We start from the raw sequence: 287,149 nt of genomic DNA, 5'->3' as shown, positions 1-287,149 counted from the left end.
AAAGACTGCATCTTAAGCAAATAAAAGGACCAATGGAGGAGGTCGCCCTCTTGCTGTGTTCTGACATAGCCCCTTGCAGCCTTGGCACTAGAAAGTTCTTCATTTTTTGAACCAATTTCTTTCCTCATGTAACTTCTGAAATGCAGCCCCTAAGCCAACAAGTCTTACTCTCCTCCATGACTCATTCTTTCTCCCACCTTCTATGCCTCCTCTTCTCCTCTCCCCATCCGTAGATATCTCCTAGTTATATGGCAGACGGTCCCTCTGTCGGTGTGATCTTCTTCACTGAATGTTAAGTTGGAGATGGGAAAGAAATGGTGACCTGAGTCCTTGAACAAGTGACCAAATGTCTCTGAGACTCCGTTTTCTCCTGGTAAGTTGGGATCATCATAAACAATGTGGCTTCCTCATAATTCCTCTCACTTAGTTTTCTCACTTGGTTGCTGTAGGAACAAAGATTAAGAACAAGGTTACTTGGATTTGGGTTGGTAAAACAACTCCCTGATTTCTGCCAAGAGCTGGAGAGATGTTAGAGCCAAGCGGGCGCCATGTTGGAAAAATTTCTGTGTCTCCTCCTGGGTTTCTCCTTTACACCCTCACCACCCCCACATTCTCTTCACTTCTGACACTTCTGGTCACCAGCTGTGTGTGAGGTTTCTCCACACTAAGCGATATTCTGTGACACAAGCTGGGTGTCCCACTGTTTAGCTCAATTCTGACACTGTCTACCTCGAGATAGCATCAAGTGGGGCAGGTTAAGGGCTCAGTCCCAAAGGCAGCCCTCATTTCAGATGCCAGTCACAAGGAGTGGGTCCCCAGAGTTACCCACAACATCTGACCACTGAGTCACAAATCAGAGGCTCCCACAAACCCATTCTCAGGTTCAGCTAATCTGTTAGACCAACGCACAGGACTCACAGAAACGCTTATGTTTACCAGTTTATTAAAGGACATGACAAAGAAGACAGATGAAGAGGTAATGGGTGAGACCTGGGAGGGTCCAGAGCCCAGGAGCTTCTGTCCCCATGGAGGTCGGGCATGTCACCCTGCCTCTATCCAAATGTGCTCACCTGCCCCGAAGCTCTCCAAACCCCATACTTTGGGGATGTTTATGGAAGCTTCATCACACAGGCGTAAGAGATAATTACCACCATTTTTAGCCTCCCTTGGGTCTCTGGAGATGGGAAGGTATGGCTGAAAATTCCAAACTTCTAATTATGACAATTTCCCACCCAGGACCCCAGAATAAAAGACACTCCCATCACCCAGGAAATTCCAAGGGATTTAGGAATTCTGTGTTAGGAACTGAGGTCCAAGGATAAATATTAGAACAAAAGATATTCCTAGTGTTCATAGCACTTAGGAAATTACATGGATTTTAAGAGCTCTGGGCCAGGAACCAGGGGCAGATATGCATGTATGGTGTGTGTGTGTGTGTGTGTGTGTGTGTGTGTGTGTGTGTGTATACATGTCAATATAAACAGATAGGTAGCCTATTATCATATATATATATATACACACATATGCATATATGTGTGTATATATATATATATGTATGTATATATATATATATATATATATGAAATCTGTTATCTTTGTATAATCAGAGGATTGAAAGAGAGTTGAAAAGTGGATAGTTTGAGTGCTTCTGAGATCCGGCATTATTTAATGCTGTGACCAACCTTGATGGTACGCACTGCTGGTTCACATTCTACCCTTTGGTGAATTATTCTGTGTTCATGTAAAGGGTGACTATTACTCAGGAGACCTTCAGAGACTGATGTCTTCCCTCATTGCCTGGAACTATCTCCAAATTCCAACTTGTCTCTATTTAAAGTCTTAGAGAGCCTGCCCGAGAACAATGATGCCAACAATGATAATGATGATGGGTCCAGAGCAATAGTTCTCAACCTTTGAGCTTCATAAAATAAGCCAGAGAGAGCTTCTGTTTTGTTTCAGGTTTTCACACCAACACCTGGGCTAGACCCCAGGCCAGTAAAATCCAACACAAGAGCAGTCATTGATTTTGCTGATGGATCTGCCTCTTGGGCAGGGTTCAGTGAGAATGGTTTGTTTCTGATCCATTTGGTATTAGAAGAGGCAGCTTGACTAGAGTTCAAGGATCCACTTCCAAGGAGGACCTGAGGCTCCACCCCCGGGAAAGCTTCTACCCTCTCTAAGGGCTGCTTGAGAGGCCTCACATCATGGTGGCGAGGCTCCGGGAGCAAGTATTCCAAGAGGTCTGCGTGGAAGTCTCAAGGTCATGACCTAGCCTCAGAAGTCCCAGAGGTCACTTCCACTGTATTCTGTTGGCCAAGCAAGTCGCTAAATCTTGTCCAGAGTCAAGAGGAGGGGAAATTAAGTCTACCACTCAACAGGAAATGTAGCAAAGAATTTACAGCCATCTTTACCAGAATTGGATCCTTGGTGAAGGTCCAGTTTTAAATGCACTTTCTGACTTTGCTCTCCCACCCGATGTGAGGACTTGGGGTTCTGTCTTAGTCAGCATGGCCTGCCATAACAAAATGCCCTAGACCGGATTCCCTAAATAACAGACATTTATTTTTCACAATTATGGAGGCTGGAAAGTCCAAGATCAAGATCTGGCTCATTCAGTTCTTTCTGACATACAGATAGCTTTGTTTTCTCACCGTGACTTCATATAGTGGAGACAGACCATGTGTGAGGTACCCTTCTCTTCTTATAAGGGCCCTAGTCCTATTGGATCAAGGCCCTATCCTTATGATCTCACTTAACACTAATACCTCCTCACAGGCTCTGTCTCCAAATACAGTACCACTGGGGCCAAGGATGTTATTAATAAATTCTGGAGGGAACCAACTTTTCATTCATAACAGACTCTAAGGCAGAAACCAAGATGGACAAGCCAGTTAGGGAGCAGGTGACTGGGAGGAGGCTGCTGACTGTCTGGTCAGCAATCTGGCCACAGAGGTTCTGGCTGAGGCAGGCCTCCTGCTGTCCATCCACATCCCACATCTGAGTCTTGGCCTGGCAATGAGCTTTGGTAGCCTTGATGGCAAAGAAGAGGGCAATGCCATATGTATTCAAAGCATTGTTACGTGCCTGACACTCCATATAATTGCATAATGAGTCTTCACTCCATAAATGAAGACTAAGTCTTAAGTAAGCCAAGTCCCTTACTCAAGGCCAGACACCTAGGAAGCGGGAGAATTGCATTTAAATCCAGGCGTGTGTGACCTCAAAGCCCATGCTATACCCCAAGCGAAGGCAGAAGGAAGCTGAGAGCATCTCATCTAAGATCATACTGTATTAGCAAAGTGGTAAGAGCATGGCTTCTGAAGCCAGACTACCTGGGTTTGAATCCCAGATCTGCCGTTTACTGGCTGTGTCAGCGTGGGCAGGTGATGCCTGCCCACGGCTCTCAGTTCCCCCAATGCTAAAATGGGAGAGAATAGTGCCTGCCTTGCCAGATGGTGAGAGGATTAAGTAGTTGCCAGGTAAGTGTTAGAGTTGAGCCTGGTCCCCAGGAAGCATCATCTCCAATGCCGGCTACAACCTCTCTTCCACCACCATCCCCCTCCAGCCACCCCTTCCTCCCCACAGGGCCTGGAGTCACTGTTGTGTCCCCACCCCCAGCAGCCCTGCCTGCCTCCCTTGTTATGCCATGTCCGTGTCACAGCTCACGCGTGTCCCTCTTAGCGAGAGCAAAGACATGGGGTCATTCACTCAGGTGTCCATTTAGGGAGAAACCTCGCCGAGTGGATTTTATGAATTGCTCACACTTCCCCTTATCAAGATTAATGGCATCATTGCCCACGGTCAGTCCTTCTGTGGTCACAGCTAATGACTTCAACCCTCAACACGTTTCCTCTGCATTTGCTTCAGAAAATCATTCTCAGCAGCAAGACCGCTTTAATAGGTACTTGGTACTAATGATGCCTTTTAAGTGCATAAAGAGAATCTCTAAGTACCAAAAGGGAGGCCCATCGACTGGTGACAACAGCTATTGACATTGACATTCGAGGCAAGGTCAGAAAGCTGCCAATCGCTGGACTGTTACAGGGCCTAACAGCGGGGATTTTTTTTTTTTTTTTTAAGTCCATCGGAAAATTCCTCATTCTGCCCTATGGTTCCTCAAACAAGCTTCCCACCAGCACCATTAACTGGAGCCTGTCATGTACATTTCCGAATTCACCTGCTTCTGCTAGTCTTCGTTTTACCTGCAAGATTCAGGCCTTATCCAAATTTGTACTGTTTTTAATTGGTAGTTTTCTTTACATAGACTCACTTTTCTATTTTTAAGTAAACGTGTTTGAAAGGAAACACGGTATTACTATCTACTCTTTATTTCTACCCCTCCCTTCTCTCACTGAGCGGTCACCATGACTCGCTAAGCGACTCACGGGGCAGCTTGGTAACAAGATTAAGAATGTGGAAATCGGGCTGGTAAGCTGGGTTCCCGTTCTGGCCCCATGACTCGGTAGCCAGGCCATAGCAGGCCAGTGCCACGAGCTTCCTGAACCTCAGCTTCTTCACCGATAAAATGGGATAAAACTAGTTGGTCGGGAGATGGGAAGACAAAGTCAGCTGATGAATGTTAAGTGCTTAGCTCAGCGGCTGGCACGCATGCCCCATAAATGTTGGCCAGGACCGTATTAACTTCTTCTGCAGGCGATCTTCCTGGGAAGTATCCAAGAGCCTCAGCCTGCCATTCGCATCTCCGCTGGGATCATGACTTAAACTACAGTCCCAAGCGCCCACCGTGAGGTCCCAATTCTCTCAAAAAAGAGCTACTCCCCAAAGATGGAACCCAGGCCTATGGTGTTACTCTCTGGTCAAAGTCTTGTTTTGCCACCATCCTTGGGAGCTGACCTCCTCCCTCGCCTAGGAATGTGTTCCTTTTTATTACCAGCTACTGTCTCCACACCAAGCTCCCATCCCCCGCGAGGAACCAAATCTAGTGCATGGTGTCGGCCATCTTGTCTAGGCTTTGGTCATTCATCTCATTATTCCACAGAAGGACTCCGATCTTCAAGTTCTGAAACACACTGGTTCTTGGCCTCACTTTCTGTGAAATTTTTTACTGGTGGTGGTTGGTGGTGAGGCTGGGGCAGAGCAGCAAGCGGGGCTGTCCTCAGAAGAGGGGTTCCTGAGGACAGGTTGGAACCAGACGCGCATCACAGAAGGGTCATCTGTACACCCTTAGAGCACAAGAAGAGAAGGGAAGGAGTGTGGAGGAGGGAAGCAAAGGGGAGCCTGGAAGGGGGTGAGGAAGTGGAATGAGGACATGAAGATGAACGGGCAGTGAGGACATCAGCTCAGAGACTTGAGAGTGTGATGAACAAGTTGTAGGGTAAGCCAACTTGGGACATTGAGAGAATTAAGTCTCTTAGTGCTGGACCTCAGTGGGCTTTCCTTAGTGGGCAGCATGTTGGGTATTAAACAGAGGGAGAAAGGAGTCTGGTATTATTACATTCATTACAAGCAGAATTCTAGAACATACACCCAAGATACTTGAGATCTGGGTTGGAGGCAATAGTACCTTGACCGTGGGCAGGGGAGGCAGCCCAGGGTGGGCGGGGAAGCTGAGCATGTATGGTTCCTCACAGGCTCTCCACGGCTCCCTCTCAGCTACCGATCCGCCCCATCCCGTAACTGTGACATTTGACATATGATGCCCATGAGTTTCACTTGACCCCTTTGTCGGGTGCCATTAAATGGCCTGAAGTTAAAATGTTAATTATCATTAATCATTTTTTATGAAATGGCTTTGCCAAGCCATAAATTCAGCAGACAGAGGCCTCTCGTGGAGGCAGTTTATGGAATACTGATCGTCAGAGAAGGCTCCTGAGTATGTGGAGGTTTCTAGAAGTGTCGGTTGTAAGAGAAAACTGAATGCCTACAAGTCGGATGTGATGAGGGTGGCCAGGCCCAAGAAAGGAGGAGATAGCAGCACGAAATCAACCGGGAAGGAGGCCCTAAACGTGACCAGAGCAGGGAAGAGTCAGTTTTATCCACTGGCTCCCTACTCCAAGCTCAGGGACTGATTCGAAGTAGATGCCCCAAAAACCCAAAGTGGAAAAATGAATGAATGAGGAGGGAGAGAGGAAGGTCAGAAAAGGAAGAGAGGGAAGGAGCAAGGGAAGGGGCCATTTTGCAGAAAGTCAGACTATAAATCAAAGGCATCTGAAGAGAAAAGAGCCCCAGATTCTGCCCTGGTTCAAGAGGCTGGGCACCTCAGTATTTACGCATGTGCTTACTTATTTTCATCTAGATAGGCTAAAGTGAGATTTATCTGTTTTGTTGTCATTCCAGAAAAGCCTGCCCATCATTAAAGATATTGTGCCGTGCACTTGAACGTTTGCTAGGGGAATAGATCTCCTGTGAAGTGTTCTTACCACGAAACAAAACAATCAAAAAGGGACACAGGAAAACTTTGGGAGGGGATGGATCTGTCCATCACCTTGAAAGTGATCATGGCTTCAATCCCGTAGGCATGTGTCCAAACCCCTCAAGTTGTGTCCATTACATATGGGCAGTTTTCGTGTACCAACTATGCCTCACTAAAGCTGTTAAAAATAAGCTCTTTGTAAGTACAAACATGCATAGAAAAATAGGGTACGAGGTCATGTGTCAAAATGAGAACAGTGGTTATCTCTGAAAGAGGAGATTATGGGTACTTTCTTGTGTTTGCTTTCATGTGTTCTGCAAGATTGTACTTTATAACGAAAAATACTAATAAATCTGTGTGTGTGTGTGTGTGTGTGTGTGTGTACATACACATATGTAAATGATAAGAGGTGGGCAAAAAGGACTGTTGTGCTCTCTTGAGCTGTCCTGATGAGGTGAATGAAAGGATAAGACCTATTGCTTGGATCCATTACCCTGGATTCAGGAAGTCTCCAAGAGAAGAAGCCCATAGGGCCCCACCACACTGAACATCAGGCTCCTTAACTGAGGGTCCTGCGGGGTGACCAGATGCCAAGACAGCCTCAAGACATTCTAGAATAATCCCTGAGTGAGGACATGCAAAACTGAGAACTTTGCCCCTGGGCCCACAGGACGATTTCAGAGGCTGTCCGAAGCCCCCTACAACGGTGTGCAGAACTGTGTGTACACATGCAGTGTTCTGGGGAGATAACATCTTTACTGGTCATGAGATTCTTAAAGAGGGGCCAGGATCTCCTAAGGGATCCCCTTCTCCAGACTAGAAGACACAGGTTACTATTAGCAAAAATTTTTCAAAGGTGCATCCCATATATAGGTGTGGGATTTTTTGTTCATTCATTTCTACATGGTAGAAATATACACCATATGAATATATTAAAAACATTTATTTTTAATATAAAATTTTTATTTTTATGTAAGTGGGCACTTATATGCATATAAGCGAATGTTCTAACATTTTCATCCTGTATACCAAAGGGCCATGTCCAACCCCCTGGAAAGCAATGGGCACCTTTTGGAGAAAGCGAGTTCTAGAATCAATAAGGAGCTCCCCCGCCAAAATAAACCCTCTCTGGGCTGCCACGCGCCATGAGCGGGAACTAAGAACTCCAGGGTCAAATCTGACCTCTGTGAAAACACTCTACAGCATCGTGAAGATAGAGATGTACTCCCTCCTGGCATCATTTTTCCTAGCACCTGCTGCTTCCTGGCTAAAGTCTTCACATCTCCAAAATTGTACCACAGTCTTGGCTTTCAATTTGAACAGAAGTGGTTTTAATTTTAGGGTTTTGTCTAATCAGACAGACAGGGATCACAGTATGGAAGCTCACCCAGAGTCCCTTACCCCACCCCCACCCTGAGATGACTGTGGCTCTCACCTTCCTGACATATGTCAGGTCCCTGATAATTTCAGACCATCGGAGGGGCACCAACCACTCAGCCCATTCATCGTTATTAAATCATCCATTGATACTAAATGCACACGCAGAAAAGTGACTAAATGAAGTTGATTTGGACCCACCTCTGTCTAGGGACCTCTCTGGACTTAATGTTGTGCAGTTTCATTTTTCCTAGAATTCTACTGCCCACACCCCTCCGAGAACAAGAGAGAAGTAAAACCCAGTCGACTTGCATTTATTTGTCTATTTGGTTTTTTGTCTATTTGTTCATGGGTTCCGTCCCCAACCATAGGACTTAGGTACTGGTGTATGTGGTAGACTCTGGGATGCCCATCCAGATCCCCCATCATGACTGAGGCATTCTTTCTTCTGGCTGCTAACAATTTTGGCTGCTGATGGCTCTCAGGTCTCAAGGTCAAGCCCCACCCTAACTATTATGGATAGTTACAAAGACTTGGCCACATTGCCCCAATTGGGGACGACTCTAAAAGTCCATCCCAGCTTCCCATGGAATCAGCTGAGGTCTTCGTTTTAACCATATCACAGTCCAGCTTAACCCTCTGCCCAGTCCTTCTTCCTTCACTTCTCACCTGTCAAGAACATCCCCAATCAACCCCAGAGTCTCAGAAGCTGCTTCCTGGAGAACCCATCCTAAACACTTCACCTTTTTCTACAGGCTAGGAAACTGAGGCCCAAGGAAGGGAAGTGCTTTAATCAAGGTTCTACCAATGGCAGAATTAGGAGTCTGGACTTTCAAGTGTCTTGATTCATGCCCTTCTAGAAGAATAGAGAGTGAATGTTTCTGGTTGGTGCATGGCAGAACTTCACCTGGAGCCTTGGGACTCCAGAAAAGCATCTGCTATCATTCACATAGACTCCTGATTCCTTCTCACATAGGGTTAGCTCTCGCTCCATCTTTCTTTGAAAATATTATTTGCACAAATGACATATAAATGCACTCTTCCTTTTTATTTTTTTAAAGATCTTATTTATTTATTTGACAGAGAGAGAGATCACAAGTAGGCAGAGAGGCAGGCAGAGAGAGAGAGAGAGAGGAGGAAGCAGGCTCCCCGCTGAGCAGAGAGCCCGACGTGGGGCTCGATCCCAGAACCCCAGGATCATGACCTGAGCTGAAGGCAGAGGCTTAATCCACTGAGCCACCCAGGTGCCCCACACTCTTCTTTTGTAAAAAGTAAAAACACTTCAATTATACTAAAATTCCAGTGTTTGTTTCGGGCAAGGGTAGTTCCCACAGATAAACACTAAAATCTCAGTGGCTTAAGAAAAGAGAAGTCCGTTTCTTGCTTTAATGAAATCCTATCCGGTGTTGCTCATCTGTGGGTAGCTCTCTCCCGGGAAGAGAGGTCCAGGAACTTAGCTTCTTCCATCTATGGGTCCGCCATCTTGAAATGTTGCTTCCGGGTTGCAGAGGAAGGACAAGGCAAAGAGGGTTCTCTGTTGGAAGGTGGTAATGCATTCTTGTCCTGCTTTCCAATGGCCAGATTTTAATCACATAATTGCACTTAACTGCAAGGGAAGCTGGGAAATGCCATGTAGCTGGGTTATCGGAAAGAAGAGGAAATGGGTTTGACCATGTGCCAGCCGGTCTTTGCTACAATCCCCTTTGGCCATGTGCCCTCTCCCAAGAGAATCCTGGTCTCTTCTTCCCCAGAGGTCCCCTTCTGTCAGTTTGGCGTGGTGCCTACTAAGCCTTTTCTTTGCATGACATAAATATGTGTTAAGCCCATGCAGACATGTGGAGATAGCGTTGGTGTTTGTGTGTTCCTTTCATAAATGGTATCAACCTTCTGGGAGAACTATGCCCTTTCATGAGTGGAAGTGTAGTCTACTCCTCTTAACTGATCACCAGTCATCCAAAGTGTGAATTCCTGGAGGCCCATTTGGCCCATTCTCCAACTGATGAACATTTGTGTTTGACCCTCTCCCAACCAAACTTAAGCTTTATAAACACTGATGAATTAAACATCTTATAGTCATCTCCCCAGGCACATAGGCAAGCAGGTCTATTTGGGTGGGACCTAAAAAATAGGATAGCTGGGTCACAGGGATGAACTTTAACGTTTTAACAAATGAAATTGTAAACTACTCAGCTGTGTCCCCTCTCATAGAATAACCCAGACCCTAGAGGACTATTGACAGGTGTCAAAGAGTTGACCAGACTGTTGCCACCACCAGGCTCGGATGCCCCCCATATTTTAAAAATATATTTTTAAAAGCCCACCACGCCCTTACATTTTGAAACTAACATTTGTGCCTACATTCAAATTGTGTCATGCCAATAACATTTCCTCAGCGGGCTTTACACTTAAGAGCTAGGGATGCCAACTGATTCAAAGCACGGTCTTAAAATATTTGCCATTTTTTGGTAGGGCTCGGATCTGGAGGTCCCGTACCATTACAAAGAGGAATCACGGGCAAAAAGTAGCAAGTACGGAAGGTGGGGTAATCCAGAAAGTATCAGGAGAAGCCACTCAGATTGAATATGGGCGTGCATGTGAAGAGTAAGGAGGAAGCAATCCAAATTCAGTGAGTAGCAAGTGCAGCTACTGAAAGCAGGTGAAAGGATCTGTTTCCCTCAACAAGAGACACGGGGGAGGGCCTCTAGGTAAGACCGTAAGGATGCTTGGAGAAGACAATTCCTGGAAAAAGCTGCCTGGGAGATGCATCAGTGACAATTCTCTGGGGTAAGCAAAGGAAACCTATACCGGTTCACTTGAGCAAAATAGGGAATTGAATGGAAGGTTCCAGAAGGAAGCAGAAGATGAAGGGGAAGGTTAGAGAGCCACCCACCAGAGCATCTCAGGACGTCTGAGCAATAAGACCTGCCCTTTAGCCCCTTCGGTTAGGCTGCCAGAGGAATGGGCTTCTGGCGTGTGGTTGCACCGCTATTGGTTGAAACCCCAGGGAGACAGCACCCCTTTTGGACTCACTTGAGCCACATGTTCCTCTGTACCGTGCTTGTCCTAGCTTGTCCCTTGACTATGATGTCCCACTACCTCTATCCGGTGGGACAAAGGTAATCTCTCAAAGGGAAATTGGGGTGCGGCCTCAATCATCAGGAAGTAGAGGGCCCCTCTAAGGGGTGATGGCAGAGAGCTTACTAGAGCACGGGTTACAGGGGTGCCGACTAAGAGAGCCGAGGAGGGGTGGTGTCACACCCAGAGACCAGCAACAATGGGAAGCCCTTAAGACCCAAGCTGGCAGTCATCCAGAGGGGAGTTATGAGTAGAACAAGAGAGATATGTGGGGGAGGGGCTGCCAGCAGGAGCTGGGGCGGGAAGTCGAGGAACAAGAAAGCCACTGCTAACCAGTGTGTCAACAGGAGGTGTCCAGAGAACCGAAACACGCCCACTCACTCCTCTGGCCCCCCAGGCTCCTGGTGATGCTCTCTGGTGGAAAGCCAGAGATCAAGAGAGCTGGGGAATACAGAGTGTAGGCGTCAATCTGCAGGGACACAGAGCAGGGCAAAGAATGGAAACGTGAGTGTGGAGTGTGCTGTTCTAAAACAACATAGTGCTGTTTTAGAAGAAGGCCGGACAGGGGCCAGCCAGCCCGAATACAGCACAGACCCACAGCTGGAGGTCTGATGAGACCCGAAGAACATCACCGAGGGAGGGGCAGGAGTTAGAACAGGGCCCCCAGCTTCCCGGCCTGGAGGTCAAAAAAAGCCCCACTGATAAGAAACCCACAGGCCATATGAGGCGAGAATTTCAAGCGCCTGGAAACAGATGACTTTGCCTCTTCTTTGTAAAAGCCTGGCTTCATTAAAAGGATTGTATCCAGTACATGGAGGTGCCTGTTTTTCCCCCCATGAAGAAAATGAACAGGGGAGAAAAAGTGTTGCAGAATGTCCCCAGAGTCTGAGCTGAGTCCCCATGACGATAATTAACTGTTTATCTTTGTCAACACACCGAATATGGAAAAGCATAATGCAGCTGTGCCGACCCTTTCACTGAGGCCACCCTATCGCTAAAGAATAATCGCTAAGTGGAATCCTAGCGCAGTCACGGCCATAAAAGCCAGGCTCTTAGCTGAAATGGAGGGAAAGTACCACTTTAGCAATTACACTTCCTTTCCTTGTCAAAGGAAGGGATCTCTGCCCAAAGACTCAGCCCTTGGCAAGCACCGGCAAAATGATGGAAACAGAATCCAACCTGGTGGGTGGGGTAAAAAGGCACATTGTGTCTTCCAGCTCATGTTACCATTGTGTCTCATGAGTGCGTTTGCGAGGTGTTTTCATGGACTTTTTTTTTCACTGACCCTCCCAGTGGGCCCACCCGAATGAAGATTCTTATCTCCCTTCCACAGCTGAAATTAAGGAGGTTCACGTAGCCAGTATCACAGGCTGCATGGCCCCTGGAAGCCAACTCTAAAGGGAGACTTGAATACAAGCGATTCATTTGGAAGATGATTCCAGAAAACCTCAGTGTGGGACTGGGGAAGCGTGACAGAGAAGGCAAGGAAGCCAAATCAGGGTGTGTTGACAGATGGGGTCCTCCGTGGATAACAGGATCGTTTTCCCACCAGGAACTGCTGAGAACGGATGTGAGGTGTGCCTTAGCATTGTCCCACTCAAGGGGGAGGAAGCCGGGGTATAAATCCTCCTTCTCCCATTTGTCCTTCACGTCCAACTTGTACCCAGAGGTACAAGTCCCCGGCACCAAGGCCTTGCCAACTTGCAGCCAAGAGAAAGCTCTCAGTCACTCAGGGCAGCACACAGCAACAGCATGTCCACAGAAAGGGGAAGGCCAAGGGGGTAGGGGCTGGCCTTCTGCTGGTAGTCCCCGCTGGCTGTCAGGAGGCAGCATCCCCAAATTCTCCATCCTCCCCTGCCTCTGAGCAAGACTTTCTTAGACCCCTCCTCCATTGATGTTGGCTTTGTTGTAGCCAGTGACATGTCACAGAACAAGCCCCCCCCCCCCCCGAGGCTTCTGGGAATGATTTGTTTCCCAATAATAGGAAAGAGAAACATAAGGAGACCCCTCGCCTCTGGCCTCCCTGCCTTTCCTGCCTTTGGACAGGCCACTTGAGGTCATGAGGCATGGGGTGGTGACACCAATTATCATGACAACTGCCGTCCTGATGTTGTTTCTCTTCTGAACTGATCCCGAAACTGAGCCCATCCAGACTGAAGGTAACGTAAGCAATGACCACTCCTGTGGTTTAAGCCACGACTGGTCGGGTTTTCTGTGACTTGCCCCTAAATGCACTCCTAACCAGTCCCAAATATCATTCTGTCTCTGAATACAGAGTCTGTCCCATTATGCACATAACTTTTCCTCAGTCTGCTGAGTGATACACAATAGACAGGTCGTCTTGGCCTTCCATTTTTTAACAGTCAGAATAAGGGTGGTGATTTAAACAGATAGAGGCACGTCAGAACATTTTACATTGTACAACTAAAATAATTAAAGTAAAACGCAAGTAGTTGTTTTAATAAATTAATTTCTTGGGTTTTTTTTCCCCTCTCTCTCTCAAAGTTTTTTTCAGCTTATCTACCTCAGAAGTTATCCCAGAGGGGCGCCTGGGTGGCTCAGTGGGTTAAAGCCTCTACCTTCGGCTCAGGTCATGATCCCAGGGTCCTGGGATCGAGCCCTGCATCGGGCTCTCTGCTCAGCAGGGAGCCTGCTTCCCCCCTCTCTCTGCCTGCCTCTCTGCCTACTTGTGATCTCTGCCTGTCAAATAAATAAATAAAATCTTAAAAAAAAAAAAAAGAAGTTATCCCAGATATGATAGAATTCCTCTCCCCCAACCCACTCCTTCACCTTACCCACCCCGTCCCCGGAGACAGTTCGTGAATCAGAGGTAACGTAGACTAGACGAGTCATTTGTGGTGGGTGGAAGGAAGGGCGGGGGGTAACTTTTGGAAGAAATTAAGTCCAAAGTGAATAGAAAACAGACAAAGTCTTATCAATGAACAGTAAAGAGTTGGCTTCTTACAAAACACAGGGGCCAGCCCTGAAATAAGAGGGGGCTTGCGGACAGAGCTGGGACTCTTGGGTTTGACTTAGAAGTTCAGCCCTCTACAGACACTGGGCCCTTGGATAAGTCATTGTTCTGTTCTCTCCCCATGAAATCAAAGGCTTACAAGGAACACCTCTGAGACCCTGGGATTCCAGTGGGTTTCCCTGATTTATTTTTATTTTCAGGCTCGATTTTTATAGATCTGTTTTCCTCGAAACCAAGCCCTTCGGCAAGGATTTGCAAACAAAGTCATCACGTGCCACTTCGAAACTTTAGTCCAAACATTAGCTGGGGAAAAGGTTCTAGAGACAAAAAAAAAAAAAAAGAATCGACCATGCCAGAAATGCCATCCGTATATCTTAATGTCTTTGGGTGCTACCAAAGCAAGCAGCATGTTAATATGACATTTACAAATCACCCCAACCACTCTCTAATTAACTTACTGTGTGCTTTCTCTAAACTAACATACACAGAATTAGAGGAGAAACACTTATTTGTTCTGTTGCTAAGGAACCGATATAATTTGCATAGTGAGAAAAATCATTAGTATATTTAAGCTGAAATCCTGCCTATTTATAACAGCCAGACCTAAAACATGAGATCAAAGCATTATTTTTTTTTTTCCTCCGTTCTTAAATAAGTGGCCCAGAGTAGCACCAGGTTGTGCCTAATGCATAATATTAGCCAGGAGTTCTAGAGGCTTTGCTGCTGGTAGCCGCTCCAGGAACAAACCTGGGGAACGGCAGAATCACACTGCATAGGGGGGCAGGTGGCTTCATTTTTACACAATGCTTTGCACAACTCAACACATACCTGGATTCCAGATGAGTTCAGGTTGGCTGACCGCTCCTTTGGCTCTTGATTTAAATGACTCTATTTTCCCCTTCACTTTTCTTAACTAATTCCTTCATTTATAGTTCTCTGCAGATAATAGAAAGAGTTCCAGATTTAGAGTCAGAACACTTGGGGTTTGAATCTTAGGACACTGCCCCAGCATTAGCTGGGTGACTGTGGGCAGAAGTCATCACTCCCCTGAGTTCAACAGGTCTTTTTACCTGTAAGGGGGGCCTGGGATTACTAGCATCATTATGAGGAATAAAAGAGAAAATGGGTCAGAATGAGCTTTTCAAAGAGGGAGGTGATTTTTTTCCAGCTTTACTGAGGTGTAACTGACAAAATTGTAACATTTCAAGTCTATGATGTAATGATTTGATACACACACACCGTGTATGAAAGGATTCTCTCTACTACTCCCATCCGTCAAGTGGGTGTTAATAACTTCAAGTTTCACAGACATTTTTTTGGAGCAACTTAACAAAAGGCCATCAACAATTCATATGGAAAAACGGTCTTATATCCAGGAAAATTCTGAAAATAAAAATAGTGCAGGAAAGAAGCGTGACTGGGTATCAAAAAAATATTTAAAAGCTGCAATAATTAAAACAGTATGGTCCTGGAGCAGAGCCAGGTGGGCGGGTCAGTGAAAGAGAATTAAAAGAAGTCAAGCCAGGAGCACCCGGCTGGCTCAGTTGCTGGAGCATGAAACTCTTGATCTCAGGGTCATGAGTCCCAGTCCCATGCTGGGTGCAGGGCCTACTTGGAAAAACAAACAAAAAAACAAGTCATCACCAAAAGAGGTCAAACTAAAGATATAGAGAGATCTTATACGTATAAAAGTGCCATTTCAAACTGATGGAGAAACTACGGCTTATTCAATAGATAGCACTGAGAAACTGGCTAAATATTTGGAAAAAATGAAATTAATCATTAGCGCACTTTTTACAACTATTACAGACGTTTCAAATATTTAGCTATAAAATGTGAAACCATAATAGAACTGAAAGGGGGGCGCCTGGGTAGCTCAGTTGGTTAAGCCTCGAACTCTTGGTTTGGCCTCAGGTCATGATCTTGGTGTCTTGGGATCGAGCCCCGTGTCAGCTCTGAGCTCAGTGGGAAGTCTGTTTGAGATTTTCTCTCTCTCGCATTGCCCCTCCCTGCTGGTACGTTGATGCTCATGCTCTCTCTCTCTCTCAAAAAGATAAATCTTTCAAAAAAAAATTGAAATAATTTTGTTTTACCAAAAGGGCATTAGAAGACCATTCTACACATGGCACACCACCCAGAAACAACTAAATAAAAGATGGACAAATTCGACTACGTAAAAATATTTTACATGGCAAAACAAGAGGACAAACTGTGAAAATGTGAAGAAAGGAGTCAAAAACAGAAATATTTCATATTTTTAAGAAGAAATGCCAATGGAAAATCAAACTATGAACGGCTGTTTAAACTTACTGGCCATTTAGAAAATGTATAGAATAATGGACCACTTTTCCCTCACTGTATTGGCAAAAACAAAGGTTGGCTAATGCCCATGCTTATTGCCTTTGAAATGCACTAGAAATCCCCACATTCTGCAGGGAGAGTGTGTATTTGTTGCAACCTGATTTGGAGTAAGCAGTCACAGCTATCACATTCTGAGCCAGTCGTTTCCATTTCAGGAAATTTGTTCTCATGCATAAACTCAGACAACTGTACAAATATATTTATATGAGCATATTGTTTGAAGCAGCAAAAAAGTGGAAATAACCTACACAGAAGGGAAGCTACTTAAATGTATTTTGGTAGACTTATAAATTGGGATAGTAGGTAACAAAAAAGGAAAATGATCTGATACAGAAAGATAACACACGCTGCCTCCTGTGTAATGTTCAATTTACAGAATGCTCATGAAGTTCTAGGAGACAGGTACTATCACTATGTTCCCGTTTTACAGATTAGGAAACTGAGTCACAGGGGAATATCTTGTTCAAGGTTATACTGCTGGTAAGTTGATGAACCAAGTCTGGCTTCAGAATGATGCTTCTAAACACCAGTTGTTTATATGTATAAACAAATGAATAAATAAATAACAGTTAAAATTAATTAAAAAAAAAAAAGACTCTATGTCCGCTCTAGGTTTTGAGAAAAGAGTCTTAAAAGAGCTCTCTAGTGGGTTCCCTAGCCATGACAGCTACTGGGTGTTGCCACTAAGACATGAATGTTGTTAGGGGACGTAAAGATGCAGGAAAATGGGAGAGGGTCCTATCACTCAACCAGTGCAATGGAAGGAAGTGCTGGTTTTTCACAGGAGCACTGTGCAGGAGTCTGGAAATATGAGTGTGAATTTAGCACCAACACTTAGTAGGAGGAGTAAGTTTAAAACACAGAATCTCAGGGGCACCTGGTTGGCTCAATCGGTTAAGCATCTGCCTTGGGCTGGGGTGGGGCCTGCTCAGTGGGGCGTCTGCTTCTCCCTCTGCCCCTCCCACTCCCCTCGTGCTCTCTCACACATGCACTCTCTCTCTCACACACAAATAAATAAATAAATAAAATCTCTAAAAAAAAATCTCAGTGCCTCAGTCCCATTGTATATATAATGAGTATAACGGGAGATGATGAAATGTGGTCTGTCTGGGCTACTAGGAGGCTGCCATGATCAAACCAGGTAATATACAGTGGTATCATTTCTCTTTTGAAATAAGAGGATGGTTTTAGAATAAATGCTCATTAAACGAAACAAGGAAGCTCCTCAATGCAGTTTGTAAAAACCTTTACTAGAATCTATCCAATCCAAGACAACCAATAATGTAGGGTTTTCCTTGCTTTTTGACATGCATGACTTAGGGTTAGGTCTTTTTTGGGGGGGGTGGTCATTGTGAGGTTGTGATCATAGGTATATACAATTTTGCATCTTATTTTCTTTTTTTTTTAAAGATTTTATTTATTTATTTGACAGAGATCACAAGTAGACAGAGAGGCAGACAGAGAGAGAGAGAGGAGGAAGCAGGCTCCACGATGAGCAGAGAGCCTGATGCCGGGCTCAATCCCAGGATACTGGGATCATGACCCGAGCCGAAGGCAGAGACTTTAACCCACTGAGCTACCCAGGCGCCCCTGCATCTTATTTTCTATTTAATTCTACCACGAGAATTTTTGCACCATTGAAATGGCTTCATGAAATTATCATTTACATCAAGAATCCCCTATGGTTGGACCTTAGCACTGTTAAGAAACTTGCACCGTTATAAAAATCCATGTCACGAACATCTTTGTGTTTTAATATCTTAAAATACATTTTTACTATTTTTTTAAGTCATTCCCAGGGAATGTGGCATTACTGAATCAGTGGCACATGACTCCGATTTGTAAAATGCTTTTTAAAAGCAGAAAACATAACACAAATCTAGGGACTGGTTTCAGCTCCAGTTCACCAAGTTCTGCTTGTGGCAGGCATGGGACGGTACTAAGCACCCAGGGAATAACTCACCAAACAGCCAGGAATCCTTGTATCAGTCATAAGGACACTCATACATTAATAGGGATAACAGAGATGAAATCAGCAGAAGCCCAACCCACCAGGAGCCCTCCCTACAGAGAGGAGAACACTGTCTCCATAAATTACCCCACCAGATCAAACCTCTGCTAAACCATTTACAAGCTGTGTTCCCTAAGGCAAGATGCTTTCCTTCTCTGGGCCTCTACTCCCACCTCAAAATGAGAGCTTCCATCCTGATGATCTTTGAGATCTTTCTAGCTCGGGAAATTCTGATTCGGCCCCAGCTGCGGTCTCTGTCTGCTGGCAGGGATTCCAAATACCTCAGTGCTGGATAGACGGAGGGTTCGCAGCTGGAGCACGGGTGGGATGGAGCTCACAGTGCGGTGGGCCGCACAGGCAGGGTGACCCGGCTGCCGCTCCAGACTTGGGACAAGCTGCTGTACCCTGCGGGGGGAAGGGAAGCTTTGCCTGGTGAGGATACACTGGATCTTCAGACTCTGGGTCCAAGGCTTTGCTCTGGCAAAGCAGACCTCAGTACTTGGCGTTTCTTTTTTCATAAACATGCTGCCTTCTTTTCCAGCTTTGGACACAGGGAATCCCACCAAAGTGACATCAACTGCATGTCATCAAAGAAAGAAAAAGAAAATCCTATCGAGGCCTAAAATGATAACGTCTCTATGCCTTGAGTGTTGCATATTTGAAATGACTTGAGGTACACGATTTCACTAATGCTTTTGCTTTTCCAACACTTTAAGGCAGTACAAAACAATCCCCGAAATCCCTAGCTTAAATGTAAGCCCGTGTTCATTGGTAACATCTAATTTCAGTTATCATCAAGGGACGGAACTTCTTTAAATATTTTTATTGTTTTAGCTCATATAAGATATCTTGTTCTCCCTGGAGTTCAATAACTCCCTTGTTTCCTTGAAACAAAGCATCAAGAAAATCTCACTGATTCTGACCCCACTGGTTTTGCAGAGCAGGGGGTGTGGTAGGCAGGCAGGAATGGGGAGATCTGGGTCTGCTCCCCACCCTGCCACTCATTCATTCTTTGACCTGGAAAGGAATTTGTCCCTCCTTGGACTTTTCTCTCCTTGGAGTTTCTTCATGATAGAAAGCAACAGAGCTGCATTAAAATCTTAGGAACTTCCACCTTTCTGTGTCTCCATAGTCTTGCTACTAAATGGGGGCTAGACTGAGATACTTCCTATATTTAAAAAGATAAAGAAGTAACCATAAAGTTATAACAATAAACAAGAGGGGGGATATAATCCTGTACTCTTAAAAAGAGGGAGATTTTGCATCATTGGCCTGATTCATCGCCCCTCCCCATATCCTCGCCCTCTGTCTTGTGTTGATTGCATATTCCCCTGCCCTGTGACTTTGGGTTCAGCCCTGTGACTTGCTTTGGCCAATGACGGTTCTTAGCCGTGGTGTGACTAGAGGCTTAAAATGGGTTTGCATGCCTGTGCTTGCAAAGAGAGGCCTGCTCTTTTGCATCTCTGCCATCATCCTGAAATCATACCCTAGTGAGCCTGCTGGTCCCAGGGAAAGGATGAGAGACATGTGGAGCAGAGTCGGCTTGGCAGAATCTCGCCAGCAGATTCACAGGTGCAGGAGCAATGAGAAAGGATGGCTGTTTCCAGCCACCAAGCACCAGCCTGGCTTGTTACATAGTATCATCAGGCAATAACTAACCTATACCAAAGGCCAGATGTTTTTCTAGAAGGGAGCACATATTTGCCTACAAACCCAATACCAAATATAAACGAGGTTATTTATTGCAAAACGTAGACACTAGGACCTCCTATGTTGTACGCAACCTAAATCAGGCTGTCACCTGTGTGACTTTGGGTCCCGTTAACTTCTCAGTTTCCGCATCTGTAACGTGGGATGCCCGTGTAATTAGATTTCATGTGAGGGTTCAATACGAGGACCCATGAGAAGCATTTAGCACAGTGCCTGCACTTAACGAGCACTCAATAAATCATAGCTGTTAATTAACTCTTCTAAATTCCTATGGAACTTAGATGCATACTACAAAATTCAGTACATATCTAGAGAAATAATATAGATATAGACAGGGGAGGAACTTTTTCACCCAGCAGACATAAGCCTCTGAAGGCTAAGACTGGTCACCCATTCCAGCTCAGAGAAATGGAGCCACTGCAGGGACTTTGGGTCAAATAGGTTCATCCTTCTTCATTGCTCTTTACAGCCTTCGGATTATCAAAGAGATATTCTCCACCAGCACCAGCCCATTTTAACACCTTTCTGACACAGGAGCATCTCCTTTTTAATGAAAAAAGAGATGGTCTGAGGCTCAGGGAATCCTAGGCCAGCAATGATTATTTTAAAGGTTGTTTTGTATAGGGGGTAAGTGATGTTGTTGGTTTTTTGTGTTTTTTTTTCTTCTTCCACTCCTGGCAGTGATATAAACTTTCTTTTTAAAAACAAATATATTTAATTTAAAGATAAGTCTGTAGGAGCACTTGGGTGGCTCAGTTGGTTAAGCGTCTGCCTTCGGCTCAGGTGATGATCCCTGAGTCCTGGAATTGAGCCCCACGTCGGGCTCCCTGCTTAGCGGGGAGTCTGCTTCTCCCTCTCCCTCTGCCCCTCTCCCCTGCTCATGCTCTCTCTCTCAAATAAATAGATAAAATATGCTTTAAATTATTAAAAAATAAATAAAAAATAAGTCTGTTTAAACAGAAAAAAAGGGAAATAACAGCCAAGAGGCACTTAGATATACCAAAGGAATCATACCCATGTGATGTTTGGGAATCACTGAGTTCATAAACAAATACTTAACTGATTAAAGGAGAAGTTCTGTTGACAAGTGGAAATCAAAAATCACAACTGCTCTGCTAAAGCATTTCATTAATTCCAACTTGATTCCTCTACTGATAGGCTCTATTTTCCCATCCCTGAATTTAGCCCAAAGAACTAGGTTTTGGGGGTTGCTGGTCTACCAGCATAAAAAACACTTCTAAAAATCAGCATAACGTTTCTCATTTCAACACCCAGGGCACTGACAACTAGACCCTTTCAGTAGTCTGAGGGGAAAAAAAAAATTACAGAGTTTGGGTTTTCCACTTTGATTGAACCTGGCAGGAACCATCTGCACACACGCAGACATGTGGGGTGATACCCAAGACTCCAATAGGCTGATACATTAGGCCAAGTGTATCTTTATGTCTACAATTATCAATTTCAAGTCCTGGAAAGATGTCTACGGAACAGAATCAGAGGGAAACGGGACTCTGTCACACGTCTCAGCACCAACAGCCATTGTTCAAGACCAATTAGCTTTACTGGTGGTCCCCTCTTCCCGAAGCTTCCACTCTGGGCTGGGAGCATCTGCTGCCCATTTTTCATTTCTTTCCCATTTTGAACAATTTGGTTCATAAGCTCCATTTCCTTGCGGCTTCCTGGGGTTCTCATGACAAACCACCACACTTTGTTCCTGTCCTTTAAGATCTGAAAGGCACTGGAGAACACACGAAATTTGTTTCTAATTTTGCGTCTACCAAAGCATTCCTGGGGTAACAATACAAGCCTATAAAAATAGGAGGCACCATCCCTCTAATTCCACAAAATAAACAAATCCGAAAGGAAATCAAACACAGTCCTCGAAAATGCAACATAAATATTTTTACACCCACCCCCTTCTTTAGCTGGTGAAAACTTGTTTCTGAATTATGATTTGAGATGCCATATTTATCCATTTATGTTTACAACAAATAATCATGACATCAGCGAATGAAAAGAAATGCTAGGGCTCTCTTCTTCGTCCTGGTTTCCTGTTTTATGAAATGAATGTCCCTAAAGACAATTTAAGAGAATGTGGAATCCAATTTCCTCACTGGTGTTAAGAGTTTTATTTTTAACTCGACTGCTCAAAATAATAGGTGTTCTTATCCGCGGTTGGAGTACACGTAGACACAAAGCAGAATCATCTTTCCATTTTCATTTTCAGATAATTCAGAGTAACTTAGAGTTCTAAATTCCTGAATCTTGGCCAAGGTGATGTCATTAAATCTATAATGAAAACAGTGTCACTGAGAGAATTAATTCATTATGGTGGAATTAAGTTAAATCCTTTATGATATGCCATTAAGCACCCCTACTAACATGCTTGCATCAACTTAAATGAAGCACATTCAAATCCAAAAAAAGAAAAACAGGTTCCAGTCTCCAACCTCATAGAATACTGGGCAACTTTCAAAGTTAAATTCATTCAACTACTAAAAATATTTATAAATCTCATGGTATTTAAGCATCGTAAGATGTTTTCAATGCTGCAGTGGCCAAATACTTGGTGGTTTATATAACATCTTTGCCTGAGGGGGTGTAACTTACCACATATATCATTATCACGTATTTTAGAAATGTTTTTGCCGTGTTGCTTTGTAGAGACTGAGCATTTCAATAATCTTCTCCAACATTTCAATAATCTTCAAAATACTATTACACTAGGTCCAGCTACGATGAACAGCAATGCCAGAGTTTGAAGTAACTTGGTCAAGATTTTAAGAACATTTCTCATCCCCGAATTTACCATGTAATTGACAAATGTTTATTTTGTTAGTTCCTGCAGAGAGAAATAAACAAATGCAATCTTTCCCTGTCTTCTAGGATTTTACAGTTCGGCCCAGAGCCATAACATCATCCTGTAAAAATCTATCCCCTATAACCTGGGCAGAGAAGGAGGAACTCCATAACTATTAGCTAGGCACTTATAAGGGGCTATTTCTGCCTCTGACACCAAATTTCTGCTGAGTGCAGGGAAACTTCCAGCTTCCTCTCCATATCCTGGCTTGCCATATACTTATCTAGAATAATGACTGCTCATGAAAGGGGTTGGGTTTCTTAGAAAAAAAAAATTAAGATGCTATTCAATCTGAAAACTTGGATGTTAATGGTTTTTTAAAAATAAATGTTAAAAAATTAGGTCATGCATTTTTAGAAGATAACTGGGAAAAAAAACACAATTCGTGTTCAAAGCATTTTGCTTCTGACACATGGCTGTTAAGTGACAAATGGAAATTTCCTGAGCTCAGTAAAATGACTTGACAATAGACTGTATATAGTTCCTACTGAAGCTGCCTGTCAAAAAAGTTGTAGCAATCATGCTCCATCGTTAATGATGACCAGCCAAGCTCTTTTTCTGCAAAGACCATGGACCAAATTTTGTCATTGCCCGTCACTGGCTGTGCAAACCTTTTTTTCTTACCACCTGGCAAAAAAAAAAAAAAAAGAAAAAATTATTTTTACAGATCAGCTCTCATTACAACAAGTATCACCCAAACCCTTAAAATAACAGAAAGAATCCCAAGGCCTAGCCAATGACCTGCTTGCTTTATACAATATTGATAGGACAACCCCTAGGCAACAAAGAAATTCTGATGGTGCCTTGATTCTCTTTGTAATGGGATTTGGCCAGGATCAGGAAAAGCATGTATTTATTTTTTATTTATTTACACTCTGTATACCCTGACTGCTTCTCAAAAGATTTAGGATGGTTTGCAAAAAACAAGAACCAAAACAGAACCGGAAAACTATATGCATTATGACTGGTACATATATAAAAAGAGAGAATTTTTTGAAAGCAAAAAAGAAAGGAAGGAAGGAAGGAAAGAAAGGAAGAAAAAGCAAAGACATGATTAGCCCAGGCAAATACAGCTCCCATAAATGAGCATTAAATGGACTTAGATATAGTATTTCCTATTCAAGAAATGAGCAGGACAGAAACTCAGCCAGTATACCAGCAAGACTCACCAGCTGTTTTGGTTTTGGCTGACATCCACTCTAACTGGTTGATGCTCATGCTATATTAGTTGTTAAATATTTTTACCATCGCCCAGGAGTCCCACAGCGAGTAGGCACTCATTAAATGGCAGCAGTTTTCAATATGTTGTCCCTCTCCCCAGCACCCATATCACCTGCAGCATTCAGTTAATATATACTGTGTTTGAACGCTGCAGAAAATATATTCCTGTTTTGCCTTTAAGCACCTGCATGCTAAGTGCCCTCTGCCAGCAAAAGGAGGCGAGGAGTTGATCTCTCTCTGGGCTCTATTTTCCTCAATAAGAGAAATGACTACAAGAGGCCACAGCTCAATTGATGTTTGCCAAAAATCGGATTCTCGTTCCCAGCAGAGACTTCACAACAAAATAAATTGAATACCACACTAGGGTGTCCCAATTCTGGTCTATTGCTGAAGAGTAGGCACTCTATGGAGTTTTTCTCAACTTTACAAAAAAAAAAAAAATGTGGTGGGGGGCATTTCTCTCCTTTTCTCTAATTTTTTCCCCCTATTTATAAGCCTCCCATCTTTGGAAGGGTTCGTGTAGCTAATTGTGCATTTTCCCTTGTGTGAGTAAAGGACGAGGTGTCTGCTTTCATTTCAGATTGCTCGGCCCTCAATCAACATCACTATAAATGTGACATATGAATATTAAATCCAAATATTTTATTGGTGCAGATAAATATGATTTGTAAAAAGAGTCAAATTAACAATCCATTACATACTAATGGGTTCTAATCAATAAGTTTAATTTGACTAAAAGGAGAAAGGAAGGTGGGGGAAGGAACCCAATTATACCCAAATGGTGTAATTTAAAATTATAAAGGTGATTTCCTTCTACAACTTTTGAGTCGTCGTCTGACTTGGGGCTTATGGACCCAAGGCTTAAGCCATTGAAAGTGAATTTCTGTCTGTGATTGACACATGCATGTTTCCAGTTCTTTTTCTTAAAAAAAATTGTTTTAAATACAGGAAGGTACAAATAGTAAAAACAAAACAAACAAACAACAACAACAACAACAACAAAACCACCTTCCACAACCCAGAAAGAACAAGTATTTTTTTTAATGTCGTATTTGCTTCGCATTACTTGAATAAAAATAAAACAATGCCCGTAAAACTGATGTCTCTTGTGTCCTTGCCCTGTCTCCCCCTCTCCTTCCCTGTCACCTTCTCCAGGGACCAGACTGAACGTCTTCCGTCTCCTTCTTGCCCTCCTTTCCCGACATTCTGTTTGTCTACTGAGACCCCAGGCATAGAGACACCAGGCACCAGGCGTAGCATCACTAGGTGTGTTTGTAAAATCTGCAACTTGCTTTGTCTACTTGACTGTCTCATTCATGCCTTTTCATAGTCCACTTTAAGATGTTATTTTTAGTTTTTAGTTCGCTAGTTATTCGTGGCTCCTTTATTCCCCTGCTGGGTCCCCTACCGATTAGGATCGGCGGGCTTAACTACGGTTATTATGATCTCTGGTAGGGAAAAGCTTCCCCGGGTCCTTTGATTATGGAAGCAGATCCCAGGTACTTTGGATCGGCCCCAGCCTCACTTAGGGGAAGATCTACAGCCTCTCCTCCAGGGCTCAGCCACGGGAGAATGAAGGTAGGGAAGGGGGAAAAAAAAAATCCCTTCCTCCTTGGCCATGGCTCTTGCATCTTATATGAGGTCCCTGTTCCCGGTCGAGCCCTTTGAGCGACAAACACGTCCCCTCGCCCTGCGCTCACTTCAGCTTCTCCCGCTCTTTGGCAACATACAGAGCTCAATAGAGAAGGAAACAGACAAGGCTTCCGTTTGCAGGGGCTTCCGCCTCTGCAGCTGGGGGTGTCTGCCGCGCACCCACGATCTTTGGTGTCAGTCTGCTCCCTAGCGTCGCGGCCGGGTCCAGCATCTGACAGCGCTGAATCCGAGGCTGCGGAGCGGGAGCGCGCGGGGCTCCAGCCGCCCTCCCGGCAGAAGAGGAACAAAGCCCAGAGGACTATCTCCCTATCTTCTGGGTGGCAAGGAAATCTCAATTATACACCCAAGGGATGTGGTTTATGAAAAACTAGAAAGAATGTTTAAATTGTATACGTAAATTGTTTGGTTTTACAAGCTGGGGTAAATCAGCACATTTGCAGCCCGTATTTATCTGATCCACTCCATAAGACTTTTTGAATGTGTGCCATTGATGTGGGGTGAATACCTCTGCGAAACATAACCGACCCCGAAATTCAATTAGGGCATGGGGGTGGTGGAGGGAGATGGAAATTTTGCTTTGGGGTTAGTCAAGACTGCTGAGAACTTCTCGGAATAGTTCCTTGGCTGTAACCGAAGACTGAAATCGAAGGATAAAATTTCCAACGGATGCCGGGTAGTCAGAACATTGGCTCGGGCTCGCCCTTTTAAGAAAATGATGGCAAACCAAATGCCCTTCTTTGGCCCGATTTCTAATTCATTAAAAAAAAAAATACTATCTTCTTCGTGCTGCCCCAACATAGCAGAGTCCACATTTATTGAGCTGGATAGAGGCTTAATTAACATCCTTGATCCCGATAGTAATAAGCGACAGAAGACGGGAATATGTAAATCCACAGGGAATACCTAATTCCAATATCAACTGGAAAAAAAAATACCCCAAGGAAAGAAATATTTGAAAACAGCCTTTTATTTTTACAAAACTCTGAGCAGCAGAGCACACACCCCAGGGATGTGGTTGATGGGAACATTTGGAGTGTTTAAATTTATATGTAAACTGTTTCGTTTTGCACACTGAGGTGAATCACAGATAGAGGTCAGAGCAGTGAGGAAAGTTTGAGGCGGCATTCACCCTAAGCGGGAATAATCTCTTGGCTTTGACCGTGGGTTGCCGAACCCTAATCACTGATAACAGCCGAGAAGCTCTACTTCATCCGGGTGCAGCATCTACTCCTCCAGAAAGTCCCCCTACTCGGGCCAGCACTTATGGCAAGATAATTAATAGTCCCCTGAGTTATAGATTCTGAGCTAAAGGTAACAGTACATAATAGAAGTCAAGGTCACCCATAATACAGTAGCTTCTGTAACAAAGGGGATTATTACTGCAATTACCGTCCTGTTGGAAAGATTTTATAAGTTTTCATCATTTTAATTCTTAAATCTTCCTCTTGCCAGTGAAGTTTAAACTCTGCGATTTATGGGGGAGGAATAAAAGCCTCTCCCGTACCTCCACAAAAGCTTTCTCTTCCAAGCATGCAAGGGGCTTCTAGCAGGGTCAAGAGACCGGGAATGGCGACCCTGTTTAGCAGCGAGGCCTTGAAAGACTCCTTACAGACCAGACTTGTCTTCCTGGCATTGTCCCTTCTGAGGCCATATCAAGCAAAAATATATTCACATCCCACGTGAGATGTTAAGTTTGGGGTGGTTTGTTTTTGGATTGGGTTTTTTGTTTTTGTTTTTGTTTTTTTCTGTATATAATGGAAAAGAATTTTCTGGTTTTGTTTCTAACATTATTATTTATTTTCAGGTGATTGTGTTCCTTTACTCCTTTTGGAGCCAGTGACTTCTTTCCACACACACACACCACCCCCTACTCCCCGCCCCCCACCCCGCTGCCCAGGTGCCAGCCATTTTTGAAGGGCCTTGAAAAGTTTGAGCTTCTGGCCCTTTGCCTGTTGTGTCCAACGAAGGCATCGGCTCCATTTGCCAAATTCTAAACGGGAGCTGAACGCCGAGAGCACATTTCCCACCCGAATGAGTTAGTGTCTAAATTTGCTGCTGTCTGGAAAAACTCCAGTTCCTGTCAGTTAAACCAGAAACAAAACAAAACACAACCTGTTTTAAAAGCTTCTTAAAAAAAAAAAAAAAAAAAAAGGCGGGGCTGGGGGGGGGGGGCTTGGGTCTAAAAATTGTACCTAATTTAATAAGACATCCTGCCCGGAGTAGATCTGAAGCTACGTGTGCCATTTGGATGAGCCTGGGGACAGTGTCCTCCTAGTGCTTCCCGAAATGGTTTCTAACTAATACAGCACTCATATCTATGACCCGGACGGTGTTGCTGTCTTTCTGCTCAGACAAAAGAGCGAGCAGACACAATCATCTTTTGAGAATGATGGCATCGTCATTGTCTGCATAGCAGGACTGTAATTAAGCACCAGAAATAGGACAGCTGAGAATGGACAAAAGGAGGGGAAGGGAGGGACTGCGAAACGGCGTTGTGAGGCAAAGATAATAGCTAAGGGCCAGTAGACACAGGAATGAGGTCATCCTGGGAAAGAGTGTGTGTCCAGATGGAAAAAATGTGAAGCAGGCCAGAGGAGGGGAGGCCCAGCGAGCTGCTTAGTGTTCTGGACTTGACTCACATGCCCCCTCCTCCAGGCAGACCTTGGAGATGTCTCCTGGAAGAAATTTTCATGTCTCAAAAGTTTACCAAGGGCCTGCTTTGGACCAAGTATTGTTTTAGGTGTTGGGGACCCTCACTGGAGACAAAGCAAGTCCCTTGCAGAAAGGACAGCAGTGGCCAAAGTCAGAGAGTGAGAATAGGACTGCTCGGGTCTTGTAATCTAAAGAAGGTCAAGGCACTAGAGCAGAAAATTCTGGAGAGGCGAGTAAGGGAACATAAGATATGTGGGCAGGACTTTACATCATGGAGTCTGTGGGTCTCAGAAGAGGAGTCTGAATTTTAGCCCAAATTCCCAAGGCTGCTGTTGGAGGGTTTTACGCATGGGGCTTACATGCTCCTTCACTCGCATGGGGTTAAGTGTGCTCATAGGGGCCCATCTTTCCAGGCTTCTCCCCTGCACCCCCCACTTATGTACAATGTAGGTCCATAGCAGCCACCTCATCAGGGAGCATGCAGCGGAACAGCAGGGTTAGAACGCGGCCAAATGCATGCTTAGACGGCGGATGCCAGCTGACTCCGGGTGCTACCCCCAGACCTCACTCGCACTCAGCAGGTCGGGGCATGAAGGCAAATTAAACAACAGCTGACTCTGAAACTCAGCTCACCAGGAGGGTTCAAAAGGGACACCAACAAAACCTTCATTGTCTTTGATTTTTCTCATCTCGTGGCTGATGAAGCTACCTAAAAACGTACCTCTTTCTTGAAATCAGAAGGTCCATAACGACTTGTTTCATACACTCCTAGTCAGGACAGCCCTTGTGGATTAAAGACAAACATATGCGTGAAAGGGACACACAGGTGTTCATCATATGATTGAGCAGATGAATGAATGGGTTTCATAAACTGTGTCTTGGAAGGCTCCAAGGGTCTGGGGCCTGAAGAAAGAAAACTGGCGTATTTCAGCTCCTACCAATCCCCCTGAGTTTTTGTTTGTTTTGCTTTTTTTTTTTTAAGATTTTATTTATTTTTTTATTTGACAGACGGAGATCACAAGTAGGCAGAGAGGCAGGTAGAGAGAGAAGGGGAAGCAGGCTCCCTGCCGAGCAGAGTGGGGCTGGATCCCAGGACCCTGGGACCATGACCTGAGCCAAAGGCAGAGGCTTAACCTACTGAGCCACCCAGGAGCCCCTAGTTTTGCTTTTTAATAGATTCTCTTTGCTGAGTAGTGCCATTGAACATCAGAGCAGGAACTTTAACCCCAGTTGGAAACTCTGAGGCTCAGAGAGAGGAAGTGACTTGCCCAAGGTCACACAGCTAAAGTAGGGCTGGAATTCTACAGGGTGCTTGCTTCATTATGCTCTGCTTCTTTCTTTAAGAATAAAGAGGAGCAGGGGAAGGAGGCTCAGAATACATACCAAGTGAGTGTTTGCTAACAAACAAGGACCAGGATGAAGTTAGAGATCTCTCCTTCTGTCCTCACAGGCCTGCTCTGTAGGCTTACACACAACAGGGCCTTTTGGGCAGGGAAAGCCAGGCTCCTGGGTTTCCAGAGCACAGTCTAGAAGATGGACATGGGCTTTGAGTGGGCACATCCTCTTAGTTTCCTCATCTGTAAAATGGGTATAGTTCTAAGGCCTTTCTCATAAGGTAGTAGGTATAGTAAATTAATCAATAAAGAGTTTATCCCAATGTCCAGCATGTGATAAGTCCTCAATAAATAGTAGCCATTGTCAACATTTTTGTTTCTTATGATAGGAAATACAGAAAAATATACACAAAAATATCACCCAGCATCCCAAATCTAGAGATAAGCGTAGTTAAGATTCTGGACATTAGCCATCTAATCTTTGTCCTAGATACACACCCACGTATACACACTAAACATTTCCCATGTCACCAAATTCTTCCAAAATATGATTTTCATGGCTCTTTTAACCAATCTCTTAGTACTGGAAATTTAAGTTTGTTAATTTTTTGCTACTGCAAATAAGGCTTTAGGGATTGTGCATATACATAAAGCTTTATAACTGTGTATGAAAACTGCTTCAGGATAATTCCTAAGTGTTAACTTGCCAGGTCACAGGGCATGCTTATTTTTGAAGCTTTTTGCAGAAATTGCCGAAGCAGCCTCCAGAAGAGTTGGACCATTCCATACCCTTCTGAGCAGAATACAGGAGGCATACATGCTCCCATTTTCACCAGCCCCCGGGCATTATCGCTTTCGATCCCTTTAGCTTTTAGATAGGCCCAGAACATTGCATCGTGTTGTTTTAAATCCCTTGATTGTTAGGAAGGTTAAATCTCCAACCGCATTTGCTCATTAATGAACTGCCTGTTTAAGTCTCTTACTTTTTTCTCTCCTGGGGTATTTGTCTCGGTCAAACAAGCTTGAAAGAAGGTGATGTCTGTGTACCTGGGATGTTTTGTCTCTGTATTCACTGAAACACCTCACCTGTCTCGAGCTTGTGGTCTCATAGTATTTTAATCAAAACATTAGAATAACATGAGTTTGGCGCGAGGGTCACCTGGCTCTCGCCCTCAGTCACTGGGAACTGGACGACCTCATTGCTGTGGCCCCCTCCCCGCCCCCAAAACTGTTGTTCGGGTAGGGAAGAGGTCAGCCCAGTGGGTTTTCACTTTTATGACCACGGGAGCTCTTTCTACTTCTAGCACAGCCCTACACGGCGCCCGGGCACCACCCACCTTCTGGTAACAGCATTCTTTGCGAAGATGCTGGTATCACCCCTTGGACTCAGTTCCTATCCTCATGAAATGCATTTAGCACCCAAAGTCTCTCGTGGGTCCCAGAGAAGGAATATTGTCTTCAAACAAAGTGAGGAGGGGGTGGGAAAAGGAAGAGTAGTTGGTGGTGGTTTTTTTTTTTTAAGTAACCTAATTTAGGTGTAAAAATCAACTTTCTTTCTGAACAACGTGGCAACAACCCAAAAGCTGTGAATGATGGTGCTAACGCTGAGTTGCTGGTGAGGAAAAGCTTTTATCAGAAGCCCCTGGGGAGAGTCTGGCTGTATCTGTGCTCACAGAGGACCTTCCCAGCCCGCACAGATAACCCACCAAGGCTCTTCCCTAACTCTTCGAGAATATTTTCTTTGTTCCCATCAGTGACCCCTGAACAGGAGCTGCCCGTCTTCAGGTGGAATAATGGACGTTCATGCCCCCAGCCTCCCTTCTCCCTCCTTCTGGTAACTGGACTCTTCTTCTGGCAAATCCCATCCTGGGTTCATGGGTTTGGGGGGGAAGTTGACTCTAACACCAGTTCCAGGGGTGGGGGGTTGAATTACACCCAACCAGTCAGAGCTCCGTGATATTGTGGCCTCCATTATTGGTACTGGGATTGGCACAGGATCCAGTTCAGTCCAGTGACGGTCAGACCCAGAACGTTGCCCCAAGCTGTGAGAGGAGCCCTCTCCTCAGCCAGGCTCAGAGCCGGGAGAGCCCAAGTCTGGAGCTGCAGGCGGCCATCTTGCCACTATGGCTACCCACAGAGAGAAGCCCCGGGGATGGATGAGGATAATGAGCCTGAGCCTTGAGGACATTTGTGAGCTCATAGATCAAGCCATACCTGAGACCCACTCTTGGTATGAGTCCATCAACTCCCTATTTTGGCATAAGCCCTGTTGAGCCAGGTTGCTGTCACTTACTATGGAAGGAGTCCTGATCTAATGCAATCTATGCCATCAGTTGCCTTGAACATCTGAATTGTAGACACCCATTAACGGTTCTGGGGTTCTCCACTAAGGCAGGGTGGAGGGAGGTGAGGCAAGCAGGGTGTGGGGCAGTGAGCTCACAGAAAAGGGACCTAGAAAAACACATGTGAGGAATAGTTAAAGAAAAACAGAGGGGGACTCCAGGGAGATGTGACAGCCTGTTGTCATGGAAACCCCACAACACAGACCACTGGATGAAGGGTTTTTAGAGCTGGATTTTAACTCAGTAGGAGGAAAAGTTACCGAGACTCAGGGCTGTGAGGAGGTAATGAGTTCCCCTCCCCTATGGGCGTGTAAGAGGAAAGTGTCTAACAGAATGCCATCTGGGAGACTCAAGCATCAGGTGCAGGTTGAACTAGATACCCTTGACATTCCTGCTAACCCTGAGCCATGATGAATCCATTTCCAGGATGAACAGGTTGGCGTTTGAATCAGGTCTTTCTCATTTGTGACCCAGCTTTTCCAGCAAAGAAATTATGTTTATGAGGGTAGAGTTGCTATGGAGACGATTAAAATGACAGAGTCAATGCTTAAAGCAAAGAAACAGAGATACTGCCTTTAAGAGTATGGCCCCCACAGCCCCACCCCAAAGCCCTTACCTACTTCTCCTGTTACCCAGCACTCGCACATGAACTGGGAGGTTCCTTGAATGGGAACTTGGCTCCTGAAGGCCCAGAGTTGCAGGCTACATAGAGCCCGGGACAGAGAGACCATCTTTGATGCCACCCCCGTGGTTTGCTTTAGTGGGTATTAGGAGGCCCAGCTGGGGGTTCTGGCTGAGGACTCCTCTTGGTCAGTTCCACTCAGTACGGAGTCCTTGACTCTGGGGTCTGTCTCTCTCCTCCTCTCCACCCAGAATCACCCTTCCTTCTACAACAGGGGTAGAGTCCACTGCTTTCCCACACTCTCAACAGAAACATCATTGCTGTGTCCTCTTGGCTTTGTGATTTCTTGGAAATGTTATCAATCACCATCGTATTCATATGCATTCATATTTGGGGCATTATTTTGAGAATCATTTAATGTTAAAAGAAGTTTCCTTCACTCGATGGTGTTTTGTTTTTTCATTTTGATGCTTTTAACATTGCGTGGACGTGTGTGCTTTGTTGCTGTTGGTGAAGTCCAGTTAAAATTCACGGAAAACAATTTCCAAAATACAGATTAGCTGTTTATGGACTCTTTCGTTTTTTTTTTTTTTTTTTTTGAGGGAATCTGTGTATTATGCCATGTCAGCCATTCCCGAAGCTCAGGTGTTTTTATGGCATTTTTGTAGGCCTAATGGAGCCATTGGGAGGCAGCTGTATTTTTACTAAACTTCCTTTAAAGCAAATATTAGAAGCTTTGTCCTTATCTCAATGGCTTCCATGCCTCCTTTTCCTGTTAGTGACTTCTCCCCTCTCCCTCCTTTGGGTAAAGACTTACCATGCCTGGGACTCTGATGATCCATAATCCACCAAAATAAAATGTACAGATGTTTTTTTAAATGGGCCAGAATGGACCTTTTCACATGTCCCTCCTTGGAGCGTTTTATGGTTGATTTTTATTTAGGGGGAAAGGATGTATGTATCATCCTTTTTGGCAACAAAACCGGAGCTCTCCCCCATCTTTAAAAGCTATGTCCCTGTAACCCAGCCACGAATACCTTGTGTAAGGGGACCTGGTTAATTGGGACACGTTTCTTGGAAAAAAAAAAAAAAAAAAAAAGACAAAGGGACCCAAAATGCCAACAGCGTCCTCTCTGGCGTAGAAGAAATACGGTAAATTTTTATTTTCATTTTTATGCTTTTCTTTGGCTTCTGGATGATTTACAGCAATCACGAGCTGGTTTCACACAATTAATTAATACGTCGCCACATGTTCTTAGGGAAAAAAATTAAACATAGAAGTATAAGAATAAAAAACGTATAAGGTTAAAGTCTCCTTTGACCTACCTCCTTCCAATCCTGGTTCCCTTGGAAGAGGTAACCACTGTTACCAATCTGGTCTGTATATTCCAGATCTTTCCTTTAATAACACACACACACACACACACACACACACATGCACGTGCGTACGTAGACATCCATGTATTTCTTTAAAAATCAAGGGAGAGCTCTCCGACACTCTGACACCCCCGATCCTGGGGGGAGGTGGGATTGGGAGAGGGGGAGCGGGCTATGGACATTGGGGAGGGGAGGCGAACCATAAGAGACTATGGACTCTGAAAAACAACCTGAGGGTTTTGAAGGGTCAGGGGTGGGAGGTTGGGGGAACAGGTGGTGGGTGATGGGGAGGGCACGTTTTGCATGGAGCACTGGGTGTTGTGCAAAAAGAATGAATACTGTTACGCTGAAAAAATTAATAAAAAGGGAAAAAAAAAAATCAAGGGAGAAAACAAACAATGGATTTGGAGGAAGTGTAGCCAGGACTACTCAGGAACGTTAGAACAAGAAAGAGTCTTAACGACTCTGTAGTCCGCGTCGCTCATCGAACAGACGTGGCACTGGGTTCCCTAGCGCCTTCCTTCCCATGAAACCGCGCTGTGATGTGAGCCACATTTTGATATGTGGGGCTTCAGATGAGCAAGCAGATGTGTAAATACTCGTCTCCCAGGCCTGAGTATGATTTTTAATAATCGAATATGGAGCTCGAGCCAACATTTTATTCAGGCACTAAATTTAAAAGTGGAGCCAAGAGACCTTAAAAAATTTATGATTCCACAAACGCAGGGAATTTTCCCCCACGATCGCTAGCTATCTTAGAACTAAAAGCGTAAAACCGGCCCTGTGTGGCTTGGCTCTCCTTCCCGAGCTCCAGCTCAGGGGTGCTCCTGATTCTCAAGTGAGCTGCCCAGGCTGGGGTCCCTCCAGAAGGGCAGAAGGTTGATGCCCTGGGCACTCTCCCACTCCCATCCCTGCCCCAGGCCCCGGAAGGCCCTGTTATCACCCTCTTCCCTCCCTACGACCCTCTGAGTGAGCGAGCGAGCCCCTGAGTGCCCCGTGATAAAGATAGTGTTTCGACTTGAAAGAGTAATTGCTGACACACATTACTGTTTCCCCAGAGGAAATCAGTCCAGACAAATCCTCTACAAACCTAGGATAGCAAACTTGGCAGTTTATGATGGCAGCCTGCTTAGATGGCTTTTGGTCTCCCTTGTGAAGTCGTTCGGCTTCCTATGCAAGACCCTGTCCGGCCAACAATACCCCCAGTCCTTCCCGTCCTGCCAGGTCCATCACCGGAATCTGAACCTCCAAGCCTTGGGAACAGCTCTGCATTCCCCCCACACCACTTGGGGGAACCTAGGGGGCACAGAAAACCATCCCGTGTAAGGTGCCGTTGCCTGGGAGCTGGGGGGTGGCCTTCTGCCCCAGAAAGAAGATCCCCATTGGACAGATGTTGCTTTCATAAGAATCTGTGCTTTTGCCAGGCCTCCACATCCATTCAAAACATATTTACAAGCACCTGTTATGTATCTTCACAAACACAAAGATATCGGGTAGTGATACGCTCAAGAAAGAAAAATAAAACAAGGCAGAGAGGACAGCAAAGGAAGGTGATGGGTTTGTTCCTGTATCAGTGGGGGTCAGGGAGGGCCTCATGGATTGGGTGGCATTTGAACGGAGACCAGAAATGGGTAAGGGTGTGCATCATGCAGTACCTGAGGAAACAACAGCTCGGACAGTGAGAACAGCAAGTGCAAAAGTCCGGAGGCAAGAAGAACAAAAAGGCAAGGCTGGCTGAAGCAGAATGCATGAATGAGAGATTATGTGGGAAACCGATGAAGGAGCTCACGCACAGCCTCTAGGCCCTTGTAAGGGTCTGACTTTTCCTCCAAGTAAGAGGAGAAGCCATTGGAGGGCTTTCAGCAGAGGAATGCTCAGATTCAGATTTTGGCAGAATCACTCAGACTCCCAGTGTTAAAAAGACTATGACAAGATTGGAAGGAAGGAGACCAGGTGGGAGGCCATTGCTGTCATCCATCCAAGAGACATTGGTGGCTTGGACCAGGTTGGTAGCATAGAGTGGGTGGGCAGAAGTCCTGATATATAGAAGGCAGAGTCTATAGGAATTTGGCTTCAGTGGCTGAGAAAATAAAGGTATTTTCTGAGATGGGGCAATTGCAGGAAGACCACCAAGGGGTCATGGGTTCAGAAATTTGGTATTGGACTTGGTAAGTTTGAGATGCCTTTTAGATACCCAAGAGGATATATGAACCTGTAATTCAAGAGAGAGGTCTCATCCAAAGGTATGTTTTAAGATGGGATTTAAATCCATAAGCCTGGATGAGTAGCCAGAAGGAGAACATCAACAAAGGCATGATTATGAACGGAGAAGACAAGAGAAGGGAAAAGGAGAGGAGAGAAGAGGGGAAGGGATGGGAGGGGAGGGGAGGGGAGAGGAGGGGAAAGGAGGGGAGAGGACATGGAAGGGGAGGGGAGGGGAGAGGAGGGGAAGGGAGAGGAGGGAAGGGAAGGGGAGGGGAGGGAAGAGAAGGGAAGGGAAAGGAAGAAGGAAGGAGTCAGAGAGAGGATGGAAGGGAAAGAGAGTGCAGGGATGGGAGAGGAAGAGAAGGAATCTGAGAACTGAGTTCAGGGTTGCTGCAACATTTAACAGTTGAGGGGATAATGGAAGATCTCCAATGAAGAAAGCATTTCCACTGACGGGGGGTGAGATCCAGGGAAGTGTGGTATCCTAGAGGCCAAGAAAAAAAGGGCTTCCTAAATGTAAAGGGTGATCAACTACATCACACCCTGCAAAGGAGTGGTGAAGGATGAGGTCTGAGACTTGGCCATGGGCTTCAACATTTAATACCACCTTGAAAGGAGCTTTCTTGGTGGAGATGAACGTGATTGACTGGACTCAAAGAGAATGGAAAAAGTACAAGTGAAGATAATGAGAGGAGACAATTACTTTGACGAGTTTAGTGTGAACTCTGTAACATCAAGTCTTGGTGTGGCCAAAAGGCCTCTCAATGCCACCATGGATTTCCATGGAAATGCAAGACCCAAGGCACTGCATTTCTGTGGGCCTACACTGGAGATTTTCCCAGGTGCCAATGCTTTACTCAAGCATTTTTTTTTTTTTAAATAGAAACAGCATTTCTGTAAGGTAGGGCATCTCTAGTGCCCTCTTGTCTTTTCTGTAGAAAAAAAATCCTACCATGCAAATGAAACTAGCCATCTAGCTGCCCAGTGAATGGTCTCTTCCAAGCTCATTCTTCCTTATTGGGGTTTGGAGGGGTCTGTAACTCTTGTTTAAAGTTTTAGAGACTTTTGAACAATCCGACTCCTTTCCAAATCAATAATGAAAGAAAAAATACCTGGTCTTTAACAACCCATCTCTATAAAGAATCATGGTCCAGGGGCACCTGGGTGGCTCAGTCAGTTAAACTTCTGCCTTGGGCTCAGGTTATGGTCCTGGAGTCCTGGGATGGAGCCTTACATTGGGCTTCCCGCTCAGTAGGGAGTCTGCCTTTCCCTTTCCCTCTGGCCCCTCTCCATTTGTTCATGAACGCTCGCGTGCTCTCTCTCTGTCAAAAATTAATAAATAAATAATCTTGGGGAAAAAAAATCATGGTCCAGGTGTAGTGCTTATAACTATCATCTGTTTAATTGTTTAAAGGCTACAAAGTATTGTGTTTCCACATGCATCATCTTACTGGATCTTCCCAGCTGTGTGAGATGGCAGGAACAATTATTCCATTTTACAGAGCAAGACACGGAGGGTTACAGAGATCAGAGACTTGTCCAAAGTTACTCAGAAGGTAATGGTGGCCCTTCACGCAGCACAGGCAGACAGCCAGAGAATTTCTCACTGGATGTTTCCCCTGCACTGAGTGGATTTTTCCACTGATGGATTTCCAGTGATAGCAACGTGGCTTCCTCCGCCCAAATCTGTATCACGGGGTGACATTGGGTGAATATGGAGACCCTGCGGGCTCTCGGAAGCCAGGAGAGCTCCCCACATTCTTAGCACTCCACCTGACCCTTATCTTTTACAAACGTTTCATGATGCTTGCCAAGACTTCCCACCAACCATTTGGACAATGAGTCGAATGACTAATTGGCAAACAATCTTTCCAGAGCCTTGATATACCTCTGCACTATTCTGATGGAAGTCTGCCAGGGCATGCAAAGTCCTAATGGTAGTGGGTGCATGTTGTCTTTGACCTCACATCCAAAGTTCTCGGTTTTGAGTATTATTAATGTGCAGACCTTGGATATGGATTTATTTTGATCAACGAGCAACAACCCTTGTGGTATTGAAACGGGAGTAGACAGACTTCCATAGAGGAAGAGAAAGTTCAGAAACAAACTCAAATTTACATATTCATTCGTTTGATAAAGGAGGTATTTCCAATAAGTTAGGAAATTAATAATGATTTAATGAAATTGTGCCAAGGAAATTGATTAACTATTTAGAAAATACAAGGTTAGAGCCTCACCTCACTTCCTGTGCTCAAATAAATTCCAGTCTAATTAAAGACATAAATATAAAACTAAAACAAAGCAAGAAATAGACCAGATGATAAGGAGATTTTTATCTGACCTTGGACTGGGGATCTTTGTAAATATCCCCACAAGGAAGGGAGCTGTGTATGAAAATGTTAATGGTTTAACAACTTAAAATATTTTTCTGTTTTTATTAAAATGGAGCTCTGGTCCCTTGGGCCTTCTCCTACCCTTCCTGCAGAAATCCCTTTCCACTCCTCTCTTCTGTCCCTGAGACCTTCCGGGATCCAAGGAGCATAGGGAGAAACCTATTCACTCATCTTGAGAAAGGGAACCCAGAGACCCAGAGAGAAAAAGCAGCTTACCACAGATCAAGCAGCTTGAGAATAGTATAGAGCTAGACTGCCTGGGTTTGAACCTCACCTCTACCACTTACTCACTGTGTGACCCTGGGCAAATTACCTTCCCTCTCTGAGCTTCAATGTCCTCACCTGTAAGACAAATGGAAATAATATTGTCATAGTGGTTTGTTATGAGGATTAAATGAGTTAACCAGCAACAGGCCAGGAGTTAGGGCCAACTCATGGCAAGTGTTCAAAAAATGTTAAGTTTATTGTTAGGGTAGGGCTAAACTTACCTTATCCTGGAGGACAGGACTTGGACCATACATGTCTTCAGAGCGGTAGGTGCCACTGAGGGCATCGAGCCCTCAACAAATATGTATTTTTTAAAAGATTTTATTTATTTATTTGACAGAGAGAGATCACAAGTAGGCAGAGAGGCAGGCAGAGATAGAGGGGGAAGCAGGCTCCCCACTGAGCAGAGAGCACAATGTGGGACTCTATCCCAGGATCCTGTGATCATGACCTGAGCTGAAGGCAGCCGCTTAACCAACTGAGCCACCCAGGCGCCTCAACAAATATATATTTTAGATAGAAGCTGAATAATTGTGCACAGTGCCATTCCTTTTAGATCTAGTCTTTTCTGTTAGCCTCACAACAGGGCGAATGGGACTGTACCCATTTCAAAGATGATAAAAGTGAGATGTGAAAGGCCTTGCCCACAGCGAGAGTTGGGACTAGACTCAAATATCCCGGCTTCTCCACCGCAGTTTCACACTGAAACCTTCATCCTGTCCCCGCACCCGAAACCCAACAATAGCCATGGTGTGCTTGTTGATGTCATCAAAAGCCTCCATTTATAGAGCTTGTCATATACCCAACCCAGCACTAATGCTGTGCCTGTATCATCCCCCCCCCCCAATCTTCAGAACAACCCTATGGAATAGACATTATTGTGCACATTTTACACATAAGACAACCAAAGCCTACAAGGCTTAGGGGAGTAACCCAAGGTCACACAAGGTATACAGAATGAAACTCCTCTTCAGTTGAAGACCCATGTGACGGCAAAACCCTGATTCTTTAGCCCTGTATGAAACCAGGAGAGAAAGAGGGAAGCAGAAGCCTCAGGTCTTGCCTTAGAGTCATCTATAATCCCCCTCAGGAAGGTATCAGGGCTGCAAATAGGCAGCACCAGGATTTAGACCTAGGCTGGCTGATTGGGGTCCCCATGCTGTCTTGCCAATTGGTCTGAAAACAATACTTCTAAAATACTGCATGATATTAAAATGTTTAAATACTAACACAGAAAGAAATCACTATGTGCTTACTAAAACAAAAGCCCTGGGCCATGCTACGTGGGGGCTACAGAGATGGAGGCATTAAGAACACACCAGTGGACTCAGCCAGCTGAAGCTGGGCACCTGCCATGTGCCGAGCACTCTTCTGAAGGCTCTGGTAATGTAAGACACGTCTTACCAAAGGTTTTGAAAAAAAAGTTGGGGAGAAGAGACATAGGCAGCTAGACAAATAGTAACTAAAGATGAAAGTTCTTATTCAGGGAAAGAGTTGTGGCTTCCTGGTTCTAAGACGACGGATGGGTGGTCTCTGCCCTTCCAACACCCAAGACATTTTGGAGGAGACAAGACACACAAATCGCCAAGAGGAGAGTTCAGAGATAAAACTCAGTAGCGTTGACAACTCTAGGAAGGCAGCAAATTAATTGCCAAGGAAAGAATTTGAACAACACACAATTCTGGAAGGGTTAGCCAAACTTGCCTAGCTGGGGAGGTCTTGGGCAGGCTTTGAAGCCCGAGCTGGTAAAGCTGTGGCTGAGATTCATGGTGAGCTATTACCTTCCTGAGTGTAAAATGAAAAAAAAAATAAAAGAAAATAAAAGGAAGTCGGCAAGATGCTGTCCCCTTCCCTCCCTTCCCTTCCTCCCCTAGTCCCCATCTCGAACATCCTCTATCCCTTCCAGATTGTCTGTTCCAGAGATCCCCGTGTCTGACGGAAACGGAGGCAGAGAAAAATTGTGAGGACATGTCCCCTTTGCCTTGCTTGCCCCTTCTCCAAATCACTCCTTGACCCCACTGTGAGGAGACAATATTGAAAATAGTCCAAAATAATCCCACTAAAAACATGAATCAAAAAGTCGCGGCTCCTGAACATGTTTTTAAAATTGCTTAGTTGCATGCAAGTCCCTTTAGTGCTCGGAGGACTTTAATAAAATTGATTTTCTGAGTATAGCCTTTTAGCAGCTACTGTATAAGCTTGAAATATGAACCCTTCATTGTTGAAAGTGTTTCATTTTTGCCCTGTTGCTAATGATGAAGGGAACGTGTGGGTTTGGAATTCTCCATGGCTGACATTCTCATAATTAAATAGTGTTAATAATAAAGCTTTGCAGATTTTAAACAAACCAGCACGGAAGTGGCCCAGTTTGCCATATTTCATTTAGAGACCACAGCAATTAGCCCTTAATGAATAGTACACAGCGGCCTATAAGGGAGTTATTTCTACACGTCGTTTATTTGCCAAATCACAAAAGGCAACATTTTCATTCTGCTGATTGAAAATGATTCTCGGGATTTCTTCGGAAGGCCTCTTAAGTAATTGCTTTGTGAAACTTGGAAATAAATAAATAAAACTAAAGAGAAGAACATTAATTGCTTTTAATATCTGCAGTCTAATTTCGACAAAGCTTAGCACACAGTAGCTCCTGTGTATCAAGCCATACAACAATAGAGCAAAAATAGAAGGCTCATCATGGATAGTATATTTAGAGCTGATATATTTTGCTTCTATAATTTTAGGAAAGATTTGTTCCCAGGCACGTTGTTACTCCTCCCTGTGAACGGACATGGAGGAGGGGTTTATAAGAGGACTCACGGGTGGAGCGACTAGGAAGTCATTGCCAAAGGAAAATGACAATGCTTGTCCCAAAGGAGAGACAAGAGAAAGAGCCGTCCAACTGTCAAGGTTGTGAGTGACAAAGAAATTATGATCCCGTTATGGTCTTCCTCCAAGCTCTCGAGCCGAAGGTTACATGATTTTTTTAAAAAGGTGGGCGGGTCCTAGAACAATATTTACGCACTTTAAAATATTACTTCTTTCTTACCTTTGGGGCTCAGTTTTCTCACTTTAGGAGGATGGGAAAGGCACATGTCTAGCTACACCAATATGTAGCTAGAAAACGTCTAAAAGGTGCTGGGTCAGACATTAGAGTCTCGGTTTCTGCATGGCATCTACTCAATCAGAGTTTCCAAGGAAAGGGTTAGGAATCCCACCCTTTGTGAAAAGCCTGGCAGACCACCCTGAGTGTCTGATAAGTTTGGTCAGCAGGTGCTCAGGAATCTCTGGGTCCTTCCATTCCCCAGCTGTTACCAGACCAAGGGTTGGCCATGCTGCAGTGCATTGTGGGAGAGGGCAGGGGTTGCCTGTGTGGGGCTGCTTGAGGAAATCCCAGGTCCCAGCCCGAGAGAGCCCTTCCATCCAGTCTACAATGCCCCTACTGAGGACGCAGGTGACCCTTCCATGTGACTCAGAATGAGCCAATGTTATATTGAGGGAAACCACCAGGCCCAATATGGAGTTGCTTCTGTCCATGTCCCACAGCAGCAGACCGAGACTTAGGTAACTTTCATGTCCCTGCAAATGTTCCATTTGACCGGAAACCCACTATATCCAGTCAGCCAACCCCCAGACACCAAACCAATTCTGGGCTCTATACTTACTTTCTTTGTTCCCTGTTCGTCTTCTGTCTTCTCTTCCCGGTTCCTTATTCTTTACCCTATATGCACTTCCTGCTTTCTGTCCCACTGGGCGGTTCACTGGACTCTTGGGGAGTGGAGACTACCCGCTTCGTGACGTGTTAAATAAAGTTTGTTTTTATCACCCAAATTGTCTTCTTTAATCTTTCATAACAGTTATAAGGAACAGGATTAAGGAAAAGTAAGTTTTCACAAGGACCAGAGGGGAGGTCAGCTGAGAACAGGGAAGGCAGAGGCTCCCGGGGTGGGGGAGTGGGAGGGGGAGGCAGAGGTGTTCAGCAGAGTATGGTACAAAGACAGATGAGCAGGGCGCCTGGGTGGCTCAGTGGGTTAGGCCGCTGCCTTCGGCTCAGGTCATGATCTCAGGGTCCTGGGATTGAGTCCCACATCGGGCTCTCTGCTTAGCGGAGAGCCTGCTTCCCTTCCTCTCTCTCTGCCTGCCTCTCTTGTGATTTCTCTCTGTCAAATAAATAAATAAAAATCTTAAAAAAAAAAAAAAAAGACAGATGAGCAGGCAATTAGAATATCATGAGACAATTCTGGGCCACACTTTCCCTAGCCACAGAATGAAATGGGTGAACCAGACACCCAGCGCCCCTTCAGGTCCCGACATTACAGCTGATAACACTTGGCAGCTCGGATAGTCCAACCGAATTCCTCCTTGCACTGAGGGTCTAGGTAAAGAGCCTTGGTTTTGCCTTCTGGCAAATTCCAGATGAATGTAACAGAAGCAGGCCGAATCCAGGTGGTCAATGCTCCATTCACTTCCAGGTGTTTTAGGAATTAGACAGAGTCTTAAAAAAACTAAGAAATGGGATAGTTTGGATTTGGGTTTTTTTTCCCCCTTCAATATCTTGATCTTTCTAAATAAAGAAAAGTTAAGAACAATCCAATATAAGTACCTGTCATCCAACACGAACCCTGCTTTTAAACATTTTCATCTTTTAATATCATTTTACCTCCCCCCACACCCAGGCCTCTTACAAACTCACTGGTAGGACCTGGTCCCTCTAACCCAGAGCATTATCAGGGAGCGTCTTACCAGCATACAGCAGGAGCTCAATATGTGTCAGGTGAACTTAATGACATCTTAATAATTGATTTAATGTTTCATTGTGCTAAGTATTTTCCATGTGTGTTGTCATTCAGTCTTTATCACCACCGTTTGAAGTAGGTGGGTAGGTGTGAAATGGTATCTCATTGTGGGTTTAGTTTGCGCTCCCCCACCCCCCAGGAGGGGTGTGGAACATCTTTCCATGTGCTTATTTGGGGTTTCTGTATCTTCTTTAGAGAAAGAGCTATCCAAGTCCTTTTCTCATTTTTGAATTGGTTACTTGGCTTTCTGTTTGGAATTGTGGGAATTCTTTATAACTCCTGGATAGTAATCCCTTATTAGACATATGATTGCAGTCCCATTCCGAGGGGTGCCTGCCTGGTGATAGTGACTTTTGATGCAAAGAAGCTTTTAAGTTGGATAGTCCAATTTATTTTTTTTCTGCTGTTGCCTGTGTTCTTGGTGTTATATTCAAGAAATTATGGCCTTTGTGATTCTGGTGTAGCCAAATTTGGGAACTATGAACCTGGACCATGGTCTAAACTTTTTTTAAATAGTGTAAGCCTCCCCTCTTGCTCCCCCCCTCCCCCAAACAAAAGTTCAAGTCAGAAAACCTAACTGTAAGAGAAAGAACTGCTCGGATGACTAGTTCTCCCCTAATGAGTAACCAATCCCTGATCTACCAATGTCCCCCAGTAATTACTCCTCAACAACCTCCACAGGTTTTAAAAAGCATTGCTCTAGTGGTCTAACCCCACACCTTTTTAAATGGGTACCCTGAATCCGAGGGAAGGAAAAGGAGTTTCTAGAAGTGGACAGTCCCTCTGGTGTCTGTCTCTTAGTCCTCTCTCGGGAGGCAGCTGAGGGGATCTGTGTGGTCAGCTGGAGGCCGTGAGAGCGCCTTGGTTCCCCACTGATCAAGATGACCAGTAGGTGTAAAGATCAGCAAAGAAGACAATTTTGTGCGTAGGGTGAGGTTTGGAATTAAAGCACAAGGCTGAGGTAAAATAAGGTAAGTTTTTTTATCTTTTAAAGAAAATACCACTCAAGTTTAGCGGGGTAATTAATTAATTCACAAGTAGGTCCAGAGTGGGAGCGATTACCGAACAATGGCTAATGATAAAGAATAAACCCTAAGGTAAGTGATATTCAAGAAGATGAAACAGTTTAGTTTGGAATCCTATTACAGTTCTATTTCAATATAAATAAGCTGACACCAGAAGCAAACGATTAACCCCAAAGCCGCCGGCTGTTCATTAGCCAAGGAATAATTTTACATTTCATTATTATTCATGCTGGCTAAATTTCCATTAAAACCAATTTAGTAAACTGGCCTGCTGATGGGCTTGAAATTAAAAAGGAGGTAGAGAAGGCAGGGAGGGGACAAAACAGAGGCCATCATTTGAGCATCTAGGGATGGGAAACTCATGGGGGGCAGATTGCCACTTTAATTAAACATAATGTCTCAATTCACTTTCAAAATGAGTCTCCGGAAAGTGCCTGGGAAATTTTCCCTGGCCAGAGCGTCTGGCTCATTCACGGAGGGGCGATTTCTGTTGCCGGGATTTCTGATTGAAAGGAGGAATGGCCGGCTCATTCCCAGATCAGCTAGCTTCCCGGGTCTCTGGCTCTCTGCTGAGCCATCTCCAGCGGGGAGAAAGGGCTCCGGAGCTCCTCAAAGAGCTCTCCCAGAGCCTGGGCAGGGAAGTCGCAGCTTCATTCTCCGGGCCATTACGCAGGCTTAAGGGCTTTTATTTAACATATAAATGTGACCAAAATACCAAAGACAGGCTTAGCTCACACTTAGGGAGCATTCACTTTGGCCGAGCCCTGAACTAAGTACTTCCACAAATTAACTCGTTTAGTGCTTTTAATCTCTCTAATGAGGTAGATTCTATTATTGCTCCCATTTTACAAATGAGAAAGCTGAGACACTGGGGTGAGGAACGATGGCACTCAGCCAAGACCGCACAGAGCTAGAGTTCAAGCCCCTGTCCTTTGACCCTAGATCTGGGTACTTAACCGCTAGGCCCTACTGCCTCAGGACAGAATAACGAAACAACTTTGTGTTTTTTAGGCACGTCGGTCAACAGAGCACAAGGTACGGGGTGAGTTGTCAGTGGGAGACAATGGGCAAAGGTGGGGGGGACATTTGGGGGGGATTTTGAAGGCCAGGCCAAGTGGTTTGAACTTGACTCTTTTTGGGGGGGCGGTGGGGGAGCTCCCCAGAGTGCAATGCCCAGTCCACTGGAGTCCGTGGGCTGAATTTTTAAAAATATTTAGCAGTTAGGGTGCCTGGGTGGCTCAGTGGGTTAAGCCGCTGCCTTTGGCTCAGGTCATGATCTCAGGGTCCTGGGATCGAGTCCCGCATCGGGCTCTATGCTCAGCGGGGAGACTGCTTCCCTCTCTCTCTCTCTCTGCCTGCCTCTCTGTCTACTTGTGATCTCTCTCTATCAAATAAATAAATAAAATCTTAAAAAAAATATTTAGCAGTTACATGGGTTTTTGTTTTTTTTTTTAAGATGATGAGATATAAGGGACACCTGGGTGGTTCAGTGGATTTAGTATCTGACTCTTGATCTCGGCTCAGGTCTCGATGCCAGCGTCTTGATTTCAAGCCCCGCGTTGGGTTACGTGCCTACTTTAAAAAAAAGAAAAGAAAGAAAAAAAGAAAGGAAATAAATTTAGGTTGCCTGCACAATTGAGTGAAAAAGACAATACTTACTTAAGAAAAAGAAAGGCTAATTTGTTTAATGCATCCCACGTACTCTTCCTATTTACCAGGCGTTGTTCCAAGTGCTTTGCATTTTAAAGTAATTCCTGCAACCGTATAAGGCAGGGACACTACAAATAGTATAAGGTTCATGACACTACAAATGAGGAAATCAAGGCGAGCAGAGGTTAACTTATCCTAGATCTCATAGCCCGAGAATAGCAGAGCAGGGATTCGAACCCAGAAGCTTGCAGACTCTGTGCTTTTCACAATTCTTCTCCGTGATTAAGAGTATAGGAGGACGGAATATAAAGATTGTGAAGGTGGCTGTCTGCTGATGGGCACCTGCTCCAGGTGATGGGCTCAGAAATGCAGTCTTCCTGAGGACTGCCGGGGATGTCGCTGAGAAGCTAGCTCACCTGGAGCGGGGCGGGGGGCGGGGGGCGGGGGGGCTCGCTGGAAGCAAACCTGTGGTTCTCAGCCAACAGGGCAGGATTCCCAGCACATTTCAAGGATCAGGTGTCCACATCAGGAACCAGCCCAGCTCTAGGGACCCAAAATCACTTTGGGGAGTGAGGCTTTTTCTTTTATGTGCCTGGACCAGTATGGCACCCACTCTGGAAGCCAGAGCCTCTGCCGTACAACCTTTCCCTAAGACTGCAGAGTCCAGCTGCTCTGGAATGTGGCCGAAGACAGAGCAGGAGTCTGGTTTTGGGGGGCCACCGAGGCAGCAAGTATTACGTTCCCACAGGAGAAACAGCCATGCCGCCTCCGCTGGCCTGCGAGAGTTCTGGAAGTCTAGCCCATCCGCAAGACGTGGAGCAGGACCGGTGGTGGCCCTCCGCTTCCCATCAGCGGATGGTACGTGTCCGCCGGAAACTCTGGGGCTGGTGAGTTTCCTTCTTGGATCACCCTCACCAAGACTCCCCACACCACTTGGCCTTGCCTGCTCTCGCCTAAGCCGCGCTGAGTTAGAGACTTGCCCCGTGCCCCTTCCCAGTCCTGCGTGGTCACTGGAGGTATCTGATGCCTGATCCAGAAGAGCCGGGTGGTCTCTGGGCCTGGCTCCACCTGCTCTTCCATCTGCTAACTCAATGGTCCAGGGCAAGCCGTGCAAACAACGGTGCCCATTCTCTTCAGTGGGGAAAGGTACTGACAGACAGCAGGCCCACTCCATGGGACTGTGTTGTGAGGGTTACTTAGATAACGGATCTGAAATACTTAACCCTGTGCTGGGCACATATTAAATATGAGATAAATAATGACCATGACTGGTGCGATAATATTAATGCAAGGGTCAAGTGGGATGGCCAAGATCTGTGCTTTGGAAGCATGCAAGCCTCATTGACAAGTCTACCCCTCGTGCCCGGGCTGGGTCAAAGGATCCACCTTACCCTCCCAGACCTGACCCCTTCTTCCTTTTAATCAATCCACTTTCCCTCCGGGCCTGGACGAGCCCTCACTTCTTTACCTAATGGGAGAAGCGATTCTTTGCCCGAAGAAGGGGAGACATCCTTAGAAAGGCATCTAAAAGGCTGCCATTTATGGGGCAGAGAGAAGGCCACGGCTACTCTTTCAATGACACACGCACAAAAGCTCTTGTTGTGGACACAAATAAGAAAAGTTGAACCCTTTGCCCGGTGTAATTCACTTCATTTATTGACCGGGGGTTCTCTCCCCCAACCCCTGGTTCCTTTGCATTTGTCAGCGGTTCAGAGACCCCTGGCATTCAGCATGATTTGTAATGTAAATTATATAATTGTACTTTCACATATTTTAACATCACATGAAATGATTGACTACAGAATAGGAGCTGTCTACAGGTGGGGGTCAATTACCATCTGAATAATCACGGAGCCACACATAGCATGGCTATGAATAGCATAGCTGCTGAGCGTGACATATTTTTATCTCTATGCATTTCAATGAAGTCAGGCTGGTACATAAAAGGTTATCACCTAGGAAACATATTTTCCTAAGCACAAGTTAAACAGGCAAGTGAGATCAGCAAAGATATTCAATTTAGCCAGTCAACCCTAACCTATTAATATTTTAACAAAATCCAGTGAGGATCATTTTTTTCTTTGATCCCATTTCATGTGAACAGCCGGGAAAGGGAAGAAAAATTAAAAACAAAATAGTCAAGCATACAAAATGAGGTTATGCATTAAGTGGGCTATTTAATGTTTCTGGCATTTCATAGCCCAGGGGAAAGTGTGGATGGATTTAACAGTCAAGAGCTGTGTTCCCTTGGCCACAAAGTTCGAGAAACATAAAATAATCTATACTTCCGAGCTGACAAATCGTACCTGACACCCAGCTTCATCTCGCTGGGACTCCAGAGATCAGCATTAATCATGTGTTACAGGGAGTAAAAAGAAAAGTAAATCACGCCAGGCTGAAAAGTGAGATAGAAGGTCTTCGGGCAAGGATTTTAATCAATAATATGTGGGATGATCACCAGAAGCTATTGTTTTAATCTTCCCCTATGAAAAGAAACGAATGCAAAACACAAAACTACCAAGAGCCAGCTCCGCTTGCGAGATGACTTCTAAGAACCAGAACCCGTGTGGCGGCTCTACTACCCTTTCTGACTCATGACACACACAAACCGTTTCTTTATAACAGGATCAAGTCAAGCCCATACCTTCAGTTGCCTGTTTCTGGAGACTCAGCTGTGGCCCAAGAAACCCATGAATCACAGCCTGAGGGTCCTTGGTCATACTATGTTGGAAGAGGCTATGGAGGGTAGAACTGTGTCCTCCCCGCACCAAATTCACATGTTGAAGTCCTAACTTCACAAAGTAACTCTACCCCCCTCCACCCCCACCTTCCACCCCCTCACTCCCATTAATTACTTAAAAGATTTTACTAAAGGGCCTGGTCCAGAAGTAGACTATCACCGGAGATAACGGCAGAGAATACGGGCTGAGTATGGTTAAGCTGTGGGGAAGCCTGGGAAGGCCCAGACCCCAAACACCTCTCTTTACTCTTCCCACCTTCCTGTCAGTTGTCCTCCTCCTCTTTGAAGCCCCAGACCCCTACCCCCTTCTCCTTAGCTCAGGATGGCAATATGAGCCTCAATGAGGCCTGGAGCACTCCAATTCTTCTGGGGCTTGCATAAATAAGTAATTAAATTAGTTTTTTTCCCCCTGTCAATCTGTTTTATGTCAATTTAATGAATAGACCAGCCAAAAGAACCTAGAAGGGTAGTGTAAAAACTTTTTTCCAGCACCAATCCTGGCAACACTTTGATCTCAGACTTCTAGTCTCCGGAACCGTGAAACCATCCATTTCTGTTGTTTGAGTCACTCCGAGTGTTGTACCTTGTTACTGTGGCCCTACCAAAAGAATCCAGAGGCCAGCTCTCTTTTATTCCCATGTACTGGGAATTTGGGAAAAATGAGGTTTGGCGTGTGCCAAGGTCTGAATGTGTTCTCCGAAAATTCATCCATTAGAATCCTAATGTGCACAGATGGTGGTATTAGGAGGTGGGGCCTTTGGGAAGTACTTAAGAAATGTGGGTGGCGGCTTCATGAACAGGATTATTTTCTTATAAAAGATGCTCTTGAGAGTTCCCATCAGTGGTGTGTGGACACAATGAGAAGTCTGCAACCTGGAAAACAGTGCTTGCCCTACCACAAGGGCACACTGATGCCAGATTTCCCACCTCCAGAATTGTGAGAAATGAATTTCTGTTGTTTATAAAACTCCTTGGTCTTGTTATAGCAACTCCAAGGGATGAGGACAGCTTGGCTGGCATTTATCTTGCCTGGCCATGGAACCAACCATTGGAAAAGCTGAACCATTCTTACAGAGATCTACCTCAGGCAAATGTTGCCCAAGCCCCTGGATCCATCCAAACCTGAAGTCCAACTCTGATTCTGTGGTTACATGAGCTGTTAAGCTCCCATTTTTATTTAAGCTGCTTAGACTTGAATTTTCCTCACCTACAACCAAAGAGCCCTAAATGATTTATGCTGGAAAGTGGTCAGTGTGATCTTAGGATGAATTAATAGATGTGAAATCTTTAGAACAAAGGACATAATCATGTTAATTAGACCACAAGAAGGTTGCATTCTGTTGAGGCATCATACTTCTGAGAGGGATGCAGATAGATGCAACTGGGTGGTGAAAGAAATGGACAGTGACTCTCAGGAGGCCTAAGGGATGCTTGTCCTAGGGCAAGAAAAGAGATTTACAGAAAACATGATAGATGGCCTCAAATATCCACCAGACTGGCAATTAAAGGAAAGATTGAGATTTATTCATGTGTCCCCTAGGATAGAACTGGGAAACTGCAGGAAGACAAATAAAATAGTGATTTTCCAATGCTTCCAGCTATCGGAAAAGGAGATTGGATGCCCCTGATAATAGCGAGTGTCCCATCACAGGAAGCATTCCAGCAGCAGAGGGGAATTCCAGCACCTGGTGGGTACCCACTGTATGGGAGGATTGGCTGGATGACCTTGAAGCCCTCCCAGCTTGGACTTTCAGTTCCACAATCCTTTCACCAAAACCCAAGTGAATTGGGACATGTTCTTCCCCATTTTGGACCTCAGTTTCCCCATCTGTAAATAAGGAAGTTGAACAAGGTAGTCTCTAAACATTCTTCTGACTGGGACCTGCGATGATTTCAGGATTCTAAAGCACTTCTTTCCACCTCAGCTTCCATCCAGACCCTGGGGAAGTCTTGGGTTCATGCCAATCACACAACGTCACACCACTAACCTTTGATTAAAGCAACAGCTGACTCGTCGATGTGGAATCGTTGGTGGCAGAATGCAAAGCAGGGATCATTTCACATTCTTTCCCCCATGCTGTAATTACATTACCCACTCTACAGCTGAGAACTGAGGGATAGATTGCTTTTTTCTACATGGCCCGTATTAGGCACAGAGAACACTTGAAATCAATGGGCCACTTAAGCCACAGACTGGCTTGGGAAGATTCTGGAGCTGAGAGGAGCAAAAAGTGGGACATTCAACTGATCTCATGGCCCGAGGCTGCTACCTTCATTTCTACTGTTAACTCTTTGCAACCCCTGATCAGATTGCCAGACACCCAACTGCCAACCCAGCCCAGCCTTTGGGTTTGAAATTGCAAAAGAGCCTGGAAATGTAAGAGAAAACATTTTTTCTAGTTTTGCCCAGCATGGATGTGGGCTGAGCCAACAGGGAAAAGAAATGTCTGTTTATCATCAAGAAAGAAATCAAGAGCTGATTATGGGAGAGTTTCTGTCCACTGCGCTAGAGAAGAAGCCTCGAGACGAACTCAGTGTGTCAAATCTTAGCCATTTTGAAGAGACCCCGTGGTGTTCTCCGTGATTTTACCATCTGCTTATCGCCTTGGTCGAAGTACGCTCTCCCTTGATGCTGAATTATTTTTCGAGTCAATAATCTTTTTTTGAACAGAATATTTCAACCAACCCCCCAGCCCACATGAGCAGGAGCACGATCCATTAAGACCATCTACAGAGTCGCCATAATTTTGAGAGCTTTGCCTACTTCTGTTAAGTGAACCCATTTCTCAGGCTGGGGAGGGGTTCTTGGAGACTGAAAAAGTCGCAGTGTTTTGTTTTGTTTTGTTTTCTCAGTAAAGACTCATTCGTCATGAAAATGAACCTTACCACCTCAAATTCTGAGGGTCTTTCACCTTAAAAGTCTCCCAACAGAGGGCTTACACACCAAAAAACACACTGACTGGAATCCAAGCCCCCGAGAGCTTACAGCCTCAACAGGAGTCTCTTGTCCCTGCATCCAGGGTCCTGAGCATGCACCCGCCTGAGGTCACTGGCAACTCCCCACACACCTGTTGGAGAAGGAAAGCCGCAATTACTATTCTCAGCTTCTAGTGGGATGGGGGGAGGGGGGGAGGGGGGGCAGAGCCTGAGATTCAGAGAAGGCAAGTGTCTTGTCCAAGTCCACAGAGCTGGTAATGCAGGGTCAGGGTTGGAATCCAGATGTCCTGATTTGATTTCCACCAGACTGGGAGCTTCTAAGGATCATTGGGAGGAGCCCAGCTCAGCCGTGCAGCTGATTGTGGTTTGGGATGGATCAACCAGTTACTCTAATCCTGTAGTCTTTGGGAAACAAAGAGCCAAAGTCTCCTGGATGTCTGAGGTAAGAGGAGGAGACCCGAGGAGTTCTGGTTTCATCCATATTTTGCCAGATGGACTATGAATGGGTCGTATGTTCCTGGTACTCCCCAAGCTTGCTCCCTTTTGGATTTAAGTGTTCTGCTGGGGGACACATTAATATGCAAGGAAAGCAAACATCACCAGAAAGATGGAAAGGACAAAGAGGCAGTGATTACTCTTGTTGGTTATTTTCCCCACAACCCGTATTTTAAAAGCATGCATTCCTGACTTTTTAAACATTTTTAAAAGATTTTATTTATTTATTTATTTTTTTGATAGAGAGAGATCACAAATAGGCAGAGAAGCAGGCAGAGAGAGAGGAGGAAGCAGGCTCCCCGCTGAAAGAGAGCCCAATGCGGGGCTTGATCCCAGGACCCTAGGATCATGACCTGAGCCGAAGGCAGAGGCTTTAGCCCACTGAGCCACCCAGGCGCCCCCATTCCTGACTTTTTAGAAACCTGTTTGCTGGGACACTTGGGTGGTTCAGTTGTTGAACCTGAATCTGCCTTCAGCTCAGGGCATAATCTCAGGGTCCTAGGATTGAGCCCCGCATCAGGCTCTCTGCTTCTCCCTCTCCCTCTCCCTCTGCCTCTCCTCCTGCTCATGCTCTCTCTCTCTCTCAAACAAATAAATAAAATCAGGAAGGAAGGAAGGAAGGAGGGAGGGAAGGAAGGAAGGAAGGAAGGGAAACCTTTTTGCCAATTCCTTAAAACAGGGGTTCTTGGAGTGTGGTCCCGGACCAGCAGCACAGACATTACCTGGGGAACTCGCCAGAAATGCGAGTTTCTTGGGTCCTATCCTAGACCTTCTGAACCCAAATCTGGAGGAAGCAGGGGATCCAGAAACCTGTGTTCTCAAGCCCTCCAGGTGCTCCTGAAGCACTCTCAACTTTCAGAACCTCAGTCTTAGAAGGCAGAGGAGATTTTCGAGTTTACTTGAAGGGCTTCTTTGAAATACAGGCACCAAAAAATGTAAACTCATCCCCTCTCAATTCCATTTGGTGGAGGCCAAAGCCCAAAGCCCCGAAAAGCTTGTTACGGTTCAGAGCTGCCTTCATTGGCTCTGAGAACACAGGAATAAAGACTCAATCCCACTCACATGTAAGGCTGGCCCCATGTTCTTTGCCGGTCACTCACCAGCAGTGCGGACTGGAGCCCAGCTCAGCCGTGCAGCTGATTGTGGTTTGGGATGGATCAACCAGTTACTCTAATCCTGTAGTCTTTGGGAAACAAAGAGCCAAAGTCTCCTGGATGTCTGGGGTAAGAGGAGGAGACCCGAGGGGTTCGGGTTTCATTCGTATTTTGCCAGATGGACTATGAATGGGTCGTATGTTCCTGGTACTCCCCAAGCTTGCTCCCTTTTGGATTTAAGTGTTCTGCTGAGGGACACATTAATATGCAAGGAAAGCAAACATCACCAGAAAGATGGAAAGGACAAAGAGGCAGTGATTACTGGTTGGTTATTTTCCCCACACTCAGATGGACTCCAAGGCCCACCGAAAAGCAATGGGGCAGACTCAGTGTCCAAGCATACAACGCTTTCCAGAACCATGGTTCTGCATGCAAAAGCTACTTACAGGGCCTGCTGTCACCGATGATGCCAGGAGAAGAGACAGTTAATACGAAGAAAATGACAGTGTCTTCCAAAGGCAGGACAGTTTCGGACAAATTTGCAAGTTGCACCCAATGATATAAACCAAGGATCTTTGCACACAGGTGGTTCTCAGGCTGAAGTTGGCCTGCAGGAGCATTTAGTTTCATCCACACTTGGTCCAGTCCAATGGCTTCATCTTAAAAGTGAATTCGTTGCCTCCATTTTATACAAAAATTCTAGATTGCTCCAGTCTTGAAAAACACCTGAAAATCTGGTCACACTGGATCCACTTCACCATGTGACAGTGACCTCCCAGTCCCAGGTATGGCCGGCTGCCTTTTTTTCTGTGACTCACCTGACCCCAGCAAGCATTTGAGTTTGCCAGCCCTAATTTTTTTTTCTAAGATTTTATTCATTTGACACAGAGAGAGAGCACAAGCACGCAGAGAGAGAGAGGGAAGCAGGCTCCCCGCTGAGTAGAGAGCCCGATGCGGGTCTCGATCCCAGGACCCCGGGATCATGACCTGAGCCATAGGCAGAGGCTTTAACCCACTGAGCCACCCAGGCGCCTCTGTCAGCCCTAATTTAAGCAAACCCTGAGTTTCTGCTGTTTAGTGCTGAATCCCAAACTGGTTCAGTTCCAGACTATCGTAGGACTGTTGTCTCCTGGCGCTTGCTTTCCAGTGAGTGATCGGCAATGAGACATCCACAATAAAATTGGGATCTTTAGAAGCCAAGTCGTGTAGAAATTTAAAATCAATGACCCAATGAGTGTTCACATTCTCTGCCAATAAAATCAAATGAAAAATATCATCATCTATAAAATGCTGGTTATTAAGAAAGGCTAACCAAATTACCTAAGAGTGTTCCTACCATTTATGGGTTTATTACCAGCCTCCCTATTGGACAAGAAGCCTCATGAGGGCGGGGATTTTGTTTTGATCATTGCTGGATGCTTAGTGCCTGAGACAATGCATGATACACTGTGGGCACATAGCAAAGATTTGTCGGGCAAACAAACAGTAGGATTTATGGACCCTTTACTGATGCTAGGCTTCATTCTGTGCGTGTTATGAGGATCAAGACCTCAGAGGTGCTCTTAAACAAATAAAGAAATGGAGACAGAGGGTGCCAATGTGCCACTGTTGCCCACCTGGGTCAAGGACGCAATGCAATGAAGGGACAGGTGTCCCACATCCCCAGCCACTGGGCTATCCTGCCTCCTCCCTACACTCAAACTGTGGCTCCATTTCTTGGGCAGGAACTAATAAACTGAGGTTCCCCCAGCCAGTCCAGGCCTTTGAATCTCCTTCCAGAGCAAAGTAGCTACTCACTAAAAGCGTGCTGGGTTTGAGTTGTTAAAATTATGGTTTCTCTGAAAATGTGAACAGAAGGGCTATTAACAAGACCCTATAATCAAATGAAAAAAAAAATCAAATGAAATTATGACGTTAGGACGCCTGGGTGGCTCAGTGGGTTAAGCCTCTGCCTACGGCTCAGGTCATGATCCCAGGGTCCTGGGATCGAGCCCCATATCGGGCTCTCTGCTCCGCAGGGAGCCTACTTCCTCCTATATCTCTCTCTGCCTGCCTCTCTGCCTACTTGTGCTGTCTGTCAAATAAATAAATAAAATCTTAAAAAAAAAAAGAAATTATGACATTAAAGACACTCCTGGGGCTCTTCTTCTATTTTTGTGTCTTCCTTAGGTCAGTCACTCTGTCTTTATAAGCTTCCGTTTTCCCATCTATAAAAATTGGGAGCATACTTTTCTCCTACATCCTTTCCCTGGGAACATTTGAAAGGCAAGATGTGATGGAGGAAAATTCAAAACGTGTAAATATTTATAATCACACAACTCCAATGGGTTTAAAACACTGCTTGCAATTCTTTGTTTCATTTTCTGCCCCCCACCCTTCCCATCAAGAGCTCTGTTAGCAGGACAAGGACCCTTACCACCAGCCAAATGGGGAAAATGAGACCAAAAAGCATTGCCTCACCCGCCAAAAATCACCGTCTGCCAAGGGTAGATCTAGAACCCAGACTTTTCCTCTAGGCCAAGTGTAGTGAACAAAGACTAGAGGAAAACGTCTCATTGTTGCAGATAGGCTCTGTGAAGTCTGGGCAGGGAGAGGGGGTGGCTCAGATAGTCGGAAGGTAAACCCCACAACAAAGAGGACACAGCAGGGATTCCAGAGCTGTGACAGACCAGGAGCAAGATAAGAGAGGAGAGCAGAGGCTCCCAGGTAAAGGGCATTTGCCAGGTGCTTCAAAGAACATTCCAGATATGGTTCAGTGGGAAGTCTAGAGCAGAGTTGCTGACAGATATAAGAAGGGACAGGTGGGTTGAGACACAGTTAGAAGTCCCGGGAAGTTTTCTCAGCAGGAAGAATTTGGGTACCAGCGGTAGCCAGTCCTGAGTTCAAATCCTGAAGCTGTTTCTTTCTGCTTCCAAACAAGCATCCCCTTTTCCTCACCGGTCTGGCTGATGTGAGGCCAGAAAGAGAGAAAGTCTGCAAGCTTCCAGAGCCTGGCACTCAACAGACAAGAGCTCCTTCTCTGATCCTCTGGAGGCTGGCTGGACAGGAGGCGAGGAGAGACAGGCAGGGGAGATGAGAGGCTCTCAGATGCCAGGCTGGGACTTCATTAGGGATGTGAGACCCAGCGTCATTTCCCCCTCAAGCTCCTGCTGCAGGCAGAAAGCATCTCAATCCGGCAGCGCGGGGGGCTGCGCGGGCTCAGGTGCGGGTTTGCGCGGCAGTGTAGATTTTATACAAAGAACTCTCTCCACTGTCTGACTTGCACCGGTTCCGTAATTGGGGAGACACAGCTGATCATTTCCTCCTTCACATCATCTTTCAAGTGTGTCTTTGAGGCTTCTCTTCCCGGATTGTTCAGGGGAGTCGTGTGGAAATAGATAATCAACTCCCAGCTCCGTGCTGACCGGCATTACCCTTCCCAGCGCTTTGCCGCCTGTGTGAACCCCGCCAAGCCTCCTCCAGAATCAGTCTTCTTAACCCAGGAAGGCTGGCTTTCCTGTTATTATTATTTTTTGAGAGCTCTTGAGTCTAAGGAAACAGATTCATTCAAGGGGAAACAAGCAGCTGCTCGCCATTAGCAGGAAGGAGATAAATAATTGCTTTTTAATACATTATTTATTGCTCATTCCATTCTCACATCTTTCTTGCGGAGCTCGGAAACTCAGCCGTGCTGAAGGAGGCTTATTTACCCGCCGCTGTATAAATGTAGACAATAAAAGTGTGTTGATACTGGCGGCAAAGGCTGGGGTTCATTGAGAAATTTTTGTCCTGCTGTACCGGTTTTCCATACCACTCTGATATGAACTTTTTTTTTTTCCTCCTGTGTCAAGTCATTTCACAGGTGGTGGGAAATAACTTCTTTCTGGGCTCAAGCCCAGCTCTTGATTACACAGCCTTTCCGTTCTAGGGTGTCTGAAGGATGTGTGCTGGAACATGGGGAAGCATGTCTCACCATCCACTGAGGGTTTGCGAATTTGCTGGGGTCGTGTTGGGGTTTCTGGGGGGATGCAAATTCCACTCAAGGCCCCATGAGCACAGGGCAGGAAGGAAATTCACCAGGAGGTCTGAAGCAGTGTTGTACCCACACGCCGTCATTTTTCAAAGCACTCAGCTCTTTATTTGATTTTCACAACCACTGGCAGGGCGGGATGGTGGTTGTCCCCGTTTCACAGATGAGAAAAACCAAGGCTGAATGTCTCAGGTCAAGAATCCCATGCTCACCAATGCCTATGACTTTTTCTGTTTACTGGGGTTGCTGGCTTGGAGATACCACGGAATCCTACTGGCCGGGCCACCGTCTGCAGAACTGTACGTGCAGTGGCTGAAAGTGTCCCAAGTGGGTAAAGTTAAAAGGCCAATTGAAAGTCACCTTATACAGCAGTCACAAACTGGATGCAAGCAGGAGCAAATATTGGCCCCAGGCTTTTTGGACCTGTAGTGCTTTGTCTGGTTTTATAACCGTGTAAATCCGTTGCAAATAATTTCTGCCTCGAAAGAGTTTATATTAACATGTGAATTTCTGTTTCTCTTGAGAAGTCAGGTCTGGCCACACTGATGCCCCCCCCCCCCACCCTTCATTGGCCATGGCCCCCATTGAGCTGACCGAGTGACCGCTGTCCCTTTGCATAGACTTGAGCACTCTAGTTCACCAACATCCCAGCTGCTCCCTGATGTCTTACAGTCAGCCCATTTCGGTCCATGAGGTTCCCTAGCTGGTTCTGCAAGCATTTAAAATATTCCAGAATTTAATTTAATGTATTGATTTAATCATGCCTGTGGGGAAGACTTCACGGGTGTACCAAGGGAATATACCATGAAAAGGAAACCTCCCTTCCACTTGGTCCTGCAGGTTCCCAGGACAACCACTGCTACCAGATCCCCTGTGTCTCTTTCTAGAGAGGCCATATGCATTTGCAAGCACGTTATAGCATCACCTTTTTTAAAAACGCAAATGCACACAACATTCGCCATTTGACGCAACTGTATTTTTGGTATATTTTCGCTATCGTACCTTATCTACAGAGAGATCTGTCTTGCTCTTTCCAAAGTCTGCATGATATTCCTTCGTGTGGATGCACTGAAATTTATGTAACCAGTTGCATACTGATGGTCATTTAGGTTGCTTGCAATCAATCACACATGGTGCTAAAGTGAATATCTTTGCGCCTGCTTCTCTGGGCAAGCGTGAGTGCATCTGGAGAAAGGTTCCTAGAGCTGGAACTGCTGCATCAGAGAATGTGACTTTAAAATTGCAATATTGTCGGGGCGCCTGGGTTGCTCAGTCGGTTGGGCATCTGTCTTTGACTCAGGTCACGATCCCAGGGTTCTGGAATTGAGTTCCACATCAAGATCCCTGCTCAGCAGGGAGTCTGCTTCTCCCTGTCACTCTGCCTCTCCTTCCTGCTGTGGTCTCTCTCTCTCTCTCTGTCTGTCTCAAATAAATAAATAAAATCTTTTAAAAATTAAGTAAAAATAAAACCGTGACATGGTCACATGACCCTTTGAGAAGGTGTGCCATTGACACCCCCATGAACAGTAAATAAGAATGCCTCCTAAGTCTAGGGGCTCTTATTCCACCCAATCCATTTGACAGGTGAGCGAACAGAGGCCCCGAGAGGGGAAGCAACGTCATTGCTAAACAGCACAGCCCAGACTTGAAACGACTCAGGACCCGTGATGCTGTTCGCCGCCTCCCTCCGCTGGGCCCCAGCTGTTCTGCTGTTCCTGTCTGCTCCCCCTCCACATAGAAAACTAAAACAAGGGGCCCTGGGATTAGCTCTGGGGTTTGGCAACTAGACCCAGGCCAGCTCTGGGGGAGCAGATGTTCCGCTAACAAACACTTCCATCGTGACTGGCGCACGCTGCCACCTTGGTGGGTTTTCACAGCAGCCAAGGCCAAAGCGTAAATGGACCATGGAAGCTGAATTACCAGCCCAGCCCTCAGTGGTTTTTAAATTATAGATTTTTAAACAAAGCTAAATATAGAGCAATTAAGAAATGGCTCCACGTTCTACCCCAAAAAACAAAACAGCTGAACTAGAGCTAACGCAGTCCATGCATATGCATGTGAAATCGGAGATGAACTGAACTTGCTGCTTAGAGGAAAATCCAAGCCCCTTCCCTTGGTTTCTCTGGCTTAGCCACACATACCTGCCCCAGGGCCTTTGTACACGCTGTTCCCACCGCCTGCTAGGACCCCTCTCCTCTCCATTCTTCTCTTAACTGACTCCTTCTCTTTTTTTCCAATACGGACCTCAGGTTTTCTATCTCTCCCAAATCCTAGCCCAGACTTGTTTTATCCTTTCTTATGGCTTTTAGGACAACTGGCCGTTTTTTCATTTATTTTCCTTCTCTTTTTTTCCTTTGGTCTGATTCCCTCTACTAGAGCCCAAAGTCTCCGTTTCTTTCTCTGTACCATTATAATAATAGTTCGACTCTGCTTGTTACTTTGAGGACAGTTGAGAGCCTGAAGGGCCAACCACCCATGGAGATCTCTTCTCCTTCGAACTCAGTAGGACTTCTAGTCTGCGGCAGGAAATTTAAATCTGCATTTCGTACCATGGCAATTCTCTAAGCATACAGCTCTGCCACAGAGAGCATATAACACAATGTCAGGTGGGACGGGGAGAAACTTCAACCACCTTTTTAATGGCACCTGCCTTCCACTACCACCCTGCTCTAACGTGCATAATTTCTGTCTTCTCACCGATAGTCCTACCTGCCTACCTTGCTTCTTCTAGTCTTTTCTACACTCTGGAGCCAGAGGGGTCCTGTTAAAGAAGCCTGATTATGTTACCCCTCTGCTCAGGACCTTTGATGGCTCCCATCTTCCTCAGAGGAAAATCCCAAGTCTTGACGATGACGTAAGTGACCTGCACAAGCATCCCCATCCCATGTCCCCCACCTCCCGGACGTCACCTACTGTTCTATCCCCCCAGCACCAGGCTCACCCATCTCTAGGCACATTGGTATCCTCAAAGATGCCACATGCTCTTGCCTCAGTATCCGTGCATCTTTTGTTCGTGAGCCTGGAAGCTTCTCTCCCATGTGTTTTGCATGGTTTGTATTCTTAACTCCTACAAGTCTTCAGTTAACTGCCAGCTTTTTGTGTAGGCTTCCCCAACTGCCTCAGTTAAAATGGCTGCCAACCCACCCCCCTCTCCCTGTCTCTTGTCGACTTCCTTTTTCTCCAACACACTGACCCCCTCCCTGTGTCCCATTGATCTTCCTTATTTCTCTCCCACATGGTCTGTCTCCCCTACCAGAAGTAAGCTCCAAGAAGACAGGACATTTCTGTTTTGTTCACAGTTGTATTGCTCATGCCTTGAACAGTATGTTCGTAGGAATGCGATAATTATCGTCAGATAAAGGAATGATTCTGGGTTACTGAGGGTGAGCAACAGAAACTGACTCTGGGTGGCAGAAGCAGAAGCTGCTGGTGTCCTGGAAGGTTGGGGAAGCCTCAGCCAGAGCCACAAATAGCAGGAATCCAGCAATCTCAGGAGGGCTGGGCTGCAGAATCATAGCCGAGCTGATGGAATGGCTAGCACCACTGCTATTTGTGACAAATGACCTCCGATTTGCAGCCACCTACCCACATTTCAGGGTCCAGGGAGCGATGCCTGACCACTTGTGACCACCACCATCATGGTCTGGGTGGGGGAAGGCGGACTCAGCTGTTGCAGTCTCCACAAATGAGACCTTTCCTGAAAAGGGAGATTGTGATTCTTTAAGAAGGGAAAAACTTGGATGCTGGGCAGAAAAATAAATAAATTTATTAATAACAAGAAGATAACAACAATAAATAGTTCCCTTCTCTAGAGCAAGTATGGTTGTCCAGAATGTGATCTCTGCTCTAAAAGTTGAGGGAGAAGAAGAAGAAAATCCCCAAATGGGTAAATCTATTTTGTTACTCTCAACCAAAGGTGTTCAAATGATCTTTAGACATGTAAAAAGATGCTCAATTAAACTTAACATAATAGAAATGCTAATTAGAACCAGACTTGAGACACTGTCTCTCACCCATCACATTGGCAAAAACCCAAAAACTTATCAACACACTTTGCTGGAGATGCTGTAGGGAAACAGGTAAATTCACAGATGGCTGGTGGGTGTGCTAGAAGGCATGCCTCCAATGGAGGGGATTTGGCAGCACCTCAGAAAACTGTGTATGCCTCTACCCTGTGTCACAGCCATCCCACAAACTGGAATTTACTGAGAAAATACACTTGCACAAATAAAATCACATATGGAAGAGGTTATTCACTGTGACATTTTTTTGTTACAGTAAAATATTGAAAACAACCTAAGTGCCCATCCGTAGAAGACTGGCTGAATAAATTATCCTAGAACCATACAACTGAGTACTATGCAACCACAAAAACGAATATAGAGTGACTTCCGGCAAATGCTAAGTCACAAAGCAAGGTACAAACAGATGTCTGTAGAACCTCAAGGACGATATGCTAAGTGAAATAAACCAGTCATAAAAGGAGAGATGCTGTGTGATTCCACTACCTAAAGCAGTCAAATTCATAGAAACCAAGTACGGTGGTGGCCGGGGGCTGGAGGGAGAGGGAAGTAGAGTTGTTGTTCAATGGCTATAGAGTTTTAGTTTGGGAGGATGGAAGGTCCGAGAGCTCTGTCACACGACACTGAGAACATGCTTGACAGGATTGAGCCCTTAAGATGGTTAAGTGATACGTTTATGTAATATATTTTTTACCATAATTTTTAAAAATGTTTAACTATACATAATTTGCTTTTGTGTAACAAACATGAGAAAAGAGGAACATGTATAGTATTTGTGTCTTTTTCTAAAAAGAAACCCTGGAAAGATAAACCAGAAATGAATGAAAACGTTTTCCTGGAGTGGGTGGCCTGAGAAAGGGGTGAGGAAGGAGATAGGATGGAGACTTGTCTTTATATATGCTCCTCACAAAAAGGTTTCAGCGTGTGAAACTTGTGAACGTTTTAAGAGAACAAAATAAATTTAGAAGGTCAGAAGGCAAATCCTAACTTTGAACTCAAACAGAAATGGATGCACTGGGTTGTATATCATAGTGATAGTATAACCATACACACACACACACACACACACACACACACACACGAAGTAATTCTGTCAACTTTTGAACATAATATTCTGACTGTCCATCTATAGTGGGATATATATGGTCTGGGATCCAAAAAAGAATGAAGAAATCTTCACCTGCGTTGGAGGCCTTTCTGTTCACAGCGGTACAATGTAGCAGTTCTGAACCTATTGTGTTTCTATCTCAGGCTGGGCTGAATGAGTAATGTTATCACTATCATTGGGACCCAGTGTCCTCAGGGTGAGAGGTAGGAATGGGGGAGGAAGAAGAAAGCCCTGTTGAGTTTTGAAGGGAATGGAAGGCATTCTATAAACTCAGGAATTGTCCCTTGGAACAGAAATGACATGACATCAAAACTGATTGGAACTATTCTCCCTAAATAGGGCTCCCAGAAGAAGCATCCCGTGGGCTCCTACTACCTGGACTTCCAGAACAGTCCCTGGTCCTTTCAGTGTGGCTTTTCCTTCATTCTTGGGACGACTTCATGATGTATGTGTTAACCTGGCTAGCCTATAGTCCCCAGGCATTTAATCAAATCTGGATGTCACAGTGAAGGTTTTTTGTAGATGTGATTAAAGCTCCTAATCAGTTGACTTTAAGTAAGAGAGCTTATTCTAGGTCACCTGGGTGGGCCTGACCCAATCAGGTGAAAGGCCTTAGAAACAGAATGGAGGCTTTCCACAAGAGAAGAAATCCTGCCCGTGGACACAGCTAGAGTCCATGCCTCAGAATGCCAGCCTGCCTTCGCAACAGCCTGGCCCTCATATGTAGGCCTTCCCTAGCCAGTCCCACTGGCATGGAAGCCAATTCCTTGTGATAAAACTCTGAATATATATCTTCTACTGGTTGTTTCTTGGATTGAACCTGACTGATACACCTTCTAATAAACGTTTTTGATTTCTCCCTTGATGTAGTTAGTTTCTGTTGCTTACCACCACGGAGTAGAACCCCGCTTAAACTACAGTATTGGGAACGTCCCCATCACGCTTCCTGTAGAAACTTCTCAGCGTGGAGAAGGTCAGTCACAGCCACGATCCTTGTTGGCCATGGGTTCCATGTTTACCAAAGCCTGCACCTTCCGGATTCAGGGGGGAGCCAAGGGGGCCTCGTTAGGATTCGATAAATGAATAACTATTTCTATTAGCAACAGGGCCTAAGGTCTGGCAGTTCTGGGTTCCTTTCTCTGTGCCTTGCTACTCAGGCTCTGGATTTGTCAGAGGCCCTGAAATATTCATGAACAACTGCTCCAGTGATTTTAACACCTGCACAAATAGAGAGGGGCCCACAGGGGTAGCAAGGAGGCAGGGGACCTGGGCTCATCATGTCATCTACTCACCTGTTCTCAATCCCATTAGATGAAGAAAGAATATGGGAATTGCCAAGGAGCTCTGAGAGCCAGACAGGTCCAGGCCTCAGGCAGGAAGCCACAGGAGCCCAGGGGCCCGGGCATCAACATCCCTTGGGGAGGCCTGTTAAGATATGGGTCACTGGTAATAAACTGAGGTCATCTGCATCAGTAGGTGTGGGCTGGGGCCCTTGATTTGGCATTTTGAACAGGAGATCCTGATGCCGCTGGCCGGGACCTCACTGCTCTACAGTATTAAAGCAAAGGCTGGAAAAGGGGAAAGTGTGGACAGTCGATGCTTTATCTGTCTACAGAAGCCAGCCTGAGTCTTATGCGCATCTGGGTCTCTTCTCTGTACCACAGGCTTGGCGCCGACCTGCGGCAGCTACTTGGCTATTTTGGGATGTGTTCAGAGGCCCCCAAGCCACCAGTCTGAGCAAGACCCACCTTACTGTCCCCAGAGTCCCATCACTCAAGTGAGACCCCCTACTTGTGCATCTTGGCAGATGACTTGAAGTCTCTCTCTTTGGTTTGTGCATCTGTGAAATGGGAACAGCAACAAGTACAGCCTCGCCAGTGGCCGTCAGGACTCCAGGAGATGACGTGCACAAGAGCGCTGACCCCTAGCAAGCAGTCGCCTCTGTCAGGATCCTGGCAGGAGGCAGGATTCCATTCTCAGTGTTCTGAGTGTTCTCAGTGTTCTGAGAACCCTCTAGTGAGCAATGCCGGCGCTACTCACAGAGGTGTGGGGAGGGTTGTGGGAGCCAAGGAGGGATCTGGAGGCACCTAGAGACTTTGCAGTTGAGAACAGCCGATTCCATCCCCCGGTGCTAAAGAGGCAGGGAGAGGAACAGGGCTACCAGTGGCCAGAGAGAGCTGGGGCTTGGAGGAGGACCAGCCCTGTGGGAACTGAGCCCCTGCCAGAGACGCTACAGCAGCGTAGGGGGGTAGCCGGGAAGAAATACTCAGACTTCTCGCTGCTCCCGCCTTCTGATCTCCTGCGAGGTTTCCCATTGGCAGGAGCCAGGGAGGCAACAAAGCCCAGAGATGTGGTGCATACAGATCCATTTGCTGGAGCAGGGGGCAGGGAGAGAAGGGCAGAGAAGGACTGGGTTAAAATCAGGCACCCAGCACTTCGCACACGTGTACTGTGGTCATCAGCAGGGTGAACATGCGTCCTAGCTTCCCGGGACAATTCCAGCTTTTATGCCCGTTGTACATTTTCATCCCCAAAGTTGTTCCCGTTGGGATAAATTACACAGTCGCCCTCCTTATTAGCTATTATCAAAGCAAGAGAAAATCTGATCTGCCGTGGGAAGCATTCCAAAGAAAGCATCTGATCCTTGGGCTACAATGTGTCCAAACTCGAGTTCTGCTCACTGATGTAAAGGGGAGTGACTTGGGTGTGTTCCACTGGTGAACACAACCATACACAAGACACAGATACAGAGTGCACACTACGGCTTACAGAAGACGCTCTTCTGTATTTGTCTTCTACATCAGCAGATAAGGTTATTGTGTTTAAGTACCTAAGAGGCACTACTTTGGGAAACTCTCAGTTTAGGCACCGAGAGCACAGAGAATGACTACTTCACTAGAGCCCTCTCTAGAACCGCCGGGTGAGGGGCAGCAGGTGCACTGGGCTCGCGCACAAGAAATCCCCCAAAGAGGCTGCGAGCAGCCAAGACAGAGCGAAATCTCTGGGTCCAAAAATCTGCCGCCTATCTCCTACCCGCTTGCTTTATCTGTTTAGCAAACTCACTCCACATCTCGCCTCTTCTTTCAGCCTGACATCTAGCAGGATCTTTGAAATTTATTTTCTCCTTTTAGCCTGCTGTATTTTTAATGTCTGAGTGAAAGAACAAAGGAAGGCGAACACAAGACAAGATCGTTTCATTCCTTCAACGGGCTGTTGCGTAGCCCAACTCAAGCTCAGCCAACATAAATGTTTTAAAATTCTGCCTTTGCACAGAACAAGTGCTGGTGTAGTCATCCGCTCCCAAGCCAGGCCCTATTTCTGCCTTTCATTTGGTGACTTAAAAGGCCCCCGCATCAATCATTAACAACCTATTAACACAAGCCGCCCAGAGAAGTTTTTCCTGGTCTGGTCAACCACAATGGAAGAAACTCCTGTCGCCCAGCTGGCCGGCCATCCGCGTGAGCGGCCCATGCAGACTGTTTTCAGCTTTGAAAAGGGCCTGCTGATTCCTCTTTCATCTCTCTCCGAGTAACAGATACCTGGTCGGCCTGCTCTCCTCCTCCCCCACCGCAAAGTTATCCACCTGCTTCCCCGACTTCTGGCGTTCAGAGCTGCTTGCACAAACATCCACGGTATTGATCGCGTGTAACTGACATGCAGGGCGGCAAGATGTCCACTCGGCATGTGGGCCAGAGCTCACATCTGTGTTCTCCATGCATGTCAGACCAAGGAGGGTCTCGAGGTGTCTTGAGAAGGCACTTTTCTGCCTGGTGTTTCTGACTCTCGTATTTAATTGGTTTTGATTTGAAGCAAAAACAATCAACACCAAGAGGCTTTTGCTAGTCAGCTCGAACCTGGGTTTTTTTTGTTTGTTTCTTTTGTTTTGTTTTTTGTTTTTGTTGTTGTTGTTTTGTTTTTGTTTTAAAGTCCATGGGATTTGGACAAAGACACATCCTGGAACTTTGCCAAACTGGAGAATTGGACTCAGGGCTTGATGTTGACACTGATTCACTGAATGACCTTGAGGAAGTCACTGGTCCACACTGGACTGGTTTCTTTGCCTCGAAATAAGAAGTTTGGTTTCCTCTGATTCTAGAAACTCTGACCACAAGGTTTTCATGCCAGCTCTGGTACTGAGTCTGGCTGACTGTCTTACTCTCCCCCCGCCTCCAGCCCCGTGCTTATTTCCCCATCTTACGAATGGGGACAATAAGATTGGCCTTTCCTCCTTCCAAGAGCTAAGCACTGGCCAAGGATGGGGAAGCAATTTAAGGGACTTTGGAGGACTAAGGAATGAAAGCACCAAGGACTTGAGCAAATCCTGTGGTGACTCATGCAGGTGTTGGTGGATCCCTCCAAGGACCTTGGATGTGGGAGTGACAGCACTCACATCAGCCTGTCTCCCTGGGCACTTGTGAGTTTCTTGAGAGAAGATCGTGTCATATCCATCCTGTATCTAACCCAGAACCTGGCACCCTGTGACTATTCCCAATATCTACCGGCCAAGTGACTGGAAGAATGTATGAATGGGTAAGAGCAGTGGGCAGCAGATAAATTAGCACTTAAAGCCATGAGAGAGGAGAAATAGGGGGAAAATGCTACACACACCACCTGCTGGTTCCTCTGCCTCGTTTTATCTCTGCTGTCAAGTATTCATTCTCTCTTTCTGCCTTTTTTTTTTTTTTTGAACTACCAAGGCACTGCTAAAGTCAATACCCTAAGAGTGATACTTTAAATTCTAAACCTGCCAATGAAACCGAGTTGAACAGGCACCAGTGTTCCTGTTTGGTAACTAGACCATCTACTTCTATATCCAAACTACCCTTAACTCTGTCTTTATTCCCACACTCATTTGCTTCCTACTCAGTTGACTTACATGATATCTGCTTCTTTCGAAGGTGAGGGAATCTGTCTTCACTCATTTGTTAATTCGGCAAATAATTATTAAGTGCCCACAAGAGAGAAATCAGGCACCATACTGAATTCAGAAGCCAAACAAGTGACTGAGACTTGGCTACCCGTCAGGAGAGGCTGGATCATGCTGCAAAAACAAGCGCAGTTCACCATCTCAGAAACCTAGAATATTGAGTCGACCTCTTGCTCATGCTGCATGTCCGTCACCCGTCACTAGGGGGCGCTACTCCTCCAAGTCCCTGAGACCAAGGCTGGACAGGGGCTTCCACATTGCTGCCGCAGTGGGAAAAGGACCTAATAAATCATGCCACTCGCCCTTTAAGCTTCCTCCTGGAGGTGACATACATCACTTCTACTCACATGTCATCGCCCGTGCCTGGCTTTACAGACGGCTAGAAAATGCAATCTAAGAATTGCCATGTTTGTGGTCGGCACTAACGACCACTCCCGACACGGCTCCCGCCCTCTGGGAGGTTATGGCTAGGGAGAGACTCAGGTGTGTAAGCCACCAAACACTAGAGTCTGATCAGCAGTGGCTCTGGCAGAAGGCCACCCAGGGGGCTGTGGGAGGATAGAGAAGAGAGGTCTGGTCCATGTCTCTGCAGCATCAGGAGGAAACCTCATCTTTATCTTGCTCTGTTCAACAGAGATCTCTAATATCAAATTGACTTAGTCGGTGAGAACAAAAGGAAATAGTATTTGGCTCTCTGGCTCTCTCTTTCTCTCTCCCCCTCCCACAGTTTAGAGCAGAAGAAGCATGGGGAAGAGAGTCTTAGCCCAATAGGCATGAACAGAATTGCAAGACGCCTTGAAGGGTAGAGAATGTGGCTGAGGAGAAAGCAAAAACATTCCAGGCCCAGAAACAACCTGAGTAGATGTTTAGGTGCAGGAAAGCACTCTTCTCCTAGCCACGTGGCAAAGACATCCCTTTTGGCCAAGGAGAGGCTACTCTTAGCACACGCCCCGGCCACCTACAGGTGCACACACACGCAGGTATGCACACGTGCACACCCACCACTGGGCTCCCGTCTTCCCAGAACCCTCCGCCCGATCACACTCTTCCCCCTGCCTATGTCTGAAGTCTCTTTGGTCCCCACTGGGCTCATCCCCACTCTCCCTTTGTGCTATCTGTGACTGGTCCCTAGGTGACCCGTGAATTAACACTTTAGATGCTGGATCCAGGGGAGCTTCATAGAGTCCAAGGGAGAAGACAAGAATGTCAGGGCAACAAAAGCCTATGAGGGTGCTATGTGTTGGATAATAAACCTCAGAAATCTGACCTTATTTGGAAACAGGGCCTTCGAAGATGTCATTGGTTAAGGACCTCAAGATTAAGCATGCAGCCTAAATCCCATGACTGGTGTCCTTATAAGAAGGGGAAAGGACACAGAGAGACACAGAGAAGGAGGCCACGTGGAGACAGAGGCAGAGATTGGCGTGATGTGGCCACGAGCCAGGGAATATCCAGGACCACCAGAAGACGGAAGAAGCAAGGAAGGACTCTCTCCTAAAGCCATCAGAGTAAACGTGACCTTGCTGCCATCTAGATTCCAGAACAGCGAGAGAATAAACTTCCACGGTGCTAAGCCACTCCACTTGTGGTTATTTGTTTCCCCCAGCTTCCAAAAACTTCTTATCCAACAGAATTTCAACAATTAATGATTCCTGCAGTAGAAACACAGCCTACCAGTCCAATCTGGTCCAACCTTCTCGTATTCTAGGTACCGAATGGCTGAGAAGAAGAAGCCCGCCATTAAAAATGGATGTCAGACCAAGTCGGACCTAGAAGTGAGGCTTATATTCCTTTCCTGGCATTCTCTAGCTGAGGCAATGGAACTGGGAAGGCATGGAGTATGTCCCTTCTCTGTTCCCTCCTTGGTCCCCTTCCCCATGCCCCCTCCTCTGGTCCATTTATGCCTCCCCAGCCACCCCAGGCCACCCTGCCTTCTTTGGCCGCTGGAACCTTTGCCAAAACCCATATTTAGTTGTTGAAAGAACCTTGCCTGAGTGCCTCTGAAGTTAATGATGGGATCTTTGAAAATGACATTAGAAGCAAAACATAAGCAACTGAAGACATGAAACTACCTCGAGTCCATCTGTTCGAGCACAATCCACCTCAGAGCTCCCATTTCTCATGTAAAACAGAAGATATGATTTATAATTTATATCTCACCGGTACAACCCTGATTGAAGCAAGCCACTTTGATGAAATGTTGGTTTTCATGCTAGTGGAACACCATTCCAAATCAGAGAATACTTAGAACTCTAACTCCTCTCCTGCCACTTTGAAGTAGAAAGATTTGTATTTTATGTGCTTTTCTTAAAAAAAAAAAAGAAAGAAAGAAAAAAGAAAACTATGTACCCTCCAACATGCATGTGGTGGAAATATGAAAACATTTACGTGCGAATCAGCCCCGAAATGTAATTACCGCTTTAAGCATTGAGAATATTTATAGACTCGTATCTCGTGTTGAAGACCTGGTTCCAATAATTCTCAGAAAATTGCAAAATTCATACTTTGTTTTCTTGGGAGTAACTTAATTTATTTGAAATCTACACCACATGAAGAACAAAATCAAAGCGCGTCAACTTTCCATCACCTCAACTAATGATCTAATAAAGTTGTTCTGAGGAAATGTATGTGTATACATATATGTGACTTTGATTGGTCGAGAAAGTGAGAGACAGAGTCAGAAAGACAAGCAGAAAGGGAAAGAAAAAGAGGTCGAAATTTGGAAGACAATCCCTCCTATTCTTAGGGGAATGTCTAGAAAATACCAGTTACCATACAACTAAAATATCAATCAAGTTAAATCTCTTTTTTTTTTCTTCGAGATTTTATTTATTTATTTGACAGACAGAGATCACAAGTAGACAGAGAGGCAGGCAGAGAGAGAGAGGGAGAAGCAGGCTCCCTGCAGAGCAGAAAGCCCAATGCGGGGCTCGATCCCAGGACCCCGAGACCATGACCCGAGCCGAAGGCAGAGGCTTAACCCACTGAGCCACCCAAGCACCCCAATAAAGTTAAATCTCTTAATTATGTCCCCAAGTGACAAAACTAGCCAGTGAGTCAACATCATAAAAATCCTTCCTTCACAGGAGTTCACTGGTCCCTCCTGGGCCAGGGATCATTCTAGAGGCTGAAGAGACTGAGTATGTTGTGATAAGCAAGACAGATGGCTCTTCCCCTCGGGGAACATACATACCTTCCAGTGAAGGACCAGAAAATAAACAAATTAATATATGGCCTGCCTTTACGAAAGCTATAATAAACAATGTAAAAAGCAGCAAGCCATTTTTAAGTAAAGGGAAAAGAGGGTGTGTCATTTTTGATGGGGAAGCACTTTCTGGAGAGGTGACATTTAAGCAGTTCCCAGAATTAAGTGAGGGAGACAGTCATGCAAAGACCTGGGGATGCAGATTCTGGGGAGGAGCAGACAGTGAGTGCAAAGGGCCTGCGGTTGGAACAAGGTTGCGTTGCTTGAGGAAGAGCCAGAAGGTTTGCTGTGGCTAGGCGGGGCTGAATGGAGTGAAGAGGAAGGGACGAGGGGGTGGTCAGGAATCTGGGCAGAGCCACATCCCATGGAGTACAACATCCCATGTAGACTTCGTCCTGCATCAAAACCAGAAAGGGTGGGTTTAGCTACTCAGGGTCAGTTGAACAACCACAGACTAAGTGTCAGGAATAGGCAAGGCTCTCAAGGTACCAGGCACTGTGGGTTAGGAAAGACATTCACAACGATTGCAGAGTCGGGAAATGTAGAATCAGGACAAGGAAGCTATGCTCAAAGCGCGTTGCCTTTGACCTGAGCCCTGAGATAAGGTGGATATTTGGGCAGATAAAAAAGGGAGAACTTGAAATTCATTCATTCCTTCCTTCCTTCATTCATTCATTCTGTCAATATTTATGGGGTGGCCAAGCACTTTGCAGTTAGGCCGTGGGAGTACACAGCTGAAGATGAACAAAACAAGATCAATGCCCTTGCAGAACTTAGGAACAAGTCATCCACGTAAATACAGTTCTGACTGCAGGGCGACCTGGACAAGAGAGGTTCATGGTGGATTCACCAAGCGTTATCAGGGAGACTTCTCTGGAGAGGGCCTGCCTGGCTGGGAGCGACCTGGGAGAAGGGGTTAGGGTCAGGAGCTTTCTAAGGGAAGACGATGTCAATGCAAAGAACCTGTGGTTCAAGGGCTCTGAAGGACAGTGATGGGAAGCACGGCCGAGATGAGGTTGATGGAAGTATTTCAGGGTCCAGCCATGATGCAGAGCAATGGAAGGGCCATGAGGTGAGGTGAGGGTCAGGACATAGAGTCGAATACTGAAAAACCCGCTCTGGAGTACAGAGAGCAGCCAAAGGGAGAGAAGCCCGGTAAAATTATGGAAATCAGATGATGGCTGCTGCAGAAGCCTAGGGAAGGAGAGAAGTTGCTAGCGGAGGAGACAGTAGAAACGGAGGGGAAAAGAAGCCATCAGGTTCAAGAGAGGGATTTAGGAGGTTGTGATAGGTCTCAGGCTTGTGCTCGGCATGCCAATGGGACTTGTTGGCTCCCTTGTGAGCAGAAGTGACAGGGGACACTTCCAGGCGGAAGCGTTAAGAGCCAGTCGGGGTGGGATTGCCTATACTCTGTCTTTCCCTTTGAATGACATTCGTCATCATTTCGAATGGGGACCACTTATACATCCTGGGTCCCTCGTGCGGAGGAAACACGGAGCAGACCCCCGTGACCCTCTGGATACGTAGCATGAGCTGGACTTCAACTTCTGCCAGCTCAAGCCTCTGAGGTCGGGGGATTGCTTGTTACTGCAACGTAACCCAGCCTACGCCGCCCAAAAAAAGAAATAAGAAGGCACGACGGGGACACAATTATGAGGAATGAGAATGGAAATGACAGTCATCCTGAGCTCTCCAGTGCATATTTTCAGGTTACTTTCAAGCACTCCTCAGCCCTCCGAGGGAGTCCCCCGCACTCCTTGTCCTCTCCAAATTCAATCTGAGGCGATCCGGCATGACACAGAGGAAAGCGAATCTCTCTTTGGCAAATGTGGTCTTTAATGGTAGCAAAGTGCTTTGAAGATGAAAAGTTCTCTGCGAGTGCCAAGCATTATTATCCTGCATCACATGTCAGTATGCACTTAAAAAAAAAAAAAGATTCAATTAAACTGCCTTGCCATTGTTTTATGATATAACCATCAGACATTTTCAAAAGGGTCAAGTCATGACAGGAATATTTAACTCCTAGGAGAAGCAGAGGGTAATCAGAGTGGACTGGAGAAAAACCGTTCAGTTAGCATGGAATTCGTGGGCGAGAGAGGCCACATAAGAGAATAAGGGTTAAGAGTGGTCAGTTAAGGAGCCCAAGGGTACAGAACCTGTGGGGGTGCTGACTAAATGGATCTGGGTCCCCAGCGTCTCTGTGTGGGCAGGTGAGGCAGACAACCCAGCTGGGGCATAAGGAAGCAGGGAGGGAGGCAGACACACACACTCGTGGTCATTGCCGTTTCCTGTGCATCAGTCTCAGATGAAAGAGGCTGGGAGCTAGGAAGCTGAGCCCCAGCCCCATTACCCCACTTCCTGTTTGCTAACTATGATAGTCTTCAGTGGTGGGCTTCTCCATTACGAAAGAGAGGGGGAAAGATGCAGAGGAGGACAGCCTGGAGGGGGAGGCATCCTCGGGATAGTAGGGAGGCTGGGATGGCACCAACGGGCAGGCATCTTACAGCGTAATATTAAGCGTTCTGATTCTAAGGTGCTACCATATGTGGAGAGGACATGTGACAATTTCAATCAGACTACCCCTGAGACATACAAAGAAAATGTCACTTTTCTTTTAGATAATTGGTCTTACTGTCTCCCCAAATGTCTTGCCACTGGTTGTGTGTGTTAGGCGATAGGTTTGGGAATGGGTATTGTAAGCTTGCTCATAAAGATGACTCCGTTTTCTCTGTTGGAAGCACGTCCCCGGAGTTCAGATCATCTCTTCTGGTGCTCATGTGTGTTACACCGGAGGGAAGGGACCTCTTATCCACACCGGGCCTTCTGAGTACTTGCTGGCACCTGCTGACGTCACTCTGCTTGCAGGACCAGAGCCCCCCCATGGTGATCTACCCCATCTGGACAGTCGAGATGCTGCTGACGAGGAGAATGTGGCCCTGGCATTTCCAGCTGAGGACGGCCATGAGAGCTTCCCTTCCTGGCCATGCCCTGCATTTTCCTCTCACGACTCCCCTGCCAGGAAGGGGCTTCCCCCTTCCTCTTCTTGTCGGCAGGGACGTCTCCTGTCTTATATCACCCTCCTTCCCAAGGTGGCATTCACCGTTCACTGGAGCAGGCAGGCAGAAAGGCTGTGGATGAGGTGATTCATAGCAGACTTGGATGAAAACCACAGGCATTTAATATTTTTAAAATATTTTCTCCATCAAAAGAGGTGCATTCCTTTAGCCTTAGGTTTATTTCATCTCATAAAATGCAGATACGCCTAGAAGGTGGCAAGCAAAACCTCTTTTTTCTAAAACCCTGTTGGATCACATGAGTTGGTTGTTGGTTCATCCACACCTGAGACGACGTGAGCCTTGCCATCCACCCATCCATCCATCCGTGCATTCGTTCATTCATTCATTCATTCATTCAGCCCTAGGCACCAGGAATCACCAACGACCCAGAGGGATAGAAAAGGACAAGGACAGTAACTAACGACAACTGTGAGCAGGGCCAGCTGGGGACAGTACAGGACGTTCCGGGAATGAAGGATTAGAGAAGGGGATCCGGGAAGGTGACCTGAGCATGTGACAGGTGGCACTTAAGGACAAGAAGGACTCGTGGGGCTGGGACGGGGTGGACGATAGAGGCACTCACAAGAAAGCCAATGTGTGCAGAGGCCTTGAGGTAGGAAGGAGCCTAACGTGTCCCCTCCAGAGTGGCCTCTGGAAATAGGCTCTAAAGGGAATGGAGAGGACGGCAGAGGAGAGAGGCTGAGGGAACAGAGCCAGGATGGGAGGGAACTGAGGCAGTCCAGAGTCACCTTGAGAATCTGACAGGTAAAACCAGAGGCCACTCTCCCAGATCATTGTCAAAACCCGACAAACTTTTGAAGTCCTATCCTCTTTGCTTCCAAACTGAATTTTGATGTCCCTCCACCTTGGCTAGCTTGGTGTGTTTTCAGGTTCTCTCTTGACTCCCCGGAGGAGGCCTGCCTTGAAGGGACCTCAGTGGCGCCCTGACCCAGCACCTGTCATCACCAGGTCACGAGGCAGGCGCTGGGGAGGGAACTAACCACAGTCCTCACCCTCACGGAGCCTGTTCCCATAGCTCCCAGCAGGGGGAAAAGTCAAGGCTTCCTCCCTCCTGCCGGCACCCTGCCCAGCCTTCATCTGGGAGCACAAATCCCAAAACTCAGAGGGGTTTTGATGCCTTTTTGTGTCTATATCTCAAGGCTAATTACCTCTAAGTCCTCCTAATACTACCAGCAAAACACTTCCAGGCTCCTCCCACCTCCCTCGGGCCTCCCTGCTCCACTCGTATCAAACTTTAAGTTTTCAGCTTGATAAACTGTCATGACCTCTTCATAGGGGACCCCATATCCAGTCTGATCCCCCCACCATGGGGCCAGCCAAAGTAATCTTGTCCAGTTGCCTATCTAATCACGTGGCTCTCTGCTTTGCCCACTTGAGTGGCTTCCTTGCTCTCAGGGGAAAGGAGGACCCCTACCCAGCGCACAGGGCGTGGGGAGACTCAGCCAGTCCCCCTGCGCCAGCTTCATGCACCCGCCATGCTCGCCATCTCTCTCTGCCTCCCAGCCACGCCGACCTTCTCCGAGCTCCCAGAGGGGACCATGCTGCCACCCACCAAATGCCCAGTCTCCCCTCCACGGTTCCTTCTTTGGGGCCGTTTTCCCCAGTTGCCAGAGTCAGTTTCCCCTCTAGCCTCCTACCCCATTACTGTTCAGAGCAGTGGTCTTCTTCCTATATCTTTACTGAATTCATAGCTGTCTACCCCTGCTTGATTTTGAACTCTTTGAAAGCAGAGACGATGGGGTGTGGCTATGACATAGAGTGAGTGCTTGCTACATGGATATGAGTTGGAAGAAAAAAGTATTTTCAATGGGAATGAGCGAAGAATCTGGCCGTATCCCCAGCATTCCTGTACATCAAAGACCGCAGAACAGCCTGCAAGGCCTTACATGGCCTGCGCCCTTTACCCAGCCTCCCTCCTTCACTGACTCCTGTTCTGCCACTTCCTCTGGAACACTTAGCTCTGGCTTCACTGGTGTTCCTGGTGTCCTGGCTTCCTCAGTGTTCTTGCAATGGACCAAACACGTTCCAGCCACAGGGCCTTTGCATATGCTGCTCCTGGAATTCTTTCAATATACATGTGGCTGATTCCCTCTTTTCATTCCAATCTCTGTTCATATAACACCTTCCCAGTGAGGACTTCTTTGATCTCCACACAAAAAAATAAGCCTCCCCTCGCAGCACTCGCTAACCCTCTCTGCTCTGCCTCATTTTCTTCTCATAACCCTTATCGCTTCCCAGATCCTGTGCTCAAAGACTCGTTTTCCCTGGATCCTGTGGCAAGGAAAATGAAGTTCTATCCTCAGCTGAGCTCTTGAATATGGGTGGGCTCCAAATTCCCAGCTGCTAATTAATAGCATTCATGATAATCACTAAGTACTAACTGTATCCCAGATATTCTGCTAAATGTTGTATCTGTGTGTATAACTCCTACAGTACCGCTATGGAAAAGGTAGTTAGAAGCCCCACTTGGTAGCGAAGGAAAATGGTTAAGAGGTTAAGAGGGGTTAAGTGACTTGCCGCACATCCCACAGCTGGGATCTGTACGCACACCGTCAAATTTCGAGAGCAGAGTAGTTGGCAAACAAGGGCCCTTGGCCAACCCCAGCCCACTACATGCCCACCCACAAGCTGAGAATAACCATTTCCATTTTTAAATAGTTGGGGGGAAAAATAAGCAACAGGACCACACCCAGTCCACAAAGCCTAAAATGTGTACTAGAGTAAATGTACCGAATTACGAATCCCCTGCGTCTTCCCCATGCGTACAGAGGGGGTGTGGAGAATGGGTGCATATTTAAGTGACATTTATTGGGTCCTCCTTATGCTCCAGACCAGCTAAGCCCCTTTGTGGTTTTTCTCCTACCTCGTCCCCTGGAAGCTTGGCTGTAGCTCGGAGGGGACGGAGTCCTGGAGAGGAAGGGACGGGGACCAGGTCAGACGTTAAGAGACAGAAGAGGATGCAGAATCACAAACTAATGGCTGGTGAGGCCTCTAACATTCATCTGTCACCAGCACCTTATTTTATGGATTCAAAACAGAAAGCGGCCCCGAGTCCCCAGGGGAGGCCCGGAGAGGCCAGGGGCAGCGGGCTAATGCTGCATCCCTATTGCAATCCCTTGACCAGACGTTTACCCTAGTGCTGTGGGTCCTTCCCTCCCCCCTCATTTCCAACTCCTGGGGCATCTTTCCCAGCCTACATCTGGCCCCCTTCCTCTCCCTTCCTGACCTTCCTCCTCACCCACTGCTGCCCGCCTGCCAGGACGACTCCAACGACAAATTAAGCGAAGGGAAAAACTGAATTGATATGATCTGAGTGAGGGAAGCACAAAGGCCCCAGTTTCTTCTGCACATTATACAGGAAGATCTGGGCCACGTGGGGGGCGGGCACCAGGCCCTTTGATGTTTGCCTTCCTGCAAGTAACAAGCAGAAGGACATGGGAAGCCTCCATCTCCTCCATCCAAACTCACAACAGCAGGTTTCCAACCATGCTTGAAACAAATCCAGAGATGAGAAGGAAAGAAAGAAAGAAAGAGAGAGAGAGAAAGAACGAAAGAAAAGAAAGAAAGGAAGCCTAGGAGGAGGAGAGAGATAATTGTTGTTTAGAGAGCTTTCAGGACAACGAGACCCTTCAAAACTGACTATAGGACACGTTAAAGAGCTTATGGACACCCGAAACACAGCGCTGGGCTGAACTCCCAAGGGGGCATCCGCAGGATCATGGGCCTGAACTGAGGCTGTTCCAGGTGGGGACACCAGGCCCTCCTCTGCACACATAAGCTGGGATTTCTGACAGCCTGGCCCAGGACGCCGCCACCTTGCCAGCTCCCATGCTCACTTTCACCAGTCAGGGCACCTGGTCTGTAAATGTAAAAATCCAGAGACCCTCATGCCCAACTCTGGTATTCATGGTTCAGTGCGTGACATGGGCCACAAATCATGGCTGCAGTTAGGTACCAAGGGGAAGCTCTAGTCGACTGATCTCTCTCTCATTCTGCCCAAATTTTTATTACATTGAGGTGGGAGGCTAATGTGTGGCTCCCAAATCACCTTAGGCTTATTCTGTAGCATTAGAAGTTTTAGAATACCTGCGCCTGGGTGGCTCAGTGGGTTAAAGCCTCTGCCTTTGGCTCAGGTCATGATCCCAGAGTCCTGGGATCGAGCCCTGCATCAGACTCTCTGCTCAGCAGGGAGCCTGCTTCTCCCTCTCTCTCTGCCTGCCTCTCTGCCTACTTGTGATCTCTCTCTCTGTGTCAAATAAATAAATAAAATATTAAAAATAAAAGAAGTTCTAGAATATTCCAAGGTGCCAACTGGAGATCAAAGCTCTTGTGTCATTACAACACCTTCCTGCTTTCATTCACCATGTTGGCCAAAAACATTATTTAGGAATTAGAGAAGAAATATATATAGGCAAGAAATAGCAATAGGATTTTCCTTCCAGGAGGTGAGGGGATTGAGTAAGATGCATTAGTCTTTTCTCTTTGTTGAATTATTTGTGGCATGACTTTTTTTTTTTTAATCTTAATATGCCAACAACTCTACTGTCATTATTCTACAGGTGGCAGAACTAAGGCTCAGCAAAGATAATGGAGTTGCCCGGAGATCATAGAGTTTTAAGCAATGGAGCCAGACATCCAGTCCAGGGCTCTCTGATTTTAAAATCTGAGCTCCTTCAGAAATATCCATCCATATTCATCTTAAAATGGCTATGTGGGGGCGCCTGGACGGCTCAGTGGGTTAAACATCCAATTTTTTATTTTGATTCAGGTCATGATCTCAGGGTCATGAAATTGAGCCCTGTGTAGGATTCTGCACTCAACAGGGAGTCTGCTTGGGATTCTCTCTCTTCCTTCCCCTCTGCCTCTCCTCTCTCCTCAATAAATAAATAAAATCTTTTTTAAAAATGTCCTTGTGGCCCCCTCATTAACAGCCTGTGCATTGAAAAGGTCCAGTTGATGTTCTTTAAAATGATACCAGAGTAACTTGGACTTAGCACCAGCCTGGGCTTGGATGCGTCAGCACTGTCCACTCTGCCAGCAAAGTTGGAAGGTGAAAGTCTTCTACTGTTGACATACATTAAGTACCAGCATGCTCTGTACTCAGATATATTTCCCCATCCTTGACCTCAACCCTCAACTTCTTAGACTTGTATTTCCACCTGACTACTCAACAGTTTGACTTGAATCTCAAACTCAACTCGGCCAGATCTACAATCTTGACATTTCCCCCTAAGCTTTCTCCCTGATCATTGCCCAGGTCTTTCTTATCCCAACAACAGCACCACCATTCATCTGGTCAACCCAGCCAAATGTTTGGAGGTATCTATCTGATGAGTCCTGGAATTTGAGCTCAGATCCTGCCCCAAGGGACCAACTGATCTGAACCCATGGGTGCAACATGAGCATCTGGAAAGAATGGGTTGGTGGGATGGCTCTCCTGAGAGCAATCATACAGAGAAGAGGTTGCACAAGAGAGTAGAATATGGTCTCTAGGGAAGAACACCTCAATAGAACCGCTTAAGCATCTAAGAGGGAAGAAAGCTTCCAAGGGCCTCTCAGTCAATGCAAGCTCCCTTGGTGGAAGCTCTAGGGTCTAAACTTAACATGGCATTTTCTCCGTGCCTGACCCTCCTTATGTGTTCTAACCACTGTCCATCTATTAACTCATTGAGTCCTCACAATAATACAGGGAGGGGGGAGGTATATTTCTCTCCCATCTAAAACTTCCAGGGTTGGTGGTCTGGGTTTGAATTTGTTCTCCTCCCTGGGGGGGACCCTTATGCCTTCTATCTTGTTACCCTGCCTCATCTGAGGTGGCTGCTGGAGCTCCAACCTTTACGCACAGTTCCAGCCTGCAGGAAAGAGGAAGCTATAAAGAAAGGAAGACATAGGACAGTGTCTCTAGTGAGGACACCTTCCAGAAGTTGCATGTCCCCCCTCCCTATATGACCACTAACCAGAACGTGGTCACGTAATCACACCTAGCTTCGAGGGAAGCTGGAGAGGACCTCTTCCAGGCAGCCAAGGAGCCATTTATAAGCCAGGGGTCTCTCTTGCGGAGGAAGAACAGAAAATACCCATTAGGGGACAGTAAGGGAACTCCACCCCACAGACTGAGTAAGCTGACCTGGAGCAGCCCAGAGCGCCTTGGAACTAGTTCACTGGTGTATTAGCTATCTGTTTCTGCATAACAACGTATTCCCAACCTTCACAGCTTTAAATAAAGCATGCATTATATAACGTAGTCTCTGAGGGTCAGGATCCACAAGCAGGTAGGCTGGCTGGCTCTGGGTCCCCCGGGGGCTCTCACAAGCAGTTGCAGCTGCTGTCATCTGAAGGTTCAGCTGAGGTTGGCATACCCACTTCTAGGCTCCCTCACATGGTTGTTGGCAGGCCTCAGCCTCAACTGGAGGCTTCAGTTCTTGGCAGGGTGGGTGTCTCCAGGCGGTTTCTGGCAACATAGAAGATTGTGTTCTCCAGAGCCAGAGATCCAAGGGAGGGAGGCAGGGGAGGAAGAGAGAGAAAAAGAGAGAGAGAGAGAGAGAGAGAGAGCATCCAACATAGAAGTCAGTATTTTATGACCCATTCTCAAATGACATACACCATTACTTCCGCCATTTTGCTTTGGTCATACAGCCCCACCTTGGTGCAAAGCCAGAGGCGACTAAGCAAGAATGTGAATCTCAAGAACTGGAATCTGTGGGCCAACTTGATGCCTGACCAGCAACCATGGGCAGGTAAGCGAGAGGCAGGGGATAGACAGAGGCTCAGGAAGTCTCACTGGCCCCAGACAGCAGCAGGTCAAAGGGTAAGGAATTCAATAGAATATTCCTTGGGACTGCCCCCTGATACCTACCTGATCACTCCTAAGGAATAAACTTTTTTCCAGTTCAGGGAGAAAGACAGTCTTACTAGCATGGAATGAGCAGCACTGGTACCCACACTACCTGCCCCTCAAGCGTCCCCAGGAGCGAAGACAAGACCACTGCATGGGTAAACATCTTAGCTAAGTAGGGACGCAGGGCACCACCGAGAAGTGAGCTCACAGAAGGCTTCGCCGGCTCCTGAAAGACCACTGCTCACCGTGGGAACTCGCTAGTATGAATGAGCCAGTCATTCCGGGGACTGACAGTCTCCACCAGCTCATTACCTGGACCCAGGGACCCAATACCTTGTAGAAGGTATAAGTCATCATAGAGGCAATGAAATGCTCACCTCCGTAGCCAAATGCCAACATGGAGGCCTTTGTGCATGGATATCTTAACTCTTTCAGCAGGGGAAAAGAATCTTTAGTCTTATTTCCTCCCAAGCCCAGGGGTTACTCAGGAAGCCAGCTTCCGTGACTTGTACGCAGAGGCTAATTTGTACAGCTGTTGCCTAAGAGTGGGGAACAAGGCAGGGTGGGGAGGACAATGGCAGGCAAAGCACATTGCTGGAGACAGTCTGCCATTGAACTCGACCTTAATATTCTAGTCCATGAGCCAGCACTTGCACTAGAGCCTGGTTTAAAAAAAAAAAAAAAAAAAGGCAGAAAAAACCCACACACATTCTTTCAATTTCTAAAGGGAAATTTGACTCGCGTTGCAGAACAAAGGATGAAGAAATAGAAGTAAAAGAAAATCAAAGAAAAAGTGATTTGGATTCAAGGGGATCAGATGTTTCATTTACTGCAGGTTGGAGACCTTCAATCAGTCAAATGAAAGGAACATTTGTATTAAAATACCTACGAGGCAGAGAGAAAAGCCTTGATCGGGCGCGGGAGAGTAAAGTTACAGCAATCTTGCTGAGAGATATGAACCCACCTTCGAGGCTATCTGTTCCCAATATTGGAGGTTTTCTGTGTTACGAACCTGAGATGAAAGGTAGTCGTTTTAACGTCTGGGTCTGGAAGCCAGACGCTGAAATTAGCAGCATTCTCAAAGTGCATGCTGGAGGGCCGGGGAGCCCAGAAGGGGGTGAAAATGTAGTTGCTTGACAAAGAGGAAAAAATGTTAATGTAACACTGAGGGTTTGTCACCTTCGCAAGCAAGTGGTCGACAGGAAGTATGAAAACACCTTCTACCAGATGAGAAGGGGCAGGGAAGGAGCACTAGACTGGGAGTCAGGGGACCTGGGATATAGCTGCTAAGATGGTAGCTCCATGATGGTGGGACTTGGCGGGTCTGGTTCACAGTGCCAAGCATATAGGGGGTGTCCCATGGATAGACATCAAATGAATGTACAAACGATTAAGTGAATGTGACCTTAGGTAAACCCTTCTCCTTTGGGGCATAAGTCTCGCAAACGAGAGAGGGTTTGACTAGCTGTGGGCTTTCCCAGTGGGATGGGTACCATCTGGTTGGGACTGGGTGATAGACATGAATGTGACGTTGAATCACATTGACAAACAGATAAGGGGATCGCTATTGAACTATCCTTCGAGCTTTCTGAGTTCCTGTAGGAGAAAGTCTCAGTCCAAAGGTACTATGATTTTAACACTGCTCTTCTGTTTCTAAACCCCTTTTCATCATTATAAGAGGAAGGCCTCAGGCAGGGCATCCAGCTAAGGTTAATAACACGATTTCTTTGATTTGTATTTATTTTTATAGTTACTTATGGTGAGCGATAATAGTTTTCCTTTTACAGGACTGATTTTTTTTTTTAAGGTTTCTTTGTCAGACAAAATTATAGTTCAGGGGCACCTGGGTGGTTCAGTGGGTTAAAGCCTCTGCCTTCAGCTCAGGTCATGATCCCAGGGTCCTGGGATCAAGCCCCACATCGGGCTCTCTGCTCAGCAGGGAGCCTGCTTCCTCCTCTCTCTCCCTGCCTGCCTCTCTGACTAGTTGCAATCTCTGTCTATCAAATAAATAAATAAAATTCTTAAAAAATTATAGTTCAATAATAGAAATAAAAAATAGTTCAAGAGGGTTGTAGATAAGGCAAACATCTTTTTTTTTTCATTTTATGTTATTTTATTTCTCTTCAGTGTTCCAAAATTCATTGTTGATGCATCACACCCAGGGCTCCATGCAGTACATGCCCTCCTTAATACCCACCACCAGGCTCACCCATCCCCCCACCCCCACCCCCACTCCTCTCCAAAACCCTCAGTTTGTTTCTCAGAGTCCATCTTGTTGGGGAGACTCGAATGCCCTGGGCTTGGGAAAAACTCCCAGCTGACCTCCAAGGTCCCTTCTTGGCAACCCCGACCATGGGACATGTAGAACTACACACCTCTGGTTTGTGAAAACAGAACCAGCTGTCTCCAGCAGAGGCAGATGTAGCCTAAACTTTAGGAGGATAGGTCCATCCATTCAGTAAATATTTATGTGGGAGCCTGGTTGACTCAGTCAGTTAAGCGACTGCCTTCAACTCCGGTCATGATCCCAGGGTCCTGGGATGACCTTCTCCCTCTCCCTGCTTGTTCTCTCTCTCTCTCTCTCTCTCCCTGCCAAATAAATAAATAAAACCTTTAAAAATATATTTTTCAAGGGCATTCTATGTGTTCACTGCTGTCCTAGGTACTGGAGATACAGCAGGGGGAGGAAATAAACCAAAGAATCTTTGTCTTTGTGGAATATCTATTCTAGGGTTTTGAGACAGGACGGGGTCGAGCACATGAAGCACACCAGGGTGCAAAATTTAAGAAGGTAGCCACTGTCAAGGTCATGCACACCCAGACTGAGCTTGAGCACCGTGTTCAACTTGACATAGTTGATCATTATGAGGGCTGCGGACTCTGCCCCCACAGGCTCTGCTGTTTGATCTTGGGTGGGCCCCCGAATCAGTATTTTGCCGTGGTTTTCCAGATCATTCCATGAGCGGTTCATGAGAACCACTGACTTATAGTTCATTTTTATAGTCTGGCATTTTTTCAAAGGCATCTACCTCCTAAAGTCAATCAATATTTGTCAAACAATTTAACTAAGAATTGAATACGTCAATGAGTTGCCACTCACCACGATGATAAAAATAGCTCCTTTCCTTTACGTGTTTATCAGGTATCAGGGCTGTTCTGAGCTCATTACACTTGTTGCCTTAAAGAGTCTGGCAATTCCCTACAGGATAGGTATGATTCCCATCATGGCCCCGTTTTGCAGATGATGAAACAGAGGCAGAGAGGGTTTAAAGAACTTGCCCAAGATCACCAGAAGAGCCACCCTCCTAACCACGGTGCCCTACCACCTCTGTGGAATGACCTTGGTGTCTGAGCCCTTGGGCCCAGGGGTGACAGTGAAAGTGAGTGAAGGAGGGGGTCATTTGTACCTTAAAGCTAGCACAGAGAAGTAGTCTTTACTTCTACCAAAATATGTCCTCTCTCTTCCTCCCAACATCGGCCCATTCCAGCTTCATTTTGCTTAAAGTCATATGTTAAAGCCATGACTATGTAATAACGTTTCTCTCTGAGGGAAAAAAACAACATGCACGCCCAAGAATCCATAACAACGGTCCTCCCACCCTAGTGCTGGGGTCATCTTGGGGAATGGTGGGGCGTGCGATAAACTGATATTCAGATCTGATTTAGCAAAAGAAACAAGAAATTCAAACTTAGCATGAAGGCCCTCAATTTCTATGTGGGCTCTCACTTACATACACCAGTCAGGGGCAGATATATGCTTTGTAAAATGTGCAAGGCAAAGCTGGAGGGGGAAAAAAAAAAATCCCTCAGGGTCTGGTCTAAGATCTTTGCATGATCTAGGACAAGAGCTTGGGTTTCTCTGGGCCTTAAATATAAAGCCTAAGAACATAAAAAGCATCATTTATTCTTTCTTCAACTTTCAGTGACCATTTCTACATATTAATTCTACTCAATACACTGCTATTTCCCAAACCCAGATCTGACAGCATCTTCTGTGGTTTTAAACCTGCAATGGACCTCAGGCCAAAATGGAGCAGGGCGTCTGGGTCCTTGGCACTCTGGCCCTGCCTACCTTTCATGCCTCACCATCCCTAAAACAGATGCTCCCGACATCTTTTTCTCCTGCTGCCCTCCTCCCCTTCCTCCCCCAACATTCCTGCACTGCCCTACCCCGAGGGGGCCTGGCACAGGCTCTTCTAGCTTCCTTGTGTGATCTACCTGCAGCCTTTAGCTATGGACCCATGGCCAGCCAGGCTCAAGCTTTCCCCCCTGGGGAGGGCTTCTCCTGCTGTCTTGCAGCTTGGGGCCCAGCAAACAGGGGAGGCAGAGCTAAGAGTTAACCCCGTGAGGTAGGCGGCGGGGGGGGGGGGGGGGGGGGTTGTCTTGAAAGTCAGAGAAAAGCCTTTCTGAAAAGTCACTTTTGCAAAAGCCTCCAACCGGAGCACTCTTTCGCCAAGCATGGAACCCACCCGCAGAAAGAACGAGAAAGCAATTTCACATGTTGGAAAAAGGCCCAGGGCAGAAGAAATGAAAAGCCACCAGTTGGCAGGAGGTGTGACAGAGGTTGAACAGAAAACCCAGATCGAATGGGAGGCTGAATGTTTCTGGGCCGCATATGGGCCCCAGCCCTCAGCAGGCTGACACTCGCTTCTAAAGGGCTCAGACAGCCCCCCCCCCACACACACAAACACAGGGCCTCCTTCTTGGCCAACGGGCAGGGAGAGGGGCACACGCACAAGGCCGGCTCTGGGCTCCAGGCTGCGGGGGACAGGCTGATCCTTTCAAGGCAGAGCAAGGTCCTGGCTGTGTCTCCATCAGTCACCGGAGAGGAGACCAACACTCCCACCAGGAGCATCTCCCCTTTTCTGCCTTGAACATCCAGACCTTCTCCCTGGAAAGCAGAGTCTCAGACACCAAAATGTCACCCAGCAGGGACGGGACGAGCACACCATGCCCAGCGCAACCTGGCACTCTCCTGCTCAGCCCCAGCTGTCTGCAGCCAGATCCGGATTGTCCCTGACATATCAGAGACTGGCACTTTCATGGGAAATCTTTGGTTGGTTATGAAGATGATGCTCGGTTTTTCGAAAATACCATATACGGTACAAAATAAAGAAGGCCTCCCGTGTCGGAGCTCTGACGCATGGGCTCGGATTGAGCTCATTGAATTCAGACCAAATAAATATGGCCCTTAAGTCTGTATCACTCTCTTTCTTTGACTGAGAATTAAAATTCTGTTGTTGAATTGGGTTTTTCTTAAGATCAAGATGTTTGGCTTCGTGGGAGACGGGGATTCAGCAAGCAATATATTATTGCCCTACTGAATGTGTTATCCGTAGACCTATTGCCTACTGTGTACTGATAACAGGCCTATTGGTAGTATATTATCCATCAGGCATTCAGTACTATATAGGCAATAGTAATCCATAGCAGTATATTATCAATATATTATCATGATCGCTTTTCTGGGCGTTCTCGGCGCATCTGTATTTTTATCTGAGAGCAGTCTCCGTAGCATTACTTTCTGTTTTAATTTTAAGAACAAGAAACTTTCCATACCCTCATAGGTTGGACTCCGTGACACAATTTTACAGTTTGGGGAACGGAGGTCCAGGAGGAGACAGGCTTCTGGGGCTCACGGAGCAGGCTAGACACCCCCCTCCCGGGTTCCTCTTCTATCCATCCTGGCTTCGTGCCCCTTGGCGTATTTGTCTAGCCCGCACACCCATACCCGCTGTGTTTGTGTTTTCCCTGGTCCCGAAAGGGAAGCCCACCAGGTTGCCAGATGTCCCGGGCTCCAGGGAGCGCGCGGAAGTGGTCTGCCCTCGATGAGAAGCAGGCCCGGGCCGGGGTGTAATCTGGCCTTCTCATCAGGCCCGACTTTCCGCCCACAGCAGATAAGAAGTCGGCGTGGTGAGGACTGACGCACGGTCACGCACCCAGGGCCCCCCCGTGTTCTTTCATCTGGGTTCTGTGGCGGGCCTGCCCTCCCCCTCTTAGGCACCAGTGAAGCCGCGGGACCCCTCAGCCCATGTGCGAGGGAGAGGCATCTCTACCTTTGCTGGGTCCTGTCCTTTCCCCCTTCCTTCCCTTTTTCGGGGCCCTCCACTTTCTGGGGGATCTGTTGAACCAAAGCACCTGAAACCAGAATTTTCTGCTTTATAGTGGGCTCCTGCATCCCCCTAGGGAGCCTGCAGAAGCTGTGCGAAACCAAACTCAGGTTCTAATGGGGGGATCGCAGGCTGCTCAGCTGAGAGGGACTTCCTGGTTCATGTCAGAGGGCACCTCTTCAGGGAGCCCTTGCTCCAGCTTCTGGAAAGTGGCCTTGATGCTTGAGGGACTCTGGCTCACTGAGCCCAGCGAGGAGCCTGGTGCAGGGCCTGATCTCACAACCCTGAGCCGAAATCAAGAGTCGGATGCTTAACCGGACTGAGCCCCCCAGGCGCCCCCATTATGTCTTTTTTAACTCCTTTGAACCCTCCTAGTTACATCACAAAAGTCTCTGTTTGGAGGTAGTGTGTCTTCAACACCTAACACAGGCTGAGTATTTTTGTTGTTTCTTTCGTGTTTTAACAAAGAGAAAGTACGCTTCGGCCTGGAGTCTGTTCCAGGCAGTCATACGAAGAATTTAAGAAACCATTTCTTTTGATTGAAGGGATTTGCATGGTTCCTAACTACAAGTCTATTTACAGCAGTGACCTGGACTTTGCTCTGTAGGTAAATAGATGTAATTCTGAAAAGCACGTCCATTGAAAGGAGGAAAAATCACTAAGTAGATAAGTTTTGATGACACTCAGATATGGCCAAATTTATAAAGGGAGCCACAAGGGAAGGAAGTTCTGGAATCATCGAGATTCCACATGGGGGGTGGCTATCAACATGATTACGATTGCTGCTTTTTGGTGTCAGTTCAAGAGACTCCTGAGAAGCCAGACGCGTTCCAAGCCCAGATGCCCTCCCCCATCCCCTCCATCATCAGGACTCAGGCTGAAGAAGAAACCGGAAGATACTCAGGCTGGCGCCAGGACACTAAGACTCAGCCCAATAGGCTCCGCGATCCTGTAAAACAGATGGGACAAGCTGAATGGCCTTTCCCATTCCGAGGATCAGACAATCCTCTCTTGCTGGGTCCCTCATTTCTCTCTCCTGGGTTCAAAGCCAGGTTCGCCTATGAGACGTCATCTTTCTGCAACGCAGCCCTGGGCTTCCACTGAGAAACTCCACAGCAGAAAGATATTCGATGCAGAAGATCTCTGGGGTCAGGCAGATTCACCTTTCTGAGCCTCGGTTCCTCATCACAAAATGCTGTTGCCGATGACCTCAACATCACAGGGATTATAGAATCACTAAGATTAGAGAGACAGAGTCTCACCAACTGTGGGAACATTACACTGAGATTAGGTGAGTGGTGCGTGGACAACGCATTAAGTAATTAACATTCGCTCGAGTCTCTCCGTCACACCAAGGGGAAGTCTCGGTGTGGTACTAACAAGGCTTAACCACACTCCTCCGATGCTTGCCAAGTTAACCCTCCCCCAAGGTGGAGAGCAAGGCCCTGGGCGAGGTCCAGCTGGGATCCTAGGAGCTTGCCTGGGGGGATGTGAAGACTATGCCCTCAGGTGAGCCCTGGGAACAGAACAGAAACCACGGGGACAGCGCCAGTTTGAGCCGGACCCTGAAGAAGGAGGAATATTCCTCGGACCAAGCAGGCTTGGAAGAACGTACAGGCATGAGGAGGGACAACCCCTGCAGAATCAGGGTGGCGGGGGGCGGGGAGGGGGCAGGTCTCAGCCTAGTTTGTGACATGCAACCCTCCAGTGAGGCCAAGGAACCCCCCTTTACAGGGTATATCTTTTTAAAAATGTGACAGGAAAAAATCTGTATTGTTCCCATGGATTTTAAAAAATTGTGATAAAACATACATAATGTCAAATGTACCATTCTAGCCATTTTTAAGTATAGAGTTTGTGGCATTAGGTACACAATGTGGTAAACCATGACCACCATCCATCTCCAGGACTTTTCTCATCTTCCCAAGCTGAAACTCTGTTCCCATTAGACAATACCTCCCTCGCCCCTCCTCCCCCAGCCCCAACACCATCCTGCTGTCCGCTTCCACGAATTTGACTCTTGGTATCTCAGCGGAGTGGAATCACACCGTACATGTCTTTTTTTTTTTTTTAATGTTACTTTCTAAGATTTTTTTTTAATTTTTTTCCCATTTTATTTATTTTTTCAGCGTAACAGTATTCATTCTTTTTGCACAACACCCAGTGCTTCATGCAAAACGTGCCCTCCCCATTACCCACCACCTGTTCCCCCAACCTCCCACCCCTGACCCTTCAAAACCCTCAGGTTGTTTTTCAGAGTCCATAGTCTCTTAGGGTTCGCCTCCCCTTCCAAATTTTTTTTTTTTTTTTTTGAGAAACAGAGAGAGAGCAAACAGGAGGAGCAACAGACAAAGGGAGAGGGAGAAGCAGGCTCCCCGCTGAGCAGGGAGCCCGATGCAGGACTTGATCCCGGGACCCTGAGATCATGACCCAAGCTGAAGGCAGAGGCTTAACCCACTGAGCCACCCAGGCGCCCAATATTTGTCCTTTGGTGCCTGGAGCATGTCATTCAACGTCACATTCTCACGTTTTATTACAGAGTAACAGTTTCACGAGGATACAAAAAAAAAAAGACTACAGAGAAAATAAATTCAATGGAATGACCGTTGTGTGAATAATCTTAAAAGATACAGTAATTCCTGTACGTTTATCAACCTTTACATAACGTGATATAGAAGTGGGTCTCATAGTTATTTCAGGATGGCAATGATTCTCTTGCAAGATATCCTATAAGAACTATCACGCGGCATGAAAGTTCTGTGATATCGACAAGTGACAAAGACATACAAGTCGGAAGTGATAGTGCCCATACACTTGCGGTTTGTTGTCCGAAGGAACTTTCCTTCGAGACTGAAGGACATGCTAACTTTCAGACAGAAATTCACACCCCCCAAAATGTGTGTGTGCCCATGGGTGTGTGCAGGTGTGTGTGCGCATAAATTTCCCCTATGTAACCTCATCTGCTTCCTGAATTCTTCTCATGGACCTTCCAGGGGTTTTGTGCTCCATGAAAGCCAAGTTAATGAGCCCCACCCAAGAATGGGCATTTTTTGTTCTCCGCTGGCTATTTATTTTTTAAAGATGTATTTGTTCACTTTAAAGATTGTATTTATGTATTTGGCAGACAGAGATCACATGTAGGCAGAGAGGCAGGCAGAGAGAGAGGGGGAAGCAGGCTCGTCACTGAGCAGAGAGCCCAATGTGGGGCTCGATCCCAGGACTCTGGGATCATGACCTGAGCCAAAGGCAGAGGCCCAACCCACTGAGCCACCCAGGCGCCCCTATTTGTTCATTTTAGAGAGAACGTGCAGGAGCAGAGGGAGAGGGAGAAGCAGACTTCATCCACACTGAGCGGGGTGCCCCATGCGGGGCTCGATCCCAGGACCCTGACCGAGGGCATGACCTGAGTGAAAATCAACAGTTCAAATCTCAACTCACTGAGCTCCTCTCCGAAAGCTTATTTCAGTCTTGGCTCCAAGGTGGGGCCAAGCCAGAGTCTCTCCACTTCCACCTGACCCCAGAAACTGGCATGGACAGTGGGCTGGTCTCTGAACCCCAAACAACCTTTCTTAAGCCCCCACCTGCCCTCTGGGTGGCCTAAGGAAGGGAGCGATTCAGATCCAGGACAAGCCCGTCATCCTTGCTCTGAAAACCCTTCCTCTTAAGCCTCGTGGCTCATTTCCATTTGTCCCCCCGCGACGCACTCCGCACTCGGATGAAGCCAGGGTGGCTGAAACGGAGAAGACCATCCCCTGAGTGTAGACGGCCGTGTTCCCACCAACAGAGGAGGCGCACTGCCTGCTTCATAGCGTTGTTTCATTTTTCTCATCGGCAAACAGGCTTTGGATGGCCAACCTTTAATTAAGATGCCGTTTTCTTGTCAAAAGCAATGTGTCCTAATAAATACCATCTGAGCTGGGGCGGGGGTACCACAGAAATTATAGCTGTAGCTGAAAAACCATGAAGGCCTTCTGGAAGGGAATAGTTTCCATGTGCTTCGGAGAGGAGGACACGCCCCATAGACCGTGTTCCCCGGCTTCAGAGCCAAGCCACGGGGCTGGGGTCCTGCCTTCTCCGGTGGAGAGAGGGCAGAGAGAGGCAGGGCTTAGGCTTAAATGATCCCTACTCTGGCGCTTCAACTTTAGAATCAAGAAGGTACAGGGCATGAGATGACTGTAGACTAGACCTGTGGGCTTTGGAGGAGGGAGTTTCTAGAAAAGAAAGTGTTTCTGCAGCCTCACATATCTCAGCATCCCTGTGACCACCCGTCACTCCCAGCACCTGGAGCTGCCAGATAAAATCCAAGATGTCCAGTTACATCTGAATTTCAGGTGAAGAATGAATAGGTTCCCTTTTTTTTTTTTTTTAGGATTTTATTAATTTGACAGAGACACAGTGAGAGAGGAAACACAAGCAGGGGGAGTGGGAGAGGGAAAGGCAGGCTTCCTGCAGAGCAGAGAGACCAATGTGGGACTAGAACCCAGGACCCTGGGATCATGACCTGAGCCAAAGGCAGACAGACGCTCAACCACTGAGCTACCCAGGCACCCCAATGAATAGGTTTCTTTAGTGTAAGTGTGTCCTTTGCAATGTGCTAAAAATATACAAAAACATGATCATTGTTTTCATGAAATTCAGATTTAATGGGGTGTCCTGTATTTGCTAAATCGGGCAGTTCTACCACCCCTCTAACAGGATCCAGGAACCTCTTCTTACAAAGAAACGCTGGGCCAGCCTGGGACATATTGAGGTCAGCTTAGAGAGATCTTCACAGTCAGCACAGTGGTTAAGAACGTGAACCTGGGAGTCTTAAAGGCTCAAAGTGGCTCCCAATCCAGGGCAGTCGCTGCTTTGACCTTGAGAAGGTTCCTTGGCCCCCCAGATCCTCATGTTTGTCCTCTGCAGCATGGGGAGACTGAAATTCAGGGCCGATATTCACCAATATCCAGTGGTACCGCCTTGTACTGGTTATTTTAAAATGAGAGCACTTCTCAGGCCAGTTGTTAAACAGCCTCCCATCCCTATCTCCTCCACACTCCACCGCTTCTCATAGTCAGTGAGCATCTGGCACAGACAGCGCATCCGGGGCTCAGCCAGGTGTTCTTCTGATGGGCAGGTGTCATGATTTAGGGACCGTTACGTAGGCTGACTATCACTCTTGTAGGGAATAACCCTCTTGGAAGTGTAAGGGTTAAATGAAACGATGTGGAGGAATTATGTGTTTCAGGACCTGGCCCATAGGTCTCTCCCTCTCTCTCCCTCTCTCTCTCTCCCTCTCTCTCTCTCTCTCTCTCTCACACACACACACACACACACACACACAGTGGAAGAATGAATGCATATTCTACTTAAAAGGAAGAGCCTTGGGGCACCTGGGTGGCTCAGTGGGTTAAGCCTCTGCTTTCTGCTCAGGTCACGATCTCAGGGTTCTGGGATCGAGCCCTGCATCGGACTCTCTGCTCAGGGGGGAGCCTGCTTCTTCCTCTCTCTCTCTGCCTGCCTCTCTGTCTACTTGTGATCTCTGTCAAATAAATAAATAAAATCTTAAAAAAAAAAGGAAGAGCTTGTTTTTCTTGTTTCCTTTGCACATAACCAAGTTTTCTCTCTCCGTGTGTATGCATGTCCATACACACACATATACACATATATAGACACATATATGTGAGGTGTGTGCTAGAATTGCAAATCACATCAATTTTAACAAATTGTGAAGATCATTCTAGTTCTAGTTCCGTTCCTTCCCGTTAGCACAGTAGAAAACGGAGATCTGGCTTCATTTACTGACTTACCTAAACATGGCCAACTCTATACATTGGAGGAGAATAGTTTTGAGGAATTGTCGGAAAGATGTTTTGCTCAAAAATGTCCCTTTCATCCAACCACCACAAAACCTGAAATTCCACCATTAGTATTTTATGCATCTTTTAAAATCAAACAGGTGTATCAAGGCATTTCTCAAAGCTCCCTCTGTTCAAACCTGCAATGACCCAGGGTTATCCTGAGACACTTGAGTGCTGGGCAGATGGGGAGAGGGGGTGGTAGGAAGGAGATTCTAAAGAAGCTGAAAGACACAGGTGGCCAACTTGAAAACTTTGTGACAGGCTGGCTATGCACGAAATTGCCCCACTGTGACAGTTGTCTGTTTCGGCCTTTGCATGATACAGAAGACAAAATGCATAAATACTAACTGATCATTTCATTCAAAAGAACTCCGGCTAGAAAGCCGGACTCCTTGATGTTGTCTTATGCTAAACAGAGCTAAAAGCCTCTCTTATTTTGTTGGCCGAGGATTTTTCGACTGGGTGGACGGAAATGTTTTTCACAGATCTACAAAGCATCGATGGTAAAACAAAGCCTCAAAATGTCCAGGGGCAGAAGTGTAGGCAGGACCGTATCTGTTCATATACAGAAATTGGTTCTCCCACTTGGGTGAGAGCCCTAACTGTTGGAGATCAACGTCCCTTGCCTTTGGATGTGTCCTTCTCTGCTGTCAGTGAAAGCCCACCTGTGTGTTATTTTGGGGACAGCTGTCGAGACCTAACCAGTTGCTGGGATCAACTGGGTGATCCATTTTCTCTACAACCAAGGAAACACAACTCCTTCCAATAACTTGGTTGGTTTGGAAGATCGGCATCTAAGGAAAAGAAGGAATCTTCTAGAAAACCGGGGGGATTAAAATTCTGGCGATTTCTTCTAATACCAATATTTGTGACTTATTAATTACCAATGGGTGATCACTAAACGCAGAGAGGTTTTCCCATCAGAGTCTAATTAGTTTCATTGTCTTCTCTCTGAGTTCTATTGTATTGCGCTCTACCCATCGGCTGCCTGTTTTAATTAATTTTGCACTGCATTCAAAGCTTTTGCTTTTGTGCCTCTCCGTTTGATTTAAATTCCTTTTTGCAGATAAATAAATAAATAAATATCAAAGCTAATGAGACTCTGAAGATTCAAGATGTAAATATCATATGCAAATGTCTTTTTGGGTCCCAGCTCCGCGGAAGACCAAAAATAACACTTGGAAGTTTGATTAAGAAATCTCAGGCTCCCCTTTCCAGACCTCCCTCCAGACAATCTTTCTGCTGGCAAATTCGGTTATTTGACCAAAAAAACGTGCCCCACACACGCAAAACCCCAGAAGCGAGTTCCTTTCAAGAAGAGCTCAAACGGGCCTCAGACTGTGCTGAGCTACGGAAGAGCCATCTCCAACGGACTGATTCGGGTCTGTCCTGAGAGGTTTCCGTGTGTGTGTGTGTGTGTGTGTAGGCACGTGTTCACACGCACACACATCTTTCACACACGTGCGCTCTCACGAACACCAAGACCACAGACACGTGCATACACAAGTTCATGCAGACACACAGATTCCACACACACTCACACATACCTACACCAAATGCACACACGCACACACTCATGCAACTTCACACACAACCACAAAATCACACGCACTGACACTCACACAAATGCACACACATTCGCGACACACATTTTCACACTCACACGCACACAACCTCGCACTCCTATCCATGCACACACACGTACATCATCCCCTCACACATGCACCCTCATTCACCTACAAATTCACACACGTGCACGCGCACATGCGCCCACGTTCTCCCACACCGCCGGACATGTGTATCATGCTTCTGCTGATCCAGTTTTCCCCTTTCAAACCTCTGTCTCCAGCGTCCCCCCAAGGGACACCTCTGTCAGATAGACCAGGACCCCCCCATCCCCCCACTCCTCCACCTCCCCACCTCCCCACCCCTTTATCTCCCCCACCCTGTGAGGTGCAGGGCGGGCTACACAGCTATTAAACTGTATCCAAAGCGCTCTAACATTGTGCAATCTGCTTTTACCCGGGCTATTTGTATCCTTTCCCGAGAAAGTCTGATTCATTTCCCAGAAAGGTTCATCTGCTATTAATCTTTCAGGATATAGTTAGTGTTGCGATATTTTCAGATATTGTTTTCGGGTGGCAGGGGGAGGGGAGGGCGGATTTCACATGGCTGTCCCCTGGCAGATTCCGAGCTTACACAGTGCCTGTAAGCAGCTCAGAGTTGTGTGACAACATTTCCATGCAAGGGACTTACAATCATGTTTCATTAATTCGACGTGAATGAAGCCTCATTTCTGGCCTTGAGGAGCTTAAGATTTATGTGAAATTAATAACAGAACAGATGTCTTCACAATTTGGTTCCTCTGGAAAAAAAAAAAAAAGAAGAACCTGATTACTTTGAAAACTTCAATGCTTTAAAATGCAGACCCAGGGAGTTTTTACTCTGGGGTAAAGAGCGATGCCTTGATACCGTCCACATTGCAGAACTAAGTGGAATTTAAATGTCAGATTTATATTAAATAGTCATATTCCCCATTATGACATATAATAAACAACAGCTTATTACTTTCCTTAATAAGATGTGTTGGACATTTAAACAAAGCTTCCAAGATGGAGCTGGCACCTCGTAAGCAGGAGACCCTGGGGAGGTGTGGGAAATATGCAAGCAGCCTGGTTTTTAGCTTGGTTTCTGATAATTTAATCACTGATTCCTCCCAGGAAAACAAAATGCATCTGTGCTCACACAAAACTCACCACTTTATAAAGGACTTGAGTCATCTCCTGCAGACATGTGTGCCGAGGGCCAAACGCTCTCCATTTCACAGGACATTTTAAGTCTTGCCTCTTTATTTTATTTTTCCCTCTTGCCTGAAATCCCTTCCCTTCATCTAGGCTTCTGTAGCACTAGGTGCCTCTGCAGCTGAATTTTAACACTCCTCCGGGTTCCGGTATGGCTGCACAGCAGTGGGGGCTGGGTTTTTCATTCCCGAAGTCCAAAGAGGGCCAGAGCGATGGAAAGCTCCCTCCATGGGGATGGGTTATTCTGGAAGTGGGAGAGAGAGAGCTGAGACATCCCCCACCCCCCCACTCCCTACTCCCCACCCCCCCACCCACCACCAAGGCATCAGGCAATTCCCTTTCCTCTGGCAACACAAGTTAATGAGGGTTGCAGAGAGTGGGAATTGTCAAATGGCAAAGCCCGGAGTTAACTACTAGCTTCCAGAATCCGTTCCCTACAACGACTGTGATGGTTGTCTCTTCCGATCCAACCACGGGGGCTGGATTTGGAACCTTCCCCACTTTCCCCATGAGAAAACAAGAACATGGAGCCAAGTAATCTGAAAGCCCCTCACTTTAATAGGCTCCATGTACTCAAACTGTTGCCTTTCCTGTTCTCTTATTTCTCTCCTTTCCCTCCCTTCTTCCTCACCAGGACCGGGTTAAGGATCCCAAGGTCCAGTCATCTCTGCTCACTGACCCACAGAAAATGGTCTGGAGAAGCTCCAAGGGGAAGTGACTGGTCCCAGCACTTCCTAAGGGAGTGTGGCCGTGGGCAAGACACAGAGTACTTGGAGCCCCTGTCCCCTGGTTTGAAAGGGGACAGAAGCAGCCCCATCCAGGGCTCTTGTGATGATGCTAAGAACTGATGCCTGGAGAGTGCTTGGCAGGAGGCTCTCCACCAATTGAGCTACTGGAGGGGTGATAAGCCCTTCAGAAATGTGCAGGTTTGAAAAGATTATACAACACACCTGCCATCTATTCCCGGACATCCCTGAGCGGGGCTCTGAAGCAACGGGACACAGTCATACTCTTTGATATCTCTGTATCACAGGACCAGTCACCACTTCCTTCTCCCCATGGGGCACCGCGGCCGGCAGGCCCTCACCACGCTGGCAGGTCGGGAATGGCTTCTGGCAGAGGCGGGCATCCGTGGTGGATATCTTGTGACCCAGTTTCCTACGGCTGGCCCTGCTCACTTTAGAGAGCCTTGCAGGAGCTGTGAACCTTTGGGATTCCTGAGCTGAGAGATGCCTGATGATTGTGGCACAAGTCACTCGGCTCTAAGTGGTGGAAACCCAAGTCAGATAGGGTTCGGCAAATAATGGCAGTAACGATCCATTTACTAGTTGATGCAATGGAAGAGTACAGGGGTGGATCGAGGTACACTGACAAGGTCCCTAGGACTCAGTTTCTCCTAACACTCTCCTTCACTTTCACTTTGTGTTGGCCCCAACCTCGAGCAGATGCTTTCCTCATGGTGACAAAATGGCTGCCAACAGCACCAGCTACACGTTTCTGAGGTTGGGCCCCATGAAAAACAGCACGTACTTCTGCCCTGAAATCTAAACAACAGCCATTGGGCCTCTCCATGGCTCTGATGGAGTCACTTGTCCATCATGAAACCAATCAGTGCCCAAGGTCGCATGTTCACCTGGACCTGGGGATGGATTCCTCTTGGCCCAACCTGCCCAAACTTGAGAGTAGGGAATTCTAAATGGAGGCCAGGGCTGGGGGTAAAATCACCAATGCCTGTTACCATGGTGACCTCTTTCTTCAAGCTGAAGGGATGACAGCCCTCCCGTTTCAGCAGATAGGGTATCAAAACTAAGGGAGGAAACAACTTGACAATCACCCATCAAGGCGCTGGCAAAGCCAAGACTCTGACCCAGATGTCTCAGTTCAGGACTCCCTTTGCCACACCAGGGCTCCTATCCCAGGCTGCTCGACAGAGCCTGCTCCAAAGCCTTGTATGAGATTGTTTTTCAAGTTCCCTCACATTTCCTTCCAATCCATTTATGCATTATTGAATGTATACAAACATGGATTTATCTGGAATTTATTTGGATATAAGTTTGAGGTAGGGGTCTAATTTATATTTTTTTTCTAGATGACTGCTTAGTTATTCCAAAGACATTTATTCAGTAAGTCATCCCCCCAACCCCTACTTCTTTGAAATTCCCAAACCTTGGAATATTTCAGCATTCTACATTTAACTCATTGTCTGGAGGCTACACAATTATTCCACAAGGCCAAGATCACTCCTGGGCTCGTGGGAGTGGTCTTGCACACGAGGGAGGTGATGCAAGTGTAATAATTCTGACAAGGAACCAGGGCTGTGAGCAGGTACCCACCGGAGAACTACACCGACCCATGCCACCAATAAAAGCATGGTGGGGGGGCGCCTGGGTGGCTCAGTGGGTTAAAGCCTCTGCCTTTGGCTCAGGTCATGATCCCAGGGTCCTGGGATCGAGCCCCGCATCGGGCTCTCTGCTCTGCAGGGAGCCTGCTTCCTCCTCTCTCTCTGCCTGCCTCTCTGCCTAGTTGTGATTTCTCTCTGTCAAATAAATAAAATATTTAAAAAAAAAAAAAAAGCATGGTGGGAATACTTCCCACCACGAACCTCTGCTTGTGTGCAGGTTTCAGCCACGAAGTGGAAAAATTTGAACACCGAAACAAGACATAAAAGTGTACAGCTCTGTAAACAAAAACTTGTAGTGCAAGGATTGAGGAGGTTCTCCTGTAAGCTTAAATTCCCAGGACATGTGGATTCACCCCGCAGCTAGGACAGCTTCTGGAACATGCTGTTAAGTTTGTGACTCTGTAGACATAACCAGACAATTACCTTCTCACCAGGAGCAGTGTTAACTCCTGGAAATTTCCTTGAGCTCGAGGTGATCCTGGGACCTCCTTCCCGCAGGGGAAGGCCTGGGCACCCTTTAATCTTCTTAGAGCAAAATCCACTGGGTAAAATTATAATTTGATATGGCCGCACTCAGCCAATAGAAACTCACAAACCGTCTTAACATCATAATGCATTGTGAAAAAGAATCACTAAGTACCAGGAAACATATGAGAACCCCAGGCTTCCATTCATCTCTAGCTTTATGCGAGGGCAGCATATTAAAGTGATTTCAACTTCAGAACAGAGCTCCCCGAAGAGTGCTCCAGTCTTAATTAAAACGTCAATGAAATACAAAAGTGCATAGGGGACATTCTCAGAAATCATTCCCTTTTAACTTCCGGCTGGCTGGCCGCTCCTTCCTTCGAGCCTGCTAGCTTGGCCACTCAGTATAGGTACTCAACTCACCCTTGTACTCTGCCATGGGGGAGCCCTGGTCCAGGCATTCCCACCCCCCGGGGAGACCAGAGGGAGGTGGTCCGCAGATCCTGCTTGAGGCTCACCTGGATCTCAAGCTGCCCTGAGTTGAAAGCATGGAGTAGCCTTCCTCGGGTGCAGAGCCCAGAGCTGCAGAATAAGGGTAGGCTGGAAAGGTGGGGGGAAATAAGAGAAAACATCAACCTCAGAGCAGCCGGGTGCAGCCTCAGTGAACTGAGGGAAACAAGAGGGACGTGGGGATTTTTTTTAACTCAGGAATTGAAAATGCAGGTACCTATGGTGACTTAATGAGGCTGTAGGGAAGGGGCAGGAGAGGAGGGAGTGGTAGAGATGGCCACGAGCTAGAAATCACTGTCCTCTCTAAAGGGATCCCTACTCAGCTTCAAGATAGTTTACATGTGGGAGTGCTAACCTGATATCACTACACCTTCTGAGCTTTTCTAAGGAAAATCCCAGAAGTCTGCACTTTGCAAATGTGAGAACTCATGATTTTGTATTGACTACTTATTAAATATTTAAATAATATTTATATTTGTTAATATTATTCAGAATTTAAAATCTTTGCATGGATCAACGTACGATCGAAAGAAAACATGTGTGGATGAGTTTCTGTCCAGAGAGGGAACTATTACGTCCCAGGGATGTCCCTTCCTTAATCTCTATACCCATCCATCCATCCATGCACCCGTCCATCCATCCATGCTCCCGTCCATCCATCCATGCACCCGTCCTCCAGTGAACAGTCACCAATGCCTCCAAGTTCAAGTGTATACGATAAAACAGAAATGAGTCTAACCACAAGTTGAGTCTTCTTTCCAGTCCCATTCTGATCCCCTCTTGGCTTGAGAAAGGGAGGTAGCCAGATATAGTATTTAAATAATATTGTGTGTGTTTTAAGCACAGACCAAAAATTAAAAGGCAAACTTTTTTGACAGACCTGTCTTGACTTCTAAGTCGCCTATGACGGGATTCATGCCTTCCCTTCTTTCTCACAGCACAAGCTGAAGAATCTTTTATAAGACTTTTCCATTTTCGGAGCGACTGTTCCTGGTCCGGTTCATGACCTCACTTGGGGCTGCCTAAGCTGATGGTCACTTTTCTGTCGACATCCCCTCTGGCAAGCTGGCCTTCAGAGGCTTGCTTGTCTGAGTCATGACTTCCATGTTCCCGGGGGTCCTTGTGCATGGTGGGGGAGGGATGGGGAGGAGTGGATCTCTTAATAGCAGGAGTAAGGCAAGCCCTGCTCTGCAGGTAGTGGCCTTCCTTGTGGTTGAGATGAGGGCTTTGGGAAGAGGCCTGTCCTAATTATCCCCCACCTGATGTCACTGATACCTTGCGAGGGCAGGGACATCTACTTGTCACTTCTTCAACCCCAGTGCCCAGCACAGAGACTGCACAGAACAGGTGTGTCATTGGCAGGGGAACTGGCCCACTCGGGGGCGGGGTATCATTTTGCTGAAGGAGAATTAAAGATCAGAGAAGACAAGGGACTTGTCTGAAGCCTGTTCCTCTCTTGTCCCTCACACCTCTGTCAAAGGAACCCAGTTTGTGCTAAATACATAACTGTCACTTGACTGCCCCTTCGGGAAAAGTCTCTACCTAGAAAGACAGTTGCACTGATTGGGGGGAGGGGGATTCCAGTCATTCCTGAAGTCCCACCTTTAAGGAAGCATTTAACTTCCCTTGAGGCACAAGGAGGGAGCCCAACCAGCCTTGACCTTGGGCTGGCTAGTAATGCATCAGCTCAAATATGTCTGAGGTTGCAAAACTGCAACACCGCTTCTGGTCTATTCTGTAGAAAGAGCTCAGAAAGCTGCTGCTAGATCACGGATGCCTGCTTTCTCTGTGCCTGGTTTGCTGAGTCCAAAGTTCCTGTTCTCCTTATCTGCTTGTCTCTTCCTGTGTGGCAGCGACTGGGGGCCCACATATTCTCCTGCGTGTATTCAGGGGCCTGGAGCCTTTCAGGCTGTGTTTTCTGATCACCCAGCCTGGGATCTTTATTCAAGTGTTTTACCAAATGTGTAGATCGGCCTCTTCTTCAGTGGGTAACATGGCCATAATTGAACGTGTGTGCTCTTTCCACTGTGTCAAACGCTCTCCTTTTATGGGGCCAGCCGTGCTTTTGGAGAGGCGGGGATGGGGACAGAGGCTTGGGTTCGCTCTCCTTCGTATGTGCCTGTTGCTGAGAACTAATGTATATTTTCTTCCTCTTATCTGTCTTTCTAGCTTTTGATTGATAGGAGCGGGTATGTTTCTTCTATAAGAACGACCCACATTTATTCAACAGATTACACATTAATTTCACTGCCAGGACATCGTATGAACAGATAATCTCCAAAAAAAAAAAAAAAGAAGTTCTGGATTTCTTAAAAAGTGAATTTAATTATAAGTAGTAACATGTGCTGGAGAATTATAATTATGAGAAGTCATGTTCTGTAAGTCTGAAATGACAGATTATGTTTCAACGACTTATTGGGGAGGAATTAAAGGACACATTTATTAGTTGTAAAGTATGATTATCACGGCTTTGCTTGAACACGCGCGCACACGCACACACACACACACACACGCTCACAGCATATTCTAGCTGGATTTAGCACGCCTAATCCTTTCGACAAGAATTGTATTTTGCACCAAAAGCTGCCACTCCGTTAATTTGTTTGTGAGACAGAAGCAGGCAAGTAATCTTTGTCTTCTGATCCCTGAATGGCAATAATTTCAAGTCCTTTGTGGGCATGGTTTTCGGTGTCCCTCCCTCCCGCCTTGCAAAGTGATTACAAAGTTGACACAGGTCAGAGAACAGAAAGGCTGTCGTCACAGAGGAAATGAAGAGGGTTTTGTGGGTATTGGTGGGGAGGGTGGGGTATTGGTGGGGGAGGAGGCGGGCGGCAGAGGCTGCAAAGGGCCCAGGACGGAGCTGTGCTTATTCCCAACCACAAAACATTTACTGAGCATCTACTACATTCCAGGCAGCGTACCAGGCACATCCGAGGGGTTATCTCAATTAAGCCTTTCGGAACAACCCCCCCTCCCAAGGTAGATATCTGGTGAATTTATTTTACAGATGGGGAAGACTGAGGTTCAGAGAGGTCATTGAGCAACTAGCCCAAGGTAACTGAGTTTAGGGAGCAGGTATTAGAAGGGCCAAATCCTACATGGTCGGCACAGCTCCCTGTTCCCGGCCCGGGGTGAGACACACAGGCTCACTGGGGAGGGAAGGAGAGTTGTGGGCAGTGGCATGAGCTGAGAGGTCTGTGTGTATAGTGCTTTCGGAGACAGGAAGAGAAGGAGGGATTCGTGGTGCTAGGTGAGGATGGGGGGGGTGGCGGCTGGGGAGATCTAAGATAATCAGGTAGGACTCTGGTGACCATGACATCGAGCCAACCCCTGAAGGATGAGAAGGCTTCTCTGGGCAGAGGAGAAGCATTCCCAGCAGAAGGAACAGCCCATGCTGTAGACAAATTCATTTTTCCTTTTTTTAAGATTTTATTTATTTATTTGAGAGAGAGAGTGCGCGCGCAGAAAGAGAAGCAGGCTCCCCGCTGAGCAAGGAACCCAATGCGGGACTCGATCCCAGGGCCCTGGGATCATGACCTGAGCCAAAAAGGCAAACACTCAACTGACTGAGCCACCCGGAGCATCCTGAAGTAGACAAATTCTGAAGTGCGCAAAAGGCGGGCTTGTGTTTGCAAATGTGTGAGGGGGGCTTATGGCTCAAGGAAAAGCAGGGGAGGAGGAAGGGGAGGCAGAGACAGGACATAAGCCTGGAAGAGTCACAAAGCAGGGCCTCTAGCACCAAGCTAAGGGGCTTAGACCTTCTCCTGTAGACTGTGGGAAACCATCGATGGTTCATGAACATGAGCTGGTCTTGGGGAAAGACATGGGCAACTCTTTTGCCTACAGTCGGGTCACATAGGCCCGGGAAGGCTGTAGAAGCCAGAGAAAGCCCACGCCATCCAAAAGGGCAGCCACTCCTTGGCTCCGATCCAAGAGATCGGAGACAGAGAACCCGGAGCTCCCAGCTTGTTACCGGAAGCTAGAAAGGTGGTAGCTGGATTGCAGAAATAGTCCCTCTTTTTTCTGGATCTGTGCCCCAAGCACAGTGTGACTTGCTCCCTCTTCCCACCACGTGTCAGAACCTTCCTCCCCAACCCTGGAGCTGTTCGGCCGACCTCTCCTTGACTGGAACAGACTCCGCCCACCTGCTAATGACAAATAACAAAGGTTTCTTGTTTCACGCCAGGAGCTGTGGAGTCTTCTGTAGCGCGGAGAGAGCTAATTGATACAATAACTAAATCGTGTTTTAAGAAACAACTGTGGGGACATCCTTCCCCGCCCCTGCTCCCCCCGCCACTCTGCCACCCACACACACACCCCGAGGGACCAGAGACTCAGTAAACGTTTCTGGCTCACCAAACAGCCGAAAGGGTTCAGTTCTAAGTTTCTGGGGTGTGGGAAAGGGGAGGAAGCCCAGGAACAGGTCACACCCGGCCACCAGCCCTGTCCTTGCTGCAGGAGGCATTCCTCTGGGAAGTCCTCCCTGATGCCCTCCCTTGACTGAGATGGCTACTTCTGAAACTCTTGAAGCCCCGGGAGCCCCCTTCTTCAACTTCTGCCTTGTCCTGGGGGTCCCTCCTCACCCCCCACCACGTGACCAAGGAGGGATGCCCACCTGCCACCCATATGGGTGTCCACAGGCTCCAGGGCAGGAGTCGAGGGGGGGAAGCGGTGCCTCTGAAGGAAAGGGGGGTCCTCTGAGAATCTGAATCAAGGGGAACCTAAAGGTGTCGAAGGAGGCTGGCCTCCCTCTCTTCCACTCTGCTTTGCTGGGGGTGGTATGCCTCGCGAAGATTCCCCAGGGAGACGGGCATCGCCTACAAGGTGCATGGTGGACACACCCCTAGCTGCTCATCTGCATTCCCACCATAAATCCCTCTCGGAGCCTGGCCCAGAGGCACGTACTCTGGTGAACCTCCACCAGGCGAAGGAAGGGTCTTGTCAACCCCTTCCTGCTGGTCACCGAGCGGGGAGGCAAGGACTAGGCGAGTTTGACGAGCCAGAACAGCACCTGGAGAAAGTTCCAGACTTGGAGACTGACTTGGGCATCCCAGTTGGGGCTCCAGGAGCCTGGACGGGTCTGGGGGTCTCTGGGTTGTGGCGGGGAGGACAGGGACTGAAGTCAAGCTAAGGGGAAGGAGGGAGCCCTGGGGAGCAGAGGGGAGCCAAGTGGCATCTGTGGCCAAATTGGGGGAGGGGGAGGTCGGGGTGGTACTTACAGCAGAGGGATTTTCTGGATTCTTAGAAAAACAATAGCCAGGGCTTGTTGCTGGGGTGGAAGGATTGGGGTCACCAGCTGGCTGTTAGGTACCGTGATTGGTTCCTGATGCTTCGGAATTCAAGGACAAGAGGTCCTTGGGGACACCAGCTAACCCTCAGCCTCCCTAGCCTTCTCCCCAGCCTGCACCCGGGGCCCCACAGTATGTAGGATGTTCTGATTGTCCATTCCCCTCTCCTTCTCACTTTGCTCTTCTTTCCCTGGGGCATGCGGTGGGGATGAAGTCTTAGAGGCGTTTCTCTGAGCCATGTAGAGACTGCCCAGGCACAGGAAATAGACAAATCATCTCAAAGCCATGGGCTTCTTGTCCTTTGCCTGGGCACCTGCTGAAGGCAATCATTTGCCAGGTGTAGATTGGGGTACAGGCCTGGGCTTGGGTGAGGAAGGGGGACAGTCTGGGCTGGTGGAAGAAGGCCATCCCTGAAGGTAAGGAGCCAACAACCCCCAGTCGGAGGATCTCAGAAATGTGTGACAGAGACATCCCCGGGTTCCCATTGTCCTCGGGGCACAATCCAACTCCTTAGCTCAGCCAAGCAGCATCATCTGGTCCCACTGACCGCCCCCCCCAACTTCATCTTCCTTTATTGCCATAATGAACCCTTCCGGCCATTGGGGTGCAAGCAACAGAAATATACCCTGACTAACATAAGGGCAATGGGTCATTGGGGTGACACCAAGCAAGAGCCTCACAACCGAAGCAGGGGTCAAGATGGGGATACCAGTCCATGAGGCCCCACAGCCAGCATGCTTGGGCTGCCAGAATTCTCTTTATGTTTTTATCACTCAAGATTTTATGGGCATCCCATTGGCTGAGCCTAGATCACAGCCCAGCTGTAGGGTAGTCAGAGGAAGGGTCTGGCCCAAGAAAGCTTCAAGGACTCACTTGGCTGCTGAAGAGTGAAGGCAAGTGCTCCAGTTTACCGTCCCAGCAACACTCCTAAGTGGGAAGGACAGAACTCCCCCAGAGGAAGAGGGGACACGTGTTTGGTGATCAAACCCACAAATGTCCATTGTGCCTTTCACTCACTTTGTAGCAGCCACAGTGCCCTGCTTTTTGTTTCTCAAATACGAGAAACTTGCTCCTACCACAGGGCCTTTGCACTTGGCATGCTCTCTACCTAGCACACTCTTCCATCTCTTCTGTACATGTCTGGTTCCCTTTCTTTCTTTCTTAGAACTCAGATCTAAAGTCGGTTCCCCTCAAAGTCTTCCACCCCACCACCCCTTCTCAAGATTTCCCCATCAGATCATCTCGAGACCATCGTCCAAAGGTCTTCCCACCAGCCCAAATCACTTTATCTATGGCCATGTCTGCTTTGTGTTGCCTGTCTCCTTCCACTAGAATGCAGGCACTATGAAAGCAGTGACTGTAGTTAGTCATTAAGCCTTTACCATGTAAATAAGCAAATAGGAACAAGGAGACCCAGACAAGGGATGGGTAGCCTGGCCGAAGAGGCCCAGAGAGGAGACCGTGATGGCATTCAGGGTGCAGAAGCCAAACTTCGCCCATGCTGGGACACTGGGTATAGGCTGGCTAGGAGGATGAGCTCCACAGCAGATTGCCTGGGTAGGTGCTCACTGATTGTGCCTCGGTTTCCTCATCTTGGAAATGAGAATCCCAGACATGAAATGGGTGACTATTTTATTGCTGAACAAGTGGGGAGAGGCTACAAATACATCCACAGAAGTCCCTTTAAAGGCATGCTTCTCAAACTTCACCGTTCTCAGAATTATAATAACCTGGAATGTCGTCAAAAAGTCCTCAGGAAGCATCCCTCCTACACCAAAATTCTGATTCAGTAACTCTCAAGTGGAATCCTGGAACATTTCCAGGAACAGCCTCCCATGATTTTCAAGTTGAAACCAAGAGGCTGTAATTGCGCCTTAAAGACGCTAGATGGAGCCACGAGCCCAGAGAAATGGTCCAACCCAGGCCGCTCAGAGCCCTGCGGCTGCTTCCCCAAGAGTGGCCACCAGATGGCATAGGCTGCCTACAGAAGGAGCCGCACTTCTGCTGTGCAGCGGGGAGAAAAGGATACCCCTGCCTTATAGAATGAAAGGCAGGAGGGGTACACACATAAACCCTTCCCTGTTAAGGTGGGTTTTGGCCGCAGGGAGGAGCCCTGAGACCAGGGGAGACCCAGTTTATTTTAGGGCGATGGATTTCCAACCCCCTGACCCAATCAGGGTCCCATCCATCAATAATCTCAGCAGTTCCTCCCAGGGCAAAGGCTTTGCATTCAGTAGGCGCTCAACAAAGACCTGATCACTTGAACAGATGCACACACACACACACACACACACACACACATACACACACAGGCCTGCTTGGTGAGCCCCTTTATACTCCCCATGTAGTATAAAGGTAGTGAGAATTTCATTATTAAGTGCCTACTGCATGCATGCCAGACACTGTGCTAAGTGTTTAATACACACTGACAGATCCTCCCCCATTGCCCTGAGAGGTGGCTCTTATGATTACTGGACACAGAAGGGGAATGAGGCTCCATAGGGTTAATCACACAGTCAGGAAACTGTAGGCAGCCCTCAAGCGTCATTGCAGAGCAAGGGCTCTAAACCAAGGAGGGCTTCCTGGGGGTGAGTTCGGAGCAGGCTCCAAAGTAGGAGAGAGTCATGGACCAGCAAAGGGACGGCATTGAGAGAACACCCCTGAGCAAAGGGGAAACCAGTGGGCCGAGAGTAGCGGAGAGGCAGGTGTTTGGCTGCAGGGGTGCTGGAAGGGGGTGGAAGCCAGTCGGGTGGGGAGCTGGCTGAAGAGGACCCAGTGGCTGGGGAGGTAGCAGCTGCTGCGGGCGAAAGAGTCGATAGACTCAGGTTCCAGTGCTACACGTACATACTGTGTGTCCTTGGTCAAGTTTCCTAACTTCTCTGGGCTCCCTTTCCCTCTTATTCACAGCCCAGTCACGGGTTCATTGGGAGGACTGAGTGTAGCAACCTATGAGAAGTTACCTACCACAGTTCCCCGTTCAAAGTGAGCCCCCTGCGGTTGCCGCTTTTCTTTCCCTTATCATGTGACCTAAGCAAATCTTTCCCTGTGCCTCAGTTTCCCCCATCTCTCCAGGGTGACTGGGTAGAGTCGTGGTTGGGTGCAAGGGCTCTGGTATCAGAGAGCCCTGGGGGTCTCCTGGTGCTGATGTTGGGTGTATGACCTCAGAGGCATCCAGCCGGGGCATGGGGATGGAGGCTATATGCTCCAGCACCAACCAGTCGTGAATGCTGTTCCAGGGGGAGGACATGGCCTTGGGAGGGCAAGGATTGGGTAATGAATTTCCTGGCTAGGCCAGTTCCCAAAGGGTTGACTGCTGGCTCCCAGCATATCAGCAGCCGGCAGCACAGGTCCTCTGGTTCAAGGGGGATGCAAGCAGCACATCAGCCTACCCACTGCAGAGGACAGATTGCAGGAGTCCTCTCTGCAGCCTCCCTGACACCAGGAGCCCTGGCCTTCTTGAATGCTTCCAAGCACGGGGAGCTTACTACCTCATGGTATTCTGTGCTTCTCTTTGTCTGCTCAAACAATGGCAGGAATGGGGCCCCTTCTTTGCTGATGCCCTGGTGAGGTATAAATAAAGAATCAGGCAGACAGACTGGCACTATCAAGTCCATAATCCGCACAGTCTCATCCACTGCGGACGCGTACCATCCCCTCCACCCCCCCATCCCGTCCTTGGCAGGATCCTGCCTGCATTAGCAGCCTGGTGGTGGACCCTTCCCAAGTACCACATGCATCACCCAGCACGATTTAAGGTACAAATAATAGAAATGTTACTCAAATGGGACCAAGTCTAAAAGGACTCATTAAATGGAAAAATCCGAGGTGAGATTGGTTTCAGGTAAAGCTAGATCTGGGGGTCTCAACGAGTGTCCCCAAGTCTGTGTCTCCTGCTTCCCTCTCCACTCTCAGGCAGCCACTACCCCCTCAGATAGAAACCTCCAAGCGGCTCCCGTGCCTCAAGGGGACTCGAGCCTCCTCAGGCCCAGCCTGCGCCACGGGGGAGGGAGGAGCGGTATCCCGAGCCAAGCTCAGCGTGCTGTGAACACAAGGACAGAGCGGAGTGCTGAGCAGGCACAAAGAGTACCACGTTCCATCCTGACCATCCCAGCCAGAGACCACACATCTGGACAAAGACAAAGGCAAGGCTAGAGCTAATGGCACGGGGGAGAGCCAGGGGGTGGGCAGGGAGGGAGCCCCGGAGGAGGCAGTGACTCAGGGACTCAGAGACCTCAAAGTTGGCGTGGTAGGGAGATGAAGGGCCAACGGGCAAGGTAGGGGTAGCAAGGAAGGAAGCCAGCGGCCCACTTGTCTGTCCCTGCCCAGACAGGATCTTTAGGCTGTCTGAAGTCCTTTGTGTCCACCCGACTAGTCCACGAAAGGTCAAACAAGTCTTGCCTGTCTTCTGCCTCTGCCTATTAAGGAGGCCACTGTCTCAGCCTACCTGGTGGACACTTTAAGGTCTCATTCCGTTTTTTTCCTACTGATGGGAAGTTCTACCTGATGTCTACCCTAACTTTCTCCTGCTGTTGTTCACAAATAAACAACTCTGCCCTCAGACTCCCTAAAGTCTAAAGTGGTCTGTCCTCACCTCGCTCCACGTGGCAGGAAGGGGAAACATAGGACGCAGTCCTGGCCTTTCTAAGACAAGAGAAGCCGCAGAGGTTTGAGTTATCCAAAATGACTTCCAGACAACCCAGTTCAGAGCCCTCACGTGCTCCTTCTGGCCTCTCCTTTTCCTCCAGGGACACCCTACCACTGACTCCCATGGTTACTGAACCTTTTTTTCCATGTCCCCACACCTAGGGGAAAAATCATTAATTAATTCAACCATTTATTTGACACATATAGTACCTTCTTTGTGAAAAACCCTATTCCAGTGCAGGAGTCAAGAAACAAATGAGAATTAAAATAACAGCATTGCTTCAAGGCTATTGTAACTTCCAGGAAGGAAATAACATGGGTGGGGGGTAGTATCCTTCTGGGGGATGGTCAGTCCAGGAAGGCTTCATAGAGGAGGCAGCATTTGAGCGGAGACCTAATAGAAAAGAAGCGTGCAGGCCAAGAAGGATGGGTGTGTCAGTTGGGTAGCCCAGCAAGTACATTCTAAGATGGAGTTGGCTCTCTGCCTACTTGTGATCTCTCTGTCAAATAAATAAATAAAATCTTTAAAAAAAAAAGGTGGGGGGTGCCTGGATGACTCAGTAGGTTAAAGTCTCTGCCTTCAGTTCAGGTCATGATCCTAGTGTCCTGGGATCGAGCCCTGCGTCGGGCTCTCTGCTAGGAGGGGAGCCTGCTTCTCCCCTTCTCTCTGTGCCTGCCTCTCTGTCTACTTGTGATCTTTCTCTGTCAAATAAATAAATAAAATCTTAAAAAAAATAAAAATAAGATGGCGTTGGGAGTTGTCTTTGCTCCTGCAGAAGGTGCTCCAACTGCCCACCCTTACACGTCACCCCCTCCCAGAATGCATGGTACAGCTCTGTGCCCTTGGCTTTGGGCTGCAGGAGCCCAGCTAAGGGCTGGAGGGAAGAGAACAAGACCAGGGAATTCGTTCCTGGGTCCCTCCTCTCACCAACACCAGAGAGGTTTTTGGGCACCTGTTCTGCGCAATTCTCTCTCTTATTGGTTTCCTGTGACCACCACCACCCCCGTCCTGTCACCCCTCTGGGCCTGCAATGGTCACAGTCCTGGAGCTTCTGGCCCAGGTTCCTGTACCTCAGGCTGGCTTCCGCAGCACCCTGCTCACAGGCTTTGGATTTAATCCCTTCGTCAATAAGCTTTCCTGGAATTATCCTCCTTCAGGAGGGCCATCTGCCCCCTCCTGGGTCCCTGACTCGAGGGCAGAGGCCATGGCAGGTCAGGGAGGGTTCCCCAGGCCGTGGCAAGGAAGTGGGTTTTTTCCCAAGAGTGGGTTTCAGTCGGCAAAGAGTTTTAAGCAGAGCGTAGCCAAGCCTTCTGAGCCTGGTAACCACAGACCTGGGTCTGTTGACCGAAGGCTTACCGATGATATAAACAGCAAGTGAACACTCTTTTGATGGTGTATGTATGTATGATATGCTATATTCTTACAAAAAAAGAAGCTAGAGACAAGAAAATGCTATTAAGAAAATCATAAATGAGGGGCGCCTGGGTGGTTCAGTGGGTTAAAACCTCTGCCTTTGGCTCAGGTCATGATCCCAGGGTCCTGGGATCGAGCCTGCTTCCTCCTCTCTCTCTCTGCCTGCCTCTCTGCCTACTTGTAATCTCTGCCTGTCAAATAAATAAATAAAATCTTTAAAAAAAAAAAGAAAGAAAATCATAAAGGAGAGAAAATACATTTATAGTCTTGAATTGTATTTATGGGTAAAAAATCTGTATAAAGTGGACCCACACAGTTCAGGCAAGGGTCATGCTGTTCATGGGCCAACCGGATTTCCCAGGGAGGACACACTGACTACAGATCCTGGGGGTTAGGGTTTGATCGTATCCTGTTAGGGGGGTGTCACAGTTCTCCCCACTATACAACCCCTCTACGCTAACCCGTATTAGGATTGCCTAAAAGTTGCTGCGGTCCCAAACATAGCTCCAAATCTTGGCGGCTATCATGCAAAAGTTTGTCTGGTTGCTTTCGTTTTGTGGTTCCACCGCACCGACATGGGGCTGCCAGGATTAGCACGGCGAAAGGGGTACACAGGGAGCTCACGTGGTCACCAACAAGTTCATTACCACCAGACCCAGCCTATGCTCTCCAGGCGCCTTAGGCCCATGTCGCTGTGGGGCATGGCCACTCCTCCCTCATTTCTGCAGCTGATGCCATCTCTATGTGGGCACCAGGCGCCTAAGCTGAACACCCTGGAATGCCAAAGCCACAGAGGTGGTCAAAGACACATTCACAGCACCTGGGTGGCTCAGTCGCTTAAGTGACTTTTAGCTCAGGCCATGATCCCAGGGTCCTGGGATTGAGCCCTGCATTGGGCTCCCTGCTTGGTGGGGAGCCTGCTTCTCCCTCTGTCCCTCCCCATTCTCTATCTTACTCAAATAAAAAAAAATTTTTTTTTAAAGAGGCACATTCAAAGCTACTCTCTGCAGAGGAGCTCCAAAGCTATGTTGTTTAGGCCCCTGTGTCTTACAAAGCCTTCTGAGAAATGATCAAACCCTGAATGGGGCCTGCGATGTAAATGAGCACAGCTGAGCATGCGGAGTCCCACTTGAGGCAACAGAGAACAGTGGGGACTGTGGCCAACCAAAGGCCACGCCTCATCTAAACCGGGCAGCTGTGATTGAGCTCCGGCTTCTGGCTGCCATGTAAAAGTTGGCACCCAGGACTGCCAGATCTTGGGGCATTTTTAAAAAGAAAGCCAGAAAGTCAGATTTCTACATGAAGTTGCCCAAGTTTCAAAATGCTGTTCAGGCTGGATTCAGCCCACAGGCCACGAGCTTGCAAGCCGGCTTTAGTGAGACAAGTTTTTCCATCTTCCCAACTCTCCACTCTACAGCTTGGCTCTCTGACTATCCACAGGACATGGACCTGTGTCAAACGGGGGCAGAGCCAGGAACAATCCCCTCCCCCTGCTGACCTCAGACTCACCCTCCCTCAAATAGCCAGGGCTTCTACGGGTGGGTCAGGCGAATGGGTCCAACTCCCCCTCATGGGGCTAAGTCCCTCCCCAGGGCCTCCTTTCAGAATGAGAACTGGCAGGCCCACAGCACAGGGCCTCCAGGCAATGTGTGCATGTCTGAAGCCCACTGAGACCTTCGGAGGCTTTTTTGGTTCTCAAGAGAAAGTCCAGACCCCAGAAGGCTCTCACTGGCAGATGGTTCCTGACCCTTGCAGCCTGTGACTTTGTCCCTCAAACGGGTCCCTGCTGACCCCAATGCCATTTCTTCACCCTGCCTCCCCACCGCAACCCTACCCATACTCATTTCGGAGAGAGGGAACTTCTTGCTGTCTGTCTTCCCTCTGGAGCTTTGCAGGACTGTGCCTGAAACATCCCTCCCACCACAACGCCCACCCAAAACTCCTGTGTTTCTGTAGGTAGTAGTTCAGAAGTCACGTGTCCCTTCTTCCAGGACGCTTCTCCGACCATGTATATTAGTTTAGGGGCAGAGGACAGATGTTCCCACAGCCTGCTGGAGTTTCCCCTTAGCGCTTAATTCTCTTCCCTGAGAGAGGGAGGGGACAGGGACCATAACTTCTGTGTTTCCAAGTGTCTCCCAGCATCATGCTCGAGGCCAAGCAAATGCTTCAGTATTTCAGTAATAAGAATGGAAGGAAGGAAAGAGGGAAGGAAAGAGGGGAGGGAAGGAGAGGGAGAGACTTTCCCTGTTTCCATCTCTCTCTCTTTCCTTTTGTGTCCATCTCTCTCTCTGCTCTCTGTCTTCATCTCTGAAGTTCTGAAATCTCCCGTGACAATGCAGCGGATCATCTGTTTCTGAGTGGGCCTCCCCATCTTGGACCAGCAGGCCCTCTTGCCCTCGCCACCCCCACCCTCACCAAGGCGTCCCTCCGGGAACGCTGCTCTCCAGCCTCAGGACGTGGAGCGTCTAGGGGAGGTCGCTCCAGATGTTTCCCCGCAGGGGGTCCTGAGGCTGGCCCGAAGGGGTGCCAAGGTCGCACACGGGACGGGGCACGCCAAGGCCCGGAGCCGCGGGGCTGGCGGCGGGCGGTGGGGCTCAGAGGCGGGGAGAGGAGAGAGGGTTGGGAGGGCGGGGCGGCGCGGGGCGGGCCTGAGCGCGCCCCCCTCCCTGCGCAGCCCGCGCCCTCCCAGCCCAGCAGGCCACATCTGGCGGCTGCCCCCTCCTTGTTTCCGCTGCATCCAGACTTCCTCCGGCGGTGGCTGGAGGCTGCGCATCTGGGGCTTGAGACATACAAAGGGGCTGCCAGGACCGGCGGGAACGGGCGGCGGCGGCGGCGCGGGCTGGGGGCGCGGGGGCCGGACCATGCGCCGCTGAGCCGGGCCAACCCCAGGCCACCGAGTCGAGCGGCCCCTCGGAGCGCAGCGCCGCGCGGCGGAGCAGGCGCCAGCCAGGCGGGGACGCGGCCACACGCACCGAGCCAGCGACCCCCCGGGCGACGCTCGGGGCCCGGGAGCGCAATGACCGAGGCGCGAGGGACCCGGGGCGCGCTCGCCGGCCCGCTGCGGGTGCTCTGCGTGCTGGGCTGCCTGTGGGGCCGCGCCGCCGCCGCGCCGTCGCCCATCATCAAGTTCCCTGGAGATGTCGCCCCCAAAACGGACAAAGAGCTGGCTGTGGTGAGTCGCAGCGCCGGCCGGCGGGAGTCAAGTTCGGAGAAACTTCGGAGGACGGGGGTCTCCCGAGCGGTCGCCCCCGCGGTGGGCACGCGGCGTGGGGAGGAGCCTCGGGAAATGGCTTTGAGGGGGGGTTTTCTTTGGCTGGCGGAGGGAGGGATCTCTGGCAAACTGTAGGGGAGCTTTAGTAACTGGAGAAGGCCTTTGATAAACAACTTGGCAACTTCGGAGACCGGCAGGGTGGGCTTCTCGCCGGTGGTGGTAGGCAGGGGACTCTGGCAAACAGCTGGAAGGGAGCTCCTCGGTAAATAAGGGCGGAATTGTCTAGCATCTGGGGGACCTGGCACGGGAGCCGCTCTGTAAACAACTTTTGGACACATCTGGGAGGTTGGCTAACAGGCCCTTGGCAAGCGTCTTCCTAGGCCTTGGGCCAATGGCCTGAAAGGGGTCTCCTTTGAAAACGGAGGATCCTTTGAACCCCTGTGAGACTTTGGGAAGAGGGTCCTTTGGCACACAGTTTGGGTTAACTTTTGCACACGTGTGGCTGGGAACTCAGGGCAAAGCAGAGCTTGGCCAACGTCAAGGGACCTTTGGCATACATCTGGAGAGAGGCCCTGCAGCAGATCTTTTGGCAAGTGTGGGAGGCAGGAGGGAAGCAGAGAGTGCATCTTTGTCACCTGGCTCAATGGACCAGTTGGCCAGGAGGGTCAAGGGTTGCACCTCGGAAAGTTTCCTCGAACTTCTGCAGCGGGGTTGGAGAACCAGAGGACTGAACTGGCCACTGGCCGGCCAGGCGCCCGGAGGGGCGGGTGCACGAGGGCCCTGGCGCGTGGGGCGGGGGCGGATGGAGCCCCGAGCTCTGGTCGGAGCGCCGCCAGCCCGCCCTCCCTCCTGGCGGGACTCCGAGCTGTGGCTAAGAGGTTGTTTTGCCGCAAGCTGGGCCGGCTGGAGGAGCTCCCCCCTGCCCTGCCACAGACCGCAGCTGTTACACAAGGGGGCTGGGGGCATCAGAGGTGCACTTCCGATCACCCTGTGAGCGCCTCAGGGGCAGAGACCCCTACAAATGTGCCTTCCAGCCTGTAAGACGTCTGCTTCCTTACTCCTTCAGCCACCAGAGAAATCTATTCTCCTATATCCTTGTCCCCAACCAGCCCAGGACAGGACTTTCATACCCTCTGGTCACCCAAGGAACTCCTTCTTGGGATGTGACCCCATCACTCCTCTTCCCTGCATACAGGCCTCTGTCCCTGCTGGGCAAATTTACATTTTTAGGGGGCTCCTTATTTCAGGGGCCTGAAGCTGGCCTGCACAATGAGATGGCTGTTGGTAGAGGGTGAGCTCCGGAGCCTTGAAAAATCTTGGTGGGTCCCCACACCTCCTACAGCACGGGGAAGTTGGTGTACCCTGGAGGCCATGCAGGAGGAGGCTTGAGAAGCCTTTTCTGGACTTAAATTGCCTGGCTTCACGTCAAGGAGTCACGAGCAACTGGCCTCCTTGGGGAATTGACTTCACTTCTCATTCTCGGCTGCTTCTGCAGACAGAATGATGGTGGGGTCTCGGGGTGAAGGGGAAGTTCATCCGGGACACCTTGAAGGGTACCCAGGTCGTGGTAGACACTCAACAAGAGATATATTTGTCATTATTCTCATTGTCACTATTATTATATTCTCTATTCTCCTTTCCTAACTACGCCCCCCAAAAGGTTAGGGGTCCTGTAATAAAGTCTCTGGGTTCTTTTCATTATTCCGACATCACACACATCACACATCCCATTTTCCATTGACTGTGGTCCATCCGCCTCCCCACACTGGGGTCTGAACCCTGGAGACTAGAAACTTCTGCCCTGTTCACCAGTTTCTCCCCAGTACTGGCACAAGGGCTTGACACACAGTAGGAGTCAAAAACTATTTGTTGAACCCATAAATGAGCTGGTTCGTCCCTGAAACTCCTTAGAGGCCTGTTTGCTTTAGTCCTCAGTGAGCACAGAGGACGGGATGATTTTCTTTTTAGAAAGGACCTCTCCGGGATTTGAACCCGGGTCTGTCTGCTCCTGGAGTCCAGACACATAAGCCTTGAATCTATAAGGAAAGTGAGGGAGCCAGTCCCGCCGTCATCAGCAGTGGGGTGAATTAAAAGAGTGAGCAGAGGTAAAGAAGAGAGGCAGAGAGGAGTTCCGAGCATGGGCTCCGGAACCGGATGGCTTGGGTCCGAATCTGCTTCTGCCATTTGTGAGCTGTGGGTTCCTAGGCAAGTGTCTTAACCTCTCAGTGCTTTAATGTCTTTCTCTGTATGAGGGAGATAGTACGAGTAACGCATTATAGAGTTGCTATATGGGGCATACAGTAAGCACCCACTCCGTGCCATGTGTTACAGCTTTTCTGTCACTCAGCTGGTGGGCGACAGAGCGGGTTTGGGAACCCGGGAGGCTACCCAGGACCGTTGGGTCCCAGACTGCTTGGGTTAGTAGGACACCATCCTCACCCGGCTGCTGGCCTCGCGTGTTCATTTCTTCTAGCAATATCTGAACACCTTCTACGGCTGCCCCAAGGAGAGTTGCAACCTGTTTGTGCTGAAGGACACACTGAAGAAGATGCAGAAGTTCTTCGGGCTGCCGCAGACAGGGGAGCTTGACCAGAGCACCATCGAGACCATGCGGAAGCCACGCTGTGGCAACCCCGACGTGGCCAACTACAACTTCTTCCCCCGCAAGCCCAAGTGGGACAAGAACCAGATCACATACAGGTGCCAAGGCTGGACAGCCGAAAGCAGGGCCCCGGGGCTGGGGGACACTGGGTATCCTTGTGCCTTGCCTTCTCCCTTCTCGGGGACCTGGGGAGTAGCCGATGAGGGCCTGGCCCCTTAAGTTCTGTTAATAAAGTTCTTAGAAAGTGGAATCAGACCAGAGCTTGAATCTCAAGCTCTTACTGGCTTTGGGGCAGCAGGCTTCTTAGGTTCCAGTGCATTGAGCCTTGACTTTCCAGTCAACAGAATGGGGCTAAAACCTAACCTTCTTTGTAGGTTTGCTGGGGACTAAACTTGGTCCCGTATATAACAGGATATCCAGACAGACATCAGCGTCCAGCATACAGTGAGAGCATAAGGAATGCTAGTCACTCTTGTTCTTAGAAAGGCTCGCTAGGGGCACCTGCGTGGCTCAGTGGATTAAGCCGCTGCCTTTGGCTCGGGTCAAGATCTCAGGGTCCTGGGATCGAGCCCCATATCAGGCTCTCTGCTTAGCGGGGAGCCTGCTTCCCCCTCTCTCTCTGCCTGTGAACGCTGGCCTACTTGTGATCTCTCTCTCTCTCTCTGTCAAATAAATAAATAAAATTAAAAAAAAAAAAGAAAGGCTCGCTAGGACGGGGTGGAGGGAGTTGATGACTGGCTGCTGATTGAATTTTATATTCTATCATTGAGTTGTTACCATGGGTCATTGGTTGGGCTGAGAGCTCTGTTCTGTATGGCTCATGCTGGATTCCAAGGGTGAGCTCTCTGTCCCGTAGCCTCCCTGCCCACCAGCCAGAGGTGAGAAAGGAGACTCTTGAGCTGGGGGCATGGGGATGCAGGCTGGTCTAGGGCTCCACGGAAGCTCAAGGCATTCTGGGCGGGTTGTTCTCCCAGTGAGTTCTGCTCCACACGCACACATACACTTGCCCACGTGGACACACTCATGCACTCAGACGTGCACACGGCAACCTGTGCACTCCTCACATACTCAGGCACACACTCAGGAATGGCACGCGGGCACGCACATTCACACCCATTCCTGCATGGTCACACAGCGGCACACGCACGTTTGGGCACAGACACGCACGCTTGCGTGCATGTGCACACTCCCATTCCCTTGCACACAGACACACTTGCTTGCATTTCTACCCCCTGCAGGATCATTGGCTATACACCGGACCTGGACCCCGAGACGGTGGATGATGCTTTTGCCCGTGCCTTCCAAGTCTGGAGCGACGTGACTCCACTACGGTTTTCTCGTATCCACGATGGGGAGGCGGACATCATGATCAACTTTGGCCGCTGGGGTAGGCACAAGAGGGGTGCAGGGACAGAGTGGCGGTTTGGCCATCAGGGGGGTCCGGGATCCTGAGCAGAGCTTAGACAGGAGGGTAGAAGGCGTAGACATTGGGTGGCCACACTGATATGGGGTCAGGTGATGTGACAGTGGGTACAGAGGGTGTAATCCTGAAGGCAGGCGCTCTGTCTGCCCCACCCACCATGGCAGCCCCTAGGGGCACAGGGTCATTCACATTTAAATTAGTGAGAATTAAACTGAACTGAAAATTCCATTTCTCTATCACACTAGCCACATTTTGGCTTCTCAGTGGCCACATGAGATCAGTGGCTCTTGAGCTGAACAGCACAAAGAATACCCCATCATCACAGAAAGTTCTCTTGGCTGATGCTGGTGGACACTGAGGCATTCTAGATGTGAGAGTGAGTCAGGAAGAGTGGAGCAGTGTAGACTCGGGAGGAAGTGGGCTAGAAGTGGGCTAGATCCAGGGACCAAGGACGCCGTGTGCGTTGGTCCTGTGAACGCTGGCGGCGGGGTGGACCTGAAGGTGGGTGGTGTGGACATCGTGAGTGGTAGTGTGATGTGGGTAAACGTCACGGGCACAGGCAACAGTGTTGACACGCGGGTGGGCGGCGTGCTCCTGGGTGGCAAAGCAGAGCTGAAGGTTAACGTTGTGGATTTTGGCGATGGGATGACTTGAGGGTAAGCGACAGGGCTGGATGGGTGGTGTGGGTGGGGGGTAGGTGATACAGACAACGGTACAGATGAGGGAGGTGGAGAGTGGCGAGGACATGGGTGGGCGTATTCGTCTGTGGGTAGGTATGATGTTGCCGGCCGTCATGTGGACAGTGACAATCAGCGGTAGAGATAACGGGGGGCCATATAGATTGAGGGGGCTGTGCAGACCATCGGATGGTAACAGTCAAGTCAGGAACTCTCTGCTGAGATGCTCTGTTCCCAGGATTGAATAACCACACCGGACAGGGAAAGGGACGGACGTCAGGGCAGCTAAGGGCCCACGGACGGGAGTGTGGCTGGGTTTTGGGGCCCAGCTAGGGCAGTTGGAAGCCGACACCCTGTGTGTTGCAGAACATGGAGACGGATACCCTTTTGATGGCAAGGACGGGCTCCTGGCTCATGCCTTTGCCCCCGGCCCCGGCGTTGGGGGAGACTCCCACTTTGATGACGATGAGCTGTGGACCCTGGGAGAAGGGCAAGGTAAGAGAGTGAATATCGGGTCACGCCCAGGTCTCCTCTCTAGTCCCCCGCATGCCTCGCTGTCCCTTGGCCACAAGGACTGTGGCTTCCCTGGCATCCTCGGGTCCCTCCATCTGCTCTGATGGGACCAGAGAGCCGGCGTGGGAGGGAGGTCCCATAACCCGACTGAGTCAGAATCCCGGTCTCCAAAGAAGCGCCCGGAGGGGCTGACCGCCCACCCCGTGTCGCCCTCAGTGGTCCGAGTGAAGTACGGGAACGCCGATGGCGAGTACTGTAAATTCCCCTTCCTGTTCAACGGCCGGGAGTATACCAGCTGCACAGACACGGGCCGCTCCGACGGCTTCCTCTGGTGCTCCACCACCTACAATTTCGAAAAGGACGGCAAGTACGGCTTCTGCCCCCACGAAGGTGAGCGACCGCCTGGCCCCAGGCTTTCCTCCTCAGCCTCCACCTCCCCGGGTAGCCCCCCAATCCCATACCCACCCCTCCACAGGCCTGATCCTGCCCATCAGCCAGCATCCCCCCACCACCTGAATCGTTCAGGACCCCCCGTCACGTGAGCCACAGCTGCGTCCTTCTTGTCCACGCATTTACATGATACTGTCATTAAATCAGTTGGTTTGTTGGTTAGTTTTGCCGTTAACAATAATAGTTGTGAAATCACAGGTTTGATGTGCTAATTATGTTTTTTCTAGTATGTGTGAGAATGAACTTGGAGCTACTCAAATGCCCAGTGGTTCTCCATAGAATCGCTCTCTCCCCCGAGACCAGGATGGGGGGTGGGGGGCACGCCTCAAGGACATGAGGAGAGGCTGGGGGATGGATTGGAAGCCCAGCAGCGGGAGTGGGAGGCAAGACTCAGACACCCAGGCTGGTACCCAATCTGGCTTGGGGACTCTGGCCCAAGTGATTATTCCTGGTGACCCGTGATTATTCCTAGCCCTGATGCTAATGCTTCCAGTGTATGTGTGTGTGTGTGTGTGTGTGTGTGTGTGACACACACACACATCTGGGTGTGGGGGCAGTTTCATATCTGTCCCAGTCTTTGTCTTTGCTTGTCTGCATCTCTGTGTCTTGGCAAAAGAAGTAGGCCTGACTCAGTATTCTCGTACGTGTTTTTGCCAATGCTTGGGACATTTTCAGATATTTTGAAACCATATAGAGGGAGAAGTTTTTTAAAGGGGTAAGGTATTGACGTACACACTCAATCCTTTTTTAACATATTCTTTGTAGTGAGACACACTTCGTAACCCGAAATCATAAAAAGACAGCATGTACATCTTCGTACGTGGTCATGTCATTCGATTGAATGATTCTAGAGGTCAAAAGCCCAGAAAACTGGGGGTACATGGGAAAAAAACCCAAAAATTAATTTTGTGGATATGTGTTTCTTCTGCATCCCTTAAAGACTCTTTGATCTATCTATGCCTCTGTCTTTTCAGCTGTAATTTGATGAGTTTTTGTATCTCTCTGACCCCATTGCAACTGAACGCTGAGCATCAGCCGTCGTAACAGAAGGGAGGGAACAAAGAGCTAGTTAATCGTGTTCCTGTTTACACTTTTAATACCAAAGCTCGCACAATACTTTGTATTAAGTAAGAGTTCAAGCCATTGACCGTTCATGAGTCAGAAACTTTTAAACAAAAGTAGTTTATGTATGTGGCTTTTCCCAGGAGGGATTCAAGCAGTCTTAACCCTGCCATGTGTCAGTCCCTGTGATTAGAACAGAATGCCTTGATCGTGGAAGTGGAAACAGCTGTAATTCATAAGTCTGGTTTTTCCCTGCACTGGCCATTAGCCATTTACTTGGTCTTTGGCCAGATGCAAATACGTAGAACACGCAGGGGTTTGGGTTTTGGGATGGATGTTCTGGTTACTCAGGCCCTCCTGACTGCTGAGTCAGTGGCTGTTTGTCTTTATCCTTGTTAGGCGCTGGATCTAAAAGGAGATGGGGGCTTCCTGGGGAGTAGACCTGCAGCTGTCTGGAGGCCAAAGGCAGAGGCTGGCCTCTCTGGAGGTTAACACTTTGTCTTTCCTTCTCTGAGGCCACCAAGGCATCTGGCTTCAGTTTGGGCTCTCCCCGGCGTCTCATTGTTTCTGGTCTTGCGGGGGAAGGTCTCTTGGTTGGGGAGAGGGGAGTAGTGAGGATATGGGGCCCTGATCCTGTGATCCCTGGCCCCCATTTTGGTCATGGTGGAGTTAACGGGGGGCTGATGAGGTCACTTCTGGCGCCTATACGCACAGACTGTCCTTGTTACGCACTTGTGGTTTTGCTCATTGGCAATTCCGGAGACGCGTCATTTTGTAGCTTTGGGTGGATGAAGGCACGGGGGAGCGGGGGGAGAATCCACGCAGACGAGCCCAGACTCTGAACCCCACTGTCCCCCAATTCTCCAGTCCTAGCCTCTGTCCTGGGGAGATCGGAGAGGGAGCTCAGAGGGAGTGTTAAAAGGTTTCTGAAGACACCCCCTCCCTTCCGTTCCCTCTGTCCTCCTCTGCTCCTCCTCTTTGTCCTGCAGGGACCACAGCAGGCCATCCAGGAAAGCCCGTTGGGTTGAAAGGGAGGTGAAGCTTCCTCTGTGTGTGTGTCTGTGTGTGTGTGTGTGCGGGCGCGCGTGCACACGCGAGTGTGTGATAAAGACTGTGAGCAAGAGAGAGAAGGACCAGGAGATTTCTCAGAACTGTTTTCCTATCTCTCCAATGGAAAGACTCTTATAGTCCTGCCAACCACCATCTGCATGGCGTGGGCATGGCCAAGCAGCTTGGACCATGACCTTGAGGTGTGGGCCGGGCTCTGCAGACCCTGTGCTGTGTGCCGGTTTTAACCGTTTCATTGTTGGGAGGAGGGGGTCTGGGTGCATTGAGGCAGGTGTCCCTAAGGTCTCCAGGAAGGGATAGAGCTGGCCAGGGAGGCAGGGATGCTCTCTAGGACCCCGGAGAAGCACCAAGTCCCCCACCCCTGGAGACAGTTTCGAATTTTCTCATTGAATTTTCTCATGCTATAACCTCACTGATGTGACCTGGCCACCAGCACCATCCCCAGTGAAGCAGGCGGGTGGCCTCTCACATTCGCACCCTTCCCCTTTCTCCCCCCCTCCCCAGCCCTGTTCACCATGGGCGGCAACGCTGACGGACAGCCCTGCAAGTTCCCGTTCCGCTTCCAGGGTACATCTTACGACAGCTGCACCACCGAGGGCCGCACGGACGGCTACCGCTGGTGCGGCACCACCGAGGACTACGACCGTGACAAGAAGTATGGCTTCTGCCCTGAGACCGGTGGGTGTCGCTGCCTCTCCCTGCCCCTTGGGGCCGGCAGCCCATCCTGAGATAGAAAACCTACCAGAGCCCCATCCCCAGCCTGACCTCCTTTCCCCAGGACTGGGGTACCAGTCAGAGTGCTTAGCAGCTGGGACAGCAAGGGCACCCACAACAGGACAGACAATGCATGGGCACCAGTAGCCCGTTGAGCTGAGTGGGGAATGCATAACGTCCGGCCAGCTCGCAACCCTGTCTGAATGGTCCACATTCCCTCAGCTTCCCGGGTAATCCTCTCTTTCTCTCTCTCTCCCCATTTCATCTTCAAGTCTCTCTTCCCTGCCTTTCTTTGCTCTCATCTGCATCTCAAGCCTTCAGGTTCTGTTTTACAGTAAGGACTCCCTGCCTCCTTTCTTCCTCCCTCTTTTCCTTGCTTCCTTCTGCTTCTTCCAGCAGATCTTTACCGAACACCTGCTTTCTGCAGGAGACCCAGGCAGGTCCTCCCCAGGACCTTGCGTGAGGGAGCTCATGGTCTGAGGAAGTATGCGGGCAATTAGCTCTGCCCGGCCCCTTCTGCCTCGGGTCCCTCTGGCCCCATCCACGGGAGGCTGAATAAAGCTCCAGAATCTGGCTGTGTGGGTTGAGTCTTAGCCCTCACACTTGTGGCAATACCTGCTCAGGCAAGTTTCTTTACTTCTCTGAGCTCTATTTTCCCATCCATGAAATGAGGATAATGAATGGTCCCTACTGCCCAAGGGTTGTTGAGACGTGTATAAAGTGCTTGCTTTGTGGCCCGGGGCTGAGTGAGCACCCCGGATGCATGGCTCATTAAAGTCCGCATTGTGTCATTCCCCGGTGGTGGCCTCAGATGCCTTACTGCCCCCTGACCCATGTCCCTCCCTCCACAGCCATGTCCACCGTTGGCGGGAACTCGGAAGGCGCCCCCTGTGTCTTCCCCTTCACCTTCTTGGGCAACAAGCATGAGAGCTGTACCAGCGCGGGCCGCAGCGACGGCAAAATGTGGTGTGCAACCACGGTCAACTATGACGATGACCGCAAATGGGGCTTCTGCCCCGACCAAGGTACAAGGCTCTGACCACTGGGCAGAAACACCAGACACCGCCCCGCTCCTGCACCAGAAACCTTCCAGGGCACCCCCACCACTTATGGCATAGACTCTAATCCCCCAGACCCCCGCTTGTGTTGGTTGAGACACCATGGTGGCGGAGGTTCTGCCCAACCACAGAGATGCTGTCTTTCCCCTCCACCTTGACCACCCTTCCAGTGAGTTCTTACTATCCCACACATTCAGCACTGGACACAGGGTACCCTATACCACAGAATGAGTCCCCTATGAGGCATCCCCACATTCAAGGGGCTGGGTTGACAGGAGAAGGGAAAAAAGGGAAGTACCTCATTCTCTAATGCCACTGTCCACACAGCACAAGAGAGCCCCCGAGCCTTCCTTGCCCCATTGACACCATCCTTGGCCAAGTTGTGAATGGGGGTTCTCTGACAGTGCTGAGTGCTAAGGACAGAGCCACCTGAGACAGCTCTCAGCCCTCCAGGGCACACAGGTTGGGGCGGGAGAGTGACCAGGAGGTAAGCCATGACCTTACCATGTGGTCAGCGCAGTGAGCAGGCTGCCTGGGGACCCCATCTGATGGCCCCAGATGGCCAGGTGAGAGGGTGGGTCCATGGCTGGTCAGAATTCGATCAGCCTCTTTTTCTGTGACTTTTCTTCTTTTTTACTCACAGTGAGGTGGAGTTTGGATCAGGCTAACTGAGAGAGGCTGGACAAAGGAGGTTTTTTTTTAACCCCTATCAAACACCATGCCGGGGCCTAGCATTACCCGCTCTGCCCCAGTTTCTCCTTAGAGGCAGGAGTCTCCCTCTGCTGGTAAATGGCATGGGACTCTGGAGCTGGTGTGGCACCCTTGGGGTGTACGTTAGGTTTCCAGGGCTGTCATAGCCCAGTGACACAATCTGGGTGTCTTAAAACGTTAGGAATTATTCTTGTGCATTTTAGAGGCTACAAGTCCAAAGTCAAGGCATTGGCAGGGCCAAGCTCTCCCGAAGGGCTACATTGTTCCCATCTCTGCCTCTCTTGTTTCGTGGCCTCCTATGTATCTTTGTAGAACAACACGGTCACATTGGATTGAGGGCCCACCGTACCCCAGGATGACCTCATTTTCACTGAATTTATCTGCAAAGAAGCTATTTCCAAATAAGTTCCCATTCCCAGGTGCTTGGAGTTAGGCACCTCACTTATCTTTTTGGGGAGACTCAATTCATCCCACAACAGGGTATGAAATGGGCTTCGCCCTCTGTGGCTGAGCCTGGGCAGCCACTCCAAGGGAGAGTCGCTTTTCCTGCTCCTTGGGGGAGATATGGTGCACCCACTCTCTTACCCCTTGGAGACCGTGCATGAGAGTTTTGCCCCTACTCTTTGTAGCGAAACACATAGAGTCAGAAAACGGGACTTTTAACAAACGGGACTTGAAGTAGAGAATTTGTAGCCAGCCGCTTCTTGCTCTCCTTTATAGCTCCCGGGAATCCCACCCTGAAAGGGGACAAAGGGACTTTGGCTGGTCCTACTTGAAGGCAATGGGCATTTAGTCTCAGAATTCTTAGGAGAAAGAAGAATGGATATGAGCCAATCGCAGAGCTCTCAGCCCCGCTAAGGTCCCCATTGCTGGGGCCAGAGCCTCGCTGCTCTCTCAGCTCTCTCCCTTTCTCTCTGCCCCCCCTTTCCCTCTTGCGGCCCTCAGGGTACAGCTTGTTCCTGGTGGCAGCCCATGAGTTTGGCCACGCAATGGGGCTGGAGCACTCGGAGGACCCTGGAGCCTTGATGGCGCCCATTTACACCTTCACCAAGAACTTCCGCCTGTCCCATGATGATGTCAAGGGCATTCAAGAGCTCTATGGTAACCCTCGGCGTGGGGGCCTCCGGTTTGGGTTCTGGGGCAGTCCTGCAGCCTGGGATGGAGGAGACAAACTCTGGCGGCAGGAGTGTTGATGTGGTCTGGGGGTAGCAAAGCCACTCCCCAAAGGTTAGCCCCTTTCCTTTGGATGGTCCTTTTCCTTTCCAAATAATACCAGCGTTCATGCCCCTCTTGGCTTCCCAGAGCCACTGCGTGAGGTTGGCAGGGGAGAAACTGGCTCCTCATTTTCTAGGTGAGTAAACTGAGGCCCAAGGAAGGTGACCCTTGTGGCCCAGAGTCACCAGAGTTAGAATCCAGGACAATGAGCTAAATACAGGGCAGAATTGCCCCGTGTATAGAAAGACCTTGATGATACGGGGAATGAAAGTGCCTGGTTTTCATGCCGATTTTTTTCTTCTCTTTTAAGATTTTATTTATTTATGTGTGAGAGAGAGACAGAGATAGCAAGAGAGAGCATGAGCCAGGAGGAAAGGGGGAAACGGGCTCTCCACTGAGCCAGAAGCTTGACTCGGGGTTTGATCCCAGGACCCTGGGATCGTGACCTGAGCCGAAGGCAGACGCTTAACCGACTGAGCCACTGAGGCGCCCCTGATTGTTTTTTACTTGAATGTAGGCACAGTTCCACCAGAGCTTGAAACCAGTGCTAAATTTACTAACACTTACAATGAGGTTAGAGTGGGCCCATTAAAGAAAAGAAGAAGGTAGCTATAATACGGGGCTGGACCAAGTCCCAGCAGCAGGAGTGGTGCTGGATGACAGGGCTGGGGGCACATGGATTTGGATTTGGGAGCGAACACCAGATCGAGGGAGAGACGCCGGGTTCGCACGCGTCCACCACTCACCAGCAGCAAGAGAGGGAACAGCTCTTTACCTCCCTGGGCTTGGTTTCCTCATCTCTAAACTATGGCTGGTTGCCATGAGGGGCAAAGGGATGAATCCTGGAGAAAGTTCCACACACCCAGTGCTGGACACAGAGGTGGCCGCCGATGTCCCTGACTGTCCTGCGGGCTTGAGAACCTGAGCTTTGGGTTTGAATGGTTGGGCGAGTCACTCAACCTCTGTGGGCCTCGGTTTCCCCATCTATAAAACAGAAGTAATAACGGTAGTAATAACGGTGGTGGGGATTGGTCAGGGTGACATCAGCAAACAGCCTCTGTCAAGACTCAGGTTTCTCTTTACTGTCCTCCCCGCGCCACGACCGGGCGTCCTCTCGGTGTCTTCCCCACGCTCACTCCCAGGCCAGAATACTATTTTGTCTGACCTTTCTCAGGCAGGGGTGGGTGGTCTTGGGAGCTCAGCCTGGTGGGGGAGAGTCACTGGATCTGGGAGAGTCTGAGGTCACGTCTTCCTTCTCCAGGGGCCTCCCCTGACACCGGCACGGGCACCGGCCCCACTCCAACTCTGGGACCCGTCACTCCTGAGATCTGCAAGCAGGACATCGTCTTCGATGGCATCTCTCAGATCCGTGGGGAGATTTTCTTCTTTAAGGACCGGTGAGTGCGGGAGCTTGCTCCTTGTCCTTGCCCCCTGCTCATTCCCTGTTATTCTTGCCTCCTCAGCCCTCGGTCAGGGAGCCTACTGGGGGCTTCACAGAATGGCCTGTGGCGACACTTTGTCCCGTGTATCAGACAGCCCCCAGATATCACTGGCTTACGGCAACAGACATCACTTTCGCTCTCTCCTAGTCTCTGGGTCTGCTCTATTTGCTTTGGTTGTCTGGGTTTCAGTCTGCGGTTTGGGTTCGGGGATGTTCAGCACGTCCCTCATTCTCCCGGGGTTAGCAGCTGCTCGTGGCCGATGACAAGCACAAGAGGCTGAATCAAACCACATGAGCACATTTAAAGCCTCCGCTCACATCACGTCTGAGAATTTTCCATTGACTGAAGCAGATCACATGGCCAGCCCCAACCCCTGCTGTAGAGGGTGGTGCCGTAAGGTCACATGGCAAAAACGCACATGGATGTAGAATTTTGAAATAGGGGTGGAGGGAAGAATTGGGAACAACAATCCAGGCTCCCACAGGCTTTCTCCTGGAATGGCCTTGACCCCAGACAGCCAGATCATTCCTTGGAGGGGGAGCAAGTAACCACAGGGGAGATGTGGTCACCTTTGTACTAGAGATAAAGGCCCCAGCTCAATCAGCCAAAAGCTGAGACTCACCCAGCCACCCTAGCCCTCCCAGAGAATGGCAGACATAATGTAGGACCGCATTAAGGCGTCTGTCCATCATCTTTTTATCTATTACCCATTGGTCTGTCATCATCCATCCGTCATCCATCCACCCATCCATTCATCCTTCCATCCATCCATCCCCACACCCAGCCAGCCAGCCAGCCATCCACACATCCATTCATCCAATCCATTCATCCTTCCATCCATCCATCCACACACCCAGCCAGCCAGCCAGCCAGCCAGCCAGCCATCCAGTGTGGTAATTGACAGAATGGGCTCTGGACCTACATTGCCTAGCTGGGTTGGAATCCAGGACCTGCGGCTTACTGGTTGCGTGAATATAGGCAAGTTAATTAAGAGTCTTCTGTGTACCTCGATTTCTTCATCTATAAAACAGGACTAGTATTCTCACCTATTTCATGGGGCTGTTTTTGGGATTCGAGGCTGTAAGATTAGATGCTTAGAATAACGCCTGATGCGGGGTAAGTGTATGCGATCGCGCTAGCTAGGATTGTCAGCAACGAGCCATTTGGGAACTACGGTGCCAGCTACTTCTTAAAAGAACTGGAGTGGAGGTGGTGTGCTGGGAGCGGAGGGGACGCCTAATGCCTAGAGGAGTGTTCTCAAAGAGAGGTCCGGGGGCCTCCTACGCCAGAGCTCCCTAGGGAGTGAATGTTAGGAGTGTGGGTTGCTGCACCTGCCCGCACGCCCTCTGGCTGAAATCTCTGGGAGTGGGCCCTGGGCATCTCCATTTTTGCAAATTCCCCATGAGTCTTAGGCACATTGAAGTGTGAGTAGCAGCGGTCAAGTCTGGGAAGCAAAGGCAGGGAGAGCTGAGAGCAGTTCACAGCTGAGTGAAAGGATGGAATTGTGGAATCATTTGGAAAATGCTCGCCTGGACAACCTCGAGTCAGGGAAGGCTCTGAGTAGGAAGCAGCACTTCCGCGGGCCTTTAAACTAGAAGCAGACCCGGGGGGAGTGATGAGCTGACAGGTTGGGGGGGTGTTTGTGTCAGGGGGCCCTGCATACCAGAGCCACAGAGATGTGAGAATTCCTGGCTTGGGGGAGGGACGGAGGGAGCCTGATAAGGCTAGAAGATGTTCCGTGAACTTTTGTGAAGGACCTCCTCCTCTGGTCCAGGCCCTGGGCTAGGTGCTGGGGGACAAGTGCCCTGCTTTTTCCAGTCTTCTGGCCCACAGGGAGATGGCCAGGATGCAGAGAGAGAGGAGAGACTCAAAATGCAGTGAGAAGTCAGGTACCATCGCCCCCCCCCCCCAGAGTCCTTCACCTGGAGCCCTTCCCACTTGGGAGGCCCTGACCGCATTCAGAGCTGAGACATGTGGACCTGGGAAAGTGTGCAGAGCACAGGCCTGGCTTGACACAGTGTCAATTCAAAAGGAAGTGGATGTGTGCTTGATGGGTTCATTGAATTAGCCAGTAAATACTTAAGCACCGCCTGTGCAAAAAGGGTGGTAGGCACTGAGTTGGGGGCGGGGGCGGGGGAGGGGATGAGAAGGGTAATAGGCAAGAAAGTTAAACCTTGGAGTCAGATCTGGGTTTGAATCCTGGCAATACCATAATCTCTCTGAGTTTCATTTGTCGGGTAAAGATGGTGATACTTTCTTACAGTATCAGGGTGCCAGGAACAGGGAACCCCAACTCAAACCAACTTACACAGCAGAGAGAAACTGCTCTCAGGTGGTATGAAGTCCAGAGATCCAGAAGTTCCGCCGGAACTTCCGGCGGGGAAGAGTTTCGGTGATTCAGTGATGCCTTTGTCCACTGCTATCCTCTGCATTGATTTTCCCTGAAGGCTGGGTCCATCGTGGTCACACAGTGACTGCCAGGGGCTGGGGTGGGGGTGCGTGGAGGGAGCTGCAGGCTTCCTTGGCCACATCCAGCAGGAAAGAGTGAGAGGTTCCCCAGCTGTGAATTCCAAGTCTGTTCAATCTCGTGGGCCCACATGAATCATACAGTCATTGCTGAATCAATGCCAGTTGCCAAGAAATGCTGATAGGCTTAGACCAGCGGTTCTCAAAGGAGACGGCATGTGTTAGGATCATCTGGAAGGCGTGTTAAAACAGATTGCTGGGCCCCAAGCCCAGAGAGTCTGGTGCATAGGTCCTGAGTGGGACCCAACAAAGTTGTGTTCTCCAGTTCCCAGATGATGCTCATGCTGCTGCTCTGGGGATCACACTTGGAGACCAGCAGCTTAAGCTCATCAGAATGGGGATGGGGTCCGAAGGTGGGCAAGCTTGGATCATAAATACAGGAGTGGAGTGGGGAAGGATGATAGCGAAATAAACGTATCACAGATGCTGGTAGACCACCAAGAGTGCATATTATCTTGTCGTACTGTGAAGATTGCATTTTACACGACACACAAAGTGCTTGGCACTTAGTAGGTCCTCCATAAATAATAATAACTCTCACCCTTGCCAAAGTGCTCGTGTCCATTCCATTGCAATTCAGGAAATATTTTGAGTACCATCTGCCCCTGCCTCAGTGGACTTCTGATTTAGTAAGAGACATTTTTAACAAACAATCAGACTACTATTCCAAGGCACTCAGTGTTAAAAGCCTCAGAGGAGGAAGACTATGGTAGAGACAGAGGTAGTTAGGGAAGGCTTCCTGGAGGAGGGAGCAAGACAGGGAGCAAAAACATGGCTTCTCAGCCCTGGCATCTTGCAGAGGGGGCTCCACCCATTCTCCAGTCCCTCTCCAATGTGCCTTTGACCTTGCCTCCCCCTCTGGAGATATCACCACTGGGAAGTTTTTGAGTGGGCTTGGGGAGGCATATGTGAGAACAGCTGCAGAGTGACGGAAGGTGTGGTTTCCTTTGTTCCCTGCCCCCCACCCTAGGTTCATTTGGCGGACGGTGACACCGCGGAGCAAGCCCATGGGGCCCCTGCTGGTAGCCACATTCTGGCCTGAGCTCCCAGAGAAGATCGATGCCGTGTACGAGGCCCCGCAGGAGGAGAAAGCTGTGTTCTTTGCAGGTGTGTGGGAAGGGCTCTGCCTCGCCCTCAGCTCCCCAGGGCTCTGCACCAGGGGTCCTGTGCACCTATGCGTGCTCCCTTTCCTTTCTGGATCTGTTCCCTCAGTCATTAGTTCCGGAAGCATGGGCTTCAGGGAGATCGGCTCAGACACCCAGCATCAAACAGCACTAGCCCACAGAGTGAATGTTCCACTACATTTTAATTTTCAGTCCTTCCGACTCCTCTCCTAGAAGGAAAATCACAGTTCAGTGCGGTGTCTCTAACACTTTTCCAGTACTAGAGCCTTCGTCAGACAGCGATTTTAGCTGGAACTTTTTAAAAGGTCATGTCATCTTTAACATTTAAAGTGAATTTATTTCCAAAAAATAAATGTCTTTCTATGGATTACAAGATAAATTCCTCAAAAGCAAAGAAGGAAGTAAATAATAGCACAGGAAGTCTCTGTAAGCGATAAAAACAACAGAGGTAGGGTCCCATGGCCAACATTTAGGAAACCCTGCTCACCTGGGTTTCATCGGAACCTACTGTGTGACAGGGGTCCCCGGACCTCATGGAGCTCACAAGCTAGCAGGGGAGATGGAAAAGCAGGCTTTAAAGAGGAAATGCAGTAAGGCTGTGGCTGGGGAGGGAGGACCCACAGCAGCCTGCCCTGGTCTGAGACGTGGGCCCAAAGGCTGGGCAGCATGACGGGTATGCCTTCCATCAGCAAGCTCCCCACCTCCTCCATCCCAGGGGGGTCCTGGGCTGTGGTGCCAGTTAGGAGAAGGTCTCATGGCAGGTGTGACACTTAGGGTACGTGGCTTGGTGCGTGAGCGAGGGCTGGAGGCACCCCACCGCCCGCACTCACCTCCTCGGCCAGATAAGCAGTTTGTAAAACCGTATATGGGAGACCAGATTCTGGGCACTGAACCGGAAGTGAGCAGGACCCCGTGTCCCCATTGAGAATGGCCACAGTGAGGCTCCCGGCAGTCAGAAGACGGAAGGAACAGGCCAGGCTGAGGGATTCCAGCACGAGGCACCAACCCAACCTTTGCTTCCGCCCCAGGGAATGAATACTGGGTCTATTCAGCCAGCACCCTGGAGCGAGGGTACCCCAAGCCGCTGACCAGCCTGGGGCTGCCCCCTGATGTTCAGCGTGTGGACGCGGCCTTTAACTGGAGCAAGAACAAGAAGACCTACATCTTCGCCGGAGACAAGTTCTGGAGGTGAGGGGTGGGCGGGGAGGGCGCCGAGGCGGGGGGCGGGGCAGTAGAAAGGAGGACGGCGCGGCCAGCGTGCGGACGTGGAGAAGATGCTCTGTGGTTTCCGGCTTCCTGCGTTAGGGTTGGCGGTTTGGGGCCTCAGATACCCCCTCTCTGACCTCTAACTTAACAGGGCTGCCGGCCCTCTGAGAGGTCCCTGAAGGATGAACGGCACACTGCTGCTGTTACGGGGCTGGTCGGAACCTCCTTTCCTTCTCCGAAGGCTTTGGATGGGGCCCATGTCTGCCCGGCCTGGAGCTTCCCATTTGGGGGTGACTCGCTGCAGAAAGGGATAATAAAAACAAGGCTAACAGCTGCTACTTCTGACGCTATATGCCAGACGCTATGTCCAGGGCTTTATGAGATCGGTATTGTTACTATTACTCCCATTTTGCAGATGAGCAAACTGGAGTTCAGAGAGGTTAGGTGTCTAGCTTAAAGTCACCCAGCCACACTGTGGCAGGCTAGGATTTGAACCTCGGAATTCTGGCTCCCAGGGAACATGCTATTTATTCTTTACTGTTCAATACTGTACCTAAGATAGCAGGGTCCTCTGAAATAGGGGTGGTGAAGGCAGGGGGAGGGCAGAGGACAAAATATGATGAAGACAGAGATGGGTGCACCAGCTGCCTGCAGGAACGTCCAAATTGGGCCCCCCTGGGAAGCAGCAGGTGTATCTGGTGTGTCTGCCATGGGCGCAGTGTCTGTGGGCGCAGACTGGCAGGGGGCCAGTTCAGAAGCAGGTAGCTCCCTGCTGTAGGTCATCAAAAGGGAAAGGTTCAATTCCAATAGGCCACGGTCAGGGCTACGGGTCAGGGAGCCGGATATCCAAGAACAGTCAGTGAAAGGCCACCCAGACTTCCGGAGTTTGATTATAATTCTTCATATTTCCCAGACAAGGAAAAGGTGGCCCAAAGAAATTAAATAACATGGTCTATGTTACTTAAATGCAAATGTGTTGACCACAGAGCCAGGACGATGACTGCGTCTCCTGTGCCCTAACCTCACGCCCCTCCCTGGTACCCTCAGGGTCATTCGGTCAGTGGGAAGGGGTGGGGGGAGCAGGGGCTAGTTCCTGCATTCCTCCTGTGACTGCCTCTGGGCCCTTTGTCTGCCAATCCTGGAACAGTCCAGCTTCCCTCCCAGGCCTCTCTCTTCTCCCCCTTCTCTGCGCCCCTCCACCCCCGTCCCCAGCTGCCCTGCTTTCAGAAGCTGTTTGCCGGTGTCAGGGAGGAATTCCAGACATATTGCTAAGACACTTAGCAACTCAAGCTGATGGATATCTCAAGCCTCAAGAAAGAACACAGTCAGCCAGGAAACCTCGGAGCGGGCTTTCCGCCCACAGGCTCCGGAACAATCCTCAGCACAAGCACATACTACAGATGGCCTTTCTGCATGGTAGGCGCCCTGAATCTCCTCTCCAAATCTTAGAATGTGGACAGTGGGACACACGGACACACAGAAACGTGCATCTCAGAATTCGATCTTAAAGACGGTGTCTACGGCTCATGGTGTTGGAAGGACTTCTCTAATCTCCCTCCAATGCCTCCTGGGGGATGGTAAACACACGGGACAGATGTAGCCACGTGTGAATGCAAGGGTGTGCGTGCATGCGGGCACTCGAGCTGTGCTGGTGCCTTGCTGGGTTCCGGGCAGAGGTACCTGCTTCCCGGTCCCTTTCTGCAACAAGCCCACCTTCCCAAACTGGGGTCCAAGAGGCCCTGCTCTAGGTCAGTGACACCTACTTAAAAGCAGCAGAGCTGAAGGCCTTACTGGATGCTCTGGACTGGGTTTCCAAAACAGACAGATGTGTCTCCCAGAAGAGGTAGTTGATGAACTTGACGCTGTTACTGGAGCTGAGTCTGCAGAGAGCCCAGAGGAGAAGGACAGAGAGCCCCTGATGACAGAAGACAAGCATCTGCCTCCAGCCTGGCATCTCCCTTATGCCAGCTCCTGCTTCTGGAAGCTTCCACTAAACCCACCAATATACACTCAGCATCCCCTAGGTTCCAGGCACTTAGCTGGGTGCTAGAAGGCAGTGGTCAAGAAATAGTCACATTTTAACTTGTGGAGCTTAAGCGAGAATGTGAGAAATAGACATATGTGCATTTCACCTTTATTTCTTGTTTAAGGTAGATACTATTCTTAGCCCCATTTTCCAGGTTTAGAAACTGAGGCTGAAGTGTCTCAAGGATACACACCTGTGGAAAAGTTGGGGTGCAGGTGTCCATGTTCTTAACACCTGCTCTACACTGCCAGTTTCCACAGCTGTAGGGAAATACAGGTGTCACAGAGAAAGAAAACTTTTTTAAAAAGATTTTATTTATTTATTTGAAAGAGAGAGTGAGAGAGCATGAGCAGGGGGGAGAGGGAGAAGGAGAAGCAGGCTCCCTGTTGAGCAAGGAGCCCAATGTGGGGCTCAATCCCAGGACTCTGAGATCATGACCTGAGCCGATGGCAGACCCTTAACCAACTGAGCCATCCAGGCGCCCCGAAAGAAACCCTTTAAAAGACAGCCAGCAGGAAACACTGTAGGAGCCTCGGGACAGAGCTAAACGAAGAGCTCCAGGCCTCTGCAGAGGCAGCACCTTCTGATGCCATGATGCCATGTTCTTCCCCGAGAAACAGAACTTGGAACCAAATCAGTTCACTTCTCTAAGCCTTCGTTTCCGCATCTCTAAAATGGGATTGTTTCCTGCCCTGCCTGCCCTCTGCGGGCAGACTGGACACTAGCAGAAGACACATAGCTCCAAGCAGGGGCGTCAGGGAAGGCGATGTGGGTGGAGTGCTGGGACTCTGAGCGGCACACTTGAGTTTGGGATGCCAGGTCACGAGGAAGCATGCTAGGTTTTGCAAGCAGCCTTATGATGCAGCTGGGATCAAGAAAGCTTTTCTGGCAGTTCTCAAGATGATGAGGAGAGGGGGAAGCAAAGTGCCCTGTAGAAGGGAACTTACAGGGGACGTTGTTGGTCATGTCTTGGGTCACGGTGGTCGGGCTGGCCACGGGGATGAGGATCCACTCTGAGGCTCGGCAGAGGAAAGCCTGGCTGTCACGAGAACGGCATTCGAACACAGGTCTGTCTAGACAGTGAGGTCCGCGAGGCCAGGACTTTATCTTGACTAATGCAGTAACCACAGGCAGACAGAGGAGGAGCTCATTAAGTATTTAGGGAACAATGGATAGATTGAGTGTAAGTGGAGAAGCAAAAGAACCAAAGGGACCCCAGTATTTAAAAAATTCTCTCCGAAATGCAAAAGGTGGCGGCATGGCCAGGAAGAAGACTCTGCCAGCTAATACTCAAGGTATTTAGCTGCGTAACAGGCACAGCCCAGCATAACTACTCACCCTGGTAGCTGCAGCAGGGACGGGGGTGGCAGGAGGCCCACCCTGTGACTAATAGGGCTTAGGTTCCCAAACCATCTTGCCCTGTAACCTGGCCATCCCAGGTGAGATCATCTCGTGGGATGGGGACTGTCCCCTGCACCTGATGGATAAAGCAGCAGCAGTTTGTCCAAGGCCCTCAGCCTCTCAGTGAAAGAATAATGAGGCTGGAACCCATCATTGGGCTCCTAGTCCAGTGCTCCTCATACCACAGCAGGGATCAGAGTTTGGAAAGGGACTAACATTTCCCAAATACCTACGAAGTACCAGATATGGAGACAGACACTTTGCCTCTGTTCTCTCATTTGCTCTCTATGTTAATTAAAAACATTAACTACAGCCCCATTTTACAGTTGGTAAAGTAGAGGTTCAGAGAGCAGCTCACAGCCCTGAAGTCAGACAGGCCTGGGTTGGATTACCACTTGGAAGCTGGGTGCCCTTTCGAAGTCTCTGGTCTGTAAAATGGATATTATGGTAATAACTGTGTCCTGGGATTGTCACAAGGATTGACTAAGAAAGTATATGGAAAGCGGTTAGCACATTGCTTTACACATTAGCAATAATCACAAGATTTCTTTTATGGGACTGTTGAAGGTATGTAATTAGTGAGTAGTGGATTCGGGATCCAGACCCCAGTCTGACTCTCTGGCCTTCCACTCCAGCCAGCTGCCTCCCTGCAGGGCTATGTCTGATTTCCCAGGCTCAGCCAGGAACTGGCGGCTGGGCCCTCCCAGCCAGGTTTGGAGAAGGGCTGGCCTTTAGGGAGGTCCCATGGGTTCCTCATATCCGTTTCCTTGCAGATACAATGAAGTCAAGAAGAAAATGGATCCCGGCTTCCCCAAGCTCATCGCCGATGCCTGGAACGCCATCCCGGATAACCTGGACGCCGTGGTGGACCTGCAGGGCGGTGGTGAGCTACCCGAGCCCCTGTCCACTTTCTAGGACGTGCCTCCCTGCCCCCAGCCAGGGCCCAGCTCCTCCCAAGCACACACTCCCTCATTGTGCAGGGAGGCAGGCGGCACTCGGTGGGGAAAACAAACCAGCCCCTTCAGCCCAGTGCTGGGAAGGCATCCAGACCCCTGACCTCTGCTCACTCAGCCGGCTCCAGGCAGTAAGACCCAGAAAGGCCCATCACAGCTGCAGGGCCTGGAGCCAGGAAAGGGAAAGGCAGGAGGCCTGCTGAAACAGGAAACACGGGCTCTGTGCCCTGGATTCATTCTGGGGTTTGGTCCAGGCCCTTTCAGGTTCCATAGGAAGCCTTGTGACTGCCTCTCATTAGCAGAACGATGGCTCCATTTGAGACAGGACAGACTTTGTTGTGTCCTGCTGCTGATGTGGCAAAGATCTCCCACTCACCTCCATGCACCCCCGGTCCCTCACTGAATAAAACACAACCAGTATCGGCAAGGGATAGCATTTGGAGTTTGCAAAACATCTTCCTGGGGAGGCTTCTATGAGGTCTGCAGGGGCCTGGAAAGGGGTCCCAGTTTGGCCTTTTTAGAAGAGGTTGCATTTTAAATTCCTCAAGGATCTCTTCTGAGCCCCTCTGCTACTCGAAGCACATGGCCCTAACTTCCCATGGTAAAAGGTCTCACACATCCGAGACCCGTGTATTATCTAGAGGGGACTAGGTTAAGGATTATCTTCAAGAATAAACATCTAGGGAGCACCTACTAGGTGCAGGGATTTTCAAGGAAGTAAATGGGGTCATGTATGTCAGGGGTCCCACATTTTCAAGTCCGTGAAGACCAGGTCAATTGCGCCAATGAGCGAGGCAGGCAGGCAGACAGGGGTCTGCGGCGAACCAGAAGGCACCTGGGTTATTTACAATCACCTGCTTCTCCTGGTTGTTGCAAAAAAGGTTGGGGGGTTGGGGGGGCTGCTGTTAAGATATTCTAGCTGTTTTAAAAGGAGGTGAGAAATGTATATTTTTGTGTAAAATTTCCAGATGTTTTTGGGCTGGCAGCTTACTCAATTCAGAACAAAACAAAACAAAAACCTTTTGGTGTGAGCCAAATACAACCCATCTGTAGGCCGGACAGAGCTAGAAGCCTCCTGGTGTTCCACATCTGGTCTCTGGGAAGTGCTTCATCTGTGCCCGTGCTCAGTGGAGTGTTGTTATTTATATTTATAATAGCACAAATTATCTCATTTAATCCTTGCCGCAAGCTGAAGAGGTTGGCATCTTTAGCCCCATCTTCAAGATGAAGAAACAGGGATTCCGAGCGCTTACTTCCCCAGCCATTCCCCTTCTACCACTCTCCAAGGGATCTTCTCTGGTTGAAAAGCTTGTTCCCTATGGCGGGTGACGCTCAAAGCTCCCGGGAACCTTCTGTGTCTCAGGACGCGGTGGTGACAGCCTCCCCTCTTTCCCCTCCCAGGTCACAGCTACTTCTTCAAGGGTGCCTATTACCTGAAGTTGGAGAACCAAAGTCTGAAAAGTGTGAAATTCGGAAGCATCAAATCCGACTGGCTGGGCTGCTGAGCAGGCTGTGTCTCCCAGGCCCTGCCCCTCCGACATCTTCTGCCCACCGAGCCCTGAAGCCAGGGAAGGACCCGGATGGCCTGGCAGCCTTCAGCTCTGTACTTAACCAGCGTGCTCACCCCTCCCTGGTAATTTAAGGTTCTGGAGAGTGACTCTGCCCTGTGCCCAAGGAACGGTGCTGATTGTCCCCCTCCCAGCCACCCTCACCTCCCCACTCCGTATCCCACCAGCCCTCCAAAGCCACCCCCCAAAGAGATGCTTTGATGTTCTCAATGCAGCCCTGCCCTGGGCTGCCCTGGTGCTCCCACACTTCAGGTTCCCCCCCCCCCCCCGCCACGACTTTCTGTGGCCGACAGCACCCTCAGAGCCAACAGACAGAGACTGTCTCAAGAGGGCACTGGTGGCCCGACAGCCCGGCCTGGCCGTGGGGCAGTGGGATGGGGACATGGCCCCGCGGCCGCCCCCCACACCTGGCTTCTCACTGCTGGCTGCCTTAGGAAACTCTCCTACCTTAGCAGATTGCTTTGTACGTACTTTTTTCTTTTCTTTCAGTTTTTATTTTTCCACTTTGACGTTGAATTTCTTGACAGAAGGACTCAGGTTGTCTGCAGTCACTCCACGAGGCATCTCAGCCCACTGTCGGGATGGTTCTCTCATTCGCTCTATTTAGTACGTCCCTAACCCATCACTTCCTCCACTGGCTGGAGGAAACCCCGCTCAGCCCCGTCCCCCCTTCCCTTCAACAGTTCCCCATGGGAAATGTCAACGAGTACAAATAAAGACACCAACTGCGTGGCAGTGTTTGTGGGCTGTTTTGTTTTGTTTTGTTTTGCGGAGTCTAGAGAGGATGGAGGATAACAATGTAAAAAGTTTACATCTCTGCTCCCTCCGGGGCTCAGGTGACCCTTGCTGCAAAGGTCAGAGTTACCAAAATAAATAGCAAGAGATCCTCCGAGTGGGGGAGCTGGAGTCCCTCTGTCCGGTGGAAAGAGTCTTGAGATAGGGGTTCTGTCACTTTGCTGGCAGGGTCTCGTTCAAGGCTCCCTGCCTTTTTGAGTCTCTGTTTCTTCGCTGACAAGAACGCCAGTTCTAACACTGCTGCTACTAACAGGGAACAACAGTAACGCCCCCTCCATCAATAGGACGCTGACTCTGTGCCAGGCCCTTGACATGCCTCAGTTGGTTTAACCTTTACGACAACCTAAAGAGGGGGAGCTATGATCCCCTTCTCTGGAAATCCCGGAGCTGCTGGGATAACAAGTTGAAGGCCCGGGATTATTTCAGAGCCCCCTTCTGGCTTTAATTAGACTTATTGCTTCAGGCCTCTCAGGGTGGGGCTGGTGGGGAAGGGACTGGGAGTAGACCAGACTCTCTGCGGGTGACGTTAGTGGGCCAGGAGTCGTCTTTTCTCCTCCCTGTGGCCTGCCCCATGGCTCAGGTCCTTGAGGATCCTAAAGAAATAGTCTTCGGTGCAAGTTTCTGGCTAAAGAGCCACATGGGACTGCCAGCCCCTGCTTGAAGACTCCCATGGCTTATATCGTGACTGTAATACACTATTATTAACCTGCTCTGTTACACTGAGAACTGCTCCACGACATAACACCTAAATGATGCTATTTCTGGACCGCTTTTCTATGAACATGGTACATTTTTAAAAAATTGTTTCCGCAATCCTATGGCATAGACATTAATCTTTCCCCATGCTTCGATGAGAGTACAGGCTCAGAGAGGTTAATCAAGGAGCTGCAAGCCACACATTTCTCTGGTGGGGTTGGAAGATTTTGAGATTTTGCAGTAGATGAGTATGAAGCATCGCCGAGCCAGGGCCCAGATTCAGATTCTCACCATGCCCTCCAGCCTGATGTGAGCAGCTGACCTGGAATTGTAAATCATGCCCCATCTTCAGCCTCTGCTTCCCTGCACTCAGGTCTTGACCTGCTGATCTCAGGCTTATCTTACCCAGCCCCCCCCCCATCTACGTCCAGATAGGCCCCTGAACTTCCTCAGGGTGAAATGGAGTCACAGCCCAAATCATTTCCCTTTTCGGGGCCAGGTTCCTCATCAAATGTGGAAGGCAATAGTTGTTTCTGCCTTTTTCTAGTAACAGCATTGGGAAAGCTCAGTCGGTCCATGTTCTCAGGGGAAGATTCCACCCCAGGTACCAATCTCTCCGTTGTCAAGGCTCTTTCAGCTGTAAATCTGAGTTCCGTCTATCCCCATTTTACAGAAGGGGCCAATTGAGGCTCATGGAGACATCGATTTAGCCAAGGTCAGCCACAGAGCCCGGAAAAGAGATTGGTACTCCAGGTGGCGTGACCCTTAAGCAGAGAACTCCGCTTAAACTGTCATTCGGGTGTCCTGCTCTGAGGGAGAAAGTCACCTCCAGGGGGCGGAGCTATATGACCAAAGAGGAAGAGCCCATACCTTAAGGGATGTGGCCTAGCGCTCAGAGGGTGGAGCCAGGGCCGGAGCTTAAGGAGTCAGAAGGGTGGGGCGAGACCGGACTGTGTCTAGGTGACTCGCGCCTGCGCGGAGGGCCCGCCGCAGCGCCGCGGTCTGGGACTCGGGAGAAGCTTCCCCTGAGTCTCCCGCGGCGCTTACTCCTGTGTTTCGCATCCGTCACTGGGTCGGGTCCGACGGCTCGGCTGGGCGATGAGCCAGTGTGCTGAGGCGGCGGCGGTGGCGGCCACCGTGCCGGGCGCGGGCATGGGGAAAGCCGGGCTGCGGCCACCTATGGTGCCTCGCCAGGCGTCCTTCTTCCCGCCGCCAGTGCCCAACCCTTTCGTGCAGCAGACGGGGATGGGCGCCGCTAGGTGTCTCCAGGTGAGAGCGTGGGCCAGGGGAGGGGCGTGGGTCTGACGGGGGAGGCAGACGCAGGTGAGAGATGTGGGACCGAAAGAGGAGGCAGATCCGCAGAGGGATGTGGGTCTGAAAGAGGAGGCAGATCCAGGGGAGGGGAGCGGATCTGAGAGGGGAGGCGGAGCCAGGTGAGAGAGGTGAGGGATGTGGGTCTGAGAGAGGAGGCAGATCCGGGGGAGGGGCCTGGATCGACGGGGAGTTGTTGTCTGAGGGGAGTGTGGATATGATGGGGAGGTATTAGAGGTGGGGGGCGCAAGTCTGAGAAGCAAAGGCTCTGCGGAATAAAGAGCTGTAGATCGGCAAGGTGAAGGCTTTTGAAGAGACCATGAGTCTGGAAGGGGCAGAGATGTGCGTATGATAATTGAGGGCATTTGGAGGGTAGTCCGAGGGTGTGTGAGAGGAGAAAATGCAAAGAGGAGAAAATGTGGGTCTGAGAGGCAGGTCCTAAACAGGAGAAAGCTGAGCCCGTGGCAGAGGAGACATTCCATGCGGAGAAGGGAGATCTGTCTGTGACAAGAGCTTCAACTTGAGTTTGTTAGAGTGGAGGGCTGGGCAATCTATAGGAGAGTGGGCTTGGGAAAGTATTTTCTTTCTTTTTTTTTTTTCTTTCTTCTGCCTTAGGGAAGGAGTGGAGTCAGTCTAGGAGTTGAAGAGTGAAGGAGAAGGCAGAGAACCCAGGTCTGGAATTAGAACAAGTAAGGCTGGGATGATCTAGCTGAGAAGGAGCATCAAGGATAGGAAATCAGAGTCTAGGAAAAGGGATAATGTGGGTCAACTTAAGGTGTTCAGAAGTCTTCACCCTGATTCGGTTCTGAATCAGTCTTCACTCAAACGCTTCTAAATTCAGCACTTCTCCAAACTTTCTTCCACTGTGAAAAACTGCTGAATACAAAAAGGAAGTTTCCTTTTCTTTCTTTTTTCTTGTAAAACGCTCTTTTACCATTAGCAGTTACAATTCGGTCTGTGGACTTCCTCTTTGGCGCAGTTAGCGATCAAAGAACAAGATAGAGTGTGCGAGCTATGTTTGTCCTGTATGCTCTGCGTGAAAAAAGAGGTTTTGATGTTTTCCTGTCCATCTCACGTATTTCTTTACTTCAGATTAGAAATCGTGTTATTTTCGCATAGCCCACTTATATGCACTGAGACTTGTCCCCTGCAGTAGGTTAGAGTTATGGTAAATGGGTGTCTGTTGCAGAAGGGTGTGAGAGAGGAAGAGGAAGATAATGTAGTAATACCTCTTTGTAAAGAAACTAAATGTTTAAAAATTTAATCTTCATGTCTTTAAATGGACAGATGCCCCCTTTGTATCTTAAAACTTTTGAAACATTTCTAAATACATGGACTATCACTCAAGATTAATTTTAGTCTGATTTGGTCAAAGTAGTCATTCTTAAATGTAAATATGTCTATTTGGCTTCATATTTTGGAGAGAGGGCCAAAATGGTATATTTATAAAGAGACTAATTGTTGGTTTTGGTTTTCTTTTTCTTTTTTCTTTTTTTTTTAATAGCATGGCCTGTTACTATTTGGAGAGCACTTTGGCATAGCTTTACGAGAGCTGTAGTATAATGGAAAGATCACTAGTCTTAAGTCAGGAAACCTGCTCAGGCTGTGCCGTTTATCAGCTCATTGTATGACTTTGGCCAAGTCACTTAACTTCTTTGAACTTCACTTTTCATATTTATTAAATTGAAATAGTCTTACACCAAAGAAGGGCTAAAATTAAGTGAGATAATATGTGAAAGAATCTGGACGTTTGGTGATTTTAATATTGATAGTTATGCTATACTATATTGCCTATAAATCTTATACTGTATTTAAAATTTACGATTTGTATTAAATGGAATTGAATAGGTCTAGGTTTTTTTGTTTTGTTTTGTTTTGTTTTTAATTAAAAATGTAGACCAGAGATGGCTACAACAATGGCTTGAACAGTCTAGGCAAAGGGAAGATTTAACCAGACATGATTGAAAACAGTATTGTCTATATTATCAAGTTTAAAAGATCGATATGCTTTCACTTAAGTATGACTTACTATGATCAATTCCAGACTAAATTTAACCTTGAATAATGATCAATATCTTGCTTAAGGGCTCTTGTCACTTTTGTATGTCATTGTAGGACTTAGCTTTGCCCTTCCCCTTCTCTTTTTGACAGTTTAAGGTCCTGCTGCTTAGTGGCATGGAAACAAGTAGCCTAGCTTTCATTTCCTCAGTAGAATATGGAATGGAAATAAGTGTTTGGTAGTAATTGTGGGTCATTTATCACACCAAAAGTATTTGTTAAATATCATTGTGTACCAGGCACAATGCTAATTTCTGGAGATATAGCAGTGGACAAGAGAAACAAGAACTCTGCCTATGAAGAAAATCCAGAGAAGAAGATTACATTAATAGAGTGTTGAAAGAAGGCCTCTCTCCAAAGATGATGCATTACCAAATGGGAATATGATGGGGAATCCTCTGATTTTGTCAAAGAGTTAATCAAAGTTGGTTTATTTACTGTTAAATACTATTATTTGTTGCAGACCTGGAAGTGGCACACACAAAAATTTGCCCAATATTTGACAACTTAATTAAGGTGTTCATTCACATTTTGAATGTGAGTTAGCTTATGTGAATATACTATAACCTCATTCTAACTCTATCTTCAGGATCTATGCTATGGTCTTTTCTTGCAGTAAAGATTATTTCTAGGTCATTTGCAAGGCTGTTTGCAAGGCTTATTTGACCTGCCTTGGAGGTCACCCACTGCAGTCTTTTCTCCAGGGGTGTTTGCCAAAACAATCAGAGGCAATTGCTTAATGTGACAGCTACCTGAGGCAGTGACTAATGATTGGAACAAACAATAGTCTTAACCAAACAGCTTGCAAGAAGAAGCAAGGGAATGAGATGCCCATAAGGGTTTGACATATTCATGGGAATCTTGAAGGCTATCTACAGTTATAGGTCTGTGTGTATTCCCAGGGCTATACACGTGACCTGAAAACAACAACAACAGAAACTATCCTAAGCTCTCATCTCTAGCTAACCATCAGGCTTTGTACAAAGAGGAGGTAAAAGCTAAGGCAGAGCTGTGGACTTCCACTTGGCTGTATGTTGAAGGTGTGTTCCAGCATGTGCACAGAGACTCTTCACAAACATTGGGGAACTTGCTGATTCCAGGCACTGAAGGAAATCTTATCTAATATTAGCTGACTACCAAACTAATTGGTCAGAGACTTCAGCAGCCACACATGACACGTGACAAAGAATACATCCTTTATAGAATTACATCATAACAGTTACTGAACAAGCAAATAACAACAACAGATAGCAATAACAATGCACCTTGGTGATGGAAGAGAATCTGATTTTCAGAGTTGTTACATTATTTAAAATGTTTGGTTTTCAACAAAAAAATTGCAAAATATGCAACAAACAATAAAGTATGTCCCATAATAGCAGTCAATAAAAACTATCTCCAAGGGATCCCACATGTTGGACCTACTATCCAAAAACTTTAAGCCAGATATTTAAATATTTTAAATATTAAGATATTCAAATAACTAAAGGGAAAAAACCATGTGAAAAGAACCAAAGGAAAATATGAGACAGTGAATCACCAAATAGAGATGATCAGTAGAGATAGAAATTATTTAAATTATTTTTAAAAAGAACCAAAAAGAAGTGCAATAACTGAAATGAAAAATTCACTAGAGGGACTCAACAGCAGATTTGAGCAAACAGAAGAATCAGCAAATTTAAAGATAGTTCAATTGAGATTAATTGATCTGAGGAACAGAAAGAAAAAAGGTTGAAGAAAAGTGAACAGAACCTCAGAGACCTGTAAGATATTATCAAGTGTATCAACATAAGCAGAATGGGAGCCACAGGAGGAGGCAAAGAATATTTGAAGAAAAAATGGCTGAAAACTTGCCAAATTTAGTGGAAAATATTAACACATTCAAAAAGCGTAATGACGGGGTGCCTGGGTGGCTCAGTGGGTTAAAGCCTCTGCCTTTGGCTCAGGTCATGATCCCAGGGTCCTGGGATCAAGTCCAGCATCGGGCTCTCTGCTCAGCAGGGAGCCTGCTTCCTCCGCTCTCTCTGCCTGCCTCTTTGTCTACTTGTGATCTCTCTCTGTCAAATAAATAAATAAAATCCTAAAAAAAAAATTAAAATAAAAGCTTAATGACTTCTTAAGTATAATAAACTTAAAGCTATCCGTACCTATACATATCATAATCAAACTGTTAAAAGGCAAAGAAAGAAAGAGACTCTTGAAAGCAGAAAGAGAGAAGTAATCCATCATACAGAAAGGGATCCTGAATAAGAATGATGTCTGATTGTTCATCAGGAACCATGGAGGCTAGAAGACAATAGGATGATATACTCAAAGTGCTGAAAGTAGAATATTGTCAACCAGGATTTATATAGTCAGAAAAACTATCCTTCAAAAATAGTGGGGAAATTAACAAAAACAGAATTTGTCACTAGTACACACGCTCTGAAAGAGATACTGCAAGGAGACCTTTGGTTGAAATGACACTAGAGAGTAACTCCAATCCACATGAAGAAATTAAAATACTGGTAAAGATAACTATATATAAATATAAATATATATAAATATATATAATATATATTTTATATACAATATATATATTTTTTATATATAAATAAATATAAATATAAAAGACACCATAAATATAATTTTTATTTGTAAATCTTTTGTCTTCTATGTGATCTTTTTAAAAATTAATTAATTTATTTATTTGACAAATAGAGATCACAAATAGGCAGAGAGGCAGGCAGAGAGAGAGGGAGAAACAGGCTCCCTGCTGAGCAGAGAGCCCGATGTGGGGCTCAATCCCAGGACCCTGGGATCATGACCCAAGCCAAAGGCAGAGGCTTTAACCCACTGAACCACCCAGGCACCCCTGTCTTCTATGATTTAAAAGAAAACTACATAGGGGCATCTAGGTGGTTCAGTCAGTTAAGCATCCAACTCTTGATTTCAGCTCAGGCCATGATCTCAGGATTCTGGGATCAAGTTGTATTAGGTTACACACTCAGTGGAGAATCTGCTTCTCTCCTTCTCCCTCTGCCCCTCCCCTGACTCATGTGCACACATATGCTCTCTCTCTAAAATAAATATTTTTTAAAAAGATAATTACACAAAGCAATGTTTAGAAATCTGTGTTGATAGATATACAATGTATAAAATGTAATTTATATGACAATTAGCAAACAGGAGGAAGGAGGAAATAGAGTCGAGCTATTAGAGCACAATTTTTATATCCTATTATAATTAAGTTGGTATTAATCCAAGCTAGGTTACTGTAAGAAGTTGGGAACACTTAAGGCAACCACTAAGAAAATTAATTTTAAAGAAGTGACAAGGAAATCAAGATGGTACACTAGAAAATATTACTTAACATAAAAGAAGGTAATAATGGAAAAATAGAGAAATGGAAAAGACATAGTTATGTAGAAAGCAAGTAGCAAAAGAGCAGATGTAAATCTTATCAGTAATTACATTAAATATAAATGGAAGTGAGAGATGGAAGAATTGATAAAAATATACAATCCAACTCTATGCTATCTAAAAAGACACACTTCAGATTCAAAGACCCAAATAGGTTGAAAATAAAAGGATAGAAAAGATATACCATGCAAACAATAACCAAGAGAGAACTGGAGGGGCCATGTTAATATTAAATAAAAAGACCTTAAGACAGAAATTGTTACTAGAGATAAAGGAAGACACATTACAATGATAAAAGGGTTACATCATCAAGAACACAATTAGAACCATATATGCACCTAACAACAGAGCACCAAATACACAAAGCAAAACAAATTGAAGCAGAAAATACACAATTCAACAGTAGTAGTTAGAGACTTCAATTCCCAATTTTAGTGGTAGAACAATGAAACAAAATATAAACAAGAAAAAGTCTTGAACAACAATCAACTAAGAAATATATAAAGAGAGCAGTCCATCCAGTAATAGCAGAAAGCACATTTTCTCAAGTGCCCAAGGAATATTCTCTAAGACAATTATAGTAGGCTATAAAACAGGTTTCAATAAATGTAGGAGGATTACAATAATATAATGTATGTCATCCAACCACAATGGATTGCAATTAGAAAAAATTAAGAAATTGGGGCACCTGGGTGGCTCAATGATTTAAAGCCTCTGCCTTCTGCTCAGGTCATGATCCCGGGGTCCTGGGATCAGGCCCCACATTGGGCTCTCTGCTCGGTGGGGGGCTGCTTCCTCCTCTCTCTCTCTCTGCCTCTCTGCCTACCTGTGATCTCTGTCTATCAAATAAATAAATAAAATCTTAAAAAAAATAAGAAATTTAGGAAATTCACAAATAAGTGGAAATTAAATTACCACTAAATAATCAGTGATTCAAAGAAGAAATCCTAAGAAATATTTGTAAATACTTTGAGATGAATGAAAATGAAGACAGTGTGTAAAAAATATGTGGCTAGCATTACCTTGATAACAGCATCTGAAAAAATATACGAAAGGGTTACACTTCTGTTCAACATTAAACTGGGGGTCCTAGCCAGTGCAATGAAATAAGAGAAGAATTACAAGACAGAGAGATGAGAAAAGAAAGTGAATTTTTGCAGTCAGAGAAAAAGAGAAAATCAAATACTATATGATTTCTCTCATATGTGGAATTTAAGAAATAGACAAGTAACAAACAAAATAAGCAAAGGGGAAAAGAGAGAGACAAACCGAGAAACAGACTCAGAACCATAGAGAACAAACTGATAGTTACCAAAGGGGAAGGGGGTGGGGGGATTGGTAAGATAGGTGATGGGGAGTAAGGAAAGCACTTTTCCTGATGAGCTCTGGGTGATGTGTGGAATTGTTGAATCACTATATTGCACATCTGAAACTACTAGGACACTGTAATGTTTCCCTAACTGGAATTTAAAATAAAATTTAAAAAAATTAAAAATACAAAAAGAAAGGAAAAATTCTAACTATTTATCTCACAGATGTCATGTTTGTATATGTAGAACATTCTAAAGAATCTACAAAATGGCTAACAGCTAGAACTAGTAAGTGGACTTGGCTAGGTTGTAGGACACAAGATTAAAACTTAAATCAGTTACATGCCGATATACTAGTAGCAAACGATTGCCATGTAAAATTAAATTATCTTGTTTATAATAGCAATAAAATAACATTAAACAATTAGGAATATATTTAACCAAAAACATTGAGAACAACAAAACACTGTTGTGAGGAATTAATGAAACTTTATGTAAGTGGAGAGATGTGTTATGTTTGTAAATTGGAAGATTCAGTATTATCATGGTGGTAATTCCTCCCAAATTGACCTATAGATTCACTGAAACCCTAATAAAAATCCCAATAGACTTTTTTGTCTGGGTAGAAACTGACAAATTAGTTCTGAAATATATGTGAAAACGCGAAGGAACTAGAGTAACCCAAAATAAGTTTGAAGAAGAAAATGCTGCAGAACACAGTACCTGATTTCAAGACTTATTAAAAAAAAACAAAAAACAAAAAAAACCCCTGCAGAGTTGAGAGAATGGGGTATAGACAGAAGAGTAGATGAACCAAGCAACGAAATATAATGGAGAGCCCACACATATGTGTTTGATTGATTTTTGATAAAGTTGTCAAGAAAATTCATTATCGAGTATCAAGTCTTTTCAACAAGTGACAAAAGTCCCAACAAATGTTGGGACAACCAGATAGAGGCTATGGATGAAAAGTAACCTCGATCCCTAGCGCATACCACACACAGAAAGTAATTTAACATGGATCATAGACTGGAAAAAGCTAACACCATACAGCTTCTAGAAGAAGAGAATATAAAATATCATCATGACCTGAAGGTAAGTGAAGATTTCTTAGAAACGACACAGAAAACGGAAACTAAAAATTGATAAATTAGTCTACATCAGAATTAAAATTCTTCTCATCAAAAGGTACCATTAAGAAAATGAAAAGGCGGGGCACCTGGGCGGCTCAGTGCGTTAAGCCTCTGCCTTCAGCTCAGATCATGATCCCAGGGTCCTGGGATCGAGCCCCGCATCGGGCTCTCTGCTCAGTGGGGAGCCTGCTTCCCTCACCCCCCCCCGCCCCCGCCTGCTCCCCCCCCCCACGCTGCTCTGCCTACTTGTGATCTCTCTCTGTTAAATTAGTAAGTAAAATCTTAAAAGAAAAAAAAGAAAATGAGAAGGCAAGGCATGGACTGGGAGAAAATATTTCAGTACATGTAACGACAAAGGTCTTGTATGTGGAACATGTAAAGAACTCCTACAAACTGATAAGGGAACAATGAACAAACCTGTAAAAATGGGCCCAAGACTTGAACAAACACTTATAAAGAGTTAGGGGAGTGACCAATAAGCACACAAAGAATGTGTGAACCCCATTGTTCATCAAGGAAATGTGCATGAAAACCACATGAGATATTATTTTATACCCACGCAAATGGCTGCAAAGACTGACAACACCAAATGTTGATGAGGACATGGAACAACAAAAACTTTTCATATTTTGTTCGTGATGTAAGATGATACAACCATTGGAAAAACAATGGGGCAGTTTCTTACAAAGTTAACCATACCCTGGGGCGCCTGGGTGGCTCAGTTTTTCACGGGTCTGCCTTCCACTCAGGTCATGATCCCAGGGTGCTGGGACTGAGCCCCACACAGGACTCCCTGCTCAGCGGAGAGTCTGCTTTCTCCATCTGCCTCTCCCCCTGCTCATGCTCTCTCTCTCTCTCTCTCGCAAATAAATAAAATCTTAAAAAAAAAAAAAAGTTAACCATACCCTGGCCCAACAGTTTCACTCCCGATGAAGTCAAAATCTGTGTCCACACAGAGACTTGAACATTAATGTCCATGAGAGCTATATTCATAATAGCTAAATGTCCACACAAAGAATGGATAAATGAATCATGGTATATTCATACAGTGGAATAGTAACTCTGCTGTTGAAAAGGCTTCGCTACTGGTACATAATGGCGACATGGAAGAATCTCAAAGATTTGAAAGGAAAGAAGCCAAGCATAAAAGAATACCTACTGGGTGATTTCTATGTGACAATCTAGATCAGGCAAAACTAGGGTGAAAAGGAGCCTGTCACTAGCTGCCGAGGGCCAGGGAGGGTGTTCTGACTGCTGAGGGGCACAAAGGAACTTTTTTGGGTGATCAGACTGTTCTGTATCTTGATTGCCGTGGTGTTTGCTTAGGGATATATATTTGAAGAACTCATAATCTGGGGTGCTTGGATGGCTCAGAAGGTTAAGCCTCTGCCTTCAGCTCCGGTCATGGTCTCAAGGTCCTGGGATCGAGCCCTACATCAGGCTCTCTGCTCAATGGGGAGCCTGCTTCTCCCTCTCTCTCTGCCCGCCTCTCTGCGTACTTGTGATCTCTCTCTCTCTGTGTCAAATAAATACATAAATAAAATCTTAAAAAAAAAACTTCATAATCTGCATGCTTAAAGTAGATGCATTTTTATTTTATATAAATTATGCCTTAATAAAGTTGATTTTTTAAAAAAGAATACTAAGACCAAATGTTGGCAAGTGACCCAAATTCTCATACATTGCCAGTAACACTTGGAACTATTACAACCACTGTGGAGAGCACTTTGGCAGTTTCTTATCAAATTGAACTGTCTGTAACCCAGCAATTCCCCTCCCAGGATGAGAAAGGAAAACATATATCCGCAAAAAGGTTTGTACAAGAATGTTCATAGGGGCTTCAGTCATAAGAGCCCACGACTGGAAACAAGCCGAAGATTGATCAACAGAAGACTAAATAAATTACCCCATATGCATACAGTGGAATCATATTCTGCAATCAAAAATAATGAATTACTCATTTACAAAATCACATAATTGAATTGCAAAAACATTACATTAAGCGAAAGAAGCTTAGACACATAAGAATGCATAATGTATGATTCATTTGTATGACGTTCAAGAACAGACAAAACTAATCTCTGGTGATAGAAATCTCACATCAGTTGCCTAAGAGGGTAGGACGAGGCCCGAGATGACTGGAGGGCAGACGTCTTCTGTGTCCTGATTGCGGTTGTGGTAGGTACAAGAGTACACATTTATCAAAACTCACTAAGCTATCTACTGAAGAGCTGTGCATTTCCTTGTATGTAATTTTGACTTCAAACATGCACACACATAATTTGACAGAGATCAAATTAGATGTAAAATAGTTTGACAGAAAAGTAGGATCATTTTGGTGCTCCTCATAAATTATTTGATGATGCCCAGATTCACATTAAGGGCCAGGAAAGGCAGAAGGACAGCACTGTTTGAGTAGTGTAGTTGGCTCATAGAAGAAGGATAATTTAGCATGCATAAAAAAAGTCAATATGGTGGGATGCCTGGGTGGCTCAGTCAATTAAGCATCTGCCTTTGGCTCAGGTCATGATTCCAGGGTCCTGGGATTGAGTCCCGCACTGGGCCCCTTGCTCAGCAGGGAGCCTGCTTCTCCCTCTGCTTCTGCCACTCCCCCTGCTTGTGTGTCCTCTCTCTCTTCCCTCTCTCTGACAAATAAATTTTTTAAATCTTTTAGAAAAAGAAAGTCAATATGGTATAGGATTAAGAGCAAAGGCTATGTAACCAAGCTGGGTTCAAACCCTTGTGCTGCCACTTAATAACTATGATCTTAAGCAACATCACCTAAGTTCCTCTGTGCCATTCTCTTCCTGTATTTAAAACAGCCGAAGGTTGTAGGAATCAAATGGGTCCCTATATGCCAAGTGCTTCTTGCGCCCGCTATATAATAAGCATTCATGTATTATTGGCCACTCTTATTAATTTCATTCTTATTCTTACTTGTTTTTTCTTTTATTTTTTCCTTCTCCATCTTCTTATTGTTGTTAGTTATAAAGGACTGGCAGGTCTATAAAATAATGCACTTACTTGTTCACACTCTAATACCTTCATTAAGACTCTTCCTTCTACTGATAGCTCTCAAAAACCAATTTCCCCTCTTACCTTGCTAGCTTCTGCTTGTCTTTCAAGACCATTCAACCTTCAACTCCTCCGGAAGCTTTCCCTGACTGCGTAGTGAGATACTGTGTTTCCCCAGCATCCTCTAGTCACTTTCTTTAATAAACAGATCAGATGTTCTTATAGTACCTGGTTTTCTTCACTGTTGCTTTTGCTATATTGTAGGTGGTGTACAGTGGGATATAGTACCTTATTTTTCTTTGAGCTGAGATTCGTGTCTGGTTCCGCGTAATATGCAATTCATCCTTTAATGAACACATGAATGACACAAAACTTTGCTCTTTTGTGTTTTTGGTTGATAGCCAGAACATTAAAATACTGTCCATTTTTTTTTTAACTTTGGCTTTCAGATTTTCTTTCTTGGAATTATCCTGCTTCCAATCCGTGCCTTGTTGGTCGCACTAATTGTATTACTCGCCTGGCCATTTGCCGCCATTTCAACGGCATGCTGTCCCGAAAAGCTGACCCATCCAATAACTGGTTGGAGGAGGTAAGAAAGAATAATGTCGAAATGTTAGGTAAATCAAATAAAGAGTTTACCGTAGTTCAGTCATTGATCTATAGCTCTAGCTACCGCTGCCAACTCAATAGTCACCATTTATTTCCATTTCTCAGATGAAACAGTTATTAATTCATCGTTTGGAGAAATTGCTGCCTGAGCACCTCAGGATAATCTGTTGAAGCTGTAATTTCTAGTATTAAAATATTGTTTTCTGAGTTATTGCTGAAAAGCGATAGATCCCTTGTTCTGGAAGACCCAGGTAGTAGGCCTGAAACCATTACAGCTGAAAAATGCCTTTCTTCCACTCTCCCTCAGTGTTGACATTTGCTTTTGTCCCTCTATAGTAACTACGTATTTTCTGCAGTGGCATAATTAAGCAGGTCAGTTACATCGTATTGAATACTTCAGTGATATTATTAATCACAGTTTAATTCTTAATCAATTGAGCCTAGATTTTTAAAACATCAGCATGGAAGCAGAATGGAATTGCTTCTCGAGCATTATCTCATTAGAGAATAGACTTATCACAAATTAACGAAGTTATTGGTCAAAGTTCACTCCCTGTTGGGCAGAGCCAACTGGCTGCCATAGGTTTATCCTGAAGTGAAGCCTTTTAAAATGTGCATTCCTGACTAAAATTAACAAGTCCGGAAATGAGAGATGCTGGCGAGGATGCGGAGAAAGGGGTACCCTCCTACACTGTTGGTGGGAATGCAAGCTGGTGCAACCACTCTGGAAAACAGCATGGAGGTTCCTCAAAGGGTTCATAATGGAACTACCCTATGACCCAGCAATTGCACTACTGGGTATTTACTCTAAAGATACAAACGTAGTGATCTGAAGGAGCACGTGCACCCCAATGTTTATAGCAGCAATGTCTACAATAGCCAAACTATGGAAAGAACCTAGATGTCCATCAACAGATGAATGGATAAAGAAGATGTGGTATATATACACAATGGAATACTATGCAGCCATCAAAAGAAATGAAATCTTGCGATTTGTGATGACATGGATGGAACTAGAGGGTATCATGCTTAGTGAAATAAGTCAATCGGAGAAAGACAACTATCATATGATCTCCCTGATATGAGGACGTGGAGATGCAACATGGGGGGTTAGGGGGATAGGAGAAGAATAAATGAAACAAGATGGGATTGGGAGGGAGACAAACCATAAGTGACTCTTAATCTCACAAAACAAACTGGGGGTTGCTGGGGGGAGGTGGGGTTGGGAGAGGGGGAGGGGGTTCTGGACATTGGGGAGGGTATGTGCTATGGTGAGTGCTGTGAGGTGTGTAAACCTGGAGATTCACAGACCTGTACCCCTGGGGATAAAAATACATTATATGTTTATAAAAAATAAGAAATAAATAAAAAAATTAAAATGTGCATTCCTTGGATTAGGAAGCCATCGCTGAGTTTTAGGGCATCGTCGAACTTTCGAAACTTGTGCACATTTTTTTCTTTGTACACAGGATCCATTCCTTCCATCCAAATCTCAAAGGAGAATGTCCTCCAAAAAATTTTGAAAATCGCTGTTCTAGAAACTTTTAAAAAATATGCAGTTCGCCGTCCAGTTCATGTTCTAGTGAATAAATGTCAACATTCAGCCCAAGGCTGGTTTGAAGCAGGAGGGAATCCAAGGCTGGCAGTGTCCCCAGAGAACTAATACGCCTCAGTCCTTGCAAATCGCACTCCTTTGTTTTAGAGTTCAAGGTTGTGTGTCACTAAAAATTACTTTATGAGAGCTTTGTTTTTTTGGGGGGGGGGGTTGTTTTTTGTTTGTTCCATGATGTGTCCATCCCTTTCAATTACCCCTTTGGTTTCTATCGTGAATGGCTTATGGAGCCCTATAATGACGGGGAATAGTCCAAGAATCCAGAAAACAGATTTAATAAATGTTAGGGGGAAAAAAGTTCTATTTTTGCCAATTAAGCAAGTATCTCTACTTATTCTCAAACAGGTAACATTGACATTAATTATGCAGCACCCAACTCTTAGCCTATTTGAAATCATTTGAATGGAAGTGTTTGACAGCTTTGAACGTGGGATATTTTAGAATGCGATTATCAGAATTTATATCACTGTAAATCGAAAATAGGAGGTGTGGAAATTCGGTTAACGGAGTGAGCTTTTTATTCTTAAGTAAATAGACATCTGAACTGGAAAGAGCGAGGAGAGGTATAGTCATTTCCCCGTGCCCTCTGAAAAAGTGCTTTGGTTCTCTGTGTCTTACTTTCTCCTTACAGAGAAACTTCCTCAGTGGCCGGTTGCTTCCCAGCCCCTCCCTGCATTTGACAAGACTTTTGAGAGAGTTAGACAGGAAGCCCACTTTTTAAGGCTCCCATTAGATGTCTTATGGGAAATACACACGATTTGCTTTCCATGAAAAGCTGTATGCTTATTCACAACCTCAGATGCCTATTCTGTGTTTGCATTTCTAGAAGTGGGTTTTTGTCTCCCTCCTCAGTTGAGCTTCTCAAGGACCAAGACTGGGTCTTATTTGTCTCCTGTGTCCAGCGCAAGTCACCTGGGCACAGTTCGATGAATTATTTTCTAATGACAGAAATTCTTTTTAAAAAGGAAGCGATTCGATATCTGAAATTAAGTGCATCTATGTTCCAAAGAAGTGAGATGGGGAATTTACCTTTTAAAATACTTGATGATGTCTAAGAATTATAATGGTCTAGGTAATGAGGCTTAAAAAAAAAAAAATTACTCTGAGGACAGATTCAGCATGAGAGTTCCAAAAGTCTTTGGAGGAGATAGCAGCATCTTTGTTACCCAAATGTTACCCTTGTTCCCAAGGTGTCTGCTCTGAAGGACTGTACTCACGTGGGTTGCTCGGTGGGGATGTGTGTTGGCAACAGAGTCACTTACTAGCCATACATCCTTGGGAAATTTCGCTTCTCTCTGCCTCAGTTTCCCAGCTGCAAAATAAGGGTGCTAATAAATAATACCCATTTCATAAAATTGGGCTGAGGATTAAAGAAATCTAAAGTCCTTAGAATAGTGCCTGGAGGAAAGAATGCTTCGTATAACTGCGAGCTATTCTTAGCTCGTATTTTAAAATGAAGTATTCTGACACGTTTGGGTTTTTGTGTTGTGTTTTAGAGTAAAGCCCTGCTGTTAGCTGAGATTAGCAAGACTAATTGTGTCTTTTCTTTTCTTTCTTTCTTTCTTTTTTTTTTGTATTTCTTACCAAAGGAAAATCAGTCAACCAGTTTTGAAGATTCTGGGTCATGCCATGTACTTTTCAATGGGGTTCATAGTTACTGTGAAGGGAAAGGTGGCAAGACCCACGGAGGCCCCGATTTTTGTCGCTGCCCCCCATTCCACATTCTTTGATGGGATCGCCTGTGTCGTAGCCGGGTTGCCTTCGATGGTCTCTCGAAACGAGAATGCACAGGTTCCTCTGATTGGCAGTAAGTACTTGTAAGACAACATAGATATTTTCATGCTCTTGGTTCGCCTTAAAAAAAAAACCAAACTATCATTTATCAGTGGGCTTTTTAAAAACTCTCAAATAATGAAACACTTCAAAACTATTTCCTTGGGGCCCCTGGGTGGCTCAGTGGGTTAAAGCCTCTGCCTTCGGCTCAGGTCATGATCCCAGGGTCCTGGGATCGAGCCCCGCATCGGGTTCTCTGCTCATCGGGGAGCCTGCTTCCTCCTCTCTCTCTGCCTACTTGAGATCTCTCTCTGTCAAATAAATAAATAAAATCTTTAAAAAAAAAAAACACTATTTCCTTACTTCTAGTGAGGAACTATATGGAAGGAAGGAATTTATGGTAAAGGTTAGAGACCTCCCTGTCTGTTCCCTTAGAATTCTTTCAAATTCTTATTTTTGTCACCGTACCATCACTGCTTGGTGTTCGTATATCTAGCTAGAAAGACCAGCTTTCAAGTCCCAAACATGCTTGATTTTTCGAGAGAGAGAATACAACTGAAGAATTTGTGAAAACACTGGTTACATGCTATTTCACGAATTTCTCTTTGGGGTATTGGGCTGATAGACACATGAAGTCTTTCCTCTTAACTCTGTTTTCTTATTATTGCCCCAGAGTCTCCATGAGGGACCCACGTGAAACTCTTTGAAAATTATGATGTGGAACGATAAGTGCCTCCTGCCATAAAAAGTAGTGAAGTCAGTGAGATGTGTATCCCACCAGATGCTTTGGTCCCTCCCTAGGGTGCGGGTCTCTAAGCAACCGCTCCCAGTTGTCCCAAGGTTATTGCAAGCATCCAGTGGTGAGAGAGTGGGTGTGGAATTTGCCTTATGTTACCTTGGCACTCTGGAGAAATAGCATAGTTCCTGCTGCTTTGTCACTCAGCTAAGAAAAACACACACACATACTCTTTCTCTCTCTTCTCTCTCTCTCTCTCTCTGTCTCTCTTTTTTATTTTCCAGTGTAACCACCTTGCTTTCTATAATATGGTGTTTCCATGAAAAACATTTAACAGCGGATTTTCAGTAAATTGGGGCACTTGGGTGGCTCAGTCTTTAAGCATCTGCCTTCGGCTCAGGTTGTGATCCTGGGGTCCTAGGTCTTGGAATCGAGCCCCGCATTGGGTGCCCAGCTCAGCTGGAAGCTTCTCTCTCTCCCACTCCTCCTGCTTGTGTCCCCTCTCTCACTGTCTCTCTCTCTCTCTCTGTATCAAATAAATAAATAAATAAACACGTTTTAAAAAAAGATTTTCAGTAAACTGAGGTTTATTATGCATGTATGAGAAAGCTCCCCACTTAGAAGATTGGCGTGCTGAAAATGTTAATAAAATTAATAATTGCTCCCTATCTGTGTGTACTCTGAATTCACATAATCAGATGTCAGGCTATTCCTAAAATAAAACAAGATAATCTTGTAGTATATATACCAAAGGCTGATTGTCAGTTGAGGAAGAAGACCTTCAGGGAGAAAATTGCATTTGTCTCCTTTCATATTCTTGCTGCTAACTTCTGTTATGTCAATGAAATCCTTGTGTGTCTTAAAAAAAAAAAAAAAAAAAAAAACCCTTATAAACCGTGAATCAGAGCAGATGTTTTTAAAGTTCTCTTTGATTTGCTATATTTTAACTTTACATAAAAATTGTTTTATGATTTATCCAGTATCAGTGCTATGGTAGCTTTAGCAAAAAAAAAAAAAAAAAAAAAAAAAAAAAATATATATATATATATATATATATATATATATATATTTATATGACTTGGCTCTGACCTTTTGTTTGTCTTAAAGGACTGTTACGAGCTCTGCAGCCAGTGCTGGTGTCCCGGGTGGATCCGGACTCTCGAAAAAACACAATAAATGAAATAGTAAGGCGAGCAACATCAGGAGGGCAGTGGCCACAGGTAAAACACAGGACATGTCCATTTAGATATATTGCGAGTTTACTTACTGCATATGTGGAAATCATTTGGACCCACAGATGGCAGCATCTTGGGTCACCCGTGCTGGGTGTCTTCAGCATAATAGAAACAGAACAAATGAGTGAGTATTAAAAAGTCCTCTTCCCTGTGAGAAACTCCATGGGATTAAATATATCATTCTCTTTTATCCTTCAAACTCTTTGAAACGATTTTGACTTTATGTCATAAAAAGTAATTCTCTACTTCTGAATTTATTTATCATCTTAAAGACAAAATATCAAAGCTCAATCCTACTCTACTCTACTTTATTTATTTTTTTAAAGCAATTATCATCTTAATCTTGTCCAAAGTTTATTTAGGCAGGGCTTTTCACTTCAGGGGGTACATCAGAATCACTTATAGAACTTTTTCAGACTTTCAGACCATCTTACTAACCCCATCACCTAGAATGCCTTTCGAAGTTGGGGGGGGGAGCAATATTTTCTGGATAAAGGGAGCCTCCTTGGTAATTCTGGTCAGTATCACTCTGCCTTGTCCTGGGTATAAGCAGGGGACTCTAGCTGGACTCATGATCTGCAGTGATCTGGCCACCCATGATGAGTAGATGTTAAAATACTAAGAGGAATATGTGGGTTTCTAAACCCACCAGGAGGTTTAGAAACCAGGGCATGTGAGGAATGATTTTTAAAAAGTGACCAGGAAGAAACAGCACTCGTAATAAGGGTTCGATTTTTCTCTTGGATCCAGGGACTCTGTCTAGGACTCGTAGGCCAAAGTTAACAAATTGGTAAGATTTCAGCCCATCTCGCTCATCTCAAGGAACTTTCTGTTCAGATGTACAATGATCTGATCTGAAATTCTTTTCCAGAATTTTCAGGCACTGACTAAGCAACCACTTGGGGGGGATGTTGTTGAAAGAATTCAAGCATTGGCAACCTGGATGGCTTTTAATGCCCCCTTCCCGGTCCGAGATGTTTCATTTACACTGTATCCACTCATTAATAGAGTAGCTATAGAGTTTCCATTGAAGGAACCGTATTTGATATTGTAACCAGTTGTGATAGGAAACCTGTTTTTGTTTTTAAATTGGGGGGTGAGATTGCATACACTTATCATTTTTATTTCATAAATAACCCATCATGGTAGCACTTTCACCTGATAATGTTTGCCCTTTCTAATTATTGTTTAAAAAAATACCAAATAATTACACATACTAACTACTGTGGGTACAGGAACTTTCTGTTTTTATTTTATGTACTTAGCGATTCAATCATTGCCAAATTCTAAAAGCTTCAGAAAATGCAGCTTGTTCACTTAATGGGGAAACTAACTGCACTGTGTGACTTTCACATGGAGAACAGAAAAGACTATGTTAAAAGCTAAAAATACTTTCTCAAAAAAGATACCGAATTGTATTCCATATGTCTACTAACCCAAGAAAGCATAAAGCATGTTATAAGTATTTTCTCCTTTTTCCCTCCTCCAAATATCCCTGAACTGTATGTTGTAGGAGTGAAGATCCTTGAATGGGAAAACAGAAACAAGGAAGTAGTAATGATTCGGTTAAGGAGGGATAGCAGGAGAGGAAAGAATTTAATGTCCTCTTTGGCCATGACGTAGGGTCTGCATCTTCTTTTAAGTTTATCCAAATCATTAGCATCGTCACTAAGAAACATTTATTAAATGTATTTTCTATTCAGAGCTTTAATCCATTTACTAATAATCCCAATGGTCAGACAATAGTGCTTTTAGAGGAAAACCGGATAATCCGATTCTAACTTTTGATAGCATCAAATATTAGCCTTTTATTGCACTTTTGTTTTATAAGAATTGGCAGCTCTTTGTGAATTCGTAAGAATGAGTAAAGAGGTAATCTATTAATTAGACTGAAATATTAAATCTACGTATTCCTTTTCTCCCAAGATACTAGTTTTCCCAGAAGGTACTTGTACTAATCGTTCCTGTTTGATTACTTTTAAACCAGGTGAGATCAATTAAATTATGTACTATAACAAAGTATGGACGATTTCTCAAATGATTTGATACTAATACACAAAACAGCTTGTTTGTCTTGGGTGTTTCCCAATAGAAGGTGTTTAACAATGCAAATCCTCAAAACTCACTCCTTTACTTTCTGTTTTGGTTTCATAACCCCTTCTTCCTTGGATTGTTGTGCATATATGCCTGTGTGTGTGTGTGTGTGTGTAAGTGTGAACCATATTTGATGTTGTATCCAGTTGTATATGAGCACACACATGTACACATACAGAAACCACTGACAGATTTTTCTTTTCCTCCAAGGATACTCTTTTTTTTTTTTTTTTAAAGATTTTATTTATTTATTTGACAGAGAGAGATCACAAGTAGTCAGAGAGGCAGGCAGAGAGAGAGGAGGAAGCAGGCTCCCTGCTGAGCAGAGAGCCCGATGCGGGGCTCGATCCCAGGACCCTGAGATCATGACCCGAGCCGAAGGCAGCGGCTTAATCCACTGAGCCACCCAGGCGCCCCTCCAAGGATACTCTTAAAGACACTCCAGTTCCTGCACTATCCAGTAGAAAACTATTTTGGTGATAGTTATAAAGCCTTCAGATGCCTTCTTTGCTTTACTCCTTTTTTTTTTATTAAATATTATAAAGTCACTAATTTCATAGTAATGTGTAATTTCATACATAATTTCCTAGTTACTGGTAGTGCTTTAACATGTTTTTGTATTAGCTGCTAGAATGCCCAGAGCCAAAGTTAGAACTCATTTCTAGGAAGTGGGATAGTCTTTGCTCCTAAGTGTTTGCTTTTATTTATTTTTTATTTTATTTGTATTTTATTTGTTTATTTATTTGTTCTCAGTTTCTCTTGGTCTTGTCTTTGTCATTACTTTTTTTAAAATAATGAGTATTATTTTTTTGAATAATGACTATTTGGAAAATGAGAACACTTGGAGATGTAAATAAATATTTTCAGCGACTTGGACATAACATAAATATTTTGGTTTCATAACTCTGAATTTTAGAACGCTCTCGTTTTGGTAAACACCAGGGATTTACCAACCTTTAGCAAATAGTTTATGTGTACTCTTAAACCAGTAAGTATAAGTATACCACTTATTATTAATTTTCTTCACTGTAAACCATATAGTCCTATAAGGAAGATGCTATAATATTTCACTGTGGTTATAGGAGCCTTCATTCCCGGAGTTCCGGTGCAGCCGATCCTCCTCAGATACCCAAACAAGCTGGTAAGCATAGTGTTTTACAGTGGGAAAAATCTCAGACATTCCCAACAGCACAAATTCTCTAGCACTCCTTTTAATCTTTGAATAAAGTCCTGAGTAGACATATCGTGGATGAACATGGGCAGACCCCATTCCCCTTGTCACGTGAAGGGTTTAGAAGTTTGCAAGATAGGCATGTACTTGGGGACACCAATATTATATTTTGTCTCTGCTGTTACTAAGCTCCAGGAGAGCATTCCTTTAGTTTCTACTCTGTTGTCAAGGTAATGATACCATTAAGTCTCAGATTCAAGGTCTTCTTAGATGCGTAGTAGAACCCTTGCATGTAGTTTGTGATTTTCACTAAGCCCAAAGGGAGACTTCTCCTGATTCAGTCGTTGTTACTGGAAGGATAACTGGTTTAGCAGAATAAAGTTGGGATTGGTTTGGTTTTTCATTTCTGGCTCAATACTTACTAGCCATGTGCCTCTTAGCAAGTAACTTAAACACGAAGATAGATAGGGAAAGAATCTGTCATCCTACAGAAAGTGCGTAGTTGGCTTAGGAGACAGTCTCTCTGCTCCAGCCAGGTACACTGTCCTCTCTGGATATGGATGGTGCCACATTTCCCTAAAGAAAGATTTTCTGGAATCTGTTTTGGTTCTTAGAGGAACTTTCTCTCCTGGAGACTTTACATAAAAAGTCAGGCTGTAATTAACTACCTGTGTTATTTCAGGTCAAGAGTTCTTGCTCAAGTCAGCTTTTCTTTCGGTGGCTTCTCAAACTTTTGATATCCGTGGTTAAAAAATTAGAATCCATCAAAATTTACTTATACTTCTGCCTATTTGGCACCTACTGAAATTCTTTCACTATGTATTACTTTAATCTGTTCTCCCAAATATCTGCCCCCCACCTTTGGTTGAGAACGGTTATATTCTGCATTTTGTTAGCAAATTAATTACCTAGGTATGTTCATATTAGGAGAAAGATAGCTAACATGCACATAGTTTTATTAAAAATTAAGAACAACTTAATTCCATAAAAAGATAGGTGGTTACATATGGAAAACGGATTTTTGCTATGTCGATATGTAATCCAACAATTCACAGAGTAATGCCCTGCTGATAATAGTCTCATTTTACATTTCAACATACTGCTTTTAATTCAGAAGGAAAGTACATGAATACCAATATTAAAATAAGATTTGTTTTATTTTTAAAGATTTGGGTTTTATTTGGCATTTTTTTCACTGAACTAACAGTCTAAATACTTCTGTTATTGTAGGATACCGTGACTTGGACATGGCAAGGATATACATTGTAAGTCACTTCTCTTTATTATTGGTGTGTTTGAATTTTATTCAAGGGAAGAAAAAAAGAAGATCATTTATTCCCTTTTTTAAAAATAAGCCTTGTTGTTTTGTAAAAGTAAAGATTTCTCTTTTTGAAAGATTTTATTTATGTATGTATTTATTTGAGAGAGAGAGCGTGTGTGGAAGTGAGGGATAGGGAGAGGGACACGTAGACTCTGCCCACAGAGCTAGAGCTAGAACCTGACACAGAGTTCAATCTCACAACCTTTGATTTTTGATCCGAAATCAAAAATCGAATGCCCAACCGACTGAACCACCCAGGTGCCCCTAAAAGTAAAGATTTCTAATCAGCCCCTAAAATCTTGCCACCGAGAAGTCTCTGTAGAGAGCATCACTCTCTTGCCCGTTAGCCCCCGGCCCCTCCCATGTGCAGAATTCTGTCTGCCAGGTTCTTCTGGGTCTCAAGCGTGTATCTACCAATTCTTAAGAACCAGTCCAGTGACTTGGTTTGCAGCCTACTTAGCTTTAATCTTGTAGTTTTATTTCCATTGCTGGCTTGGCATGTTAGCTGGTGTCTCCATTGTTGTTTTACTCTATTGGTTTAAGCAGTCCTGAGCCATTGCGTCATAAGGCCTGAAATAGCCGTGATGTGTCTGATCTGAGCTGAGAAAATAGCTAAGCTTTCAGTTCCTTTCTTGGATTCTAAAAGCATGAGGATCAGCAGTTTCTATAAACATTTAAGAGAGGAGAGAAACACAGCTCACCAGTAAGCCAGCTGAAGTGAAACAGGCCTTTAGAAAGAACAAAACATTTAGAATCTTACTTTCCCTCAAGACCTTTGATCGAGCTCCCCCCTGGATTAAGTCCGAGCCCGTCCACACTGCGGTGAGAGCCTTGGATAAAATGCCTGGATTGGAGGGCTTTGCCTTGGGCCTTCCCCAGCAATGCCTTTTGATACTGATCACAGAGTTTACATAACATTGTTGATGCACAGACAACCATTTGGACATATTTAAAGGGAATCCTCATTTGCCTTCAAGTACCTTGTGACTTCCTTAGATCATCCTAACAACATATGAAAGTCTGATTTTTTTTTTATTGCATACCGATTTTCTCCATGTGTGAATTGCACTGAAATAATAAGTTTAAATCAGAGTAGGTAACTGACAGGCCAGTTACATGCATTAGTGGTTATTAACACGTGAGGCACGTATGTTCCTATTATACTTGGGTCCTTCATAGTCAAAGTAAATGACACTCGAAATAAAGACCATCGATTGCGAAGGACATCTAGGCATTCATTATGTGATCTTTAACTCCTCAGGAAATCGGATTATTCCTTTGGCCAGAATACCTGTTTCATGTCACTGTTGGTCTTGAGTTCCTGGTTTTCAGCTTTTTATACAAGGGCAAGTGAGGAGGAGCGAATTGTACAAGAGCATTGTAGAAAAGGAAGCGCCTAAAATCTGGGTGTCCTGAGGTGTGTCGTCCTCGTGGCCTTTACAGTTTAAGCTCCTTACAGTGACAGTGACCGCAGGCTCCCTGCATGGTCAGTGTGCCTTGTGCAACTTGTGTGGCAGTACAGATGGGCTTGAAGGTCAAATACAGGAAGGCCTTCCTGGAAGGGGAATCAGGATAGAAAATGGAGCGGCTGGGTTAATCCAGCCTTCTAAATTCGGATGTGTGAGATAAAGGGAAAAAGAAAATAGAAGAGGGCAATCAGACAAGAGAGGGAAAACATTTTTCCAGAGGTGAAGATTTCTTAGGACCGATAGACACAAAATCCTCAAAAGGCACGATTTTCTTTTTTTTTTTTTTTTTTTTTTTTTTAAGATTTATTTATTTGACAGATAGAGATTACAAGTAGGCAGAGAGGCAGGCAGAGAGAGAGAGAGGAGGAAGCAGGCTCCCAGCCAAGCAGAGAGCCCGATGCGGGGCTCGATCCCAGGACCCTGGGATCATGACCTGAGCTGAAGGCAGAGGCTTTAACCCGCTGAGCCACCCAGGCGCCCCAGGCACGATTTTCTTTTGTCCAGGTGCCACATTGCACCTGCCCGTGGTGACTCTCATTTCCACTTCTATCTTCCAGTGGTCTTCATGGCGTATTTAGCCCTGTGCTCTTACTGTCAAGTCCATTTCCTCCGTTGCCTTCGCTCCAAGGGCAAGTCTAGACTGAGATTCTAAGGAAGAGAGTCTATACCAAGGCCCATAGCCTAAGGGAGAGGGGTATTAATTTAGGGATACACTTAGAGAAGGGGAAGCTATGGAAAAGCTGTTTTGTGTGGGTCTAAGAGGCATTTGGTTTGTGTGTAATGTAGACAACGCAGGTTTAATGAGGTCTTATGCCTAACCCCTTCCTTCCTTCCTCCATCCCTGCCCCCCTCCCCATCTCTCCCACCCTTCCTTCCTTCCTTCCTGTCTTTGTCTTTCTTTCTTTCTTACAGCAGTCAGAATTTTCCAAACAGATTTATCTATTTCAATCGCTAAATTCCAAATCTCAATTTAGATAATTCAAGAATAATTTAACTTCATGGTAAATAATGTGGATTGATTTTGCTTGCTTGTGGTTGATAGTAAAAGATCTTTTTCCTCTCAGATGGAAAATTTGAGAACTGATACTTACATTTACAATTTATAATTATATATGGAATTGGCGCATCTACCTAAATTCCTTCTTTTAACTAAATTCCTTTTTTTTTTTTTTTTAAGAGAGAGATGATAGAACACAGGAGTGGAGAGAGGCAAGGGGGAGAGATAGAATCTCAAACAGACTCCCCACTGAGTGGAGAGCCTAACATAGGGCTCCGTCTCACGAACCTGAGATTGTGATCTGAGCCAAAATCAAGAGTAAGATGCCTTCAGGGAAATACAAATCAAAACCACAATGAGACACCACCTCACACCAGTCAGAATGGCTAAAATTAACAAGTCAGGAAATGACAGATGCTAGTGAGGATGCAGAGAAAGGGGAACCCTCCTACACTGTTGGTGGGGATGCAAGCTGGTGCAGTCACTCTGGGAAACAGCATGGAGGTTCCTCAAAAAGTTGAAAATAGAGCTACCCTACAACCCAGCAATTGCACTACTGGGTATTTACCCTAAAGATACAAACGTAGTGATCCGAAGGGGCATGTGCACCCAAATGTTTATAGCGGCAATGTCCACAATAGACAAACCATGGGAAGAACCTAGATGTCCATCAACAGATGAATGGATAAAGAAGATGTGGTATATATACACAATGGAATACTATGCAGCCATCAAAAGAAATGAAATCTTGCGATTTTCGACGACGTGGATGGAACTAGAGGGTATCATGCTTAGCAAAATAAGTCAATCGGAGAAAGACAACTATTGTATGATCTCCCTGATATGAGGAAGTGGAGATGCAACATGGGGGGTTTGGGGGTAGGAAAAGAATAAATGAAACAAGATGGGATCGGGAGGGAGATAAACCATAAGAGACTCTTAATCCCACAAAACAGACTGAGGGTTGCCGGGGGTAAGGGGGTAGGGAGAGGGTGGTGGGGTTCTGGACATTGGGGAGGGTATGTGCTAAAGTGAGTGCTGTGAAGTGTGTAAACCTGGCGATTCACCTGTACCCCTGGGCTAATAATACATTATATGTTTATTAAAAATTTTAAAAATTAAAAAAAAGGAAGATGCTTCACCAACTGAGCCACCCAGGTGGCCCAATTTTAGTTTCTTAAGAGCAAAAACAGGTTGGCTGTTTTCTTAAACATGTAGATGAAGTCATTCAGCCACCTCATCTGTTTAAATGAGGTGGAATAAAAATCCCATTGATATCCCATCCCAATAGTCTAAACATGTATTAGGAAGCCACACATAGAAACAACTGTCCCAGAAATGTTCCTTGAGAGAGTTGGTTATAATCACTTTAAAGCCTTTGTCTTTTGTCTAGCTTTGCAGTGAAAGAAAATTTCTCCATAACTAAAACATTGACTATTAATTGGGAAGTTATGATAAAGTTTCTGCTGTTAGGGAAAGGCCCTCTGATTTCTTTTTTCTTTTTCTTTTTCTTTCTTTTTTTTTTTTCATATCAGAAAAGAGCTTAGAAATGTAATGTTCTACTGAGGAGTTGTCCTGTAAACACATTCACGTACCTTAAAATGTGGCCTCAGTAGTTCTTCTAGGGTCTTGGGCCTACGAGCGTGAGTTGTCAAGGAGACCTCAAATTTGGGGGTTAGCGTGCGGAGCCGCAGCTCTGACTCACAAGGACGTATTTGGTATTGCATTTGGTGATTTGACTTTTGAACATCACGAACACTTGTTTAAGCCCAAGGAGTGTTACAGCGGCCGGCTGACACGCATAAATGTGGAATATATATTAAGTGTGACGTGACGGTGCTCACGTACAAAGAAAGGATCGTTGAGTAATGGTATTAGTTGATACTTGTATTACCACATAAAGATGGCCTGCTCTTTTTTTCCTCTTCAGCATTCAGCTTTGTATGCTTACTTTCTGCCAGCTCTTCACAAAGGTGGAAGTTGAGGTAAGTCTTTCAACACACAGTCTCGGAACTGGACATTTGGCCTTCCCTTTTCTTTCGAACGTCTAGTCTAGGGACCCCAGCTGTACAGAGGCTGGAAGTTAAGCCCACCCCCAAAATGAGCGCTGGTCTTTTTCACATTGTCCACCTGACTTTCAGATCCAGCCCTGAGAATCATACCAGGAAGTACTGCTAACTTCTGGGAACTTCCGCCCTTAGCCGCCTGTAGCTGACTGGATTTGCATAATTGTTCTCTCTCTTATTCCTTTCAATGCTGACCTCTGTCTAGGGGGTTGGTAGGCTTCACTTCCTCACAGAAGGAGCTCCTGCAGTTGATGGAGTCCTAGAGTTCCTGGAAGAGTATGTTCTGTCAAAGCAGAAGCCCTCACTTTGCAAATCCTTGTGCACGTGGAAGGCCTGGGGAAATCCTATCTGGGAGGCTGCTCATATCATCATGAACAAGGCAGTCTTTTGGTTGGAGTTGCAGCGGCAGGCAGGGGGTGGGGGAGTAATTCGATCTTCCCAAAAATTCTGACCAGATTTTTAAGACTGTGAAGGTTGATTCCAGAACCATTCTCAGATTCTAGGAATGACGCAGAGTGGACACCTCAACGCAGAATTGAGTTGGTTTTAGTGAGGCTTTCAGGTCGCCTTTGAAGAGAGAGGGTCAGAAGGGTGGGGCAGACTCTTAATTTCATTTTCCAGTTGCATCCATAGATTGTGTAATGAGAACGTGAAGTTTGCTATATAATTTAGAATCCTGAGTGGGGGTCCACATTCCAAGTGACAGGACATGGAATTTAAGTCACGAGAATACTCTTTTTACTTTGTTTTATAGCTTAGGCATTTAGCCATGTAGAGGTTGTCAGCAATACCAAATGGCACAGGAGGGCAAATTTTATCTCAAAATGAGTCTCACTATGTTTGAAATTTTTCTTGAGACTTGCAGGTTGCCTGCCTGCCAGGAAAAGATGTTTCTTAATTATATGCCACACTTCCCCACATTTAAAACCAACTCAGTATCTATCAGGGTGGTCAAAAAACACTGGTTCTTGAAATGTGCATAGATGTTTCTAGAGAAAAACACTAATCTGTGCCCTAATAATTAGTTTAAGAAGTACCAGGGTAAACACAATGAATCAGATTTCTTTCCTCAAGAGCTGTCATTGCCTTTGAGGTGGTTTGACCACAGTACGCCTTTTTCTCCAGATACCTCCTGAAACTGGTGTTCCAGAGGATACATTCTGGGGAATCCTATCAGGAAGTAATAGTGTATTATTTCTAAGTACTCCAAGCAGGCTTTTCCTTCTTTAACAGCTGTTCAGATCAACTAGCCCTGTGTTCTTTCTCTAAAAAAGAAAAGAAAACTCATGCTTGAAACAGCCACGCTGTCTTCTGTGCAAATTTGGAAGATACTGTGTATATAGTATATATGCTCCCCCAACCATGTACCCCTCCCCAGCTAAGCAACAGATGTGGAAATACACACATGTACTTCTTTTTTTTTTTTTTTTTGAGATTTTATTTATCCATCGGACAGAGAGAGCTCACAAGTAGGCAGAGAGGCAGGCAGAGAGAGGGGGAAGCAGGCTCCCCGCTGAGCAGAGAGCCCCATTCAGGGCTCAATCCCAGGACCCCAAGATCATGACCTGAGCTGAAGGCAGAGGCTTAACCCACTGAGCCACCCATGTGCCCCAGAACTGTACTTCTTTTGTCTGCATGTGTCAGTGGGTCAAATTGTTACAACAGAGATAGGCAAAGTGCTCTTCTCTTTTTGCCCTGAACGTTATTACTACACTTCCTTTCTGTGTCATGGCCAGCCTGACTACCTTCCTACCTTTCCTTCCATCTTTCTTTTCCTTTCTTTCATCCTTTCTCTTTCTTCCTTCCTTAGACCTTTCTTCCTTCCTTTCTTTCTTATTACAATATTTGCTTTTTCCACCCAGTTCTTAGACCGGTCTGTGTAATATTTCCTGGCAAAGAATATATCCCTTGATAACATCACAAACAAAATGGTACCAGCCTGTGTAAAATAGAAGAATCGGTGAGATTCAATGTATTAGAATTGTGGTACACGGCAAGAGGATAGGAATGGGTGGCCTTCCAAGTTCTGTCTTCTTAGCTTAATTATATTTATTTTAGATTTACGGTGCAACCTTTCACTCTGGGCACTCCTCGCTACTTTATGACTTTGGAATATTTTCATTCTTCCCAGGTTGGGTTCAACTGAAAAATGTATCCCACAGCCTGTCAGGGGCTAGGTGTATCCACACCCAGCTCAGGACTCTCGAGATCTGGGCATGGCCTCCACGCTTTTGTACTATGTCCGAGGAGGCCCGGTCTGAGCTGCCGCACATGGAGCTTACATGGAAGGCTCAGTGCATTTAGCTGCACCAATGTCGGGTGACTTTGTTACTCAGAAGCCCCTCCCCTGCCCACCACCACCTCCGTGTTCTTTAAAACTGATGGAAATCGGGGCACCTGGGTGACTCAGTTGGTTAAGTGTCTGACTCTTTTTTTTTTTTTTTTAAGATTTTATTTTTATTTATTTGACAGACAGAGATCACAAGTAGGCAGAGAGGCAGGCAGAGAGAGGAAGGGAAGCAGGCTCCCCGCTGAGCAGAGAGCTGGATGCGAGGCTCTATCCTGGGACCCTGAGATCATGACCTGAGCCGAAGGCAGAGGCTTTAACCCACTGAGCCACCCAGGTGCCCCTAAGTGTCTGACTCTTGATCTCAGTTCAGGTCTTGTATTCGGGATCATGAGCTCAAGCCCCACACTGGGGCTCCACACTGGGTGTGAATCCCACTTAAAAAAAAACAAAACAAAACAAAACAAAAAAAACTTGGTGGAAATCCTAGTTATTGTTTTTTCGCATATTTTTTAGAACTTCGTGAATATTCATTAGGTAAGCCTAGTTGAAGATGTGTCGTTCAAGAATATGGTCTTAGTTTTGTGGTTTTTAAAATGAACTTTGAGTGGATTATTTGGTGTCCTTTTAGACACTGCCCTGGTGAGTCACAGGGTGTAGAAGGCCTTATTCTTTGATCTTTTACAAGTTGTCCCTCACTGATGACCATTTCCAACTCTGTAGTCCCCAGAATCACTGGATCACTAAAATCTAGGGCGTGTAGTATTGAGGGGTGTTTTCTCATCTCCTCTCCCCACTCCCTCTCTGCTTCCTCGACAGAGACTTATTTTCAAAAAGACCGTCATTTTCTTGACTCTTGAGTGTTAAAAGCATGATCACTTCCAAACCGCGTGCCCTCTGTAATTGATCTCCCGGCATCCTTGAACGGTGGGGCCATGTGTGTCCACAGAAGGTTGTACTGAATGTTATTCTCTGGGTCATAGTGGCCCAGTGGGTGTGTTTAAAGTGTCTTTTAGTGGTTTCTTTTATTGGCCAGCTACTTCACAAGGATGCCTTTATAGGCAGATGGCTTAGGGGCATAAGGAAGAAAGAAGATAGCTAGTAGGAAACATCCCAAAATGTGACATAAGTCTACAGCCTGCTGGTTGTATCTCATGCGAGATGCAAAGCTAGACTATCGGGCATTATGTGAACAGCAGCTGCTTTAATGAATGCAAGCAGGGCGTTCCCGCCGACCATCAGTCTGTTTCCTCCTTCTTAGGCTGTGTCTCCATTGTACTCAGAGCCACCACATGAAAATGATTTGTTTGGAGGCATATTTTGTTTTCATAAAATTCCTTTGCAAAGCTTAAAAGGAGCTTCTGGTGGCTAGCATTAGACCTAAATACCTTATGGTGGGCAATCCATTGCTGTAAGTAGTAGAAAAAGATTGACTTTCATGAAAAAACAATTCTGATTTAGGAAACGATTGTAATGATGAGTGTTATGATCAATACCTGTATTGAGCACAACTTTTTTTTTTTTTGATAGCAACTTTTTAAATCTCTAAAGAGTTCTTTACTCAGGGAAGCTTCAACTATATTTATATGGATTACTTAAATATCCAAACACACTCAAATGACTTATAGTTTTGAATTTAAAATGAATGGACCTTTTAGAAAACCTCTGTTACGTGAATACACACACACACACACACACACACACACACATACACACAAAACCCACATATGCACGTTTATGTACTTGTTCTAACAAAACTAATTTCTTCTGGAACTTGGTAGAATTCTGAAATTTCTAAGTAGTGGCAGAGAAATGGAGTGTTATATCTATATTTTTATTTTCTTTGAGAGACTGCATGATTGCGGTGGGGCAAGAGGGGCAGAGGGAGAGGGAGAGAGAGAATCTCAAGCAGACTCTGCACTGAGCACGGAGCCCCTCCTGGGGCTCAGTCTTGTGACCCTGAGATCATGACCTGAGCCGAAATCAAGAGTTGGATGCTTAACCGCCTGAACCACCCAGGCACCCTGAGAAATGGAGCGTTGTAAAAAAAAGAGTACTAGCTAGGGTTTTGTTCCAATTCTGCTGCTACCGATTCTGTATGTGGTTGAGTAAATGAGCCTGTGTTCTTGCTGGGAAAATGGGGACGTAACACGTCTTTTCTAGGGTGGTTAGCATTTAATAAGGCGACGTAAGTGGGAGCACGGGGTAGGTGTTCAGTGAGCATGCACTTCTGTTTCCCTCACCATCTCAATTGTTCTGTGCTTTGGGGAAGAAAGCAGCAAATGTTAGTTCCCAAATACCTTCCTTCGTTCGAATTTGCTCTTTTGAAGCCTTCACAGGAGAATCATGGGAAGAACCAGCAAGGCACATCTGTGGAGACCGACTCATGAAATCCCTTTCTGTTACTTGGAGAATGGAAAGGCTGTTGGTTGCATCATTGTTCATCAGTCCTTCTCCTTTTTTACAAGCATTTATTTAGTAGAAAGGAATGTGCTCAGTGTGGTCAGGAAAACAATGAATAAAGCAGCTTTTCTGGTCCCAAGTATTCGTGTGAAGGGTTGGCTCTGGATATCAGAGCGCCTTCAAAACAGGCTGAAGAATTCTGACTTTATCTTGTGTGTAGCCTACGGCCCAAGAGATGGTGGGACACTGTGGGAGCAGAAGGGCAGAAGGGGGTGTTCCTATGGGCAACATGTCCATTAGCCGCCTCCTTATATGGGACACGATGGTGCGGAGCCGGCAGGCAGAGGACCAGAGCACCCTCGAGTGAGGAGGGCAGGGGCACTGGAGGCCAGTCTCAGGAGAGATGGAAAAGAATTGGAGACGTTCATTGGGCCTTTGTGGGGAAGACGACCCTTCCCTCTACTCACCTAGGTTCCATAGCTGGATCTGTAAAAGGATCTCACCACAGGCAAATTCGTAGGAGAAAAGTATACAGATTTATTCATTTTTAATATGTGCACAAGGCATCCAAGGGGATAAAAAGTGAATGCCCCAGAAAGTGGCGAGGAAGGGGAAGGAGATGTTGTCAGGGGAGAGTCAGTGACCATCAGGAAGGACAGATGGACCCTGGGAAGAATAGCTTGGGAGCTATGATAGTGCGTGATAAAGCTTGTCTTGGTGTGATGTCACCTTCCAGTCCCATCTCCTGGGATAAGAGTCCATCCTCCCTGTTTGATGAAAGTCCCCCAGGAAGGAATTTATGACAACCGAGTTCCTTTTGGAGGAGCTGACTTGAGGCAGATAAGGGAAGTTCAGAGAAAACCTGTTCCCACATTTGCCATTTTTCAAGTGCCTTTACCTCAAAATAATCAGTGCACCAAAGCGGTACCTTATGAGATAGCCTGTCCTGAAGTCCTTCACTATTTTCTTCCTAATGTTGAGCGTGAAGTGCCATTGAGGGGAAAGGAGAATCGGGCCCCTAAAAGTACGGACTGTGTCCGAAACATTAAACTATGATGGCAGCAGGTCCAAAAGGCACACCCCAAGCAGCCGCGAGGGTCAGGTCAAGCCACTTGATCCTCACAGAGACATCAAGGAAACAGACTCAGGATTAAGATCCATCTGGGGCACACTGGCGTGAGTGAGAGGATAAAGAAAGACCTTCAGCAAAACAAACCGAACCACTTTTGTATCTGGAGGCAGTATGGTCGTCTTGGGAAAATAACGTCGTTTTCAAGCAGCCGTGAGGGCCCTGTGGAACATAACATGAATTTGTAGTAGACTCAACCCATGAGACCGCGGCTCTTCGTTTTAGCACCCCTCGGTGGTCTCTCACGGGGTGGGAAGGAAGGAGCAGGAGAGGTGATCACCCGCTTGCGGTTGGCGTCACGGATGTGGTGGAAGGGGGAGATCCTAGGTGACAGAAAGTTGACAGGGAAGTCCAGTGAAGACAGGCAGCCGGCTGTTGCCAGGAGGGAGTGGAGGAAGAGGGACGGGCCTGGTCCTGAGAGTGACCAGCAGGTTCTCACAGCTGTGTGGGACTGGGTTAGAGAAGTGAACAAGTACTCGTCAGAGGAGATGGCCGCCATTGTCGTTGTTACTGCCTCTGTGTCCCAGGTACCACTGAGAACCCATGTGGCCAGGTGAAGAGGCTGTGAGAGCAACAGGTCGGATGAGCCATCTGTGTGGATACTCGGGATAATGAGAGAAGAGGAAGGTGGAAAGGAAAATTGGGGGTCCTGAAGTCAGTAGGGTATCGAGCTATGTGTTAGGGGACAGTAGTAGACAATGGCAGTCATGTTTCCCTGCCTTCCGCCAGTCTTCCTTCCCAAATAAAGGATGTGGTTTTGCTGTGAGCCTTGAATGACGACATACGAAATAGAAATGTGAAAAAGAGGGCAAGGTCTGCTCTGAGGAGAAGTGCCTTTTTATGAGAATTTCCATTGTATTGCTTCTCAGGAGGCATGAGGGGGCCTCCAAGGCCCGTGAGGGTCAAATCCAGGTTTTTAATGATTTTGTACTCTCCGTGGAATTTTCTTCTTCGAGAACAAAATGCCGTACAATAGGAGGGTTATTAAAATCCATTTTATGGAAAATATTACCTGCACTAAAAGAAATTAAACCCACAGCTCGTTGTATTGGTTAACAGTTGCAGCAGCAATTTGTTTTTCAGGGTTTTCTGGGTGTGCTTTTGTAACCCAGAAATTACACGTGTTACAAACGATCATGTGGCATTTTTTTTTTTTTAATGAAGAATTATATGGTGGCTTAAAACTTTATCATTTTATGTTGTTAGAGACTTTGTGAACATTGATTTTAACATGCCATTTTCTTCCTTGGATTTCATATGAAGCAAATACAAGAGATGAAAATCTAGAACAGGGTGGAGGGAATTTTGAGAAATACTGATTTGCAAAGATCCCTTGTTGCTCTGGATAGAGAAGTATTGTGGGGACCTCTGGTGGCTTAGTTTATTTTTCCGTCTTGAAGAGTAGATACTGAGTGGAAAGCTAGATGCGGAATTCCAGTTGGAGAGGGACTTTGAAATGATCGAGCCAAACTTTTTGATCTGGCAAGAGAGGGCACTGAGTGACCTCAGTGATTCAGACCTGATTCAGACCTGATCCCGTCAGGGCTGGAATGACTTTTCCAGGATCTTACGGCAGAGCCAAGGCCACAGCCAGGCCGAGTGCTTTTTCTGCAGCATCCATCCAATCCCCTGGGAGAAAATGTTCATCGCGGTACGTGTCACACAGCGCGCTGTCCCGTGATTTGGAACCATGTCATCCTAAAATATGCCACTTGCCTCCTTGCTGTCCTCTGCGTCCGCACGCACTCCCTCTCTTCTCTCACCGAGTGGTTGCGGTAGCTTCCCGGGCTACTCCCTGCTCTTAGCCTTTTCCTCTTTGGCTCAGCCATTCCCTACCCCGGAGATGTCTGCTCAAAAGCTTGGCCTTGGTCACCACACCCCCTTGCTCAAACTTATCTCCAAATCGCCCTTACCCAAAGGCGTCTTAATGAGACTACCGAGATTCGAAGGAAAACAGGTCCACGTGAGTCCAGAAGTGGTGTTATTTATACAGATCTTTCTTTTTCTTTCAAATCACAGTCCTGCCACTGAGGTGTGGCCTTGGCTACAGGGCATAGCCTCTTCAAGCCCTTCCCCACCCAATTGACGGAAGTGGTAAAGCTGGCCTCCAGGATTTGTGGAGGGTTAATCTTATAAATTACCCAGCATACAGTAGGTCCCTAATGGATGATAGCTTTTACTAGTGAACTTGACTCATCTGTCATAACTTTTTACCCCACCGCCTGGAGGGCACCTTGATGGCAGGGGCTTCCTTGTCCTATCTTCGGGGCTTAGTGCAGCATCTGGTATACAGTAGGTGCCAAAGCAATATTTGTTGAACGTAAGTGGGCCATGAAAACTTGAGCAAGTCATTTGATCTTTGTGAACCTCAATCCTAAGGACGAAAATTGGGAGGACTGGGGAAATGAAATAAGGCATGTAAAGTGCCTAGCACAGGGCCTGGTTCGTGGTTAGAATTCAATGAACAGTAGCTACTGGCAAGATCATGTTTACCCTCAAAAAGCCAAGATCAAGTATTAGCTCTTCTGTAAAGCCTCTTGGGCTGCTTTTCCCTGCCCCCGCCCCAGCCAGATTAATCATTTCTTATCCCTCGCTCTCATATTCCAGGAAGGATGGATTCGTGGGGAAAACAAGGGTTTTAGAATCTGACTGAACTTAGGCTGAGTCCTGGCTATGTGACCTGTATAACACTAAGGTCACTTAATGAAGCTTCTGAGCCCTGTCATTGAGGGTAATGATCCTTAGCACAAGCTGTGTTGGTCTATCTTTTAAAGTATGGGTCTTTTGGGGGAGCAGGAATACAGTCCTGTTCATCTTGCCTGGGTTAATGGTAGGTGCTCAAAAACGATGTCGAGACTTAAATACAGCACCACAATCTCATTAATGTTCAAAAACTATAAATAAAACAAGGACGGCACCAATGAGGCACCACCAGATATCAAGTAGAGAAAAAAAGAAGTAAAATTTAAAACGATAAAGCAAAACACAGTGTTGGGCCAAAGCTAGAGAGCCCATACTCAGGGTTAAAAGAAAGCCGAAGAAATGACAAAACATGACATTTGAACAAACAATAAACTGCGGCCGACACAGGAGTGGGTAGGGAAGATATACTATAAGTGACAAGCTATACTTGCACCGACGTTCTCACACAGAGGGCTAGGAAATGCAGCGTGGAGAAGAAGGTCTTCCCACCTACAGCTTTACAGTTTCCAGAATTCCGGGACGTGGCTCAGTTCGGTCTCATCACAACCTGGGCAAGACGGTGATCATCGCCCTCTTGTCAGAGTCCAGGTGACAGTGAAGAAGACTTCAGGTTGTGAACACACAGAAAGCCCCAGGGCTTGGCTGCAGATCCCCTGATTCCAAGCACAGTGTTCTTTCCACGATAGCATATTACCTATGTGCCGGAAAGGCAGTGGGGGGTGGGGGGGGTGTTACCATAATGATAGATAACTTATAAATTAATACATGTAGCATGTAGCAGCCTAGCCCTCACCGTTGTAATGGAAAGGTATGCTTGTCTTTCAGTTTCTGCCTGTTCAGGTACCAAATGACGAAGAAAAAAGCGATCCCATCCTTTTTGCTGGTAGAGTCCGGAATTTAATGGCAGAGTAAGTGTGTGAGATCACCGTCAGTAAATAGTTGTTAAATGATTGGCCAATGGCATTTAACATAGTTTTAGGATTTGGGTATTTTGTTTTGTTTTGTTTCATCCTGACGGCCTCCTTCCCTACCTCATTCTGGTAAGTAAAATAATGTTTGTAGGATATGTGGTCAGAAAGACAATCTACAAACATTTTCCCCAGGTGCAGCCCCAAACTCATGGATATGGGTCTTTGCCGGAAGGGGAGCAGGGAGGCTTCGATAAGCAGGAGAGACGAGCCAGTGATTTCCGCAGGGTGGGTTCTTCTAAGCTGGCCTGTCACTGTCACACATCCGTGGCTCGCCTCCTGTGCCCCAGCCTCCACAGAGCTGCCAAGGCAGGGCGTTTCAAAGGCATTGATGACTATAGCCACACAAAGGAGAAAGTTTGCAAGGGAAGGCAATAGATGCACAGAAAAGAGAGGACAGTCACCCCCATTAAGGGACACCTGTAAATTTAGGATTTGTAAATCATAAGCATCAAGCAAATATTTTCCGGCACTTAAAGGAGTTTTAACTGGCCATGATTCTGATTAGATAAATCACCTCTCATCCTGTAATGAAAGAATGAGTGTTGTACTGTCCTACCACCCAGACAGACCTAAGAACCTTCCCAGTGTGCACCCCACACCAGGCAGCACCCCCCTCTCATTGCAGTTAGTGGGCTCGGCACGGATAGACCAGTAGTATGTATTCCTAGTAAAAATTCAAATGAGAGGGGAGCCTGGGTGGCTCAGTGGGTTAAAGCCTCTGCCTTTGGCTCGGGTCGTGGTCCCAGGGTCCTGGGATCGAGCCCCGCATCGGGCTCTCTGCTCCGCGGGGAGCCTGCTTCCTCCTCTCTCTCTGCCTGCCTCTCTGCCTAGTTGTGATTTCTCTCTGTCAAATAAACAAAATATTAAAAAACAAAAATTCAAATGAGATATCTGAATCTAGCTTCAAAGCTGAATTCAGTTTTATAAGCAAGATAGTATGTACATGAATTCATATTTCACAGCAGAATAACTATATGTTCACAACAGTCTAAGTGTTCAAACGCTCAAAACCTTTTTTTTTTTACTATGTGTACCTACATGTACTTGATTTTCCCGGCTTCTAGATGGGCTACAAAATTTGTTTTAAGTTGCTTTTCTTCCCTTTCTCCTTCTGTTTCCATACCAGCTTATGTCCAAAAGTTAGGAACTAAGATCGATTTTAGGAATTGAGAGAATTCATAGAAGATAGTTGGACTTCTCAAAAGGTGCCTATAAAACAGAGCAGCAGGGGAGCACCTGGGTGGCGCAATGGCTTGGGCCTCTGCCTTCGGCTCAGGTCATGATCTCAGGGTCCTGGGATCGAGCCCCGCATCGGGCTCTCTGCTCGGCAGAGAGCTGGCTTCCTCCTCTCTCTCTGCCTGCCTCTCTGCCTCCTTGTGATCTCTGTCTGTCAAATGAATAAATAAAATCTTAAAAAAAAAAAAAAACAGAGCAGCAGGTTGATTAGCCTGCCTTTTTCTGAATTTGGAGGTGTGGAGGCATAAGGGCCTTGAATAAAGAGTAAGAAAGACCTCGATTGGCTGCACAACCATGGACAAGGCCTTCTGTGGCTCCTTTTCCTAGTATATAAAGTCGGAGTTAAAGTCTTTGCCTTGACTTTCTCCTGGTTTTGGTAATCATGAGTCTCACGGAGGAAAAGTGTATGACAGAAGCATTTGAAAATAGAAAGATGCGAATTAGCGGTGTTATGTGACTCATCATGAATATGTACCCAGTAGTGTGCCAGGCCATTTACTCAGGTTATCTAACATAATCTTCACAGCAGCTCTTGGAGCCAAGCAAGGAAAGTGAGACTCAGAGGGAGATACCATTTGCCCAAGATCATAGTAGGTAGTGAGGGTCTGGGCTGGGACTCAAATCCACGTTCCCTTTTACCCAAGCCCCAACCTCTTAACGGGCATCTCTACTGTCTAGGATTATAAATGGTAAATTCCTGAAATATTTAAAATGTTTATTTTCCCAAATAAAAATATTCATATACCAAAATATTTATTAATCAAAAAACAGCCTATAGTTGTAGATAGAAAAAAAATTGTTCTTATTGCATCTGTTGAAAATGTAACATTCTTAGCAGTGATTCAACAAAAAGAGTTGAAGACAGAACTTTAGGATTCACACTGAATATCTGTGAATAAAAGTTCTGTGAAAAGGAACCTTCAGGAAATTATTTTAGGTACCGCACAGGCTTTTTTTCTCAGGACTTAGTGTTTTTTCAAGTTGTTGTTAATATCTGTTTTTTTTCAAATCAAGTTCATTATTAGATCTCTGAGCAGGAGGGAGCCAGTAGGGATCATGTCCTCCTTTGAGGATGGACGATGTTTAGGCTTGGAAGAACTAATGAGCTTATTCTCAGTTCTCTTTTGTATTTCAGAAGATGTTACATAGCAAGTAGTGATCTCCAGGTTTGAGAGATGAAATAGCTAGCGATTGAAGCTAGCTTCAAGCTGAAGTCGGCTAGTATCACAGTCCCAGTTAAAACACAAAACAAAATGACCAGCCGACCAAAGCTTGCAGACAGAAGGGGATTAACTCGGCCACAGGAAGTCTGTGCAGAAGAGAAATATGTCTCTTTGGCAATAATAAGCCAAAGCTACTGCCTTGAAAAGTAGTAAATCCTTCCCCATTTACTGTTGTTTGTTGACCAGTTCAGGCCTGATGAAAAAATCATTGCCTTTAAAAAAAAAAAAAATTGAATTTGTTTGCTTTTAAATGCCTCTTAGAGCTTTGGGAATTCCAGTAACAGACCATACCTATGAAGACTGCAGATTAATGATCTCAGCAGGACAGCTGACATTGCCTATGGAAGCTGGGTTGGTGGAATTTACCAAAATTAGCCAGAAATTGAAGTAAGTATGTTTTTAAATCGCTACACTTTCAAAAAGGCATCTCCCAGAGATCTGACATCTTGTAGGTTTCTTTTCTCTGGTTTCATTCATGTTCAGCTCTAGAACATTTATTCTAGACCCTGTGGCTCTAGAACCCACGGGTTTTTTATTAGGGAAACAAGGACTGTGCTTTCATCTCCCATTTAGTTCACCCAGTTGTGTGTTTTTTTGTTTTTTTTTCAAGAACAGTTAACTCAGGGTGCGCCTGGGTGACTCAGTGGGTTAAGCCTCTCTCTTCGGCTCAGGTGATGATCCCAGGGTCCTGGGATCAAGCCCCGCATCGGGCTCTCTGCTCAGTGGGAAACCTGCTTCTCCCTCTCTCTAGGCCTACTTGTGATCTTGCTCTCTGTGTCAAATAAATAAGTAAAAATATTAAAAAAAAAAAAAAGAATAGTTAACTCAGAAGCATGGGTACTGGTCACAGGAGGAGCCCGAGAGATAGTCAGTGTGGACCAGCACAGACCTGCCCTTCTCAGAAGTGTCTCAGAGCAGTCAGTCTGTCCTGCTGCCCCCCTGCAAAAAGGACGACATAATTAGATGGTCCTGCCAGGTGGCAGTCAGACCTCGTGTGAAGTCTGACTTGATTTGTAGGGGAGCAGTTCTGACCCTCTGACCCCTTAAATACTTACCCTCTCTCTCCTTTCTCTTCAGGGTGCATAATTTTTTTTTAAGGCAAAACCCCTTCTTTGTACCTTTATAAACAACCCCTTTGAACCATCTGCTATTGAAAGGTATCACCCCCGATTCCCTTATTACTGTTCATTCTGTTTTCAGAATATATCGATTTGCAGAATATATTGATTCAGTAGGCTTTGGCATCCTCCCAAGGAGAGAGCTGCAGAACTGGTTATTATATTAAAGGTCAATATTGGGAGATAATATTTTGATAACTGATAGAGCAAATAGGATTCCTATCTTCTAAGTAACAAGCATGGTTGATATTATATTCACCATATTCATGTAATTTGATTCATTTGAAAAGTTTAGATAGTTACTGAAATCAGATACAGAAGAAAGCAGCATGTGTTAGGTCACCTGTTTAACTGGACAAGACAAAGACAGGATGCGATGTGAGCTATGGTGCGTTTTCTGGCGTTTTGGTGTTTCAGTGTTCTAGAACTTCGCTTGGAGGAAGTGTGTGCCGTCTAAAGAATCTCCCTATCCTAACATTTTGTGCAATGCGAGTTCATGATCAGCCTGGAAACTTTTATAAGCAAGAATTGCGTATTTTTTAAAAGAAAGACAGAAATCACAAGTAGGCAGAGAGAGAGAGGAGGAAGCAGGCTCCCTGCTGAGCAGAGAGCCTGATGTGGGGCTCAATCCCAGGACTCTGAGATCATGACCTGAGCCGAAGGCTGAGGCTTAACCCACTGAGCCACCCAGGCACCCCTAGAATTGCATATTTTTTAAACAACCGATAAGTACCAAGTAATATTTAGATTCAAATACGATTTCTTATTTTCTTTTCACGAGTCATTATTTCCTCACACTGCTTCTCTTCTCAGTTGCTTTCCTCTTCCTCAGGCCTTTGGGAAAACTACAGTCTCTCACTATTAGTCCTTCAAAAAGGTCAGAAGCCTGCATACACGTTCCATAAGTACTCTAAAATGCCCATTTTATTCTCATTTCCAGATGTAGCACTTAAGATATTGTTCCTTTGGACAGGGACTCAAACACCATTCATAAAATGTCCATGTGGGTGGTAAAGGGCTGACCACACGTGTTCATGAGTCTTTGTTTGTCTAGGTTAGACTGGGATGGTGTTCGTAAGCAGCTGGACGAGTTCGCAGTAATCGCAAGTTCTTCAAAAGGAGGACGAATCGGAATTGAAGAATTTGCAGAGTATTTGAAGCTGCCTGTTTCAGATGTCCTGAGACAACTCTTTGCACTCTTCGACAGGGTACGTTACAACGTTGTCTCTAGCGCCCAAACTTCTTTACTCTGCCGGTCTCCACGGAGCATAAATCAGTAGGTCATTAGAAAAACTCAGCAGGTGACTGTTAGAGGAAGCAAGACCGAGCCCAAGTTTAATTTCATGATCTGCCTTTTCCCCTGAAGTTGTAGCAGTAGTAGTAATATAATTGTGTGTGTGTGTGTGTGTCTGTTGCAACAATTATGATGGTATCTAGTTATTTTGAACACTAGGTCAGAAATAAATAGTGTGACCACGTTTGTAATATAGAATTGGAAAGGCTCCTATAACTGGCAAGAACCTAAGTCTTTTTTTTTTTTTTTAAGATTTTATTTATTTATTTGACAGACAGATCACAAGTAGGCAGAGAGGCAGGCAGAGAGAGAGGGGGAAGCAGGCTCCCTGCTGAGGAAAGAGCCTGATGCGGGGCTCGATCCCAGGACCCTGAGATCACGACCTGAGCCGAAGGCAGAGGCTTTAACCCACTGAACCACCCACGCGCCCTAAGAACCTAAGTCTTTATGTCAAAATTCATTCATGGACGACAGAGGTGGTATTAGTCTATCCTGAAGGCTTCTGGACTTCCCCCAAGACATGTGAGGACCAAATGGATTTTATTTTCAAGTAACGTTTTATGACAAAGGTTGCAAGTAAAGCTCGACTGTTGGCCATTATATTGGAGGTATGATTTTCTGCTTATGAGTGTGTAAGTACGAGCAGTTAGATAACTGAATTGTCAAGAAGTTTCCCTGAGAAAACTGTATCAAGATTTCAAGCTCTCAATTTTTAATGTGTTTTTTTAATGTATAAAGTTGACAGTGAAGTTTACTCTCTTGGTGACAGTATTACGAGTGTTCATAAATGAACTGAGGCATGTAAGTCCATTCAAGATACAGAATACCTGCAAGAAACAACTGTAGCCGCCCCCTTTGTAGTGAGATCCTTGCCCTCCCCTTCACCCCCAGCAATCACTCCCCCTCTGTAGCTTTGCCGTTTCTAGATGCCATGTAAATGGAATCAGATAGTGTAGATCTTTCTGAGTCTGGCTTCTTTCACTTGGCATAATGTATCTGAAATTAGGCCATGCTGTCGCACGTATCAACAACGTGTCCCCTTTCCTTGCTGAGTGGCCTTCTGTTGTATGGATGCCCCATTCTAGAGTCCCCAATCCCCAATGGAGGAGCATTTCAGTTTGTTTCCAGTTTGGGGCAATGATGAATACGAACTATGAATATTCTTCTGTAGGTTTTTGTGTAAATCTAGGCTTTCGTTTCCCTGGGGGTACAGACTTAGAATTGTGATCTTGTTACTGTCTTATCTGAGAGTGACTTTACTTTGCATGCATTCCTAAAGGATATTTCTTATTTATTTATTTATATATTTATTTATTTATTTATTTATTTGACAGAGAAAGATCACAAGCAGGCAGAGAGGCAGGCAGAGAGAGAGGGGGAAGCAGGCTCCCTGCCGAGCAGAGAGCCGGATGCGGGGCTGGATCCCAGGACCTTGAGATCATGACCCGAGCCGAAGGCAGAAGCTTAACCCACTGAGCCACTGAGGTGCCCCCTTAAAGGATATTTCTGTTGTGAATAGAATTGACTTGAGAGTCCTTCACTTTCAACAGGTTAGCGATGAGGTCCTGCTGCCTTCGGTCCTCCGTGGTTATCCTGCCTTACTGATTTTTCTTTAGTTTTGGCTCTCCTCACCAATCCTCCTTCTACGGCATTTTGTCCAGAGGTGGTTGCCTTTTGTATTTTGACTAGAGTTTCTAATTGTAATCGGAAGGAAAGATGGGCTCGCCCGGGCTTTTTCCATCTTGGCTGGCTCCAGAAGTCTTGGTTCTCTATGGACCATTGGGAAAAGATTTTGCAAAGAAATTATAGCTTGATGACAGAAACCAGGACACGGTTTTTTGTTTTTTTTTTTTTTTCTCTCTCTCTTTACCCAGAGCACTGGGTACTCATGATCCTAGTGACTCATTCTCTGACCTCTGAGATGAACCATCCTTCACCCTGATGCAGGGGAGCAATCTTTTCTCTGGAGTGCCCGGTCCCCTGTTCTCGGCTTGCTTGCAGCACACAGACCATCTTCCCTTGTCCCAGAAACAGTCGTGTGTCACTGCAGTTGAACTCCTAGAAAGTGTAATGAAGGTTTAGGAGAAAGGAGAAGTAAGTTATTGGCTATAACCGCACAAGTTAGGAAAATAGAAGCACTTCTTACTTGTACTATTACCAGTCTCTCTGCAAGCTTCATGTCATTGCATCTTCCTCTTTGGCTCCAAAAACCAGGCAAGTAATTTTATACAAAGCTTCTATAAATACAAACTTGGTGACAGGAAGGGATATGGCAGGGTTCGACAAACAAGGACAGGAGATGGGGGAATGGGACATGAAACGAGGGCTAAGGAGGAAACTCAGAGCATACCTCAGACGTCGGGTTCATCAGGATTTTCCATCAAAATTGGAAATGATATCTGTGGAGATTGCCGTCCCTTTTCAGGTGTCAAAGTGTCATTGCTGGCAATTCCAGGAGCATTAGGACACCCGTTCTGTCTTTCGGTGGCTGATGATCCCTGTGGTTTCTCTGGTAATCTTAAAGATGGGAAGATTTGGGAATAGGGAAGGGAGGGTACAAGGATTAAAATAACCCCCAGTTAGCCGGGTTGACTCACCCAGAACTAGAGGATACAGCAAGCCTTGGCAGCGAAGCTGGCCAGTCACATTTCTGCATGGACAACTTCCACCGGCACACACACCTCTTAGAACCGTGAGTGTGACTTTGTACAGTGTGACTTGGCTCTCACCGGAAACCGCGAGATGGTCTTTCCAGCAACTTTTCTTTTGATCTCCAACATACTGGAACGTTGAGAAAATAGCCTGGAGAATAAGGGACTCATGCATGGGACCTTCCTTTCTCTCCTTTGCTTTTCTCCTTTCTTTTTTCCTCTTGCCCCTTTCTGTCTTTGTCTGTCTGTCTGTCTTTCCTTTTCCATCTCTAACCTTTCTGCATGCATGTCTGTGCCTGTGAAGATGTGCTTTGTTTTGAGAAGGCGTATTATGCAATTGTTGCCACGCCCTGGGCACATACCCACTTAACTCCCAGGCTAGGCTTGTTTTCTCGGTCTCTTGAAGTCATTTAGCTGGGGAATGTTCCACGGGAAAGACGAGAAGTTCAGTTATGCCAGTTTGTTTCTCTCTGAGTAGCTTATCTTGCTAAACGCTATGCTTAATGAGGGGTGGGGGGTCAGGGGAGGAAGGGTGGGAACAAGAAAGGGCGGGGTGTTCCTGTGGGTCTTCCAACAGCTGTAAATGTTTGCAGTGCCCACAGCTGCCCTCAGCCTCTCTGTCTTCCCCCAAGACTAATGAGGTTGTGTTGGGATTTGGGGGATGGGACAAAGACCTGAAAATCTCTCCACATTCTCTAACTCTTTCTTCCCAGGTACAGTCTTGGCTGGTCTAGAAAGACTTCATAATGGTCTTGTCTTAGTTTGTCCCTAAAAAATACACTGTCTCTTCAGCTCCTGCTGACATCCTGACATGTCCTTTCAGGTTCTTGGGGGATCTGATGACAAGCAAGTTCCGACAAAAACATGACATTCGCCATCCCAAGCATGGCGTAGTGCCCTAGTTTTTAGGATCATTGCCTTTGGAGAGATCCTATCTCTCTGAAAAAGATAAACGAACTTTTTCATCTTTGCATTGAATTTCACTTCTTTATTTTTTACGGACATATCCTGAACTCTCCGCATTGGATGGGTCGGATGTCCAGATGAGTCAGAGCTGAAGGCTAAGACAATGGTTTAAAACAGTGATGTCTCGACATTTTTTATATTCATTAATTCAGTTTTAAATACAAGACTTTTTGCCAGCATTCCAGAAGGGATTGAAGCTTCTTTACTGGGATTAAGAAACATCGCTAGCTAACCCGAAGTCATTATAACACAGTCATTTTTCCAGTTCTAACCATGTCTCAGGGTGTCTGTGACAACAAGCCTGTCCCCTGTGCCCTCCCTCAGCACCGTGTTCCTGAGCCAGCAGTCTCCGACATACCTGTAAGACAGAGTCCTCAAATGCCTCTGGACGCAGCTCGCCCCTGGTGCTGGCTTGACTAGGCACCATGTTATCTGCCTCCCTCCTCTTACTAGCGGCAAGTCCCATCTCCTCTAACTGCACCTCCTGATAGACTCAGCCTAACATTTCATCAGTACCCACCCCCCCAACCCCCAACAGTACGCCCATGCACTGATAGCCAAGCCACATTTAGGGGTCAGCACACTCTTCCTGTAAAGAGCCAGATAGTAAATATTTTTTTACTTTATAGCACATATGGTCCAAAACTTTCAGGGCAGCTTGTATAACCGAAGAGAAAAGTTCATCGTAGCCCACTCAGAAAGATCTCTCTGTTTACTCACAGTCACCTAAGCCACGAAAGTACCCTGTCCCAACTCTCAGCACGAGCAGAAAATCTGCACGCTAGAGCACCCTGCCCTCTCCAACAGGAAGGGGCAAGCAAAGATGCTTGTTATTCTTGGCACTCAGGATTTCATGCTGGAACTAATACCGAGAACTAGGCAGGCAGGAAAGAACTCGGGATAAAGAGACGCATTCATTCCACACAATGTGAAATGGTAATAAAAGATTTATAGAAGTTTACGATAGCCGAAAATGCTGGATTGTCACAGTGCTAAGGCACACACACACTTCTCCTGCCTGACAGTTAAACAAAGGATGTAGTAAATGCCAGAAGAACTGAGTACACGTTAGAAGGCCGAGAGAGGGAAAATCGTGATGGTTTTCAAAATTATTTTACAGAATGGAAAGAACAACCACGTATCTAAATTTTATCAGGTGATGGTCTGTTTTGCAATGTTATTGGTAAAGAAAGGCATGAGCTCGTGCTAGACTATATGTAGCTAAGGAGTTAGAAACGAGTCTGTCTAGTCTGTGAAGACAAATAGTACGAGACCAGTAGAACCGAGTGAGGCTATCAGCCAGAGGCAGACAGAGAAGACAAGAAGAAAGATTCAGAGAATCACTTTTAAATCAGATGGGAGGTTCCCTACCAATTAAACAATGGTCACTGTAAGGACTGACTACAGTCCATCTATCAGTCCTTAAACTTTACCAACCTGCTTTGTTTCCATCAGCTTCAGAAACAGGGCAGCAGTCAGCAAACTACAGCGGACTGGGCCAGATCCAGCCTGATGCCTCTTTTGCTAATAAAGTTTTATTGAGACACACCCATGCCCATTTGTCTATGTATTGCCTGTGGCTGCTTTCTGTCTTCAGTGGCAGAGGTGAACAGTAACCAACAGTGAAGTCTTCTATCCTTTAAGTTTCCGGTTCAGATTTGATTTGTAATATAGTATTTCATAGTTCATGTGAAAAGAACTGTTGATTGCGATCTCAGTTCATCAGGGTTTGTTATGTGAAATCTACCCATAACTTACATGACACAATTGACAGAAAAAGACTATACTCTTTCTTCTATGTCGTTGTACGTGTTGTCCTAAATGTTCGGTGGTCCTGTGTGTCTGACCATTTCCCTGTCCATGACCCAGGTTGACTTAGCTCCTCCATTCTGCCCATTACAGTATTTTCTCTCACCTAGTGTTGTTACATGAGAAATCTCCATGTAGAGGTAAGAATTGGGAGATGCGTAGAAGGAATAGGAAGGAGGCTACATGAGTTAAAGCTTAACTTTTTCTTCATAAGCACAAGTGAGCAATGTCTGTCCTCCTCCATGAGCACAAGGAAGGAAAGAACAGAGCTTTGTAAAGACCAAATTGTGTCAGACCAATTTAATTTCCTCTATGACAGAGTGACGGTCGAAGATGATAAAGAAGAAGAAATAGATATTATCTGTATGGGTTCTAGAAAGGCTTTTGATTTCATCCAACATGACATCCTCATCAATAAATTAGGAAGGTCTGGTCCAGATCATGCCGCAGTTGGGCGAAAGCCCCCCTTGACAGAAAGGCTTTATGGCAAGTGGGAGCTGTATGTCCTTCTGGATTCAGCGCTGCCCCCGCCCGGGCATTCTGTTTGGAGAAGCACCATACTTGATAGAATGCCACCCCGAATACTTGTGAAAACCAGACGATAAGTCAAAGCGGGGATAAGGGTAGATCCTTAAAAGGGGTGGAACCATACCCAAGAAAAAGGAAGGTTAAATTCATTCAACATACAGCATGAGAACACTTGGGCCGGAGAAGGAAAGGAAATGCCACCGCCACCATTTCAGGACACGTGAGGATCTAGACTCCCCGAATTCTAGAGCTAAAGGGACCTTTCACGTCCAGCTGCCCACCTTCCTCATTTTACAGAAGGCAGCCAGCCTGAGAGAGGAAGTGAGCGCTCGAGGCTACACAGCTGGTTAGTTGTAGGACTGAGACTAGAACGGCTGGTCCGTGTCCTTTTTACTTCAGCCTGCACTGTTGGCTGAGACACACACACACAACACACACACGTGTGCATGCGCGCGTTCTTAAGGCATTGTTTATACTTCCTATCACTCACCCATTTCAAACCTACAATTCTATGATTTTTTGAGTAAATTTGCCAAGTTGTGCAACCATCCCCATAAATCAGCTTGAGAACATTTCCAGCACCCCACTGAGTCTCCTGGTGGCATTAAGGGTTAGATCCTGTCACCAGCTTTCTCCCAGTCCCAGGCAACCACAGCAGAGTTGGATGTCCTTTGGTGTGATTCAAGACCTGGTCTAGAAGAGAGACTTTCGGTCTCTATGGATTTGCCTTTTCCGGACATTTCATGTAACAGAATCATACAGTAGATGATCTCCTGTGTCTGGATTCTGACTACTTTGCCTAATGTTTTTGCCATTCACTCATGGTTAGCATGTATAGGTAATCTGTCCTCTTTCCTCACCAAAAAGTACTCTGTTATATGGACATGTTGTATTTTATTTTATCTTTTTAAAAGATTTTATTTATTTATTTGACAAAGAGAGAGATCACAAGTAGGCAGAGAGGCAGAGCAGAGAGAGAGGGGGAAGCAGGCTCCCTGCTGAGCAGAGAGCCTGATGCACCGCTCGATCCCAGGACCCTGAGATCATGACCTGAGCCGAAGGCAGAGGCTTTAACCCACTGAGCCAGTGGGTCAGAGCCAGGTGCTCTGACATGTTGTATTTATTTATTTATTTATCTATTTATTTATTTATTTATTTTTTATTTGACAGACAGAGATCACAAGTAGGCAGAGAGGGAGGCAGAGAGAGAGGAGGAAGCAGGCTCCCCGCGGAGCAGAGAGCCCGACGCGGGGCTCGATCCCAGGACCCCGAGACCACGACCCAAGCCGAAGGCAGCGGCCCAATCCATTGAGCCACCCAGGCACCCCTGTTGTATTTTATTTATGCACCAGTTGGTGGACATTTAGATTGTTTCTACCTTGAGGCCATTAGGAAGAATCTGGCTACTAGCATTCATGTTTCTTTCTTTACTTTTTTATACTCAGTACCTTTCCCCCTTCATATGGAGGCTACATTTTCCATCAGATGTGTCCTCCTCCCCTACTCTTTTTCCATCCCGATTTGGACATCAGAGTTCCCCCAGATGGCAACCCAAGTTGTTATTAATGTTCTAATAAATAGCCTCAGGGGATTCAATGGTCCAGAGAAGAAAAAGTTTGTTAATCTAATAAGAGTCTTTTATTCCAAGATGGCTTATGAGAAACTATTAGCTAAATGCCCTCCATCTTCATAGGAAATAAGTGAGAGGAATTGGATTTAAACCTCAGGGAAAACCACTTCAGCTGGGCACGAGGAGGCTTGTTTTATGTGGCAGTGGTTGCTATCAAGTTAATTTGCAATATTATAAAAACAGAGCCCATGTAATGTCCTCCGAGAGAAGCTCCTATGAATGGGTTTACATCTGTCTGAGGCCAGATGGCCCTATGATCCCCTAAAAGGAGGACAGTCCTCTTGGGGTGCTTTCTTCTGTGTGGTGAAGGGAGACATTTGGCCTTTGGTGTTCACAGAGGCCATTTCATTGTGCCCAGGAGACCAGTTATTGGAGTCATTGTGTCATAAAACCAGTGGTTGGAGAGTTTTACACAAACCACAGGGTGTGGTGGAAGGAGACATTGCTCCCGTGCCCTGAACAGAGCAAGTTCTCCCAGCTGCTGCTCTCTCCCTAACGATAGCTGCTATGAGGGTGGTTGTTCAGTTCTAGAAACTGCACAGCTTACAGTGTAATTTCACATCTCCTCTCTTTTTGACTTCACGTTCAAGCCTGGAAAGTTCCCACTGAGAGACCGACCATCACGCGACCGTTAGTTCAAAGCCCTTTCCAGCCAGAGTCCGTTCTGCCGATCTGCCTGTCTCTGCTGCTGAGCCGGGAACGGACCGTCAACACATTTCACTGTTTCTTAAAGACCACACATCCTTTAGCTCCTCTGCATTTTTGCTGTGCTCTCCCTTCGCGTCCCTTGTCTGTTCGGAGAGCTCTGGCTTGGCTCGTAGTCAGGCCTGCACCTCATCTCTTGTGTAGGTCAGTGTTCTCCTTGGCAGAATTCATCGCTCCCTTTTTGGGTACCCATGGTCCTGGATAATAGAGCACACTACTTTTCCTCAGTAGCTAACCTTCTCTGAGTCTTTCTTTCCTTATCACAAATGCTTTGTCTTTCAGAGGAATTCTGTGAAACTTAAATACCAAAGAATACTATATACAAATGTAATAGTTTGGTATTAATAATAGAAATGTGGGAGACTCCTGGGTCACTCAGTTAAGTGTCTGCCTTTGGCTTAGGTCGTGATCCCAGAGTCCTGGGATCAAGTCCCACGTCAGGCTCCTTGCTCAGTGAGGAGCCTGCTTCTTCCTCTGCCTGCTGCTCCCCCTGCTTGTGTTCTTTCTCCCTCTCTCTCTGACAAGTGGATGGATAAAATCTTTTTAAAACAATAGTAGAAATGTGAATGCAGACATCCGGTTATAATTACAACTAGTTTTGGGTGGGTGTTCTCAATCCTTGAGCACAGCAACCCTAATGTATTTGCCTTCGTCTCCTAAACCCTGAATCCAACTCCTCGTGCTTAACAAGTGAGATTGAATTATTGTGAAGTAGGCATAATGAGACATTACCACCTCGTACCCATTAGGATGGCTAGTCAGGAAGGGAGGAAGGAAGGGAGGGAGGGGTGGAGGAAGGAAAGAAGGAAGGAAGGAAGGAAGGAAGGGGTGTTGACTGGGCTGTAGAGAAATTGGAACCCCTGTGCACTATTCGTAGAAATATAAAATAGTGTATCTACTGTGGAAAACAGTATGGTGTTTCTCCAAAAACTTAAAAACCAAATTACTCTATATGATCTGAGAGTTCTGGTAGAAGCATCCACCAACAGACAAGTGGATAAACCAAATGTTTCTTAGACACATGGTGGAATATTATTTAGCTCTGAAAAAGGAAATAAATCCCAACACCTGCTATAACATGGATGGACCCAGAACACATTACATTAGGTGAAAGAAGCCCATCATGAAGGGACAAATCCTATGTGGTTCCACTGATGTGAGGTCCCTAGAGCCTAGAGTCAGAAAGTGGAACGGGGGTTGCCAGGGCCTAGCGAGAGGAGAGAATGGGGAGTTCCTGTTTAATGGGGCAGAGCTTCAGTCTGGGAAGATGAAAAAGTTTCTGGGGATGGACAGTGGTGCCGGTTGCACAATGATATGAATGTGCCTAATGCCACTCAGCGGACCTCTTACAGTTATGATGGTAAATTCCATGTTACGTGTACTTCACCACAGTTTCTAGACATTGAAATTCAGATTTTAAAAACAAGATGCAAAGAAGTCTCTACTGGATAGTTCCATTTGTTCAGGGCACGGCAATCAGTTGATGGTGTTCAATGTCGAGATAATGGTCACCCTGGGGAGGGAAGAGTAACTAGAAAGCAGGAGGAGGTTCTAGGGCATGGCCATATTCTATCTTTCGATCTGGCTGTTATCACATAGGTGTGTACGGTGTGTGAACTTCTCTGAGCTCTCCAGTTGTGACATGTAAGAGTTTCTATGTGTCTGTTATACTCCAAAAATAACTCCAGAAATGGAGATCCTTAGGGCCACAGCAGACTATAGGTCAGACTCTGTGAGGATGGGACCAGGGGACCCTGCTAAAAACCCTCCCTTCCAGGTTTTTCTTAAGAGCATTGGATTTGGGGAATCTTCGCTAGAAGAAAGGGATTGGAGAAACAGCTTCCCAAGGCCCAAGAATCTCATTCTGCTCTAACAATAAATATTCCTGAGAAAAGAAATTTTTGATATCTTGAAGTCACTTAGCTTCCCCGGTTAGGAAAACACCTATCATCTTTCAGGTGCCGAGAAATCAGTGATGTAGAGAAAGCTGTGAATGTGTATTTTAATATATTACATTTTAAAATAGTCTTTCTTGGGACACCTGGGTGGCTCAGTTGGTTAAGCGGCTGCCTTCGGCTCAGGTCATGATCCCAGCGTCCTGGGATCAAGTCCCACGTCGGGCTCCGTGCTCGGCAGGGAGCCTGCTTCTCTCTCTGTCTCTGCCTGTGCTCACTCTCGCGCTCTCTCTCTCTCTGACAAATAAATAAATAAAATCTTAAAAAAAAAAGATTTGTAAAATAGTATTTCTTGTCATTCGTCATATGCGCAATGACTCACGAGTATTTTATTGAGGCCCTCTAAAAACAGGCAGGTGCTAGGACCTAATGGGAGTCGGGCTTTCAGGAGGAGGGGAGGCATAGCGCCATGGGGTGTGGCCCCCTGGAAGCAGGTACAGAAAATCCAGTTCTTCCACCTGGAAGCTAATGAGACTCCATTTCAACCCTCTCCACACCACCTCCGAGACACCAGCAGCTTTCACACTTGCTTGTCAAACCAAAAGCATGTTTCTTGCAAAGGCTTTATTGGAAGGGGCCGATCGAGGTCTTGGAGAAGCTCTTGGAGGCCTTCTTAGAGGAGGCGGTCAGAGAAGAGGAGGAGGAGGAGGAGGAGGAGGAAATATCGGAGGGATAGTTGGAGGAATCGTGAATTTCATCAGCGAGGCCGCGGCAGCTCAGTACACCCCAGAACCGCCTCCCACTCAACAGCATTTCACGACCGTGGAGGCCAATGAAAGTGAGGAAGTTCGTCGGTTTCGACAACAGTTTGCCCAGCTGGCGGGACCGGACATGGAGGTGGGTGCCACCGACCTAATGAATATTCTCAACAAAGTCCTTTCCAAGCACAAGGACCTGAAGACTGACGGCTTTAGCCTTGACACCTGCCGGAGCATCGTGTCCGTGATGGACAGTGACACGACCGGCAAGCTGGGCTTCGAAGAATTTAAGTACCTCTGGAACAACATCAAGAAGTGGCAGTGTGTTTATAGGCAGTATGACAGGGACCGCTCTGGGTTCCTGGGAAGTTCCCAGCTGCGCCAGGCCCTGCAGGCAGCGGGTTTCCAGCTAAATGAGCAGCTTTACCAAATGATCGTCCGCCGGTATGCTGATGAGGATGGCAGCATGGATTTCAACAACTTCATCAGCTGTCTGGTCCGCCTGGATGCCATGTTCCGTGCCTTCAGATCCCTGGATAGGGACGCAGATGGTCTGGTTCAAGTGTCCCTCCAAGACTGGCTGCAGCTGACCATGTATTCCTGAAGCCGGCCCCTCCCCGAGGATGGGACTTCTGACAGCCTCGCCCTCCCGTCCCCACGGCCGCTGATACCCTGCCCCAGAGCTGTCATTTCCTGCGAGCTCATATACCTCTCTGCATGCTTCTGAACTGGGACTGCCCTTTGGCGCTCAATTAAAACAGATTTTTTTTTTAATGAGAAATGTTCTGAGTGGTTCGTATGTCAGCTCTGTGAGATACTGGATGTGTAGGGACGTATGTATGGGGTCGGGGGGCATGGGGCAGAGCCCCCTTGGAATAGATTTTAATAGGGCATTGCTTATTTGGTGAGCGAATTCCAAGGAGCAGGAAACTTGTTGTCATTGAAAATGAAATCTTGAAAAAAGAAAACCCTGGAGTAAATCAAGAGAACCCTCAAGAGATCTATTTTTCCCTTTAAAAAAGGTGAGGAGGAGGGAAGTTCAGAATCTGTTTTTCTCTTAATTTCACATCTGGTCTTTCCATTATGGAAAAAAGAGAGAGAAAAAAAGAGAAAAAGTGTTTTCCTGGAAACCTATTTAACTGTATAGAAACAGGTTCAGAAATGAGAAAAGAAGCAATTTCACGTAGGGAAGGATATATAAGTTTTTAACGATGGAGCGACTGTCTGAAATTCCAGAATTCTATGGTCCTGTTTCTCTAGTAAAAGAAGCACGCAGCAAATTTGTTTTGTTTTGATATATTTGTAAAGAGGGTCAGGGCATTGGGGAATGAAGGGTGGACCCGTAGCCCAATATGTCAGTCTCAATCATTCTTCACGCGCTTCATACGAAATCAGGCTTGCCCAACGCATGTTGGCCGGCTCTTGTCGTGTCTTGCCCTGCCTCAGAGCTAGGAATGTTTTGTTGTTGTTGTTCCTTTTGCGAAACTGTGGACAGAAGAAATGTAAGTGAAGGAGCATAAAAGGGTGTGGGGGGGAGCATAGAGTGATCAGTTATTTGGTATATAAAGGAATCTAGAGATATATAAAGATTTAAGTACTGCTGAGTGTCACAGGGGTTCTCAGTCCGGACCGTGATTCAGAATCACAGGGAGAGCTCTTTAGGAATACTGACGGCTGAGTCCCACTCCGGATGCGCTGAAGAACAATCTTTCGAGGTGGGGCCCGGAGACGAGTATTTTTAAAGCCCCCTGGGTGATTCCAGTAGGCAGTCAAGGTCACCCACCTGGGCAGTCATATGCTTGTGTATGGCCCTCGGTCTGGTACTGTCATTTTGATTCAGGCGGTGATGATGGGGCGGGCAGAATCCAGAATGCCCAGCTAGGCAAGTAGACTGAACCATGGGGGCTGTGTATGCAAGGACTCAGTAACCCTCCCCTCCCCCTGCCCCATCCCTGCCCTGCTATTGAGTTGGTTCCCACCGCTCCCGCTTCGCTGGCTCTCAGTGCACTTAGTGCACTCCCTCTCTCTCCAAAGGCTAGTTTAGAGGGTCCTCCTGAGTTTGAAGATCAATTCTTCCTTCCTCTTTTGACCCATTTCGAGGAAAGTTTAACTCTGGAACTGATGTCATTCTTCTAACAGTCTGCAGCAGCAGGTGAGAAATCCCCAGGGCCAGTTAGGAGAGGTTGGCTTTTGGCCTCCTCGCTCACCATCGTCATCATCGTCCCTATCATGTGATATTTATACAACACTACGTGCGTATACTTCTGCGCAGAGTCCGGCCCAGAGACCACATCCGCCTCCTGCGAAGGACCTGTACGTGTAAGCTCGCTCTGTGGGCTGCCCAGCCAGCTATGCTCATATCAGAAGGAGGCTGCTGCCAGCAACCACACACGTTAATATCAGGATCCCCATGTTAGAATCAGCCCATTCATATGTCAGGCAGGAGCGTAGGCATCTAGCCAAGAAAGGGGAGAGCTGCCAAGGTGCCTTTTAAGGCCTCAGAATATTAGGTTTATTATTTAACCTTTCCACATGATGGCTGCAGAAAGGGCAACCGAGCCTTACCCTGGTGGTCCTCAGTTATTTCTAAATATTTTATGAAAGTTAAGGCGGTTGCATCATGCTGGGGGTGGTGGTAAGTATTTTTCTTGCTCCTCGGCTCAAGGGATTATCTGCTCTTATGATTCCCTTCTTGCCCGCCTAGGGCAAAACATCCTGAAGTCACCTCCATGTCCCTTCTGTTCTCTTCTGGATTTGTATAACGTTTGTGCGGGTCACCCAGTCATTAGAGGAAATGCTAGAAAATCCAGTCTAAACTCCGGACTTTGTCAAGCACTCAAAACTTTGGCATTATGTAGAACCGAGAGCCTGACGAATGATTGCACTTCTTAGTTTTTATCCAATAGTTGACATTTTCAAGGCACATTTTCAATATAAGGGGGAAGAGTATGTACCTGATGATTTTTTTTTTTTATTTTGCCATTTCTATATGGAAGCCTCCTTATAGGCTGAGACAAGGGTCTTTGATTCATATCATTCCATCCCATGATCTTTCAATTTCTAACATGAAGCAATACCATCGATGTAGTAAGTTGAAAATAGTACTCAGTGATTTTTAAAAGCATGTGAAGTTGCACAGTCTCCATCTTTTAAATTTCAAAATTCCCCATAGGATTTCGAAAAACACCTTTATCTTAATGTGATCCACGGGATTCTGCAACCTGTAACAGCAGGAAAAAGAACGTAGGTCTGTACTTACCCACGTATGCTGTGTACCTAAGAAAAGCAGACCTCCAAGAATATTCAAAATGTATACATCATCTTAAAGGTCACATTTTAAATGTCTTGAGTAGCAGTGCATGTGTTTTTAAGAACTTTTTTTTTTTTTAAGTCAGCGATTTCATCAGTAATACAGCACAGCTAACCCATGCTGGAGCCTTAAAAAAATATTCACGGATACACCTGCAGGGCCCTGATATTTAACACGTCTATTGATCTTGAGGTGCTTTCAGAATTACTTCTTAAAAGTGTCTGTGTTTAATGCTAAGTGGATTAAAGCAATTTAATTCTGAGAAAATTGGTAATGCAATTATGTATGTGGGGGGAAATACGCTCTTAATAAGCGTATTTGAGTAAACAGAATGCCTCTTCCCAGACTGCTCTGGAAAACTGAGAATTTACTGTATTTTGATAATAGTACCCTTTCGGATTTGTAGTCATCTTCAAAGACTCAAAGTCTTTTTCTGTTGGCTGCTGCATAGTAGCGTCTGTTTTTAGGTAAACATCCCTGAGCTCTTTTGATGGCATTGATTTTCTCTCCTTTGCAGGGATGATATCAATCATAACACACCAAAGACAATAGACCTTATCCTTGGGAGTTTATCATCTCTCAGTATATTCAGAACCACATCCTTAAATGTTGCTGGACTTGAAAGGTTGTAAAGTATATCCAGTTCAGTAGGAATGAAAATGTTGACTAAATCCAACTAGGAAAGGCCTTAAGGAATGGCTACCTGAGAATGAAACACAGGAATATTACCATTTGTTCCTTCTGGAGTTTCAAATGGACCATGTCTGAACACATGGTCTGCCTTCCCACTGGTCCGAGAAGTCAGTGTCGTGTGGTTATGGGGATAGCACGGTCCGGGGCACTGGGAGATCTTGGTGACCCCCAACCTTCACTTCCGTGCTTTTCTGATTCTGCTGACCACCGGGGAGGAGATGGGTCCCACCATCTAGAGTTTCAGCCAGGCTCAGTCATCCTTTCTCTTCGCAGTGACCCAAAACAAATCTGTAGTTGCTACTCAGGGCTATCCTGGCTTCCAGATTAGGACAGATAAGGGAGGGATTAGAGTCTCCTTCCAGAAAGCTGGGCACCTCCTTTAAAATGTGGCCTTGCAATATTTTCAAGTCTAGATTTTTTTTTTAAAGATTTTATTTATTCATCTGACAGACAGAGATCACAAGTAGGCAGAGAAGCAGGCAGAGAGAGAGGAGGAAGCAGGCTTCCTGCTGAGCAGAGAGCCTGATGCGGGGCTCGATCCCAGGACCCTGGGATCATGACCTGAGTCGAAGGCAGAGGCTTTAACCCACTGAGCCACCCAGGTGCCCCTAGATTTTTTTTTTAAGTGTATGACTCTTCCTGAGAAGTTCAATAGGTTTTTAAAGAAAAGAACCACAGATCTGAAAGATAATTTTTATCATGGAACTGATTTGAAATTAAAAAATTAAAGGAGGGGGCACCTGGGTGGCTCAGTGGGTTAAGCTGCTGCCTTCGGCTCAGGTCATGATCTCAGGGCCCTGGGATCGAGTCCTGCATCAGGCTCTCTGCTCAGCGGGGAGCCTGCTTCCCCCTCTCTCTCTGCCTGCCTCTCTATCTACTTGTGATCTCTCTCTATCAAATAAATAAATAAATAATCTAAAAAAAAAGATTAAAAATACAGTATGCTTAATTCATTTTAAAAAAATTAAAGGAGTGTGTTTTGTCTACTTTTAAACTATCTGTTTTTGAATGAATTTTATTAAGCTACTTGCTTTAATTTGAATGATTTAGAGTCCAATTATCTAAATTTTCATTGGAGTTCATGGTAATAGCAGGTTTCATGACCTCAAATAAAGCTTATGACTCATTCTTTTTATTTAAAGTCAATTAATTAATATATAGTGTACTATTAGTTTCAGAGGGAAAGTTTAATCGTCGGTTACATATAAGACCCAGTGCTCATTCTATCATGTGCTCTCCTTAATGCTCATCACCCAGTTACCCCGTTGCCCTCCCCCACCACCCCCATCAACCCTCAGTTTATTCCCTATAGATGAGTCTTTTTTGGTTTGTCTCCCTCTCTGATTTCATCTTACTTTATTTTTCCTTCCCTTCCTATATGTTCATCTGTTTTGTTTCTTAAAGTCCACATATGAGTAAAATCACACAGTATTTGTCTTTCTCTGGCTGACATATTTCATTTAGCACAGTGCCCTCTAGTTCCATCTGCATCATTGCAAATGGTAAGATTTCGTTTTTTGGATGGCTGAGTAATATTCCATTGTGTGTGTGTGTGTGTGTGTGTGTGTGTGTGTGTGTGTGTCTATCGAGTAATAGTCCATTGTGTGGTGCGTATATAAATGTAGACCTACACACAACATCTCCTTTATCCAGTAATCTGTTGATGGACATCTAGGCTCTTCCCAGCGATGTGGACTTCGCTGCTGTAAACATTGGGGTGCAGGTGCCCCTTCAGATCACTGTGTTTGTATCCTTTGGATTAATACCTGGAGTGGAATTGCTGGATCGTAGGGCTTTCTCTTTTTTTTTTTTTTTTTTTTTTTTTGTTAGAATGAATTAGTTGAACGGATTATTTATTATTCTGAATTCGGAAACTTAACAACATATTATTGTATTGATCCGATAATAAAATACCTGAGAATAATTTCCATGCTGCTTTTTTCCCCTTCCTATTACTAAGATGAAAACTTATCTATAATTTCCCGTGGGATTGTCAAGGGTCTGCTTTTTCCATCAAAACCATTCAGAGATAAGACTGTTAATGAGTATTAGAGGTCCAGAATATTACCTTGTTTTGTGAATAGTGGTGCTCTGAAAGGTTCTTTACACTTCTCTTTCTCCATCTGCAAAATGAGTTATGGTGCTTGATCTCTGTTATACAGAGGGGTCAGTGGTTGCCATAGACCACCTAAATTCAGAAGAGTATTTACAATCATACAATTATGATGGCGTCCTCATTGTCCCTTGACCATTCTTCTACTTCTTCTTCAGGCCTTCCATTCAAGACTCCTGTGTTGCCTCATAGAGGAAGCCAATTGAGGAACTAGGGCATCTATGGTGAGCAGTAGGTCTGTGGTTCAGTGAGCTGCTCGGGCTTCTCAGCCCTTGATGGTGTGTAAGGAAATGAATGACGGTGGCCCAAGAAAGAAACGATGTCTCTTAAAACTCCACTGCCTCTAAAATTTCTGGGGCCGTGGAAATGTTGTAGCTATTGACTGTGCTGGTGGTCACCCTGTGTATACATTTGTTGAAACACATTAACTGTACCCTGAAGATGGGTGCTTTTCACTGGATGTGAAAGATACTTTTTTTTTTTTAGATCATCTTCCTCCCCCCCACCAAAAAGTGGTTCAAGAAAAGGAAGAGAGGCACCTGGGTGGTTCAATAGGTTAAGCATATGACTCTTGATTTTGGCTCAAGTCATGATCTCAGGGTTGTGAGATCGATCCCTGCATTGGGCTCCATGCTTAGTGGGGAGACTGCTTGAGATCTCTCCCTCTACCTCTGTTCCCCATTTGTGTGCTGTCTCTCTCTCTCTTTCTCTCATATAAATAAATCTTTTTTTTAAAGATTTTATTTATTTATTTGACAGACAGAGATCACAAGCAGGCAGAGAGAGAGAGGAGAAAGCAGGCTTCCCGCAGAGCAGAGAGCCCGATGTGGGGCTCGATCCCAGGACCCTGGGATCATGATCTGAGCTGAAGGCAGAGGCTTTAACCCACTGAGCCACCCAGGCACCCCAATAAATCTTTTTTTTAAAGGGGAAAGAGGGGGCACCTGGGTGGCTCAGTGGATTAAGTCCTCTGCCTTCAGCTTGGGTCATGATCCCAGGGTCCTGGGATCGAGCCCCGAATCGGGCTCTCTGCTCAGCAGGGAGTCTGCTTCCCCTGCTCTCTCTGCCTGCCTCTCTGCCTACTTGTGTTCTCTCTCTCTCTCTCTCTCTGTCAAATAAATAAATAAAACTTTAAAAAAGTTGGGGAGTGGGGAGGAAGAAAACAGCTCCTTTGTAGGTAACCAGACAAAAATGGAAGTCAGTTGACCTGAGTAGTTGTTTCAGGAATAAACCCTGTTTCTTAAGGGAAATCCTTAAAATATCTTTGTTTCTAAGGTCTCCCATAGGAAAAGGAAGTTAAATTGTACCTTCTTTTAGTTCCCACCGTGCAGTAAGATAAAGGAATAATATAAAAGAGACTCTTAATCTTTTGAGTCTTGGTTGCTTTGAGGAGCAGGTCAGAGCTTCAATTTTTCTTCCCTAAAACATGTACACACCAAAACTGCACACCTTGTCAGGGGCTTCACGGCTTCCCCTTTCCCCAGGCTCATCCATGAAACCGCAGTGAAGAACACTTGCCTTAGTTTTAAAGTGAACCCAACATCATAGGTAAGGGTCAAGGAGAAAAAGGTAGACTTTGTTTTCAGTGCCTGAGTGTGCTAAGCAGTGGAAACACACCACCACACAAGAGAAACCAGCCCTTGCCCTGAAGGAACTCCTGATGGTGGAGATGCCGATCCTTAGTCACAGTTAAAGATTATGCTCTTATTGACGCCAAACATCATTTGTTCATCTGTCAAGTACTGCACTAGCTTTGTTGTTCCTAGTTCACACTTTATCTGGAAATTCATCACCTGAAGATTTGGCTGCCGAAAGGCTTCTGACACCTGGGATTATCATCACAGGGCTTGTGTGCAGTTCTCTTTCCCTCTCCCCACTTCGTCCTGAGGGTTCCTGTCTAGGTGAGTGGTTCATGTGTAGGAAACCCTGCACTCGGTCAGCCTGACTTAGAATCATCAATGCCTTCTTTGTTGCCGTCATGAAATACCTCCTGCGGTGTATAGATAAGTTCAGGGTCTCCTGGATCTAAATGCTTCTATTCATTACTAAGCAGAAATATATCTTTCTTCCTTTTGAATTGGGAACAGGTGGACCCCTGGCTTGCTTTTCACTCTCAGTGCAGAGTTTTTTTCTAAGCACGCTCAGTGCATGATGACATTGAGCCGTGTGACATGCCTGGGTTTCACCTTTGGGGCTGTGATTAGTAGTAATTCAACTAGTGGGCCCGCTAATTGATTTCTCCCCTCCTTCCACAGAACCACGATGGCAGTATCGACTTCCGCGAGTACGTGATCGGCCTGGCTGTCTTGTGCCACCCTGCCAACACAGAGGACATCATTCAGGTGGCATTTAAGGTATTGTCAGCCCCCCTGAAAGCCTCTTGGTCTGCCTCGTGAACACGCGTTGACATGAAGCGTATTATTTGAAAATCAGTGAAATCTGATAGTCGAGTTTATAGATCCACTGTGCCGTGTACACGGGGGTAACGTGATGACGACTGTTGCTCTCGAGAATAGAGAAAACACGGCATCGAGTTAAGCACAAGGGAAGTCATCGAGACTGGAGAGCAGGTGATTTCACAAATTAGCTTTAAAAATGATTTCTGGGGGCGCCTGGGTGGCTCAGTGGGTTAAAGCCTCTGTCTTTCGCTCAGGTCATGATCCCAGGGTCCTGGGATCGAGCCCCGTATCGGGCTCTCTGCTTGGCAGGGAGCCTGCTTCCTCCTCTCTCTCTCTCTGCCTGCCTTTCTCCCTACTTGTGATCTCTATCTGTCAAATAAATAAAATAAAATCTTTAAAAAAAATAAAAAATAAAAAAAATAAAAATAAAAATTATTTCTGTCCAGCCTCTCCATTTTGAAGCCCCAAAGTACAGTTTATAAATAAATACCACCTGTCACCAGCCATCCTAACTCACCATCTGGAAAGTTCCCATCTATCCTGATTTTCTCACTCTGTGTGCCAGAGATATTTTAAGTGCTCTTTTCCAGGTGGAGTTGATGGTGTGATGATGGGGTCCGATGAGCTTCCTGATACACGGTCAGGTCCCCACCCTGTGTGTTTTCCCGTAGTATCACATGTATTTCCACAGCGACATCGGGGAAGGGGGTGGTCGATGAATAAGACCCCGTCCCCGGCAGGACTTGGTGGAGGGCTGAACTGTATGGACTCATGCCCAAGAGATGGGGGACAAAGACACTCCCAAGATGTGTTTTTCATTTTTCTGAGATAAAAGGGGCTTCTAATTAGTATTAGAATTAATTAGGTGTCTAATTAATATTTAGGGAGGATGTTCCTAAGGTTGTGTAGTCTGATCTCAAGTGAGACAAGACTCGATTTCCCTGCTTGTCTCTGTACCGAGCTGTAGATACAGACCCATCCTGACTTGGCTGTCTCTCCACTTCCATCCACCATGACACCCGAGGACCTTCCCTCTTCCTGTTTCCTACCCTCCTCTCTTCCTGGTTTCTGAGAAGAATATCCCACTGTGATTCTGACAGGTTTTCTTTCCCCTCTATCGTCTAGAAAGACGCTCTTTCTCCAAGAGTCCTTTGTCACGTGTTAGAGGCCACTGGGGCCAGCCTCGGGAATGTTCCCGCATTCTGCCATTGACAGAGAAGTCCCCAGGCTTTCTTTTTATTTCAGATTGGTTTGAACTGAGTTAACTGCGAGGCCCGTAAAGAACTAAGTGGTTGATGCTTAGCAGATGGTCATAAGGCAAGGGCCAGAACTTTTTCCAAGTTTAAAACGTTTGGCTTTTACAGACTTATTCATCATAAAACCTAAAATTATACACATAGCTAACTTATTCCAATCCAGATATTTCTGTCTGTGTTTTGGGATTGTATTCGTAATTATAAGTTGAGCTGAGCAAACGGTCAGTTTGGGTTTACCGATGAAAGATCCGATAGAAAATTTGGCCCTCGAGCCCAGTAATTATTGTTTTTAAAGACGTCGTGAGATTTTTCTCTAGCCTAGACCTTGGTCTGGTGTGGAGGAGGGAAGCAAGGAGGACTTAAAACTATAATTAGCTCTTTTTCCAGTAAGACAAGGATCATGCTCTATGTTGCTTCTTTCTGCCACGTTCTCTTTCAGGGGTGTTGGATGTTTTTGAAAATATTTTGGCACACTTGTATTTTGCAATGGAGTGTTGTCCTTTTCTATGCACAGGACCCTGTCACTTCCTTTAATCTGGGAAGGCCTTCACAGTGCACTCCCCATCTCTGAGCCCACTTCATCGTCACAGACACGTGCAGAGCTAGAGGATTAGCTAGAGTTCTTCAGCCGTGAGCAACGGGCACGCGCTATGGCCGAGACATCTGTCGTAAGGCCGGGGAGGGAACTTCAGGGTCAGCTCAGAGGCAGCGAGTCCACAGGCCCCGTGTGTGAGTGTGAGCACCTACGCCTCTGCCCTCAGTCACACTCCAGGGAGGGTCCAGAGGGCCTGCAGCCACGTGCTTGCTGGAAAGACAGGATGTCTGGGCGGAGAGTCCCACCGTATTCCAAGCAACGGACCGATCTCATTCCGCAAAGGAAACTGGGCTCTTGAGCTTCCTACCAGGGCCCAGAGCGCAGGATTTACCTGAGGTCTGGGAACCCTGTAGCCGAGAGACTATCGGGAGTGATGCATAACAGAGGGAAAGTGGGTGTTTCTCTGAGGGGCCCAGTCTGGGGCAGTCATGACGAGGCTAGAAGGAGAGGAAGGAAAGGTACCCAGTAGGGACACGTGAAGGGACTTTCCACAGAAGAGCGAGCCACCAGAGCACCAGACGTGACAGACGGAGTGCCGAGGATTGTGTCAGAATGGAAGGGCTCTCAGGAAAGCTTAGTGCCCGTGAGGAGTGGGCTGGGCTGGCGGGGGTGGGGGGTGATCTCCCGGCAGTTACTGCTGGAAGTCCAAGCCCATAGAGAGCCCTGGGCTGCACTTCGTGCAAGCAAATGCTAAGCCGCTTTTTACTCTGCAGCTGTCTTGTCCCTCATGTAGGGGCTGGGGGACGGAAAATGAGCAAGCCCCTGATTTCTCAGCTGGGGCAGTAAATCAACAACGTCAAATGCCAGTGTTTTCTCCCACCCTGGTGGACAGTTAAAACACTAGTCCGTTTGTGCCTGTGGTTCTTTTTGTGATGATCACACCTTATCTAATGCCCCTGGTCGTGTGTTTGGTCAGAAGCAGAGGCCTTAAGGGCCTGCGCTCTAGATGTTGCCTGCCTGGTTTTGGATGCCAGCTCCACCACCGACCAGTTGGTGACCTTGAGAAAGGGACCCAGCTGTCTCGGGCTTCAGCTTTCTTGTTGGAAGCCAGGGCTAATGACGGCACCTGCCCAGCCCAAGACTGTGGTGAGGGTGTCATCGGGTAATACGAGGACAGTGACTTGAACACTTCCGGTCGGGGCCTGCTGGGAATCAGAGCTGGCATCATTTAAAACCGTGAATGCCCAGGAGAAGATTTTGAATATGGGACAGTAATGATCTAACAACGATCATGGTTTTGCTGCTTGACTTTCAATCCGACCCACCTACCGCCTTTTCCTTTTGGCCTATAAACATGTTCAGACTCTCCCTTCCTAAAGACAGCCTCCTTTTGTGCTTGGCCGATGCCCCCCTTCCCTCCTTCCTGTTGTTGCAGGAGCCCATGCTGGTTGTCTCCACCGCTCAGCTCACCTCTCTCCGTTCCCAGCCTCCCATGACCACCTGCCCTCCCATTCCCTGAAGCCGCGCTTCCCCAAAGCACCTGGACCTCCTAACTGCCATCCGGCAACTCTCTTTGCTTCTCGCCTGACCTCACTGTGGTGTTTTGCTCAGTGGGCCTCCACCGCCCTCAGAGCGTCTCCCTCTTTCCAGAAAGCCCTCCTGAGTCCCAGTGGCACAATCCTCCTTTCCGGTTCTCTCTGAGGACTTCTGAATCCTTTTTTTTTTTTTTTTTTTGCCATCTCCTTTTCCCTACACACACTTGAACCCTTGCTGTTCCTGGGCTTCCTGTCACTTGGTGCATTCTCTGCAGATAAGCTCCAACCCCCGCCCCCAACCCAGACTTGGCAGTACTTACCGGAAGTCATGGCTTGAGCCTCGACCGCTCTCCTAGGCTGCGGAGCTCCCTCTCAAACCTCCCCCAGGCACCTCTGACTCAAGTCTAACCTCTCCAGGTCCAGCTTTCGATCTCCCGCTCTGGGGAGCAGACCCCACTTTCCCCCAGGGGCCCAAGCCAGAGCACCGCAAGCCAGTCTCGCTCCTTCTTGCCGTCCCCATAGGGCCCCGACTGCTAGCCAAGCCCCCACCTTTGCGTCCTCGTAAATTCTGCCCCTTCCCATCCTTCCTGCTTCTCCACCCCCACACTCTTCATTGCTTTCCCCGCCTCTAGACTTTCCAAACTTCTGACCCAAACCCATCCTCCACACTCTCAATTCCACACCATCATAATCCGACGGGGTGAGGTGAGGCGTCCTGCAGCCATCATGGTCTGATGCCTGCTTGTCCATCCGCCCCCCGGTCTGAGCCCCCGGCAGTCACTGCCAGCCCTCGTCAGTTCCAGGAGTATCTCTTGGTGTTCTAAGATCCAACTGAACCTGTCAAATGGGTAAAGCTTTCCCTGAACTCTCCCTTGGGATTCATCCTGTTCTCTCCAGGACTCCCGCACCCTTGGGTCTCACTGTCGTTGCACCCCATGCTTTCCTTCTGTCTCTTCCCATGACCAAGCCGGGTGTCGCGAGGGCAGCCAAGCCTGCCCTTCAGATATTTCTCCCTCACCCCTGGCACAACCAATCTGCGAATTACTAGGCTTTATTTTCCGAGATGATTCTGTACCATATTGCTCTGCTCATCCTTATGTGTTATTTTCTCTTTCCTTCAGCTCTTTGATGTCGATGAGGATGGCTACATAACAGAGGAAGAGTTTACCACCATTTTGCAGGCTGCCCTCGGGGTACCTGACCTGGATGTTTCTGGTCTCTTCAAGGAGATAGCCCAGGGGGATTCTGTGTCCTACGGTGAGTAGGCAGTCTGGTTTCTGCTTTGGTTCACTAGGAGGGGAACCAGACTATGGATGGACCCTCACGCAGGAGTGTGGTTTCCCTCCCCTGACTGAATCAACCATAGAAATAGCAGGAATGATGATGACAACAGGAACAGGAGCAGTAGTGGTGTAAGAGAAGCTAACTACTGAGGACTTACACCTGAGTACTCCTCAAAACATTTTTAAATAAATCTTTATAGCAAGTTTATTTAATCAGCACCTTTAATATTATTTTATTGAATTTATGGAATTTGACTTATCATCTGCTAGAGAATGTCAGAGCCAGGATTCAAAAACCAAGGGTCTGGTTTTAGAGCCGCTACCCTTCCCATCTTCTCTCTCATCAGCTGCCCCTCCTGGAAGGGTCTTTTCCTTTCTGCTATCACTGTGGTCAAGCAAAACTGAGCAAGTTAACTAGAGCGGTTGTAACTCCACTAGAGGTGGACAGACTGGGCCACCAACGGTAACTACAGAGGCAAACCCGTCTGTCACCACGTTTGTCGTTAGTAGCTTAAGTAAGCTTTCACATAGGCTCGTTTTCTCCTGCCCCCTGGATGGCACCCCTGTGAGGTCAGGACCATCATGGCGGAAGAAGACCCCATGGCCAAATGGCAGGTCCATGCGTCAGGGATCAAGCTTTCTCCAGATGGCTTGGTCCACACGTCTGTTTCCCTGTCTTAGCTTTGATGTGGTCATTCATGTCAGGTTGGCTTCTCTCCCCCCAGCCTTTGCCCTCACCCCCTCCCATAGGCTACTGGGGGATTCCTCTGGAATGCCCCTTTCCTTATGGTGTTCAGAGAGTTTTAGCTGTTAACTTTCATGGAATGGGAGAATTAGATCATATAGTTCTTTTACTCTCTGTTGTTGTTGTTCTTTTTTTTTTTTTACTATCATTCTGCATGTACTTTATTCTTATTATTTTTTTACATTTTCTATATTCTTATTATTCTTATTTGAGGTAAGTAAGTAGGTAGGGCACTTACTCTATTGAGTTCATGGAAGGAAGGAAGGAAAGAAAGAAGGAAGGAAAGAAAAGGAAAGGAAGGAAAGAAAGAGAAGGGAGGGGAGGGAAAATGGGAAGTACACACTGAGATAAAATGTAAGAGTCATAAACCCCATGTGTACTAACTCTCTGTCCATTTTCCTTTCACAAGTAAGACTCTTTAATGGTCTGAGCTGCCAAATATGGAACACTTATTTGGAGCAACTATTTCAGTGGAAGTTACACCACAATAATTTGTTAGGTAGCCATAACTTTACCTGTCGATTTTAAAAAATTTTTCGGGAAATCTGCTTTGTTTTTTGGAATTCAGTCTTTTAGTTTTAGAATATACATGGTATCTCCCTTTCCCCGATATTTTGCCAGTTTCCTTTTTTGCAGGAATGCTTAGAGGTACTCAAGTACGATTTTATGAAAGAATAACTATTGAAATGTGTCAGAATGTGACCATCTAAACTGTTTTCCTTCTCAGTTTTCCATTTAGACAAATTAATTGATTTCCACAATTCCACAGATTAGCCGATTCACAGCACTTCTTCTAGAAATGAGTTACCTCTTTTTTTTTTTTTTTGGAAATGAATTACTTCTTAATGCCACTGACATCCCAAAAAAGATGGAGACCTTGATCTTTTGAATAGATCTCAAGTCTTGAAAGATAGGCTTTGGTTTCAGCAGATCAACTCTCATGTGTCCTTTCCATAAAAGACCTCTGGGCCTCCATCACTGAGACAGACTCATGCAGATGAACCTTAATTTTGGATGTTAAGAAAAAAATATCTAAAGACCATGTTCATAGCTTGCCTGATTCGGAAACATAAAATGGTCTATGAATGCAAAATAACGTTGCAGTTGCAAAGAATGATTTGGACTCAGTCCAGTGGCTTCCTTATTACTGAGACCTACTTCTGTCTTGAAGAGTTGTTAGTCTAACGTGCTGTGAAGTAGACTCTGGGTTATCATAGGATTTAAAAAAAAAATAAATAGAAATAGATCATGGGGTTAAAAATCCTTTTATCAGAGAGCCAAATAGGTTGAGGACTCAAAGTCTAGGCTCCTTTTGCTGTATAAGCTCAATAAAGTTTTTTCCATCCAAACAGAAGAGGAGAGAGGGATTTCAGAGTGGAGGGGAGCAGCACGTTTCAGAAACTCCAGGGTATTGGAGGCTCGACATTCAAACTCTGCTGGTTAACTTAGTTAGCCTTCTGTAGCTCTACCCTAGTTCCTAAACCTAAAACACCCAAGACAGAAAGGGGCCCACCACTCCAAGGTCTCGTGATATGATTATTATATATTGTATGTTCTACTTGCCTTTATTGCTCAGAAGTCAGGGCTCAGCTTTTCAAGACTGTGTATTTGTGTACCAGAATGAAGGGTGAAAATAGTTTTAAAAACCAGTAAGAAAAAGTCACGGGCAATAGCATTTTTAAACATTTTGTATTATAAAAAATGGTAGCCATTCCGAAAACTAAATGAAACATAAACACAGAGGGTAACAAGGTTTCATAAAGCAAGCAGTTGCATTACTACTGCTCAGGTCAAGAAATAGAGCTTTTCAAGAACTCTGGAAACCCTCGTGCCCCCTTTCCCAGCAACAGCCCCTTCCTCTCTCCTACAGGGGGGCATGGCTGACCTGACTTTCAAAAGAATACTCTCCCTTGCTTACTTTTCAGCACGTCACCACAAAGTCTTTAAGTATTATTTGTTCGTTTTGCCTGAGTTTTTGAACTTTATAGAAGGGACTCCCATAGTATATGTTGTTTGGTATCCGGCTGTTTTCACTCAACATTCTGGCTTTAAGGTGTATCCATAGTGTTACAACACAGCTGTTCCTTCCTCTTCATTGCTGTAAAGCCCTTATGTCCCATGAAAATGCTACAAGTCTCCATTTCTGCTGTTGACAAACACCTGAGTGGTTTCCATTTCTCACCTGTCATAAGTAACTGTGGCTGTGAACTTTCTTGGGCATGTCCCCCAATCACAGCAGGCACACATTTCTCTAAGTTATACACTTTGGAATAGAATTAACGGGTCATGGAGTATGTGAGTCCTCAGCTTTTCTAGATAATGGAAAAATCATCTTGCAAAGTGGCTGCACAGTTTCTAAGAGTGGAGTGAGAAGATTTGGCGATAATTGTATTATTAAGGTCATATATGAATCTGTCTCATGCCAAAAGAAGATTTGCCTCCGTTTATTGGATTTTGTTTGTTTCCCCCTCCCCTTTCAGAGGAATTTAAAAGTTTTGCCCTAAAGCATCCAGAATACGCTAAAATATTTACAACCTACCTAGACCTCCAGACGTGCCATGTGTTCTCATTACCGAAGGAAGTCCCGCCAACTCCCTTGTTCGCCAGCAATAAAGTCAGCCCGGAAAATCATGACGAGAGCCCCTCAGACAAAAAAGATGACTGAAAGCAAATATTCACAATGAAGGAAAGCTTTTCCTTGAAATTGCGAAGGCATTTGTTGGTAGTGTTTTCAAAGTGATTTCTGAGTAATGATGTTTAAAATGAAGAGCTTTTTAAAAAAAATAAAAATGGTAGCTTTTCTTATTAAAATGCTTTTATCCACGTATGTGTATTATTAAGTAATATTCCCTTTCTTTTATGTTATTGTGTTGTACTGAGGGGTTTCCTGGTGACAAAGATGTTTTTATGGATTTTCCAGTTTAATTTGCAAATGCAAATGAATGAAATGATCTCGTTTATTTACTGATGGACATTAATCAATGCTGCAGAGAGTTTTAAATAGTGCGAACACTCTTTAATCTACTTCCCTCTAAGGACATGAAGTGGTAGTGTTATCTCGAATCCCTTCCCATTCCGGAAATAGGAACGCTGCGGGAACTTATGCCTCTAACTTCCCAGATGCGTTCTTTCATTTCTAGTTCAGTTTCTTGGATCACTGAATATGATGGATTGGAAGGGAGAGCTCCCGTTAATTCGATGGGACTTCTTAGAACTCATATCCTCTTTATTGCAGATTTCCTTACCCACCTGCTAAGAAAATCATATCGTTCTACAGTCTAGATCTTTGTGTTAAAGAGCAAGGCTATGGCCAAAGGCTAAGTGGGAATTGCCTTATTGCAGGTAACTATGACTGCCTGCCTGGTGAGAACATGAATCACTTGCCACAGAGTCTAGTTTGAGTTGGGGAGTTCAGAATCTAGGGCTTCCCAATGAAGGTGAGGCAACAGCTTAACCCCCTGGCAAGAAGCTAGGCAGTGACACCTTTCCTTCAGGTGACACAGTAATCTCCCCCAAGTGCCATTTTTATTGGATGTCACGCATCATACCTCTTGTTAATGTCACCCGCATTTGAAATTTTGAACAGAGTATCAATTTATATAATGCGATGTACAAAAAAGAATAGTTGGTTCATTTCCCAATTCTGTCTTTGAATTCGGTCTCCTTGTATTGGTGGTGTTTCTGAATATACTGCCGATTTACCCCCAAACTCATTTTTTAAAGCCATTTGCGAAGGGGGGGATTCGTCACGAGAGGTGAGTCATCATTTCAAACTAGTTTTACACATTAAGCTATGAGTGTTCTAGTTTAATGAGTGAATTTGGATGTTAAACGTGTTATCCTTCCATGCATAGGGTTGTTTGCATTTTCTGTGTCTTAAAGCTGTGTGGACAGAATATTGAATGAGCCGAAAATAGTTGCATAAGTAATTAGAAAAGTACCTCTTTATAACAGTGTCTGCATATGCAGTGGACAGGATGTACTACTCAGGTACCCCGATTGCTTTTTATCATAGAAAACCACACATTACTCCTATGACTTATGAAAAAGTAGCACTGTAAACCAAAAGTTTTCTATGAGGCTCTTGAAAACGATCCCTTTGTTTTACTGTCTTAAAATAATATCTTATGCTCTTGAAGTCCACTTCTGCCAATGTAATATTCCTATTTTATTATGTTACTTGAATAAACAAACTTGCTACATAAAATTCTTGGCAATTAAAAAATTCTGGTTTTGCCATTTTGTCTCAAAGGTAATATTACCTTTTTAATTTCAGGGTTTGAACGTGTTTGCATATTTATGACTGTGATTCATCATTCTTGTTTGCATTTAAGCTTTATGAAATGTCAGGCATGATATTACTGTAATGAAAAACTCAAATTTTAGCCAAAGTTGTAATAGTTAGTATCCTTAAGGCAGCTGACTTTCAGCTGGTGGGGGCGCGTGTGATAACACAGTCATGATCATCAAGGTCCCTGTAGCCCTGGCCTCTCCTTTAGCTTTCCTTCCAAGAGGCTTTTTTCTCCTTTAATTAGGAATCAAATTTCATTAAATCAGGTCAGTGCACTATGGTTTCCTATCATCGCTTGAAAAAAAAAATAGGTTACTCTTTAAAATGAGAAATACTAGATCCTAAGTCTTATACACCATAAAAATTTCAATCACAGCAGTCCTGTTGCAGGTTAATGACATGCTACATGCTTATGGACCCAACGGCGAGCATTATGTGTATTTCATATTCCTCTGCCACTGTTTCGAGAGTTTTGGAAGGCTGGCTATGACCGCTAGCAGTGGTCCCTATCACGGATACAGAAAAGAGACGCCTCCCTTTTAGAATTCAGGTGGGCTGCCGTTTGCGGGAAGCACAGCAGTGCAAATACTGGATTCCCAGACTGGGGAACTCTCCCCTTCACACACACCTTGCAAATGCAAGGTGGGAAGTTGGCATTCCAGGCGGGGTGGACAGGCGGGCTCCCTACCAGAAGAATCCTTAGGTAGAGGTGCCTGGGTGGCTCAATTGGTTAAACTTCCGCCTCTTGATCTTGGCTCGGGTCATGATCTCAGGGTCGTAAGATCAAGCCCCGTGTCAGGTTCTCTATTCGGCACAGTTTGCTTGAGATTTTTCCCTCTCCCTCTGCCCCTCCTCCACCATGTGCTCCCACTCACTTGCTCTCTCTCTCTCTCTCTCTCTCTAAAATAAAATAATAAAAAATTTTTTCAATCCTTGTGTGTTTGTTTATATTTAGCAATCGCCAAAGAGGATTAAAAAAATCACGAGTCAGAAACCATTCCGTAGGAAAGGAGACATAGTTAGAGTCCCCCCCCGCCCACCCCAGCATTTCTGTTCTCTTAGATAAACTTCCTTTTTTTTTTTGCTGTTGAAGTGTTATACCAGGGGGTTAAATCGGTGCTGCTTGTGATCTGATAGAGGCAAAAGCCCACAGAGCCTTGATCCAGTACATAACTCACAAACTTGAGTAAATATGGTAATACCCTCCAGACCTCCTGTCCCTTCCGACCCTTTTTATGTAGCGCTTGTTTCCAGGTGATCCATAAACTTCGAGTGTGTGTGTGAGGAGGAGCGTGCTCTAAGAAGTGTCTCCCCTACACTGGGACGCCAGCTTGCTATTTTTTCTAACATGGGAACCTTAGCACGTTCTTCTCATGCTGATGAAAGAGTCTGTGTGCATTAGAAAAGATAACAAAGAAAAGAACAAACAGAAAAATCATGGTTACTTCCACGACCCCAAATCTACAATGACTAATTTTTTGCAATGTTTCATTGCACCCTTTTTTCTAGACACTCTTACATTCTCAAGATAACGATATGCATGTTACTTTACACTCTGCTTGTTCACCTTTTACAAGGTCATCAAAATGTCCCATGAAGGTACATTTTTCAGTGTCCCTAATATTCCATCAGACAGCTAGAAGATAATACGTGTGTGATATTCTTCTCAGACTGAACATGAGAGTTTGGTTTTCATGTGGGGATATTACAAAGATCCGACTCAGTACTCCATAATGGTTCATAATGAGAAATAGTTTGTCGATGGAGTTATTTATGATTTCCAAATTCTAAAATGAAGATTTCACTAAAGGTATTATAATTATTAAATTTCATCTTAAGCTAATTTTATTGTAGGAAAACAATTGATATTGTTATTCCAGATTACAAAGAGTGTGGTCATTTAACGTCATGTAGGGGTTCACAAGTTCATGTCTTTCGAAGGTAAGTACAGGGGCGCCTGGGTGGCTCAGTGGGTTAAGCAGCCTACTCTTAATCTCAACTCAGGTCGTGATCTCAGGGTCATAGGATCAAGCCCCACTTAGGCTCTGTGCAGGGTATGGAGGCTGCTGAAGAGTCTCTCTTTCTCTGTCCCTCTGCCCCCACCCCCCAAAAGGTAAGTACATTTCATCTTTTAAAAAATATTTATTTTTCCCTCTGTCAAAGTAACAGACTTACTAATTATTGTAATAAGCAATAACAACAATGGCCACCAGTCTGGAGTGCTTACCATGTATTAGGCATTGTGCTAAATGATTTACAAGTATAATTCATTTAAAGACAATGAAATATTGGTACTGAACAAAATTTAGAGCAATCTTTAAGTCACTTTATGGCAGAGCTTGGAATTAAAACTGATTTTGTCTGACTACAAAGGCCATGCTTCTAATCATTTACATATAGCATCACCGTTACCATATCTATAGAATTTATAGATTAGTATCTGCTGTATATATTTTCCTACTTGTGGGTCCTAGATACCAAATTTTGACTGAGTTCTTAAATGGAAAAGAGACAGAGGTGGTTCCAAATGGCTCTGGGCAATGGCTGAGATGGGGAAAGATGGGTGAACTGAGGCCCAGGTTAGGGCAGCTGAAAATCCAGAAACCTTCCCATGTGAATAATCCAAGTTACTGTAAATCAGTGGGGAGGTCAACTTCAGGGTCCTATGGCCATCTTTCTCCTTTGCGGATAGTGAAGGAGCACGAGTTCTTTCCTTCTTACAGGTCCCTCTGTTGTGGGTCCCTTTTTAGTCATATCTCTGCTCTCAGAATAATGTTACATGACCAATAAGGTCAAGTTGGAGGGAACTGAAGACCAAGTCAAAATAAGAATACCTAGGGCCTTCATTCTTCGTTGTTCTGGAGCCTCCCCTTTGCTGTTCTCCTCTCTTATACCTTTGCTTTCCTATACATTCCCTTGCCAGACAGAGAGTACATGATTGTCTCGAAGCATAAACCAGTTACCACTTCTCCAGTAAATGCTTTCAAAAGCCGCCCATTGCAATTTGGACACAATCCCAAATATTCAACATGGCCCACAAGGCCCTGCATGGTCCCTCCGTCTAGATCTTGGCCGTCTTCTGTCTCTCCCTCACTGAACTCCCTCGACCCGCTCTCTCCCTTCCTCACACTGACTAAAATCCCTTCCAGCCTTAGGGGTCTCTGTACCTGGTTTTCCTTCCAGGTACAAGGCTGCTCACCTGCCTCTCGCTTTTTCACCCAGATTAAAACAACAACAACAAAAAGCTTCACTGAGATGATGCAAGCCTACAATTCACCCATTTAGAGTGTGCGATGCGGTGCTTTTTTCTGTGTTCCCAGACTCGCGCTGTCATCACATCTGATTTTTAAAATGTTTGTTTATTCAGATTCCAAATCAAACGTCATGTCCTCCAACAGGAATCCCCCACTGCCCGGTCTAAACAGCCCATCCCGTCTCAGACATTCTCAGTCCCATTACCCTTGCGGTTGGACTTTACACCCCAGGGAAATTATCTGTTTATGTATGTATTGTCTGTTACCCCTACCACTTCGAAGGTGCGGCTGACACAGAGCAAACACTATCTGGTGAATGAACAATGATAACGTTATGTTTTCTTGACTGTGCCTCGCATTGCATGAGAGCAAAGATCATCTTTACAACAAAGTTGAAAACCTGGCCTTATGACACCTCTAACATTCATGGAGAAATGGACCAGGAGAGGTTCTGTCACTTAGGCCAGAGTTATATAACTGGCGAGTACCAGGGCTGGAATTCAAACCCAAAGCTCTCTGGCTTTAAATGAGGGCACTTCTGATTAGGCCAAGGTAACTTGAACCCATAAAATAACTAAAGGATATTATATGACAGGTTTCGGATTCCAGAAACATGGATACTAGATATGGCCACAAAACCCATAGAATGCTGAGCAAAATGTCACAAACATTTGAAATGTTAGCTGAGCATGCAGAACACCAAGGGAAACCGTCCCTGGGCAAAAAATGAAAAGAGTTGGAAACTGGAACTGAATGAAGGGATAAAAGTTATAAGGGGCACGTGGATTATTTGTTTGTCTCAGTAACAAAGGGGCTCAGTATTTTGCAGCTCTACAAGGCAAAGCACAAGGTTTTTGTGTGAGGTGGGGATCTGGGACCAAGATCTCCAGGGAGAAAAACAGACAGAGGAAGGGCTATGCTCTCAGGAAAAGAGTAAACCAGAAACTTTCAACTTCTGGCAAAGGACGACGGAGGAAATGTTTCTGTCTTGGCCTGGGTTCTAGGCTGGGGTTGGAAAACCTTCCCTCTGATCTTTTAAAAAAAATTTTTCATATCCGTTCTTTTCAATGTTTTAAGACTCATGTTATAGCCCAGCTGATGGTGTGTCTTGGTGGAGAGTCTCATGGGTTCTTGTAAAGAGAATGAGCATTCTGCAATTGCTGGGTGTAATGTTCCATGAATGTAAGTCAGACCCGGTCCGTTGATCGCTAGAGAAGTCCCCTTCTACCTTACTTACTTTGTATCCCTTTCTTCTAGCAGTTATTGGAAGAGGGATGTGGAAATCTCTGACGTTGTAGTTTTATCAACGATCAGTTGGTCCGCAGCTCTGCCATTTGGCTCATAATCGTTTTTGATTGTGACGTCGTTTTGATTAACTGACCCTTTTGCTGTGATGAGTATTTATTTCTTCCAGTAATACCACTTGTCCTGTTATTAAGCCACTGCTTAACCTTGCCAGCTTTCTTACACTAGTGTTTGCCTGCTTTATCTCTTCCCTTCCTTCCTCCTTTTAACCCATCTGTGTCTTTACACTCGCGACGCATCTCTTAAATGACTATTTTGTGGTCCATTCGGCTCTTCCTTTTTATCTTGTCTGGCAATTCCTGCCTTTTCATTGGAGCATTTGGTCTACTTCTAGTTAATGTAGTTATTGATATGATTGGATGTGAGTCTACATCTTGCTTTCTGTTTTCTCCGTGTTCCATCTGTTCTTCGATCTTTTCTCCTTTCTGACTTCTTCTGAACTTTTTTTTTTTTTTTTAGTATTTGTCACTTGGTGTTTTCTTTTGTCTTATTAGTTATATTTATTTTACTTACTTTTAGTGGTTCCTCCAGGGCTTACAATATAAACCTTTCCTTTAATATCATCTACTTTCAAATACTAATATGCTTTTTCACTTATAATGTAGGAAGCTTACAGTATGCTTCTGTTTTCTCCTATCCTATCATTCGTACTATTGTCATGTATCTCCTCTGTGTCTTCAACCACACAAGACACACTTATCATTTTGTTCTAAAGAGTCAAGTAAAATTTTGAGAAAAAAAGGTTCTATTTATCAACATATTTACTATTTCCAACTCTCTCTATTTCAATGTCTTCACATAATTTCACCTTTCCATCATTTTTCCTCAGCCTGAAGAATGTCCTGGAACAATTCTTAGAGTACAAAACTCCTGACAATAAATTCTCTCTGCTTTCTTTTGTCTAAATATGTCTTTATTTTGCCTTCATCGAAGACGTATTTTTGCCAGATACAGAATTCTGTGTTGACCTCCTTTTTCCTGTCAGCGTTGTCAAGATTCCATTGTTCTCCTGCTTTCATTGTGTCTGATGAGAAGTTAGAAATTATTCTCTTCGTGGTTCTCTTGTATATAATGTATTTTTATCATCGGCCTATTTCGTTTTTTCTTACATTTTTTCTTTATTACTAGTGTTGAGAAATTTTTAGTATGATTTTCCCTCAACTCTAACCACTGTAGAGTATCACAGCCGGGATAATGACACGGATACAGTCAAGACACAGAACATTTCCACCACGACAAAAATTCCTCATTACGCTCTTCATAGCCCCTGCCCCTGCCCTCCAATTCCCGCCTGCCCCCTTAGTCTCTGACAACCACTCATCTACTCACCATGTCTGTAGTTCAGTCATTTCAAGAATGTTGTATCAATGGAATCATACAGTATGTAATGTTGGAGAGACCTGTTCTTTTCACTCAGCATATTTCTCTGGAGAGTCATTCGGTTGTTGATTCTATCAAGACTTTGTTCCTTTCTAGTTGATGACACGAGTGTACCATAATTTATTTCACCCTTCACCCACTGATGGACTTCTGGACTGGAAAACAGTTACAGAAAGAAACTTCTTTAACCTGATTATCTGCCAGAAACCTCTAGCAAAAAGAATACTGAATTATGAAAGCATTCCTTCAAAATCAGAAAGAAGGCAAGAATGTCTCCTGTCACTGCTTCTAGTTCCTGTTGTAGCAGAGGTCTTTGCAAGCACAGGCAAAGGGGGGGAAAAATCAAGGAATGAAAGAAGGATGATGTAAGGTATAAACAATTTAAGGGACTCTACAAATAAATTATTAGAATTAATAAGAGACACTGATACCATAAATTGCATTTCTACATACAAGTAATCAATTTTTAGAAAAGGGAATACTGAAAAGAGGCTATCTGAAAATAAATCAGAAATACATTTGTAAGAACTTGTGGATGAAATTATGAAATATGAGTAAAAATATGTTAAATAAGGGCCAGATAGAAAGCATAAGAAGATCTAATTAAACTTACAGACTGACTTGATATGATAAGCGTGAATTTTCCACCAATATTTCCATCAATTTGAGCGATTACAATCAAGAGCCTTCTGTGATGTGGTGTGTGTATGTGTGTGTGTGTGTGTGTGTGTGTGTAAAAGACAAACTGATTCTAAAAAGCTTATTGGAAAATGTAGATAGAAGTACAAAGAGTCACCTATAACAAGTCTGAAGACAAAGAAACCAAATTACATGTGCTTGCTACAGGGACTTGCCACTCTGATATAAAACAGGAGTAAAGCTATGGTAATGAATGCAAAGTGAAATTGTGCCCTTGTAAAGTAGACCATGGACTGATAGCAAGCCTGGAGAAAGATCTCTGCTTTACTCGTCTTACTTTTTCCATTCATTTACCTTCAGTAATAACTATGTATCAAGCAGGTAATTAGTGCCAGGTCCTGATATAGATCCCCGGCATACAATGTGAACAAAACAGCAGTCCTTGTCCTCCTGGGATAGATACAGTCTGTGGAGACAGATCACTCAAAAATGGAAACGAACCTGCAATGGGCTTACGAAACAGGAAAGTACAGTTGCTTTGTGAAGATATCAAAGGGTACCGGTACCCAGCATTGACGGAGGAAGTCCTCCCTGTATCAGGAAAGAGGAGCAAAAGTTAGAGAGTGGAGGAGGGAGTGTTTTTCTTCCAGCAAGAACAAAAGGTGCAGGGGAAAGCCAGGCTTATTCACGGAATTATCAGAAATCTAGTTTGTTCGGGAGGTGGAAATATCCCCCCGACCTCTTAGGATTAATTCTATTGTGTTTGAAGAGACCTCTTCCCCAGGTATATTCCCTATACTTGACAGGAAAAACAAGACATGCCTCTCACCTTGTCCGAATCTTAAAATCCCACCTTACTCCAGGGATGTGAAAATTCCCGGACATGGAACAAGGCACCCGCTGGAGTACGGATAGAGGCATTAAGAAAGTGAACAGGAGGGGTGCCTGGGTGGCTCAGCAGGTTAAAACCTCTGCTTTCGGCTCAGATCCTGATCCCAGGGTCCTGGGATCCAGCCCCACACTGGGTTCTCTGCTCAGCAGGGAACCTGCTTCCTCCTCTCTCTCTCTGCCTGCCTCTCTGCCTGCATGTGGATAATGTATTTTTATCATCGGGCTATCTGTCAAAGAAATTAATAAAATCTTTAAAAAAAAGAAAGTGAATAGGAAACTAATTGGTTAAAAGATACTCGATGGTGTTATTTAACTCATGTATGTATGTATTTAATGGCAATGGTTTTCATTATTTGCTTTCAGCAAAACTGAAGGCAGACCAATCAGTTTGTGAGTCTATAGTTCATTACAAATAATCTTTGATAGTAGATACATGATTTTTGGCAAATAAATTGAAAGTAATTTAAATAATGCTCTATAACAAATCCCTCCATTCCTACCTCTGACATATAAGCAAATAAGCTTTTTCAAGGCTTCCAGCCATACAAAGAAAAATGGGGATAGTAATGATGGGGAATCACGAATGCTTGTAGCAGTAAGCAATACTCACGAACAGACGCAAGACGTAGAGAGAAATCCTACCCATCTTATTAAAAGGCATTTCCAATGCATTTCATATCTGATACCAATTTCCTTTGGTTTTATATCTGAAACCAATTTCCTTTGTATTTGATCGCAGGAAGAATTTATAATACATTCCTTTCAATACATTCAAAACAGAAGATCTAAGACACACATAAAGATTCAGAGAATTGTGGTAGGTGATCAATAAAAAGTTACTGAGCTTTAACTTGAAACACAGAAATGCAAAGGGTAAAAGGAATATTATAAAACAACCGAATCTTTACGGAAAACTTGCTCATGTATGCTATTGTCATTTTTTTAGTTATTTTATTTTATTTTTTTAAAGATTTCATTTATTTATTTGTCAGAGAGAGAGAGCAAGCAGGAGCTGGGGGAAAGGCAGAGAGAGGGAAAAGGAGACTCCCAGCTGAGCAGGGAGCCCAACCTGGGGCTTGATCCCAGGACCCCGGGGTCATGTCCTGAGCCAAAGGCAACATGACTTAACCAACTGAGCCACTCAGGAGCCCCTTTGTAGTTATTTTAAATAAAATATTCACACGTTTAAATGTATAGATCTAACTGGATACATTCGTGTGAACCATCCCTTATGGTATCCCTTATGGGAAATCGGAAATTTTCCATAAATCTCTTTACATTCAGTCATCCCATCACCAGAGAGGTGACCACTATTTTAATTTCTATCACTACAGATTAGCCTGCCTGTTCTAAAAATCCTATAAAAGAACTTATCAGATGCATACTTTAAGTACATAAGTTATGTGTTCCTTTTGCAGAATGTAATTGAGATTCACCTGTATCGGTGAATACTATTACACAGTAGGGTTCTGTTGTAAGAATTAGCTCAATTTCCTTATCCATTCTTCTGTTGACAGACACTTGAGCAGCCTGAAATTTCCCCTAAATATTTATTTCTCACACACACACACATGCACACACACATAGTTTTCTTCAGTGAGAAAATATCAACAATATACACATGCGCATTTTTCCACATTTCTGGGGTCAGTCCTCTCCTTGTCAGGGTTTTCAGTGAGAAGGTGCTCCAAATTAATTTGAGTTAATTGAAGCAAAATCTCTGTGCTCCACAGAGGAGGAAAGAGTCAGGAAAAGCCATTTCCTTTGAAGGGTAAATACAGGCCTGCGAGGGGCACGGATGGGCCCGCTGAAGTCACTTTTCACTCCCCTCTGGGCTACAACATTCAGACAAGTGGGTTGAAAAATGATTTGCCAGAACTCAAATAAAATGGACCAGGAAAAGCTTGGAAGGCTAAGAGGGTTTTCTGATGGAGCTAATTTACCTGCACCCAGGGGTTGTCTCAGAAAATCGAGGCGACCCGCCATCAAATGCAACACTTGCTCACTAATTCCTCAGCCTTTTTCTTTCCATGCTATGTTTCCCTCTGTCCAAATTCCACCATGGGTGGAGGCCTAGCATTCCCTCCTCCCCTCTGCCATATTTCTGGACACACCAGTAGCCCAGTACTCTCAGCCAGAGGGTTTCCTAGTAAAAAAAACAAAATGTAGAAATCCCACGAGAGAAGCACCGTCACCTTTGCAGGTGACAGCTTGGCTCTTGGTTTAAACGGTACCCAAACAGAAACCCAACCTGCTGGAAGGCACCGTTAAAACCTGCCCAAACTGCCTCTTGTCCCGTCATCACCCTGCCAGGCCTGCGTGATGGACATTGCGAACAGATTTGGCAACTGGAGAAGAGTTGTGGGAACATGTAGACACAATCCGTACATGGCCCGGAAGAGAAGGAACCGGATAATTGGACCCGTGGACAGTTCTATGACTCTCTGATCCTCCGAGGACATTTTTCGAGAATGACTGTGTTCTTAGCTTGAGCTCACACAGAACAGCCACAGATCGACCTCAGCTGTGTTTCCACTCAGCCAAGGATTCCGTAGGTCATTTCAGTAATGGGGCCAAAAAGTGATGTGTGATATATGTTTTTTTAATCATTCTCAAAGTACTGTCAAAAAGAAGCTACCTCCTTGGACCCAAGTAGTCTCAAAAGAAGCAATAGCCCCCTTTGGCAAAAAAGGCAGCTGGGACCCTGAGTTGAGGTCACGGCTAGGTCCGCTCTGGGGGGCAGAGCTGACCTAGGCTTCCAAGTCCCCTAACCCCCAGGTCAGTTCCGAGTCCCCCACAACACCCCTAAGCCGCTTCAGTCTGCCTCTCCAAGACTCAAGTCTCTGCATCTCTACAAGGAAACCCTTATCGGGGCTTTGTCTGCCACAGAGACCCCACGGAAAGGGACAATGAGACACTATGGCTCCAGCCAGGCCACAGGTGAAGGGTGGGAGTGGTAATCTGACCTCGGATGGAGACCCCCTTTGCTTGATGGCCCACAGGGCAGCCCCTGAGCCGCATGAAAGCCCCACACTTCCTCGGCCATTGTCTGAGTTTATGGATGAATTCCTGCTGCGGTCACCCAGCCCCGTCGTGTTGACAGCAATGACGCATGGCTCCCCAGGGTGGGGTCAGCACGAGAGAAAAGATTGAGTGTTCTCGGTTGGGAGGAAAAGCCTTGTTTGTTCCCAGAGAGCTTGATCTCCAGGCTTGGGGCCAGGGCTCCTGCACGCGTTTGAGGGAGGGGGAGACCTGCCAATGGCAAAGCTGCAGAGGATGGTGGCCTGGGACAGAGCCCGGGAGACGCATGCATGGGTGCCCAGGCCTTCCCCGTCCCACCCTCCATGTCTGCCGCAGCTCACCGTTTTCAAAGTGGGCCTGTCATGCAGAGAAAGAAAGCCAAGGTCAGGGTACTTAGGTTCTAGTCCCTGTGTTCATGCACTGACTTATTGCCACATCTCTTCCCATCCTAGGACTCAGTGTCCTCATCCATAAAATGGGGATATTACTTCAACTACATATTGTTGTTACTAAATTTTAGTGAGTCAGTTCAGACCAAATCCCTGTGTGTGTGTGTGTGTGTGTGTGTGTGTGTGTGTGTGTGTGTACATACATATGAGACAGAGACAGAGACAGGGACTGAGAGAATGAAAGAGAAAACCTTTCAAAGAAGAACATCCTAGGTAGAGTATTTCCTTGAAAGCTGGCATTATTGTCTGAGCTTTGGAAAATGGGGGGACTCCGATGGATATAATCTGAGATTTTTCCTCCAAGGACCTGATAGCTCAGCAGAGATCTTGTCTAGTTTGTCCTCCTCATACCCTGGGACACCCATTTTACAGATATATGGAGAGAAGCAGAAGTAAGGCCAGGGAGGCTGGGAGAGACAGACAGGTAGCTCGGTCTTCTCACCACTTCCAAACGGGAGTCAAGGAGACACACAATGAACAGCCACTTTGATCGAGCCCAGGTGTCGTCAAGCAATAGCTCTGGGCAGAATGGGTGGCAGGAGGGAGGGAGGGGGGTTGCCCCATATAGCAGGTGCTGGGTACTCCATGCCCCGTTGACAGTGTCTGAGGAATATAAATCGCCTTCCTCAGAACAAGCATGTTTTTCAGTCTTGTCAAATGGGATGTGACATGAACCACAACTCCAAACTGTAGCGGGGGGAAAAAAAAATCAAGCTCATTTTCTAAAGCTCGAGTCAAACCAATTATTTTTTCCCCTTAATTTCAAAGGAAAGCTCAGTTATGGCTTCTTGCTTATCCCCGACATCTACTAATAAATCCATTCCAGGAGGAATCCATTTTTTCATTTTTTTTTCTGTAACTAATATACTAGGGAAAAAAAAATCCAAAGGTCAATATATTATTTGAACAGAGTGGATTTAGTCTGAGATTACGGCCGTTTCACGTAAGAAAAGACTACTCCCGGTCAGGGTACTCCTAGAGGCCCTCAGTTCTGGATCCAAGCTCAGCCAGGAAAGCCTCCGGAAAGCCCCCAGCCCACTCCCAGAACAACTCACAACACTGACTTCTCGAGGGAGGACAAGTAAATGGCCGCTGTTGGGGTCCTCAGTCTGGGGACGCACCACTAAGTGGCCAGATAGGCTGGTCCATTCCAGCAGCAGCATACAGGCTGAGTGGACTGAGGAAACACCAGCCAGCATCCACATCTACCCCTTCGTGGACCTCTGGGTGGACCGGAGCAGGCTGAGGAGCCCTGTTATTGGGTCATTATCCGAACTGATTTTGTCACTGAGATCTCACTGACGTCATCTTTCGACCATCAGCAGGGAGACAGCAAAGCCTGGAAGTGAAGGAGGTTCTGGTATTTGCTGCCAGGTGGGGACGCCTTTGATGCTTGCATCACAGCCCCTGAACCCACCTCTGATTTCAGCCGTAGGGGCAAAGGAGAATGCTCTCGGTCGGCTCAGAGTCGCCTTTAGCAGGCAGCGCGTGACCTCAAGAGGGTGCAGGGCACCTTTCTGCTTTCTGCTCACAGGCTCCTGGGATGACTGGGAGGAAGCCCTCCTGGCCTGAGTGCAGGGGGAGCTGATGCCCTTAGCCCCAACCTAAGAGGGTGGATGGTGGAAGCTGCTGGGCACTCGTCCCACCTTCTATCCTTCGGGGCACAATGCTGGGGGCAGGGCACTCTGCAAGGAGCTTCTGGGAGGAACTGGCAGACCCGAACCCCCATTGCTCACAGCACAACCCTGAGAACACCAGCTTATGTTGGCCTTTCTTCCTTCCCTGGGTCACTTGTCCTCTTCCTTCCCTCCTGCTGCCTGCAGTCATCTCCCAGATATAACCACCTGGGGCCAAATCTGCGTCACAGTCTGGGAAAGCAAACTATGATGGTTTAAGTCTTGATCTTCGGCAACTACGAAAAACCCACGTTTCTTGGGAAGTTGGAGCCACGGTCTGTCTTTTTTTTTTTTTTGAAAGATTTTATTTATTTATTTATTTGGCAGACAGAGATCCCAAGTAGGCAGAGAGGCAGGCAGAGAGAGAGGAGGAAGCAGGCTCCCTGCCAAGCAGACAGCCCGATGCGGGGCTCGATCCCAGGACTCTAGGATCATGACCTGAGCCAAAAGCAGAGGCTTTACCCCACTGAGCCACCCAGGCGCCCCAGCCACGGTCTTTCTGAGAAACCCCGAGGGGGGTACATATCCCACCCATCTATCCTTCCTGTCCTCTGTCACCCCTCCCTCCTGGCCACCACCCTGCTCCTTCATTCCCCAGAGCTACTGCCCTGTCTCTAGGCTCTTCGCCCAGGAGTGGACACCACCATTCCCTGGTTCCTCAAAGCATGCTTCATGCCAAGATGTAGTGTTTGACAAGACACGGTGAGATCTTGAAGCTTTGAGGAGGGAATCCGAGTGCAGAAAACCAACACTCCAAACTGGCGTCCAGGCTTCTTCTCTCGGGAGGTCCTTCTGCACTTATGGACCTTTCTGGGCACAGGTGCTGCGGTGGGCTGGTTCTCTCCCTTGCAGGGGGGCCTGCAACTCCCGGCATTCTCCGCGGGAGCCTGGAGGGAGGAGGAGCACTCCCCCTCCCCACTGAAGGTCACCAGGGCTGCCGATGGGAGCCGCTGGCTCATTTAAGGGTTCATCCCCCCCATACCCTCACAGCCTGGACCAGACCATCCCATGAGTCCCCACAATTCCCCCAAACCTCGCTCTTGACCTTAAGAGAAGGTCGGGGAATGCTGCTCCCAGCTGAGTGCCGTTCCTTCCAGATGCCCTCCTCCAGCACGAGGGAGAGACAAGATGTGGCCGGCAGACTCTCCATGTGTGTGTTTGGAGAAGGGGCTGCTGGACGGGGAAGCCTTCTACTCTTGTAATCTTGTGAGAAAGTACCTAAAAGCAAGAGTCAGCAACTTCACTTCTTCCGTATTTAGGGGGAAAACAGTCAGTCTACCAGGGCGAGATCTTGTTGGGCTATACCCATTTCTGTGGACCTCTCTTAACCGGGAGCCTCTATGTTTATGCTTCCTCACCGTTTTATCCTAAGAAAAATGGAGCTCACTTTGCATCGGTAAGATTAGGAATGGCCAAAATGGGGACGCCTGTGTGGCTCAGTCGGTTAAGCATCTGTCTTCGGCTCAAATCATGACCTCAGGGTCCTGGGATCGAGACCCGCATTGGGCTCCTTGCTCAGCAGGGGGTCTGCTTCTCCCTCTCCCTCTGCCCTCCCCCCATTCATGCCCTCGCTCTCTCTCGCTCTCTCTCAAATAAATAAATAAAATCTTTAAAAAAAAAAAAAGAACAGTTAATGTGCTCCCACTTAGAGCAAAGAGTGGGTCAGGCCCAAGGAGGAAGTCCACCCCTGTTCCAGCCTCAGCTCAAGGAAACTGCTGTTTGCCCCCAAAATGGTAGAGGCCACACTTCCATGACACCTCTTCCTCCTCTGGCAGCATAAAGAGCCCACTGGCAGATCTGGGTTTGTCTCCTGTCCCCAGCTTATAAACGTGGAGAATCTACCTGTTGCCAAGTACTCCCAAGGTTGGCCTGGGTGCCCCCAGAGGTTTCTCTGGGCATCCCCCTGCCCGGGGCAGAGGTCCCAGATCCTGGGCTGGGTGTCACCACGCCTGCTAGGCCACTCCGGCCAGGCGTTTTAGGAATCAGGGTGTACTGAGCTGGGTCAGCCTGGTCTGCCTTCCCCACCCTGGAATACTGGGCCAGGCCCTGAGATGGGCGGTTGTCCTCCCGGAGGGATATCACGTTGGGGTCTCACTCTGGTTTTGCTATCTGCCTTACTTTTTCTCACTTGCTTCTCCACTTAACCCCTGCATGATATGAAACACACATTAAAACTCTCAAGTCCGGGTGCCTGGGTGGCTCAGTGGGTTAAGATTCTGCCTTAGGCTTGGGTCATGATCTCACGGTCCTGGGATTGAGTCCCACATCGGGCTCTCGGCTCAGCAGGGAACCTACTTCCCCCTCTCTCTCTGCCTGCCTCTCTGCCTACTTGTGATCTCTGTCTGTCAAATAAATAAATAAAATCTTAAAAAAAAAACCTCTCAAGTCCTTTAAGGGTAACAATAACAATGATTTTATCAGATCCTATTTCCTCTCTTGCATGAGTTTGAACTGAGATCCAAGGAGATACTACGTTCTGTGGTGCACTCAGTCTGTGATTTTTTTCTCGCTTCCCACGTGGGAGAAGTGCAAACTCGAACCCACCTCTTGGCCAAAGGGGGCTTGGAGAAGAGAGGGTCGGCATGGTACCTGTACTCAGAGAAAGGGACCTCATTCAAAGACAATCACACAAGGTGGATGCAGGTTTAATAGACAAAGGTGGCGGGGCAGGGAGGGTCAGGCAGAGGGCATGACATGTGCAAAGACCAGGAGGGCCAAAGGCACTTTACCTGGTCAGGAAGCACACGGCAATGCTCACGTGGCAGGAGTGTTGATGGAGGGCTAGCGGTGGCTAGGGAGGTGGACATGCATGGACAGCCCTGGGTCGCCTGGCAAAGGAAAGCACAACCACCACAGGGGCCGGACGGGGACCAGAGAGGCAGAAGTGCCAGGACAGGGGCTACAGATTCGGCTGAAAGCTAAGTGAGCAGGGCCGACGAGAAGGAAGGGGTCTGGGGTCGACTGGAAAGCTCATGCCCTCTCCAGAACTCAGAGCGGCCAGACAGAGCTCCCTGAAACAGGTAGGTCCCACCATGGACCCTGACACATGGCCGGTCGATGCCACAGCTGCTTTAGTGACCCTTGGCACCTGTGTGAGTGATCACAACCGGTTAGAGCCTGTCTTCGGCTAGAGATGACAGGCGGGTCTCCCGGGGGCGGTGAAGCTGTGAGAATGTTCGTGTTTCACTGTGATGGAATCGATACAAACCAGATCAACGCGACCTGAGAAAGTCAATGACTGGGGAGGGGAAGAGCTGTGTCCCCACGGCCTCTTGGGCAATTAGCCTTGATGTCCCTGGCAGCCGCTGAATTCCAAAGGCGATTCTGGGAGTTGTGATTTGGAATCAAGTCTCTTAATACTTAAAGGCAGCCAGGCTGGATGCTTGGCCCCGAGAACAGAGAATCCGAGGTGGGGGTGGGGGGGAGGGTGGTGTTGGGGGTGGGAAGGGAGACTTATTATCCCTGTCCTCCGACATCTGCTGGGTTGTTGTCTAGAAGGACGGAGTCACCTTTCTTTGTGTGGCTCCATGGGCTAAATCCAGGGCCTTAACCAAAGCTTAACAAAGGACTCCCAAAGACCCAGCGTGGTCTGAAGGGGGAGTTCATTGCCTTTGCAAGAAGTAAGCACTCCATCATGAGAGGCGTGCAAGCACACTAAACGGCCAGAGCTTAGGGGTGACACAGCGGAAAGGGAATGCTGCTTTTGGATGAACTCTGGAGTCCTGTCCCCCCCACCCCGCCCCATCCTAGAAATCTTGTGATTAATCTTGTGACATTCAGCTGATCCGCTTTATCTGGAGGTCTTGGTGTTATTTTAGAAAATATGCAGCAACTTCAGAATTCTCTTTCTACTCTAGAAATGGGACTTGGAGCCATCGGCTCGGGAAGTGTGACAAGTGGAAGGAACCTGCAAAACCATAGCACTTGGGAGAAGAAGGGAGCAGGGGTCATCGACAGCCTTCTCGGCCCGCGAAGAGCCAAGGGGAAAGCCAGGATCCTAAGAGGCAGGAAAGAGAACGGGCAGCCTGGACACGGGAGCCTGGAACTCATAAGAAGTCAAATGACTGAGTCACTGAGCTAATTTTAATGTCTGAACGGGAAAAAAAAATTAAAAGAAAAAGGAAAAGCAGACAATGGAAAAATAATGAAAACTTTTTCAAAGACCCCAGGTGACCAAAACAACAGAAGTCGGGAAAACGTAATTACACAGTGACATGAGGCCCTCTGTAGAGGTCAGTCCATCCTGCCCCTGGCCTGCCTTGCTCATCTGATTCTTACCTGGCCCTGGGAAGTGCCCCCTGCCCCATCCCAGGACACGATTAGATGGGCAGAGGGCTCCCCATTTGCTCAAAATTGTCCACTTGATCCCAGTTGCAGCGCCCCTAAGTTCACCACACACCCCTCCCTCTCAGTGAGGACGGAGATATCAGACACGAGTGAATACTGGCAATCATTTTACCCATTATACAGAAGGGAAAACTGAGGCCCGAGGACTGGACCCTGTGCCAAGTGCGATGGGGAGGACTGACGTGTGCAAGAGTCCATTCTTTCTCCTTCCTGAATTCACAGAGAAAGAAGTTCATGCCACTCAAGTTCCAGAGTGTCCTTTTGCTTTAAAGGACATTTTTCTCTGGGAATTAGTACAGGAGTCTCTCCCACTCAGTAACAGGCTTTTGAGGAACAGAGATCTCTCCTGTTCCACAAACTGAAAGGCATCTTTTCGTTAACAGACGATGTACTTCAGAGCAGTCAGCATCTGTGTTCTGCCCTGTGCACCGACCCGCCCAAAGCACGGGCTTTCCCCACCCCACCCCAGACCCCCAGGGGCGCCAAGGGCCCGCAGCCTTTGAAGTTGATCCTGTTTGTCCCACTTTGAAAGACAGAGAGGAGCCCCAAGATGGTTCCCAGCAGGACTGAGCAAGGTGGGCAGTTCTCTGGCCAGGACAGTCATATCTCTAAAGAACTAGAGAGAGTTTAGTCTCTAAGGGTCTCTTGACGTTTTTTCAGAATCAGAAAATGTCTCCAGACTGTTCTTGCCTGCAGTCCTCCGCCTCCTCCTGCCTGGGAGGGGTCTTAGCTGTTCTTTCACAGACCCTCGTCTCCCCTGGTGACTCCAGAACTTTTAGCCAGGTTCCAATTTGCACACGCTGGCCGGACAGACCCTTTGAATACAACCTCAGTCGTGCACTCCCCCTGCTCAGTCATTGGCAGTCGCTTCCTCCGTACACACCGTCCTCCCCATGGTGGACAACAGGTGTCTTAAAATCAGGCCATTGCCTGCCTCCTCCCTCCTTCTCCCACCACCTCCTCTAGAAGGCACTGCCTTTCCTGCTGTTCTCCCCACTCTGACCTCTGCCGGTTCTTTCTCTGCCTGTCTCTCTCCTCCCTGCTCTCTGGAGGGCTGAGCCCATCTCATCCTCTGTTCTCTCTTGGGAGGCCCTGGAGAGGCTTCCCTGAGTGCCTTCCCAGCCCAGGGCCCTCCCCAGGCTTTCTGAGTTAGCCCACACTCTGGTGTGGTTTTCAAGCCCTTGTCAGGATCCCCTGATATCTAATTTATTTGCTTAGTTAATGTGTTCTAGCCCTCAGCTTCTTCTTGATTTTAAGCAGGAGACTTCGCTGTCTTGTTTACCACTGTAGGCCCTTGTCATAGCACTGTCCCTGACAAACAGTAGTTGCTCAGGAAGGGAGAAAGGAAGGTGGGGAGAAGAAAAAAAGGGAAGGTCGGTGGGTGACATAGCAGAAAGCATCCATAGTACAAAAAAGGCAGCCGACGGAGTAGGAGAAAGTATTTGCAAATGACGTACCTTATAAGGGGTTAGTATCCAAAATATATAAAGGAATGGTACAACTCAACACCAAAAATGTAAATAATCCAGTTAAAAATGGGCGGAAGACACGTAGAGACATTTATCCAAAGGAGACTCCCAGATCGTCAACAGACACATGAAAAGATGCTCAACATCACTCATCATCAGGGAAAAGCCGATCAAAACCACACTGAGACACATCTCCCACCTGTCAGGATGGCTAACATCAACAACACGAGAAACACCAGGGGTTGGCGAGGATGCGGAGAAAGGGGAGCCCTCTCGCACTGCTGGTGGGAATGCCCGCTGGTGCGGCCGTTCTGGAAAACAATGCGAAGGGTCCTCCAAAAGTTAAAAATAGAGCTGCCCTATTATGACCCAGTAATTCCACTTCCCGGTATTTTCCCAACAGATAAGAAAACACGAATTTGAAAGATGCGTGCACCCCATGTCTATAGCAGCACAGTGTACAATAGCCAAGACACGGAAGAAGCCCGATAAAGAAGTCGTGGTACACACACACTGTGTACTATGACTCAGCCGTCAGAAAGGAGATCTTGCCATTTGCAACATGGGGGGGAGCTAGAGAGTAATTGGGCTAAGTGACCTAAGTCGGTCCGCGGAAGACAAATACCGTATGATTTCACTCGTATGTGGAATCCAAGGAAGAGAACAAAGAAAAAAGAGACCAAAAAAAAAAAAAAAAAATAACCTACCAATAAAACAAAACACTAGACGCTTAAGTACAGGGAACAAACTGAAGGTTTCAGAGGGTAATGGGGTTAAGAGCACATTTATGATGACGGGCACTGCGTCCTGTGTAGAAGTGCTGAATCGCTCTATTTTATTTATTTTTTTTTAAGATTTTATTTATTTGACAGACTGAGAGAGATCATAAGTAGGCAGAGAGGCAGGCAGAGAGAGAGGAGGAAGCAGGCTCCCTGCTGAGCAGAGAGCCTGATGCAGGACTCGATCCCAGGACCCTGAGATCACAAACTGAGCCGAAGGCAGAGGCTTAACCCACTGAGCCACCCAGGCGCCCCATGAATCGCTCTATTTTAGACCTGCAACTAATGTAACACTTGATGTCAACTGGCATTTTCTTTAAAGGGTTAACTATGGGCTTGAAGGCATTAGATGCAGCCATATTTGGGGGGACGTCATAGAGGTTCCCTGGAGGCCAGCCTTGGGTCTTCTGCCATCGTGCAAATGCCCTGTCCCCACTCGAGATTTGGTCACACATAACTAACTATGCGTGACAGATGACGGCACGGGAGGGGTGGGACCTTGCTCCTGGGCAGTGGGATAGACCTGATCTTTGGTGTTCCGGGGGCAGGACTTATGGGGGAGGGGTACAAGCTACCCCAAAGCAGCTGGCCGGCCACCTGCAGAGTCATGTCTTCTAATCAAGAGTGACAACAACACTGGACAGCCTGCCTAAGGGATGGGGGACACGAGTTCTCCCCTCCCCCGCCCCACCGCACCCCTGTCCCAACCCTGTGGGTGCTGGAAAGAGCTAGAAGGGCTCATGTGTTAGGTAGAGGCTGGTAAGAACAGTGCTGGGCTGTCCCTGCCAAACCTCAGATTTTAGAACGCTCAGACGGGGTCCAGTCCCTGCTAACCCCCCAGCGGACTCTCAAAGCCATCCCGAGGGTGGGTGTTCAACCTAGTCAGGAAAAAGTCAGTTCCCTGGGGCTTTCACTTCTAACTTTGTTTGCAGATAGCGAGCCTTTTCCGTCCGGCTCCTCATCTCGATCCTTTCTGCCTGTAACAATCACATTATTTAATTTAGACGAGTGAAGTTACCTTAGATCAATTATACTTATTTTTCCTGTGTAATTTCTAAAGCTTAATCTCTCCATTCAGGCCCAGCCTGGGGGACAGGTTGTCTAGCAGAGTCCTAAACAATTTCAGCCCTTAATTCAATTGTACTTTTACCGAGGCCCCGGCGGCGAGCATAATTCTTTTATCCTTAAAATGTCTCATTAGCAATAATCTAATAGCACATATTAAAATATAGGTCACCAAGGTGGGCTGCCAAATAGAAGACTTGTCATAACTTTGAAGGCTGGACAGCTGCCTTGTCCCCACAATACCATACCGCTCCCATCCCAGGCTTCACCCTAAAACAATTCAATGAAAACAGTTTACTTTCTGTGGTTCAAAGTCAAGAACTAACCTTGGCTAGGAAATGCAGTCGCTATCCGTCACAGTAGGGTTGGGTGGAGGGAGATGTTTCTTGCCAGCTTGACGTAGTGGAAAAGATCTCTGGCCTCAGGCATTTTGAAGCCAGGGCCCTTGTCCCAGCTGGAACTTGAACTTGCAGACTGACCCGGTGGGGGGAGGGGAGGCCTGGCTCTTAGCTCCCCGGCCTCAGTTTTCATACCTGTAAAAGGGGAAGAGAGTGGAATCAGAACCCATGTTTTCTCAACGCTGACACCTGTGCTCAGCTTGTCCTAGGATGCCCTCGGGGTTTTCCTTGAAATCAACTCACTCTTCTTAATTAAATACATTTGTTTTTAAAAGGAAGCTCAAGGATCAACATGGAAAAATCTCAAGAACATTTGCAGAAAGATTCGTGCAGAATGATGCCATTTGTATAAACTTGAAACATGCACAAAATGATATATTCTATTGTTTAGACAGGCACAGGGAATCTATGCTATTAGAGGTCAAGGGAGTGGCTACTTTGGGAGGAGTGAGGAGACAGATAGTAACTAGGAGGGGGGATGGGGGACTTCTGGGCTGCTGGTCATTTTTTTGTAGTGGTCTGAGTGGTGATTTTATGGATGTATTTATGAGGATTGATGCACTTTTCTGGGTGTATTAAGCCTCGCAGGCACACACAGAAAGACGGTAGACCTTGACCAACACTAATAGCCAGCTGTGGATCAGAAGCATTACTGATCCCATCAACAGTTGACTAACATGTTTTGTATGGTATAGGTTTTCTATACTGTATTCTTACAATAAAGCAAGCTAGAGAAAAGAAAGTGTTTTTAAGAAAATTCTAAGGAAGAAAAAAATATTCACAGAACTTTACTACACAAAATCTGCAGGACGACGGGGCGCCTGGGTGGCTCAGTCGGTTAAGCGTCTGCCTTCCGCTCAGGTCTTGATCCCAGAGTCCTGGGATCAGCCCCGCATCGGGCTCCCTGCTCGGCGGGAAACCTGCCTCTCCCTCTCCGACTCCCCCTGCTTGTGTTCCTTCTCTCACTCTCAAATAAATAAGATCTTGAAAAAAAAAAAAAATGAGTCTCAGAAATGTTTTAAAAACCTCTGCAGGTAACTGGACCTGATCATACAAATTTGTATTGTTAGAGGGTCAGCTATCAAGACACAATCATTTTAGGTTACACATTTATAATTTTAGGGATATATGTATCTCTTTGTGTGTAGACCCATATGTATCTCTGTATCTGTCTGTCTACCCAGTGAAAGCACAGATCCATGCTTGGGAATAATCAGCACTACGTGAGGACAGCGGTTGGCCAGGGAGGAGGGAGGACAGAGACACACCTGGAGAAGAGTCCACGGGGACCTCAATCATACTGCTTATGTTTTTGTTTCTTAAGCTAGTGAGCTGTTCGTTAGGCGACGTCGATCTTCGATCTTTTTATGAAAGGCTGAGCTATTCCACGGTTTTGAAAATCTTCGAGTTAAAAGTCATGAATAATGCAAGAAACTTGAGATCACGGTCATAAATGGAAAACCAAGGTCAGTGTCATAATTAGATGGTAAGTGTAAAAGTAAAGTGAGAAGAAAATGCTGTCCTTCAATTGTATCAGACACTGTTTGGGCAAGTGGCTAACTCCCCCTCCCGCTGCCCCCCCCGCCAGCCAAGGCCTGCTTCCCTCTGGTGAAGGGGGGATCAGACCTATGAGACTGGACTGAAACTTGCTTCTTCAACAGTCAAGGTTAAAGGGACAGGGAAACGGGGACAGACTCTCCCTCTGTCTGATTCTAGATCCCTTAAAGCGGGGCTGGTGCAGGCCTCAACCACAGGCCCTCTCATGGACTAGCCCCACTGCTCGGCTTCAGGAAGGGGTGGGGAGGTCCTCTAAGCTCTGGCCACCCCAGCCTCTAGGTGTTTTGGGGAGCTGGGGAGGGGGAGGGGAGGTCCTATTAGGAGTGGGGTGGAGGACAGGGAGAGAAACAGGAGGGAATATTATTAGCAAAATGATTAGCCATGATTGGTGGAATTTGGAAAACCTTGAGGAAGAGCGTCCTCCCCTCCCGTGGCCCCTTGCCCAGCCTCGTGACTGCTTGCAGAGCTGTCAGGCTGACAGGCCCCACACTGGGATTTGTTGCCACAGACCAGGGGAGCACTGACTCAGGCCTCAGAGGGTGGCGGAGTCCATCCCTGACACAGCCTTCCACACTCCCCTGTGCCTCTGTGAGCTGGACTTGGAGGTCCCGCAGCAGGTGTTTTGGGCTCGGCCCTGCCCTTGAACTACACAGAAGTACAGCCTTCCCTCTCCCCTGGATGTCCCCCCTTGAGGCCAGTGGCTCAGGCTCTCGAAAGTCCCTTCCCCATCACCTCGGCTCACCCCCAGCACACACCCACACGGAAGGGGTTCGGTGGGGGATGGGGGTGGGGCAGAGTTGGAGCTGAACAAAGCCACAGCCCACTCCTGTCCGTGGGCAGTGTGGACAGGCCACGGAGTCACCTCACCGGGAGAGGGACACATTGTAGGGTTAGCAGGTATGTTTTTGTGCCCCTTGGAACAAGCAAGAATGGCCTAATGCTGACCTCTCTTGGGCTCTGTCAGCACCCGAATCCAGCCGGTCTGGACCTTCTTTGCCAGCGTCCGCATCTCAGCTTCCCTGTCCCCTGTCGCAAGCCCTTAGGGTGTGCCCGGTCTGATAAACGCTCCACAGAGGGGCTGTGGGCTGTGGGAAGAGCCCTGTATCCTGTGTCAGGAGCGAGGGTCTGGGTTCTTGTTCTGCCACCAACCTGTGTGACTTGGGAAGTTGTGGGGAGGGCACGAGGCAGCAAAGGCAGGGTTCTTCTTTGAGCCTCAGGAGGAGAGGAGGTGAACAGGCTCCAGCACTAAGGAGGGGAGCCTTGGACAGGTGGGAAGGGCGAGGAGTAGGGGAGGAGAGAAGCAAAACAGGACAGAGACAGTGTGGTGGGTGGGTGGGGGTCGGGGACAGGGGTGAGAGGAAGGACTGGAGAAGACAGTGGCTATAACAGACAGTGCTGGGTTGTAGACAGCGTCTCAAAGGGGGCAAGGCCCTGCTGAGATGGGGAGCTCGCGTGGGGAGGGGGCAGCCAGGAGGTGGGGAGGACGAAGAAGGTGGGGGACCAGAGAGAGAGAGAGGCTGAGCCACCAGAAAGAACAGTGACCGAGAGCGTGTGCCTTGGAGCCAGTCCAGACCTGGGTTCAAATCCCATTTTCTGTCCCATCCTCCCCACGCGGCCGCGCACAAGACCTTTAACCATCATGGGCATTAAAAATGGGGATAATGATGGCGAGTATTATACGAACTAGCATGTGGTACTTAGGACCAGTACCTGCCTGGGGAAGGAAGGATTGTCAAATCGGAGCAAGTGTCCATGTGTCTTCCGTCCGTGCAGGTACTGCTGACGGAATTCACCGTCCTGGTGCTGTCATGCCTTTCAGCTACCCTGTGGGGAATACTGTGATGGCCCCCCTTGTAGAAGAGAAGACAGGTGCATGTCAGCCCACGGGGACACAGCGAGGGAGTGACAGGGCCAGGATCTGAAGCCCCACCCAGTTAGTGTGAAAGTTGAGTGTCCCTGTATTTCAGAGGCCAGGGATTGGCCATCTCCTAAAAAACTAGAAGGTGGGGCGCTGGGGTGGCTCAGTTGTTCAAGATCAGGTCATGATCTCAGTGTCCTGGGACTCAGGGCGTTGTTGGGCTCCCTGCTCAGCAGGGCGTCTGCTTGTCCTTCTGCTTCTGTCCCTCCCTGGCTCATGGGTGCTCTCTCTCTCAAATAAGTAAATAAAATCTTTAAAAAAGAAAAACTAGAAGGGGACAGTGATGGCATTTACCATGAAGAGGGGGAGAAAATCACCGCCCTGAGCCAGGCTCCCTAGTTTCCCTGCCCTTTCCCTAAGACCATCCAGCTTTCACCTTGGGGGTAGAGAGTAGAGAAGGAGGAGGACAGGTGTGCTTTGTGCGTGGACTATGGCCCCACTGCCAACACTAACTGCCTTCAGTTTCCTGGGCACAAACACAGAGAAAGACCAGCCAGAGGCATCATCTCAGCCCTTAGCTTTGCGGTAGACAACCCCACGCTGAGGCCTCACAATGACGACTTTGATGAGGGTGCTGCTCCCACCTCTGTCCCCTTGCCCATCCCTATCCCACCTGCTCTGGGCTTTGTGGCCTTTCCTAGTAATTCCACAACTGTCGCCCCAAAGCTGAGCATGAAGCAGCTTTTCTCCCTTCCATGCCCTAGAGGGCGCCCGTTCACCCCTCCCGGGAAACAGGCAGCTCATCCAGGAAGCAGCGGTGTGCTTTTTGCCAAGTGTGGCAGGAGCAAAAGGAAGGCGTAGCAGTGTGAGACAAAGAAGGCCCTCGGGCCAGGCAAATTACGTGTGTATGGCTCTGGTCACACTCAGCCTGGGATGGTGGCCATGAAACGTGCCATTGGCGCTGGAATTCTGTTTTTTTTTTAAACAGGAATTACATTCTATAAACATGCAGATCCCGGGTCCCCACTGTAGATGGACTGAATCCAAATTTCTGGGATGGGACCAAGGAATCTGCCCTTTGAGCAATCGGCTAGACTAGTGTGATCTTCGATCTGGGAAAGGGGCGGAGAGGATCAGCTTCTAGGAAGAAGCAGTGACCTTCGGAGACCTGGCTGCAGCTGGCATCACAGAATCCTGATAAACAAGTCTCTTCCAATAGTGTTCTCAAAGTCCTTGTCGTCGGTTCTCTTACTGAACAGGTGTGTTAGCTCCATTTTACAGATGGAAAAACTGAGGCTCAGAAACCAAAGTCCCTCAGCATGCACGGGGTGAGGCCAGGCTTTGAACCCACCCAACTCTTTCTAAAAACAACTTCCCATTCTGTACTCGTAATTGTTATATCAACCTGTACTGCTCTGCCATCCCAGTCCTGGGATGGGAAGTCTGATAAACTTAAAATTCTGGAGAAGTACCTTACCTCCCACAGACATAGAGAAATGAAACTTTTTGAAACAACAGCAAGAAGAGATTACCCGTTATTCAGTGACAGACACTGCTCTATGTGCTCTGCATATATCTATTCCTTTAATCTCCTTGACGATTCTGTTGGTGGGCACTGTTGCCATCACCATCGTACCCATTTTACAGATGAAGAAACTGAGACACACAGAGAAGCAGGGGAACGTGGCCAAGATTTCACAGACAGTAAGTGGTGGAACCAGGATTAGAGCTCATGTCGTGGGGCCCTAAATCAATGCGTTTAGAGAGTTTACTATTCGGCATCTCCGGGCTGCTGAAAAAGCTGAACTTGGTCAGTTTCCCAGGAAGGATAACAGAGGGCCAGAAGGAGGAGCGGGAGGGAGGTGGGAGGTAGCTGCGAGATTGGGCTCTTTGTAGTACTGGAAAAGAGAGCAGAGAGGCCAACAGGCAGTAATGTTGAGAGATTCTGGGATGGGTTTCATGTGGGAATCTGCAAATCTCCCTATGCTCTACTTAAAATGCTGAGTCTACTAAAGATGGAAAATATAGGGAGCTATGTGCTGTGTTCTTGGATAGCAAGACTGAATCAGGAGAAATGTCAGTTCCCCCCAAACGGATGTGTAGATGCAATGTAATCACAGCTGAAATTCCAATGGGATTTTTCAAGAAATCCAGCAAGCCGATTCTGAAATTTGTAAGGAATAACATTGCCAAGATACTCTTTTCTTTTTTTTTTTTAAGATTTTATTTATTTATTTCAGAGAAAGAGAGTAAGAGAAAACACAAGCGGGGAAGAGGGAGAAGCAGACGCCCCACCGAGCAGGGTGCCCGATGCGGGGCTCGATCCCAGGACCCTGAGATCATGACCTGAGCTGAAGGCAGAAGCTTAACCCACTGAGCCACACAGGTGCCCCCACCAAGACACTCCTGAAGAAAAGGAGCTGGAGAATCTTGCCCCATCAGTTAGAAAAACACGTTTTAAAGCAATGCTGTTTGTTTTCCCAGCTTTGTTGAAGTATAATAGACAAATAAAATTGTATATATTGAAAGTGTATAATGTGTTCATTTGATATACATACACATCTCGATATGGTTATCATAATTAGGTTAATTAACATATATATCACCTCACATAGGGTTTCCTTTATGTGTGAGAACAAGATCTACTCTCTTAGCAACGTTCAAATACGTATTACACCGTTGCTAATGTTGGCCACCCTTCTGTACTTTGGATCCCCAGGATTTATTCATCTAATAACTGAAAGTTGGGATCTAGAAAGCAACATTAGTTAAAACATTGAAGGGAACTATAAAGGGAAAAACTGTCAAATTTTAGTTGTAATTCAGGAAAATATCAGGTAGGGAAGGATAAATACATATGCCAAAAATAGTTAAAGTAAGATCACACTAAATCACATGAAAATGAATAACCTTTATTGATCTAAATCACCATAAAATGAGAAAAGACATAATATTACCAAGTAAAGATAATTGCAATATAACTGACAAATATTCGTGCCCAGAATATTAAGAACTTCTGTGTGTCAATAAGAAAAGTTGAACAAGGGGCACCTGGGTGGCTCAGTCAGTGAAGTGTCTGCCTTTGGCTCAGATCATGATCCCAAGGTCCTGGGATCGAGTCCTGCATCAGGCTCCTTGCTCAGCGGGGAGTCTGAGTCTTCCTCTCCCTCTGCCCCTCCCACTTGCTCCTGCTCTCTCTCTGCCCCCCTCAATAAATAAATAAAATCTTTTAAAAAATAAAAAAGAAAGAAAGAAAAGACAAACAAGCCAATAGAAAATTATATAAACAAACAAAAATTACACAAACAACACACTACCATTTTACAGGAGATTAAAAAAATACAATTGGCCAATATGTATATGAAAAGATGCTCCATGTCACGAGAAGTCAGGAAAGTCCACCTTAAAATCACAACCAAAAGAGCAACAAAAATTAAAAGTTTAAATAACACCAAGGATCAGGGAAGATAAAAAGATCTAAAGAAATTGAAAGTGAAGAAATAACTCTATGGGGGAGAGTTCTAATTGGTACGACCGTCTTAGAAAAGAGTTTGACATTCCTTGATAAAGCTAACCAAACACACACCCTACACACCAGCAATTTGCTAAGCATAGAAACTCTAGAAACTCTTGCCTACATGCAGAGGAACTGTCTGTATGCAATTTTATAGGCAATGTTGTTCAAATATAAAATAACTGGAAATAATCCAAATATTGTTCAACTGTTGAATAAATACATGAATTAGTTATTACTCATAAAAAGAAAGAATATATGCACCCATGAAAATGAGTGGATGCCACCGTCACGGGTGGGTCCCCAAAACATTATATTTAGCCAAAGAAGTCGCAAAAATATCTGTAGTGTGTTTCCTTTTATATAAAGCTTAAAGAAGGACAAAATCATGAATTGTTAGGGAAGTATTTTTTTTTAAAGATTTTATTTATTTATTTCACAGAGAGAGATCACAAGTAGGCAGAGAGAGAGAGAGAGGAGGAAGCAGGCTCCCTGCCAAGCAGAGAGCCTGATGCGGGACTGGATCTGAGGACCCTGAGATCATGACCTGAGTGGAAGGCAGAGGCTTAACCCACTGAGCCACCCAGGCGCCCCTGTAGTGTGTTTCCTTTTATATAAAGCTCAAAGAAGGAGAAAATCATGTGTTGTTAGGGAAGTATTGACAGGTGGTAAAGGAAGACAGAAAAATGATTAGTTGCTGAGCGCAGGGTAGTGGTAACCTTGGGAGTTGGGGAGAGTGGTGAAGGGGTGTGTTGAGGGAGGGAGACTCAAGGGCTGGTAGGGTACAGGAAATGCTCTATTTCTTACCCCACGAGGTGAGTTCTTACACGTTCATGTCATTAATATTATTTAAACTGGAAACTGGTCCTACCTGCTTACTGCACTTTTCTTTAAGCATGATAAATTTCATATGAAATTAAAAATGCTGCATGTATGTGCCTATCTCTGGGAGAATCCAGATTTCATCAGATTATCTAAGGAGTGCCTAGTCTTCTATCAGAGGTCACCTGGGCATACAGGTTTCTGGAGGGGGTCCCCCCTGCTCTGATATTCCCCAGAGGAGCAGAGTCCTTGGGCCAACCCGACTGTGGTTCCCCTGGTCAGCTGCTCCCAACTCCCCCCTGCCCTGGAGACAGATGCAAACTAAGTGTGGGTGCCCTCTCACTGTACCTCACGTGACCACCTTAAGGCTAAAGGATGTATTAAGGTGCTCCTAAAGTGGAGGAAGGGCCCTTTTTCCTCCTAAGAGACTCACTCCCTTCATTTTGTACCCCTCCTTCCATTTCTCCCTCCCAGCTCCTCTCCTGACCTGCCTTCTTCTTCCTGGGGTTCATCCCCATGTTGCCATTGAACTTGCCCATGATCCCAAAGCCTGAAACCAGCACTGCAGGGGTCAGGACCCTGGGTGCTGACTCCCAGCCCAGGGTTGTTTCGGCCACACCACCGGCCCCTCCTGTTCTCACCCAGCCCCTCTGTCCTTGCCTGATTCCCTCGCCCGGGGGCCACAAGGCTTGGTTGGGCTTGCGTAGGCAAGTCCACAAAAGGATGCATGTATACGGTTTTATGCTGAATGAGATGGGAGCATGAGAAAGAGGAACAGGATCTGAACTCATTCCCAAAAGTTCCGGCAGTTGCATAGAGCTTGATCTTCAGAGGCAAGGGGAGAGTTTGGGACGACCCTCAGAGACTGTGCAGTAATCCAGGTTAGAGATGGTGGCAGGCCAGGTCCCATGGAGGTGGGGAGAGGTGAGGTGGCTCCGACCCACAGAGTTTGCAGTAGCATTGGACGTGAAAGTATGAAAAAGTGGAGTCGAGGCCAACTCCAAGGTTTTCTGGCTTGAGGAGCTAGAAAGAAGATGCCATCACCCGGAATGAGGGAGAACTAGGAGGCGTACGTTTGTGGGGAGGTCAGGGAGGGGAGCATAAGAAGTCTGTTTTGGACACAGTAAGTTCCAGATGCCTTTTATCACTGGGTAGAGACGTGCAGTGTGTGGATGGACCCTGGATGTGAATGTGCAGGTCAATGATGGTTGGATGCCCTTAATGCCGGAGCCTGATTTGTGGTCCGTTGGAGCTCAGCAGAGAGGACTCTAAGGCCGGAGTCACCTCTGGGTAAGCTGGAAGCCTCAAGGACTAGGGGGCTTTTGCAGGGAGAGTTCAGCCTATGAGGGTCTTTTATTGAGGGAACTGTTATGCTATTTGTAAATGCAATAGAAGTTATACCAGGTCAGCAGCAAGGTCGTAGGTCTAATCCCAGGAAAGAAAAGAAAAGAAGAGAAGAGAAGAGAAGAGAAGAGAAGAGAAGAGAAGAGAAGAGAAAAAAACGAGGGGAGGGAGGGAAATAGGGAGAGAAGGAGGGAAAAAGAGTGGAAGGGAGGGAGGGAGGAAATCTATAGACAAGCTCTCCTCTTCTCTCACCTTAGTTCTCCCATCAGGGCAACAAAGCACAGGTTCAGATAGTATCCTCGAGACACCCTCGGTACCCAGACCTTTGGATTCCAAATGTCCCCCAGCGTATCCTTTGTGTGTCAGGGTCTTGGCGTCGGCCGGGAGACGTCCAGAGCTGGACTGACAGCACCAGCCATCACCTTATGCCCATGGCCTGTGTCACCAAGTGCCATGGTAAGTGGAAGTGACGCCTCCCCAGAGATCAAGTTAGCTCTGATAACGCTCCAGCCGTCTGCCCACCCACTTGCCCTCAGGCTACCTGGAAGGGCAGAATGCAGGGTATGGAGAGAAGCCACATGGCCCCATGGCTCTTGGAGTGAGGGGCAGGGAGTCTGGGCCAGAAAGGGAGGGAGACACCGTGCCCCTCAGTCCAGGCCCAGCCTGGTGTTTCCACTGCTGTCCCCCAGAAGTCCCAGAAAGCACCTGGCGGAATTCTCGGGGCTTGCTGATTGGCACTCTGATGGCGTGCAGGAGTTGGGGGATGCCTCCCTCCATCCCTGTAGCAGACACTGCAGATGCCCCGCCCACACTGTTCCTGCCAATGCAGGCCCCACCACCAGCTTCCTACTGCCAGTACCTGGGATGCTGCTAGAAGCCTTTTCCTGGCAACGGGAGCATGCTCAGCCCACACACCAGGCAGGCTGGAAATGCTGGCAAGTTAGCACCCCCGGCAGACTTAATGGATAAATATTCTAACCTCCTTGCCCAGGAGTGGGACAACAGAGGCAGGCTCTATGCAGTCTCCCAGAGGTCCCCGGCAGGGCTGAACACCAGCTGTCCGAAGCTATAACTGCTCCTTCACGTCCCCTCTGCTGGTTCCTTTTCCTTTCTTGCCTCCCCCCGGACTCCTATATAATTCCTCCAGGAATTACCTCCTAAATAAACTACTTGAATTCGAATCTTTGTTTCAGATTCTGCTTCTGGAGGAATTCAACCTTAACAACCCCAACCAAAGACAGCAAACCCAGCCAATGACTGAGCAATCTGTTCTAGTTCTGTTTCTAGAGCATGAGCTATGTGACAGGATATACTGGGTTCTGTCCTTGTCCCTAGAAGGGAAATCACACAGGTAACTGTACTAGACAAATATACAAAGCAGTATAAAGAAGAAGGAGGTGGGGAGGTGGTGGTTATCAGGGAGTTTTACAGTGGAGGTGACATCTGAGGTTTTGAAGGATGAATAGGAGTTCTCTGGGTAGACAAGCAGAATATGGGGAGAGCATAGTTAAAAATCCAGAGATGTGAAAATGCACAAGATATCGAGGATACCACTAGTTGTTGAGTATCTCCCATGTTGCTAGAGAGCAAAGTATATTTTTGTATCAAGTAAAGGGTTTGTAGGGAGAATGAGAAGAGAATTAGAATAGCAAGACGTGTGATTGAATAGACAGGCAGAATCTTGTCCATACTGCTAAAGGTGTTTAGATATTATCTTGAAAAGATCAGAGGATTTTAAGAAATTGTGCATTATCTTTTTCTGATTGTATAATATCAAATGCTCATTGTAGACAAGTTGGCCGATAAAGAGAAGGAAGTATAAAGAAGAAAATAAAATTACCTTAAATCCAGGGTTAATGAAATCACGTCGGTGTGTTGTCTCTTGGGGGAGACAGAAGAGGAGGCCGAAGAGTGAGGTGATCAGTCTGGAGTTTTAGTAAGAGCTCTGGCAGCTGGTGACCATCATGCGGCTGGAAAGATACTGGATGTGAGAGGAAAGTTGTTGCAGTGAGGGACTGGGGATGCTGCGATGGAAGGGGGGGGCGGCGTGCAGCAGAGAAGGCTGGGGCTTCCTGCGGAGTTCAGAGGTGGGAGACGTGGGACCAGCCAGGTGGGGTCAAAGCAGAGGAGGGAATCATGATCCCTAGAGAGATTCTGAGGCACTTAACCGCCTGTTGGTGGAAGGGGCAGGAGCTGGGAGCTGGGAGACCTGGGTTCTCATTTCAACTTTGTCATTTCCAACCTGTGGGACCTCACGTAGGTCCTTTGAATCCTCAGAGCCACGGTTCCCTGACCTGAAAAATTGAAAGATGATTTCATTTCTGCTCTCTTCACAGGCTTGTCAAAATAGCCCGGGGGGGGGGGGGGGGCGTGGTCAAAGGAAATTGACAACCTTGATGGATGGGAATCCATGGCTCCAGGCTCTCCTGAAACTTAGCCCAATCCTTCCCCTGGCCTTCTGCCTCTCCTCATCAGCCCCCAGAAGGCCAGGGCAGACTCACCATCCACTACTTTTCTCTTCTTCTCTGTATCTTTCACAGAAGATATTTGTCATACTGGTCCTTCTGACAAAAATGCTCTCAATGCCCCCATGCACCAGCATGAATGCATTCAGTGTCCCTACTAATTGGTGCCTTAATATGTTCCAGGTCTTGGGAACACAGAGGTGTTTAGGACAATCAGAGTCCCTGCATTCACAGAGCTCATACACTACTCAAGAGGAGATATATAATAAACAAATAAATGCATTTGTATACTAGTGTAATGAAGGGAATAAAATAGGGTGATGTGTTAGACAGTGGGGATGTATTTTAGATTTGAGTGGTCAGGAAGGGACCACTGAACTAAGATCTGAACAACTCAGGCAGAGGAACCAGCAAGTGTCAAGGTCCTGGGGTGGCTTTGAGCTTGGACTGTTTAAAGAACAGAAAGGTCAGCATGCCTGGGTTTGTCAAAATCCCCTTTACCTGTTGTCACCTCCCTGGTGCCTTCTTGGATTACGTCTCCACCCCCACCCCGTACCTGCTGATTGAGCTCCAACTAGTTTCCATACCCTTGTAGTTGCAACCAATTCTGACCACACTGGGTTGTGATGGACTCTTTACACAATGGACTGCTAGCTCTTTGACGGCAGGAACTATCTCCATGGCTCCAGGAGCCAACACTGTTCCCGCACACAGTAGGTGATCATTTGATGAATGAAGAAATTAACCAACAGACAAACACATGAAAGAATGCATGAATACCAGGCCAAATGGCTCACTTCTTTACTTGCTTAAAGGCTGCCTTCTCAAATTCCCTGACCAAACTGCCTCCCCCTCTCTCCCCAACACACCACCCCGCAACCCTTCCCAGGCTCACTTTTCTCTTTGCGCATATCCCCTTCCCACACACCCTACAATGTGTTTATTTATTATGCTTCTTGTTTTCCCGCTGGACGAAATGTAAAGTCCACCCTGCCGCGGATTTTTCAGTAAGTTGTGCGGAAAGTCTCCTAAGAGCCTAGAGCGGTGGCTGGCTCACAGCAGGCATATGGACGCGTGGGTAAATTAGTAAAGTTCTCAGCCTCATGGAACAGGAGTCACACCTGCAAATCTGTGTAACAAACAGAGGAGGTCAGTGCTGGGGTGTGACCTTCCAGCCCCCAGCCAGCCAAGGAGCCCCCAACAGGTTTGCCGACCTAGGTTGGCACCGAGCAGAACATGCCCTCTTTGTTGATGGAGAAACTCCGCAGGGTAGTTTAAGTGGCCTGCGGCAGATGACAGAGCTGGCACCGACACGGGTCATTTGCTCTCCCTGGTCTTTTCCCCGGGCCCCTCTCAGACGCGACTCTGACCCCAGTTCTGGGCGTCTCGCTCTCTTCCCATTTTGGGAAGTCAGAGCCCGGTGCCCCCGGGAGCTGCGTCTGGCGCGCCGGTGCGTGCTGGCAAGAGAGCGGGCGCCCGGGTCCCCGAGTCGCCCCCCGATCCCGCGCCGCGCCCCCGCCCCTGCCCCTGCCCAGCCCCGGCCTCGCTGTCAGTCCGCATTAGCGCTAACAGGCTCCAGACGGAGCGGGCTCCGCGCGGGCTTAATGCAATCGGCGCGTTACCTGGGGCGCAGGCTACATTACCAGCCCGGCCCCCGCCCGGCGCGGCCAGAACCAGCCAGCCCGCGCCCCGCCGGCAGCACCGTGCCTCCCGCGCTTCCCGGGCCGCGCCCGAGCGCCACGCGGCGGAGCCCAGCCCCGGCCCGCGCCCCACAGCCCGCGGCGGCCAGGCGGGGCACCCGGGATCGCGGCGCTGCCGGACACGTGAGTGAGCCCTGCGCGCCGCCGGGCCGAGGTGTTCGGGGGAGGCCCCAGCTGAGTGCACAGAGCGAGAGCGCCCTCGAGTTTGACGTGCAGAAAGGTGAGCGTCCGGGGAGGCTCCTGGGGCTGCTGGAGGCGGCACCCATCCGAGCTGGGGGACAGGGAGCAGCAAACTGCGCTGGTAGGGTCCCCGCCCCTGGGAAACCTCAGCCTCCGCGTGTCCCAGCCCCACCATTTGGGGGCGAGAGGGAGCGGGCGAATGAGGGAAACGCTGCGGGGTCTTGGGCCAGATCCACGGGGCGGACAGGGTCGGTCTCCACCTCTCAGTACCGTCTCAGTTCCTCGCGCCACTCCCACTGTTTCAATTTTTTTTTCCAACAGACGCGCTCCCGTTTTGGAGAACCCCGCGTCCGCCCAGTGCGCGCGGGCCGCTCTGTCTCCGCGCTCCCTGGAGGTCTCAGGAGGCGCAAGCAGGGCGGGATGGCCTAGTGACCGCATCTTTTCCTTTCATCCGCGCAGAGCCTCGGCGTGCTCCCAGTACCGCTGACGTTCCCCTCGCCAACCGCACCCATGCTTCTGGCGCGGATGAAGCCGCAGGTGCAGCCCGAGAGCAGCGGGGCGGACCCGGGGCCCGAGCAGCCGGTGCAAGGGCGCAAAGCCGCGGAGCTGCTGGTGGTGAAAGAGCGCAACGGCGTCCAGTGTCTCTTGGCGTCCCGCGCTGGCGACGAGCAGCCCCGGGAGACCTGGGGCAAGAAGATCGACTTCCTGCTGTCGGTGATAGGCTTCGCGGTGGACCTCGCCAACGTGTGGCGCTTCCCCTACCTCTGCTACAAGAACGGTGGTGGTGAGCCCCTTGATGGGCTGGGGGTGTGGACTTGGGAGGCTCCCTATCCTCAGCGGTGGCTGGGAGAGGGGCTGGGATGGAGGAGCTGGGACCCGCGCGGGAGAAGAGGAAGCACGCGCGAGCCTGGAGCGCAGCAAGGGTCTGGACAGGGCTCATGGAAAAAGGAATGCAGTTCCCAGTGGAAAAGGGAAGTGGAGGCTTGCTCCTGGACAGTAATAGGCACATGGGTGGAAAGACAGAATCTGGGGCCCTAAGTTGGGTGAGAAGCATTGATCTTTTGATGGTTCACCGGAAGAGAGGTGGAGACCTGGAGAGCTCTGGAAGAGGCACCAGAAGTGCACAGAATGTGACAACCAGGCACACAGGGACCCTAACTCCAGCACTCTGAGCCTTGGGGCAGGGACCTCTGGGCCAAAAGGGAAGAGAGGATGTGGGCTCTCTGAAGGCCCCTGGGGGGCCCTGCATTCTTGGGGACAAAGACTCTGGAACAGAGACACACATAGAGAAGTTAGTGTCAGAGGGAACTCCTCAGGATGGGGGTTGTGTTGCTGGAGGCACCAGAATGCACAGACTAGGTACGGTGGCCTGATCCTGGAGGCAGGACGCCCTGCTGATTGGGATGAAACATTTACCTCCTGGAGTCCTGGCCGTGATGCAGGGTGGAGTGGGAGAGGGGCCTGGAGAAAACTCCAGGGGAAGCAGTCAGGCTTTCTTCCCATCCTGAGCCCAATGACAGATTACCTACCTGCTTGGGATGCAAGTCGAGAGACCAGCTACGACAGGAAAAAGGGATCTGGGGGGGCAGAACACAAGGTCTTAAGACCCTACCTCCTTCTTGGTGCCCAAACCACCCCAGTCCTGTGTCCCTTGGTAGAATGAGTTCAGAGGATCCCTGGGAAAATGATAGGGAGGAAGAAGTTGGCAAAGGGGGTCCCGCTCTGGAAACTTCTCTCTATCCACGGGGTCATCCTGCCCGGCAGGGGCTCTAGCTCATTACTCTGAGTGGTCAGAGGCAGGCAGGGGGAGGGTTTGGAACCAAGTAGAGGGAAAGCTCACGACCGGTCCCATCGGGTCTGGGAGCCAGCTGTTGGCTTCAGCGTTTGCTCTGGACCCTCGCTCTGGTGGAGACATGGGAAAGGGTAACACTCTTCCATGGCCGGCTGCTGTAGCCTTTCCAGAGTCTCTGGTTGGCTTAGAGAATTCAGGCCCTTTGGACCCAGGGATGGAGGAAAGACAGATTCCGTGTATTTTTTGTGGGTGGGGAGATGACGAATGAAAGATGGACCCCAAGATGAACCAGCCAGCATGTCCTCAGGGGCTATCCAAGACTGTGTGTCCCTAGACAGCAGGAGGCCCTCTCATGCATCAGCAATAATTCTTGGCTTCTTCCCAATGTGAGGCATGGTGCTAGGTTCCGTAGGGACTCCCTACGTGTATTCCTCACCACTTCTGCCTGCCAGGGGCTTTAGTCACCTAAAGTGTCACACCACTACACGCCATTTCCCGTTATAAGTTGGTTGAAATTAAAAGCCCCCCAAATGGTCAGTTGGACACATTGGCTAGATGAATATTCTGGAACTCTCACTGACACCGCGCTCCCGTAGCCATTGCCATCAGCTGTGAGCGCCTGCTGCATGCATGGTGATACACGGAGAGGGGGGAGTGCACAAACTCAGCCACTTTGCCACAGGTTCCAATTTTTAGGCAAACTGGGTAGGAATCTCCCTCTCCTTGGTCCGTTAACCCTGCATATCACGCACCTGAGCTGTTCGGTTATTTATCTCATTGTGTGGTCGTCACCCAAACAGATGGGGGTAGGGGGCACACCGAGAGCATAGACAGGCTTTTTCCTGCTCCTATTCCAAAGACTCAAAATAAGGTCCAGATCCTAGGAATGAGGTAGAAGGTACCCAACAGACTTCTAGTGAATGAGTAAATGAATGGAATGATCAGACACTGGGAACCCCCGGCAGTAACTGACCAAGAGAGGGAGCTCACACTGGTCGGATGGGGCCGGCAGGCTAGAGGTCCTGGGACCTTGGCTGTGGAGTCCCAGGTTCCAACCTCTGCCAGCCAGACTTGAGGTGACCTCTCCTGCCTTAGTGTCCTCATCTGTCAAATGGAAAGAATGGTTTTCACCTCAGAGGGTGAGAATGGGATCATGTGATATAAGGCTCATGGAGAGCCAGACAGGGAGGATGGCCCCTAGTAAAGGTAACTGCTGCTGTTCCTTAACCACAGTGTGATGATGTGGGAAAGGGATGGGAGAGGTGACAAGTGTTCTAAAGGCTTAAGGAGGGGCTGCTTGGGCAAGACGGGAAGGTGGACAGTCCTCGGAGGTCAGCTCCTCAGGATGGGAAGTGCATGGATAAGCCTTGAGATGATAGGAGGCATCCTTGTTGTTCGAGAATGCACGTGGGATCGTCTACGAGACCAGGAGTGTGGGCTGGCGGGAGGGCAAGCCAGCAGAGATAAGGGCGGAGAGGCATGCCAGGGCCCAGCCCTGGAGACCTTGAATGCCAGATTAAGGGGTGGGAAAGTTGTACCAGTGAATTTCCATTACTGGCCACCATGTCCGTGGTTGACCCAAGGAAGCCGTGCAGCCTTTCCCTCCATTTCAGACTCAAAGGCAGCTCCTCTTCTAAACTACCCCCTAGCCCTCTGGGGGAGCTCAGCTTGGCCCCTTTGGAGTTTCATCCCTGCTGAGCTCTCCTGGCTGCTCCTTGGGCATCTGTTCTTAACCATAATTCTAGAGATGGACCAGCAGGTTGGCAGGTGGGTCTCCTGTAATTGTGGAAGCAGCCCGAAGACCCCAGTTTGAATCCCAGCTCTGTTTCTCTGGGTGTGGCCCAGCCCCTCTCTCAGCCCAAGTTCCCCATTAAGCTGGAGAGGAGCCTCGATGACCCCCCAAGACCTATCCTTCTGCAATGACCTGGCTTAGCATCATCCCAAGCCGGGATGCCCCTGCCTGTTATTTACTAGCCCGGGTGATCTTCTTGTGCCAGTCTGAACATGGTAACCTCCACATTTGGTTGTGCACGCTGGCGCACACTGGAGCATATTGCGAAACGATAAAGGTGCCAATCGTTTAGGCCCCTGGCTAATACTTTCTGAATAAATTCCTGGGAACGATCAGCATGTCTGAACATCTTCCCAGAGGCCAGCTGCAGGGACGCACACGTGTGGGAGGCTACCAACAAGGTCTTGGAAATTCTCAGAGAGACAGTGCGAGGACATGGGGGATATTTTCAGGGGGCTAGAAACTCCCCTGCACCTGTGGTCTTGGGCCTGGCCTGGGCTGGTCCCCGGAGAGGTGTGGGCATACTGTCTGGGTCTCTCCTTGCCAGGAAAGGGGTCTTGCAAAGGCTGCTTCTGTTTGAGATGAGTCCTGTGCTTCAGACCCATGGTCTCTGGCCTCAGACACACCCAGGTTTGAATCTGAGCCCGACACTTCCTGGAAATGGAGCCCTGGACTCCTCCTCTCCAGGCCTCAGTTTCCTTGTGCAAAGAAGGAGAAAGGGTCTACCTTCTGGCAGGATGATGATGTCCATGACATAAGCAAAACTCTCAAAATAGCGTCTGGCACGTAGAAGGGGCCAGTCAATGGACCTCTTCCTGTTGTTGTTAGTATTTGATGATTTTTAACTACAGGCTAGACCCGGGAGTACGGTACGGTCCTGAGTTTTGAGGGAACAGAATCAATTCTAGGAGGAAATTAAGGAAGGGGAGTCAGGCTAGACAGCAGGCACACCTCGCCCTGGGGAATCAAGAATCAAGAGCCGGGCTCTGCTCTGGGTTCTGAGACTGTAACCTCCTCCCACTGCTCTTTGCTCACCTGGAAGATGGGGATTAACATTCCTGCACCGGACATATTGTTCTGGTCCCGAATATGGTTCTTCTCCATTCCTTAGTACGCTGAGGGTTCAGGTACTCATAGCTTATATGGGGGTTGGAACACTCTTGGCCAAAATATCTGGGCTTCCGGAGGCTGGATGTGAAATGGTGGCTGGTGCTGAGGTCAGAGGTTTGTAAACTTGGTGCCCTCACATCCAGCCTGCCTAGAGGAGGCCGTCTACACCCTGGGCTTACCAAGCCCAGCATGGATCGTTCAGCTCAAGTGCACGGGGCCCCCCATGGATGAGCTTGCAGGAACTCGTTGGTGCTCATCAGGGACTAGAGCTGAGTCTGGAACTTGGGGTCATCAGCATAAATGAGGCTCATTGCTCTGATCTAGCCAAAAAGCTCTAAAGAAGCTGTTTCCAGAAAGACGGGATTTCATGGGGATAAACGTTACACCCTGTGGTCCCAGACCCAACTGCCCAAGTAAGGATTAGGTCACAGTACAAGTGGAGGAAGGCCCTGGGGCTTTCATTAGCTGCACCCTCCACGTGAGTCACCGCTGGGAGCCACTTTCTGCACGGGAAAGCATTCCCAACATGCCCACCATATGCCGGGAACACAGAGATGAGCTAAAGGCAATTCCCCGTAGTCTAGGGCAGCTATCCTAGAAGTTAGCGTCATCTTGGATTCTGTTATTGGAAGTCTTATATCCCGAATGAGGGAGATGAGGTTCTACTGCTCTTTGTGGGCAGCATTTCCTTCCAGAATGTAGTTCTCAGCATCCAGGACACCCTTTTTTGGTTCATTTTCAAGAGACGAGGACCGAGATTGGGAAATCCAAACTTTCAAGGAGCTCTAGGGAAAGCCCAGCTTCATTAATGAAAACCAGGTGAGACCCTGCAACGGTGACAGAAGAAGTGTCACATGGGGAGGAGGAGCCCCAACTCCAGGTTTCCCGAATTGCACCCCCCGGGGCCCTCCTGAAAGGAGCCAGCGGTGTCTATCTGTCAGGATGTGGGCATGTTTCCTCGCTGGGGGTGTCCCCTGGTCTCAGAGCCAAGCTCAGCTCAGAGGTCAGCTGGAATGTGTAGACGGCTCTGCGGGGAGCCCACTCCTGGAGCAGCAGGAGCGTCTGCAGGTGTGTGCACCCAAGCTCCCGGCTGATCTCCCTGAAAGGCAAGAGGCTAGGGCTGCAAGACTCCACTGGGGGATCCTGAGGCCCGTGGGAAGGGGCCTAGAGTGGTCCTTGAGGCCCCTAAAGAGAAGATTAGTCTGGAGGAGGAGGAACCACGAGGCATCACCCCGTGGTTCCAATACCCTACTACCTTACCCTGGACAGTGTCTGTGTTGACAAACTTGAAGATCTGGGCTTGGTTTAGTATATGTAAGAACTGGAGGTTTTCCCTAGAGGAGTGGCCACACGAAGCCAGCGGTTTAGCTGGCAAAGGCTCAGAGGGAATGTTCAGGCTAATACCCAGTGCGCAAAGCATCGCTTTGGACAAGACCAATCTGTTTTGTTCTCCGTGGCTCTCAGGCCAGAAGGAAGGCAGAAAGGGGAGGCTGCGGGGTAGGGATCGAGGGAAGGGGAAAAAGCAGTGCTGGCCAGATGGAGAGATTGGCCACCAGACCAGGTTCAGCACAGCCTCAGCTGACCATGGAGACCTCGGAGACTGGGATGCCCCCTCCCAGACTTGTCCTGAGTTGAGGTGAGGAGCCAGGACTATGCCCCAATGACAGCTGGTTAGTGGATACAGGTACTTTGGGAAGGGGACGTGGCCTTGGGTACAGTGGCTGTCTTCAACTGAGGCAGTTGCCAGGGGCCTGATGCCTGAGGACTGAGCCGTGCTAGCTGTGGGGGAGCAGGTCCCTCATTCCTGAGGGGCTTCTGGGCAGCACTGTGGGAGCCCTTTGCGGTCATGGGCTGGCAGTGGCCTGGGGGAACCCTTGACTCCATTCCTGCCTGTGGACCGCACTCTTGTTTGGGTGCAGGGGAGTAGCCAGCTTCCCTTGGGACAGGGACACGAGGCCCCAAAGGACTGCCTCAAAGCCCCTCCGTACTGGGGAGCCTCCAGCAAGCATTCAAGGCTGTGCTCTGGGAAGGACCCTCAATCCCCACAGGTGATGGTCGATGCGATTTCCGGTTTGCAGAGGTGAGTTGCGCATGCGCGGCCCTGAGTGATGGCAGGACATGATTCCCATGCACAGAGCACCCCCTACGTGCCAGGTACTTGCTTCTCCTCCATCATCGCCAGTTATCCCAGCAAACCGGTGATATGTAACCTGTCCTCCGTGCTTTCCCACACGGGCCATTGCTCCAACTCTCTAGACCCCAGCTGGGGGTCGACCTGGAGTTCCAGACCCCTCCCCGCGGGTTCAGCGCTCAGTCCTGCAGGACCCCGCCCACTTCAGATGCCCTGCGAGGTGTCCCGCTGTCACTTGGTTCTCTGGTCAGGTGCAGACATCGGCTACGGCAGCTTCTAGAACTCAGGGAAGCACTGACATACATTCTGCAGCCTGTTACAACGGGTATGCAAAAGGGTGCCAGGGAGAAGCATGATGAGGAGGTAGGAGGGGCGAGGTCTGGGTTTCCGCCCTCCCGGAGTTGGGATAGGCCACCTTCCTGGCACGTGCGTGTGTTCACCAACCCGCAAGTTTTCCGAGTTCTGTAGCTCAGAGATCTTTATGGAAACTTCATCATATGGGCGTCATTGATATCAGCTTCATCTCCAGCCCCTCTTTCTCTCCCAGAGGTTGGAGGCTGAAGGAGGCTAAAATAAAAGTTCCAAGCTTGTAATCAGGGTCTGGCCTTCCTGGGGACCAGGCCCCACCCAGGGGCTCAGCAAGAATTGTCACATTAGAACAAAAGGTCCTCCTACCACCCAGAAAAATTCCAAGGGATTTAGGACACTCCTGTCATCTCCCCCCCCCACCCCCGCAGAAAACTGAGAGGTTTATCAGAACTCTGAATCTGGAGCTGAGACCAAATATCTTATGTCATGGGGGTCTGCCCTGGGCCCTATGCTTCAGAGAACCCCATTCGGCCCTCCTCTCCTTCTCACTGAGGCCAGGGCTGAGAGATCCTCCCCCCACCCCACCACTCCAGGTGTCCAGACCCTGGATTTCCCTGTGCAAATGCCCCAACCCCCTTCTGGGTCTGTGTGGACCTCCTACCTCCCACCTGTCATGTGGTCTTGCTGCAGGGGCGCAGGGCCTGGGTCCCAGGAGAGGCCGGGGACCTGTTGTCTGCACGGATGTGGACAGAGCTTAGACACGTGGATGCAGGAGTCCACACGTATGTGCAAAAGGCCTTGCATGTCATTGGACAGTGCTGAGGGGGAGAAGAAGCAGGGCGTGGGCAAATGCAGCTCCCCCTATGTTATCACGAGCCATGCAGAGCTATAGGAGGGCAGGGGAGCCTTGTAATAGAACCATCATGAAAGTCCAGCTGTCGAGACAGAGCATGTTTGATTTAAAAGGCGTGGCCTGATGTGTCGTGTTGAAAACATGGGGTGTAGCTCCCCACGTGTACTCTTGCCCCCGACCCCACCCGTGCACCAGCGGGGAGCAGCACGGTCTCCTACAGAAATCTCACCCTCTCTCACACCTTATGTTTGCTATGCCTTTGGGGTGTTCGGGAAAGGGGCACAAATCTAAGTCTCGGCACGGACCAGGGTTTTCATGCAGATCTGGTGAGAGCCACAGGCGGTGACCATCCTTCTCTGGGCTACAGGCACCCGGGAAATAGGTTTGTGGGTTTTCACTTCTTGGTATATCCAGGTGTGGCCAGAAGGCACACTTGGAGGAATCTGGCCCCCAGCAGGCTGGGAAGCGGCTTCAGCTAGGTCTCAGGGGGCCCTCCTCTCCTTCCTGCAGCCCCTCCCTGATCACACTCTCCCCACCTCACCCCAAATCCCCAGCAACTGAACCCTCCCACCTCTAGCTGAGCCACCTGTAGGCATTCTCTCCGCTTTCCTGAGCTCCTCCTCATTTGCCCTCCTCGTTGGCCCCAGTGCTTCCCACTCGGAACTTAGTGACCATGAGGCATCCTTACCTGAGCACTTGGCATTGGCACAGAAGATTCCAGAGCCCCTCTGTGACCAGGAGGATTCCCCTGTAGTCGTGGGGTGTCAGGGAGTGTGCACTGGGCTAGAGGTGATGGGACAGATGTTTTCCTTATGGAATTCATCTGGAGGCCATTTGTTGGAGACCCTTTTACGGCTGACAGTACTTTCCCCCGTGTGTTTGTGGTTGTCAGTGCGAAAGAAGCTCGTGGGTGTGCACAGGTGTGCATCTGTGTCCAAGCATAAGAAGTGCTGAAGGCTCAGGAGGTGTGCCCTGTAGGTGTTTCTCCAGGTCTGCACACCAGCACCTGCACAGAGCGTTCCAGAATCAAGACAGGATTGTGGGCTGTGGTCCCCGAGGTTCTCTGCTCTTGGGGCCTCGTGTGAGGCTGTTTGCTGCAGGTAGTACCACATATGAGTGTGTAGCAGGCCCGTGGGAGTGTGGTGGTATAGACCTTGCAGGACAGTAACTTCTAGAAAGCGAGCAATCCAGCCTCAGTTTCCCAGGAGCTGCTGCAGGCCTGTTTCTAAGAAAGGCCTCCCCAGCTGAGCTCTGGAAATCCCAGAAAATCCCTGGAAATCCCTTTCCCTGCTCTTTAGCTCTGCCCCAGCTGCCTCCAGATCCTTCTGCAAAGGGGTTTGGGCCATCTAGCTGGTCAATGTCTTCTTTGAGAAGAAGGCACCAGCCACCGGGCAACTTTCTGGGTTTTAGTCACACTCAGGTCCCATCATTCTGGAGTGTTCTTGGGCTGTTTGCTCCCACCGCGGTGGCTGGCCCACATCAGACACATTCAGAGAAGAGCCTCGGGCCCAGGCAGACCCATCATCTTCCCTCCTTCTCTCTCGTGCTGGGACTCCCAGCCAAGCACAAGAGAAAACACATCCCAGCCTAGGCAATCTTGTTGGCAGGTGCCACCCGGAGGTTTAAGAGTTAAGAAAACTGGCCCAGGTGACACACCTGGTTATCTGGCTGACGTTGCTTGTTCCCTTTTGTTGTAGAAAAGAATGTCTTGTCAGCAGCAAACCACAGGGCGGAGATCTAAGCTGTGATTCCCAGCTTTTTCCTTACCCGCTGTCCCGTGGGCCACTGACTTCGGTCTTCAGACCTGTTCAACTGTCGAATAGCTCTATTTCCCCTCCTCTCTGGCTGCCGTCTCCCGAGGGCAGTAGCGGGCGGCCACAGGCAGAGCAGGGCACAAAGAGATCCAGGTTGGAAGCCCAACTGCCTGCTTCCTAGTCTGGACAAGATACTGGTGACTCTCTCAGGGACAGCTTTACGTGAATAATTGCTGTGTGGCTTACAGATAACAGGTGCTCGCCAGTGTCCCTGTCACCAGCTACCGCCATCAGCATCACCGCCCCCACTGGGATTGCTGTCTCACCGTGGGCAGACGTGGGCTCAGGTGCTAGATCAGCCCTCTCTGTGTGGGAGAGGGGCAGGGGTGGAGTTTGACAGCAGGGACTGAGCAGGGGACGAGAGAGATGGGTGTCTGGGCATTGCAGGGAAGTCAGGCATGGAGCAGGGGATGGAGGGTGGGTATGACCAACAGACTAGATGGTCTAAGCTGGCTCCAGACCCCCAGGGTCAGAACACACTCCCCTCTAAGACCCTGTTCAGTCTCATGGTCTTCACTGAGGCTGGAATGTTCTGGAATCTGCAAAATATCTTGGGAATGGCTCTGGAGCTCTGAAGGCAGACAGACCTTGGCCCGAGCCCCAGATCCATCCCTGACTGGCTGGGTGACTTTGGTCAAGTCACTTGATTTCCCCAAGCCTTCTTTCTCTCCTCTGAAAAATGGGTCTATCAGGCGCCACCTCAGATTTTTCTGGGTAAGGTAGATGGGATCCCAGATGTCCAGTGCCCAGTGCCGACTCGATACATAGGAGGTACTCATTTTCTGGCAGTTTCTTTCCTGTGCCCACCAGGCTGGGCCTTCTCTTGCTACAGCAGTTCATGCTTTGTCCTCAAGAGCCCCGGGCTTCCTCAGGAGAAACCCTGGGAAGAAAGTGGAGATTGACAGTCTGAGTCGCTGGGTGCGTTTGACGCCGGGTGCCATGTGACTTCGCCGTAATCCTCTGTAAAATCGAGATGGTAATCATCTCTGCAGCTTAGCGCTGGTGTGAAGATGGAATGAGACCTTGCCTGGAAAGTGCCTGGAACGCAGCCCAGGACGTTCTAGTCCTCATGCTACCGTCAGGAAATATTTCCCAGTTTCTGCACTTTGCTGGTGTGGGTGGGCCAGAGAGCATTTGGTTTCCAAGGTTACGGCATCTCGGCCAAAGGCCAGAGGCGGGGACTAGTGGGGATCTGGCCCGGCCACCTCCAGCTGCGTCAGGAAAAGGAGCTGGCATTTTGCTTCGGTCCTGCTTGTAGCTGGGGCTGACACAGCGCATATCCCGGTGAGTCACCTCGCAGCGTCAGAGCCCCGTGAGCTCTCCCCGGGGCTGCTGGGCACGCGGAGGGTCATCTCTGAAACTCGCCCGTGGCTCATCCCACTGGGAACTCTCTCAGGGATGAGTCGCTGCCCCTTCCTTGCCAGGGGCCCCCCTCTAGTCTGCTGTGCCCCGGGTGGGCTCCTTCCCTGGTCAGAGACTTGCTCCGGGGTTTGGTTCCCCTCAGCCGCCTGTCGCAAGGGGAGTGAGCCTCATGGGCCCCAAAGACCTGAATGCGAATCCCGCTTCTGTCACTGACCGGCAGCACCAACAAGACTGTTTCGACTCTGCCCTCAGTTTCCTCTGACATAGTGACATGTTGACCCTGTCTGATGATGTCTCATAGTGAAACTAAGAATCCAATGAGATTGTGTTTGGGAAAGCCCCCCGGGAACTGAAAATGAGACAAATTAGAAATTCAGTCATAGGGGGGCACGTCTCTCTTCCTCTCTGATCGCCATTTTCTGGCCTCTCCCAGGAGGCTTTGGGGCAATTGGCCTCCCCCAGAGCGACGGTTCGGGCAAGGAAATGTTCTGCGGTTGCAGGAATTGGGTAAAGGCCGTACCTCTAAGCATCCTCATGGCACACTCTGTGTCTGGGTATCGAAGGCTGGAAGAATCCTGCGAGAAACAAGCCCGTTCCGCTTTGATGAAGCCAGATTTTACTGCTCGGCCCACAGAACCTCATTAGCATGACTGATGGTTCTTCTTGGTGCCCCCACAGTTGCCATCAGTGTGACGATGATCTGTATTCGTGGCTCTGTGTCACTGTATCTATGGGCCACGCACCCCTGGGGAAGTGGCCGGGGGAGCCAGGGAACAAGGACCCTGAGGTTCAGGAAAGGTGGATCCAGGCACCCTGAGGGACAGGCGCAAGGCTGGGCAGGGCTTCGGGGAGGTCACCTGCTGCCTCTGTGCCCTCCAGGTGCCTTTCTGATTCCATACACACTGTTCCTCATCATCGCCGGGATGCCTCTGTTCTACATGGAACTGGCCCTGGGCCAGTACAACCGAGAAGGAGCGGCCACGGTGTGGAAGATATGCCCCTTCTTCAAAGGTAAAGCATGGGTCTGGGGGAGTTCAAGATCATCCACAAGATTGCCCTGGGGGCCCTTGGAGAAACTGCTCCAGAGGTGGGATCTGAAGTAGAGCGGCTCTCTGAGGCCGGTGTGGGGGAGGTCAAGAGCACCCACTGTTCAGAGTTATGGGGAGAGCCCTGGGTGTGTCGGGAAGAGCTTAGCCTAGAAAGTCTAGACTCCTGAGGACCAGTCCCGCTTCTACTGCTGAGTGAGCAGGGGGTGTCTGTTTTCCACGTGGGAAATATTTATGGAAATGTTACAAGTACCCAGCTCCTCTCCACTCATGCTCTCGTGGCAGAGATGTGGTGAGCTGCTCGTGGGCCTTTCCAGGCTCAGCTAGAAACCTGTCACACAGTCTTGGATCCAGCAGCCACCACTGATTGATCACAGCTGGGAGAGGTGATGAAGCCTGCTTGCATTTGGGACTTGGAGCACATCTGGAGAAAGTAGCCATAACAACTGGCAATTCTTGGCTCCTGTACATTGTTGAGAAGGGCATGGAGTTAGAACTAGTGCCTCTCAAGCGCTGGTTAGTGACCTGGGCCAACATTACACTGAGGGCCAGTATGATTCTTGTGCACCTCTTCTCAGCTTATATATGTCTCTAACCACCTTCTCTGTACTCAGCCCTGTAGTAGACACAGGCTGGTACAAGAGGCTTGTAAGACATGTGTATTAGTTAGTATTGCTTAGCTTCCAGAAATCCCACTCAAATGACTTTATTGTAGAAGAGAATTAATTGGCTTATGATACAGTAAAGTCCAAGAGTTTTGTGCCAGCTTCAGGTGCAGCTTGATACAGGTGCTTGAATAAGATTACCTGGAACTTCTCTCCACCTCTCTACATCTGAAGTCAGCATTAGCATCCATCTCAGGCATATTCTTCTCAGGTACCAGCAAAACTGGCCATCAGCAACAATATGACCTCCTACCAAGCTTAACAGTGACACAATAAATCAAAAACACCTTCTATCACCCTTAAAGTTCCCAGAGAGGACTCTCATTGGTTTTGCTTGAGTCATAGACCCATCTATCCACTGATCCTGTGGCTCTGGGCTAGCAGAACTCTGAGTGGCCAGGTCTGAGGCACGTGCCTATAGCTAGGTCAAGGACATGAGGGATTAGCCTTACCCAAACTTCACATGCTAAGAATGCTTAAGGCTACTTCCTTAAAGCAATGCTGCACAGACAGGAAAAAAAAAAAAAATCTACTCTAGGCAAAAGCCTAGAACTAGCTAGCCCAAGGGGAGCTTCTGATACATTCAGGAAGGTGACATTGGCACACGCACGAAGCAGATGGTTGAAAGTAGGGCCAGTGCTAATCAGGGAGTTTGTTTGGGGTTCCCCAGAAGCAGGTCCTGAGACAAGGATTTGTGTAGGGAGTTATTTTGGGAGGTGATTCTAGAAAGGACTGTTAAGGCACAGAGAAGGCGAGTCAGCCAATAAAGGATGTGTCATCAAGCCCGTTCCACCGTGCACCAGCGGCTCATCCCACGGGGAGAGAGTATTAGCGGGCCTCACTGTTACTCTGCCCCAGGGGTGAGGGATCTGGGGTATTCACACTCCAATACCTCCACTCCAGCACTTACACTCTGGCTGCTACCTGGGAGCAGTGAGGGCCTGGCACTCCTGGCTGGCCTGATGAGGTGGCCGAGGGGCTCCAGGGGCGAGAGAGAGCACTCGGGCGAAGGGCTGGTGGGTTCCCAGGGTGTATGGCTGGGGCTGCTGAGAAGGAGAGGCAGAGGGGTCAGGTGGTGCCGTGGTCGGAGCTGGCTCCCCAGGAGACATGAGTGGCTCTGGGACGGGGCCGGGGGCAGCTCCCTCCTGACCTCGCTGTGCCCCCCACACAGGAGTGGGCTATGCCGTGATCCTCATCGCCATCTACGTTGGTTTCTACTACAACGTCATCATCGCTTGGTCGCTCTACTACCTCTTCTCCTCCTTCACCCTCAAGCTGCCCTGGACTGACTGTGGCCATTCCTGGAACAGCCCCAACTGCACCGACCCCAAGCTCCTCAACGGCTCCGTGCTGGGCAACCACACCAAGTACTCCAAGTACAAGTTCACGCCCGCAGCAGAGTTCTATGAGTAAGTCACCGGCCGCGTGTCCTACTCACACAGGCACACTAACCCCTGTGCTGGGCCGGACCTGCGTCCAAGGCTAAGGAAACACCCCGAGAGAGGAGGGGACACCCCAGTGGTGGTGTGCAGGATGTGTTGGGCAGCCAGCACCTGCTAGGAGCTGAGGATCCGGCCATGGATGGGACAGTGACGGACCCTGGATTCTGGCAGGGGACAACAGGGCTGAGGAGAAATGCCCAGGTCGGCAGGCAGGAAAGCAAGAAAGTTTGAGAGAGTCATTGTGTCCTTCAGGAAATGAAACACATTTTCGGGAGTGTAAGTGCTCTTAAGGAACCAAAACCAGATATGTGGTCGATAGAGATGGTTGGGAAGGTGGAGGGGAAGGAACATTTGCTCCCGCGGTCAGGGAGGGCTTCTCTGAGGAGATGACATGAGAGCAGATGAAGCCAGCCAAGGGAACTTCTAAAAAGGCTCAGCCAGTGGCGCTGCAGCTTGAACCCCAGTGGAACGGATCCTGAAGCTGTCACCTGGGGATTCCGGCGGGGCAAGGAGCTGGAGCTGGTGTGTGAAATTTGGGAGGCGGGAGGCAAGCCAACCGTGAGCAGCTCGGGGGAAGTATTTGGACCGTGTGTGCATGAGAGTCACTGACTGGTGACAGAAGACAGAACATCTTTTTAAAAAGACACTTTAGATACGGACATCATTTTAGACACAGAAAGTTATGAAAGTAACCCATGGAACTCTCGTATGCCCTCTACCCACCTGACACCTTATAGAACCAGAATGTAGGGAGTGAAATCAGAAAATGAATGTTCCTGTGCTGTTAATTAACCTGCTAAAGACCTTTTTTTTTTTTTTTTAATTCATCAGTTTTCCCACTCATCTCCTTTTCTGGCCCAGGATCTGGGAATTCTTTGGTCTTTCCTTGAGTGTCATGACCTTGACCCTTGTGAAGAGTACCGGTCAGTGATTCCATAAAGGCGCCCTCCGTGTAGATTGGTTTGCTGTTTTCTCCTGGTTCAAATGAGCTTAGGCATTTTGGACGAAAATCCCAGAGGGAAGATGCTGCGTCCTTCCCGGTGCTCCATGCTAGGGCGGCATGGGGGTACATGATGCCAGTCTCTCATTACCAGGGGCATTAACTGTGATTGCTTGGCTAAGATGGGAGCAGCCAGCTCCCTTCTGGGTGGAGACAGCATTATTTCTTTTGTCATTCACAAGTGTCTTCCCTGGAGCCACCTGAAGTTATCCAAATATCTTGTTTCTCATCATCCTCCGACCCACAATTCTCGAGCACCCCTCAATGACCCTTGCAAGCAAAGACGATTATGATAGCGTTGGTCTCATTGTGATTTTTCAATTCCCATCATTCCGTCTAGATTAATGGGTTGGAATTCTTCCGTAAGGAAGAGTTATCCCTTTCCCCCTCTGTATTCGTTCATTGGATCACTCACAATTTCATTTTTTTTGAGGTACCACGGACATAAAACATTATGTGAATTTCAGGTGTATAGTGATTTGAAACATGAATACATTGCAAAACAATAACTACAGTAAGTTCAGTGGACATCCATCACCACACATAATTACAATTTTTTTTCCCTCGTGATGAGAACCTTTTAAGATCTACTCTCTTGGCAACTTTCAAATTTGCTGGACAATGTTGTTAACTGGATTCCCCATGCTGTGTGTGGCATCCCCAGGACTTACTTTTTTTAGAGTTGGAACTTTGTCTCTTTTGACTCCCCTCACCCTGTTTGCCCACCCCCACACCTGCCTCTGGCAACTACTAGTTCATCTTCTTTATCTATGAGTTTGGGTTTTGTTTTTTTTTAAGATTTTATTTATTTATTTGTCAGAGAGAGCAACCAGAAGCACACAGAGTGGTAGGCAGAGGCAGAGAGAGAAGCAGGCTCCCTGTTGGACAAGGAGCCGGATGTGGGACTCGATCCCAGGATCCTGGGATCATGACCTGAGCCAAAGGCAGTGGTTTAACTGACTGAGCCACCCAGGCATCCCTGTTGTTTTTTTTCTTTAAACGTTGGTTCCACATATAAGCGGGGTCATATAGCATATGTCTTTCTCTGCCTGACTTATTTCACTTAGCAGAATGCCCTCAAGATCTGTCCACGTTGTCCCAAATGGTAGGATTTCCTTCCTTTTCATGGCTGAATATTGTGTATATAGATACCATAGTGTGTGTGTGTGTGTGTGTCCATGTGCGGGGGTGGGGAGAGAAAGTCTCACACACACACACACACACACACACACACTCCATCTTTCTTACACATTCACATGTCCGTGGATGTCTTGTTTCCATGTCTTGACTCTCATAAACAGAGCTGCACTGAGCATAGGGGCACAGGTATCTTTCTGACTTAGTGTTTCCACTGCCTCCGGATAAGTACCCAGCAGTGGAATTGCTGGGTCATAGGACAGTTCTATTTTTAGCTTTTTTTTAAAAAAGATTTTATTTATTTGACAGAGAGAGACAGAGCATGAGCAGAGGGAGGGGCAAAGGGAGACCATCCAGGACTCCAGAATCATGACCCGAGCCGAAACCAGACACTTCACCGACCGAGCCACCCATGCACCCCTGTTTTTAACTTTTTGAGGAGTCTCTGTACTGTTTCCCACAATGGCTGCACCCGTTTGTGTCCCCTCCCACAGGGCACGAGGGCTTCCTCTTCTCCAGGCTCACCAGCTCTTGTAACGTCTTGTTTTTTGATGGTGGTCACTCTAGCAGGAATGAGGTTCTGAGAGCTCATGGTGGGTTGGATCTGCGTGGCCTCATTCACTCATTTCTGTCCGTATGGGCTCGTGGGTGGTTATTTTATTTTATATCCAGAACTGTCGACATTTATCTTGTGGTTCCCTTGAATCCTGTCATCTTCTCATCCATCCTTTTATGTCTTGAGGCCTGTCGTAGGCCACCCAGTGGAAAATGTTTGCACGGCGAGCTCTTGGGAATGGAGCACATGGACTGTGTTTATACTTGGGCAGGGGGCTGGGAGCGAGGCCTGCTTTAGCAATCTCGACGCGAAAGTCAGCAGGTAGGAGGGAAATCCTGTTACAAGCCACGGCATGGGATAGGGAAATGCCACTGGGACCTCACTCTCAGGGTGTACGTGATCTGGAATAGGTGTGGCAAACTGTTCTATGACAGACCAGATGGTAAATATTTGGGACTTTGAGGGCCTTCTATGTCTCTTGCCTATTCTGTTTTGCTTCCTTTTAGCCTTTCAAAAGATAAAAACCATTCTTAACTCACAGGCCACAGGCTGGATTTGGCTTGGAGGCTGTGGTTTGCTGACTCCTGGTCTAGAGAGTTTCTCTATCTGTGTAGTTCAGTGAAGGAGCCACGTGTGGCCAGTGGAGCCGTGGAAACGTGGCCAGTGTGACCGAAGAGTTACATTTTTAAATGTTATGTAATTTTCATCAACTTACTTTTATTTATTTTTTTTAAGATTTTTTATTTATTTATTTGGCAGAGAGAGATCACAAGTTGGTAGAGAGGCAGGCAGAGAGAGAGAGAGAGAGAGAAAGAGAGAGAGGGGGAAGCAGGCTCCCTGCCGAGCAGAGAGCCCGATGTGGGACTCGATCCCAGGACCCTGAGATCATGACCTGAGCCGAAGGCAGCGGCTTAACCCGCTGAGCCACCCGGGCGCCCTCATCAACTTACTTTTAAAGAGCTGCATGAGGCCGGTGGCTATCACCTTGGGCAATTGAGGTCCAGAGGATGAGAAAAGACAGATTCATAAAAGACAGAACACTAGGACCAGCATCTGTCAGACGGATTCTCTACCCCAAGGACCTGGGAGTGAGTCCCGATTATCTGGAGACTGGGGTCCCTTTGGGCCAGTTTCCCTCCCTGCCATCTCAGGGCAGTGGAGCCAAGGAGATACAGTTTGGCTAAAGGGGGCTTCTGGAAAATCTGGTGCCTCCTGGGGCTCGGGGGAATTAGGGGCTCAGGACCCAAACTGACCCTCCATAAGCCCTCACAGCGAATTTGCTAAGGGTCCCTGCCCTGCATGTCCCCCTCCCTCCCTCTGTGTTTCCTATGGATCTCCAGCTGGTACATGCAAAGCTATATAGGTTTCAGAATTTGGGGGGAGAGAGTCCATCGTGGTCATCGGAGTCAAAGCCTTGCCGCTACATCCTTCCTGTCGCCCTCAATGTCCCGTGAACAGCTCATTGCTCCCCGCACATGTTCAGCTTTCTGCTGACTTCCTCGTATGCATGACTTCGGTGGAAGCCTCACACCCACCCCATGAGGTTTCTGTGACTCTTCCCCTCAGTGCACACACGAAGGGGCTGTGAACACTAGCTTCCTCTGCAGATCAGACCGTGAAGCGCTGGCCCACGCCCCCACGGCCAGCTCTGTGCAGAGCCCAGATTCGGGCCCAGGCCACCCGGGACCCAGGCCTCCATGAGGGAGCAGCTGTTTCCACTTTGCCCCTAGGAGGTCCCCTCTCCTCACCCCAGCCCCTACCTTGCCGGTCAGTGAAACCCAGGGCCCGCCGTCCTCCTCACCGCTGGCTTGTTCTGCATTCTCGCCATTATCAACAGTCATTTTCATTCAGAAACATTGTCCTCGTCACAACTCACGTTTGTCTGGCTTCAATTATGCCCCCGTTGTTGCATGCCGTGGCTTTTCATCCTGAGCACTGTGGTCTAGAATTGTTCTTGTTCTACGCATGAGGGAACAGGCCCACGCAGGAAATGACATGGCCAGGGTCATGCAATTTACAGCTGGTGTCTGAAGTGGAAGGAAAGGCCAAGTTCCCCACCCAGGGCTGCGATTCAGAACCATGTGGAGAGCTTTAAAACACACAGATGCCTCGACCTTGCACCCAGAGGCCCTGATTTCATGGGTCTGGGTGCAGCCAGGGCCTGGGGACTCTTATGAACAGCTCCTGGGGAGCCTCTGATAATCAGAGCCACTCTGCCTTCCTGTGTCAGAAGAGCAAGATTCTTCCCGGTTCAGGCTGACATCCCAACAGTGTCCTATCGTGGGACATTGAGGACCCCCTTTGGACTTCTTCTGAGGAGTGGGGCCTCAGAAAATTCCAGAACCTTCTGGAAGCTTGTGGGTGGAGGTATTAGGCGTCTGTAGTTCATGAGTGCAGTTTGGACCAGGAGGCAGCTGAGGAGGATGGGTTGAGGGTGCCGCTGATACAGGCCATCCGCTCCTTGCTCTGCCCATCGCCGTCTCCCGCTAAAGGAAAGGCATGATTTTTCTTTTTGCTCTTGGCGACCCTCATCCTTGTAAATTAAAATGGAAAAGGGTAGTGTCAGTGGGCTCTAGTCTAGTCATTATTTGGTTCCTCTGCGGCGTCTAAGTGGCCAGGAGGTCAGCCCCAGCCGAGACCCCACCCCCACCCCGAACCAGCAGGAGGGAGAGAGGCCAGTTGGGTTTTGAGACCCGGATCACTTCGGCCACAGCCCTAGACTTCTTCCAGGCGTGGCTCAGCTGTGAGCAGGTTACCGTGAAGGAAGATGGCGTTCTTCCATGAGTGGGGCTTGGGGACAGGGGGCCTGCAGTGGGGAGCAGCCTCTGGGACTCTTTTGGCAGCTCTGTGCTCTGCAGGGCTCACCCCTGGGTCCTACCCCTGCAAGCTTCCCGGCACGGTGTGCGCCAGGCACCACGGCTCTCTTCCCACCCAAGCCCCACTTGGTTTGCAGACACAGTGGAGGTGGAAAATACCCCTATCTCACAGATAAGAAGGTGGCGGGTCAGGTTGTTAGGGAAGCGGCAGAACCGGGATCCCAGCCCAGGGGGTCTCCTGTCTTCCTCCTCCATCCGTTCAGGATACGTTTGCGGGAGTCTCTCTGGACAGAAGCCCTTCTGTGCACCTCTTTCTTACCTCGAGGTGCCTTCTGTGTGCCTCAAAGTCACTAAGGCAGGAGCTGCTGCTGGATTTTTTTTTTTTTTTTAATGGCACATGGTCCTTTTTATCTCAGTGTTTCTGCTTCATAAGAGTTGGCCCATCTCAGTCTGAAGGCAGCGAGGAGGACTCCCAGCGTCAACCCTGAGGAGGCCAGGTCCTTTTTATCTCTTTCCCCTGAGCCTGCTGGCCGATTTGGTTGCCATCTTGCACTCATTTAGACTGATGGATTGAAAACACCATCCAAGGGAACAAAACCGCTACTCTCCACAGGCCCCAGGCCTGAAGCCAAGCATCGGGCTAAAAAGAAAGCCTGATGCTCTAACTTTTTCTGTAAAAGGGCACTCCTGGTGAACATGCTCAGGAGATAGAAAAGGTCTAGCCCCTGCCTGTCCCTGGTGGGGCAAAGAAGTCCCCGTCCGCCCCAAGGCTAACCCTCTGGACTCAAATGTCAAGGAAGAAACTGAGCCCGTTTGGCCCACTGACTTCGGAAAGCCTGGACCATATACTTTACGATGATTCATTTTCATTAAACTGCTGGAAAAGTAAAACAAACCCCAGTTCCTTGTGCTCACCCCTGAGGCTTGGGCCTGCTGGGGAGAGCCTGGGTTCACGTTTCCTTTCCTGGGAATCAGCTCAGGAGTCTGGCCTCTTCCCTGGCAAAATATCTAGACAAGCCCCCAAAACCCAAATGTGGATTTCACATGCACGTGGGGCCTTCTGACCCTCCGACTGGACACTGGCATCATTTTAGCACATTTCAGGCCAAGTAGAGTTGGTCCAGTGCTTTTATCATCATTTTAATCCTCAAATGGGCCAAATGGTTGGTGCCACCATTCAATCCTCGGCCCATAAAACAATGAAAAAGCAGAATGAAGAGTTGAATGGGTTCATCTCCTGATCTGGGTTCTCTGTCTTTTTGGATAGGCCTACCCTCTGTTCTTCTCCTCCTCCTCCTCCCCCTCTTCTTCCTCCTCCTCCCCCTCTTCCTGCTCCTCCCCTCCTCCTCCCCTTCCTTCTCCCCCTTCTCCCCCCCACCAATCCTATCTCTCTGTCTTTCTCTCAGGGCATAGGAAAAGAGCCTAAGTCAGGGCATCGTTTGAGCTGACGCTAGCCAGGCAGACAAATTGGGTCAAGAAGTGTGTTCTAGATGGAAGGGAACAGAAAGTTCCAAGGCCCAGAGAAACAAGAGCTTCAGATGACGGAGAAATGACAGTGGCTGGCCATGGCCAGGAGCCCAGGGCAGGGTGTGGTGAGACAGGGGATGCACTGGGCAGGGAACAATTAGGACAGGCCTCAGGTTCTTGAAGGCTTATGTTTTTATCCTTTGGACCAGGATTTCATAACCTCCGCAGTTTTAGCATTACTGTTTGGGCAGGGCTGTCCTGTGCACTTGGGATGTTTGGTAACATCTGCCCACGAGACAGGAGCAGCATCTCCCTCCACTCCAGATGGGACAACCCAGACATTGCTGAGCAGCCCTGGGGAGGCAGGGCCAAAACTGCCCCCAGCAAGGGCAACCGCTGTTGGAAGAGAGAGGGACCCTTTGAGGACTCGGGGTGGGAGAGTGACAGATTAGAAGGACATGTCTGACCGATGGTTCTGCAGCAGCCCAGACTGTAGCTCAGGGGTCCTGGAGACACTGGGTAGTGGGGAGGCGGGGAGACATCAGTACCCGTCCAGGGGGAAGAGAATGTGTGTCTGGTCTGGGACACGGCTGCAGGGGTGGGGGTGTTGGTAGCAGACCAGGAAGCAGGATTGGGGGGACCACACACAGAAGCTGATTGCATGGGGCGGCTGATGTGGGGGAGTTTAAAGCCACAGCGTCTGGCCTGGGGGCCTCAGGGATGGGAGCCGTCTGGGGAGGGGCTACGTGGGGCTTTGTGGGTCACATAGCTCTGCTCACTCACTCACACTTGCTCACCTGCAGACACACGCGCCCATCCACGTCCCCCTCTGTCCCTCTCTCCCTCTGCTACAGGTCTGCCCCTCCTCTCAGCTCACCTACTCCCCACGCCCAGCAGAGAAGGTACCAGCCATGCCCGCAGCAAGGGGGAGCCCACCTGCTGACTCCCTGGGGCTAGCTCCCACAGTCAGTTTGGGGGCACCCCTTAGCTCCTTTGCTGCTTCTTGAAGGCTGGGACAGTCTCATGGTAGTTACGATTACCATTTATGGAGTATTTCCTGAGTTCCCTGTGTTCTAGACGCCACTGTCTCATGTTCTGTGATTTCATCCCCATGAGAAGCACAGTCCTGAGAAGGGAAAGGACTCAGGTGGGGAATATTTGCACGAGCTCCTGTGCCCACCCCCCAGCCCCACGGGAGCTCCATGTGGCGGGAACCGACACCTGCTTGTCCACCGCCGTGTCCCCAGACCCGGACACTGCCTGCCTCACCGCAGATGTGCAGAATGAGTTTGCACAATCAGAGGATGGATTTGGACCGCCCGTCGCTGGTGGCAGGTCAAAGGTCTCTCTGACCCCCGTTCTGGGCCCCCGTCTTCTGTTTGCCTTCATGTTCTTACAAATAATAGACATCAATTTGGAAGGGATGAATAAACGAACGCGTGAGTTCACGCACAGGGACAGTGGTGGCCTCCTCAAACGCAGTCACCTGCCCAAGGACAAGCTAATGAAGTTTCCAGACTCGGGTGCATTTTCCCCACAAGTGCAGCCCCTCCAGGGTCTAATGCACTGGTCCCAGGAGCCCAGCCATCTGCCTCTGATTCTGTGGGCCCCTCTGACACCCAAGCATACCAAATATTCCAAGCTCACATTTTCTGAACTTCTCTGAGCCTCTTTCCCCCGCTTAGGCACAGAAAGCCAATTCTGTTTTGCCAGGAAAGTAAAGACAGTTTCTGGAAGACTCACGCTTGCTCTAAAGAAAACCTATAATTTAGACAGACCTCTTTGCGCGGGGGACGGGGGGTAGTCTCAGCTTTGGCTGCCCAGGAGAATCTCCTGGGGAATTTAAAAGATGCTGGTGCCCAGGCCCATTCCCCCATGGGTTCTAAGTTAATTGGTTGAGAGCGGGGCCCAGACATTAGGACTCGTTAAAAAGATCTCTGCCTGACTCAAAGGTGCAGGGTAAGAATTTGCTCGGCCTCCAAGTGCATTCTCCATACCTTGAATTTCTCTTTTGGGGGGGAGTGGAGGAGAAAGAGGAGGAAAGGAAGGAGGGGGATGGAGGGGAGAGAGAGACAGAGATGCAGACAGGCAGAGAGACAATTGACAACCCCCTCCCCCACCCCATTTATCCACTGTGGTCGTGCAAACTCTTGCGGTTAGTGTGTCCTCGTTTTGAGTTAAAGCACTCCTCTGGGAAGGACAATATATCAAGATACTTTTAGCTTTTAACACGAGTGGCCCTGGACGGTGTAAGGGACCCAGACAGAAGGGTGAGAACTCCTCCAGGTTGGGGGAGGAGCTGCCGAGAGAAGTGAGGGCCTGTGGGAGGCTGACCCTCTGCGCTCCCTGGTTCCTCTTGGGTGGGTCCTGGGTCTCATTTTTTAGAAGATGGGTTATTGGGTTTAGCAAGAAAGGTTGTAAGCAGTTGTTCTTGATCCAATAATATTCTCCGAGTTAACAGGTCTACCTGTGAGGCCCAGGTTTAGCACTGGTGACCCAGAGATGGCCCATCCACCTCCTTACCCCAGGGAGAGCCTTGGAGGCAGCCAGCCCTCCTGTGGCAAGAGCAGGCATGGCTTGGGAAATGAGCCAAGAGCCATGGGAACTGGAAGGATTGAAAGATCCAGGCCAGAGGTGATCATGGAGGCCTCCCAGAGGAGGTGACATTGGAGAAGGCCTTGAAGGGTATTGGTGGTTTGTAGCCTCTGAGTGTGGAATGCAGTGGAGGACAGCAGGGATGAGTTCTGGGTGCCCTTGAAGCTCTCTCAGCTCCCAACCCTGGTCACACTTTACTGTGACTGTGCTTGTAATCCTGTCACTGGCGCTAGAATGTAAGCCCCGCCCCCCACATGCAGGGCATCATATACCGGTGAGGCCCAGGATGAGCCTGGTCCCAGAGGACCCTCGCTGAGGGACGAATGATCTGGGTGCAGGGAGAACATCTTCCCAAGCTGTCCCCTCTTCCACGGAAGAAGTTCTGCCTTCTTTGTCTTGTAAGGATGTGGAATTGGGGGGGCGGGGAACCTCCCTCCCCTGGGACCTGGTCTACTATTTTTTCATTTGGTCTAACTTGACCTTCAAGTAGATCCTAATGTCTTAGATCAGATTCTAATTAGCAGTTGGTCATTTTCTGTGCAATTCTATTTATTGTTTCTTCGCTGTAGATCAAAGGAGGAATCCCAGTAGTCTCCAACCTCATTTTTCTTGTAGTTGCTTATTTTCCTTACTTTCAAACACCTCAGTTCTAACGGAAGGACACCACATTGTAAAGAAGTGCATGTCACTGAGGAGTGGTTCCAGAATGCCACAGAAGGTTGCAGCCATATTACCAGCGCCCAGATCTAGAAACGTGACTGACTAGTGTCCTAGAAATTCCCATAGCGTCCCTTCCCATTTTCCCCCACCTAGGGAGCACCTGCCTTTCCTGACTTCTAACTCCTGGGGTTAGTTTTGCCTGTTGTAGTTTATATGAGTGGCATTAGACAGAAGGTACCAACTTCTTTGGGTTTGGTTTTGAGTTCTCACAGAATTTCGTGTGAGTGGTCCATTCACAGAGAACTGGTTGCTTCATGATATCTCATTTTATGAATGTGTCATGATTTATCCATTCTACTGTGGATGGGTATTTGAGTATTTTTTTCAGTTTGAGGTGATTGTGATTCATGCTGCTATGAACATTCTAGAATATGTGTTTTGGCGAGCATATATACACATTCCTGTTAAGTGAATACCCAGGAATCGAGTTGCCAGGGCACAGGATATGCCTACATTTAGCTTTGGTGGTTCTTCCCAAAGAGAAGGAACGTTTGTTCTCATCTTAGTCCCTAGACAGGGATGTCTAAACTCAACAACGTGAACATTTGGGATTGGATGATTCCTTGCTGTTAGAGGCTGTCCTGTGCGTTGTAGGACGACACCAGTCACAATCATCCAGATGCCAGGAGCACAGTCTCCTTCCTAAGTCATGACCATCAAAGAGGTCTCTGCACCTTGCCGAATATTCCATTGTCCCCCGGGATGGGGGGGGAAGTTCAGAGTTACCCCATTGCTCCTATTGAGAACCACTGCTCCAAGCTGTGAGCTCTTGAAAGGCTGGAATTTCCCTATTAGTTCCCACCATCTCCCCAGGACCAGCATGCTAGTGGCACTCAAGAGATTTGTATTACTGTTTTGAAAACAGACGTGAGTGGGAAGAATTTGACAGATGATCTGTTGGCCCAGGGCAGGCCCGTCCCCAGCACTGGTCACCGCTGTGCAGAACAGGCCCACACAATGTGGGGCAGTGGCTGGTGCAGCCCAAGGCCAGTCTCCATCCGTGGGAGCTTTGGGGACTGGTTGGTGGCACCACAGCCTTGGTCATCCTGCCTGACGCCACCGTCTCCCCCGGCCCCTCCCCTCTCCACCGGGCAGGCGTGGCGTCCTGCACCTGCACGAGAGCAGCGGGATCCACGACATTGGCCTCCCCCAGTGGCAGCTGTCGCTCTGTCTGATGGTCGTCGTGGTCATCCTGTTTTTCAGCCTCTGGAAAGGTGTGAAGACATCAGGAAAGGTAATGTCTTTGTTTCTATTTAAGTTGGGACGTTGGCCTGAAAAAGAAGATCTTTTTTTGTCTGGCTGTCACTAGGTAGTTGGTAAAAAGTCAGGGTGGGAGGGGAGGTATAGAGCCTGGCTTTGCCTCACCCCCACCCCCCACCCCCAGCTCGGCCATTGGCTGACTGGCAGGCCTGCAACACGTCCCTCCCCTTCCGGAAGCCCAAGGTTCCCCAGCCATGGGGGGAGGGGGTGCAACAGGGTTCCACACTTCTCCACCGAAGCTCCCAGGGATTGGGACACCGTAAGTGTCTTGGGGAAAAGCTAAAGTGACTTATTGACATGTATTTGACAAATCACAAATTCTGGTCTAAAATTTGATGCCCATTTGCAGCCTTCTCTGGGATATAACTATTTCCTTCACTATCAAATCCGTGTGCTTCAGCTGGCACAGTTCTGAGTGACTGTGAGAGTCTAGATTTCCTGGGGAGAGGGGTAGGGAGAGGGGAGGGGCGGGGCTGACAGAGTTGGCATTCTGACCTGGGTGACCACTCCCCACTGCCCCTGGATTTAGTCCCTCAGAGGGGAGTACACGCATCTCATGACCCATATTGATTCTGAGCCCAGGAATGTCCGAACAGCCCCATTTGGACCCTATGGGACCCATGGGGGGCTTGATTGCCCTCAATAGGCTGTAGTTGAGAAATGTTCTTTCAGTGCTGTGATTAGCTACTGCCGTGTAACAAAATGGCCCAAGACATAGTGGTATTAAAGAACCATTTTGTTACCTCTCGTGATGCTGGGGTTGACTGACATCCAATAGGCCTTCTGCTCCATGTGATGTGGTCTGGCTCCCTATCTGGGGGCTTGGCTGAGCTGGAATGTCCAAGATGGCGCACACTCAGGGACAGTAGTTGGTGCTGGCTGGGAGCCCAGCTGCAGCCGTCAACCAGAGCATCTTGGGTCATTTCCACAAAACCTGTCCAAATGGCTTGGGCTTCTCACAGCATGGCGGCCGAGTTCCAAGAGCAGTTCCAAGCAGACAAGCCCCAGTGTGCAAGTAGCTCTTCCCGTCTCTGCTTGCGTCCTGCTTGCTGTCGGCCCAACGGCCAAGACAAATCTTGCGGTAAAGCCCAGAGTCCGTGTGGGTGGGGACTAACCCAGGCGCGGGTTCACTGGGGTTCATGAGGCGACAGTCTACCATAATCAGGCAGGTGTGACTTTGTGAGAAGCCCCACTGGACAAACGATGGGGCAAGTGGCCTGTGTCAGGGTGATCTCTAGTATTCCTAGAGTCCTTGGCCATGCTGTTGAGAACAAAGATAGTGGGCAGGAGACAGTGGGGCTGACATATGTCAAGAAAGTCTTGACATGGAACTTCCTCTCGGCATGATGAAGACACAGTGTCTGCCCAAGGAGGACCCCCCCACCAAAATTGCAGACCAGGTCTGCGAGCAATTCTGAGATAGAGCAAAACCAGGTGAGGACTGCTACCGTCCCAGCACTTGGCATGTAGTAGGTCTTCAGTAAGTATTTAGTGAAGGATTTGTGAGAAAAGGAGGGAAGGTAGGAAGAAAGGAAAGAGGTGCATGGATCATAAGTTGGGGAGCCTCCCTGAGTGTTCTTTTGAATTCAGTGCAACACATTTAGTGTCTATGTACACCTACTATGTGCAAGGCTTGATGCTAGTACTAGTGACATAGGAATAGCCGAGACAGGGTCCTTCCATTGCTTATCCTCTTCTGGGCATTACAGACAGTCATGGGTCACCCAGTGGGACTAGTTTCTTGAGTCTTCATCTAGAGATACGTGTGTCTCCCTCAACATAAACAGTGATGGTCACAAGCTGTACACACACTAGTCTATGTCTTGCTTTTTTTTTTTTTTTTAATTTTTTGACCTTCCCTTAGAGGTCATTTCATATCAGGTACTCAGGTTGCGTTTTAACTGAAGCACAAACTGGATGTTTCAGCGGTCCTTAAATCAAGTTAGCCGATCGCCACCATTTTTTGACAAGGAGATGGATTGGACGCACCTAGTCAAGGCAGAGCTGGCTTGTGGAGTTTGGATTTTAGCTCTAGCAATCCACGTGTTTGCATGTGTTTTGTGTCAGTGTGCAAGGAGTTTATTACCATGAGTTGTCGTGGTGAAAAAAGTGAGAGATCCTGCATCAGCATTCGCTCTTGGAGCTAAGGACCATGGAGAAGGTGGCATTTGGCCCAGGTCTCTAAGGACAGGAGCGGATAGGGACGCGGCAGAGGGAGGGGGGTTTTGGTGGGAGGAACTGCCTAAGTAAAGCCAGAGAGGGGCGGAAGCCCCGGGCCAGCCTGGTCCAGCCCCTCTGTGCCTTTCCTGGGTATCAGGAGCAGGTGGCAGAATTGCAGTAGTATGAACTTTACTAGGGCTTCTGGCCTGGGCATGAGGCCCCCACAGCTCCTGATACTCTGTTTCAAGATGAAATGCCCTGTAGCCATCGCCAGAGTTGGTACAGCCGGTCCCACCTACCGTAGCCCTTCCTCAGCAGCAGAGCCGTAGTTCTCTGCTGGGAGAAGATGATCAGAAGGTGCAGGGCTGAGCATGCTCAGTTCCTCTGGGCAAAAGCAACTTCAGGGAGTCACACCCTCCCCTTCGGAGTGTAAGGAGGGGCGGGTGGTGGGAAGGTTGCCCTGGGGAACCCCCCCCCAGGTAAAAACACGTCAAAATGCAGCCCCAGCCTACATTTCCAGTAAATCCCCCAAAGGAAACCACATTCCACATTTTGCGTAAATCTCCCAGTGTTCTGGCGGCTGAACAGGGAAGGGCCCCTGGCATCCCCTGGGGAGGGAGGGAGCTTTCCAGAATGCGGAGCCTCACGCAGGACATTCCGCTGCCCTGTCTTGAATTGTTTTTATAAACTGGCTCGCGCGAGAAACTCGAGAGCGTTGCTTCTTTCTGCCCAAGCTGCATCAGGAACAGGATGGAGTTTTTCTTAGCCAGCTTCCACAGCCTCCTTGGAACAACCCGAAATGAATTGCAAATGTTCACACTTCCCGTCTTGGCAAGTGGAAGCTCCGTGCCTGGGAGGAGATGTGACTCCACCGTGGCAGCTGGGAGGGTGGGGGGCGGGGCACAGTCTGAATCAGGGAAAGGGGTGACCTCATACCGCACACTCTGACCTCGGCCCGCTGACCACCTCAGGACTGAGGGCAGAGGTCTGAGTGGGGAGTTACCCCCAGGGAGTCCATGGGAGTCAGCCCTGCACACTGAGGCTTGCAATCCTGGAGTCCTGCCTGCCTCCCCCATCTCCAGAGTCCTTGGCTGAACTTGGCTCTTGGATGATAAGCCTGGTCACCGAGCCCCTAAATGTCAGACTGGAAGGCACACGGAGGCCATCTATTTCATGTGGCTTGTACACACCGGGAGGCCGAGGCTTGGAGGGGGGGACAGGGTGTCACCACAGTCTCGAGCACAGCCAGGACTTGGCCTTGGCTCCCAGATCTACAGTGGAATGAGTGATTAAGAACATGGCTTTGTGGCCAGACACCTGGGTTGGAGTCCAGGCACCACTCTTTCCTGCTGGGTGACCTAGGAATTAAGGCTGCTCCGGCCACTGGCAGGATGAAGGAGAGGTCCTTGGTGCAGGGCTGGCAGGTGGAAATTGCTCAATAAAGGATCCTCATCCTGCCTTTGACTCCTCCTGCGGCCCCCACTTCCTCAGAAGTTTGCAGACTCCGATGCCCGCTCTGTGTAGCTGGGGGAGGTGTGGGCCTGGGCTCCCACCTGCTCTGTTTACATATTGGGCTAAATTTTCAGAAATCTTGAACTTCCTTCTGCCTGCAGATAAATCAAGACAACAGAACTGGCTGGGAGCTGGGCCACCGTGTTCTGCCCACGGCACGGCCAGGCTCTGGGCTGTTTGGGGGATGGAAAAAGGCAGAACATCCCTCAGATTTTGGCAAAGAGGGGTGGGGTTAGGGAGAAAGCTGGACCAATTAAAAAAAAACAAAAACCCAAGTTTTAGAATTTTTAAGTAGAAAGGTCATTTTGTTCCTTGTGATTTTCAAATAGTAATTCTATCCAAGTCTTCCCCCCGATCGCTCCGTGTGAGCTGGGCTGCCTGTCTTTAATGACTGAAACAGACCCCGTTATAGTGAAGCGTATCATCTGCTTATGAGCAGTGAAGAGGCTAAAATATTTACAGCTTGGTGGGGTTTTTTTTTAATGTAACATCCATACATACCCCTCACCCCACAAATCTTGTATGTCTTCATTATTTGTGCAAATATCCCTAAAACCCAGTTTGGAGGATCACACATTCTGAATCATTAGAGGTTAAATCAATGCAATTTTGTAGGGATAAAGCGCAGACATTTTTCATGCTTGTGTCAGGGAAGACCTTAGTGGTGACCCCAAGCAGTGCTTCTCAACCTTTTACGCATGTAAGAATCACAGGGAGGGCTTGTCAAAACTCAAGATTGCTGGGTCTCACCTTGAGAGTCCGATTCCGTGGGGGTGGAGTGGGAGTTTGCCTTTCTGACAGGCTCCTAGGTGATGCTGATGTCTCTGGCCATGGGCCTCCCCTAGATCTGGGCAATCCTTTGCCTAATGAATGGATCTCTGGCAAGATTTGCACAACTTCAGTGACAGGGACCTCACCATCTCCCCATCTCCCTGGGAAGCTCACTCTGTCTTCACGGAGCTCTGTTCATTAGAAAGTTCTAATGAAGATCTTCTTTGTTGTGATTATCAGTCATTGGTTTGAGTTTGGCGCCCTGGAGCCATACACATCCTAGCTCTTTATCCAGAGAAACAGGAAGTGGGTGAGAAGTTGGATTTGAGATGATGGAAAGCACTAGCCTCCCTTGGGGACTGAGGGCACTTGACTAAACAATGGGCTGCTGGTCCCTCCTTTTATGTCCTGCTTAGAGACTGGCCAAGTCTGGCTTCTTGTGGCCAGAGATGCAATAAAATTTAAAATTTTGAGAGCAGAAAGCCTGGGGTGGAGATGACAAGAGCCCAAGTGTCCCTTCTCTTTGCCCACTGTGCATATTGGGCATGCATTCGTAGGAGCTAATGATTGGCCAAGGATCCAGGGGCCTTCCTTTTTGCACAAGATTTTAGGCAGCTGAACTCACTTCTGCCAACAATTCCGAGAACTTTCCACAAGACCCAGATGGTTTCACTTTCAGTACATGTGCGTGGACAAGACAAGCTCCCCTTTCTTGATGCTTGGCTGCCTTCAGGGTCAACTCAGTCATGTCCTGATGTTTCTTGTGTCCTTATATGTTCCCAGTTAAATCCACGTTTGAGCCTCAGACATGGCTAATGAGTGCTGCCTGCAGATCCCTGGGAGATTCCTTGGAGTCAGACCTGAGGATGCTTTTTGATGGATGGAGTATGGTCTCACCTCGCCTGTGGGGCTGGCCATGGGGCCTGCAGCTGGTGCCAGGAGTTATAGGGGAACACAGCAGTTAGGATCCAGTGTAAAGTTATATGAAGGCTCCTCCCATGCCTGTCAACAAGGAGTTAGACCTGTTGGTCCCAGTTTGGGAGAATAAATCCAGGATTAGTGTGAGGCCAATCAACCAGATGTAATGGCTTTGCTTTTCAAGGCATGTTTTCCTCCTTACTTGTTTTTGACAGTTTGTCCTCCTGTTCCTGCACTTCTTAAAGAAAACAGACCCACAAAGCCTCCATCCCCTCCTGCATAGAGCAGGGGAACGGTAGAGGAACAACTGGATAACATGAAACAGAAGAGCCTGATTCCTCTTCTGGTTCCTTCAGAAGACCTGAGCAACCACTGACGCATTTAATTACTCCCTGACTCATTTGCTCATTCATTCACTTGCTCATTCTTTCATTTGTTCTTGGACTAACGTGGTCATCCACTAACCCTCAGAACTATCACTGACTCGCTTATGTGTCTACCCATCCTTATACTCAACAATTTACTTACCCAACCATCCATCTACCATTTAACTATTTACCCAACTGTATATCCAGCCATCCATCCAATCATTTATCTATACAACGTTCAATCACCTATCCATCCATCCATCTACCCAATCATTCATCTGTGTAACTGTCCAATCATTCATCCATCCATCTACCCATCCAACCATCCATCCAGTCATTCATCTATACAACCATGGAATCATCCATCCATCCATCCATCCATCCATCCATCCATCCATCCACCCATCCATCCATCTATTCATCTACCCAATCATTCATCTGTGTAACTGTCCAATCATCCATCTGTCCATCTACCCATCCAACCATCCATCCAATCATTCATCTATACAACTGTCCAGTCACCCATCCATCCATCCATCCATCCATCCATCCAGTCATTCAATCATCTAGCCCTATTGAATTATTGAATAGGGCTATTCAATCATCTAGCCCTCTATTTAACAAATGTTTTATAAACACTTACGTATGTCATGTGCATGATACAAGTTTGAAAAATATCGGGATTTTGCTTCCAAGGAGCCCCTGATTTAATGGGAAAGACAGACAATGAGGATAATCCCAGTTCTTCCATATAAATATGGAAAACAGAACTTTGTTTTTCACATTTCATTTTTTGTGTTGAGCCCATATCTTTCTAGCCCATGAAAGAACTTTACCCTTGGTCACGTTTTAGGGCTTCCATATTCTCCCCAGGGATGTGTGAAGATCCTAGGGGCTGCCTAGTGCCAGGGCTTTGGGAGGAGGGACCCTCTGGTCCTTAAGTCCTGTGTCCTCTTCTGTTTTAGCTGAGTCTCCTTCAGTCTGGCTAACCCAGCCCTGAGCAGACTTTTTGCTGGAGGCACAGCCTCCTTTCCACAAGGCTCTCCAGGGCTGCAGCTGCCTAGAGCAGTGATGTTTGACCTTGACCTTGACCAGTTGCATCACCAGGGAAGGGGGAAGCTTTCAAAACCTACCAAAATACAGGCCTCACTACAGACCGATTAAATCAGAAACCCAAAGACTAGGAGCTGAACTTTGACATTTTAAACTATAACTTTGCCCAGAGTACTCCAATGTGTAGTCAGGAGTGAGCAGGGACAGCGACGAAGCCCATACAACCTTCCTCTCTCCCTCGGTTTGGTCTCTGTTCCTCCACCTTGGCAAAGGGGTAAGAAAAAAGTCGCTTTTAAGTCTGGGGCTAATCTCTTTCTGTATGGGTTTCTGGAAGAGACGGTCTTTATCCTAAATCCGACCTAAGGTAAAGAACAGTCAGAGACTCTGCTTCCTGCCCCACCACAGCCCTTCTTGGACAATGAATCCCTTCCTGGGCAATGAGTTGGGAGGATATGTATGAATGAAGGTACAGGAGGTGGAGAGAGGTGTGGGGGGAGGGAGTGCGGGTGGAGAAATAAAGGTGGGCGTGCTTAGATCTGCCTGGGGCAACTTGAGGGTGTCAGTAGAGGGAGCTCAGAGAAGAGGAGGTGTTGGGAGCCGTGAGAACCTCGTTCCTGTCCTGGCTGCCCTTCACTTCTGGGGCAGGGACACCTGCGTGTGCGGACTCTCCCACCTATTCTGGGCTGCCTGAGGGAGTGGCCTGGCCAAGAGATGGAGCCTGGGGTATGTGTACGGAGTGAGGGAAGGTTTGGGGAGGGCACGCCTGGCTCCCTGGGCACGGACCTGACCCCACGGCCCTGCCCCTTTCCACTGCCAGGTGGTGTGGATCACAGCCACGCTGCCCTACCTCGTGCTCTTCGTGCTCCTGGTCCATGGCATCACGCTGCCCGGCGCCTCCAATGGCATCAATGCCTACCTGCACATCGATTTCTACCGCCTGAAAGAGGCCACGGTCAGTGCCTGGGACCACCGACCTTCAGGCCGAGGTTGGGGAGGGTTCTTGGGGCAAGCGATGGCAGGAAATCTGGTCCCAGATCGGCCACAAATCTGTGGCAGAGCCCAGGACGGAGGACAGAGTGTTCCCTCTCCGGGCTACAGTCTGACTGATGCCGTTTGATTTGCACCTGATGGTCTCCCAGCTCAGATGACCCAGGACTCTGTGGCCCTGCATGGTGTCTTTTGCAGACCCCTCTTTCCAAGGGGAGCAGCACTCTGTTCTGGGTCCTGATGCCTGCCGTGGCCTCTCATTCCCCCCACCCCAGCCACCCCAACCCTAATTCCAGGATCTGGTCCACCATGGCCTCCTAGCTGTCCCCACCCCAGCCACCCCAGCCCTAATTCCACGATCTGGTCCCCAGCTCCATCCTCTGCTGCTATTCCACGATGTGGGCAGAAGCAGCAGCAGCCGCCACAGGGCGATCTGGACCCTGCTGACTGCCCCCGTGCTGCCCCAGCCTCCTCCAGCCCACTGTCCTGTGAGAAACACAGGCGAAATGCAGGTGGGGTGAATGTGGAGGGGAGCCCAAGGCAGCGGGATGAGGTTGGGATCAGAGACAGCCATGGAGGTGCCCGGTGCCTTGAGCATCTTCCAACCGTAGCCGATGTCATTTCCACATCCTCCCTGAAGCCCGCATCCCTGATGACAACTCAGTGTTTCCCCTCACTCTTCCCGAAGGCTTCTTCACACTCTCTGAACCCACAGCAATCCCGGCAGCAGGCACAACACGGGCTTAGGAGGGAGGCGTCCCCGCACGCACCTCCCATCGCTACAATGTCCCAACACACTGCCGTGTTTTCGTCCAATAACCGAGGGGAAAACCTGTTTCCTTAGAAATTTTCAGAAAGATAATGGAGCTCAGGACTCGCACAGTCTTGTAAATCGTGGAACAAGTCGGAGTTCTATTTGTTCCCCACCTGTTCAAACACCCTGTCTTTCCGATGAGTAGAAATTGAGCCCGCGTGACGCCTCAGGGAGCAGACCCCTCCTCCCCCATCGGATTGCTTCTCTTTTTCCACCTTCTGCCTGCAGAGTAAGGGAAGCCTAGGATAACATGAGCCAGGTGATGGAAAACTCGAAAATCCAACTTGGTCCAAGTGGGCTGGGTGTAACTGTGCCCCCTGCGCAGATGTGCCCACACGTGAAATTGACCAGGGCTAGGAATCGGGTCGGGGGCCGTGCTCAGAGCTCCGGGCCTCAGACGCATGCCTTCATCACCCAGAAGATGGAATAAGTAACCCCCGTGCCCTCCCTCCTCCCCCGAGAAGTCAGCACTGTCTGTGGGCTGGTGGAAGCTGCTGGGAATCCTCGTCCCTTTTCTGGAGCTGCAGTCTGTAACTCCAGAGATGGTCCTACCCTTTGCCCTCACTCCATCCACATCCTAGCCTAGCACCGTGAGTTTCATAACTTTTATTGAAAATTTGGACATCAGACTGAGCCTGCGAGTTTTTCCAGGCTGAGCTCATTCCTGGTCACCAAAGCCAGGAGCTTCTAGAGGGGTCTCTCTCCACCGAAGTTTCGAGCAGGCTTCTGGGGAGGGATTGTGTGGCTGCCCATCGCCGGTTCAGACCTCACTTCCTCAGATCTCAGACATCCCCGGGACTCCCCCGCCTTCCTGGAGCAGCCTTCCTGACCTCTAGAACCAGAGGGTGATGGCCCTTGTGTGCCTGTTTCAGGTCTGGATCGATGCGGCAACCCAGATATTTTTTTCCTTGGGGGCTGGATTTGGAGTCCTGATTGCCTTTGCCAGTTACAACAAATTTGACAACAACTGCTACAGGTAAGGTCCTTGTCAGGGCTCTGGAAAGCTCTGGATCCTGGGGCCTGACCCCTGGGGAGTGGAGAGAGGGTTCCGGTCTGGAGCAAGTCAACCCCTCTTGGCTTTCTTCCTCTGTGAAATGAGGCAGAGCGGACCTTCTGTGAACTCCAGAGGAGGTGTTTGTGAACTCTGACATGACCTCTAGGGAGGCGGAGGTGTCCTAACCAATATATCTCAGTGCAGGACAGCCCTTAAACATGCGAGGTCTTCCCCGGGAGGGTCGAGGCCCCTGGAGGTGGCTGGGAGGTCATGGGGACGGGCTACCGGTGCAGAGGAGTGCTATGTGGCTTTCAAAAGCAGACAGCATTGTCTGTCTGTCTGTCTGTCTGTCTGTCTCTCTGAAGCCCAGACAGGCAAAGGCTGGTCACACGAGAGGTGAGGGCCTGGCAGGGTCAGAGGGGAGACCGCAGGGTTTCTGCACAGGGCACCAGAGCCAGAAGATCACATTGTAGCTCGGGTCTCACTCAGCATGTGACACCGCCCCCCCGTGGGCCCAGCGCTGTGCGGCCATCAGATGGGGACACACATGCAGCCCGCTCAGCCTCCCTCGGAGGCTTCAGACAGAATCACGCCCCCTCTAGAGCGAGACAGAAGGGGAGGGACACATGCCAGGGGGCCAGGCTGGAGAAGCGGGGTGATCAGCCAGCAGCAGGGGCTCAGCAGAAGCAGGGAGGGGAGTTAGGGGAGAGCCTCGGAGGATCACTGGGAGTGGGACGGGTGGACCCGGGGCAGCCAGCACGCATGGCGGGGAGAAGTCCAAGAGGAGCCAGGGAGGTGGTCCGTCGGTGGGCCAGCGAGCTGACCGATCTGGCATGTTCCCAGACTGCATGTTGCGGAGTCATGGAAAGGGAGCCAGGAAGGAAGGTTGGGTCATCTCCACAAAGCTCCTGAAGGCCAGGGTGAGACGCCGAGAAGTGCTAGGGAGCTACGGGCAGTTTGCTGAAGAAGGAGGCCGGTCGGGTGATTCCCCAACAAGAGCAGGACACCAGCCCCTGATCTCCAAGTGGTCCCGACCCAGCGGGGCACTGGGGTCTCTGTGGCAGCAGGATGGGCTGGTGTTGGAGGTGGCTGTCCCCTAGACGGTGCAAGGGCTCGGGGAGCAGGGCAGGGGAGTCTGGCCACTTGACCCGACGATGCTGCTCCCCCCAGGGACGCCCTGCTCACCAGCACCATCAACTGTGTCACCAGCTTCGTCTCTGGGTTCGCCATCTTCTCCATCCTCGGCTACATGGCCCACGAACACAAGGTCAACATTGAGGACGTGGCCACCGAAGGTAGGTGGGCAGACGTGGGAGGGGGTGAGGAAGCCAGCGCGCCCTTGGCCAGCGGCTTTCCTGTGGGTGGCTGAGGGAACCAGAGGGCTGGGCCTGGAACCTTCCACAAGGTCTGTGTCACGGGCTTTCTCTGAGGCCGTGAGTGGGCGTTCCTGGCCCTCCTGGCTTCTGACTGTGCCGCAGAACCTTCCCGTGGGTTGGGCTAGGCGCGACCGATTGTGAACCCCTATGCTGAGCAGTTGACATGCCCTCATTAGTCCTCATGGGACTGAGAGACAAAGGGTAACTGACCCACTTTGCAGGTGAGAAAGCAGAGACTCGGGCCATGGGAGTGGTCCAGGGTCACCCAGCTCGTGAGCTGTGGGGCCAGCATTCAAAGCCTGAGCAGGCTGACCTTGACCCTGCCCTCCCCTACTGCTGCTCCTGTTCTGGCCAGGAGCTGCGGCCTGGGAGGGAAGTCGCATGGGCCCTGAGGACCATGGACTTTCGAGAGTAAGAGCTTCTCTGAGGGCGTGTGAGGCGTGGGATCTGCAGTCTGTGGCCTGCTGCTGTCCAGGCTGGAGGTCTGCCCCCTTGGGGTATAACAGAAGGTGAGATGGGGCCAGCGACAACTGTCATCGCAGAACCTGGGATCACTTGGCCCCAGGTGACCAGCCAAATATCGTGGCGGGGTCGGCCAGGCGAATGGGGCCTCGGCCATTCTTCCGCCACCCACCTCTCAGACTGCTGGCCCAGCCCTGAAGGACATCCCCCCTGCTTCTTACAGGAGCTGGCCTGGTTTTCATCTTGTACCCAGAAGCCATTTCCACCCTGTCAGGATCCACATTCTGGGCGGTGGTGTTCTTCATCATGCTCCTGGCTCTGGGAATTGACAGCTCGGTGAGTGACCCTGCTCGGGAGACCACACACACCGGGAGGGCGGGGGCGGGGAAGCGGGGGACACCCTGGGCCTGACCTTCCCCACCCCCACCAACGACTCAGCCTGAAGTGCCCACCTGATTGCTAGCCGTTTCCAAGAAGTCCTAATTAAAGGCGGACCAGGAAGTGAGCTCCTCTAGGCCCAGGCTAAGGACCAGTAGAAACCCCAGGGCATCACAGAAATCCACAAACACTCAGAGAACCCTTGGTTTCTTAGAACCTTTTATTTTACGTAGGCCACATTAGATTTACCGACCTCTAGGTCTGCTCCCACGTCTGGCCCGTCACTTCCGCAAGTTTGCCAGAGTCTCGGGGTAGGGCTGGTGAATGAGGGTCCCCTCGCTGCCTCTTCCTTTCAGTCGGTAGGTCTGCCGGGGGCACTGTGTTGAGAAGGATTCTGAGGCCCCTTCCAGGCTCATAGCAAGGAATCCCAGTCGTGGTTAACACAGTCTGCTGGGGGGATGTAGAGGGAGGCAGGGAGGGCATGTGTGCTTCTCACCTGCCATCCCAGGCTTGGGGTGTCCCTTAAAGTAAGCACATGACTAGTACTCGCAGGAGAACCTTTCAGACTCTGAGAGGGGTCTGCGAGGTGACCCCTTGCTTGACCGTTGGAAAAGCAGCCAGAAATCCTTATCACAAACTGCTGCCTCAAGTTCCAACCACTGGCATCTCTCCTCTGAGAGTTGCTTCCAGAAAGACTCTTATTCCTACACAAATAGGTGACATGCGCGAGCAGTTTGGCGTTTCACCGCTGCACGCTCCTGGGCTCATGGGCCCCGCTCAGGCGAGTGTGGGGGACAGCAGACGGAGACCTGCTGACCAGAGGCAGGAGGGAGTTTTCTCTTCAGCTTCTCCCCCCATAGTTCCGAGTTCTGAGCCGGTTGACAGCAGGGCAGAGCCGGGTGGGCGGGCCGTCCCTCCTACCTGCTCCTCACTCCGCCTGGCTCTGTGCAGATGGGAGGCATGGAGGCCGTCATCACGGGCCTGGCGGATGACTTCCAGGTCCTGAAGAGACACCGGAAACTCTTCACGTTTGGGGTCACCTTTGGAACCTTCCTTCTGGCCCTGTTCTGCATCACCAAGGTGAGGAGGGGCTGGGCTCTGGGTTACCTGGAGCTCGGGAGGCTGCATTTCAATCCAGTCCGGTCAGGAATTCCCAGCCATGGAGGTGGGGTAGGGTGGGGATGGGGGCGGGGTGCCGGGGTGAGCGCAGGAGAACCACAGTGGGACAGGCATCAGCCCTGCAGCCTGATCTCCCCAAGGCGACACCCCAGTGTCCTCAGTCTCCCACCTCCGAGCCTGAGGGATTCCAGGCGACTTTTTCAAACTGCTGATTTGTTTGAGGGGAAGCCAAAGTCCCTTTGGAAGCCAGCTCCCTTGTTATCGGCTCGAGCAACCACCCTCGGCCCGCTGGGAGAGCACAAATATGCGTTATTAAGACAGTAAGCCCAGGATACTGACACTCGCCTTCGCAAGCAGGGTTCTGAGCCAGTGGGACAGGGGACGGATGTGGTAGTCGGTGGCCATTTCTGGGCGCATCCCGCCCAGAAATGGCCTCAGACTTTCTCCCTCCACGCCCAGGGCGGGATGTATGTGCTGACCCTGCTGGACACCTTCGCGGCGGGGACGTCCATTCTGTTTGCTGTGCTCATGGAAGCCATCGGCGTCTCCTGGTTCTATGGTATGTCGGGGGCCTGGAGCACAAGGGAAAGCCTCAGGCACCACCCGGACATGCAAAGGGCTGTCCGTTTCCAGGACAGCTGCTGCCGATTCTTAGACACAGCCACCCCCCGCCCCGCCCACGCCAGTTCATCTTTGCCTTTGCACAAGAAGCTGCAAGGACCCCCCAGGGCCACCCAGCGCCAGCTTTTACCGGGGAACGCAGATTCCCCCCAAGCCATAATATTCCTTCCAGAGTAAGGTGGCCACATTTAGCCAACAGAATACAAGACGCCCAGTTACACTTGAGCCTCAGATAAACGATGAGTAATTGTCTTAGTAAAAGTACATCCCCAAATGCGAGATGCCGTTGTAGTTCAACTAAAATCACTTCCGTTGTGTCTCTGAAACCGAGATGGAACCGGGCCGCTCGCGTTCTCTCTGACAACCTTATTCTGCAGCTGAACGGGGAGAAGGTGTCACAAATTGTCACATGCGTTCCAAGTGCTCCTTTCTTTCCCCACACATCGAAGAGTCTATCAGTGTGAGGCTGGGCTCTTCCGCACAGTGACGTCTCTTTTCTAGGAGCCCGGCTGCCTGGTTGTGTCACCCGGGGCTGGTCCCCTCCGCTCCCGGAGCATGGCTTTCCCTCTGCAAAAATAAATCAGAGTGGCGCATAAGGCGATGTTATATATGTATATTTTTTTCATTGACAAGGAGTTGACAGGCGGTGTCCTTTTAGCCTCAGGTGTGTAACAGCGATGGGACACTCTGTACCTTCCTTGGTGCTCGCCACCACAGCGTCATCACCACTGGTCCCTGAACACTCTTCCTACAGTATTGTTCCCTATCCTCCCTGGGCTCCAAGACCTATTTACTTACAAGCTGGAAGCGTGGACCTCTTACCCTCCTTTCTCAGTCTCCCGCACCCTCCGCGCCCGGCTCCGCTCTGGCCACCGTTCTGTGTCTCGAAGTGTCTGGTTTTTCGCTTGTCTCTTTTTTGTTTTGTTCCTTTAGTTTGTTTTTTGAGATCCGGCCAATGAGCAAAGCGGTATTTGTCGCTCTGAGACTGCTGACTTCACAGAGCACCGCGCCCACTGGGGCCACCCGTGTCATCACACACGGCACCTACTGGGCGTGTCTTTGGCACCAACTAAGTGCCCGAGCCCAGATCTCCCAAGTGCCACGGTGCGCGCGTCTTAGCTCACTGCCCGGCACCTCCCCACCGATCCCCGCCCCCAGGGCCTGACTCTCGGGGGTGGACTGCGAGGGGCGGCCAGGGGCTCTTCGGTGGGGGGTAGTGTGACCGACCTGCCCTGTGTGTGCCCAGGTGTGGACAGGTTCAGCAACGACATCCAACAGATGATGGGGTTCAAGCCGGGCCTCTACTGGAGACTGTGCTGGAAGTTTGTCAGCCCTGCCTTCCTCCTGGTGTGTACAGGGTGTCTGTCCGAGGCTTCCAGGGGCCAGCGGGCTGGGTCCTGGCGGGGGGGCTGGGCTCAGGCAGACCGGATGCTAGAATGCCCAGCTATGTTCAGAGCACGCTGGCAGGTCTCCAGCTGGGGCTGGGTCCCCAGGGGGCTGTGTGTCACCTTCCCATGCCTCTTCTGTGTCTCTTGCTCCCTCTGTCTCCTTTCTTGTCATCGTTTGCTTCTTGAACACTTCCTGCCTCTCAACCTCCTCTTCTCTTTTTTTCTCTCCTGCCGCTGCCTCCCTCCCACTGCTCCCCTCCATCCCTCCCACCTGCTCCCCGTCCCTCCCTGGTGTCCCCGCAGTTTGTGGTGGTGGTGAGCGTCATCAACTTCAAGCCGCTCAACTACGACGACTACGTCTTCCCGCTCTGGGCCAACTGGGTCGGGTGGGGAATCGCGCTCTCCTCCATGGTGCTGGTGCCGGCCTACAGCGTCTACAAGTTCTTCAGCATACGGGGTTCCCTTCGGGAGGTGAGGTCACGGTGCAGGCCGGTCGGGACCAGTGGGGTGGGGGGAGGCAGGGATGGCGGGGCATCCCCAGGCATCCCAGATGGGCCGAAAGAGGGCAGACACGAGGGCGCGGACACCAGAGCCACCGCGATGGCCCAGTCATGACCACGCCCCCACCCGAGTTTTCATGGGCAATAGGGACGTTGGAAGGGTAAAAGTAGCACTTAGCACGGTGCCGGCCCGGAGGAGGCTGTCCGCGCGCGCCCCCTGCTGTCAGGTTTTGTGCGGCAGGCGTCTCCGCTCCCGTGGCTGTCCCTGGGGTTATTAACAGGACCCTCTCATCCCCTTCTGAGTTCTGTCCTGCCCCCATGTCCCCATCTCCCAGTCTGCACTCACCATGATCTGGCCATCTCCGCTTTTATCTGCCTCTTTCCCGAACCCGACGCCCACCAGCCAAAATCAGAGATTTCCAGAATACATCTTCTTTCACTGGTGTGCGTTGTACGTGCGGATACACGGAGAAGGGTTTAGGAAACAGGGCCTTTCCTCTCAAATAAGGTCTATCCTCATTGGTTATTCAAAAGCGCTTTCTTTTATGTATCATGGTGACAGCCTCTGCCTCCTGTCCTTACTTTGCGAGATGAAGCTTCCATTCCTTCATTCCCTCATGGCCTCTCTTCTCTGCTGTGAGGGTGCCTGGCCCCGGCAGGCTGCTGGCACTAGATGGAACTCCCCAGAGCTCACATTCTAAGCTGGGGACAGAGAGACAGATGAGGGTGGCAGGAAGTGAGCCATACGAGGACTTAGGGAAGAGGGTCCCAGGCTGGGCTGTGTCCCCCCACCCCTACCCCAGGTCCTTGTGACCCATTTCCTGTCCTTGAAATCCCACGTCCCAGAGCCTCTGGGTCGCTGGGAGGACCTGTGTTCGGTGAGCTCAACCTGAATCTACTTGGAGCTTTTCATGTTTCACACTGAGGGAGCCTCGAGGGCTCCCCACCACACAGTGATCCATCATAGACACCAGTGAGCCCCCCCAGTCCCCGCCCTGTGTCTGCCCTCCAGGGGGCCTCCCCAGTGTCTGACCACAGTATTCAGCCCAGATAACTCAAAGTGAACAGACCCGCTCCATAAACAAGGACAGGGGGTGTCTTGTATGGACCTCAAACACCGTTTCTATGGGACTTCAGGGCCAACCAGGAGGTGACCTGTGACTGGGGGTGGCTGCTGGGCTGCTGGGCTGGTGTCCCTCGGTCTGGCTGAAACACCCCCCAATCCTCCACCCCCACCCCACCCCCGTGTCCGTCTTCTCGCAGAGACTGGCCTATGGCATCACTCCGGAGAACGAGCACCACCTGGTGGCCCAGAGGGACGTCAGGCAGTTCCGAGTAGGTACAGGCTGGAATGTTCCGGGGGGGGGGGGGGGGGGGGGACAAGGCCCTAGCTACTCCCCACATGCTGGCTGCACGCCCGCATGCCACAAAGCCCCAGGCAGCTGTGGGCTGGAGTCCCAGGGCTATGGTGTAAGGAAGGGAGGAGAGGGGCCTCTTCTCTGCGTCTGCCAGCTTCTGCTTGGCCTTCTGCTCCTCAGTCCTGGGCAGTCTAATGTCCAGTCTTCCCTAAGCTTTAGTCACTCTCTCTCTCTCTCTCTCTCTGAGGGGTCGTCACACTAGGCTGGGGATCTCTTTTCTTGGAGGAAGAGCGGCAGGTGCATCAACACCACTTTGACCTAAGTCCTTTTCCCTGAAAATCCTTGGGGTTGGGGTAGAGGAGAGGGTCCTGGTGAGCCCCCTGTTTTCAGAATTGCTGTGTGACTTTGGGAGGCTTCTTCACCTTTTCTGGGCCTAAGTGACAAGAAGGTAATCAGCCTGCCTGTTCTCCAGGGTCTTTGGAGGGAGGGGTGTGTTCTCTGCTCCCCACTCCCCCATGCTTCCTGCTGCCCTTCCCGACGGGCCCTTGGTGCTCTCCATCCCCGCCCGCCCGGCCCGGCCTAAACACCTGCCGTCTTCCTCCGCAGCTGCAGCACTGGCTGGCCATCTGACCGCAGCCCCAGGGAGGAGTCCTGCCGCACCCATGTCCAGGTCCAAGGCTTCGCTACCACCCCAGACACAGTCTTGAAAATCCTCTCCTGAAAGATATGTCTTTCCATCCCTCTTCCTCTTTCCCCAGTTACAAATGGTTTAGCGACCTGGTTTTTATTCACCTTCTGTCCATCTGGCCCCAGAGTGGGGTGGTGGGCTTTGAGTTTGGATTGGAAAGCGACGAGGGACAAGAGGAGGGGAGGGAACAGGAAGGATGACTTCTGCTGAACCTCTTTTGTTTGGGGGAAGGTCTCACGCAGCTTGGGATCGGGCCCAAGCCGAGCTCTGTGGCTCGGGCAGA

The 287,149-nt window shown here is 47.8% G+C and overlaps 4 protein-coding genes across 4 annotated transcripts; all 4 read left to right on the top strand.

The window, feature by feature from the left end:
* Positions 1–112,914: 112,914 nt before the first annotated feature.
* MMP2 (matrix metallopeptidase 2) lies at positions 112,915–137,888 on the top strand. The gene is made up of 13 exons (XM_045988951.1): positions 112,915–113,372; positions 115,885–116,111; positions 117,252–117,400; positions 118,480–118,608; positions 118,843–119,016; positions 121,711–121,884; positions 122,772–122,945; positions 124,635–124,790; positions 126,166–126,301; positions 129,843–129,979; positions 131,025–131,184; positions 135,403–135,512; positions 136,984–137,888. The coding sequence occupies exons 1-13, from the start codon at positions 113,217–113,219 to the stop codon at positions 137,085–137,087; spliced, it is 1,986 nt and encodes a 661-aa protein (XP_045844907.1). The 5' UTR covers positions 112,915–113,216; the 3' UTR covers positions 137,088–137,888.
* Positions 137,889–139,592: 1,704 nt separating this feature from the next.
* Positions 139,593–208,707, top strand: LPCAT2 (lysophosphatidylcholine acyltransferase 2). Its single transcript, XM_045989184.1, has 14 exons — positions 139,593–139,910; positions 151,320–151,459; positions 154,681–154,898; positions 156,708–156,820; positions 158,762–158,822; positions 160,012–160,070; positions 161,331–161,365; positions 165,818–165,872; positions 175,301–175,383; positions 178,167–178,292; positions 180,078–180,231; positions 199,631–199,729; positions 204,222–204,357; positions 207,609–208,707. Exons 1-14 carry the CDS (start codon positions 139,740–139,742, stop codon positions 207,791–207,793), a joined length of 1,635 nt encoding a protein of 544 aa, XP_045845140.1. The 5' UTR covers positions 139,593–139,739; the 3' UTR covers positions 207,794–208,707.
* On the top strand, positions 190,899–191,888 carry CAPNS2 (calpain small subunit 2). Its single transcript, XM_045989185.1, has one exon. It carries the CDS (start codon positions 191,030–191,032, stop codon positions 191,861–191,863), a length of 834 nt encoding a protein of 277 aa, XP_045845141.1. The 5' UTR covers positions 190,899–191,029; the 3' UTR covers positions 191,864–191,888.
* Positions 208,708–243,501: 34,794 nt separating the features above from the next.
* On the top strand, positions 243,502–286,808 carry SLC6A2 (solute carrier family 6 member 2). The gene is made up of 15 exons (XM_045988597.1): positions 243,502–243,572; positions 243,992–244,316; positions 255,575–255,706; positions 257,578–257,815; positions 269,235–269,373; positions 276,999–277,133; positions 278,855–278,958; positions 280,147–280,271; positions 281,038–281,150; positions 282,144–282,272; positions 282,771–282,870; positions 284,179–284,279; positions 284,624–284,791; positions 286,084–286,155; positions 286,785–286,808. Exons 2-15 carry the CDS (start codon positions 244,043–244,045, stop codon positions 286,806–286,808), a joined length of 1,854 nt encoding a protein of 617 aa, XP_045844553.1. The 5' UTR covers positions 243,502–243,572; positions 243,992–244,042.
* The last annotated feature ends 341 nt before the right edge of the window (positions 286,809–287,149 follow it).

This window comes from Meles meles, chromosome 19 (genome assembly GCF_922984935.1).
Source record: "Meles meles chromosome 19, mMelMel3.1 paternal haplotype, whole genome shotgun sequence".
Classification (NCBI taxonomy): Eukaryota; Metazoa; Chordata; class Mammalia; order Carnivora; family Mustelidae; genus Meles; species Meles meles.
This window is presented reverse-complemented; position numbering and strand designations above follow the sequence as displayed.

Bases quoted from the DNA above. Each gene is read 5' to 3' on its own strand.
- MMP2 (XM_045988951.1), top strand. From the start codon at position 113,217: ATGACCGAGGCGCGAGGGACCCGGGGCGCGCTCGCCGGCCCGCTGCGG. The intron at 121,885-122,771 runs GTGGGTGTCGCT...CTCCCTCCACAG, and splicing joins TGGCTTCTGCCCTGAGACCG to CCATGTCCACCGTTGGCGGG. The intron at 131,185-135,402 runs GTGAGGGGTGGG...GTTTCCTTGCAG, and splicing joins GCCGGAGACAAGTTCTGGAG to ATACAATGAAGTCAAGAAGA.
- LPCAT2 (XM_045989184.1), top strand. From the start codon at position 139,740: ATGAGCCAGTGTGCTGAGGCGGCGGCGGTGGCGGCCACCGTGCCGGGC. The intron at 175,384-178,166 runs GTAAGTGTGTGA...AATGCCTCTTAG, and splicing joins GTCCGGAATTTAATGGCAGA to AGCTTTGGGAATTCCAGTAA. The intron at 199,730-204,221 runs GTATTGTCAGCC...TCTTTCCTTCAG, and splicing joins TCATTCAGGTGGCATTTAAG to CTCTTTGATGTCGATGAGGA.
- CAPNS2 (XM_045989185.1), top strand. From the start codon at position 191,030: ATGAGACTCCATTTCAACCCTCTCCACACCACCTCCGAGACACCAGCA.
- SLC6A2 (XM_045988597.1), top strand. From the start codon at position 244,043: ATGCTTCTGGCGCGGATGAAGCCGCAGGTGCAGCCCGAGAGCAGCGGG. The intron at 280,272-281,037 runs GTAGGTGGGCAG...TGCTTCTTACAG, and splicing joins TGAGGACGTGGCCACCGAAG to GAGCTGGCCTGGTTTTCATC. The intron at 284,280-284,623 runs GTGTGTACAGGG...GTGTCCCCGCAG, and splicing joins TCAGCCCTGCCTTCCTCCTG to TTTGTGGTGGTGGTGAGCGT.